The sequence below is a fragment of the Sorex araneus genome, chromosome 2 (genome assembly GCF_027595985.1).
Source record: "Sorex araneus isolate mSorAra2 chromosome 2, mSorAra2.pri, whole genome shotgun sequence".
NCBI lineage: Eukaryota > Metazoa > Chordata > Mammalia > Eulipotyphla > Soricidae > Sorex > Sorex araneus.
Genome location: NC_073303.1, coordinates 119,027,069 through 119,315,426, shown reverse-complemented (window position 1 = coordinate 119,315,426; position 288,358 = coordinate 119,027,069). Strand labels below are relative to the sequence as shown.

The 288,358-nt window shown below is 38.5% G+C and overlaps 1 protein-coding gene, 1 non-coding gene and 1 pseudogene across 2 annotated transcripts; 1 reads left to right on the top strand and 2 right to left on the bottom strand.

Moving 5' to 3' along the window:
- Positions 1 to 57,757: 57,757 nt before the first annotated feature.
- RSPO2 (R-spondin 2) lies at positions 57,758 to 208,843 on the bottom strand. Its single transcript, XM_004607672.2, has 6 exons — positions 208,406 to 208,843; positions 207,785 to 208,065; positions 135,025 to 135,213; positions 115,810 to 115,953; positions 113,071 to 113,259; positions 57,758 to 59,665 (listed from the first exon to the last, which is right to left on the bottom strand). The coding sequence occupies exons 2-6, from the start codon at positions 207,876 to 207,878 to the stop codon at positions 59,556 to 59,558; spliced, it is 726 nt and encodes a 241-aa protein (XP_004607729.1). The 5' UTR covers positions 207,879 to 208,065; positions 208,406 to 208,843; the 3' UTR covers positions 57,758 to 59,555.
- On the top strand, positions 201,890 to 202,016 carry LOC129402706 (U2 spliceosomal RNA; annotated as a pseudogene).
- A 2,388-nt stretch (positions 208,844 to 211,231) lies between the features above and the next one.
- LOC129402816 (U6 spliceosomal RNA) lies at positions 211,232 to 211,336 on the bottom strand. Its single transcript, XR_008628857.1, has one exon. It is a non-coding gene; the product is annotated as a U6 spliceosomal RNA (small nuclear RNA).
- Between the last annotated feature and the right edge of the window lie 77,022 nt (positions 211,337 to 288,358).

Sequence of the window (288,358 nt, the reverse complement as noted above, 5' to 3'; positions counted from 1 at the left end):
AAATACTAGGGCTCCTTGCTGGGACCAGACAGGGCCAGGTAACTTATTTCCATGCTCTTGCTTGCAATTGGTATCATTAAAAATAGGACTTATACTCAAGGAATCTGATCGTGGTTGACAGCATGGCTTCCTGTCAGCAACTTCTCATTTCCTGATGAAGCATCCATTCTTCCATTCTTAAGGGAGCAAAGCTCTTACTTCATCCACAGCGCCTATCTTTTGGCAAGCTTCTCACCCTGGCTTGAAACTCTTTTGAAACCATTTCCTTCTTCCACAGATTTCCAAATGAAATGACTTTCCTGCATGTGCTCTCCTGGCAGCCTTTTCTCTCTGACTTTAGAGGGTGTATTTAGGTTCTCGGTTGCAGCCAGAAGGTCACCCGTGACAATGAGCAGCAAACAAAACTCAGATTTGAAGGCCTAGGAGAAGCATGAAAGAACATTATTGGCTGCATCCTCACTACAACCAGCTGTTCCCTCCATACAATACACATCTATGGAGGCCTCCAACAGAGAACTCTCCAGAGAATTCTGCCTTGAGCCAAACTCCAGGTTTGTGTGGTGCCAGGGAGCACCCATCATACTTTCATTCATGCAGGCTTACTTTCATTCACACAGGCTTGCTGTAAAGACAAGAAGGTGCCATATGCTCACTGTTCTATTCAGTCCAATATTTATCTTTGTAATTTTTTTAAAAAGATGCTCAGACAGAGAAAGGAACACCAACAAAAGGATGTTGGGAGGACCCATTTGGGTTGTAAGATGCATGCCAAAAGTAGACTATAGACCGAACAGGATGGCCACTCAATACGTCTATTGCAAACCACCCAAAAGGAGAGAGAATGAAAGGGAATGCCCTGCCGAAGAGGCGGGGTGAGGTGGTGGGGAATGGGGTAGGGGTGGTGGGAGGGATACCGGGAACATTGATGGAGGAGAATGGGCACTGGTGGAGAGATGGGTGAACAATCACTGTATGACTGAAATGCAAACACGAAAATTTGTAAGTTTGTATCTGTACCTCATGGTGATTCACTAATAAAAAAATAAAATAAAATAAAAGATGCTATAGCTGAGCTCTTAAACAATCTTTGAAAATCTTGCCTAAGAGAAAATCTAAAGGGTTTACTATCTGCAGAAGTGATAATGTTTTGCTAGTACATCTATGAAATCTAGTTTTGATTTTTATTATGAAGATTAATCACTTTGATTATAACAAAAGAAAACCTCCTACTACATTGTTCTTTCATTCTCATTATTTTTGGTTTTAAGCCAAAAATTAGGGTATTTGTATGGTAGATGGGCAGAGAACCCTGTTTTCAACTGTCACATTACTTGAAAAAGACATAGACTATTTCTTTATGAATAGAAAACTCCTCTGGCCCTATCACACTCTGCTCTCTAGTCTCTACTTCAAATTCCTTTCCATCCTTAACTTTATTTAAGGGTGTTTTTTTTTTGTTTTTTTTTTACCTCATGTGCTTTTTCAAACCTTTGATATCAAATGCAGGTAAAAAGCCAGGTATTCTGGCCTTTGGCATAAGGCAACTCTTGATAAGTCATAACTTCATCTATCATTTTATGAATTTATAATCCAAAATGTTACTGTGACAAATCATCTAGATTTTTGGATACCATGCCATTGTTTTTTTTAAATTAATTTGTTTTTTAATTAGTGAGTCACAGTGAGGGTACAGTTACAGATTCACACATTTTTGTTCTTGTTTTTCCCTCATGCAATGTTTAAGAGCCCATCCCTCCACCAGTGTCCATTCTCCACCACCAATGAACCCAGTATCCCTCCCAACCCCAGTCCCATCCCCCACCCCACCCAGCCTCTGTGGCGAGGCATTCCAACTTGATATCTCTCTTTCCTTTTGGGTGTTGTGGCCTGAAATAGGGGTATTGAGTGTTCATCCTGTTCAGTCTCTAGTCTACTTTCAGTACGCATCTCCTTCCCGTGCAGAATCTCCAGTCACATATTACTTGGTGTTCCCTTCTCTGTCTGGGATGACTTTCCCCCAGCATGTGAGGCCACCTTTCAAGCTATGGAGCCAACATCCTGGTAATATATAGTACGATTCTTGGGATACCATGCCATTGTTAAATAGAAATTGTTCACACAATAACATGGGTGAAAATGTAGAGACATCTATGATTTAGTATGTGAAAATATAAAAGACAATTGGAGGACTGGTGAGATAGTACAGTGGGTAGGGTACTTGCCTTGCACGTGACCAAGCCAGGTCCTATCCCCAGCACCACATATGGTCCTCTGAGTCCTGCCAGGAGTGATATCTTAGTGCAGAGCCAGGAGTAAGCACTGAGCATCATTGGGTGTGGCCCAAGAACAACAACAACAAAAAAGACAACCGGAGAAAAAAGAACTGGCCTACAGTTTTCTTTTATTTGTGCTCAAAATATACATTTGTGTTCAAAAAATTTTTAAATAATAAAATTTGACATTTATGAAAAAGCATACTCTTTGGAGGGCCATGAGAGTATAAAAAATATATCTTTTGCATTATACTATTTTGGTTTCTTTGAATTTCTCCCAGAGACATACCTTGACAATGTTTAACAGTAATACCAATAGTAAGTTTATAAGTATGGTCTGGTCAGATATTTTAGTGAGATAGACTAAAGGAATTTTAGCAACATTTTCATCTGGCTTAGTAACAATCCTTGCTCTCAAAGTAGTTCATTATTGACAAATGCCATCCTACATATCTTTTTGCTCAACCATGCATTTAAATAAAAGCACTGAGAACTCTTCTTCCATCAGTTTCCAGGACAGAGCATTATTTGCACTAAAGGTACAGCTGTACCACCTATCCTCTGACCAGTTCATGTAGTTTTTTTCTCGAAGTCATAAAGCTGTACCACATACATCAGTTTCTATTAACACCCCTGTATTGATCCAGGAGGCCATTAAGTGGGTAGCAAAGCAGGGAATTTTCCTTCTTGCCTTTCTTAATGTCAGAAAGAGGACTGAGAAGCTGACAAGGCAGACCACCAAAACTCACACATCCAGTATTGGCCCCGATGGACAGGATGCAACTTGAAGATGGATCCTAGTAGGAAGAGTAGAAGGGACTGCACAGAAGAGTAAGCAGGGAGCAGGTGATCTAACAGTGCCAGTGGCAGCAAAAGCTTTCCTTTAGCTGTCAAATCCGCTGGCAGAGATTGAACACAGTGGAGAGAGTCAGGGTCACTCATATGGCAAGAGATTTTGTGCTCCATCATAAGCTATAGAAGCACATACATCAACCAGCCCAGAAGACATACCAACTTGGCTGGTTGTTTAGAAAAAAACATACCAAGAGTTCTGCTCTTTGAGATACAGCACAAACAGAGATGCTGTAACAAACGGGACCAACTCATGCTGGTTGGACTCAAATTTCTTCCAACACCTCTGACTGAAAAAAAAAGTGGGGTTTAACTATCCAGAGTGAGATGGAGCTTTTGGGTCAAATATACTCATCGGGGTGACAGCAGCAATGTGAAAGGCAGGTTACTCATCTCTTATCAATGAGAGTAGGAGAAGAGCATCAATTCAGGGCCATTTAACAGGAGCCACAGGTGGGGCCAGTGACAGCCAAGACAGACACCAATTTAAAGGTTTATGGAATCTATTCATTTCTCCTGTCTTCTGCACATTTGTGGGGCACTTGAAACGGAACGCTAGTGCATATTCCCAAAGTCTCAAACTGTGAAGCAAAATAAACAAACAAACAAAAATTACAACCAGCTGAACAGATAAATAAAAACACCGAATGGAGTTCTATAATCTCTGTGGGCGAATTGATGACTTGCAGCTCACCCCGGGGCCGATTCACAGCGTTTAACCCTGGTTGCAATTTTCTCTTTAAGTCTAGATTAGAGGAACACACCCTTTTTTCCCCTTAAATCACATCTAATTTGTTTCTTGGAAATTCTAACGTGTTCCAAGTGAGCAACCTGACCATTGCCAAAATCTCCTCTTGGCCTGATGGTTCTCATCTCAGGATTTGAGGCCTTGTTTGTTTCACATCTCACACAACCTCATTCACTCTTTGTCAGATGGTCTGGATGAGTCTTAAAGTTTTCCCAAACTAGGACTGAACTGTTTGTTACAACAGGCGGATGGCTGGAAAGAGTGAAAGAGTGGGGTGTGGGCTGGAGGTAGTTAGGCTATTACATTCTTTCCTTTAGCTGCCAATAAAAAGTGTTGAACTCCATAGACAGTCCAGCAGGGCCCTGTTAGAACTGCTACATTCTGGGACCACACCAAATGGAACTCAAACTGTTGGTAACAATTATTTTAGTGATAGGAACTGCAAGTGGAGAAAACCAAGAGCAGCTTCAGGCAAATTTAACACACCCGTTTCTTGAGGTATTTGTAAATACAACCAAAATACTTCCAAATCTAATCCATATTGGAATTTAAAATTAAATTACATTCACTTATCAGGAGCATACCACACTAAATGGCAATCAAAAGCTGGCTAGATATTTTTAGATTTCTCTTTTATAAGGTGGTTTTAGCTCAAAGACTTATTCTAACTACCGAACGTTCTCCTTGTCTATTTACAAGCCTATGAGTCTTCAAGAAACTTCTGGGACAGAAGCCATACTACAACCAATAGGATGTTTGCCTTGCATGTGGCCAAACCTGGGCTCAATTGCCGGAAGGCATCCCATATGGTCCCCATGAATCCCTATGAGCATCCCTGGATGTGACCCCCCAAAATAAAAATAAAAACTTCCTAAGAAATTGCTTCCAATCCTACTCTTATAAATTACTACAATTGATAAACAGACAGGAAATCCTATCCTATCTAATCAACTGATTTTTTTGCTTCTTTGGGCAATTATATAGTGAACCATTTCCTTCACTTATTTAAACACTATTTAAACATCAGGCTAATATTGATTTATATTATTGTATATTTCAGGAGTGCTTTCTAATGCCCCTTCAAAAGTAAGTTCACAGACCATATCTCTAAAGTGCCAATGTTGGACACAAGTGCCTGCTACCACCATATATTTGACCCCCACCAAGTTTGGGTTTCTCAGGTTCTCCTGCTCCAGTAGGTCCATGCAGAACCTCAAGAGTTAGACTAAGATGGCCTTTATCTGTTCCCTTTCTTTGTTTCTTTATATCTCACATCACCTGATATTTGCCTTTCTCCTTATGGCCTATTGCTCTTAGCTTGACCCTCCTCACTTTCAGTTCCATTCAAGTTACAGAAAAAAGGAGAGGTTTTCTTTTTACGTATAGCTAAGTAGTATGCCACTATATAGATAACACATCTCCTTTAGTCTCACCTGTCCTTTGATACTAGGGTTGCTTCATATCTTGGCTACAGTGAAGCACACTACAATGAACATAGAAGTGCACAGACAGAAATATATGTATTTGGAAATATATATAATGGTATATATATATATATATGTAGAGAGAGAGATAATACAGTGGGTAGGACGTTTGCCTTGCACACGGCCGACCCCGGTTCGATCCCCGACATCCCGTATGGTCCCCGAAGCACCACCAGGAATAATTCCTGAGTACAGAGCCAGGAATAACCTCTGAGAATTGCTGGTTGTGAACCAAAAAGCAAAAAAAAAAAGAAAGAAAGAAATACATACATATATGAATGAATGAAAAGCAATCTTATACTTTCAAAGCAATTTCTTAAATGCTAGCTCATTTGATTTGTTGCTACTACTCTGTGTGTAATGGAATTATTCTCATTTTAATAAATTTTGACACTAAAGAGTTAAGATGGTTCTCAAAGGTGAGGACAATATGAGTCACATCCTTTTTTCCCCTCTTTTTGCCAGTCATAAGTTCTGCTACTTGCTTCCCTAGTGCCTTAGGATTCTCTCACCATAAAGAAAAGATTCTTCCTCTTAGGAAGGCAAACATGCTTTTGCTCCCTTTATTACTAGCACTGACTTCTATGAATAAAATGACTTTGCCTAGCAAGGAAGAAAAGGCAAGACTGAGTTCACTCACTGCAAATCACTTGGTTTTGCTGCTGATTCTCCCCCTCCCCCAGTAATATCACACCCTAAGTTCAAGGTCATTCATTTCTAGTTTTTAAAATATGCTCTAATAAGCCTCAACTAACCATAATTTCTCATAACAAGTTTATTCATTTCCTAATACTCCATATTTGTGCTTATTAGAGCATTAAAGTTATATTTCACTACCAAATGACTGAAAGATATAAACCAACATAGAATAGTTACTTATATAAAATCAGGCAGGCCAGTTCTGCGTGTTGAGACAGTCTCACAGACAGGATGAGTAGGACCCTCATTACAGTGTGATTTCTAAACTTGCTGTCCACCCCAATGAGGAAGGAACAGGCTGTCTTATCTGATTCTGAAGTTTCACTACATGGCCTTTCTCCTTACAGGTTCTCAAGTGCTATCTGCATCCTCTTCTTTCTTCCTTGTTCTTGACTACTGTATATAACAGGTACATTTCTAAAAACGTAGACACAAATCAAATCTAAAATATCGTTTACTTTAGAGGAGAATACTTGGTATTAAATTATGATTCGTTATCACAAATCACGAATCACGAATCACGAAATTCCCGTTAATCACCAATTTCTTGGGAGGGCTCAGTAACATCTCATTTTGTCCTTTCCCTGAGATCTTAGCAGTCCATCTCGACTCGGCCCTCCTAATGATGTTTCACTGGGGGCTCTTCAGGGTCAAGGGAATGAGATCCAGCTTGTTACTGTATTTTGCATATAAATACAACATGGGAAGCTTGCAAGGCTGTCCCATGTGGGCAGGAAACTCTCAGAAGATTGCCAGTTTCTCCCAGAGGGAGAAGTAGGCTAAAGATATTGCAGCTGCGTGCTTCTGAGAGCTTGCTTTGAAGTCTCTCTCTGGATGTTGGCCGTTGATGGGATTACACACACCTGGGTTCCTCTGCCGGTACCTTCATGCATGAGGCCTGTCCGGACATGTGGAGAGGGGCCTCCAGCATGGCTGTAGCTAGGTTCTGGTGGTCCTTGGTCGCCAGAAGCTCTGCTCGGGGTGGGGAGGGAAGCTGGAGCCCATCCCCTCCAAGGGGCCCCAGGGAAGACAGCCAGGCGTGCGGACAAGAGACTCTCTGCCTGCATATGATTAGATATATGTAAGATAAAAAGGAATAGATTTATATTTTATTTATGAATCATTGCCTATAAAAGCAAACCTGCTGGCATCAGAGCAGTAGTGCAGTGGGTAAGGCACTTGACTTCCATGTGCCTGATGTGAATTCCATCTACAGCACCCCATACGTTCCTCCAAGCTCCACCAAGAATGATCCCCGTGTACAGAGCCAAGAATAAGCCCTGAGCACCAGTGGGTGTGGCCCCAAACCCCCAAAAGGTTAAAAAAATAAAAGTCAACCTGCCATTTAATATTAAGATATGAAATAAAATGAAATATACCTATGAGAATTTAATATCAATGATATTAAAATTAATTTTCAAAGAGGAAATTTATTAATTTTTAATCTTACCTTTTTATGGATAGAAATTAAAGTTCTGGAGAGGAAATAGGAAAATATCTTAGGATGACAAATCTGTTTTTTCCTGAGGTGAGAGTCTTGAAAAACTTTCCATAGAGCTATTTCTTCTTACCTTCTTTAATAAAGAGAATAAAAAATGACCTGCAACTCATCTCTGTTAAAATTTAACATACAGATGACCCAAATTGCAGGGAAATAATTAACTTCCTCATTTTTTCTAAATAATTTCATCTTGCTGATGACAGAAAGAAAAAAAAAGAAAGAAGACAAACTAGCTACTTGAAAATCACTTTCATGGCTTAAAATAACTTTTCATTTCATTCTGAATTCATCTCACAGATATTTAGAAAAATAAACATCAAATTTCTTTGATTTTTTATAATTATTGATTTTATGTTTGAGCTCTATTATGTAATCAATTTCAACCCTAGAATTTTATCAATATTTGTGGCTCTTTTCTACATTAAAATAACAAATAAAAATGTAAAAAAAAGTTAGAATTGCAGGTAAGCATTAAAACAGTTCTGAAATTATCTTAGGGACTAGAAAGATAGCTCAATGAGCTGGAGTATTTGCTTTGCATGTGGGAGAATTGGGTTTGATCCCTGGAAATATGTAGTCCCCCCAGCACTGCTTAGTCCCCTAACGCAGAGTCAGAAGTAGCCCCTAAGCATTATTGGGTGGTTCCCAAATAAAACAAAACAAGATCACTCCTGATAGGACCTTAATTAACTCTCAAGACTGGTGCCAATCATAATTTAGCATAAGGGGTCAAAGCATCAGAAAGCATTCTGGGTCCCTGGTTGGGAATGTGGTTCCTTGGGCATAGGAACTTTCCCATCCTGCATACTTTACCACAGGTCAAGGGAAAATCACTTCCAGTTCCTCCACTCCCTTGGCTGTGGGTTCTGGGTTTAGACTTCTTGGATTCAACTCCTCCAACTTCTTAAGCAGGAAACGTCAATCCTCCCTTTCTTCAGTGGTAACATGTACTATCTCTCCTAAGAATTAGTGGTGAGGACAGTTAGGTAATATCCACAGGACGTTTTGATCCCACAAACTTCCAAATATTAATGGTAAAGTTTAAATTTAGTAGTTCTCAGACAGATATGGAAGATATTTGAAAGAGTGCAACAGGGTGAATTAAAAATTATATCTACAAAATATTTATTTCAGTCTGTGTATTACATAAAGAAAATATACAAACGACAGAAGTTCAAATTATTCTGTTATTCTGCAAGTTTTGAATTATTTTGATTTTTTTCTTTTTTTTGGTTTAGGGCTACACCTACTCAGTGTTCAAGAGTTGCTTCTGGAGGTGCTTAGGGGACCATGCAGGGTCAGGGACTGAGCCCAGGGTCTCTCACTTGCAAGGCAACTGCTCTAATGCTGAGCTAAATGTGCAGCCCTCACTACTTTAATTTTTGAATGCATCTCTTCATGACCAGGGATAATCATATTCTCCTGCACTGGCCATGCTTTGAGTTAACATGGCCCTGCGTGAGACCTTGCACCTAGAAGAGACACATAAGGAGGATTCTTTGATATTGCATGTATTGAGTCTCATGGGCGAAATAGTGAGAGGAGAGAGAGGGCTCTGTTAATCTGCACATGAAATTGGGATATCAGTAAATAAATGCTAAGTCTTCAATAACTTCCAAACCATGACCACACATGTACTCTTTATCTGTTATTTACTTATTTAAAAAATTGTATTGTATTTTTGGTGTCATGGTTACAACAGTGTTAATTTTTTAAGTCTTAATGAACAAAGTTACTGCACTATCACCACCAGCAAAGTACACAAGACCCTGCATCACTATCCCTGTGCACACCCCAGTTCTGCCTCTTTCATAGCCCCCAACCCTCTGTACGCAGTTAGTAATCTCCATTTTGCAATCTACAAGGCAAATATTTGACTTCATGGGGCCGGAGAGATAGTATAACAAATGGGGTGTCTGCCTTGCACATGGTCCACTCAGGTTCAATTCTTGGCATTCTATATTGTCCTCTGAGAACTGCTAGGAGAAATTCCTGAGTGCAGAGGTAGGAGTAACCCCTGAGTTGCTGGGTGTAATACAAAAAATCAACAATGTAGGTCTGTGAGATCATATTGTATTTGTTCTTCTTTCTCTGGGTTATTTCCCCTCACATGATGCTCTCCATCCAAATCACAGCAAACTGTAAGCTTTCATCCCTTCTTTCACCTGCATAATAGTCCATTATGTATGTATGCCACGACTTCTTTATCTATTCATCTCTCGTTGAACATTTGAATTGTTCCTTTATTCTGGATATTGTACTAAGCATTGCAATGAACATATGTGTGACTATACCTTATCTTTTTTATTTTGTTTTGTTTGGGACCCACACCTGGTGGCACTCAGTGGTTACAGCCTTCTCTTTACTCAGAAATCACTCCTGGCTGTGCTCAGACAAGCACCTGGGATGCTGGAGATGGAACTCAGATCAGCTGCCTGCAAGGTAAGCACCTCACCAACTACTATCTCTCTAGCCCCTCTCTTCTAATGAATAATTTTGTGTTCTTGGTTCAGATACCAAGTAGTAGAACCTCAAGATTACATGGAAGCTCTATCCTTTATATATGGCATTCTATATCTATTTTTTGAAATTTTATCTATTTTTTAAGAATTAAAAAATGACTTCTGAATAATTTCACTTAATAAATGAGAAAACAGACCCAGAACTGCTAAAGGATGTGATACAGCTCAGACATTTCAGTGGTTCTCTAACCTGGCTGCACTCGAGACTCACTTAGGAGAGGCTTTGAACTGTGTGGTGCCGTGAATCTAACACAGGCCTCCAATGCACAAAGCATGGATGTTATTTCACCAGCCCTGGGAGAGATTTTAAGAACTGTTGCCCAGGTGTGACTCCAGATTTCAAAATCAGTCTCTGGTTCAGGGATAGGAACATGGAGTCGTGGTTTTTTTTTTTTTTTTTCAGTTTCCCATATGACTCGAATGTATAGGGCTTCTTTATTGCTTATCTCCTTAAAGGTTTCACTGTAGTGGAAATTGTTTGTCCTTGGAGAGTTTATTGTATTTTTTTATTTTGGGGTCACATCTAATGGTACTCAGGGTACTTCTGGTCTTGCACTCAGGACTCACTTCTGGCTGTGCTTGGAAGACTATATGAGTTGCTGGGATCAAGTAGGGGTCAGACACATGCAAGGCAAATGTCTTAACCTTTATGCTCTCTCCAGCCTCTAGTTGGATAACTTAAGTGAACAAACTTTGTGAAGATTAAATTTAGGGTGGAGAGAGGTCTCCATGAAACTGCTGATTAATGAGCCTAACTGAAAGTAAACTAACTGATTTCTCCAGGTGCCCACCTGTTTGTTTTGTTGCCCCTCCTATGAGAACCCATTGATAAACTCATTAGATGTGTGATAGGCTGTACTCTGTATAACCTTTTGATTCAGCTGAGAATTCAAGGCACATTTCTTTTTTAATGAAATATCCTATTTCATCCCTATTTCCAGAATTGTAATCAGAACTCTGGCTTTTATGATGTATTATTTTTCCCATTTGGTTTCTCTTGGAAAAGAGTGGAAACTTTGAGTCTTGGCCACTCTTCCGTCACATTGCGATTTCTCCACTTCGTGGGCCAGAGTGCTTCATGTGCTTTCAATGGATTAAAAAGCATTCTGTGGAAAATGTACAATGGAGATTTATAGACTTCAAAAGGAAATTGAGCTGACTGCTGATGCTTTCATAAAGGTAGAGGCAGTACATTTGAGGTGTTTGCCAACATTTGGGGACAAAGCATTTACATTTTCCAAATCTCTCTTCATTTTGCTTGTATTCCAAGTGTTGGTTCCTAGACCTCCCGTGTTGTCTAGAATTCCCTCTGAGCTAGCTGGAAAGGTCTGAATGAGATGTAATAGTGAGCAAGGTGAGTTTTGGTAATGTACAAGTAAAATCGTGTCATTTACTAGTGCAGAAGATAATGGCAGGAGATGGAGAAATTTAGAAATCTGAAGAATTATGCCACTCCTAAATTTCAAACGATTTTGGGCCAGAGAGATTATGCAGGGGTTAAGGTACTTGCCATACACACAGTTGAACCCGGTTTGATTCCAAGTACTGATTATGGTGCCCAGTACACTGCCAAAAGGAATCCCTAATTGCATAGCGGGAAGGACACCCTAAGCACTGCCAGGGGTAGCCCAAAGACAAATGAACAATGTCACTGTCTTTGAGAGTTCAGGGAGTTATTTTGGATACCTTGCGCTATGGTAGATATTAATAGAGATTATTCTTTTGGCACTTGCCACATTATATTTGCTGATGTGTTTTCCTAATAGATTGTAAGACCCATACCTAACTTGTTCTATTTCCAACTCTTCAGTTTGTAACACAGTGCCTAAGAGAAAAGTTCAGTGGCATAGTTCTACAGCACTGACTGTTGAATATTCAACATTTTGCTGAATATTGACTACATTTATATCTGCCTTTTATCACTAATACAGACATATTTCTTAATAACTTTAAGTATTTCCAAAGAATAAAATAAACACTCACTTGATGTCATTGATAGGTGCTTAGACACTGGTACTTAAATAAAACTATGACTAACAGAACCAATTTTCCCTTGAGATAAACAATGGTTAAGTTTCACAGCCTTGTTCTGGTCACAAAACCCTCACCACACTTCTAAAAACCATAGCACTTCTGATATTAACCAACTATTTTTGTTTCCTTTGTAGTGTGTGAGTTTGTTAATTCACCTCCCTTCCTTTGTTATGATGATTGGGTACAGAGTCCTTTGTTGTGTTTCTGGGGGTTGTGCATTTTTAGTTTTGTCAGGTAGTGGTGTTAATGGCACATGCTTGGCTTTGTACCCTGCAGAGAGAACACTTGTGGCACCAGGGAACCCTGAAGTATCACACTTGGCATGTCAAGGATTGAACTCTGGCTTCATTCTACAATGCAGGTGCTCTGATAGGTCCACATTTCTGAGCCCCCTAAAACCTCACCTTTTGCACAGTGGGCCAGTCATGAGCCTAAATCGGTGCCACATAACATTCAAAAAATTTGTTTTCAAATAAAATTCTTTATGATTTATTATCGGGAAGTTTTTCATTTGCAAACTTATTTTATATGCCAGGGGGTTATATAAAATTTTCTGGAATAAAAAAGAAATAATTGCCTGGATGAATATAAACATTTTCAGAAGTCTTGGGATAAACAAACATTTTCACATTCATTTATCATTCATTTAACTTATTTCAGTTCACGGTCAAGAGTGATCAGTGTTTGGAACCTGTCTTTGTAGGCACAACTTGTATAAAAACTTCACCTAAGTTTAAAAATAGTTTTAAAATTTTGGGGCTTGAGTGATAGCACAGCGGGTAGGGTGTTTGCCCTGCACACGGCCGAGCCAAGTTTGATTCCCAGCATCCTATATGGATGATTCATATAGTGATTCCTGAGTGCAGAGCCAGGAGTGATCCCTGTGCATCGCCGGATGTGACCCAAAAATAAAATAAATAAAAATAAAAAAATAAAATAAAATTTTGCTTTAAAAAACCTACAGACTATTCAACTTCAGGACACTGGCATAAAATCAGGATTCACTATTTAAGATGGTTCTAGATGAAATGGTACCTTTAACCTGGAGTCAAACTTGGGTTCAAATCTTGAATCTTGCTCACAATTTACCTCATTTCACAAAGCCTTAGTTTTCACCTGTGTACAATGGCAAACTGTAATAACAGTAATGAATAACATCATAGACCAAGCTAGAAGGCTGGATGGAACACAATAATTTAAAAGTGAACAGTGTTTGGCACAGAGTATTTCTCCAGCTAATTTTCACTGAATCTGAACTTGAAAAAGGACAAACAATGGCAATGTTAGGCAGATTGCTGAGTCACAAAGGCTGTGGAGAATGGAGGAGAATTCTTAGCCACTCCTTTATGGAGACTGGTTCTGGGTCTCTCAGTCATGCTTCCTGAGACAATATCTTTGATTATTCCTCCCATGGTTTCTGGACTCACATCAGAGGTTTGGAGTAATTTGAATGATACCCCCTTAAAATTATACCAGGAAACATGAACTTTTATTACCCGTAGTTTTATTACCTTAAAAAATATGTTTTAGAAACTGCAGTGCAAACTAATATATTGTTAAACTAATTACTTATGAAATCAGTCCTGAAAACTTTACCTAATATTCTGCTCACTAACTCACAAAATTTTACTTTGATCTCCCTGACTTAATTTGGAGTGTTTTGTACTGACATTTTTCCCCCACACATCTTACCTTTTCCAAAATTAATACCACTTTGAGTTATTTAACAACCTAAGAAGTTTGTGACTAAATTTAATCTATTTGTTCCTCAGCTTCCTTAACCATTACAGGGGAATGGTAAGACAAATAGCATTGCTCTAAGCTTAAAAAAAACTGGCACTTTAGAAGATTTTAATATATTTATAAAAAATATATATTTACATATTTATGTACACATATACAAAATGTGTATAAATATACACACATATATGCATGTATGTTAGTTTGGGGCCACATCTGTTGGTGCTCAAGGCTTACTCCTGGCTTATGCTTTGCCAGAGATTGAATTCAGGTCAGCTGTATACAAGTCAAGTGCCTTTAGCCCTGTACCATCTCTCTAGTCTGCTAAATTTTGCTTTTAATAGTACTGAATGGTCTCACACATGACACCTTTTATAAAATGGTTTTAATAAAATAAAAATTTAATAAAACCATTTAGCAACCACTTAAATAGTAATTAGCACTTGTAGTGACTATCTGGAAACATTACTCTTATAGCTAAAACAACCCTATTATGCCCTGATTGTATACTAAACGGGTTATTTTCAAGTCTCCATGTAATTGAGATCCATGCATACTGTATCTTTAAAAAACTCATTAATGCAGGTCCTCTATTCCTGAGAACTTTTAGTTTCCCAAATTATAGTGCACTGGTTATATCAAAATACCTCTGGTGCTTTTAAAGAAGCAGATGCCTGGTCCCCACCTGGTGGTGCTTATGGGTCATTCATGGCTTTGTGCTCAAAGTGATCTCCGGTGGTGCTGGGGAACCATATGCGATGCTAAGTGAACCAACCTGGATCAGCTGCATATTAGGCACATTCCAGACCCTTATACTATCTCTCCCCTAGCCCCATTCATGACTCAGTCTTACTGAATAAGTATCCATAGGTACAGATTCAGGAAATATGCATCTAAGACATATTCATTAAGTACTTTATATGCTAAAGTTTGAAAATAGCTACCATAAATTGAATTTGTTATTTTTGCATCACTGTCTTATTCACTGAAAAGTCCTAATAACTGATTGCAATAATCAACACAGAAAAGTGCAATGTTAGTCTAATTCACCAAAACCAAGGTCAATAAGGAATTATTCAGTACTTCTGCATGTCAGACACAAAAGGATCGAATATTTAAAGATGTATAAGGTCTGGTTTCCTCCCTGGAGGAGCTGACATGTTATGAAAGTTGTTATCCATGAAATACTCTTTAAAAATTTGTCCATATAAGTCAGCTTCAGAGAGTAATAGCTTTTAGCCAAATCTAATGATTTTATTATGTCATTGGACTATAATAAATATATGAGCAGAGGAAGAAAAGTCATCAATTAACCAACAAATATGTATTATATCCTTGGCGGACAGATCCTACACAGCAGTATGTTGACAAACTTCAAAAGTCAGGTGAACGTAGCCAAAGCGATAGTATGGGGGTGAGGGTAGGCTGTTCGCCTTGCATATGGCCAGCCCAGGTTCGATCCTCAGCATCCCATCCCTCAAGCAACATCAGAAGGGTTTTCTGAGTAAATATATCCAGAAGTAAAGCTTGAGCACTGCCAGGTGTTTCCCCCACAGCCCAAATAATAAATAAATAAATAAAATCAGTAATCATAAAAAATAAAATAAAATGAAAGCCAGGAAAAAGAAAATCTCTTTTATGTTGAACCAAAATTAACAATGTCATTTAAGCCACATGTGCAATATATAAGGACTCTGACCTACCATCAAGAAAAGCACATGAAGAAGGCATGTTTATCCCATTGGTCTCAGATTCTTTTCTAGGTGCTAGAGATCATTCTGGCTAAGGGTTATAAAGCCTGTATACCTGCTTTCTTTCAGGTTTCCTATAACCTCTTTTATTAAGATTATTTCTAATACCAGAACCATTTATTGAAGAGAACTCAGCTCTAATGAAAATATCTCTCATATCATCAAAACACTTATATTTGCCTAGAACTTGGAAATTCTGTTGGAGTTCCTCGTTCCCCACCAACTATTTTCTCCAAAGTTTAACAAAGTTCTGAATCACTCAGCAGTTATTCAGAGGTTTGTCATTAATTATCTATAAAAGAGAGCTATAACAAAGAGCGTAAAAAACAAATCAGGAACAATAACTTTCTATGCTAAATTGTTCTAGTAATTCATAACATTCGTAGCCATGCGATATCTTATAGCCTACTTCTCCCTCTGGGAGAACCTGGCAAGATACTGAGAGTTTTCTGCCACATGGGAGAGCCTCACAAACTCCCCATGGTGTATTCATATGACAAAACCAGTAACAATGCTGGGTCTCATTCCCCTGACCCTGAAAGAGCCTCCAATGTGGCATTGTTGGGAAGGATAAGTAAAGAGAGGCTTCTAAAATCTCAGGGCTAGAACGAATGAAGACATTACTGAGACCACTCGAGAAATTCGATGATCAATGGGATGATGATGATGATGATGATGATGATGATGATGAATTCATAACATTTAAACTTAATGTAATAAACACACTTTTATAGCACATATTGAATAGATTGACTCTAATAATGAAATAATATAATATTTCATACTTCCTACTACCTCTCATAAAAGAAGATATTTCCTTCTTACATTAAATTGCAGCTATTCTTATTTGAGTCAATAAGGATGTTTGCTATAGATATCTAGAGGGACAAACCAGTAAATAGAAAACATATCCATTCATTGATATTGATAAACCAGTAAATAGAAAACATATCCATTCATTCACTCTTCCACTCCTGAATTTTTTTACATTTCAATTAAAATATATATAGTGTAACACACATATAAGTATATATGTATATATAGGAGGCATATTTCCTTTGGATTTTTCACCCCTAATTGAAGAAACAGTTTCTAATGGAAGAACATGAAGTTGAAAAGATGCCAGTGAAATAGCTGGGTTTCATAAGCCATGGGACTGCTTTCTCAGTACAAATAGTATTTGTGGTTTCAAACAGGGAGTCTCTGTGGCTGGGTTAAATGAACAGCAACTCAAACCAAACTTTGCGTAGCTGTTCTGACAACCAGGAAATGTGTCAACATTTTCAAAACCACTAAGATGTCAGATAAGGGGGCTGCTAAGCTTCTATCTTGCCATAGGGTCTCTCTCTTCATTTCTTGCTACCTGGTCAGCTTCTTCAACTTTAAACATGGCCATCTTTCATCCTAGGATTACTCTCATTTGACATTTATGTAACATATAATAAATCACACAAATGTGTACACCCTTATACTTATTAGGCGGCCACATCCTTAATTTGAGCACTTGTTTTGCCTTCAAGATTCATGCAAGAGTCTTCTAAAGAAATTTAAAAGAATAAAAGAGCAAAATGAAAAAGAAGGAAGAGAGGGAAGAAAGAAGAGAGGAAAGAGAAGGGGATGGAGAAAAAAAGATATGCAGAAAGTGGAAGTTTGAAGGGATGATAAAGAAGATACCCTGTAGAAATCATTTTAAGTGTCTGGAGTATTACAGAGTGCTTATTACTAAGAATACAGAATATTCTAGGCCAGCTAATTCAGTGACCTAGACATAATCCAGAGTCAGATTCCAAAGTAAGCCTTGGAGCTCTTCTTGTTCCCAGCCACCTCCCACTAGACCATATAGAAGAAAGTGTTTATTTATTGCCTTATTATGTCTAAAACACACTTTATTTGGTAATTATCTCCCCAAAAAGTTTAATGTAGAAACTTCAATTTCATAAAACAACAGATTCAGTAAAAGCCAAATGCTTTGAGACTATTTTTTTTTTCTCATGGCACTGCCATTTCTTGGTGCTAGCCAAAACCCAAACTATATACCCAGATGAAAATAAACATAAATCAGAAAACCTCAGAAATCTTATGAGCTTAGTGTGAAGAGTGAATGAATGATGACTTCTGTTAGCTTGTATTTTATCTGAACTGGAGCTTTGATTTTTTTTAACAAATAAAATTATTATTGTGCTGGTAAAATAAATTACCTACCACCTACTCTGGCTGTATCAAGAAATATTCAAAACTTTAGCTTCCTCCATGAAGTGTTAGGCAAATTCTGGTGATAGATGGCCTATCCCAGTATTTCCCTCAGATATTTCTGGTAAGGGGTCCTACTAGGAAGTGAATTTTTTAAATAAAATATAACAAAGGAAAACTTGAGTTCCCCCACCTCCTCAAATCACTCATCCTTGGGGAAAAACATGGTAACTTTTTTGTGAGTTGAACCTTAATGTTAGAAGTAATAGATTTAGAAATACTCGGCTATTACTCTTTTATTTGTTTGAGGACTTGCTGACCTTATTTGAAATTTTCTAATATGGACAGGATGAAGCACATAAAAGCATTTATTAAAGGACATATTTTTGCCTGAAAACAAGCCCGTTTTCTGCCCCCACAGGATGTTGGCACTTTCCACGGACCTGTGTTGATTACCCTCTGTGGGAAGCAGCGGTCAACTCTAATTAACTAATTTACTTTCAACAAGTGTTTAATTAGGGTCTTTGCCCATATGTTGTGTTCTTTGGAAGATTCTGCACAATGTAGGAACTTTATTAAGATACAAAGAATCAATCTACTTCTCTAACATGAGGGGCTTTCAATATGTAGAAATGAGCTTGAATCCGTTGAGAAATATTAAGCTTAATAAATATATATTGAACAACTTAGGGTATTGAACCAGCCACGAGGAGGGTAAGGAAACACTATACCTTCAGAGACTGAAGCTATATCTATAGAAATCAACATGCAACTCTCAAAAGAGGCACAATCATAACTGTTGATACTGAACTATTAGGAATGAAGTATTTTTGACTCTTAATTATGTTTCAGAAGCTTTCTGTATTTTATCAACTTCAGTGCTTCATAACTGGGCAATGGAAGAATGAAGGCGTGGTTTAATGGGTTGAGTACATGCTTTGCATATGGAAGACCCAGGTTCCACCTGGCCGCTACAGTTTAATTCTTCGAGCAATCCCTGAGCACAGTTGGGAATAATCCCTGAACCATATCATCTGTGACTCCCTCCCTCCCAAAATTAAAAATAATTTAACAGTGAAAATCATTATCATTCTTCAGATGAGTCAACAGAGTTAACTGGTTAATGTTCCATCTGGACAATTGTGGAATAAAGATTCAAATCAGGGAAATCTTGGGAAATCCACACAGAGAGTTTGCTTCCTAAACCTTAATGTCTATAGGAATTTTGGTGGGATATGATTGAACTGCTTATTCTAATTTGATGAAAGATAGGTGGGGTCTGAATTTCTAACAAGCTTCAAGTAACACACCTGTCCCTCCACCCACATTTGAAGGACAAGGGGATTACAAGGTCAAGATGAGAATCTCAACAAGCATAAATGTGGTGAACACACTGGAGACTACTGAAAATTAGAGAGCATCCACAAATGCATCCATGGCACTGAACTAATAAAATTGTGGGGATAGCTTTTAAGCTCCCATCTTGGGACCTGGAACTATGATTCTAAGTTCTTAAAACTCTCCTTTGGAAGCACTAACAGTATGATTCTACATGTAAGCATAATGGAAATGAGTGCAAGTGGTATTAAAAAATTAAAAACCTCTTCTTAGATCATGGTCCTTTCCTTGCTAGGACTGATTCCATCCCAAGTGATGCAGTTTGCCATATAGCATTGCATTTGTAAAGTCTGCATCACACAGTGCATAAGAAGGGTTGTGTCTTTGAGATAAGCTGGGGTGTCTGTCTCCTTGCAAAGGTAGAATGTACAAAGTAAAACCCATAATCAGGTTCTCTGATTTGAGTCTCTGCATCACCTACTAACTTTTGGATCTTGCTTGAATCATTTTGTTTCTCTATATCTGTTTACTTACAAGCATAATAATAAACCCATACCTCTGAAAATTTTCCCCAGTATTAAATGTGACGTTATTGAACAGTGCTTGAAACCAACCCTAAAACACAAAATAGATTCTATATTGCTATTAATTAAAATAAATGAATTTGATTTGATGAATATGAAATTAGCTGTTATAATTCCAGTGGAAGAGTTAGCAATGGTAAAATTAAAGCAGATTAAAGAGAGAGAAAGAATATTATTTAAATAATAGCTCTCCCATTTATTAATCTTTATTAAGTTTACCTGAGCCTTGATTTCCTCACTGTAAGAGAAGTGGTGCTGAATAAATGGACTATTTCAAACATCTTCCCTAGAAAATATAAATTTAAAATCTATGATTCTAGGACCAGAGTGAAGAAATTAATACAGTGTGCAGAGCACTTGCCTTGCATATAGCCGACTCATTCATGTTCAACCCCACACCATCGGGTCACCTAAGCACCCAGGACTTATTCCTGAACACAGACAGAGCCAGGGATGGGCTCTCAAAACACAAAGCAAAACAAAATAACTATTTTGCAGGGTCTAGAGAGAGAGTTCAGCAACCAGGAAAGCTGTAGCAAGTCTTTGAGCAGATTTAAGAAGTTTTAGGAACATTTAAGAGGAATTGCAAAGTTTTAGGTTAAGAGTATCTGAAACAAATTCCTAAGGAGTAAGTAAACCTAACTGGTGAGAAGGACATTCCAGACAGACTGTCTGGGCAGAGACAGAGAGATGAAAAGAGAGAGTGTGAAAGGAGAACTCTGCAGGAAACACCTGTCTCTGCCAACTAAATAGCACAGGTTGTCCGCAGGGCTCTTAAGGCACAGAGAATGATGTTGTCTCCTCTGGGCGCCATGTGAGGAAATTGGTATAATGCAACCTTGACTGACAGAGATCTGTTCTGATCTGTGTTCAGATCTCTGTTCTGCCCTTAATTAGCTCCGTGATCCGGAGCAAATTATTTCACCGCTCCCAATCTCCATTTCCTTATCAGAAAAAATGTGACTAATACTAACTACTTTACAAAGATACGGTTTTGTTAAATTTTCTGTTCCTTCATTTTTGTGTTTTTGGCCACATCTTGTAATGCTCAGGGATCACTCCAGGTGGTGCTAGCCGATGATAAGTGGTGTTGTGATGATAAGTGGTCTACCCCAGATCAGCTGAATAAAAGCATTTATGAAAGGACTTTTTTTTTTTGCTTTTTGGATCACACCCGGTGATGTTCAGGGGTTACTCCTGGCTTTGCACTCAGGAATACTTCTGTTGGTGCTCAGGGGACCATATGGGATGCTGGGAATCGAACCCAGGTCGGCCATGTGCAAGGAAAATGCCCTACCCACTATACTATCACTCCAGCCCCATAAAGGACATTATTAAAGGATATATCACTGCTTTGCAAAACTATACACCTTACCTTTTGTACTATGTCTCTGACCCTGCAAGTAAATAGTTTAAAGCTGAAAGGCAATAAGTGAAGGTCTTGATACATTATTTTTATTTCTTCTTTGACTATGATTACTATCTTACAGGCTCATTGCAAAGAGAAAATGACATTGCCCCTAATCTTTTGAAGCTTAGTATTTTGTTGACAATAATAACATAAAAGCAGGTAGCTTGCTGAGACTGCAGAATGCAGAGAATAGTACAAGAGCTTAACATAAATTTTGACACATTAGAAAATAATCTGAACAGGTGATCAAGGTTTCATTAAAGATCTTGGTTTCTATAACTGTCTGGAAAATTTTGAGTAGAAAAATTATAAACTGATTAAGGGATTTATAGAAGGAGGTAGTGAAAGAGAATGAGAGAAAGCAAGAGAGAAAGAAAGTATAAATAAAAGTATAAATAAATAAAACTAGATAGATTGGGCTTGAGTTATAGTACAGCTGGTAGGGTGCTTGCCTTGCATGTAGCCAACCTGGATTCTATTCCCAGCACCCAGTAAGTTTCCCAAGTCCCACTGAGAGTGATCACTGAGCACAGAGCCAGGAGTATGTCCTGAGCATCTCTGGGTGTGGCCCTCAGACAAACAAACAAAAAGCCCCAAGGAAACTAGATAGATTTGTGAGATATTTAGGATATGGTTTGACAGGGGGTTTGGATTTCATAGCTTAGCTGAAAGTCTAAGATGACGTGTATGTTCCTGTTTAGGATGTTAATATTTATGCCATTTTCTAGAATGGTAGGATTTATTTTCATCTGACTCACCCAAACCTTGGTCAACAATTAATTCACCAGTTCTTCTGTGATCTGTGTCACCAGTATGCAACTTCTATCAGGTTGCATTGTGTCCTTGTTTTGGGGACTCACCTTTTCTTTTAAGGGGTTGTCAAATTTTCGATTAGCAGCATCAGCATTATCTGGGAACCTGTTAGAAATGTACCTTCCCGCTGGAGTGATAGCACAGTGGGTAGGGCGTTTGCCTTGCACGTGGCCGACCCGGGTTCGATTCCCAGCATCCCATATGGTTCCCCAGCACCGCCAGGAGTGATTCCTGAGTGCAGAGCCAGGAGTAACCGCTGTGCACAGCTGGGTGTGACCCAAAAAGCCAAAAAAAAAATAGAAATGTACCTTCCCAAGCCCCCATCCTAGACCAAATAAATGAGAAGCTCAAGCTAAGATCAGCTTTCTGTGATTTAAGAAGGCCATCAAGAGATTCTCCTACATGCTGAATGTTATAGAATCATGATTCTAAATAATCACCAGGCCCCCAGGGAATTCGGAACATCCTGACTTGCTGACAAAGAAGAAGCTCCTGTCAAAATCCAGAATCTTGGTTTCCTCTTGAGGGCAGTGAGACTCTGAGGATGGAGTGAGTCTCCCAAGGATCCTCAACAGAAATGCAGGTAAACCCCAACCGAGAGGATTACAGAATTTAGAGAACTCCGTGACTGATTGGATGCCACTTGGGCCTTTTCAAAGCAAACTGGAACACTCAGAAGCCATGAGACTCATTAAAAAATTATCTTAAGACTGAGTCTAGTATCAAAACTCCCAGTCCCATTAAGAGAAAAAGAAGGGCACTGTGGACTATGTGAGAGGTAATCAAAAGGAATAGTGTCCCTCAAACATACTTCTCCTGTACCCTGAGCATTCCACTGTGCTTGTAGACAAGGCTACTCAAACTCCAAGAGACAAATATAATAGCCCATCATGCCAGGTCAGTGGGTAGGATTTCAAGGGTCAACAAGCTATGGTCTTAAAGGCTCCAATTACAACTCGACCACTAGACAGATGCTCAATTGTCTCCTGGCCTCTGTGGCATAACTCCATGCTTCTCGGGAAAAGGGGGGTGTTCCTTGGCTCTTTCTCAAGGGAAGGGAATTAATCCTATCATGACCCCTAGGTCTCGGCTTCCAACTGCCCATTAACTGTCTGACTAAATGGCGGTCCTGGGTGGGCTACATGGTTAGAGAATTGCTATGAAATTCCTTCCTGTTCAGTTTTAGAATAAAATCCTATGTCCAGAAGTATTTTCTCTTCTAACAAATCGCTTATTCTCTTTTCTAATGAGCTCTTTTTATGGAACTCATGTTGAGAATAATTCAAATGAATCCATCCCCGATAATATAAAAACTGTGGTTCTCAGATCTCCTTTTTCTAATGACAAGAGGCTGTGTTATACTATCTAGCTAAATATCTGCAGCTGCTGATCATCAGTGCTGCTTAGTTTCTTACAGTTCATCTCCTCCCTGACCCTCTAAGCTAATTAGACTACAGCTCTGAACACAGGCGTCCAGAAGCAGGATTTACACATGTAGAACTATTGAGGGGTCAAATGGGAGGCTTTTCATCTGTTTGTTTTACTCCACTCTTAATTGGAATTATGATAGGCACATAGACAGAAAGGTACCCATAATCTCAGCTCTGAGGGAGCCATCCATTTTCCGCACTGCTGTATTGCGTTGGGAACTGCTGCATTCAAGACCCCTAGACTCCCAGGCCACCAGTCTCTAATTGGTGACCTTGAGCAGAGTTTCATGGAGGCAATTCTTACTCCCCTGTTAAATCTGTTAAATGGGAGGGTGGTTCTGAAGATTGAAATATGTGCAATTTTAACATGTATAGTACTGAATCAACATGAGCGCTGAAATGGTAGTGATGGTGATAAGTGGTAATTTGGTTGCATACTCTTTACCCCCAAGCCTTTTAGACCCTTTCTTGCACTTTCCTCTCAAGGTTGTTAATAAAAGTTCAATAAAGGAAGAGGAAATCTTTGTGGATTACCACAACTTTTCTCTTGAACTCAAGAAATGAAAAAGGGCCACAAAATTCAGGGAAAAGCATCCTGCTTTGTTTCACAGCATCTTTGGTTTACCTCTATGTTGATACTTGACTTTGTGATCATTGGCAGGGCCAGGGCTCATACTAAAGGGGCAGGACGCACCTGAGTGCTCACATAACCTTTTAAAAGAAACATAACCATGTGAGTAGTCCAGGGCTACTGGGGTAGGGGGCGGAATGCAAAGAAGGGCTAGTGATTGGTAGCTGCAAGAAGGAATGTGGACATTTGGTAGCAACTTGGAGCATTTTTAATTGTTGGTGTTGTTTCACAATAACAAGAGGATCCTTGACCTGAATTAAGAGTTCATTAAGAGTAAAACATAAAACTGAAGCAGAACTGAAAGCATGGGACATACTACTGAGTCAGCACAGATTTTCTTTATGTCTCTCAAGGTATAACGGCAGCTAGAGAGCTTTTTAGCTACCCACACTTTGCCCAGTCCATGGGGCCACAATGAAGAAGCTGGAGAAAGGACTAGAATTCTTGCATGGGCTGGTCCAAAGGGAGTCAGAATAATGAGAACTGTAGGTAGTTAGTTGGTCCGTTCATGTCATTCCTGCCCAAAACAACTCAGCTGACCCAGAACTGGTCACCTACAGCCTACAGGAGAGTCTACCCCTCAGCAACTTGTCTTCATACCTGACACTTTTACTACTCCCCCTCTTCCCTTCTTGCCCACCTCATCCCTGGCCAACCCTGGAAGTGTCTACGTGAACTACTGATGTGTGACATTAGAGAGTTTATATTGAATAATGGTTCTTTATTTTTCTTAGTCAATTTCAACCTCGTTCAGCCTTGCACAACTTGTCAAAAATCTAATTGCAGTCAATTTTAAAAGGGATTTCCTTCTTTCCCTCCGATAGACCAGCATATGAAAAAAAAAAGAAAAAACCATAAACAACAAGAAATATGGCTTATTACTAGTTCTGCCAGCTAGTGCTTTGATGATGCAAAATATTGGGAAATTAAAAAGTTAGGGAACTAACAGTTTGGTAAGAAGTCATTGATAATTATTTGGGGGTGGGGGGGACAAAGGGAATACTGGCGATTAAACCTCACATGCAATGCAAGTGCTGTACTACTGAGCTATATACACAAAATCCACTAAAAATACAGTACTAATAAACTAAAATAAACCGTTTAGATATTAAATTGTTTAGACTGTGGGAGTGACCTAGAGCAGAACTATCCAACAGATCATTTTTTCTTCCAAGTCTTTAAGATTGAGTTACTATATAGAAAAAATTAAAAGTAATTTATTACTTTATCATTAAAAGGAAGAATGATAAGGTAAGACACTTGCTTTGCCTGTGGCCAACTCTGCTCCATCCCTCATGGCACCATAGAGACATCGTAGCCAACTAGCACTGCCAGGAATGGAACTACCCCCTCCCTGCACTGAAGAAACCATGTGATTATCTCAAAACCGGTGAAATTATTTGACAGAGTTCCACACTCAAAAATTATATGCACATACATAACTATATATACCAATATATATTTCAAACTAGAAATAAAAGAAAACTTTCTTATTTAAGGAAGTCTATGAAAATTCTGTTGTCCTGCTGTTATTTAATGTTTATTTAATTTCAGTGTGAGAGCTCAAACTCAGGGTCCTCTATCTATGAGGCATATGATCTACTATTAAGCTACCTAATAGAGGCCAGAGTGATAGTACAACAGGTAGGGCATTGGCCTTGTACATGTTCTACCTGGGTTTGTTCTCTGGCATCCCATATGGTCCCCTGTGCACCACCAGAGTAATTCCTGAGTGCAGAGGTAGAAGTAACCTCTGAGCATCACTGGATGTGACCCAAAAAGAAAAAAAAAGCTAGCTAATAATGACTTCAAGAAAATATTTTTAAGCACCAGAGATAGTACAGGGTTAAGGCACTTGCCTTGCTAGCTGTTTGATTCCCAGCATCGCGTGCTACCATGAATAACTTCTGAGCACAGAGACAGGAGTGACCCTTCAGAACCCTGGATATAGCCCCCCCCCAAAAGGAAATACTAAAAATATCTTACCAGCCCACTACAGTTAATATATTTTATTTAATGAAAAAGACTGAGGGTCAAGGAGCTATCTCAGGTCACAAGGTCAATACCAGCCACTGCCCAGCACCTTCCCCCAAGCATTCTGAGGTACAGCCCTGGTGGTCCCCAGCACTGTGCAAGGCAAGCACCACAAGCCCCCCGTAATATCTCTCCAGCCCTCCTTTTTAAGTGTGAATCAACTTCCAAATTGAGTGTGTGGGAGAGTTCCTCTCCTGTGCTGTGATTACTGTCAGCATCCTCGCTTCCTCTCAATCTCTTCACACCTCTTGTCACCACCCCTTTTCTCATGGAAGTAATTAAATTTGCCTTCCACTAGTTCCTTGGCTGCATACTAGTTTCTCAAATAGAAAAAGTATGAACATTTCCAATGTCAGACACGAAACTTCTGCTAAAAATAACATCCACACTGGGGCTGGAGTGACAGCACAGCGGTTAGGGCTTTTGCCTTGCACGCGGCCGACCCGGGTTCGAATCCCAGCATCCTATGTGGTCCCCTGAGCACCGCCAGTAGTAATTCCTGAGTGAAGAGCCAGGAGTAACCCCTGTGCATCGCTAGGTGTGACCCAAAAAGAAAAAAGAATCCAAAGTTATTTTTTTTTTGGTATGAGTTTGCTCTAAAACTTAGCTTGACCAAGAAATTCATTTTGTTTTTCCCCAGCCACAGACATGAGCCAGGGGGCTGGTAACTCAAGGCTTATCAGAGAATCAATCAGCACCATTTAACACCTTGCAAAGGTTAGGATGCAGCATATCCTCAGAGCCATTTCTCTCACAGGCTGTATGGTCTGTAAACCAAGGAACAGATGTAAGTAGGATGCTTATTATTATTAACATAATTACTGACTTGCAAACATTGTTCTCCCCTGCCCCATCCCCAACATTTTGGGCTTTGCTGATTGTATAATTTTAACACCCAACATAGAAATAAGTTCACAATGGGAAATAGTTACTATTAACTTTGGGAACCAATACTGACTCAGCCCATTAGGACTCTCTGTGCTGTTTTGCAAAGGGAAGTGGGAAAGATACTCCTTTGCTACCTAAGCATCTGCTACAAATCAGAGGCCTGGGAACCTTTCCCTTACAGGCACTGATAATAAATCTTTACATCTCCAAAGTTCTCCCTGCTATTTTACCACTTAGCTATTGTGTGAAAACAGTCTAGAAATTAAGTTAAAGAACACTTGGTAATAGTCTTAGCAGATGGGATCAAGTGTGAAAGAGTTTCTTCCTCCCAAATAGACCTCATTTGAAACATATAGACGGAACATCAATTTCTTCATGTTCCTGCCTGGGTCGGTAAAATAGGAATTCCTACTCTCTGAGAAGCAATGGGAAGATGTGTTCTACCATTTATCTGTATTTCATTCATGCCTCACTTTGCAAATCTAGAATAGTTACCCTAGAAAATAGAAAAAATAAATGAAGGGCACAAAATAGACAGAATGATTAAATTACTTTGGATTATATAGCCAATACTTGTGTCACTGTTTAGCCATCTGGCTTACACACGGAAGAGAGTAGACTTACTGAATTGGCTGAGAAAACAAGAAGGGAACCATCTGGTCATCTAAAATGCAATGTTGCAGAGCCTATTTTGTGCCAGGAATTCTAACCAAAGGTCAAATCATTTGGTCCTAAGGGACATAGAATAAGAAAGATATTTTCCATTGATTAGAGTTTTTTGAGTTAGAAATGCATAAATACTCCATTTGTCAATCAAATGACTTTGACTATATAAGATACGGTGTAAGTTTTGTTATTCACAGAAGAGGAGATTATGACAATTCTAGTTTTTCTAAAAAACAGTATTAATTTTCTGTCAATAATCCTTATTTCCACATTTCTTTAAAAATGCATTTACCTTCAGATTTACCCTTTGCTGACTGGTGTATTTATGGCTATAAATGGTTTCCTCTAGTCCTAAAGACTTCTCTAATTTTGCTTCGGTCTTCCCTTCACATATTTCACTTTGAGTATATTACCGTCTGGCAAACATTAAAAATAGGTAATTAAACTTGTCCATAACACAAAAGTAAGTGCTCTTAGAAAATGTAACATTACTAATTTTTTCAGTAATTTTGGTCCCAATTTTCTGATTAGAATACTGTACTACGTACTCAGACATTAAGGTCCATAGATTAGCAGTCTTGTTGGTTCAATATCTCTACGTACTCTTATTCACTTAAAAAAGTAAGTTCCATTTACCCTTGCTAATTCTGTTCATTAAACTGGTTAATAACTGTGTTGGAGAGATGGTACAGTAGGTAAGGTGCTTGCCTTGCACATGGCTGGCCCAGGTTTGATTCCCAGAATTCCATTTGGTTCTCCAAGCACAGCCAGGAGTAATCCCTGAGTGAAGAGCCAAGAATAAGCACTGGACACTGCTGGGATGGGGTATAAAAAGCTTATATCTATCTATCTATCTATCTATCTATCTATCTATCTATCTATCTATCTATCTATCTTTCTGTCTGTCCATTGATCTCCAGGACGGTGTTTCTACATCTTCACTGTTTTTTACCATTTCCCCAAGCAAATGCATGCAGTATCACATTTTAAACTCTATTCCTACAAATTCTAATTTTTAACAAAATGAAATGAATTTAGACAAGAGTTATAGCTACTTAGCATGAAACTCAATTATTTCCTTTCATTTCAGATCATAGAAGACATGCAGTAGTTTGCAAAATGGAAAAGTGGAAGTGTGCAACTACTTTCATAGTATACTAGTGTGTATACTCAAGATACATTTAAAAGTCAGGAAAATTCTGGATCTTCTAGATGGTGTTTCTGATTGTGTTGTTCCTTGCTTTTATACATTATAAGTCAAATCCCACTCTGTATGCTATTCCACTTTTGTGGATTCCTTAGGATCTCTGGCTCTGAAAACTATGAAGGACAATCTTGCCTGGAAATACCCCCACCTCCAAGATTTGTAATAAGTTGCTATTTGACTAGCAAGAATAACATTTCCCTGCATCAGTCAATCATCAATCAGTCAAAAGTTCACTTTTATACTAAACTGCAAGCACCCTAAATGTAGAAAACATGTGCTGAAGTTAGTACCAAAACTCTTAGATCCTAGGAAGGAGTAGAATATTTGATAACATTTTTCATTAAGGAAGTCCTGAAATTTTTACTCTTTGAAATGTTTCTAAAATAATGAAAACATGAGCTAAAAATCTGGGAGAAAAATAGTGGTAACTGTCATATATCATTAATCAATTGTATTAGAAATTTATGAAAAATAAACACTCATCAATAGAAAACCTATTTTTAAAATGGAAAAAATATTTGCAGACATTTTATTAAAGAAGAAAAAAGCATAACAAATAAAAAATATGCTCTTGATTGGGTTTCAGTCATGATTGGTTCACAAAACCCAATCATGAGCAACTTTGTAACTGTGTCTCATGGTGATTCAATTTTAAAAACAAAATAAAAATATGCTAATAGATACAAATTAAAACCCAACAATATACCTCCAGACATCTATCGGAATGTAGGAATAGGAAAGAGTGACCACATCAAGTGCTGGATGTGAATCAACTAGAAATCTCTGATTGTTCTAGTAGGAATGTAAAGTAGTGACATCATCTTGAAAAAGTCCTGTCAGTCATTAGAAAAATATGCATTTTCTTGTCTTGTTTTGAGGATTACACCTGGCAGTGCTTGGGGCTTAGTCCTGGAAGGGCTCAGGGAAGCATATGGGGTGTTGGGGATGGAACTGGAGTTGGCCATGAGCAAGGCAAGCAACCTACCTGCTAGACTATCTCTCTGAAAATACATCTACCTTTCTGACCCAGGGAGTCCTTTCCGACCTAGGGAGTCCTTTCCGACCTGGGCCGGTTCACCCCTCCTTGGGCAACCTGGTGGTCCTCCGCTCCCGGAGGGTCACCGTATTGATGCCGAATTTAGTGCGGACACCCGATCCGCATAGCACACTACGGACCAGGACTCCTGGACTCAAGCGATCCTCCGGCCTCAGCCTCCTGAGTAGCTGGGACTACAGGCGCGAGCCACCACTCCCGCCCTTTCCTAGAAATCTGCTCTATAGAAAGGAATGCATTCCTGTTTATGAAGACTTGCACATGAATGTTCAGAGCAGCGTCTTTGTAACAGACAAAAATTGGTAATTGCTTAAATGCCCATAACTGATGAGTGGTGACGGAATAAACAAATTGCAGTAGAGTTGTATAATGAAAGACTATTTGACAAAAAGGGCTGAAGTATAATGCATACAACAACTTATCGAAGTCAATAATTATGCTGATGAAAGAAGTCAGGCATAAAAACAATATGTTACATTTTACCATTTATGTAAAATTTTAGATAATTTAAACTAATTTATATTAGTAAAAAAGAAGGTCACTGGTTGCCTGGGGACATAGATATACATAAAGAGGTTACAAAAGGGTACAAAAAAAATCTGGAAATGTTGGTCATGTTCCTTATTTATAATGATGATATTATAGGGGTTTAATTATTCAAACCTTACCAAATTGTACTTTCTGTGTATAATTTTTAGCACACTGCCACTAAAATTTTAGTGCCATCTCACCCTTGAAAATACCTTCCTGACTGGAGCAATAGTATGGTGGTTAGGGAGTATGTCTTGCATGTGACTCGCCCAGGTTTGGGTCTCTGACACCCATCTGGCTCCCTGAGCACTGCCAAGAAAAATTCCTGAATGCAGAGCAAGGAAAAGCCCTGAGCATTACCAGGTTGATTCCTTTGATCCTGTTTCCTTAGAGTGCCTATTAGTTTAGCGATTGTTTTATTTTTTGCCACTTTGCTTTAGTACTTCATATTCCACATATGTGAAACCATCCAATTTTTTTTCTCGCTTTCTTAGTTCACTTAACATAATCACCTCTGGATCCATTTATTCTGGAAAATAGCATGATTTTACTCTTTTAAATGGCAGAGTAGTATTCCATTGAGTATGTAAATCACAGCTTTATTTAGTCAATTCCTGGTGGGCATTTGGGTTGATTCCATGTTTCACTTATTATAAATAATTAAGATTTTTATTTTTTAAAGCAGGAGTCAGCTAATGATTTTTGCTGCACATAATGGGCTCATTCATTAATTTAACATATATTTACTTGAAACTTAATATCTTCCAGCGATTTTCCCAGGAACCAGGCTTATGTCTATAAATAATGTGGGCAAAGTTCCCATTTCTTGAATATTATATTTAATGGGATGAAGGGCATGAAATGCCTTACACAGAGACAAATAGATTCTAAGTTACTATCAGGAGAGTTAGTCAGGAGTGAAGAAAGGAGGTTGCTCTTACAGTTTGGATGCACAATAAATAGGTCAAATAGGCAACATTTAAGCAGAAAATGTATTTTTTAATAAAAGCTTTATTTCTATTTCATATATTTTTGCATTTCACACATTTTTAGATTAGGGATGGAAAAATTAATTTCTGGATAATAACTTGTAGGACCCTCCTGCAGCTCACCTCCCTGATCTTTAGATGGAATTTGGGGGGGGGTTGTTATGGTGGGGGTAAGCTATAGAGAGTTAAACAAAATATAGATAAATTAAAGGCCTGTGAGATTTCCAAAAGCCAAACACCAATTAGCAAACCAGTTTCAAATTAGAATCATCTCCTGTAATTACCACTTTGAAGGGAATTACCTTGTCCCCCGTAATAGAACATGTAGCTCCCTTTCATTTTGCAGTCGGGACTAAGTACTCTGTTTTTGATTTACCTTTTCTTGTCTGTACTTGGTTTTTTTATTTTGAAATCAAAACATTCTTTAAAAATGAATGCTGAACTCCTCTCTAGATGATCAGATTGACCCATCTGTGCTGACCATTTTTTTTTTTGCCTATACTAATCGCCTACTATGTGCTTGACTGACAAGAGCATGAGATTCTGCCATGACCTGGATCTTGAACTTGAATATCTTATTGTCTCCAAGAGGTAGACACAGATAAACATATACAAAAGGAACTTTTTAAAAGTGTTTATTTTCATGATACAGCAGAAGCAGGGAGGTGGCTTGTCCGGGCTTTTCTTTTGGGGTGTTCTCAGTGACCTTACTGTGACCCAGAGTTTTTATTCTTTTTGCTGGAATGTCCTATAGCTAGTCTTTGAAGCCAATTAAATGGACAAGTTCCTGTACTGTCTTTAAATACCTTCCAAGTACTTAAGTCTTCTTTAAATATTTACCTGTACAGTGAGGGAGATAGCAATAAAGATGAAAGCATATAACAGATATACAATGTCTACTAGACCAAATTTTTATCTGTTACTTTCTTTTTCCATTTTGTTCACCTTAAAAACCAAGTCTCACTTCATACTTCAAAATTTTTTATATTAAAAAGGAATAAAATAAACTCAGCTTCACAAATAAAACATTATCAATACATTTGACATGACATATATACCTGACCCTCATTTTCTCTCAGTGGGACATCCTCTTCTATACGTATTTTGGAAGTAGTTTCTGGTCTTTTGCTGTTTGTCAACCTCAAACATTTCTCTGCATGTTTATTATGTGTAAATTTGTAGTAAACATGCATAAATTGTTGTTTTGTGCTTTTTAAAATTTCTACAAATCAAGACTGGAGTGATAGTACAGTGGGAAGGGTGCTTGCCTTGCACGATGGAGCCATCTTAAATATCTGGCACCATATATGGTCACTTTGAACCCATCAGTAGTGATCCATGAGCACAGAGCCAGGAGTAAATCCTGAGAAATGCCAGATGTGTCCCCCATCCAAAAATTAAAAAACCACAAAATATCCATAAATCACATCACATAACTTCAAAACTCATATTTCCCAGCAAATGTGTTTGTAAGACCTACCCTTGTTGATATGTAAAAAGCTAGTTCAATTCCTTTTCTGTTCATACGTATCCATTGATGGCACAGTCTTATTTTAGTTATTTATACTTTGTGGAATTTTATTTATTAATTTTTTGTTTGGGGACTTCATCCAGCAGTGCTCAGGGATTACTGGCTCTATATTTAGGGATCATTCCTGGCAGTGCTCAAAGAACCGTACAGGATGCAGCTGATCAAACCTGGGTCAGCATCATGCAAGGCAAGTGGCCTACCCCTCTACTATCACTCTGGTATCCTGCTCTGGTAGAATTTTGATAATAATGCTTCCAAAAGACTGCATAAGGGGCTGGAGTGATAACATAGCGGGTAGGGCATGTGGGTAGGGCATTTGCCTTGTACGTGACCGACCCGGGTTCAGTTCCCAGCATCCCATATGGTCCCCTGAGCACAACCAGGAGTAATTGCTGAGTGTATGAGCCAGGAGTAACCCCTGTGAATCTCCAGGTGTGACCCAAAAACCAAAAAAAATAAAGACTGCATGAACACTATATGTATTCTCATTATTTTTCAGTCACCTGAAAAATAATGAGATTGTCAGAAGAGAAATTGTTGAACCATCAAGTATTCAAAACATCCATGTCATAGATGCAACAAAACACTGTCACTGTCATCCCATTGCTCATCAATTTTCTCGAGCTGGCACCAGTAACATCTCCACGTGAGACTGTTGTTACTGGCTTTTGGCATATCGAATATGCCACGGGTAGTTTGCCGGGCTCTGCTGTGCAGGCAAGATACTCTCGGTAGCATGCTGGGCTCTCCGAGAGGGGTGGAGTAATAGAACCCAGGTCAGCCTCTTGCAAGGCAAATGCCCTGCTCACTGTGCTATGGCTCCAGCCTGCAACAAATCACTGCCCCCTAAATTATAGTAAACTCATACCTGCAGTCCATGACACCTTCAATTTCTCACTGATTCTTGGTTTAGTTATGTTAAGAAAAATTGAAGTTTTCTAATTAAAGTGTGAAATTCTGTGTCAGTGTGGGTGAATTCATCTTTCTCTTTCTACCCATGAAGTTGAGCATCTTTTTACACTTGTTATTTAGGTTTTCACTTTGTATGAGTAACTTTTGGGCATTTTTCAAAGTGTCTTCATGGCAAACAAGTCATGTTTGTATTTCAAGTTTATATTTGTTTAAAGGTTGATAAAATACTTTTAAACTTTCAGAAAATTTTAAAAAAGAATAATATTCTTTTTTGCTATTTTCCCTAGCCTCTCACTTCTTAGCAATTTTTCTTTTCTAACTTGAAATCTGGAAGTAATGAGAAAAGAATATTATTTCCATAATCCTTTCTATGCATTGAGGGTAAGAAATATAATAGCACTGTAGCACTGCCGTCCCCATTGTTCATCAATTTGCTTGAGTGGGCACCAGTAATGTCTCCATTGTGAGACTTATTGTTACTGTTTTTGGCATATTGAATATGCTACAGGGAGCTTGCCAGGCTCTGCCGTGCAGGCGAGATACTCTTGGTAGCTTGCGAGGCTCTCCAAGAGGGACGGAGGAATCAAATCCAGGTCGGCTGTATGCAAAGCAAACGCCCTATTCGCTGTGCTATTGCTGCAGTCCGAGACATATAATAATTCAAGTAATATTTTTCCTGTGTCCTGTGACAATTTTTCAAAGACCAGAGAGACCAGGAAAGAGTCAAGAGATTTTATTCACCCTAGAGCAGAGACAAGATAAAGATAAAGGCATGACAATAATCACTGATGCTTGAAGATCACAGAGAAAACTAAGGATGGACAATCTCAAACCTGTGGAGAATTGAAGCAAGTACGATTCCCTCAGTGTAGTCTTAGGCCTAGGTGCTATTGATTTATCTGTGAACATTTCTGCTCTGATTCAGGGTAATGAACACCGAACTGTAGAGAGATGAGGGAGTCAGCATCCACTAACCAAAAGTTCTTTATGAAGCTTTATGAAGCATTATGCTTCAAGGTTCTCTGACTTTGAGATTCAGACATGTGTGAAGCACTGTGCTTCATACTTCAAGCACCTTGCTTCAAGGATCACCAACATTACAATGAATTGTGTTTCCTTTCATTTGTGTTTATTAAGATGGTTGCTTAATGGAAATAGTTTACATAGCAGCTCATTGAATTTCCCAATACTCCTATAGGGGTTTTAAACTATTTCACAACTTAAGGCACTTCGAGACTCATATAAGGAAATTGTGTACCCATAGTCATAGATGATGTATTATAAATCATAGGTATTGCCTGCCTAGTAGTAAAGTTTGTAGATTTACTTGAACTCAATGGAGAGCTTAGCTATGTAATTCTCAAGTTAGTTATGTATTTTCAGTATTGTATAGTTATATGCACTGGGGAGTGAGTCATCCTTAAGTGAATTTTTTAATAGCAAACTTACAATGCATCCAGAGACTGAAAAATAATCCCTGAAAGGCATATGCCAGTTTAAGACTAAACCTCTTCAGATCTGATGGAAAAACCTCAAACACCTTCTAAACTCTGAGTGCTTCACCAGTGCCCTTGGCCATCTTCCCTAGAGATTAGTAGAGAGAATGACTTACACTTGGGTGTAAAATGCTTCTCTGGGCTTTATGGTGAGAAGGATAAAGCATGTGATTTAGCAATTTGTGAGCAACTTTCATTTCTCCAGGAAATATAAACCAGTTACTTATTCTAGGACCTCCGGGTTTCATACTGAATACCTCCAAGATGTTTCACAGTAGTGCACTAATCTAATCCCACCTTTTCCAAAATCTCCTTTCTGAGAAACCAGGAGATAAAGCAGTCTAAAGTGAATGCCAGAGGCCTAATTCCTGTGCCAGGAGGTCAGTTGCTATTTCAGGAAGTTTTCCAGAGGAAAATATCAAAGTGCTTTATCAAGAAATAAAGCATTTGTTTTAAAAGGTTCTCCCTCAAACTGCTTATAGCAAAAGAACTACAAGTCAATTTTTTCAGGGGAGTGTAAGGGAAAGAGTTATTATTCACCCTTAAAAGTCCTTTTGTTTCTAATCCACAGAAGCTGCCTTTGAAATTCTCCTTCACTTTGAATTTTCAGTGTTTTATCAAATATAGGGTCAGAACACCTTCAGAGATTATTCTCTGTCCAGATTGTGTATCCACTATGTGGTGGTGGAACCTCTTGGCTTAAATTTCATGGGGCAATCTAAGTAGCTCAAGTGCAATGCAGAGTGGTTAAATGTTTCCAGCATAAGAAGAGGATTGAGAGAGGAGGAGGAGGAGGAGGAGAGAGAGAGACAGAGAGAGAGAGACAGAGAGAGACAGAGACAGAGACAAAGACAGAGACAGAGAGACACAGACACAGAGAGACACAGAGAGAGTGTGTGTCTGTGTGTCTATGTGTCTATTTGATTTTGCTATGTTATATATTAAAAAGTTATTTTGTACTTAGTATCTTTTAAATATTTACACTGATCATCGAGAAATAACAGTTACAAAGTGGTCATAACTATACAATAGATATTCTCTCTATCATTTTCCATGTAATTATTAGCTAAGTCGAGATAATGATGAAATGATCTTAGTAAGTAATCTAATAAAAAAAATAGTGTCATGCCAAATCCACTATGAACAGCAATGAAAAAGTAGCACATGTAAGTGGTTAAGTGTATTATTACCCGAAGTTCCCATTACTGTATGCAGACATCTCGCCTTACGATGCACTAATATTTCTCTTAAATAGGGTCATGGATCATTAATTCTTTGGCCTTGAAATCGCTTACTATTAAAAGTGTTACTTAGCAACTTTTCGACATTGAAGTTAATCCAAACAAGAAAAGCCAAAAAGGTCTTTTGGTCTGTTCATTCTTATTGCAAAAACCGATTGATGTCTTTTGCTGGAATATTTTTCATTTGCTTTCTTAGAATTATATTGTCTTGATGGCATTAGGGGAAAAAAGGAGTAAAATGTGAGTTTCCTTAATTCCCGGAGATCAGCAAAGAAAAATCACAAACATATTCAGTATTTATCTCATCTGTTTGCATCATTCTTCTTTATACATGAAAACGACTCCTTTCTGTTCCAAATTTTGAACACATAGAACAAAACATGCAAATATAGTCAGTTGGTGCAATAGGCTGAAATTAATCTATTACTTTTTCTGAACGCATATTTCATTCCTGCAATATTTTTGCTAAAAGCAGTGAGATGGATTATAATAAATACATGCTTTTTGGTGGGGTCACTGGAACCGAGAATGAGAACTCTCCTTCCATTTTGTTCCAGTTATACTTTAATACTCGTTAAAGTAGTTGCCGCCAGATACTGAATTACAATGATTTAGAATTGAGTTCAGGGACATGTGACCTGCATACTTGGGACTTTTAGTTGGGTCTTACACTTGATTTAATGCAGCATGTGGCTCTCTTGAATTTTCATCTTTGGACAATACACTTTACTTTTTCATTTCTACTGGACTTATGAAGAAGATAGATCCTGCTTACATGTATATCTTGGTTCAATTTGGCAATGTTCATGGGTTGTTGAGTTTTATGACAAGTGTAAAGCCTCAATTACTCACAATACAGGATGATAATACACTATGAATTTATTTCAACACTTGGACAACTTGTTTCCTCAGGTTGGAGTGTATGTCATAAATTTCTTCCAGAGCTTCTATTGCATTAATAGTATGATTACTGGGGTAATGGAGCCATCTAGTAGTAGTTCTCCTTTGTCCAGGAACTATTTATAAATCTAGTTTGATTTTGTTAATTTTTCTCTTTCAATTGATTTCAAGATCTATTTGTTTGACTTTTCATGCATAATTATAGTGCTAACAATTATGATTTTTTTCTGTCAGATGATTTAGACTCACATACACACAAATCTTAAGCTTATACAAATCTACTGAGACAGTCTTTTACTTTTTTGTTTTGTTTCTGTTTTGGGGCCACAGTGGACAGTACTCATGGGTTCCTCTGAGTTTTGTGCTCAGGATTCACTCCTGGTGTGGTTTGGGGGACCATACGGGTGCCAGAGATTGAACTTGGAAAGGACGCATGCAAGGCAAGTGCCCTGCTCATTAAAGGGAGGTAAAGTTATTTGAGTAACAACACTGCAAACTACAGTGCCTAAAGGTAAAAGTGTCTGCCATAGTGGCAGGCTTGAGGGCACGGGGAAACTGGGGACACTGGCAGAAGAAAGTGGACACTGGTGAAAGGATTGGTTCTTGAACTTTGAAACTCAATTATAAATAACTTTGTAATTGTATTTAACAGTAATTCAATAAATTTAAAAAATTTTATTTTTTTAAATCCACTTATATATACTTTACTCAATTTGATCATTGTTTTCCCTTGCCATCAGCTTTATCAGTTACAATTGATAAGCAACATCATATTATCTTAAAGCATACAACATAATAATTTTATATATTACAAATGTAGTAAATGAACATATGTTAGTACTGCCAATTATATGTCCACAACTTCTTTGAGTTATAATATTATCATTGTATTGAGAAATCAATATCAACTCTCCTCACAACTTTCAGATATATAATACAGTGTTTTTAACTATATTGACTATGTTATATGCTAAATTTCTAGGATTTATTTATATTATAACTGAAAGTTTGTACCTTTTGACCATCATCCTGTATTTTCCTCACTACTCTACCAACTTTGTTCTATTTCTGTTAGTTTTTCTTTTATCCTCCACATAAATAAGTTCAGGCAATAATTTTCTTTCTCTAAATTATTTCACTTGGAACACCCTATATTATGTTTTGTGTTGTAACTTAGTAAAGGGGGAGTAGATTACCTTGATCCCAGAGTATATGGAGGAAAAGAACAGAGAAAGGAAGAAATTACAGGGGAAAGGAAGATGATGAGAAAGGGAGGTAATGAGTGAACAGGTATATATTGTGTATATTGGTGATGTGGGAGTGTTATAGAGCTATATAGCCAAAGCACAGACTCAACAACACAGAAAACATGAGATCGAAAACTACAACGACTGTAGCACAGTAGCACAGTTGTCCCATTGCTTATCGATTTGCTTGAGTGGGCACCAGTAATATTTCCACTGTGAGACTTGTTACTGTTTTTGGCATATCAAATATGCCATGGGTAGCTTGCCAGTCTCTCTGAGAGGGACGGAGGAATCGAACCCGGGTTGGCCGTGTGCAAGGAAAATGCCCTACCTACTGTGCTATCGCTCCAGTCCAACTACAACCACAGAATTTTGAAATGTGCCTGTTAAGGTGTGTATGTTGTGTGTGTTGGGGGAGGGGGAGCACGGGAACACTGGTAGAGGGAAGTTAACACTGTTGATATGTTTTGTGTTGGGATATCATAGCTTAACTGTCAATAACTTTGTAGATTATGGTTATTTAATTAAATAAAAATTTTAAAAGAAGTACGTAAAATATCAAAATGGATAAAATGTGGAAAGGGAATAAAAATCTAAATTTTAAGTGTATACTTGAATAAAGAGCTGGGAATGTGTGTACCAAAATGGTTAAATGGTGCCCTTTTGAAGAAGGGATTATATATCATTTTTCCCATTTCAACCATTTAGGGGGACTCACAAGCAGTGCTCAGGAAGCCTAGGAGTATCTCTCTGTAATTCTTGCCCAACCAGCCAAGAGGGCCTTGAGAATGTTGTGGTGATGCTTGGTGGGTTGTGAAGTAATTAGGATTATCAACACCTGGTGATGTTCAGGGGGCCTTATGGGGGTAGTGATCAAAATGGGGTCAAATGCATGTAAGGTAAGCACCTTAACCTCTGTATAGTCTTTCTGGTATCCATTCTATAGTTCTAAATAATAAAGAATAGTTTTGAATAATTGAATTTTAGTATTTAAAGATTCATAATTGAAGTCAATTATATAAACTCAAAATTATTGCATAGCTAATTATCGCATATATTACTAATTAGACTATAAAAACACTTAAGTTGTATTTGAATTTTCCAAGAAGAAACATAAACCCCATTAAATTCCTAAAACCAATAATATTGAACATGGGAATCAAACCATTATACCAATCTTTCGGAAAGTCTCACATAAATAACAGCATTGTAAATAGAGACCAACAATTTCATTTTGAATTTTTTGTTTTGTTTAATTTTTTAAATATCTTTTCCAAGGATACATGTTCTTTCTTGCGTTGTACCCCTTATGGTGCAAGAAAACAACGAATCTTTTCTGGATTTTGAGGAGTTTTTGAGTGGCGAATCCCAAAGTGAATGTTTAAGACTCCAACTATTGAATTGATATGAAGCAGTTTCATCTGAAGGGGCTAGAAAGGTCGGTCAGCTGGTAAGTCACTTGCCTTGCATGTGGCTGACCTGGGTTCGACCCTAGCACCATACTCTGAGCACAGACAGACATGATCCTCCCCCAAAACAAATTTTCGGAAATGGTGGCAGAAATTTTCTGTGGTTTCGCCCATGGTGTTACTCATGTTTCAGTTTGAGCCCTTTGTTTCTTAAATGCCAATGTCTCCCTTGCAGTGCTATTTCTCTTGCTAAATATCACACTGTTAAGGGCTATGGGCCATGTCTAGTTCATTATCTTTCTTTCCCACTCTGTAGGACAGACACTGGCATGTAGCAAGTTTACTGTGGTGCCTTGAATGAACAAAGATTGCACAGTCCAGTATTATTCATTTTAGTGTGGGTTATGTTGCTAGATTTTTATGTTAAATATGTTTTCTAAATGATTTTGATGAAATTATTTAAATTAAACAGAACCCTGTCTGGGTGTCAAACTTTTGAATGAGATGATGGAAACATGCATTTAATTTAATTATAATAGCCACTTAGTTCTGGGGGAAACTTTTTGTCACACATTTTTGTAAAACATTTGACTGCAACTTCAGATTCAATTATTACTAAACAAATATTTATAGCCTGGTACAATAAAAAGACCCATTGGACTTGAATAAATTCACTCAGTCTCTGTTTTGTGTTGTGTAAAATGGGAGTAGTACTACTTGCTTGTTGTCCCTCACGATTTTCTGCAGGGCCTCAACACAAAAACATGCATTAAGCACTCTAAATCTAAGTTCAAAGTACTATGCTAAGTGATCTGGAAAAACAGTGCTTTAAACACAAGAACACTGCCTTAGGGAATTTATAATCTAATTATGAGTGTCAATTGTTCACTGTTATTCAGTCTAGTAATAGGGGTAACCAAAAGTTGTTTGGATCACAATGCCATAGCGCCATCATGCCGACTCCAGAAAGACCTCCCACTCTTGTTCAATGTATAAGCCTGACTTTCAGCTTCTGGGAGTTTCAGATAGTTTGGAAGTTTAATTGTAGTAATCATGTACATTGGCTGTAATGACAAAAGGCAAGAATTCTTATTGTGTGCTCTGTGTTTGTTCTGCTTTGAATGACATGGAATTCATGGACCATAACTTTCCCTGAATTGTATTCTCAAATTGAGATGAATTACAGAAAACTACAAAATCTAGAGGGTCAGAGTAGGGGAGGGCTGGACAGAGAAGAAGCGGGAGGGAAGAGGATCTGGGAGGAAGAAAGAATAGAATCAGAACTCTTTGTGAAGGCTCCATTAACATCTCATTTTCTTCTTTTCTCCCAGGCTTGTGAAAAATTTGCCACTCCATTTATTTTCTGGGTGAGGATATTTGATAAAAATTTCTTTCTTTCTTTCTTTCTTTCTTTCTTTCTTTCTTTCTTTCTTTCTTTCTTTCTTTCTTTCTTTCTTTCTTTCTTTCTTTCTTTCTTTCTTTCCTTTCTTTCTTCCTTCCTTCCTTCCTTCCTTCCTTCCTTCCTTCCTTCCTTCCTTCCTTCCTTCCTTCCTTCCTTCCTTCCTTCCTTCCTTCCTTCTTTCTTTCTTTCTTTCTTTCTTTCTTTCTTTCTTTCTTTCTTTCTTTCTTTCTTTCTTTCTTTCTTTTTTTTCACAAAAGTAGAAAAATGTTAGAATAAACTTCCAAAATTTGCCTCACCACCAGACCACCAGACCAAAGCATGGGTGAGACCATTTTAAATGTCTGTGCAATGGTATAGAATTGGCAAGAAACTGGGCCAGAGAGAAAGTATAACAGTTAAGGCTCTTGTCTTGTATGCAGACTGGGTTTGATTCCTGATACCGCATATGATCCCTGAAGTCTGCCAGGCATGATCTCTGAGCACAGAGTCAGGAGTAAGCCCTGAGCACTGCCAGGCGTGGCCCCAAAACCAAAAAATCAAGCAAATAATAAAGAATTGCTAAGACACCCTGCCACTCTGAGTTCATTCAGGCATGCTCAAGATATATATCAAATTCTTCTTGAACTTAGCCAGTTTGACTTTTACCTGAAAGAACACTAAGGGAATTACTCAGGAAATAATAGCCCAGGATTTATGCAGAGCATATGTGGGTTTGGAGAAGTGGGGAAAGGAAAAGTGGTAAACTACTTTTATCCCTTTTATCTGGACCCTTATTTCCTATAACTCTATTATCCAGGGTTCTAGGTTAAAGTTTGTACTTTCTATCAACTTTTTTTAACCTTTTGCTACTGCCTACTTTATGTAGTTTTATATTGATAAGTCATCTAAGACCTTTCTACAATCACAGGATTAGTTTTTGGTATATTCTTCTCCCAATTATTCTTGGATGTGTTAGTAATGGCATTTCAGTTTCATTAATCTCAAGTGTGATTTAAGAAGTAATCATTGCTGGGGGCTGGAGCGATAGCACAGTGGGTAGGACGTTTGTCTTGCATGTGGCCAACCCGGGTTCGATTCCCAGCATCCCATATGGTCCCCTGAGCACCGTCAGGGGTAGTTCCTGAGTGTAGAGCCATGAGTAACCCCTATGCATTGCCAGGTGTGACCCAAAAAGAAAAAAAAAGAAGTAATCATTGCAATATAGAATCAGACCCAAATAACTGCCCTAGAGCCAAGTGGACATGTAGCCAATAGCATATTACAGATTTTAGTTCATTTTTATAAAATACTGCTTACTCAATACATTAAAATAATGGTCTAAAGCAAATCATGTCTGTGTTAAACTCAATCAGGATTGCGGACTTTAAAAAAATCATATAATCTAAGAAAAATATATTTAATAATTAGTGCCAATTTTTAGATGGTGGTCTTTTGATTTTTCTAAATTTCCTAATTAGGGTGTAGCAAATGTAATGACAAAGAAGTACACACAAGCACCTAATTATAGTGGAGCGCCACTGATATTGAGGGGCTAAAGAAAGGGTAACTAACATACCATCCATTTTGTCTGTTGCTATTCCACAAAACACATCAGAGTTCAAAACTATAAGATGAAACGCACTCAGCCAGACTATTTTCAAAAGTTCAACAGGCTGTGTTTTTGAAATGCACTAATTTAAATTTAAAGACACATATTTAATGTTTCCCCTTTGTAGGTTTTCAGCAGCAAACACACATAGAGTCACCATCTGTTTTCTGCCTGATTCATTACCAATTCATCCCCTGCTCTGCATTATCAGATCAAGAGGGTCGACATAAATTTGGCCACCTGGGCATGGGTGTCATTAAAGTGCACCCCAGCCACACACTCATAAAGTGGTTTTGCTCGGAGCTGTAACTTTGCAGCGCTTCCTTTTTCCATTTGATCAATGCTGAGTTTTGCCCAGGAAGCTCTTAATAATGTAATTTCAGAACAGACTAGAGAACACCAACAACTTTCAGCAGTATTTTGGCTACAAATTGAGAAGCAATTTGTATTTCCAGGGACAGGCAAACACAGCGTTGAATCAAGATGGCAGGAGTCATGCCAGAGGAAAAAAAATGGGAAAATGGCAGAGACAAAATGTCAAAAAAAAAAAAAAAGACTGATAAAACAGACATGGAGTCTTTTCCTTGTTATTTAACAAAATGGTGTGTGAAATGGACTAGGCTGTTTCAATATATTGCTCAGTACTGGACTGGTCTGAACATAATGAGCCATTTTTTTTCTGTCTGATGTAAAACCGAATTCATCCCATATCACTAAGTTCATCACAAAATTAAGATATCACATACATTTTAAACACTTTGTAGGGTGGGAATCTCATCCAGTGGTGTAACTCATTGCTCTAGGAACTGGTGTTGCCAGGATGAAACTGGGGCATCTGCACACAAAGCATGGACAGTTCACAGAACTATTTCATTGGCCCCTTGTTAAAAATTCAACGGACCCAGTAACATTTTAGAAGCTACGTTGAATTGAAAATTAATTTGATAAACTCTGAAGTCAGAATAGATACAATACTGTGATTCCTTTTTTGTCCCTAGCATTTAGCAGAAATCCAAATTATCTCAGGAATGTGAGAGGAAATATTAGTATAAGGATTGTCTCTAAGATAACGAACATTATAATTTAAATTTTATATAAAAATTCTCACACAAAGAAACAGTTTTCCGGTCAAAGAGAATTCGATAGGTTAAGCGCATGTTTGGCATGCAAGAGGTCTGAGTACAGTGCCTATACTATGCTCCCCCTTATTCTAACAGGAGCAATCCCCAAGCACTCAGCATAGAGTAGCCCATGAGTATTGTTGGGTATATGCCCCAAACAAACAAAAATAAATAGACAGCACTAAAACACTGAACAATGAGAAGGTCTGTACATTGAAATGCAAAACCAAGGACCAAATAGTGGGGGAAGAAGGGGAAAAAAGACCAGAGGAGAGGAGGGGAGGGAGGAGACTCAGGGACAATGGTAGAGCATAGTATCACTTTGAGGCTGGCAGGGGGCTCTGATGATTTTTCATATCTATGCTATAAAACTATTTTAAATGCTTAAACTATATAAAAATAACAAATTCAAACCTTTTTCTTGGGCTGTAAGGTGATTTCAATTTTACAAAGAAAATGTTGAACCATTAACAGAATCCTTTACCGAGTAGCCACACTATCTGTAGTTTTGAGGAATAAGAAGATGTATCAAATAGATAAGATTAAAAATAGTCATTCTCCTATTGAAACCAACATTAAGGTATCATCTCCCATCAGTGAAAATGACACATATATAAAACCCTGGAAATACGTAGTGTTGGTGGGGATATGGCAAAACAAAAAAGGGAATCCTCATTCACTGTTGGTCAAATGTCTTGTGATCCAGTCTTGATGGAAGACAATATAGATATTTCTCATAACAGTAAGACTGGATGGGTCAGAGAATTAGCATGGCAGTGAAGATGTTTTCCTCACATGCAGCTAAACTGGGTTCGATCCCCGGCATCCATGTGATCCTCTAAACCCCAACAGAAGTGATCCCTGGTTGCAGTAGACCCTGAGCACAACTAAATGTGGCCCCCAAACGAACAAAATCAAGCTGATTAAAGAATGGTACTTCCATATGACACAACTGTCCCACTTCTGCCAAATACATACACATCAATTTTTGAAATAAATGAATGAATATCCATGTTCATTGCAGTACTAGCACTATTGCAGTATTAGCACTATATATCTTAGCAATATATACTAGCATATATTGCTAAGATATATAAAACAACACAAATATCTGACAATAGACAAATTAATCAAAATTTGTGTTGTATGTATACACAGAAGAATACTGTGCAGTCATCAGAAAAAAATAAAATCCTGTTACATTTTATTTGTATAAATAAATGTATACAATTTATTTATACAAATAAAATTATTTGTATACAATTATTGTGAATGTAACAAAATAAAGTTACATTCACAATAAAAATTCAGGAAAAGAAGCTTTCACTGATAAATCAGGGAACTGCAACTCCATGGAGGACGAGAACTATATGAAGGACTTTGAAAGCTGTCAGGACAAAGTACCATAGACTGGATAGGAGAAAAAGCAGACACTTTGATCAGGTCAGATAGATATTGCAGGGGTTAAGGTACATGTCTTGATGTGGCCACCTATGGGCTGATTCTGGCCACTTCATGGTGACCCCAGCATCTCAAGTTGCTGCTCTGGAGGTCCCCGAGTACTGCTGGTTTGGTCCTGGGTAGTTACAGGCAGCAGAGAGGCAGAGAATCACTGCATCCTCTGGCTCTAGCATTGAACTGCCCACAGTTGGCCACAAACGACTGGGAAAGTGCCTGAGCTCCCTGAGCACTGCTTGGAAGTCCTCCTAACAATAAAATGAAAATAGACCTGTATCTCTCAGAGTTGGGAAAGCGGAAGAGTCTAAGCTTAAAGCGTTTGAAGGTTGGTTTCTCCTCGGATCTCCTCCTCTGCATACACACCAACACGCTCTCTCTGTGTTCTCATATGGATACAGCAGGAGCTGAGGTGTAGAGCGCCAGGTCACTGTAAATCTCCGCCCATTGAACTCCAAGGTAGCCAATCAGAATGTAGAATGAGGTGGGTGCAGCTGGGATTTGGTTACAGATACAGGAGGCCCGAAAGGTAGTTTCTCTCCTCCCTTTTTTTGAAAACCCATTCCCTGGACCCACCTCTCTGTCTACCGGACTCCCAAGTCAGGTAGGAATGCATGAGCCTGAACAGGGCCTGGTACAGGCAGGCATCTCGGGACCAGACGGGAAAGTTGTTCACTGGGCGCGATAGTGTGGAACAGGACCAGTGACATTGTACATGGGAGGCTAGTAGACAGCATGAAACAGGACGGAGAAGTCACTTTCTTCAAGTCACAGCACCTGGCAGTGTCAGGGACAGGACCTGATCGTTGTTCATGGGCAATGGATGTCTGGGAAGGGACCTGGAACCATCTGCCTTTTCTGTACAAAAAACTAATTTTCAATCTCCCGAGTTTTGCATATAACTCTTCATGTGATTCTCAAGAACATACCAGCACAGGAAAATCTGTTTTTGTGTCTGTCTGTCTGACTCTCTTCCACTTCTTCTCTGCAGTCGCCTCATGTCTTTTCCTCTTCTTGTAAGAATATAGTCTTGATTAGAATACTTAAGAACTCACTGAAATGCATTATGTTCTTATGAGCCCTATTTCCAAATAATAGGCCATTTGGGGGTTGGAACCTCAAGAGAAGGATTTTGAGGGCCAGAGTTGAGAGCATAACAGATAGGATTTGCATGGTTCTGTCTCTTGTGGGGAGGGAGGTTAGTGAGATGCTATGTGATATGATATGGCAAAGATCAGCTTCATGTACAAAGAACGGTTAAAAGGCATCAATAACACTCTTTCTTCTGCTTTGAGATATAATTGACAAAATAGTATTTTGATAATATTTATAAACTGTAACTTGGTGCTTTGATACATATATATGCATATATATATATATATATATATATAGTGAAAGAAGTTTTCTCTTAAAGTTATTTGCTACTTCCCTTACCTCATATATTTAGCTTTGTATATGAGAGAGAAAGAAAGAGACAGAGAGAAACAAGAGAGAGACAGAGAGAAAACACATTAAAGTTCTACTCTCCGGAAACTTCAATGATATAATGCAAATATTATCAACTATAATCACATACATTGGATCTTGTGCATCTTATCACTGAAAGTATCCATGGCCCCTGCATGATTTTCGGGTTTTTTAAAAATGAGATTTCATATATAAATAATCCTTTCTCTGTTGGGCTTATTTTAGTTAGCACACTGTCCTCTAGATCCATCCGTAGTATCCTAAGGACGGTTTCCTTCTTATTTAAGGTTGAATAATACTCCATTTCTAAACCACATTTTCTTGATCCAGTTATCTGTTGGATGCTTAGGTTATTTGTATACTTTGATGATTGTTCATAATATTATAACAATAGGTAAATACAGGTCTAACTTCAGTGGTTTTATTTACTTTAAGATACTCATATATAATGGATGGAGCATATATTTGTTTTTAATTTCCTTAGAAACTTCCATAATGTTCTCTATACCAGTTTTTACCAGTTGTGGTACCTAACAAGAACACACAAGAGTTTCCTTGTGGCACATTTTACCGTAAATTGTTATTTTTCTTTTCAGTAATAAATATTCCAACAGATGTGAATGGACAATTCACTGTTGATTTTTGATGCTTTTTCTTGTTCTGTATGTGAGTGTGTGTGTTATTTAGTTTTCATATAAAAGGCGTAGAATTCTGACATTTTCTTTTTCTTTTTATTAAGCATCATGACTGACAATACAGTTAAACTTAATATTTCAGGAAGGCAGTGTTTCAACACCACACTCACCATCTGAATATTAGCATCCCTTCCAACAGTAATCTCTAGGCTTCCTTTCAAGGATACCTCTCTCTCTCCCCTCCCCCATGCACTTAGCAAATCCATTCTTTTGGCAGACTCTTAAGGTCTGTTATCATTGGCCATTGTTTCTTCTTTTGTTATGTTTCTTTACACTCTACATATCAATGAGATCATTTAGTACTTGCCCTTTTCCCTTTGACTCCCCTCACTCAGCATGATGTGGGATCCATTCAGTTGACCCAAATGGCAGGAGTTTGTATTTTCTTCTAGCTAGCAGTATTCCAATGTATGTAGATAGATAGATAGATAGATAGATAGATAGATAGATAGATAGATAGATAGACAGACAGATAGATAGATAGATAGATAGATAGATAGATAGATAGATAGATAGATAGATAGAAAACAAAATTTCCTTATCTACTCATCTGCTCTTGAGCATTGGGTTATTTCCAGATACCATCTATTATAAATAGTGATAATAGTCTTTTTTTAATAGTCTTTTTAAAGAGTTGTAAAGAAATTAGGTTTTAGAACAAACTATTATTAGTTTTAAAAGCATGTAAAGTAGTTTTTAAATTCAGTCTTATCTTACCTACTTTGCAGCTTTTAAAGTATACAGATGGACAAAGTTAGTAAGGAGACCAGTATGTTTTCTTAATTCCTCTGCACTGAAATGGGGGAGCACAGTGAGTTTATACCCTCTTTTTTGTTTATGATTGCTAAGGGGACTCAAAAATGGAAGTTCCACTGGCTGTCAAAGCCATACAGTACAGTCTCATTCTCTGGGTGCCAGAGCATAAGTGAGGTTGCAGACGTGTGTACAATAAACCTCTTCCAGGGAGACACTAACTTGCCTGGAAGTTCTATAAAATGGGGTGGGGTTGAGAGGGAGTGGTGTCAATCAGTTGCCCATGGATCAGAGACAGCCCCTAGATATGTGCCAAATTAAGCCTGGCCCTCAGGAAATAGCTTTCCATTCCTGCGTTTCTTCGGATGGGCCCGTTAGAGAAAGACTAGGAAACAGGCAATTATGAGCCCTAAGGAGACAGACCCCAGAATCTCAGGAGTGCTCCCTCCAGTGAACAATTGCTTCTTTGTTTGAATAGTCTTGTACTTTCCTGGACATAAGCCTCTCTGGATCCTGCCCGCATGACAGAGCCTGGCAAGCTCCCCGTGCCATATTCAATATGCCAAAAACAGTAACAACAAGTCTCACAATGGAGACGTTACTGGTGTCCGCTTGAGCAAATGGATGAGTAGTGGGATGACAGTGATACAGTGATACAGTTGTTCCTTGAGTGAAAGTCTTAAAAGGTTGGTTGCTAAGTGTGGGGCTTATCCTAAAAGTGTCTCCTTCATTTCTACCCATATCTATGTATATATGCTCTAATTCACCCAATGTAGTGAATCACTCAACAGGCTTGTGAATCTTCTCAAACATAAAATGTTGCATGTTAAGCTGTACACTGAGATACCCAGCAGAGCAGGGAAGTCCAGGAGCCTCTATGTCACCATTTTGGTGGACTCCCTCTGGCAGCCTCTGCATCCACCCAACAACATTCTTTCTGATCATCTACACTTGTGTGGAGACAGGTATGGAAAGTGAACCTACAAATATCATGTGCTACCTGAGATTATCTATCAATATTAAATGAATCACTGAGAAGATATAACAATTTGTAACAGATATAATTTGTAAAAGATATTATATTAGTATCCTCATCAAAATGTCTCTCGTCAAAATCAAATCCAGCAAATGTCATGTTCTAATTTCAAACCTTTGCATGTTTATTATGCTGTTCAAATGATCACTTTTACATTTCTGCTTTTCATTATCTACTGATTAATTTTCAACTGTGTTTGTTTGTTTGTCTTGTGGTGCTGGGGATTGAAGCCAGAGCCTCACAAATGCAGGGCAGGTGCCCTACCACAGAGTCAAATGCCTAAGTTTCAACCCTGAAATGCAAAGGGAAGCCAGAGTCAGTAGAGGAAGCTGAAGTAGAGAAAACGACCTTATTCCTGCTGGTTCTCCAAAAAGTCAGTGAAATGTGGACCTGCGGAAGTGAGGTTGATAAAGTCTACACAAATTCCTGCCTGGTGTAAGCACTACACAGTCCTGCCATCCTCATGCATGCAGTTGCCAAGCTAAACCGGAGACCTACTTGATCTACATGCTCAGGAACTGCTCCCTGCCCTTCAGATTTTTGGAAAGTTGTGGTTCCAAATTGATGTGAGATTACACGCTTCACAGGAAAAGAAGTCAGACCCAATCTTGCGCTCAGGCCAAGCGCTTTGAATTCAGTTGCATAAAAAACCTTCCATAGAAGGCAGAGTGAAGCAAAATAGTATTTGTTTTTTAGGGAAGATGCTAACTTTGAGAATGTAGGCTTCTTCAGACAGAGAAGAGGGAAAATGTCCCCAAATTAAAGGAAATCATTATAAGTAGAAAGTACCCTAAATAATGGTATAGGTTACTTCAGTAAGGAGTGTCATAAAGTAAAAGAAGTTATGAACCCTAATATCTAAGTGACTTACTGCAGTAAAAGATTATTTTTTGGCTTGTGTAAAATCTGATTTAGGATGGGCAACTACTCATAAGAATTCTTACCTATAAAGCCGTTCAAAGATTCAGAACGCATTTACGTTCTGTCTTTAGATATTGAAAGAGGAGAAAAATAACATGTAATATGTTTTCCTATACTTAAAAGATCTACGTGCCTTTTCTGTGTCAAACCTGGGTTCAATTCCCAGCACCGCATGTGGTTCCCTGAACCCTGCCAGGATTGATTCATGAACACAGAGCCAGGAGTGAACCCTTAGCACACCTGGATGTGAGCCCCCATCCCCTTAAAAAATAATAATAAAAAATAAATAAAAAGGCATCCTCTTGACATGTACTGTAGTTTCCAATAAAATCCTTTTGGTTAAAACTTATCACATAGTCCCACCAAATTGAAAGGACTGAAGACCAAATTGAGGATTCCGTTGTGATCAGAGAAGATATAAGTAAGCACTAGAAATTTCTGCCACATTAAATTTTTTTAGATATGGAAGAGTGTGCTTGGAAGAAGCATGGGTAATATTGAATTTTCATAAACTATTTAAGCACTCAAAACTTGATTTATTTTATTTTATACATTGAATACTTATGAAAATATACTTTTAACATGTACTTTGCTTTACAGTTAAATATCACAGTTGTGTGTGTGTGTTAGTTGTGGTCAAATGTTTTTCTACATCAGAGAGCTATTTCCAAAATACCTCAATAATTACAAGTTTAAAAAATCCTCACTGTTGAAAATTCTAAAACCAGGGGCCTGTAACTCAAAAAAAAATGTTTTGTTGTTCACTTTATTATTTTATTAAATCTGTATTGAATAAAGGAAAATTTTGTAGGGTAATGAAGGTAATTATTTCATCATAAATGTAGATAAAATTGGTAAGTGACATGGTAACCTGAAATTAAGTATTATTATCATATTTATATGGAGTAGTTTCCAAAGTTTTAAGCATTGACTTATTTTAAATTCTTTCTATACTGAAACAATTTTCAAGATTATAAACTGTTGGTAAGTTTCACCCTCAGAGTGTTCAATGAGCAAAAATAATTGGGGAAAACCAAACCTTCAATTATTATAAATTTTTCCTAATTTTCTCTCACTTTGATTTTTAATTCTAAAATAAGGGGAAAGGGAACTGTGTAAGACTTGCATGTCAGCTCTTGGTCAGTTAGGAGCTACTCGCTTTGGTTTTCCCCCTTGTATGCTTTTACACAGTTTCCTTCTCTGTCTACCCTCTAAGAGTTTTGTGCTTCTAAATTCCTTTTCTATTCTTTGTATATTCTCTCTGGAGCGATCCATGAGATTACTTGGTAGTAAATGCCATAGATATTTTGATACATCTCATAATCATATCTATATCTCTGTTCTTTTCACAAGCTCCAGACATTTAACCAGCTTCCTGCATGTTTCTCTATGGAGATATCAAAAGTCACCTCAAATTAGCATGTGAAACATGGTTTGATTTATTCTCCAGGTTTATCCACCTTCTCTTTCTATACTATTGCTTAGGGAAAGAAAACCAGGAGGTATATTTCGTTCCCTTTGTCCTTTTCACCACTGTTCCCAATATCCAACTCATTGGCAAGTGTAGGTACCCTACTGCCACACTGCCTTCCATCAAAGTACTGTTTCTTTGTTACTTAGTATCCAAGAGCTCTAGTCACATTCTTATAGGCCTTGCTGCAAGAACAACCTGGTCTCTCTGAATTCACTAGGAAAATCTACCTTCTATTCAGCAGTTTATGAGAAAAGGACAAAGGAAGAAAATCACTCCCCCGTTAAAAGAATCACTCCCCTGTTCAAATCATCTAATGGTTTTCCAGTTGACTAAAAATTTTCCCTCTACCATCATGAATCTTCAAGACTTTGTCTTTGAATTTTCTTGACTCCTGACTATTGTTCTTATGGTCTTCTGGCATATACTCTAGAAACCTTTTCCTTTTTACAGGATTTTGGTCATTTTCACTCTGTTTGGACCTCAAGAGTTTTTTCATTGGCTATTTCCAGTTTCCAAGCTACTTTGCTTCTGGTGCTTCTGGATCCTTAAATAAAGCTTTTAGGCTTTATTTCAAAATGTGTCTTCCTCAGAGATTTACCTTCTAGACACTGCCACCATTATCAAGTAACCTCTTCTGCTATCTCCACTGTAAAGGAGCTAAGATGATACAGAATTTGGGCCTATAACTTGCCTAGCACTTAGTGTCTGCAAGACAGAAATACCATTTCTTAATAATATATAAGTCTCAGGTACTCATCACTAAGAATCAACATGTGTATATATACCATATTAAGTTCATCCTTGAACTCCCATTCTATCCTTACCGTGCAATTGTCTCCTTGTTCAAGTTACTCATCCTTCTTGTCTTTTTCTTCTGGAAATCATTAATTAGTCTCATTGTCAAAAAGTTTGTTTCTTTGGTTCATGCTTGTATTATGTATATATATGTATATATATTTATTAGGTATGAGCAAAATCATACGGTATTTGTCTTTCTCACTTATTTCACAAAGCACAATGTCTTACCAATTGTTTGTTGCAAATGGTAGGATTTGATATTTTTATAGCTAAGGAATATTTCTCTCTTTATATTTATATACCCATATATACATATATATTCACATATATATACATATATATATATATACACCCAGTTTTCTCTATTCAATTTTCTGTTGATTGATACTGGGTAGTTTTTAATCTCTAAGCTGATAAATAACAATGAATGTGCAGAACTTCTTTGAATTACCATTTTTGTATTTGGCATGTAAATATCCAGAAACAGTACATCATGTAGAATTTCCACTTTTATTTAAAAAAAAAGCTTTGACACTGTTTTCAATAATGACTGCACTCATTTACATTTCTATCAACAGTGTTCAACAGTTCACTTCTCTCAATATCCTCTACAATACTTGTTCTCATATTTTGAATAATTACCATAAAACCTCACTGGTTTTGATTTGTACTTCCCTTGTATGATAACAAGCAGAGGCTAGAGTCATAGTACAGTGGGCAAGGTGCTTGTTTTGCATGTGGCCAACCCAGGTTTGATCCTCAGCACCCCTTATGGTTCCCCAAGGCCCATCAGAAGTGACTCTTGAGCACAGAGCCATAAGTACACCCTAAACACCACCACATATGATCAAAAAACCAAGCAAAAAAGTGATGAACATTGATTCATGTACCCATTGATCCTGTATGTCATCTTCGGAGAAAGATTTTTTTATTTGTGCACCTTTTAATTGGGCATACTGTTGCTCAGTTTTATGAGTTTCTTATATATTTTGTATATTAATATCTAGCATATGCATACTTAAATATATAAGCTATTATTTATAAGTAATCCTTGTTAAACATATGAGGTGCAAACTCCCATTCAGTATTTTTTTTCAATAAAGTCTTGGAGTATTCCACTTATGGTCTGTCACTTCTTTGGTTAAATTTATTCTAAGGTATTTAAATATTTATGATAATTATGTTGATACTATTATAAAGAGGAATTTTTATTATTTCTTTTCGTACTGGTTATTTTTCTCCATAACAATGTAATAGATTTTCATATTTTAAAAGTTTTGCATTCTTCCATTTTGGATACCAGGTTATCTTCAAATAGTGATAGCTTTATTTATTCTCTTATAATTTAGATGCATATCTTTTCTTTTCTATTTGTTCTTGGTTGTACTTCCAAAAGTCATTGAAGGAGTGTATAACCACTATATTATCTCTAAGATAATTATTGATCTTAGAGAAAAAGCCTTCATTTTATCCCCATTATTTTGGGGATTGATTTCAGTGACTGGCAATGCTTTCCTACCCTGAGTACGGTGGCACCTGGCAGTTTGCTATAATATTCCTCACAGAGTATTAGTCATCATATGATTGTCTAAACCTTATTCAGACTGTTTAGCATCTCAGATTTTAGTTTTATCATCTATTAAGGCTGCTGTTGACTCTAGATTTTTGCCTTCATTATTCAAAGTATGTCAAGAGTGTCCAAATTCACCATAAGGGAATACTTTGAAGATTGTATTAAAATTTCTCTGTCCATAAATAAGTTATTGATCTCCACAAGACACATGAAGAGGACATTCTGTACTGTATTGCTTGTAAAAATTTTAAAGATTTTATCAATAAGAAACAAAGGTGTTTAAAGAATAATAGAAAAAATATTTATAGAAAAAACAAGTGGTTAAAATATAATAAGTGCAATGATGTTTAAGACTACTTAGAATAATGATATAATATCACACAGAGAGAAGAAAAGAACCAAACAGATTTTAAGCAAAGAAAGATAAGAGGCTTGAAGAAATTTAAGAAATGTTTTGAGATTGACACATTAGAATTTATTAACAAGTTAAAACTAGGGGACAATGAGGCATATTAGGTACTAGGCATATTTGAGAAAGAAAGGAAGAACTGTTTGGGGACTTGATCCTAGTGATAATATGGGTAGCTTGCTATTAAATTTATTCTGACATTCCCCTTCACTCCTTAGCATCACAGATAACATAATCTTAACTGTCTAGTTTCCAGGCAGGTTTTTGTGGGTTAGCATATGAAGCTCAGAGGCTGGAAGCCAGGACATTTCTCATAGTGACTCTCTCCTTATAAAATTTTAGTTCCCACCAGAAAAGTGTGCAGTGTTTTGTTTTGTTTTTCTTTGTTTTGTGGAGACCTCACCGGGCAATGCTCATGGCTTACTTCTGACTCTGCTCCGTGCTTAGGCATCATTCCTGGCAGGGTTCTGGGGACCACACGGGGTGCTGGGGATTGAACCTGCATCAGCCCAATGCAAAAAAAAATGCCCCACCCACTGTACTATCACTCTGATCCCAAGCTTTCTGTTTTTGGTCCCAACTTCCATAACTCTAACCTCAGCTATAGTCAAGCTCTAGTGGGAAGACTTGTCTTCTGTCTAGAAACCCCATCTCATCCTTTTCTCTCTGTGGCCTAGGAATAATAGTGGTTTCTAGCTCTCTCTATTCTTTAGGACATCTTGCCATCCCCTTTATAGCTTTTTGTGATTATTCATCAATATAACCAAGTATTAAAGTTTCCCATTTGAAATAACTCAGTGGTTTATTTGCTCGCTGATCAAATGAGTATTGTATACACTGAGTAAGTTGGAGCTCCCCAGTCAAGATATTTCATAGTGGCTAGGAATCAAGCATCTGAAGATAGATTTGGAAGGGCACATCATAGGTGATATTTAAAATTCTAAATTTAGGTTTTTCAGGTGGATTGAGGATATGGGAAGATTGAACAAAAAACATTAGTGGAATAAGTCCTGAGAGCCAATATCTTTCATTTGACCATGAAGTAACGACTGAAAGTGAGTCAAGTCTTAAAATGAATCAAGTCCAGGTTGGGAATGTCACAGAAGCCAAATGAGGAAACTTTTTTTTTCTTTTTTGGGTCACATTGCACAGGGGTACTCCTGGCTCTGCACTCAGGAATTATTCCTGGCAGTGCTGGGGGACCATATGGGATGCTGGGAATTGAACCGGGGTCAGCCTCGTGCAAAGCAAACGCTCTACCCACTGTGCTATCACTCCAGCCCCAAAACTCTAAAAGGGGACACAAAAAAAATCCAACTAGGTAGACACAGAGCATAGAACACATATAAAAAGTACAAAAGCAAATAAAAGTTCCATTGTATTTAGCAAAGAATGTCATTACTATGATTGTGATTGTCAGAACAATTTCAATACAGTGCTGGGGAGAGAAAATTATGATGAAGACACAGATGGATATGGAAGATCACAGCCATCTATTAACGGGAGCTACCTTTTTAGGATTTGGGTCAATAAAGACTTTGGAGAAATGAAAACCTTAAGTTGGAAGGAAATAATACTGAAGAAATAAAGGGGGAAGATCTCACAAAAGAGGGAATGGGATCAACTGTACAAGTGTGATGGTTATACATTTTCAAAGACAGAGGTTAATGAGGTTGGTCAAACACATTTACAGGGTTACTACTGCATTTTGAAACATGGAATTATCATGTATTTATGGTATAGCTATTTGTACCAAAACCACAAAATGATGTTTGGGTAACTACCCTGATGTTGTTAATTAGACTGCATTATCTCTGTGTTGTATTTTTTCTTTAAAATAGTAGGCTTAGAAATCAGTAGCAGAGACTGGTGTGATTCTAGTTGGTGATTCTAGTTCTTTTAAACAAACTTTCTACTGTTGACAACTGGGGTGAAGTTTGCACAAAAGCTGAAGCCAGGGCATCTATCATTCCAAAGAAAACTGCTTCCTACAGCATTCCTTCATTCTCTCTTCCACCCTGGGTCAGTCTGAACCTGTGGTGGTAGATTCTTCCTCTGCTGTGGCAGGACTTGGTGCCTTGCCAGGTAAGTCCTAGACCATTTCTTCCTGTGGGGTCTCTGCCCAACCCCATTTCAAATCTAGGATTTCTTCCATGCTTGGTACCTGACACCCATTGTCACTGTCTCATTGTGCTCAACAGCTTTTAACTTCCATCTAGGCATTCCAACAATGCTAAAATCTCCACAGAAGGCTGATACGTGTCAGTTGTTGCAATGTAAATATCAGTCTTTTTCTCTAGGATAACCACCAAAGTACAACTTTGTGTGTCTGAGAAGGTGGGAAGTGAAATTGTTCTGTGTTTCTAAGACTTCTACCCATTTCCTGTGACCAAGAGAAATAAACCTTTATTTGCATTAAATTATACTTAGGTGGAATAAAATGAATATCAAATGTGAAAAAAAATCAGGTATGAATATACAGATTCCTCCAAGAATATAAGTTTGATCAAATAATGTCCAGGTAGTAGATTGAAGAGGACTGATACTTTTGGAAATTTAAATATTTAGAGTGAGACATAATTAATTTGAATAATAGCTAACAACTTGTATAGGATTTAGTATGTACTATGTTGTATTTACCATATTTGACACATTTTACTGAATTCAGTTCCCAAACAGTCTTACAGGTAGGTGACAATTTATCATAATCTTGTTTCACAGAGAAGGAAACAAAGCTGCAAGGAGGAAATGTCTTCCCACTAGTCCCTAAGAAGTCTGCCTTGCAAGTCCTTTCTCCTTAGGCAATATTGCACCATAGTATAATTTACATCTAGTTAGTCCTAGACACAGTTACCATTAAAATTTTATATTTAAAATCATTTGGGAGGGAGCGTAAAATAGGTAAAGAATTGCTTTTCTCCTCTAGAACGCATGTTTGAAAGAAATTTTCCACAAGAAATAATTTTAAAGATTTTTAATGCACAAAAAAGAACATCCCAGAAACAGAACAGGTACTGACTTATTAATGATGAAGCACTATATAAAGGAGACACCTCTCCACTTAGTAAATATGTATATAGTGTATTTAGACGTGAAAGGTGGCAAACACTTTAGGGTTAAATGCAAACCCTAAAGTTGTATACAACATTCATATATGGCTTATTATCTCATAGCAATAATATTTTCATAAGGATGCATGTGACATTTACATTTATGGGGAAGATGCTATTGACTCAAAAGTTAAACAAAAAATGCCTAAGAGGTAGTTTGCCAATGCAAGGTGAGAAAAAAAAAACAACAAAACTTTACCTTGCTTTGGTTGTTTCCTCAAAATCTACGACCATGTCTTGTTCTAGGTTTCTGGATCAGCCAAAAAATAAAATAAAATAAAGATACTCTAGAAGAAGCTCATTCATAACACTCTGAGTACCAGTGCCCCCAAATGGATAAGGGTGTTTTTGAAACAACTGCTTTTAAAATCCTCTGGAAAGTCTCCATAGTATTTCTTTTTCCCTAGTTTATGAAATGGATTTTTGACTCAATGGAGAACTATTGAAATCTGAACTGGCAGTTGTAGGAATTCATCCTTTTGCTCAAATCTATGCATGGTCTAATGGGGTTAACTTCTATAGTGACCCAAGAATAGTAGATAACTACTCTGTCATTATAAATCAGGGAATGCTTTGTGTATATGTCTATACATACACAAGAAGAGCATATGTATACACATATATAGCATATGTATATATCTGAAAGGGTTTGAAAGTCTTAGCTTGCGAAACTGTATGAGTATTCCGAGTGACCATATAGTTTCTCATGTTTCATGAAGTCATCACATCTATACTCAGAGGGAGGTTGGTCTTTTTGACTGCTAGTTACTGCATGCTGCTTTATCTGCGAGGATGGAGGGAAAGCACTATTGATATTCAAAATCTTTGACTCTGGCCATTTGACTATATACAAACTAGTTTATCCTATCTTTACAATGAGAAATAAGTCCATAAAGAAAAGTTTAAGGGGGGGGTAACAAAACATTTGTCAACTCTCAAAATCTAGTGCAGGTACCAGACAATGGTTAGGAACCACTAGACACAGTGACATAATATTAATTAGGTATGACTTAGTACACATATGAAAGCATAAATATACAGGAGATTGGAGGGCTAGGTGGAATCCCCACAGACTATATACATATTAGAGTTGCTGTGAAACTGAGCAGGGGTCCCTGTAGAATTTCCCCAGCAAAAAGCAGTTTCATCCCCAAATATTTCAAAGGTAACAGCTGCTGAGAACCATGCGGGGTGACACTAAGCAGATATCCACCTACACTGATCTTCGAAAACGCACAATGTGAGAGCCATGGTCCCCAGTGAAATAGCACTTTGCCTGCCCAGCATCTTCTTTGACACAAATATGCATAGGTCCGTTCTCCAGTGGTGGTCCCGCACCTCTTGTCTCTCTGCAGTGCCAGGGATGAATCTCTGGCTCCCACAAAGTTAAGTCACAAGCTGTCCACATACTCCTGCTTCTATGGTCTCAGGTCACAAATTCCTGTCTTCACAGTCTCCAGATGCAAATCAAAGCATAAATAACAGAGCCCACCCCTGTGGGTCTGCCTCTCACAAGGTTAGTGGGAACAGATGCTGGTCAGGGCCATCGAAAGGCCGCCCACCAGTGTCCATAAATGGAGAGTAGCTTTGTGCACTTTTGCAAAACACACCCCCCTCCCCAGGTCCACCTTCTGTGTCTTTCATTTTTTACTGGTTTGCTCTGTCTGTGGCTAAGAAGACACTGTGTTGCTCCTGCGCCCTTTCTATCAGCTTCCTTTTCTTCTTCTTGTTCTTCTTCACTTTCCGTGTTCTCTTCCCTAGAGTGTGGGGGAGGGGCGGAGAAAGAAATGAAGACAATGTCAAAGAAAAAATAAAGAGAAAGAGAGACTCTTTCTGAAGAAATGAAAACACAAAACATTAATAGTTTTACACAAAGCCCATCTGGAAAACATCACCTATGAAAAAGCAGTCTCAAAGAGAAAATTGTTCACATTAATTTTGACGGAATAATAATAATTTCCTAAATTGGATATGCTGTCTAAAACAGACTGATCTTCCTGTTACAGAGAACTGGCATATTTAAAAACCTCCCAGAGGCCTGATCAGTCTTGCAAATATCATCCTGCCCCCAAAATTCCATTTGTCCCCTCCTACTTTTAACAATGTGGTTCTTTATTAGCCATCTTTACATCATTCTCCTACTCCACATGTCAGTGGGCTGAAAGAAAATAAGCATCTATCTACAGTAAATATACCAGAAATTTCAAAACCCCTCTCCCAGTCCTATGGGGGAAAATGTCCTGCTTTTAACCTAATTCCATACATGTTCTCCAAGGATGAAGGTAGGACATATGTAGAAGAGTTCTTTATTTTCTATAAAAATTCTTGAAGGCATCATTCATTAGGTGGCATGAGGTTTCTCATCTACACTCACTAGTTTATGTTCTTATGAAGTGTTTTTATTAATAGGGGAAGAAAAAACTGCTTCCTCCTCCCCCAGCATCCCTCCAGAGTGGTACAATATTACTACCAGAAAAAAAACTTCACCATGTTATTCTATTTCTCCTTTTTTCCTTGTTACTAGGTAGCCCAAATCACAGACTGGGTAGTTGAGGTTTTCCTCCATCAGGTTTTAAATGCAATTTCCCCTGCTTGTTTTACTTGTTACCTGTGTGGTCATGGTACTCAGTCTTTATCTTTAACATTTCTCAGCAAGCATGTATAAGTTTTTTAGAAAAAAATGAGTAAGAAACATAGGCATGTTCTTTAGGTCTAATCACCCTCTTGAGGTTCTAAACACAAAGCAATCATGGAATTTTGAGAACAGAAATGAGCTTAAAGAGCACCTATATTTTATAGTATGTAAGTCATTGCATTATACCTTCAGTTTAAGATGATCATTTCTGCTTTTTAGTTTGAGCCACACTTACCAGTGATCAGGGATTACTCCTGGGTCTGTGCTCAGGGATCACCTCTGGCATGCTGCGGCGATCATATGGGGTATCAGAGATCAAACCTGGGTTGGCCATATGCAAGGCCAACTCTATCTGCTGAAATATTGTTTCAGCCCAAAGAAGGTTCTTACTCAATCTATAATAATCCTACTGTCAGCTGTTCTTCTCATATTTCCTACTCTTAATTTTATTATCTAGTTCTACAAAACTTAAGTTTTCTTTTCTGTTGTCATACATATTAGACACTGCAGTACTTAGTAGCACAAATAGAACATTCAGTTCTCCTCTTTTCTTTCCAACCTTCCCCCATCTAAGAACTCAAAATCCCAGATCCTTTTATTACAGGAACATAGGTGATCAGTTTTTCAATACAGAGAATAGAAAAGGAAGCTGTGATAAGAAAGAAACAAACCAGAAGTTAGGAACATAGATACAGGACTCAAGAAATGAGAGTCACACTAGTTTGAAAGACCAGGAGATTTCTGAATAAAGAAGGTGTTGTTCATTTTGTCTTTCTGATCAGAGTTTGTTTTGTTTAAGAATAGAAAACAGCCTTACTATTAAGACTCTGGCATGTGGCTGATAGAGTGGATATTCAAGAAGTGTTTACTAAGAATACTTTTTTTATGATAACATTTTTTTTAAAGTTAACTCCTTAAGAAGACACCACTGTACAATAATCAGAATGTGATCATGCCCTCATATTAAATTATGAAAGAATTATGAAGGTCCTTGAAGTTAGCTGGTGGTTCTCATTAAATTCTGGCATTAATGTTATAATGGCATTTTGCCATTTTTAAACGTAGTTGGTGCCACCCAGGGAAGCCGTAAAGTCATCATTAATCAAAGAAGCAGTAAAGTTACAACTACATTATAATTTTACTGAAGCACAGTTTACAAAGTTAAAGATGAGATACTTTGCATAAAAAGGAATTTTTAAAAAGAAGCTTCAATTAAACTTTCATGGAGGTTTTCTTAGTGCTATATTTTCTCTACACAACAAAATAAAATTCTTAATAAAAAAATCATTTCTGAGTTGGAGAGACCGTAGAGAGGTCAAAGCACCTGGCTTGCATGCAATAGACCCTGATTCAGTTCCAGACACCTCTTTTGATCCCCTGGGCACTGCCTAGGATGTAAGCCCTGAGCACAGTTGGGTGTGGCCCAACATTACTCCACCCAGTCGTCACAGGCCACATTATCTAAATGGATTTATTTAAAGCCTGGAGTTTCTTTTCGAAGCAAATCAAAAATCAGGTGAATAAAAATATACTACTCCTATGATCAGATTTATAATGTGTTTTGTTAAGATAGAAATACACTGAATATTAAAGAACTTTCCATTTACTCTTTCAATTCTTACATAAATTATGCAGCCTAACATAAAATGTGTACTACTTTCACTAATTGCAAATCTATGCTAAATGACTGAAAGCTCATCTTAAGAGTTTTACCTAATACATTTCCCTAAGTTTTACCTAATACATTACTCAAATCTCACTGTCAATATTATGGTCTCTGGGTTTTCTAATATCAGTAAAGAAGGGATAAGGAATAATAATATAAGGAAGTGACTCAATGATTGTATAAAAACAATTCATATCATGGCCAAAATTCAGCAATCCTTTTGAAAACTTACAAAGTTTTCAAATTGTACAATTGTTCCATTGGCAAAACTCATATGGTACCAGTTCTAACTAGAGATGTTTGAGGAAACTCAATTACAACCCTTTTTCCTCAGAAATTTCTTTTGAATGACATTTCTATGTGATTGGTTCATTGCTTGGTTTTAAAATTTTTTTCAGCCCCATTTCTTGTGTAGGATATTTTTCAAATAGTGAAGAATTAAGATGATCAGCCAAGGTTTGACCACAGAGAGGCCTAAATTAACTGAAAATATTTTGTGGTTAATAGGCTGTTTCGACATTGAGCCCAACTTAAAATAATAAAAGAATATTAAAACATAATGTAACGTAAGTTCTGTAAAGTTCCGCATTACCTGGGTTCCATGGGACTTTGCTCATGTGTGAGGCTCGGGCTGAACTCGCAGCTGCTTCTCCCAGAAGGGAGCATAAAATCAGGCCCCCATAACCATGCCACCGGACTCCGCACCAGGTTGTTTTCACTTGGGTCACCCCAGGGGGAATGAGTGAGAGCCCCCCCCACCCCAAGGGTCCCAGCCCTGGCAGCTGACCTCCACTACACAACTTCGGACAGGCTCCAGGCTGCTTTCCACATGCTCAGGCTGAGCCTCACACGAGTGAAGTCCCACTGAACCCAGGTAATGCAAAACTTTGTGATCTTGGATTCTGGGCTCATCAGGACCCAGGAGCAGAGATCCTCTGCCTGCTTCACCCAGCCTCCAGCAACCCAGGGGTCACACCATAAGCCACCTCCTGCTGGTGCCAGATAATCTCCTCATTGGCCACTGTCCAGAACTCACAGCTGCTTCTCCTGGAAGGGAGCAGAAAACGAGGCCCCCATAACCATGCAATCAGACTCTGTGTCAGGCTGTTTTCACTTGGGGCATCCCTGAGGGAGGTGGTTGAGTGCCATCCCTGCCCCAAGGAACCCAGCCTGGGCAGCCATCCTCCACTACCCAACACCGCCACACTCCCGGCCGCTTTCCACACACTTGGTCTGAGCCTCACGCATGAGTGAACATATTACTGGACTGCACAGCTGCAACACATCACAAGACATTCCCTACCAATTTTCCATAAAATCATAGAGGAAAAAAATATATATATGCCTCTTGGAGAACTCAGCAAACTACCAAGAGTATCCTGCCCTCACAGCAGAGCCTGGCAAGCTCCCCGTGGTGTATTCGATATGCCAAAAACAGTAATAGTAACAGGTCTCATTCCACTGATCCTGAAAGAGCCTCCAATCACTGGGAAAGATGAGTAAGGAGAGGCTGCTAAAATCTCAGGGCTGAGATGAATGGAGACATTACTGGCACCCGCTCAAGTAAATTGATAAACAATGAACAGGATGACTGACAGTGATACAGTGAGAATCTAACATAAGGTATTAAAGGGGTCTTGTACATACTTTTAAATCCCTAAGATTTTTTTAAACATGAAACCAGTAATATTAAATTTAACAAAAATATATACTCTTGTTCTTACCTATCTATTTAAAAACAAGTTAGTTTGGACATAAAATCAGGTAAAGTTGTGCTTCTGTTTACCTTGTTACATCTACAGGTATAAGATGAGATGGAGAATGACTTCCAGACTTCAGATTTCTTTCTATTTTCAAGTTTATTCACCCTGTCCACTTAAAGTAGCATATGAACCTAGTCACCCAGAGAGCAAGTCATAGATTTAACTTTTTATTTTTTATAGATCACGAGAGAATATTTGAAAATTAAATTCCCATAGCACACACACAAAAAAAAGGTTTGGAGCTTCGTGCAGAGATTGGCAGCTTCCAGCTTTGTTGAGCACTGATGGCAAATCCTACCTGTGATTTCCTGGAGTGCTTTCAGAATGCAGTGATGACAAACCCTTATTGAGTCAATCTCTTCAAGATTAGGAACAATATGCGATCTACCAAGAAGGTCTTTTTTGCACCATACACATTCTTACAAGAAGATTGGTCTAGCTATTACCATTTTGCAAGAAAACGCCATGCTTAACAGAAAAGGGCTTCCTGTCTAAGGAAGAGCTCTGCTGGCAAGGTAGTTTTGCAACTCAGATATCTGGTGAGATATTTACTTATGTCTTTTAGTTTCTACACTGAATGAAGAGTTTATAATAATCTTTCACTTAGAAGTTGTGTGTGTGTGTATGAGAGAGAAAGAGAGAGATTATGCAAAAGAGTTGTGTTCCTAGGATGAAAGATGTGTAAAATATCACTAGCACAACAGGATTATCATCAAAATGAGCAAAGTCAGAGATACTATCAAAGCCACACTCTAACCAATGTAATTATGTTGATTTTCACACATGTGGAAATGGTCCAACAGGATGTCTGTCATATCAACTTTTCTGTAGAGCAAAGTGAATTGTCCCTTCTGGAAATACTAATGTCCAGCTGTAGATTACTGCTATTAGAATCAGAAGAAATAGATTATTTTGAACTGAGATATCAAGCAGACCCTCAAATTACATGAAGCTGTGAAAATACCGACACAGTCAGACATAAATTTCCCTCTCTCATAAACTACCATATTCAAAGGACTTCAGAGTGGCATTTGCTCTTACCAGCCTTAGGTAAGAGTCTTTTCATCACAGGAACAATGAACTTAAGTATCAATATGGAACAAAGGTCATCTAGGGTTTCTATTATAATTATTAGATGTTTTAAGAAAGACTCAATAATGGCAAATTCAATAAGCAAAAGAAAAATTTTGTAGCTGTGACTATAAAAAACAACAACACAACAATTTTTTTCTTCCATGTAAACACACAAACTGGAAAGTAAGCTGCAGTGAAGACAAATGTAACTAACTAAATACCACTGGAATTAGTCACCTGAAGCCAGAATTAATACTAAATTTTACTGTTTGCAATTTCTGACTTGAAACTGGGCTTCACTATATTGATAACATTTACTTTATTTACACAGTCAAATCTCACAATTAACACTGAAAAATGCCTCTACAAAGATTCTTAAAAGTTAAAGTACCTAAAGCATTAAAAATATAATTTTTGACTCAAGCCAGGAAAATAATTTAAACTTGGACAGATATTTATGCACAGATATGATTAAAATTCTTAAAAAATGTAAATTACCTAAATGGCCTTTTTATGACTTTTCATTATTAAAAACAAAGTGCATTTTCAAATAAGTAGTATTTTGTATTTTTTTTTTTGGTTTTGGGTCACGCCCAGCGATACACAGGGGTTACTCCTGGCTCTGCACTCAGGAATTACTCCTGGCAGTGCTCAGGGGACCATATGGGATGCTGGGAATCGAACCCAGATCGGCTGCGTGCAAGGCAAACGCCCTACCCACTGTGCTATTGCTCCAGCCCCCAAGTATTTTGTATTTTAAGATGTGGCAATTTAATTTATTCCTAAGAGTATGATATTTATATAAACAATTCCCTAAAATTTGTTGTAAATAAGTATAAGAAAAAAATCTTAAAGTTTTCTTACTCTGGTGGTAAAAATATTGTTAATTGTTCAGTCATAGTCAGATCCAATATATAAAAAGCTTAAGAATCACCAATATAAACACTTCAGGCACTTAGAAAAATCAGTGTTAATTTACCAAGCTTCATTTTTCTAGAAAGCAGTGCAAGAAGGCAAATATGAAGAGGGTACATGGGATTTACCAATTTTTTTCTATGTAGTCTACAAGAAAATTCTCCACACTGTTTACAGCAGTTCAGAATAACATAAGGATGGTTATTTTATACAATCTAGGCAATCAAAGGAATAAGAGGAATGAGTGACCTAAAATGAGTTAAAGCATATAAATCTATTTTGGGCTCTTCACTTAAAGGTTCTTGAGGTATCATTGCATAATATCCACATATTTCTTTGATGGTATGTGTCACTGAGAATCAATATGCATGTCCCCTTTGTCTTGAGTTTTACTAGCATCTGTTTTTTGAAGAGGTTACACTCTTTCTGTTCAAATATCTCATAGATAACTTTTTAAAGGATCAACAAGCTCACAAATGATAGCTTGATGACCATGATCACATTTTCTTTGAGAAAAACAATCTGGAAATAAATCCATAAATTCTAAATGGTTGAAATATAATGATCTCCTTTTTAAAAAGAGGACTCTGCTGCACACATTAAGCTTCATTTTATAACTTGAAAAACTTCCAAGCAGACACTTATCCATTGCATCTTTATAAAAGAGGTATGTGCCTTAAAAACCTACCAGATGAAAATCACTCGCAAGCTTCTGTTCTTCTCACAGGATGATTAGTAGTCCTGATCATCCCAAATCAAGACTGGGGGACATGGAGAGCAGATGGAGGGGATGTGACACAGGGTACAGGAGGGGGATCTCAAGGCACTTTGTGGTGGTGAGATAAGGTAACTGTGTACTTGAGACTATAAATGTCTACATCATTGTCAACTCATTATCTTAACAATAGTTTTTTGAAAATGAAATGAAAATGAACTTTTCTAAAAATACAATTATGAGAGACATTCAGAACACCTTACCTATATGTATTTCTACTAATTTCAATAAGCCAACTCTGACTGTGATCCTGTTTTTTTGGGGGGAGTGGGCATACCAGGTCATGTTCAGGGGTCACTCCTGGCTCTGCACTCAGGAATCAGTGTGGAGGTGTTCAGGAGATCATATGGGATGCAGGAATCTGAGTTGGCCATGTGCATATAAGCGCCCTCCCCGCTGCGTTATCACTCTGGCCCCTGACTGGCATACTGTTCTATGTAAAAGCTTGCCATTTTATTATAAAAAAAGAAAAAGCAAATAGGACTTATTTTGTTTTTGAGATTTCAAATGTTTTATAAGCATTAGGCATGTGTCTGTTACCTGTCATTGAAAGAAATTCATTTGGTTTTAAAATCTTTTTCATGTACAGAATGATGAAAATGGAGCAAAAGCTAACCCTGAAAATCAGTTGAAACTCTATCACCACTAAGGGCTCCTATATATGGTGTTTCAAAAATGCCTCCTGTTAGATTCGGGCTGAAAGTAGACTATAGACTGAATATAATGGCCACTTAATACCTCTACTGCAAATCACAACACCTGAAAGGAGAGAGAGCAAAAGGGAATGCTGCCACAAGGCGGGGTCGGGGGAGGACTGAGTGGGGGTGGTGGGAGGGATGCTGGGACCATTGATGGTGGAAAATGGGCACTGGTGGAGGGATGGGCACTCGACCATTGCATGACTGAAATGCAAGCATGAAAGTTTGTAAGTCTGCAACTGTACCTCCGGCGATTCACAAACATTTTTTTTTTAAATGCCTCCTGTTATAGATCTAAAGTTCATCATTGTTATAACAAAATGTTAGAGTATATAACAAAACTCCTAGAGAACAGTCCATACATCTGAGACCTTACCAACTCATTGGAGGCTGTAAGGATAATTACAATAAAAATACAATTTGTGTTTGTTCCTTATTTGAAACTGATTTGTTTAACTTAGTGTCTTCGTGTCTTATTCTCTGATTTGTTTAACTTAGTGTCTTAGATACCTGGTTCCTCAAATCCAAGCAAAACAAAACTTTATGTTCATTATAAAAGGCAAACAGTTCAGGGAAGTGGAGACTAAAATAATACACTCCACAATTCTACTTGTAAGGGAAAATAAATACATATAAAGTATTGCCCACAAGGGGGCAATAATTCACTTTACTGTAGGTTTTGGTTAAAAAAAAAAAAAAAGATACAGAACTGAAATGCTTTCAAAACTTTCTTTTTGACCATTTAAAATCTTCCCTGCCCACTTCTCCTTATTTCTAGCTAAAGGTAAAGTCTAATGTTGCTAAAAAGTAGGTTGGCAGATTAAAATTTATCACAAGGAAAATATAACTGCACTATTAGTAAAAAGATGCTTGAGAGACTGGAATGATAGTACAGCAGGTAGGGCATTTGCCTTGCATGCTGCCTACCCAGGTTCTATCCCAGGCACCCTATATAATCCCAGAGTTTACCAAGAATGATTCCTGAGCACAGAGCCAGGAGTAAGACCTGAGCACTGCTGGGTATGGCTCAAAAACCAAATATAGATAAAATGAATGTTTGAGGGGCTAATAAGAAAAGATGATTCTGTTAATTCCCTCCCACTCACAACCATTTTTTTTTTTTTTGGTTTTTGGGTCACACCTGGCAATGCACAGTGGTTACTCCTGGCTCATGCACTCAGGAATTACTCCTGGCGGTGCTCAGGGGACCATATGGGATGCTGGGATTTGAACCCGGGTTGGCCGCGTGCAAGGCAAACGCCCTGCCTGCTATGCTATCGCTCCAGCCCCTCACAACCATTTTTAAGAAGAAAAAGCTAGACCCAGATTGCTATTTTCCTATTAGAAATGGGGGCTTAAGATAAACAATCTGCAAAGAGCTTTTCTTGGTCTCTCTCTCTCGAACATGCGCTTTCTTGCTCACTTAATAATTATGAGTCACAAATAGAGTGTACACAGATTTGATGTCTTGTGACAAATAATTCTGACCTTGTAGCCCTCGTGGCACAGTTACTAGACCATGTTGGAGAAGACAGGCAGCTAGCACACAGCACTGAGGACCACCCTACTCTAGCCCAACTCAGCTAAATGGCTTAGATAAGAAGCAAGCAAGTGAAGTGAGGAAAGATAATTGATCAGCTGATTAGTATAGCGGAAGTTTCAACATATGTCTTTCTTATATACTTGGACCACTTTGAGCACCACTAGAGAAAAATATAATCAAAGATATTTTCAAGAAAGGGGAGACACACAAGAAGATAGTTGACATTTTTTCTGAGTAATATTGAGGAAAGAATTAGACTTGTTAAAATTCAAAAAGCTTTTTAGGCCATTAAATACTAGAAACATATTTAACTCAAACTTTGTATAAATTTACATTGCATTAATTCTTTGCCCATTAGTGTAATCTTTGTACAATTCACCTATAGGTAGAGTAAGTGAGTCAGTGGGCTTCCTAATATACGCCATGCTGTGAACATGTTTTACACTTGATCTTAGCCAAAAGGCCGAGAAGCGATGAACATGTTTTAACTATTGTGAAAACTATAAGCATATACATGTCCTTCCATAATGCTGTGCAATTACTTAATCTAAATGTACTAATAATAAAATTTTCGGGAAACCATCCTGTTCATTTGGAAGTCCAAAATTAAGTCAGAAAAACATCAGAATAGCAGAGAAAGTGTTATACCTGCTCTTATTTGATTAGGAGTGATGGGATAGCCAGAGATGAATTTCGAGTTTCTCCACAGCTGACTTCATTCTATAACAGAAGCTATCTTTTAAGATAATTCCATTAGAAGAAGAGGATTTTATACCCTTCTTGGTATTCAATCAATAACCATTAACTAAATGAAAAATAAAGTCCAAGAAATGGTATTTGAAACTATCGTATTTATGATGGTAAGCATTTATTTAATTTGTATTTAACACTATTTCTATGGAGCCTAAAGACATACATATAAATGAAAGGAAATTAGCAACGCTTTCTATGAGGTGGATGTGTTAGCATATGGGTTGTCAATCCCAGCTTACAACGCACACAACTGGAAGTTCTCATGTGAAGAGTCCACACAGGATAATATACAGGGATATATAGGGTCCATGAAAGACCATAAATGGATTCCCTCCTCTGCACCCTGAAGTAGTCTAGTTGTATCTGATGGCTACTAGCTCATGAATAACTAATCACTGTATCACTGTCATCCCGTTGCTCATAGATTTGCTTGAGCGGGCACCAGTAACATCTCCATTGTGAGACTTGTTGTTACTTTTTTTGGCATGTTGAATATGCACAGGTAGCTTGCCAGGCTCTGCCATGTAGACGGGATACTCTCAGTAGCTTGCCGAGCTCTCCTAGAAGGATGGAGGAATCAAACCTGGGTTGGCCCAGGTCGCATTGCAAGGCAAACACCGTACCCACTGTGCTATTGCTTCCAAAAGGAAAGAGAACAAAAGGGAATGCCTGCCACAGAGGCAGGGTGGGTTGGGGGGGATGGGGTGGGGGTGGGGGGAGGGATACTGGGATCATCAGTGGTGGTGAAGAATGGGCATTGGTGGAGGGATGGGTACTCGATCATTGTATGACTGAAATGCAAGCATGAAAGTTTGTTAAGTATGCGATTCACTAATAATAATTTTTAAAAAGCTAAAGATCTTGGACCAGCTAATTTCTCTGAATCTTTTTCCATTTTTCCAAGTTAATATTATTGATGATGCCTGCTTCAGCACTGTTATGAGAGATGAAGAAAATGTGTGTGAAGCTCTAGGTCTAATACCCAGCGCACAAATGCAAAAGAACTTAGAACTACCATATGAGGTATCTCCTGTGTATTATTTCTAACCTTTTATGATTACTCACAAGGTAAGCATTATTTTAGTTTTGCTGATGGTGAAATATGTTTAGAGAAGTTAAGTAAATAGCCCCAAATCACATAGTTCGGCAGTTATTCAAACCAACATCTGGCAGATTATAAAGCCTGCACACTTTCCACTATACTCTTGGGTCCCTTGTGCCCAGCAAAATTACTTTGACCTCATGATAATTTGAACAGTTGCTGAGCAAACAAATTAATAAATACTAGACTGAAGAAAAACACCTTGGTCTTCCACAATATCAGGGTTCTCTTGGGTCACATTAGCTTCCCAAAGAGCCTGGCCTCCAATCTACATTTCTCACACTAATTATTCCCAGGGGTTAGGACATACAAAGTCTCCACTTCCTGGGGTCATGCAATACTTTTAACATTTCCAGTCTGGTACCAACAGTGTGCCCTAGGCAAAAGGCAAATGAGAAAACAGGATGCTTCTTTTCAGTTGAATGTTGGAAGAAGTTTAGACCTGTCATTGCAAAAATCTGTTCATGGAGTCCGAGATCAGAAGTATTTTAGTATATCACTGTCACTGTCATCACTGTCGTCCCGTTGCTCATCGATTTGCTTGAGAGGGCACCAGTAACATCTCCATTGTGAGACTTCTTGTTATTGTTTTTGGCATATTGAATATGCCACGGTTAGCTTGCCAGTTTCTGCTGTGTGGGCGGGATACTCTTGGTAACTTGCCCGGCTCTCCGAAAGGGGTGGAGGAATCAAACCCGGGTCGGCTGCGTGTAAGGCAAACACCTACCTGCTGTGCTATCACTCCAGCCCTGCAGCTATAATCTACAGTTATAATCTACATTAGTCTTTCTGGAAAAGAAAATATGAGGTTATGTTGGTACCATTTCTCTGATATGTTATGATACAGCCTTGATATGTTATTAGTCCTATACTATCTAATATTCATTAGTCTCTGATATGTTATGATACTAACATTAGTCTCCAACCTCAGTTCAGTTTTTAACTAATTGTTCCATTTTTTCTTAATTAGCTCATTCTCAGTCACTTCTGCAACAATTTCAGACCTTTCAAATACTTTACTCCAACCCAACTCTTATGGTAGTTCATTATTGGAGGAAAAAAAACTTGCTGCTACAACGGGCAAAATATCTTAGTTGAGGCTATTGTGTTCTAGGTTAAACTATATGTCCTAGGCTAAGGAAAGGGTTGGAGAGAGTTTCTTGTAAAATTGAGACATTTAAATACCTCATACCTATACTATAAAATGCCCAGGTTTCTAGGGAATACAAACAGAAAGTACAGTCCATTGCAGGAGAAATTATATGTGCTAGACAAAAATTTCTTGTAAACCATCTTTAAAATACTTGAAAAGCTAAAGGAAATCATAGAAAAAGAGCAAAAACTACAGGAAAATATTGTGATCAAATAATATCAATGCAATAGAAATCTACTCTACCTATGAAACTTCACAACTGCTCACAGTTATACTTCCTTTCACTGGGTGAAGGAAAAGACCAACCCCAGCCTCATTTATCAAGAGTCTCTGGGGGGACTAACAAAGATATACCCTCAGCACTGCAAACGCAATGGGAAAAATTCCTACTAGCTTACCAAATGCATGTATATGTGTGTGCATGTATATGGGCCAGGGTGGAAGGGACACACAATGAGTGAAGTTCAATGAGCGACAATACCACAAAAGATTAAAACAATACCAACCACCTCTGTAAATTCTTAGAGAGTAACTTTAGCTCACAGAAATGGTGATATATTAGGAGGAATATTTTTAAATGCAGCTTCCCTGGACATACACTGACTCTTGAATGAAATCCTTTGGAGGGGAAAAAATTCAGAATTTTTTTAAGCTTCAGAGAGAATTTCAGTACCAGGCTGAACATATACAAAAGTCTAGATCAGAGATCTTTGCTGAAAATAGGAGGAGCAGAAGACAGAAATGACCAGACTGGGATAAAGAAGGAAGTGCTTGGTGATACCCTTTCAAAATAAAGTGATTGTGTTGCACTTAAGTGAACTGAGCAAAAGCTTCCAAATTGTGAGCTGAAGCAAGTTGCTTTCTGCCTGGGCTCTCTCCTCTAGACGCTGGACTTGGTGATGTCAGGAAGAAAGCAGCAGACACACTTTTACATTGGAGGAACATGCAGCAGACACACTTCTACACAGGAGGAATGTGCATTCCTGAGAAAAGGGCCTCTTGTCTTAAGTTCCAACTCAAGAGCTGTATGTCACTCAAGTTATACAGAGTCTATTTTTTCCTGTGGTTATTGACCAGTTACTTGCTTTATACTATGGAATATCTAAGTTTGCTCAATTAATAGGAATCTGTTGCAAAAGATGCTTGGTTTGTAGAAATACTAAAAAGTTGGGATTTAAAAATAATCTAAAAACCCTAGTTGAAAAAAATTAAAACTATTATCAAGCTTGAATTTTTTTCCTAACAAGGTCCAAGTAGGCACTTTACAAATTAGAACATTTTTAAAGAACTCCTCAAGTTCAAGTGAGATTAATATCAAGGATGTTAAAACATTATTGGTTGGACGGTGGGAATAAGCATCTTTTAAAAGTTTTTCAGAAAGGTATTTTCTATGCATGTCTTTGAAATGATCACATTGGCAGTAGCAACATGTTATATTCACTGTGTTCTAGGCATTAAGTGTTAGACATATTAATTTTTATACTAAAATCTTTCCTATGTAATTGATATTCTTCTTATTCTTGTTTTTCAGAATGAGGTACGTTAATTTACAATGAAATAGCTAGTAAGTGGTAGTGCCGGGATTTGAACCTGTATAACCTAGTCCCAGAGATTTTTATCCTTATACATTACGCCATGCTTTTCTTTCATCACCACTGTTGTATAAGAAGTATAATCTTTTCAGTGAATAGAAGGTCAGATTAACACTCCATTCAATCATAGACTCCCACAATCCTCAAATACTTCACATTGTATTAAGTGGCTTTATCAGTAAATTGATATGAGAAGCTAGGACCATCACTGATATTATACAAGACCAGAATGATCAAGGCTATATCTTACTTGCTATTCCTGAAGAATGAGAAAAATAAATAGAATAATCTGTCTCTATCTACAATTATAAATCTTACAAATGCCTTGCTAAGTAGAAAATCTTTGTCAGCTACCCAATCATCAACAATAGGTTTTAATTATAGGGAAAATAATTGATAAGGAAACAGAGCCAGGAATAGCTCCTGAGCACCCATGGGTGTGGCCAGGCTTTCTTGCCCCCAGCTAACTGCAGCTATTTTCTCCTTCTAAGTTTCTTGTCAAAAAATAAAGTTATAACGAATGGTCAAGGATAACACTGATCTACAATAACTGAGTTTACCAAGGGTGACGGAGTGGATGGTTGTGGGAGAGGTTGTAGGTGGTGGTTGGGAGGGGAACCCAGGTGCAGGAAGGGTACACTCTGGAAGAGGGTGGAGTGGGAGAAAGTTGTATGCATAAAACCTTATCATTAACAGTATTGTAAATTTTGGCACTTATTTAAAAAGTAGATGTCATTATATCAAGAAAGCTAAATAACACAGCAAGAATGACTCTTTTATGCATTACAAAAGTTAAAATGAGTTTTACTTATTTATCATGTAAAATAATTAGATGACCCTTTCTGTCTGTAGCTAAGATTGATCCCACTCAGAAGGTAAAGGATGAATTAAGAAGCCTCGGGAATTCTTTTTGAGTCAGTCTGATTCTAACTGGAGAAAAGTGTGTGGGTGATAAAATTAAAGATTAATATTCATATTTTGATGCATGCTTATGAAGTAATATATAGTTAAGCTGATTTAATGTTTTTTACCACTCTTCCTATAAGAAAATTAAAATTTTACTACAATAGTGCCCAATACTCATCATCTAGACATTTTATTAAAAGCAAAATTGATTCTGGTATAAAGTCTTTCTTTGAAAGACAACCCCAGCTATGTCTTAAAGACCCTTTGCTAAATCTTAAATTCTCATCACTGACCATTTTATCAGCATTGTGATAGAGCGCCCTAAGAGGTACTAAATGTAGTTTCTATGAGATATGTATTTAAGTCAAAAAATACCTGTATAATAAAATGTCCTAATTGCCAGTGACTGTTTCAGCTCACTGGTTAATAGATTACTTTGGTATAAACATATACAAGTTTATATGATTGTTCTTTTAAAATTTTTTTAAATTGAATCACAGTGAGATACACAGTTACAAAGTTGTTCATGATTGGATTTCAGTCTTATAAATTTCCAGGACCAGCCCTTCACCAGTCTACATATCCCACTGCAAATTGGTTGATCAGCCAATCAAAGATGGCTTAGCAAAGACGACAATATTAAAAACTGCAAACTGCAGAAGAGTTGTGCACTTTCTATTGAAAAAGCTTACAGCTTAGAGTCATAGGTAATCAATGCTATTTTTTTGGCATTGAGCCAGAGGTGGAGAGAAATGGACACTCTAGTGGAGGGTGTGGTGATGGAACATTTTGTACTGAACAGCAAAATGACTTTGAGGGTCCAGCTTTTATACCACCAAATAAGGAAAAATAATTACTAAGGGCAGAACAAAATCTGTCTTCCAATTCTGAATTAAGAAAATATATGAAAACAACGAAAATTCTAATAGGGTGATTGTGTGATGAAAGGGAGGAGTAGGAAACGGTAGGGAGGAAGGAGGGAAAAAAGAGGCAGAGAGGGGAGGAATTATTATTATGGCTACCACTCAACGAAAATACAAATTAGCCCAAGGAGCATCTTACAAACAGAAATCAATGAGGTCACTCATATGACTAATTGTTAAACATCCTATTTATAATAGGATGTAATTTTTGAAATCTTCCTGGAACACATTGCTTATAAACTGGTATCAAGGTTCATTTTTGTCACAGATGCTATCCTAAAGGGATTTATTAAAGAAACACTGAAGAGACTAAGTTTTACGGTAATTATTAAAGCAGTTCTCTCCAGAAAAAGCCTGCAAAAGAGATATTACAAACCTTACATAGCAACATTTGGATCATATGCCACTTTGTTCTAGCATATTTGAGATAAAAATTACTATAGTAATAGAACAGTACTGCATTGTATACTGGGAATTTTCTAAGAGAACAGATTTCAGGTACTCTCATCACATATACACAAAAACATAGCTCTAGAAAGATAGATTAGCTGAACTACACAGCATTTTATTATGTATATAAGTATATAACAAATCAGCAGTTATCAAATAATTATATAAGCATAGAAATATAATATTTTAATATATAATTAGTATATCAAATCATCATCAAGGTGTGTATCTTAAATATATGTCATATTCATAACTAAAATAAAAAGAACATGCCCAGTTGATTTGACTAAGATTTCCTCTATAACCTTAAATAGTAGCAAGTAATACTGAGGAAGCAGAAGATGGAACCAGCAGGAGGAAGTTAGAGGGGGGACAATGCAGAAGAGAGCTGGAACTTAAATAGGAGAGCAAGGGATTATTTAGGGGGGATTCTGGGCTTCTTTCATCTTGCAGAAGAGAACCAAATGGAGGGTGGAAGACAATTTCTTCTATGGCTAAAATAAGCCTGACCACTTTACCAAAAGAAAAAAAGAAAAGGAACAGCTTTAAGGAAAAATGATTAGTTACAAATATAGTTATATGATCAGTGTAAACTATTTAGTTCCTATTTAACTCAATCTATTATTGGAGTCTATGGAAATCCAGAAGTCTAAACTTCCTGCATTCCTAATTTCTCCCACAAGCTGGATCTCTTTGTAAGGAAAAAAATTTTTGACTGGAATTCATTCCCAATTCAATCAGCTTAATAGCTGAAGAAATAGCAGTACTCCTACATTATAGAGGAAAAAATTATTTTCCCGTGAATAGAAGAAGAATTAATATATTCTATTGCTAAATTATAATAGTAAGAACAAATAAAGCTAAATTTAAAAAATTCCTCATAAACACTTTTTCCAATTCATTCCACATAACTCACAAATCCTCTCTCCTTTCCCCCACCCTTCTCTATCTCTACTGTCTGTCCCCAGACAGTACTTGGGGTCCCGAGGATGGAACTGGGGCAGCTGCATGCAAGGCCAGTGCTCTACAAGCTATATTATCGCCCTAGCCTATAACTTCACAAATCTTCACAAATACTTCATTCAATGGTAGCATTTCCATTGAGTCACAAATGGTTCCCAGTACCAGTGAGATTTTATTTTTGAGGTATAAATTAGATTATTCCTCATTTAATTCCACATTAAGGTTATAAGAATACATAATATTATGCAGATGAAGAGTTTTTCCCCAATTGCTATAATGCTTCAATATCATGTACTATGAACTACAATTGATATATGCCTATAAAAATAATCAAAATTTAGTGCAATAAGTTGTAAAAATAGATTAAAATTAATAAAGCAAGGTATAATCGGGTTTTAGTGCCAAATGGTGCAACTTTTCTGAAAATAGTTTCCTGCCTATGTCTTCTAGGAACTGTATGTTCGAGTTTACATTTCAGTCTGTGATCCACTTTGAGTCACTATTTTGTTAGTGTGAAATAGCATCCCAAATTCATTTGTTTGTAAATATCCAGCTTCCCTAACAACATTCACCACAAAGATGATCCTTTCTTTATTAAGTATTCTTGGTTCTTTTGTCAAATGTTCATTAGCTATGTATCCATGGTTGATTTCTGGGCTTTGAGTCTGTTTCACTGAACTTTGTTGAAACAAGATACTTCCACTTATAAATATTAATTGTTTGACGACTTGGAACTTCACTGATTTCACAAGATTTTTGCTACTTTGTCAAAATTTCATTGGAATTTTAATAAAGTTCAAATTGAATTGATTAATAGTTTTTGAATTGCATAGACATTTTAATAATATTAATTTATCCTTTAATATGAAATATTTTTCCATTTTCCATTTATTTGATTTCAATTTCTATTATTTTTATAGCATTTGATTTGTATTTAATTTTCTTAAATTTATTCCTTGGTATTTAATTATTTTATGCTATTGTAAATGTGGTTTTCTTTTTTCCCCAATATGTCATTGGTCACTGATAATGTACAAAATATAATTGATGTGCATTATTTTATATATTCAAAACTTTGCTAAATTTGGATGGGACTCTCTTTTTGAATCCTCTGCCCATCTGGGTGCTGATTAAATTTTATTTAATCTCTGCATATAAATTCATTTAATCTGCCCATCCCTCAACCTAACCCAATATTTAGGTAATTTTTCTTTGCTGTAATTGTGCTGAACTAAAATGGAAACTTCTCTTAGGATTGCATTTGGATTTCAAACATACTGAAGGAGGGAAATACATTTAAATTAAAATTATTAACAATCATTCCCACTGGGGTTCTTTCAATTATTCCCTGGATTCAAGGCAATGAACGGAACCACATTTTCCAGGACACAATGAACCACCTATTTTTTCATGAATTTGTTTTCTGCAAATTGAATAATTTTAGGAAAAGTAATACCAATAGACCTTAGAACAAGTGATGTAAGAAACAGGAATATTACTACAATTATAATTTAGCCTTGTCACTATTAGTATAATCTGTAGAACCAGACACCCTGGATTCAAATCCTGGCTTGACTACTTAACCTGCTCAAACTACATAGCTTCTATTGAGCCTTTCTAAGCCTCTATTCTGTGTGTCTAATCTGGAGACTAGAAATAATAGTATCTAACATATATAACTGCTGCAGAAATTAAATGAGCAAGGTACTTAATATAGCATTTGAAATAATTATATCCACTATTACTGGTAAGCATCCTTCTGGTGCTGTAATTATGTCCAGAAACAGTCCATGGGAAGTGAAGAAAGCCATTTCTAGTTTTCAAGGTAGGTGCAATAATCAGTAGCTGAACATAAATTATCCTCTGGTTATGTTTTTCAATTCGGACCTTTGGGTTTTCAGTTGATAGAGTCTTTCAAGTTTTGCTAAGAGATTGCCTCTTGTTTTGAGATTACAGCATCATTTATTCCACCCAATACTGTTATAAGAATCAAAGAGAAGCATTTGGATAATCTGTAGATTGGATTATACCAAGACAAGAGCAGTTCCATATAGATGTCATTCTAAACCAGAGTACTGATCATTAACCCTATGTTCTGATTCTTTGATTAGAAAGAAAATGTTCACATTTTTATGACCTAGAACAGTTTCTAAATTCATTTCTATCTTGTTTACACAACTGCCAAATGATGAAATGTAAACATTTCTTGGCTGATCAGAATTATTAGGTTCAAAAAAAAACCAAAACAAAAACCTGGGTGTTGAACAGAACTTTTGAGGTTTGAGAACCCATCTACTCTCTTGCCTTAAAATTGCTCTATACATTTATCCTGTAAAGTATTTTAGAGACCCAAGAGATTACTTAAGTAATCTTAATAACCTTAAATGTCAAGGATCGATTACTTAAACTCCAAATCCTTGTCTGTGGTCATTTAAGTAGTTTCTAAGAGAGAAAAATATAGCTGGCCACCAAGTTCCATGTAATCTTTATGTTCTTATTAAGTCTTATAAGATCATCCTTTATGCTTCCTGAAAGTGTATAGTTAACAGATGTACTGCTTAACTGACGAAGTTTGCATAAATACTGCTTAGCTGATGAAGTTTGCATAAATAATTAGCTTTATATAAACACACACTGACTATTCTTCTTTTGAAATGTCACATTTATATCAAACAAGAAACTGAAAAGTCAGCCTTGCCAGATTATGTAAAGATCTGTTCAACTCTGCTTCTGGCCTAACCTTTTGATTTCCTTTACTAGAAGTACTGACATTATGTAAAAGTAACAAAACTTGGAGATATGCCATGAATACTTTCATGTATGAAACATTTAAAAGTGGTGAGTCCCTAAAGTGGAGATTTTCCAATAATCATCTTAGTTCAGGGAAGCACAATAGCAATGGATGTTTAAAAAAATGCTCTTTGGACACTGAGACCCTTGGTTTAAATCATATTTCTGCCAACTTAACTTATCCAAAGCCTCACAACTCTTATTTTCACAGTTTCCCATTTGTAAAATCTATCATACAGTAATTGCTTCCATATAATATTGGTAATATGACTTAACAAAAATTCTGAAGCAAAGTGTTAGCTCAGTTCATGGTACATAGTAAGCAATAATCTACATTGGTTGTGGTGGTGATCAGAAATGGTGATAATGATAGTGGCCAGGACAATGATAATAACAAAATCTATCAATGAGAGCAAAAGAACTAGATCTTCTTAAGCCTTTCTTAAACTAACCACACGAAACAATCAAATTCAGAGCCAAACCACAGGGAGGTTTTGCTATATTCCCTGACACTGTTGTAAAACCCAAGCTCTGACTGCAATGTCCTGACTCAGATATGCCATAGACAGACTTTGTAAAAATATTTTATTCTTTTTATTTTAAATTATAAAATAATATATTCTCACGAATGCTATTTGCACCATAGGCTGGAAAAATAGTTGAATCCTGAAAAATAATGTCTTAGAGAGGTTGCTCTTTCCCCATGTGGTGAATGGGAACTTTGGGGCTTAGATTGGATTTACTTTGCATCCTCTGACTTTCACAGCTTCACAAAAGAAATTTTTGCATTGTTTTGAGGGACTCAGTTACACCATAAAAATACTTCTGGCCAACAAAATGAGGCTCATACAACAAAAGGGAAACACTTAAAGGAAAACAAGTGTGTAGAAGAGATAACTCATTTCAGGATGGATGTTTACCCAAAAGAAATTACATCCACAGTTCTCTCAGTTGGAGACCAATGGCAAGTTACATACCCCCTGTTTGGCAGTTGAAACCCAGCCAGATCTTGTGGCTTGGCTCTCTCACAAGCCTTAAATACACGAACTGACAGAACAGCACCCAAGTAAGCAAATAATAGGCAAACTGCTCTGGGCTAAGAATAGAGAAGACAGAACATTTTCAATAATGATGAGTTTGATGAGATTAATCAGATAAATGGGTTCAGGTTTTACTAAGGTAGAAAAGTTCAAATATGTTTTCAAATTTCTAAAGAACCATTTAAAGTTCTCCCTTGTCTCTACCATCTCCCGTTTCTCCTCCTCTAACTGCCTCTCTCCTTCTCTCCTCACTCACTCTTGCCCTCTCTCCTTCCCTCTCTATTTCTATAAGTTATAGGAAATTTAGATATAAATATTGTCTTTTCAAATAATTGTTTTCCCCCACCACCCCATATTCTTTCCACCTATTCAAATTTCCCATTATGAAAAGAAATGCAAAGAAAATCTGTCTGTACCATTAATTCTGACCTTTAATGCATTTTATGAGGCAAATTATCTCATAAAAACATCTCATGACTGTAGGATTACATAGCCTCAGGTAGTTTAGGTTTATTAGGTTACTCCCGTTAAGGTGCTCCCATTCCTCTGTGTTTATTTGTAGCTTCTTTCTTAGTGTTTTGTTGACTTGTAGACATTGTATTTCTCTTCTCCTTGAGTCCTTTGCATAGTTTATTCAGAGCAATGTCCTTTTTCTATGGACACAGGAAGACTTAGCAAATGCCGTGCCTTTGTAACCTGGGAGTCATTTGACGCTACATGATATTTTCTTCCTGGGCATCTGTTCTCTCGACCTAGGCCTCAGCTGCCCTTACTTCCTAGCACCCCCAAAAGCAGGGTCCCGATGAGGGATGGGACGGACCCAGGGCAAGCGGTGAGTTGTATGCTACCCTGACATTGAGATGGGCCTGGCCAAAGTGCCTAATGCTTAACTGTAGGTTAAGAGCTTGATCATGGACAAATGTTGTCATGATCCAAACAGTGATAACTGGATTTGGACCCTGCTAGGGTGAGGAATGATTAATCTGGCCCGAGTGCTGTAGTTGAGTCTGGCAAGATGTTCCCAGGAGAGCTGCCTTGCAAGCCTCAATGTATCTCTTGCTATGTCCATACAAAAATAACTAATATTATGATGTTAATGAGTGTTTGGAATAGGAGAGGAAAAAAAAAAACCCTTAAGGGGTATTTTGCCTACTGGCAGTCAGGAAGGACTTTGGAATGCCCCTAGGTTGTGTTCCCTTTGAACCTGACTGCCCTCAGGAAGGGCTTTCTTATGTTTATTTTGCTACCTGGCCATGTGTAACCTAGGGGCGAGGGCGAGAGAGGAGAAGGGGAGGAGAGAGATGGGAGGGAGGAGGCTGCAGTAGATCCAGAGAGAGGATGGAGCTGGGAGTGCGGGAGATGAGAAAGATGGAAGATTGAATAAACGGTAATTAATCAGCAACCAGCTTGGTCCTCATTCTTCCTTCGCCTGTCCTTGACCAACGGCCGTCCCAATCCAGCCCATACACAGCGGTTCCAGAGCACCGAACGCGGGCGGTGAGACAGAGCAGCCCGGAGAGCCCGCGAGTGCACACGCCTGTAGGTGTGCCTTAGTTTTTTACAATTTACAGTGTCAACAGGGGTTATAAAGACCCAAGTAAGTTACAATATCCATGGATAGTATCTACAAATTCATTTTCCTGTTTTAAAACTGCTTTGTGGCTCTGATATTCTCCTTGGTTTGCAAACCATCTCTAGATCAGTATCATTAAGATGACTTTATCTGATATTTGTAAGTACTTAGGCTAGCAACGTCATTTTAGTTAGCACTACTTAGTGCCAGTATGCCAAACCCTTCACATATACTGATTCATTTAGTAACCGTTATAGTGATATAGGTAGATAGTGTAATTTTATAAATAGGAAAAAAAGAGGTTAATGAAGTGATTCATGGCCGAGGCTGACAAGCTACTATGACATATATTCAATATGCCAAAAACAGTAACAGCAAGTCTCACAATGGAGACGTTACTGGTGCCTGCTCGAGCAAATCGATGAACAACGGTACGACAGTGCTATAGTGATACAGTGAATGAAGTGGTTTAACTAAGAAAGCCAGAAATCTACTAAAGTGAAGAAGCCAGGATATGAACTATACAGCTTTTACTCTCAAACAGTATGCTGTAGTAGCTGAGAGCTTGAAGAGCTAGAAATGGAATAGGAGTGGAATACAGAAAACTAGATTTGCAAGAATGATAAAGTGGATTTAAACTTTATAGGCTTATGAGTCAGAAGACTGTCAGTGTATAGGCAGCATTGCCCCACTCCCCAGGTTCCGAGCAGTCAAGTTGCCTGAACTGCTGAATAATTGCAGATAACCATTTATTTAATTGGATGTAAGTCTGCTCATACATCTAGGCCTAATAACTGTCCTGCATGACCTCATGTTACTACTAGGATTTTTTCATGACATACAGATGGATTCTGAACCACAAAGTTGAATAATCAACACCAGGACACTAATATTACATAGCCTGGTTTTGTAATGGCTTCAAAGTAAGTTGCTTCATCTTTAAATAAGTCATCTAATTTGCGATGAGTTCTCAATAAATCCCTGTTAAACATACAACTCTGATCTCACACTTGGAGAGCTTGGACTTGTTCAGAAGGGCACATACACCATCCGCTACATCATCAACAGAGACAGGCATTGAGGTTGACCCTATTACCAGACACTTGGCCTGACCACCATGAGCCATTTTTCATCCCATGACTGTATAGTACAGTCCAAATTCTTATTTAACTTACTGACATGCTAAACTACCAAGTAGGACTGTATAATCCAATTTGTTTCTCATCATTTAGGCAGCTGCTCTAACCAAACTGTGCTAATTTGTTTCAGGGCATACATAAAATCCAGCATTCCTCTACCCAAGCTGAATACATAACAATTGTACCAGAGAATTCAAATGCTTAAATGACTCTCATAAAACATGCATGTGTGCATGTATGTGTGTGTGTGTGTGCGCGCACCCACACCCACACACCTGACATGGATTTGAGCTAATCACAAGATAAAGCCTAGGTTCCAACTAAATTCTTATTAATCTTTCACTAAAAATTGATACCAACAATGGACAAGAGTTACTTTGTGTAAACTAGGTCTCTTCAAGTTAATGCCATTTCCTTATAGTAAAAAGAAATGTTAATATAAAGTGGGTCTTTATTCTTCACATCTCCAAATCACAGCTTTTCAGTACTTATGGCTCCAAGATAGCTGAAGTCCAGTAATGCCCTTGGTAATTTGAGATCTGCTGTACACTTTTGGCACAAACCTTCTTTATTTTCCCTTTCAATGCTGTCAAAACACATGAATGTTATCACTCTACATTACTTTATGTTTGGTTGCTTGGCACTCACAAAACTAAATCGTTTGTTTGTAACAAGTCATAGAAACAAATATTATACTTAGAATAGAAAAATAAAGAAAAAAAGAATAAAGTCTGAAAAATTCCAGTTACATGAAGTTTTAGAATTAACAATAGAAAACAAGGCATTGGGTTAAAATTTACAGTGAGGTGACCACATAGAACAAAGGCGACATGTGTTTAAAAAAGAAAACTATCATTATGTAAATGCCTAGAATTTTAGAAACATTTAATAAAAGTAGATGTCTGTAATTTCAAGGCAATATGTAGGCCAGGCAAGAGAGTTTGGTGATTAAGGCTCTAGCTTTGCATGTTGATAATGTGGTTCAATCCTGCACCACTTATGATCAAGAACACCACGAAGAGTACCTATATAGAAAACTAGCAAGCCATAATGCCCAAAGGGGAGAAAGACAGACAGTAAAAGAGTGTGGGGGAAAGTGCTTGCCACAGAGACAGGCTATGGGGAGGGTGGCAGGAGGGAAAAAAGGGATATTGATGGTGAGAAATGTACACTGGTGGAGGGATAGGTGTTGGAACACTGTATTATTGAAACTCAAGCATGATCAGCTTTGCAACTCTGTATCTCGTGGTGACTTAATTTAAAAAAATTGCACTGGTGATAGGAGTGATGACAATCATATAAATAAATCATATGAATAACCACCTGAAATTTTATAATATTGTAAATCAACAATGAAAAAAATAAAATAAAAGTCATAGCATAACCAAAAAAATAAAACAACAGAGAGAATGAGCACAGAGCCAGAGATGGCAGAGTCTGAGTACCGATGGATGTGACCAAACCATCCCCCACACACTTGTCCAGAAAAAAGACAAAAATACCTCAATGAAAAATGGTGGGGGGAGCAGACAAGAGACAAGTGAAGTATCCAGGGAAGCAGAAGAAATAGCAGAATTGAGGTAACCGTCACTGTCGTCCCATTGTTCATTGCTTTGCTCGAGTGGGCATCAGTAATGTCTCCATTGTAAGACTTGTTGTTACTGTTTTTGGCATATTGAATACGCCACGGGTAGTTTGCCAGGCCCTGCCATGCGGGCAAGATACTCTCAGTAGCTTGCTGTGCTCTCTGAGAGGGATGGAGGAATCGAACCCAGGTCGGCTGTGTGCAAGGTGAAAACCCTACCCACTGCACTATTGTTCCAGCCCATTGAGAGAACGCAAAATGCAAACTATCTGGGACTGTAGTGATAGTACAGTGGGTAGGGCATTTGCCTCGCACACAGCCAGCTCGGGTTCAGTCTGCTGCACCTCACAGAACTCATCAGGAGTGGTCCCTGAGTGCAGTCAGGAGTCATCCCTGAGCACCACCAGCTGTGACTCAAAAAATCAAAAACAAACAAAACCCCAAATAACAAAGCACACACAATTAGAGTGGAGAAATTACTGGAATCCATGACAGAACAGAAATGGAACAAATGGAGGTGTTGGAGGTGATTTCCAAATAGTGGCTGAAAGAGTTGGGAGGTGAAGAGTTTAGTCTCTGGAACAGATTATATTAGGGGAGGAACCTGTTGAAAAGGAAAACTGAAAACCAGTTAGATATTCAGAATTTGGAGTACCTGTGAGATGATTGGGTAGAAATGTCAGGGGTTGTGGCCATAAAGACATTAAAATGGAGCTGGCAGAGAAAACAGGAGATAAATATAATAAAAAGGCATGGTAATAGATAAGGTCCTCCTGCATAAGAGTTAGGATCAGGAATCTTGAAAGGAAATGATTTTTCTTATGCAGAAGAAAATACCAATAAAGAAGGCACTTTGTAGTATAGACATAAGTAGTTGACTTTACTTGCTGGTCCCATAGAGAAGACAACGCTATCTTTTGTAATAATCAAAGTTAAGGGATAATTATTAGCTGTGTTGGATGAAAAACCAGGAGAAAGAGAACTTAACACCAGCCTCCAATTTGGTTGAGGGATCAGCTGAGAATGTGAAGACATCTCGGCTGATCCCTCATCATTTTTTTTTTTTTTTTGCCGGAGATGCACAGGGGTTACTCCTGGCTCTGCACTCAGGAACTACCCATGGTGGTGCTCAGGGGACCATATGGGATGCTGGGAATCAATCCCGGGTCGGCTGCATGCAAGGCAAACACCCTACCCGCTGTGATCCAGTCCCTGATCCCTCATCTTTAAGGTGAACTGAGGACATTTTTGAGATTAAGGATCAGTGAAAGTAAAGAGATGAATCTCAAATTCTTATTTCATGTGGAGTAGCTCAAGGAGCAGATTCTGGAAGACCTGTCTTTCTGCTTACCCCCAAATATTCAAACTAGTCTATTTCCTGGAGTCTGTTCATGCTGCTCAATTATGGGCAGATCAATATCTATTTATAGAATCTTCTCATGAACACTGTCCAATTGAGTCTCCACTTGAACACACAAAAACCTTTCAGAGAAGATGCCGAGTTTAACTAACACAAACCACAATCAATATGAAAACTCTGATGGCAACGCGTTTGCAGCATTACCACCTCATCTGTATACTTGTCAAACATGCTATAAAAATAAATGTAGGCTCACAAGAGCTAATCAATTCTGCAAAAAAATTGACCATGCAAATACAGGTAAAGTTCTTCTTTCTTTTAGGTTTTTTGGGGGGACCATACCTGGCTGTGCCACAGGCAAAGCAAATGCCTCACCCACTGTCTGTCACTCTGGCCCCTTAAATTACATTTTCTTTCATTTACTTTTATGTTCATAAAAGTGTTGGTTTCAAACCATTTAAAAATATATATTTATGCCAAATTATTTTAAATGCCAACACATTACTAACTAAAAATGCTGAAACCTATGAACAGATTTCTGGGAGAGAACATATGTCGGGTTTTACCTCAGGGGAATATTTTTAAGTACATTTTCATAAAACAATTTTCCAAAAAGACATGATCATGCCCACATTTTTATTTGTCCTAGCCAGCACCCTCAAAACTAGGAAAGCTGAGAACAACACAGCTAAAATTATCACTGCACAACAAAACAGGTTATAAATTCAGCATTTTCCTATAACTTTTACTCATTTCAATCGATATAAAAATTAAAGACTTGCACTTGGACCTAATTTTCTAGTCTTAAGTATCCAACTGTGATAATTTCAAAACCCTGCCACTGTGGAAATCTTCAAAGTCTTTCTCATCCAAGAAAATTACCACATAATATTTAATACTCATTTCTCTAAGACTTTTAAGAAGTACATATGTTATTTGCCTATCTTGGGTATTATTAAGCAAATAACAGGCAAATAACTAGGATTGAAAACAGATGAAGCATTTTAAAAAATATAAAATTATGCTTTTAAATATGAAACAGTCTGGCAAGGTTGGGAAGTCTGACACTCATGTGTGCTGATAGCCCAATAGGATACAGAGGCTCTCTCGAAGGTAATTAGGAAATGTGAGTATTGGAAAAACTATTTATAGTGTTTTACATGGTGGTTCTACTACTTGATCTGTTGTAAAAAAGTAAATCAAAATATTGTACATTGTTTAAAATGATAACCAAATATACTTCTTATAGTATAACTTTTTAATACTAAAAATGAATGACATTTTCTAATTACAGAAAGTACAAGGGAAAATAATTATTGTTTATTTTTGTTTTGGGTGGATAGTCAGTGATACTCAGAGCTTACTCTTGGCTCTGTGCTCAAGGAGCGTGCCTGCCAGGGCTTAAAGTACCATATGTGGAGCCCCAGGTCCAACCGGGTTGGCTGCATTCAAGGCAAATGCCCTAGTCACTGTATAATCTCTCTGTCCTCAAGAATAAATTTTTACACACTTTCAGATATTTTCTGACTACCAGTTCATGTTAATTCTGAAGACTGAGTATGGATGCGGCAACTTTTCACATTATAAATCAGAGTTCCATTATCAAGAAACACCCACTTAAACATCTTGACGCAGTTTTCTATTTAAATACAGGTATTAAAAGTTTTGCCTGATACTTATAGGTATATTTATTACTAATTTTTCCACCTTAGTATTTTGCTCCAAAAATGTTGATAAAACTAGGCAACTTCCAGTAGGAAAATATTAACTGCTCAACATTATCATTTAGGGATGGTAAAAAGGAATACAGAATGATCATAGAGAAAGCATATTCTCATTCCTATAATATGTACATGTAATAATTATATGTGTATATATATATCATGACTATATATTACACATTTTAAAGCTTGAATATACATATAAACTGTTTGAATACATTAAAGTTACTATGTACTACAATAAATGTTAAACTTGTTTAAGAAAATACATCTTTATAATTCAAAAAATAATCATTTTGATATAGGACTTAGAAATTGTTACTCAATGTTCTGAGTAATATTTCTGTTGAATTACATTTTATTGATATACCATTAATTTACAGTAGTATAAAACTTCAGAACTAGAGCTTTATACATTTTTATGGAGTGACAGTACAGCAGGTAGGGCGTTTGCCTTGCACATGGCCGACCCGGGTTTGATTCCTCCTTCCCTCTCGGAGAGGCTGGCAAGCTACAGAGAGTATCTCGCCTACGCAGCAGAGCCTGACAAGCTACCCATGGCATATTTGATATGCCAAAAACAGTAACAACAAGTCTCACAATGGAGATGTAATTGGTGCCCACTCGAGCAAATCGATGAGCAACAGGAGCACAGTGCTACAAGATTCACCACACTGACTGCCAGTGTTTTAGTGCTAGCCATCTGTCCCTTCCAATTCCCTTCTCCCTCCAGTAACTACCCTATTTTTCTAAAAAGCTAGGTACTATGTGATTATTGTTGTTATTATTTTTGCATTTTGCCAGTTTATTTGCTTTGGTTAGTTGTATCCCATTTGAAGCCATATGATAATTTTTTTCTAGCATAATCACTTCCTGTTCTATCCCTCTTGTCACAAAAAAATTAATTTCATCTTTAATAGCTGAGTAGTATTAATTTGTATCATAACTGACCAGTCTGAATTAGTCATCTGTGACAGGCTTAAAATTCGCATTTGTTCTTTTGTTTTTGGGCCACAGCTGGAATTGCTCAGAGATTACTCCTGGCTCTACACTCAGGAATTAGTCCTGGTGGTACTTGGAGGACCATATGGCATGCTGAGGATCAAGCCCAGGCTGGCCCAGTGCAAGGCAAATTCCCAACCCACTGTAATATCTCTCCAGCACATATATTTAATTTTTTTCAATCACCTGGTTTACTGGGTACAGATTTGTGAATGTCCTTCTAACAGAATATTTAGCTTTTGGGAAGACTATGAAAGTTCAAGCAATCTCCCAAGCACTTGGAAGTATTAACCCAAGCAGGTGAAGAGAATTAAGAAACCAAAGACATAGTTCCATCTCAAATTCTGCTCTACAAAATGGCAGAATGCCAGCCTTTGTATCTCATAAATAAAGGAACTACTTCAACCTGCCTAACAGAAGAGACTCAGAATCTAAAATCAAACAATTACCTTCTAGAAGTTGAAGCGCTCTAGTACCTTAGTAAGTAACCTATGTAGGGGCAGCTAAGATAGTCCATTCATGCTAATTATCAACATCCATAAGCACCCAGAAAGTTTTAGCATTGCAAGTTTTAGGCCCCATGCTTTCTACTCTAAGCCTCATAAAAATCCAAGGCAGATTCAGTTATCTGTCTTCACTATATGGAAAATAAAAAATACATATTTTTATTGATCAAATAGCAAATGATCATCCTAAAACTATCCAAATTAAAGCCTTTGTTCTCTTTAATACTTTGCTGTTATATACTAAATATATATGCACCTAATGAGGGACCAGCAAAATAGTTAAAACAACTACTCATATACTCGAAGAAAGACTTTGATAGCAACACAATACTAGTGGGAGATTTCAATACCTCTTTATCACCTCTTGATCAACCAGACTCAAGTTTAGCAAGGACATACTTCATCTGAGGGAAGAAATGGAAGAAAGGGACTTAGTAATATATATAGGACACTTCATCCTCAAAAAGCTGAATACACATTCTTCTCAAGTGTGCATGGAACATTCTCCAAGATAGACCACATCCTGAGTCACAAAACATATTTCAATAAAATTAAGAAGATAGAGATTATATCAATGATCTTGTCAGACCATGATGCACTGAAATTAGAAGTGAATCACACACACAAACAGAAGACTAAATCAAACACCTAGAAATTAAACAGCTCACTATTGGACAATGAGTGGCTTAGAAAGGAAATCTAAGAGGAAATCAAAAGATTCCTGGAAATGAATAAAAATGAGGACACGAGTTACCAAAACTTATAGGACAAAGCAAAAGTGGTGTTAAGAGGAAAGTTCATAGCTCTACAAGTATTCCTCAGGAAGGAGTGAGCCCACACAAGTAACCTAACCTCACAGCTTAAGAACTTGGACAATGACCAACAAAAGGAGCCCAATCTGACCAGTAGGAAGGAAATAATAAAACTCAGAGCAGAAATTAACTAGATGGAAATCCAAAAAACAATCCGAAATATAAATGAAAGCAAGAGCTATTTCTTTGAGAAAATAAACAAGATCCATAAACCTCTAGCAAGACTCACAAAAAAAGGGAGAGAGAAAACCCTAATAAATCGAATCAGAAATGAAAAGGGGTACATTACAACAGAAACTACAGAAATTCAAAGGATCCTCAAAGATTACTTTGAGAATCTTTATGCCATGAAACACGAAAACTTCGAGGAAATGGATAAATTCCTACATTCCTATAGCTTCCCAAGGCTGAACAAAGAAGACCTGGAATACCTGAACAGACCTATCACCATCAAGGAAGTTGAAATAGTAATAAAAAGTCTCCCCAAGCACAAAAGTCCTGGCCCAGATGGATTCACTAGTGAATTCTTCCAAATCTTTAAAGAGGACACACTCTCAGTCCTCTTTAAGCTTTTCCAGGAAATTGAAGTATCAAAAACACTTCCAAACAATTTCTATGAAGCAATATCACCCTAATGCCAAAAGCAGGCAGAGATACCACAAAGAAAGAATTACAGACCAATATGCCTAATGAACAGACACAAAGATCCTCAACAAAATATTAGCAAATAGAATCCAACAACTCATCAAAAAGATCATACACCATGACCAAGTAGGATTCATCCCAGGGGTGCAAGGATGGTTTAACATTCACAAATCAACATAATTCACCATATCAATAAAAGAAATAATAAAAACCATATGATCATATCAATAAATTCAGAGAAAGCATTTGACAAGATCCAGCACCCATTTATGACGAAAACTCTCAGCAAAATGGGCATCGAAGGAACTTTCCTCAATATAGTCAAAACCATCTACCAAAAGCCCACGGCAAGTATCATTCTCAATGGGGAAAAACTAAAAGCCTTCCCTCTAAGATCAGGCACAAGACAAGGTTGCCCGCTTTTGCCACTCCTATTTAATATAGTATTGGAAGTCCTGGCCATAGCAGTTAGACAAGAAAAAGATATCAATTGCATACAGATAGGAAAGGAAGATGTAAAGCTATCACTATTTGTAGATGATATGATACTATACTTACAAAACCCTGAAGACTCTACAGAAGAGCTTTTAGAAACAATAGGTGGATACAGTAAAGTGGCAGGCTACAAAATCAACACCCAGAAGTCCATTGCTTTCTTATATAATCTTCTTTTTCAAATAATGAAAGAAAAGAGACATTTTAAAAATATCCTGTTCACAATAGTACCTCAGAAAACCAAGTACCTTGGAATCAGCTTAACCAAAGAGGTGACCTATACAACTAATATTACAAAACACTACTTCAAGAAATAAGAGGACACTAGGAATTGGAGACACATCCCCTGCTCATGGATTGGGAGAATTAACATCATGAAAATGGCAATACTGCCCAAAGCACTATACAAATTTAATGTGGTTCCTATCAGGATACCCATGACATTTTTCAAAGAAATAGACAAATACTACTGAAATTCATATGGAACAATAAACCCCTACGAATAGCTAAAGCAATCCTTGGGAAAAAGAAGATGGGTGGCATACCTTTCCCAACTTCAAACTGTACTACAAAGCAGTAGTAATTAAAACAGCATGGTATTGTGCTAGAAACAGACCTGCAGACCAAATGGAACAGAGTTGAATACCCTGTCAGAGACCCCCAAATATATGGCCACTTAATCTTTGACAAAGGAGCAAGAAATGTGAAGTGGAACAAGGAAAGCCTCTTCAACAAGTGGTGCTGGGAAAACTGGATAGGTCTCTGCAAAAAAAAAAAAAATGAATTCTGACCTCTGTCTAATGCCAGGCACAAAAGTCAGATCAAAGTGGATTAAATACCTCAATATCAGACATGAATCTATAAGGTACATAAAGGAAAATGTAGACAGAACTCTATCATGACATTGAAGCTAAAAGCATCTTTAAGGATGAAACAGTACTGACAAAGCAAGTGGAAGCAAACATAAACAAATGGGACTACATCAAACAAAGAAGTTTCTGCACTTCAAAAGAAACAGTGACCAAAATACAGAAAGAGCCCACAGAATGGGAAAGAATATTTACCCAATACCCATATGATCACTGTATCACTGTCATCCCATTGTTCATCAATTTCCTTGAGCAGGCACCAGTAATATATCCATTGTGAGACTTGTTGTTACCCATTGATAAGGGATTAATTTCCAGAATATACCAGACACTAGTAAAATTGTACAAGAAAAAGTCTCCAACACCATCAAAAAATGGGAAGAAGAAATGAACAGAAGTTTTCTCAAAAAAGAAATACAAATGGCCAAAAGGCACATGAAAACATGCTCCACATCACTAGTCATTAGGGAGACTCAAATCAAAACAACGAGATATCACTCACACCACAGAGACTGGCACACATTCAAAAGAAACAATAGCAGCCAGTGCTCTCATGGATGTGGGGAAAAAGGGATGCGACACTTTTTCACAGTTGTTGGGAATGCCGACTGGTCCACTTTTCTGGAAAACAATATGAACAGTCCTTCAAAAACTAGAAAACAAACTTCTATATGACCCCGCTATACCACTTCTGGGAATATATCCCGAAGATGCAAAAAAACACAGTAGAAATGGCATCTGTACCTATATGTTCATTGCAGCACTGTTCACAATAGCCCAAATATGGAAACAACCCAAGTGCCCTAGAACAGGTGACTGGTTAAAGTAACTTTGGTACATCTACACAATGGAATACTAGGCAGCTATTAGGAGAGATGAAGTCATGAAATATTCTTACAAATGTGTAGATATGGAGAGTATCATTCTAAGTGAAATGAGTCAGAATGAGAGGGCAGACAGAAGGACTGCACTCATTTGTGGAGTATAGAATAACATCACATGAGGCTGAGACCCAAGGACAGTAGATACAAGAGCCAGGGGGACTGTCCCATAGTTGGAAGACTGTTTCATGAGTGGAGGGGAGAAGGCAGAGGGAATAGAGAAGGTATAACTAAGAAAATGATGGCTGGAGGAATCAGTCGGGATGGGAGATGTGTGCCGAAAGTAGATAATGGACCAAACATGATGACCTCTCAGTGTCTGTGTTGCAAGCCATAATGCCTAAAAGTAGAGAGACAATATGGGGAATGTTGTCTGCCATGGAGGCAGGGGGAGGGTAAGAAAGAGAGGGTATACTGGGGATATTGGTGGTGGGGAATGTGCACTGGTGGACATTTGATTATTGTGTGATTGTAACCCAAACATGAAAGCTTGTAACTATCTCGCAGTGCTTCAATACAAATTAGAAAAAAAAATTTTTTTAAATACTTTGCTGTTATGGTGCCCATCATTTGGAAGATTAAAAAAATTTAAAAAAAAAACAAAAACAGAAATAAACAGAGCAGGAGGCTAGTAGTGTGGTACAGGTTGTGGTGGTATTGAGACTGAAACAGGCTGGCATCAACCCATCACTAGATCAAGGAATTGAAGAAAATTTGCAAGTGAGGCTTGGAAATACTCACCTCTATCTAGCTAAGCCTGAAATTCCACATTACAGCCTCTGTAAAGATGTTTTATAAAGGTGTTTTAAAAAGCCTTTTTAGTAACTTTGTATTTCGGCAAATGGATTTGGTCTCTGTTGCATGAATGTTCCTTTTCTATATTTTCAGCAGACCAACTAAGAAAATATACTTTTTTCTCACACATGTGAGAAGAGAATACAAATGAGCATTATAAATACTGATGTTTTTTGTACATATGCCTAAAATTCTGAAGCAAATCATAATAAAGTCCTTGAAATACAATTGTTGATCAGTAATGCTGAGCCAAACAATACTCACTCAGAATAAAAATTAACTATCTTTTGAAGTTAAAATTTCAAGTTTAAAGAGAAAAAATGAACTGTTCCATAATTGTCACAGGGAAATTATTTTAGTTTTGTTATGTTTCTTGGCATGTTTATTAATATATTGCTTCTATATACAATAAAGTCCTTATAAATACAGAGTTTGAAAATAGTAAGAAATTCAAATTAGCCTAGAATGTTCAAAATATTTCATCCTTGAGATAGTTTATAACTTCCCACCATTTTCCTAGAAAATTCCCCAGTAACTCTCCTTAAAACACAGTATCTTGAACCTTTCATTTATGAATTCCTGCAGAATTACTCTACATATTGAAATGAAAGGGTTTCTTTTCAAAATACACAGCCCCTCTGCCCACACAACACTATCAGCACAAAAGGTCATTTATTAAAGCTATAATATCCCACCCACTTAGTGAAAATAAATAAATACAATAAAACAGACCATAACTCCCCAGCCATTTACCAAATGGGTTAAAAATTGGGTAGCTCACCTGACTGTCGCGAGAGAAATGTGAAAAGTATTTGGAAGCTAAACACAAAGCATGGGTTCAGTAAGAAGGGGTCTCTCCCAAAAGGCATAGAGCCTCCAAGGAGACAGGTGACAGATGCGTCTCTGGACCAAAATAAAATAAAGAGCTGGCCAACCAAACAGGGAAGGAATTTAAACATGAAAGCTCGTGTTAGCACAGGTTGGTGCCAAATGTATCCCATGATTTTTAAGAGTAATGTATTTAGATGAGTTGAGGGAGTAAGTCATGGAACTAAATTACAAACCTTCTAAACATCTACCTCTGACCACCTACCATCAGTACTGACCACGTTTTGTTAACTGACCCAGAGCTCAGGTTAACACTGCACCATGGTGACAGATTGGAGACCTTTGCTGTTATTGTATTTTTAATGAATGGTAGAACTATAGCAAAGCCTTGAATCAGCACAGAACCCACTTTGAATCTCTCCCCCAAAAGTGAAGCCAGGACTGAGGAAAACCTGATGTGTGTTCAGAAGATGTGGGAAGTCATCACGAGGGCAGGGAACATGTTTGTGAAGACAAATAAAATTATAACTTTTGCTTGTTATTAATGCGGGCCAAGCCTAAACAAACATTTTTTTTTCTTCCAGTTATTATTGAGTCATATGGCCACCGGCAGAAACTGTTATCACTTCATTTTCTGCAGAATGTTTCAGAAACTTGAAACCTCCCACACTTTCCCCATGTGAATACTCAGGATTTTTAAACAATTATGAAGTGTTTGCTTCCAAAATTGAGTACATTTGATGGCCTGGTAGTACAGCTGATCCATCACAAATTGTTTAGCAGGGAAATTAGAGGGGGGGGAAAGAACTGAAAAAATTACTAGACCAAAGGGCACAATAATTAAAAAGTTACTGCGGGAAGGTTACAGAGAAGAGCAATTTCATTACATTAGCGTTAGAGCCATCTCTAGGATGAGCATTCAGGATTTTTGCTGTTTAATCATTCAAGAGAAAGATCATGTGCAAAAAACTGCACACACACAGTCTCAAATCAAAGTATAGAAGTGACATTTCTAAAATTTGTTGTAATCTTGTTAGGGACTCGCAGGAAGCATTTTCTCAACCAAATAAGAACAAGAGACCGAAGATACTAAGGAAATAACTGCAAAGCCTGTTGCTTACATTCTAGCCACATACCAAGAAATAAACCATTTTAGAAACTAAAAGTTTAGTGTGTTGCTCTGAGCTTGGTAGTGAAATGAATTCTTGATTTTTTTTTTTCCTGAGCTGGTTCTATAAATAATCGCCTGGTTTAGGACAGTGTTTCTTCTGACAGTAACTCATAAAAAATAAGTGCCTAGATCATCTCTAAATCAGAGTTATCTTTAAGGCTATCTCAAACAAACAAATCCAAACTGATCTCCAAGTGAACATAGCAATGAACACAGACAGCTTCCTCAAAAGTTACAGTGGGTAGCTTTTAAATTCTGCCATTGTTACACTATCTTCACTTTCATCTCTAAACAATGTGCAAGGAGTCCAGCCTCTTGCCACTGAAATGGCTTAAGAAAGTGTTGTTGGAATGGGTTTCCTTTCCTGCTCTCTGCTTCTTCCTGTGCTTGCCACTAGTTCTTCAATATGCACGTGGTGGTCCTGTCTGCTGAACAGCTGAAGTGTTGCGTTTTGCTAAAAGGAACTTGAAATGTAAAACATTGGGTTTCGCAGTTCCAGCCAAGTTAAGTGCATGTGTTTTATAACAGATGCTAGCCAGAAATGCAAATTATTTCTACAAAGTTCTAATCCTGTTATCAACCCCTGGAGGCACTCCACCTTGCCCTTCATCTCTCCCTTGGCTATAGTTCTACATTTTTATTGCATGTTTTAAAGAAGGAAAACACTAGTAAAACTACCCTAGATTGGGTTTAGGGATCCCAGGAGATGACACCGAGGTGTGGAATTGAGTCGTTTTCTAATTAAAAAGTCAGACTGTCTGTTGCTCTTAGAAAAGCTTTAACATCCAATATCCACACAGTGGATTGCTCACCCACAGCTTCTTGATTCAAGTCATTTAGCATCAGCCTCAATGAACCCCTTAAGGAGGCTCTAGCATGAATGAACAGCCAAGATATCAAAGAAGAGAGGGCTTGTCCACCTTTATTATCTACAATTTGTATTAAATTCTTTGAATAAAAATAGTTTTTGAGAAGGCTTTGGGAAACCTAAGAACACATGTACAATGTTGGAAGAAAAGTCAGAAAAATCTATTTGAATTTTATTTCCTTTTCCCCTCTTCCTTCAATTTGTGCTGGTTGTTGCCATAGCTACAGGTTACACTTAGTTATGATGTTTGCATACTTTTGTAGTGTTGAGGATCCCAAATGATGGAGCCAATAGACTCTCACTTGGCATGTGGGCTGGGATGGAGATCAAACTCACAACCAAAAGGTGGTGCTCTACCACTGAGCTTTCCCCAGGCCCCATCATTTGAAAATGCTAATAGTGAATATGGAAGAAATAAATACGATGAACTGCCTTATTTATTAATTTTTTGGCTTTTGGGGTCACACCCGGAGATGCATAGAGGTTACTTCTGGCTTTGCATTGAGGAATTACTCCTAGTGGTGCTCAAGGGACCAAATGGGATGCTGGGAATTGAACCCATGTTGGCTATGTGCAAGGCAAACACCCTATCCACTGTACTCTCACTCTAGCCCTATGATGAACTGCTTTAGTGAGTGACAGAAACATTAAATAAAACCTCTCTCTTCTAATAAGGATCTTTCAAAAGATCCAGTATACTTCATTAATTTCTTCAAGTATTTGGCATCAACATTTTGCTATGGTATTCAGTTCTCCTGCGGTTAGCATTGAGTACTTGCTTTCAATTTCATTGCAGTGACTTTTAAACTTTGTCAAATCTTGAGTCACTTCCTCATAATAGCTCATAGTTTGTAAGATACTGACTGTCCTGAAATATCTTGCATATTACCAGAAAAATTCTTATATTACTCAGTTTCTTTCCAGCCTGTGGATCGGATCAATGAAATGTTATATCAAAAATGATAGCAATGATAGCCAGACCCTGGAATGGTTGTATGCTATTCATCGGGAACTGTGACATAGATAACAATCAGAATTCAAAGAAGAGGATAAGAATGGAACTGTTCAAAGTCACTCTCACATTCTCTATCTAGAAATTATCTCCTCTGCTAGCCTTCTCTGTATCAGACTGCATTAGAACAAAGGGATGTGGACATATAAAAGACTGCCCAGGTCAGTGTCTAAATTATAATAACAACAATGTTTACTATAGTGTAAGTATCATAAGCAAATAAAAAATCATTACTTGATAGATTCAGAAATTATAGAAGGGGAATTTTTGTACAGTACACATAATCAGTGTGTGCCATTTTATATTTTGTGTGTGAGGGTTTGTCTGCAAAATCCATTAGGCTAAACTTTATGAGATCATGGATTACTAAAAGTATAAAATCTGATTAAATTTATATCACTATAATACACACTGACAGTGTTCCTTTCCATTGGAGATGGTCAACAGACCACAAGGAAACCTAACCAGTGAGAAATCAGCATTTTGCTTATCCCATTCTGTTTACACTTAGAAAGCTTTCTGGTTTAGTAGTTAGCAGAACCCAAGAAGGGTGTAGTTCTTTGAAGGAGCCTTTGATTCAACAGTCTATAAACCATGTAGTAAAATTAATGAGTGAACCTCTTTACAGTTTGTGATTAACATCAGATTAAGTTGTGTCCACCAAAAACTAATCTGGAGAGAATACGAAAAGAGAAAGGTATTTAAATTTATGCAAAGGCAAAAAACACATGCTTTTAAAGAAATATGACCTCTCTAACTTTCTCTTAAAGTTCTAGAATGACATTCATTAAGTAGTTACTATGGGTAAAAAGATGCAGAGTGGGAGTATTTTGTATCACTGGCCTCCATCCTTCCTTAGGAGGAGTAAATAATTAGAACATTTTGAAAGTCTTATTGCATGACCTAATACCCAAATCTCTTGAAATTGCAGCATCATAACGATCAACCAAGAGATACAGCAATGTTAGTAGATAATTTAATTATATAAACATTTTCATCAGGTTTAATTTCCTCCACATTATTGTCATCTTTTGACTCCCAAACTCTGACTGTCGTATAGCACTCTTTGTAGCCTAAAATACCTCATAGGAAGCACAATTTTAGCACTGAATTTTTTCCTTTGTTGATAAAATAACATTTCATATTTAAATATTTTTTTAAAAATGTTTCCCCTTAGAAAAATCCAGATAATGGGATACCAAAGAAAGTTCTTTTCTGGTCAACAGAAATTGCAAGTGATCTTTTTCAAGTTGGTGGGGATGTGTAGTTTTGACAAAAATAAAATCCTGGTTGTTGTGAAAAGGAACAGATGGGAAAACAAAAACAAAAAAAAGTTTGGATATGTGGACAAGCCAGTTTTGAAACAAAGATATAAAATGAATCTAAATCTTGTGTGCTTTTTGTGTGTGAGTGAGCTCTCTTTGTCTCTTGCTGGGCTTCTATTTGCAGTAGCAGACAAATGCACTAATTTTCTCAATATGGAAAATGCCATCAGTAAAGCCAAATAAAGTCGGGTTTAAGATAATTACCCTAGATTTCATCAAAGCAACTTGGCACTCATCAAAATTCAGTCCTACTTAGCTGATGAGATTTCATCAGGCTGCTTAAGAAGCAGGGAAATAAACAAAAGTGGAGAGACAATGAAAACAATGTGACAACTGTCAAACAAAATGCCGAGGACAACATTGAACATTTCCCTAAATGCAGTGCTGAAACCTCCAATTCTCTCTCATTCTCTCTCTCTCTCTCTCTCTCTCTCCCCTCTCTCATATAAGGAAACTGAATGATTACAATTTTTAATTTTCCAATTTTCCATCATCTTTCATTGTGCTTTCATTAACTGTGATAATATAAACACCTGTTTCTGAGTACTGCGCATTGCCCAAAATATAAACTGTAGTTGCAAAAACAAAATTTTAAATACGGGTGTTCACGAGGTCACCACCCTTGTTTGAACTCCTTTAAGCTAGTTCTTAATAAAAGAAAGCTATTATCAAAGGAATGGTTCAAATTAGGCTACTACTAATGCTATAGTTTTGCAACTAGATATGCTCGCATGTCATCCACCTGGTGGAAAATCTCAGAGTGGTTCTTGGGATGTTCAGGTTTTATGTTTCTGATAAAGAAGCAAACTGGCAACTGCACCATAGAGCACGCTGCTTCAAACAGAGCTACAGAAGCTAGCGAAATAACTCTTAATTCAAAGCATATTTGATGGTTGTATTAGGTCAATCTGTGTGCTTGGAGTTGACAATTACACCAAATAGAGGAAGATCTGAACTGCAGTGCACACTTGACATTTGAGGCAGAAATTACTTTAAATTACTCAAGCTAGTGATACTACTCTCAACATGAAAATACAAGGATACTACATGAAATATTTGCACACATGCATGACAGAGACATCTGGTTTCCTTCTACAGGTTTTGACAAGAGATGAAGTGAAGAAGAGCGGGAGAAAACGATAAGTTCTACACATTTTCAGAGGATTAGTATTCACAGTGGCTTTTTGGCCATTTCATTTTATCAGAGGTTCGTTTCTTTTAGCAACTTCAAGAAAGAAGTAGTTTGAAAAGTAGTTTCTCCTAGATATAGGAATTTTTTTTGAAAACAATGTTATATCAGCTGAAGTCTATATTATATATGTTCTATTTGAATATCCATGAGAATCAAAGATTTCTTATTTCAAATTTCTATTTTTTGGTTATTATCTTGGGCTAGAAATTCTTTTTTTTTTCATTTTTCTCTTAGTTTATTTTTTTTTATTTTAAAATTTTTATTGAGTCACCATGTGGAAAGCTACAAAGTTTTCAGGTTTAAATCTCAGTTATAAAATGCTCGAATACCCATCCCTTCATCAGTGCACATATTCTACCACCAAGAATCCCAGTATAGGGCTAGAAATTCTAATAGCTAAATTAAAATTATATCAATGATTAAGATGATTACAGTAAAGCAACTAGAAAAGATGCGAGAAGTGATAGAATTTTCTATTATGAATATGGGGAGATAATACCTAATAAAATGTTAAAGACGCAGTGTGAAGTTCAATTTTGGATATATCATATGTTTATTTACCCTATGCAATTTTATCTATGCATAATTTGTAAATCTAAATTCAAAAACTATAATCTAAAACTACTTTTTATAGTTTAAATCTTGAAGAACTCAGAGTAAATAGTAGATACAATTTTTAATTAATCCATGCTAAATTCCATACCAGGATTTTGAGAGAAAACACTGTAAAAATAAAAGATCAGTTATCAAAGAAAATATAAAGGTGGTAATATGAATACTCATAGTTTTATTCCTCCTGTAGAATCCCCAAGAACAAAATGTATTGAAAGAGTTCAAATGGAAGAAAGAGCTCTAACTTTGATGTCTAAAGCAAAAACAAAGTTTGCTTTTACCTTCCATTATTACTATGGGGGAATTTATTTAGCCAACCCTGCACCTGAGCTTCCAACATAAAAAGGAAGAGATGTACATGAGTTCTGAATTTAAAATTTTGATTTTGTATGAAGACACACTCTTATCTTTCCACACAAGCAGAACCTCTAAAGTGTACACGAGGAAAAAACAAAGCTTCCCTTATTCAATCAGGGCAAGATTCCAACTCTTATCTGCAAAGCTTTCCAGCCAACTCTGTGAAAAGCCACAGACTATGATATCCCACATAGAATCTACTTCAACCACTCTTTGAATCTCCTAAAGCTCCATTCCCTTCTTGACATCTCACCTTTTCTCTTCAAGATTAAATTACTGATCAACAAGTGGGGTAAGAAATTGAATTTCCAGAGCAAAAATATTTTTAGATACAGAGACAATACACATTACTGAAACTGGTAGATGTTGTACCCATGTTTCTAAATTTGGGTTTATTTGTTTTGATTTAGATGGCCAGTTTATCATGATATGTCTGTTATCCAAATAGGAGCTAGTCTATTTTTAAAAACTATATCACAATTTTCTACCAGATTTTTAAGTTTGTTTGTTTGTTTGTTTGTTTTGGGGGGAGGAGCGAACCCGGCAGCACTCAGGGCTTACTCCTGACTTTGTGCTAAGGAAACACCCCTGGTGAGCTTGTAGGAGCACCTGTAATATTTGGGATTGAACCTTGGTTGGCTGTGCGCAAGGCAGTTACCTTACCTGCTATACCGTTGCTCGGGCCCTGTTAAGTTTATCTGCTAATTTACTCTTTACTTTTACTTCTTTTGCCCTGTTTTTTTCCTTTTGCTGATGTGTGCTATTTCAAATAATCCCCATGTTTACAAAGATGACAGCACGTTAACTTATTTTTTACCTGTTTAGTACCTATTTTTCTACCTGTTTTCTAACCTAAATCTTAGCCATTTCCACATACTCTATTAAATATCATGAGTGATATTTAATTTTGTGTACTTTACATTTTTTGGCAGAATCTCTTGCTCCCACACCAGGCTGTCTTCACCAGGGCCCCTCAGAGGGGGGCAGGTTGAGTTTCCTTCCCTGCCCCAAGCAGAGCCCTGGCAACCAAAAACCTCCAGAACCCAGCCACAGCCATGCTCAAAGTCACTTTCCACACACTTGAACAAGCCTCACTCATGAAGGAACCAACAGAGGTACCCAGGTATGCAGGACCCATGGCTGAGATCTCCAAGCCTGCTCGGATCAGGATGGGCCTCTTCCACCCAGATTCCCTGTTTTCCAGTAGCTTGGCAGTCACACCCACAAACTGCCCCCCAGTGCCATGTAATCTCATCAACGGCCAAGATTCAGAGACTATAAAGCAAAGCTCCTGGAAAAGAACAATGCAGAATCTTGCACGGTAGAGCCTGGCAAGATACCTGTGGCATATTAGATATGCCCAAAACAGTAATAATAATGGAACTCATTCCTCTGACCCTAAACGTGACAAGTATGAATGAAGATGTTACTGGCGCCTGCTCAAGCAAATCAATGAGCAATGGGACCACAGTGATACAGTGATACTTTACGTTTTCAGGGTCCCCTAAGCTAGTCAGTATGTTGTGAAACTCATTATAAGGTTAATACTGCAAACTAGGTAATATGGAGTAATATATCTAAAAGGGTTTGCAAGTAACAAATGGAAACAGCAGTAAGAACCAAATATAGTTCAGTGGAGATGAATGAAAAATGTGTTTTGATATAAATAAATAGCACCAAAACAAACTGGGGAGTGAGTAGTTTCAGAAAGTTGGCAGAGAAAGACACAGGGATCACAGTGGACAAATCAAGGACATCCAATATTCCTCACCAAAAGTAGACCTAAGAGAAAAATTCATAAATAAAAAAACCCATAAGCATTATTAATTAACCCAAACAACCGTTTAATGATCATCTATCCTAAATTCAAAATATATAGCTTTCCTTCACTTTCTTTCTTGTTTTTCTTTTTTGGATCACACCCATCCCTGTGTTCAAAGGTTGTTTTCCAGGGACGAAATCTGGGCTTCCTCAATTAAAAAGAAAAGCATATTCTGCAGTCCTTTAAGCTCTCTCCCTACCCTTTACACCTTCCCAAACACTTCAATTAGCTCTCTACTAAGTTACCTCCCTGCTCAAAAATCTCAGACAACTTTAGCCTGGTTAGAAGCACTGCACTGTAGCACTGTCGTCCCATTGTTCATCGATTTGCTCAAGCGGGCACCAGTAACATCTCCATTGTGAAACTTCTTGTTGGCCTGGTTAGAAAATAAAATAAATCTTGCCTCCTTCATATCACCAATCTCAGTCAGTTTGCGGCTTCTACTCTTTTTGTGACTTGCATTCACAAAACTCGGAGCTTAGTGTGGCTCTTCTGGGCTCACCCTGCCCTGGCCCCAAGAGGCACCCTTGGGCATGGCTATTAGCCCCCACAATGTTCTCTCTGTCTGACAGAATCTCCTCCCTTTTGAACATGCCTTCCACCCACACACTCCTCGTATATTTTTAAGTTTTGCTCCCCAGGAAGTGTTCCCTGCCCACACAGCTAGAAAGTGATGCTTTCCCCTGTAATATCAAGGTCTGGAAGAATATTGACCCACATTTATAAATTCAGTTTTGCAATTTTTTTTTTGGTGACACAAGATTGCTTTTTACTGAAACTTATTTAGAAAGATGTGAGGGGAGGGAAAGTGAGAAGGATGTGTTCAAGAGGGCACAGGTTTCTCCAGGGGGAAAATGGGCAAGCAAAGAACAGGAATTCAGGGGGTGGAGGGATTTTGTAATGCACATGTTTCTTTCCTAAGCAGACTCTAAGTATATTTGTACCATACCCCACTTCCAATTCTGCCATTTGGGTACAAGGATAGAAGACTGGGGGCCACACCTGGTGGCTTGAGAGTACTACTAGCTCTGTCTGGAAGTCACTCCCAGATGTGCTCAGAGACCCTGGTACCAAGGATCAAATCTGGACTTTCAGCATGCCAAGCATGCACTTGGCCCTTCCAGCTATCGCTCTGACCTACAATGTTATATTTCTTTAAAAATATGAATAAATATTTAATTTTTGGTATAAATAAGTGCTCCAGGTTCTGAACTCAGGGATCATTTCCAACTACTACAGGGGAACCATAGTGAGTATTGAGGATATAACCATGGTTGGCTGTATTCAACACAAGCATCATGCCCTCTGTACTATCTCTCAGCCCAATTAATATATGTTTAATTGATTTGGTGAACTTACAGACATGGCAATTTCAATTGCAGAAAAAAATTGCAACGTTTTTCTCTGCATTAAAAATTCGGCTCCAACATTAGCTACCAGAATCATTAGAGAAAGAGAAAAATTAGAAATTCAAAAGAGAAATTACAAAGCATTTTCTATCATAGTCTAATAAAGTTAACTGACTTCAGTAAGCACTGACTCTTTAATTCACTTATTCTCTCACGTCCAATGACATTAAAAATAACATAGCTGAGGGCCACCCTTAGGGAATAAAAATCATACAAGGTTATGTTAAGTACTAATTCAGAGCTTGAAATAATTACTAGAAATGGCTCCCAAAACATGCAATTCCTAATCTTATGAAAATCCTGCTATATAGAAAAGACAGTGGACAAGTCCAAAGATAACTGACCTTCAATGTTAATGCACATTTTCTAGCTCATACTATGAAATGCTAAACATATTTAATATTCACCATTAGAAATAGCTGGATGATTCCATTCAAATGCAACTATGTCAAAAAGTCCTAAGCACATATCACCCATAGCCATACCCAATCATATTTCACAAATTATTTCTTCAAATTTCAGCACAGAAATAATGCTCCCAGTCTGTGCCTTCTGCCTTCTGGGGACTCACTTTTATGATAAGAATGTTATGACAACAATGTCCACCATACTGTTTGGTATTCTAAATGTTATTCCCTAGTTGATAAATTTGCTTAATGTTTATCTAAGAATGTTTTCTTTCTTGTGAGAATTAGCATTAATATCCTTGATCCTGTGATGCAGGCTCCATCTACCCCACACATAAGAATATACCTTAATGCACAAGTATTCATATGATCACACATGTGCATATATCTATGCATGCATTTATCATACATATTTAAGAAATATACAATTTTAGTGGGGCTGGAGCGATAGCACAGTGGGTAGGGCATTTGCCTTGCACACAGCCGACCTGGGTTCGATTCCTCTGCCCCTCTCAGAGAGCCCGGCAAGCATCTGAGAGTATCTCGCCCGCACAGCAGAGCCTGGCAAGCTACCCATGGTGTATTTGATATGCCAAAAACAGTAACAAGAAGTCTCACCGTGGAGACGTTACTGGTGCCCGCTGGAGCAAATTGATGAGCAACGGGATGACAGTAACAGTGATAAATTTGAGTGGTTAGGGTTAATATATATGTTCATATTTGTGAATTTCATGAGTTTTAAATGTGTCAAACATTTATGTGTGCATACTTATGCATATATGACATTCTTCCTCCAAAATGAGTTGATATTACATTTTACAATCATTTGTTTCATGTTCATAACAACTTTTTCCCTTGGACTAGTTCAAATTTTTACCAGATTCAAACTCAGGGTTAACCAACAAATAGCCAACTGGTCTATTGTATTTACTTACTGGTCTTGAGCTCAAATTCTAAACTTTTCCTAGTTTAATTATTTTTTACATTATATTTTCAATTATATTTTACATTAGTTATCTTAGTAATAACTTTTTACATGAGTTATCATTAAGTCTCTTAAGTAATGGGTATGATATAAAAGCATAACATCAATCATTAAATATCTTGACTATAGGAATTTAAATACTTTATTCCTCATTTCCAAAGTCTTAAATGCATGAAAAGAGTATTGACACAGATAAATACTGGGTACAAGCATTATCTAGGCAGGTCAGATAATAAGCAGGAAATATTGCCTTTCACTTTGAGTTTAAATTAATGATAGGGACTTATGCTACCTGAATGATTTTGCCCTTTCTGCTTGCATGAAATAATTTTACCATTTTGCCCCTGCTGTATGATAACAACATGAATTACACTGGGGGTTGAAGCAAAACCTCCATCCTTATCTCCATTAAAATGTTTCCTTGATCCTGGAAGAGATCCATACATGAGCGCTAGGACAGCTCAACAGCTGGTGGAGGAGTTACAGGAAATCTCAATGAGCCAACTGCCCACCCTTTCCTTATCATCACCACTTAAAGATCCCAAAGAGGTGTCTGATGGAAAAAGTTGTTCTGAGAAACCATCGGGCATCTTGAAACTTGCTTATCTCACAAGGAGTCTGGGTGCAGTTCCCTGTGCAAGGAAGAGAAAAATCTACCACAGACACCATGTGTGTCCTATTAAAGTTGTTTTTATTTTAGAGTGTGGTGAAATGGTTTTTTATATATTTTACATTAAGATCAGAGTAGCTTACTGCTGTGTAAAATTCATAAAAGCAAGGCCCCTTTTGGAATTTTCCTGTCCTTGCCTTGTTGCATGGAGGATGCTGGGCCCTTGGTCACATACGTAGTTGAGAAATCCTTTTTACAAGTCCCCATAAAAGAAACTAGTACATGTTGCTCCAGACTATAATTAAATCGAACTAGCAGAGATCCCAGATGGGAAGCTGTAGTGAATGGCACAAAGGTGTGGTTTCTTGCACCCTCGTGCGCTCCAGCCCCTCTGGCAAGCAAGGCTGGCACTGGGACAGGCTCAAAATGAAACTGGGAGGAGCAGCTGTGCTCCACTCACCCCCTCACCCTCACCCACACGTGTGCTCAACTCTCCCTGCAACATTTATGTCTGTGTCTGAACTGCACTGAACCCCCCCTCTGCATGTTTTATGATCTCCCATCCACATCACAGTTCCCACTTTTCTGCTCTTTTACCACCCCAAACCCTTTCCTTATAAAATATGAGAATGAGGAAATCTGAAATAATCAAGACTAAAAACACAAAAGCAACAGAATCCTATACCACCAGCAGATGCCAATAGTTATCCCCCACCACTTTTCAGGAAATTAGTGGAAAATATTAAAAGGTGTGTGTGTGTGTGTGTGTGTGTATGTGTGTGTGTGTGTGTGTGTGTTGGCGGGGGGGGGGTGTAAAAGTGGGAAGAAATACAGTGAGGTAGGAGCTACAGCACAAGGCACCACCTAAAAAGTTCACTGTTAAGGATGTTCATCCAGGAATTTTAGACACTTTTTTTTTTTTTTTGCTTTTTTTGAGTCACACCCAGAGATGCACAGGATTACTCCTGGCTCTGCACTCAGGAATTACTCCTGATGGTGCTTGGGGGACCATATGGGATGCTGGGAATAGAACCCAGGTCAGCTATATGCAAGAACAATGCCCTAACAGTTATGCTATTGCTCCAGCCACCAGGAATTTTAGACACTTTTAAGTTATGAAGAGAAATTTGGTGGATCTTTGTTAACTAGCAATTTTGTATGTTAATAGGGGCCAGAGAGTAGAATAGTGGGTAAGGTGCTTGCTTTGCATGTATCCAACTTGAGTTTGATCTCCAGCAACCACATGGTCCCTCAAAACTGCCAGAAGTGATTGTTGAGTTCAGAGCTAGAAGTTAGCCCTGAACATCACTCAGTGAGGTTCAAGTCCCGCCCACATATTTTATGTTAACCATCAAAATGTGACTGCTTATTGGTACCTATCTTAGTTTATAAGTATTAAACATTACAACTTTTCTATATTCCCAGAGTATCTGGGAAGTAGTTTTGTTTAAAGTCACTAAGACAAACTATTTGAGAAAGCAAACAAAAGGAAAAAAGAATTTCCCACTTTTTAGATATTCTCCACATAGAAAAACTACACTACCAACATTCCTGACATCTAAAATTTTCTAAAGAAAAAGGTTTTTCTCTTATCCTCTTTCCAAACTGCTCTTGAGGTTGGCATGAATAAAACAGACCACATAAATTGCAACTCAAATGTAAACAAAATGTAGAGAAATAAAGAACATATGTCTAAAGCATATTTTCTTGACCCTATCCTACTGAAAACGTGCTTATTTCCTGCTCTCAGTTTAATCCATCACAATCTACAACCATCTTTTGTTATATTATCTAATACCTAGTCCACATGTTGTTGTCAGTTTACAGATAGAAAACAGAGATTAGAGACCTCTTAGTACTCTTGCCTTTTAAAGGTAGATGTGTGCAGAGATTAAGGTTCTAGAAGTTACTAAATAATATTTCCTTTTTTTTGCCTACTAAGCTTGAAGCCACTTTAAAGAGGAGCATCAAAAGTAATATCTCATGAGAAATTATTTTCAAGCCGAAAGACTGTCAAGCAGGCATTTAAGGAGAGCTCCTACTTAAGTATACACTATGGTCACTCACTGGAAAGGCCAGGTGAAACAGTTGTGAATTAGAAGGACAGCTCTGACTGTATGTCACAGCATCACTGAAGTACTTTAACAGGGAGCAGGATAGACCAGCAGCTAGGCTGCTTGCCTTGCATGTAGTCAGCCAGTACCCTACACAGTACCCTGAGTACTGTCATAAGTGATTCCTGAGCACTGCTGGGTGTGGCACCATACCAACAAACATTAGTAACCAAAAAAAAAAATCCTGCTTTAATAGTCTGCTTAAATGGGTGGGGAAAGAAAAAGATTGTTGGGCCTGGAGCCACGACAGCCACTACTCCTGAGCTGTGGGAGTGCAATTCAGTTCTCAGCACTTCCGTGGGGCCAGATGATGTTGGATGTGACTCATCTCAAGGTCTGCTCGGAGAAGAGTGCTTGCTGACTAGAGGAGACTGAGAATGGAAAAAGAAATCTTGAAGGCACACTTTCTTTTTTTACAGGAATGAAGAACCAGTGAACCTCAAATATGAAAAGAAAAAGGCACTCTTCCTGGGAGGTGGGGGCTGGGGGCTCAGGGCTCAGTGTCAAAGCAAACCCAGTGTTTCAAACGCTTTGGCATTTATAAAAAGTGCTTTCGGGTATTTTTTACTATGGCAAGGTGGGAGTCCTTGAGAAGGAGTGGTGATGGCAGGAAGTGAGTGTTTCTGGGGTAAAAAATGGTATTTATTTAGAGCAAAAGTAAAATGATATGGTGGGGTGGAGACGCAGCTTAAGGTTGGTCAATTTGATGTTAGGCAACCATGGCTTTATTGTTGATTTTTATCATAAAGACCAGGAAGAGACAAGTAAATATAAGTATCCTGGGTAGCCAGGTGATGTTGGTTTGGTGACTAGAAGGCTTGCTGTGGATCGCCTTAGACCAGTATGAGTCATCCCTGCTCTCTCTCGGTTCTTTTCAAATACAGAGAGGGAGGCAATGAGAATCCATAAAACATCCAAAGATTCCTTTTAGATGCTCAAAATATCCATGAATATTTTATCTAAGGTATGACATAGTCCAGACTCAACATTCCTCCTTTGAAAGCTGCAGATTAGATAATAATAGATTGGCCCTAAGGGATATATTCAATTAATATATTGCACTGGAAGGAAGAGGTGGTTGGAAATAGTTATATGCAGCAATGATACAATACCCTACATGTAGTCCATTTTTTTTCTCCTCATGTCATATACCCAATGATCATAACTTTTCCTCTACCTCCTGCTACATTTATTTTCTCCATGAAATTGATCACTTTTATTTTCTTTTCTATTTCTTCATCCTCCTCCTAGCTCAGTAGCAAACCATGGAATACAGGCAGAATTAAGATTTTCCTTGGTCTTTGAGCATTGAGTATGCTCAAAAGAGGCAGGAAGAGAAGGGTGAGAGCTACCAGACTGCAGGCTGAGCAAATGCACAAACAGCACTGCTGCTGGAAACAGGTTGTACTCTTTGATTATGAAACGATGCTCAGAGGCTGACAGATGCCTTCCTCAGCCTTCACACAGGCCCAGAATACGCCTGTATCCTTTGGCAATTAGTCTTATAATTGTTGCATTTTAGAACCAGACTGGACTTTAGAGATCACCTACCCCGATACCCTCGATTTACGAATGAGGAAATAGAGGCCAAGAGAGGTTAAGTGACTTGCCAAGGGTCACAGAATTAATGAGTTGACAGAGTACAGAAACCCAGATCTCCTGATTATCACAGTAGAATCCTGAAAAACAAGGGTCGGAAAAGTCCAAGGAACTGCATTTTGCAATCAGAAATGAAAGAAGAGATAACTAATCAAGAAAGAAAAGCTCAGGAATGAAGACTGAGTCAATTACAGGAGTAAATTCATCCATGGCCTAAGAAATCTCCAGGCATTTCTTTCAAAAGCAAATAAGCCTGTGACAATTACGAAGAAAGCCAGACTCACGCAGTCCTTGTTGTTTCTGAGATCCTACAGCCATTTATTTTTTTCCTTTTTAATAGTTTTCAGTGTGGTATCTTATACACTTAGAGGCTATTCCATTACGCTGACCTCTCATTTATGCCTTCCAGTAACCAAAAGCAGCTCACGTTAATGGAGCTGTACCTCAGTGGGAAGGAGGTGAAGGCTGCATTTGTGTGCAATCAGGTTAAGGCTGGCTCCGACAGGAGAAAAATCCATACATATGTGGCAAAGATCTGAAAAGTGCCTGTATTCCCAACCTGATTACGACTTACATTTTTGCATGGTTTGTCAAAGCAGATCACTGAAATCAAATCAAGATGTAAAATGGGATAAAGTGGTTTTCGTCTCCATTCTTCCATTAATCACCGTGAACTACCAAAGAAAGAAACTTTTCCCTCTCTCACCTGAGGCAAGGTGGGATACTCTGCTGGAAGTTATGCCAATTTTTGGTAATTGGTGCTCAAGTTCCAAAGCTCATTTTCTAGTTTTTATTTCCTACATTTGCAACTAGAAGTTCTTTATTGCAGAGCAAGTTTTTCACTTCTACCAACCATCCTACTTGAGCTCTCATTCGATGCAGCAAATTACAATAGCACTTGTGAGAATCACAAAGGTAAAGGGCTATCTAACAAGATTGAATTTATTCAGCTTAAAGTATAGATGCAGGAATTAGCCTGTCTCTTTTAGTGAACAGTACATGATAAAGTTTAAATGCAAATTCAATCAGAATTTGTTACGTGTTCACTTGTCAAAAAGAAGATCCTAGGAGATCATGTAAAAGCATTTGTTTTGACATAATTTAAGCTGTTGACATTATCAGAATCTAGTCTATTAAGAGAGTAAACTCCTGGAGACTAAAATACAAATGCAGACCACTGCAGGTCAAGAATCTAGCTGCCATCTATAAAATTCTCAAACAAAAGGAACTCTGGGTCAAAATCATTTTGGAGGAAAAGAAAATGGGCTGGCTCTTGTTACACATAAGCATGTTTGTTAGGGAGCATTTTCAGGTTAATTTTTGCTATTAACGTAAACCACAATTGGGGGGACCACGTAGTGGGAAGAGGAATGGGGGGATAGTTATATAAACAATATACAACAAAGAAAGTCTTTATTTCCAATACCTGAATACATCAGGTTTGTTTTTAAGCGCAGGGTTGCAGGTTAAATGCTCTCAGCTATCCAAGAAGTGGCTTATTAGTTTTGTAAGAAAATATTTTCTTATATTTTGACTGAAAAATACCCAGTTTAAGTGAACAAAACCATCCTTGTTAGTGAAATGCAGACCCAAAAAAATGTTGTTTCAAAGGGCCAGCAAAGAAAAGCAAAATTAATTCAAGAGGAAACGCGGCTTTCCTAATAGTAGCTTCTGAATCTGGATCTAATAGTTCTCTCAAAGACTGGCTGGAGTCATCAAGTCTTCAAAAGTTTTGTCTTTCTCCATGGATCATAGACCTCTATGAGCCTGCCTAACATGGGTCGAAATCCATTTTAAGCAGATTTCTGCTTGCCCACTCACTCGCTCTCTCTCCGAGCCATCGCTACAAAGCAGAAACGCTGTGCCCCACCAACAGGAATGAAGGCAAACAAAAGTTTTGATTATTTTATAGGGAAACTTTCCAAAGACAACCTTCCTCTTTGCTTTTTTATTTTGTGCACTAGAAAAACCCCGACTTCATCACTGGCAGCGCAGCATCCGCTGGCGGCAAGATAAACAGTTAACAAGCGATTATGCTTTAAGAACTAGAGTGATGGCTCAGCGCTGCATTTCAACATACTGACTCAGCTTCAGCCAGCACCTGAACTATGTACTTGTCTCCTAATTTGTAAATGGACCTAATCCTGTTATTACAGAATAATTACTGCAAATCAGCACAATTACTAGAAAGACAGGAATAAACAAACACATACCAGTAGCTGTTTTCTACAAATTATTATCAAAACAAAGAGGAGCAACGGATTGTGGTAACATTAAGACAAACATTTACTCCCCCCAGTGTTCGGGCAAGTTTATTTTAAGTTGTCATCTTCAACTAGTAATGATGCCAATGACTTTACAGATTCCACAAACCTTTTGAATCTAAACTTCTCTCACGTCAAAATTGAACACTTCCCCCAGAGCAACATCTGCAAACCCCTGATTGCATAAGAATCCCCCCATCTTTTTTTGATGGTACATTGTCAAAAATTTAAATAAGCAAAATATGTGTCCGTGCAGACTTTGACTGAACCCTGCTACTCTTCTAAGTTACGGTTGAGATGTTGAGAAAACAAATGTAATATCCACTTTGTATTTTTCACAATACGTCTCTCAATCAGTATCGTGTGGCACTTCGCCATCTCACCCCATGTTATTATATAATTTCCCTTCTAGAGAATCCTATTGGGATTCAGGGTGTTTCGGAAGAGAACTCAAAGCACTTACCTCCTGGACAGTGCCTCATGGCCATCTTACATCTCCTGGATTCAGCGATTGTTGGGCAAGGTATTGTGTCTTTTGCTGGCTTCTTCACAATTTGCCTTGTTCTGGTTTCCAGACCCCATTTAAATCCACAGGTGCGATTATTTCTGCTGCAAGTTCCCCATTCACTCCAATGACCAACTTCACATCCTTCTGATAAAAGTTAAAAAAAAATAAAACAAGAGATAACAATTTGATATTTCTGTGTCATCCTGTTATCCAGATTAGCAAGCAATATTTTTCCATGTGTCTACCATCAGAGGCAAAATTTAAATTATGCAGCCCTCAATGACCTATGTTTGCCTTTGGGGAGTTTTAATACTTTCATCTACAATAAACAACTGCAATATATGTCATTCAAAAGCTATTATTCTCACACTGAGAAACAGTAGTGATTAGGGTGGTTGGCTTGTACATAGTAGACCTGGGTTCAATCCCTAGCAACCTATATAGCAACCTGAGCCTTACCAGGAGTGAACTCTGAGCACAGAGCCAGGAGGAAGCACTCAGCCCTGCTAGGGATGCCCCTCCCCAAATTAAAATAACAACAATAAAAACAACAGCAAAACACTAGTATTCTCTACTTGTCTTGATTCAGTATTCAATGGATTCATCTATTTAAAGCACTGAGATATCAGTTCTAAAAAATTAATTTTTAAAACATGATCTTTAAAATATTCAACAGTTAAAATCTATAATAGAATACTATGGTTATACTATGACAGGAGAGAAAGTTGTATCGTTTAATTCTCAATGCTTTTATGCCCACCTGTGAAAGACTCACTATGTGATTTTTGAAAGTACATGGGTTCACGAGGCCAACCCATGTTCGATTCCTCTGCACCTCTCCGAGAGCCGGGCAAGCTACTGAGAGTATCGAGCCTGCACGGCAGAGCCTGGCAAGCTACCCATGCATATTGGATATGCCAAAAACAGTAACAGTAAGTCTCTCAATGAGAGACGTTACTGGTGCCCCTTGAACAAATCAATGAGTAATGGGATAACAGTGACAGTGACATGGTAGAAAGGATGGGAGTTTGTTTTGTATTTTATGATTGTCTTGGCATTTTTAGTGGGTGTTTGGAATCTATAAGAGGTATTTTATTTCCTAAACTGAAGCTATACATCACTACAGTTTGAAAAGTGAAAAGATATATATGACCGATATTTGATTTTATTTTGTATTTTAGTTTCCAGGCCACACCCGACTATTCTCAGGGTTTACTCCTGGCTCTGTACTCAGAGATCACTCCGGGATCCATATATGGGATTAAACCCAGGTCTGAAGTGTTTAAGGAAAGTGATGCATTATCTCTCTTACCCTAACCAAATATTTGAAAATGTCTGTTTTCCCTGGCCACGGAAAGCATTTTAGTTTTTTCTTTTGTAAGTTCATATATTAGAACAATAGGCTATTCTCCAATCCCCTTGAAGGTGGGTAGAATGTGGGATTGGGATAAAGGTATGCAAAATTAAATCTCAAATTTGCCATTACAATGTGACTTCACTCAGGCATTCATTCACTTCATTCAGTCTGTGATGAATACTCAGACACAGATTCCACACACAATATTTCAATATTACAGATTTAGGCAGTCATGGTTACTCAGCCCTTTCAAATCTACTTTAGAATTTTATTCAGGGAAATTCACAGGGCTTTCTTAATATGTTTATATTTCAGAGTTTCTTAAGTATTTCCTTTGAAAATTTGTAATGGGTGAATCTTCCCTCCCAAAAGCAATTTCATCATCCTGAACATGTTCATCTAATGCCTTTCTTAATAGGAATTCATTAGCTCACATGTAAACAAAACCGTATCTATACCTTTCTTCAAAAGCCTCTCATTTAGGGGTGTGTTGTACAAGCTTTCAAATTTCTATTTTAGAACAATTTTGTGAAGAAAAAGTGATTGATTATCTCCAGCCTCTATTCTTAAACTCTAGAAAGTATCTTAATAGGTATGTTGCACATCATGTCAGATATATAATGTCTAATCAAATCCAGAAATGTCAGGAGTGTATCGGGGATGCAGATGCCAATACATGTAATCATGCAGGAAATGTCCATTTAAGCATTATATCCTAAGGGAGGCAGATCTTACCTTTTAATAGCTAATATAAAATTATCTAAAAGTTTTCAAACACTCAAAAAGCATATCATGTAAAAAGTATATATCCTAATTTTTATTTGCAGCATATTAATATATAAATTACACGTTTTAGATATATAACATACTAGCATTTTCCTAATGAATACATTTAATCAATGGTACATTTCTTTCCAACTTATCTTTATTAATGCACAGAACAAAAGTGATAGTTATATTACTGCTTGAAAATTGTTTTTCTTCTAAAAGTGTCTCTAACCATCAATTTATTAAGATAAAAAGAGATAAATTCTGATACAATGAAAAAAACAATGCTATTAGCACTTAAATTGATTAATCTAGCAAATACACAGCTAACAAAATTGGCAGAAGTGTGGAAATAATGAGACTGCCCAATATTCAGATTCCTATAAAATTCAGAAAGTTAGTGAAGAACTTAATTTTTAATTCTGATCAGAAACAAGGGAACCACTTTTTTATTAGAATTACATCAAAAATCTAATTTCAGTTTGAATATAGCTAGCATGCATTGTTTTTCAAGACACAGGTGTTAAAATAAAAGTTGAAGTTTGAAAGTTACATGAAAAATGACTCACCCACACATTCCATGGTTTCATCTAATGGTGCAAAACCATCTGGACATTCATCAAAGCAACGACCTCTGTGCAAATAGAAGCCTACTTTGCACTTGGTACAAAAGTCTTTGCTAAAGCAAGAATCACAGTTTTCTATCCTGCATCCTAAAAACAATTTTAAAGAGAAAAAGAAAATTTCAGCCAAAGAAATTTACTTGTTATGCAAACACAAGCTCATAAACTTACCAGTTAGCGCAATCGAAATTCTACTGGTCAAAAAGATATGTGTGTAACTCATTTCAATCCTAATATTCCTTCTATGATCTCACTCTAAATCATTCCTACCTCTTGACTGAGACAAAATTCAAGTGTGCGGCCCTAGGCAGCGTGAGACCCCTCAGCAATTCTTGTAACTCCAAATGGGATAAAAACAAAGGATTAAAAAGAGAAAGAAAACAACAACCAGTACAAAGTACATTGCTGCTGGGGTTGAAATCTATTCTGCCCTTCAAAAGACTTAGAATGAAAAGCACAATGGGAAGACTCTAATCAGTATCTTCTGTTTCAAGACAGTAAATTAAAATTCTTTTAAATTTAATTTTAATCCAATTAAAATTTTAATTTACTTGAAAAAAATTTTTAATTCAATTTACTGGCATCCCTAATGCTGTCATCTACTTTCATCAGAGGATGTCTTAACTTGGAGGGGGTCATCTGAGGGTGAGGAGAATCTACACTAAGACATAGGCTTTACTAACAGTTTTACTTAGTCTTCCTATAACCCACACCTTGGGCAGTAATGCTCTGAGTTTGCAAATAAGGAACCTGTGATTTACAGAGATCAAGTGCCCTTGCTAGTGCTGTTAGCATTGATTCTGAAAGATTCCCAAACTGAATTCTTTCAAAATCTGTTCTTTCTTTCTAAAACACTGCCTCAACTTCTTGTAACTTTGTTTGTGAAACAGAAGTGTTTCCAGATCGACTATGTCCTGGTTTAAATCCCAGCTCAGTCTGTCCCAATTTTGGGAATGGCTCTCTGACCTTTTTTTTTTTTTCTTTTAATCCTGTACCCAAAAGGAAAATCACTAACCTTACAAAGTTACTGTGAAGATTTATAATATATGTAGATAGATTGGCTCATGTAAATAGCCTGCATAGAAGCAACAGTAGATGAGAAATACTTCCCACTAACTCAGATGCATTATCACAAGTATGAAAGGGTAAACTAGGAGCTGGGGAAATAAACTGGGGTCCCTAACATTGAATTGTCTATTCCACTAATCAAGTCTGAGTGTGGCCCCTGAGTACTGTTTGGGACATTCCCATTGCAAAGAAGCAATGCTTGATAGGCTCTATGCTGGGTCAGATTCCATAAGCGTTGGGCTAGAGACCGCTGCCTTGCACCAGGCAAAATATATAATAAACTTCTTTTCAAGGAGCAGAAAGGAGAGAAGTTTGGGAGATTTGGTGAGGTTTTTAAGGTACTGTAGCATATTACTTGTTGTAGAGTTCATTGATGGCACTTCATATTGATGAACTAATATAATTAGTACACTGATAGCAATTAACAAGCTCTGTGCAATTTACATGCCATCTCCTATATTTATTAAACATGTCTCAGAGATCCAGTATAGTATTTGGTGTGTTCGTAATACAAAAAAGCATTTTGGGGGCCTAGTAACTGAATCATTAAGTTAAATGTCCTCTCCCCTGACTCCAATACACCTCCCTCTACACCCCCCCAACTTCGAAGTAGTACTTGAAAGTACCCTTACCCCCCCAAAAAAAAAGAAGAAAAAGAAAAAGCATCTAAAGTGTGAAACCACTCAATATGAAAATTGAGATATATAGCCAGGAAGTATTATTTAAAAATATTTTAATAGATTACATACATAATGGGCTGGAGCAATAGCACAGAGGGCAGGGTGTTTGCCTTGCATGTTTGCCGCCCCTCTCAGAGAGCCTGGCAAGCTACTGAGAGACTCTCGCCCCCACAGCAGAGCCTGGTAGGCTACCTGTGGTGTATCTGATATGCCAAAAACAGTAACAAGTCTCACAATGGAGACGTTACTGGTGCCCGCTCCAGCAAATAGATGAGCAATGGGATGACAGTGAGAGGGACATACATAATAAATAATAATAGCAGCTCCTATAGAACTATAAAGAAGAAAATGTTAACTGTTTCCATTTCAAGGTTGAGTTCAAATAATTTTATGTGTATTAAATAACCATCATGAAACAGCCAATCAATTTCTAAAATGTTACCAAATCTACAATTGGAAAACCAACTATGTGTGAATGAAAATCCATAGTCAAATACACAACTGATCTTTGAGGCAAAGCAGAACCATGGGGCGGAACAGTTTGTCACCCCATAAAGAGATCATTGGTACTTTAAATTTTATAACCTATGTTTTAATGAAATGGTGGTAATAGCTGGTTGGTAGTTTCTTAAGCGTGGTCAAAAACACATGATTAAGAGTACATGTCCACAAATTGTAGGTTTTCTTACTATATTTTTTAAAAAGCTAGCAAACTTTCCTGTTCACAGAATTATTTTCCAAGAATTGATGATAAACATTCCAAATGATAAAAAAAAGAACTAAAAAGTGAAGAGAACAAAGCATATATAAATTTTTTAAGTAAGAAAGAATATGGGGCTGGAGTGATAGCACAGCGGGTAGAGCGTTTGCCTTGCACGCGGCCGACCCGGGTTCGAATCCCAGCATCCCATATGGTCCCCTGAGCACCGCCAGGGGTAATTCCTGAGTGCATGAGCCAGGAATGACCCCTGTGCATTGCCGGGTGTGACCCAAAAAGAAAAAAAAAATGAAAAAAAAAAGAAAGGATATAATCCACTTCATACATCTGCTGTTATATATAAGGTCTGATTTTTTATTTAAAACAAGTCTCACACCAATAAGCTTTTTGGTCAAAAGTTAAAGCAGCAAGCATTTGGAAATAATTTTACAAGGTATTTTCCTGATTTTTTTTTCTAACTGTAGCTCCCATTCCTCATTTCATTCCATGTTCCTATTACCAGTTCATAGAATGTGGAATTTCTGAAATAGCAATCATTCTCTATAAAGTCTCTTAAGACTTCTTCAGGCATAAATCTGACTAGAAAAAAAATTATTTTTTCTCAAATGGAAGAAGAATAAAAGTATGATGCGTTCAAATCACAGAGTGCCATAGTCATACAAAAGCACAAAATGAAGCATAAGCAATAGCCAAAAATAAGCTCTAAGATTTATTAAGTGAAAAAGATAATTGCAGGATACATAGGACCTGATGCAACAAAAGTTTATGCACACAGGAAGTAGTTTAGTTTGAGAAGGAAGTAAGAAATTCTAAATCGCATATATATGTGTATATATATGTGTGTGTGTATGTATGTCTATATATGCATATGTGTATATATATATGTTATTGACCCTAAGTGTTTTAAGCTTCATCCATGAATTGCCCCTTTTCCTCACTCCAGAGAAAAACTTACAGAGCTCTTACAAAACACCCATAATCTCCCAAGTTTATCTTTAACCTTTCCTTTGTGTTTTACCTCTCATTGTCATAATTCCCCAAATTAGTCTTGGTTACTTATAAGTCAAAATTTCTAGTTAACTCTGGAACTCTGGACTTTATATTTGCAGTGAACTACTTGCTTTTCTATTTCCTCTATAACTCTCTCATATTTTACTATAGAGCAATATTCTTTGCTTAAGCACAGCAAGACCATCAGTGCTATGCTCCTACTGTCTGGAAGTTAACTGACTCTGAAATATATCTACTGCTAGGCAGCCATTATAATTATTTGACTCAGGCTTTGGTTGCTCTAGTTCCTAACACCCCAAAAAGGAGGGTCTTCACCATGGGAATGGATGGACCTGGGGCGAGTGGCAATGCTACCCTGGCATCAAAATGGAACAGTCTAGAAAGAATAAAGCACGGTCTTGATGCAAACGATTATCACTTAAGAAACAGGACCCCGAGGAGGAGGAAAAGCTGAACTTAGTCTGGGATTTATAGTAAAATACTTGCTTGTCCTCAGAGCCCAGAGCACTAAGTTTTGGAATTTATAACTTGTATTGTGTTAATCCAAATAACTGCAAGTAGTAATCACTGTCACTGTATCACTGTCATCCTGTTGCTCATCGATTTGCTGGAGCAGGCACCAGTAACATCTCCATTGTGAGACTTGTTACTGTTTTTGGTATATCGAATACACCACGGGTAGCTTGCCAGGCTCTGCCGTGTGGGCGGGATACTCTCCTTAGCTTGTCGGGATCTCTGAGAGGGTTGGAGGAATCGAACCCAGGTCGGCTGCATGCAAGGCAAACACCCTACCTGCTATGCTATCGCTCCAGCCCAAGTAGTAATAAGTAAACTTAATTGTTAAATATGTACAACTAAAAAGAAAAAGAAAAGCAATATAATGTCCCTGGGAGACAATGTCATATGGAGTTAATCCCCCCAAAAGAATTGTCTCTGCTGAAATGCTTTACCTCTGTAAATGATCAATCACACCTACATTAAGTTCTATACCTCGAACTGCTTCAGATGTTCTATAAGTATGCTAACAGCTCTGCATTAAATGGGTCATTTTGACCATCAGTCTGTGGTCCCTTGTCTCTTTGTTCCTCTTCTGGGCAAACCTGGGGAGGCTGCTCTTAGCCACTGAATCACATTGCACGCTTACATCCTGAACTCATATACATGTGTGTATACATATATATACACATATATGTGTGTATACATATATATGTGTGTATACATATATACACATATATATGATACATGAATCAAATTAATTTTATACTAATAATGTGTTTGCATATTTAAACTGAAACAGGGCCAGAGGTTGTATAAAGATTATACAAAGATCAAGGTAGGTGTCTTGCATATGACTGGCCCTGGTTCTATCTCTGGCACCTCAGGTTCCCCTAATTATTACTGGGTAGAGTGCTGGAGACAGGAGTAATCCCAAGTACCACTGGGATGTGCTAGATAATTTCTGACACCACAGGACAAATCCTGACACAAGAGGCTCTGCATCCTGGATCCTTGAACTGAATCTCTGGCCTGATTGGCTGCTGTCATTGGGAATATCGCCAGGTCTCCTGAGCACTACTTGGAAGCACCACCACCTGTACCCCAAAATAAAAAAAAAAAACAGAAAACACCATTTCCTTCTACATTTTTCACCACTTGAATTTATAGTAAACTGCAATAATATTAATGTTGTAATAGACCCTTTTGGTTAAGGGTCAAGAACAAATAAAGAACTATAATCTGTATAATCCCACCACAAAACTTTTCAGAGTTGAATGCAGGAAATTATACTTTTTCCAGGACAATACTAACTGGTCATACCTTCGCTTTCAAAATACATAATCACATGACCATCTCTTGTCAGTACCTTTGTCTTATGATCAATGGTACTTTCTTCCACTCCACTCAAAAAGGAAAAAAAAATCCAAACATCTTTCATTCAAGAGAACACTTAGATGAATGTTTTGGTGCCTCATTCTGACACCTGTATCTCTTCCAAACTTCCTGAAGTCCTTCAGCCTTGACCACAACATTATACCCACAGAGGTGTCCATACCCTCAGTAGCCTGCATGGATGCAACTCATCTCCTGGCAAATAGCATTGAATCTAAGCACCAACTACATAAATCACTGAGACTGGTCATCTGCTGCTGATGTCCAGCTGCACCTGAAAACCATCCTCATCAGCCCAAGTCCACACACAACCCTGGCATGCTCGGCTACTGCTCTGAAAATGAACTTTTCTGCTTTGTAGGAAAATCACCATGATTTAGCTACCTTGTCCCATTTCTCCTCTGGCCTTGTAGCCACTCTCTTCTCAAAGAAGTTTTTGGTGGGGAGGTGGGTGGATCTGAAGGAGTGGTCAGGTGGATTAGGTCAGGTAGCTATCACTGACCAACTTGATTGTGGTTTAATGTGATGGGCAGTGATTTGGTGCTGTTTGGACCCTATAGTGTTGGAATTAGCTGGGCAAAGCCCATGGTGCTGAGGGGGAAAAAATCTTCTATCTTATTATTCTAAAATAATTGGAGCTGCACTCAAAGCAACTAATGTTTTTAATATGGCATTCTCACATTAAAAAATTCAAAACCATGGAGGAGGTTTGGAGGTAGAAATACCATAGAAATGCCCCCCACCCCTTTTTTAAAAAAATCTCAATTACCTCTTAAGCCTACTCCCCAGAAACAGCCACTGTATTAACAGTTCAGAAAAAATCCTGATGTAACTTTGAAAACCAATGCATTTGTGAAGACCAATGGGATGATAAAATATTTAAATCATAAAATTATCCTGCATAAGAGAAGTATATACAAGTTTACTAGACATGCACATTTCCATAAAAATCTGGGCTTTAAATCCTTGTCCAGAAATACAATACTCTTGATTGAGCCAACTTACATGCTTCTAAATTACAGTTCCTCCTCAAAAATGTATTTCACCAAATGAGGACTGCCAGCATTGGTTGAAGTAGCCAAATAGTCCAGATGGAGTCTGATGGGACTGTCATTTGGCAGAGGGGGTCGCTTTGGCCAAGAAACAGTAAAATAGACTGGATGGCCATTACCCTCTTCCCATGGCACCCAGGCAAGCTCTATGAAAACATTTCTCAAATTATACCACAGTTCAGGTTCATTCCAAGCATTCTTCAAGGATAGAGTACATGCCAGGTATTGTGCCAGTTTTGGAGAATCTAAAATTATAGAACCTACCTTTTTCCCCCTGAAGGTGCTAAAGTTAATAAAAAAGGACTTTTTCAGGGCACTGCAATTTGGCATCAGGGATCTTAGCGGTGTTTGCCTGGCTCATCAGAGGCAGAGAAGAAAGACATTAATAACATGCCATTAAAAATTTCTTTATTGGGGCTGGAGCGATAGCACAGCGGGTAGGGTGTTTGCCTTGCACACGGCCAACCCAAGTTTGATTCCCAGCATGCCATATGGTCCCCTGAGCACCACCAGGAGTAATTCCTGAGTGCAGAGCCAGGAGTAACCCCTGAGCATCACCGAGTGTGACCCAAAAATAAGCAAAAAAATTAATTTGTCTTTTTCTGCCTGTAAACTAACTCCTGATTTCCAACACAGCACAGGACACAGGGTTGAGTTTCAGTGCTTGCTAAGGGAACTGATAGCAATGTCATTAAAAACTTCAATTCCTTTTCATTTAAAAATGAATTAAATGCTTATGAGATTGCTTTCAGATGTAGTGTACATATCTTAATATAGAAGGGAACTCATGGTTGCAAATCCTATTGGAGGATCAAATCAAGACCTGACAAATTATAATAAAGAATGCAAATTTTGATGTGTGGTAGAGAATTAATACGTGCTGTGGAGCTTGGAATCTCAGTTGAGCAGGTTTTGGAGAGAAGAGGGAAAGCAGCATGTTGGTGAAGCTGACTCTTTACTATGAGGCAACGGAGAGCACGCATATGTTGGAATTATGTGCCCAGTGAAGACTGACTTGAATGAATGGGGCATTGAGTAGAGGGGATCATTAGTGAGAATTAAATTGCTGAGGGTGGACAATTTCACCTATTTTCTTTGTTTCCAAGACAAAGAAGGCAAAATAAATTATTTTCACCCTGTGTGATTTTAAGTAACAATCAAAACGAAGGAAAAGAAGCTAAGAACAGAGGATCAGAGAGATGCATTGGGAGTCAAGGTATATGCCTTGCATACAGTAGACCCCAGTTTGATGTCTGGACCACAGGGTTCCCTGAGCATCACAGGGTACAGGCCAGAGGCTTTGCAGCACCACCAGTGTGGCCAATGAGGGCCTGAGCAGAACTGCATCATCGAGTCTTTACATTGAACAAATATCCAGTTGACAGAATCACTTGGAATGGCCCCCTGGGTCTCCAGAACACCAACTGGGAGTCCCCAACCACCACCAAAAACAAATGACAGGTTAAAATTTAGATCTTTGTCCACTTAGAGTAATAAATTCCTACCAAACCCAGAGCATGTGAGCAACATGACCAAGACAACTTCTATTTGTTCCTTCTTTCTGAGAGGTCAAATCCCACAGGGCCAGGCATTCCTATGGAAAACCAGAGGCACAAGTAGAAAAGCTGTGTGCTTCAGGATTTGGGATCTACAAAAAGGAACTGGACCTCAGCAGACAGCAAGGTGACAATGCGACACTCAAAAGTCCATATACGGTCAGCTGAAGAGTAAATCTTCGGGAAAGGAAGATTCCTGAAAGTGGATGGAGAGTAAGGAAAATTGCTCAGAGACTCAAGATTCAAAGTGCTAAGTCATGAAAAACTCCTGATGACTCTATAGAACTGAATCTCAGGGAGGAGAAGTTTCAAAAACAGAGAAGTCAATGAATTATTATCATTCCTCTTCTTCCCTTGGCACTAAAGCTCCCTTAGTCTTGGCAGTTTTATCTTGGGCAGTTTTACCTGCCCAAGAAATTGAGTTGACCAGCATAATCTCTTCCTTGAATATCTTAGCATGGCCAACCATATAAATTTTTAAAAACCAGAAAAGAACCTACCTTTGTTATTCCCAATAGGGGAATAAGTTCTATAGACTTGCATCAGTTACTCAAGAAAGGGAAGAAATCAGTGAGGTAAAGTACAGTATATAGATATTGAGGAATCCTCGTCTAAGTCTTGATTAGCCGGGCTATGGGCTCAAATTGCCATAAAACACCAGGTTATTCCTGCCTTGTTCCAACTGCCCTGTCAAACCACCAGCATCCCCATTACAAATATGTCCAATATTGACACCCGCTAGGAGCATTCAGTCTTCAGAATGTAGTTGCAACGGTCAAAGAGAATCAAGTCAGTGCCTGGAAAATACCAGCAGTTTCTCTGAGTGTATGCTAAAATTTGAACAAAAATTAAAGGCATGGGTTGTCCCAGAAGACTTTGAAAATTAGACTTTTAGCAATTTTTCACATGGAATGAACTAAACAGCGCAACTTAATATGAGATTTCTTAAAATTGTTTAAATATTTTTTTGACTTCTCCAGAAACTTTAAATACTACTGTTTAACATTCCTTCTCAAAACTTGCAATGGTTTATAAATATGTCTAAATAAAGTTTTTAAGCTTCATATTACAAAAAACATGTATCTCTAATATGTACTGTTAAAGTAATTCCACGAGAGTAGGAACTGATAAAAACTCTGGCTTAAAATTATGGGGAGTTTTGGTGGGATAGTATAGCTCATCCAGCTCATTAAGAGACACAGTTATACTCCAACCTAAGGAAAATACAGATTTAGAGATTTTGGAACTCAGTGTTTCATACTTATTATTATACTATTTTAAGAATGGGCAAAAAAGCATTAATAAGTTAATAGAAGATCTGGTATGTATGTCTGCATAAAACCCACTAGAATATGTGTAGTGAATTTTTTTTTCATTAGAATGAGCTTTCTAGGATGAGTTTCATAAGATGAAACTCAACTCTGTCACTTGCAGAATAGGATACTAAACGCAAGAGCCAAAGAGAAAATAAAAGCTATGTTGGGAATATAGTGGCCACTCAAATAGTACAGTGGTCAGCAGGCCAAGGTTAGATTCACATACTGTTGTATAAGCAAGTCAGTAAAGTTCCCTTTAATTATTCTTACCTATAAAATAATATAATTTGGGCTGGAGAGATAGTACAGCACTTGCCTTGCATGTGGCTGACCTGGGATTGATTCTCAGCACCAGTCCCCAGAGCCCAGCCAGGAGTTATTCCCGCGAGCAACCGAGAGTAAGCCCTGAGGACCTCAGGTTTGGAAAGAGAAAGATAAGAAAATAGATAGTGATAGTAATGAGTGCATAGTGTTGAGAGGATTCAGAAACCTGATATAGGCATAATATCTACCATGTAACAGTGATCAAATAATGAGAATCATTATGAAGATAAAAACATACCTACCTAGGGGAGTACAAGGTGGTAGATGGGAGGTTCCAAAATGAGGATAAAGCTACTAATTTGCTACAAATAGTAGTCTTTATGTAAGTCCTTTTATGTATCAAAAAAAACTGAACACATTTGATAAGTACCTTCATAGATAGTGATGTATTTCATTTAAGAAAAATGAGACTAAATGGAATTTTGGTCTTTGTGGAGAAGACCATATCCAATCTGTGCCTTACACCACTCAACATATGACAGGTGGGGAAATACCTGTGAGCTGATTGCTCAGAGTATCAAGTTAAAGTTGAGAGCAAAACGTATATACAAAGGTGCCACATGAAGGTTGTGTCTTCCTATAAGGACAAATAAATCCATCTTCAACAGATATTGCTTGAATTGTGCTAGACCCTTTCCAAATATAGCAAAAATATTCATTTTATTAAGTAAACTACATGTGGTCTCTTGTGACCATTGATGCAGTGACCACAAGGTTAGGAAAATGTTAAGCTTGGCAATAATTGTATTATTATTATTTAAATATTATTCTTAAAATACAAAAATAGATATTATTTAAATATAATTATTTAAAATAATTTTATTATCCTTGATTATTATCCTTTATTATCCTTGTAAGTAAGTAGGATAAATTGTTTCTATCCAGAACTTTACATATTGTTTTTCAGATAATATAGAATTCCCTCATAAATTCAAAAAGTGTCTTATTTCAACTTCGTAGATACAGATTCTGTCAAAATTTTCTTTTTGATTCATCTTAAAGTGCATAATAGTTTATTAAGAGGGAAAAAGTCCAAAATTCAAAAATTTTAAATACACTGCTTGTATATTCACTGAAATGTTGCAATTTAAAAATCATACCTTACCTCTTACCACACAGACACACACACACAGAACTGAAGAAATATTAAGGCTCAGGTGACATTATCTGGTCAAGAATGAGGAACTATAAAAGTGCTGCTCATGTATTCAAATGATACAGATTCACAATCATTTTCAAAACAACTAAAATTAAAACAAACAGTGTACTGGGAACACAAAACTAGTTTTTTAAGAGAATTATTTTTCATTTTAAGTGAGAGGAAGAAAGCAATCTCAAAATCAAAAGAAAAGGAATATTATAGCAATGAAAAAAGTTTTAAATATTATAAACCAAATTAATGTATCTTATCATATTTTAACTTCTTGTCTGAGGTAGATCCCTTGTCTTGGTTATTCTTTTACTTTGCCTTTTTTGGGTAAATTATCACCTTTTCACATTAAGGTGGGAATGGTTTAATGAAGTTCAAACCTGAGTCTTAGTTGAATTTTCCCAAATGTTGGAAAATTTTAATCTCCCCACCCAACGAAGTGGAAAAGCTTATATAAGCTAATATGTCTTGCCGTCCACTCAACTTCCATCCAAGGAAAACAAAGAATTTCTTAATCCCTTCACACTACAAAGAGACTAGAGCTGAAATCAGCAAACTTTTCTTGAAAAAGGCCAGCAGTAAATATTTTAGGCTTTGTGGGCTGTATGGTTTGTCTCTGTATAACCATTGCACTCCATCATAGAACAAAAGCAGTCATAGATTAAGTCATAGATGATTGTGTTTTCCAATAGCAATTCATGAATGCATGCATGCAAGCACATACACACAAACACTGGTCAGCGTGAGTACTTATTAATTAAACATTCTCTTATTAATAACTCTTGAAATATGCTGTTATTTCTAATTTTCTTTGGGACAGTGTAGTAAGCTCTTTCTGTGAACTCTGTGCAGAGAACACAGAGATTTGGTACACTGTGAACTACTTCCTGTTAAATAATCCCGAGATTATCCTCATCCATGTCTATGGTAGCTCATTCAAGGAGCAATAGGTGTTGTAAAGAACAGTCCATGATCATGATCTGTCAGGTTGTTCCACTTACCAACCCATTACTAATCATACTTAGCATCTCATCAAAAATTTCATTTCTTTAGGATCAGAGTGATATATAGGTTGAAAAGCGCTTGTCTGGCACACGACTGACCCCAATTCAAATTCCCAGTGCTCCATTATCTCACTGAGTACAATCAGGAATCATTCCTAACAGTGAACCAGGAGCCTCAACAGGTGTAGCACCTCCAAAAGAAATCCCTTTCTTAAGCTTTACATGATATTAGATGCTCAAGTATCAACTAAGAATGTATTCATTGAATGTAAAAATAGATCCAGTTTTCACCTGACCTGTTTCACATATTTGTGACGCATTCTCTCCGTAAAATAAGCTAGAAGGCATTGCAAGAACACAGGACAGTAACAACACGGCTGGATCAGCATGAGACATACATTCCTGTATCAATTCTGCTATATGACATTAAACAAGTCCTTCTTGGCTTCTGTTTTACATCCTTCTAGTAACAGTGTCTACTGCATTAACTGTGCAAAGGGTTCTGCCAAAAGGAGAGGCCTAAATAAATCTTCATAATGAATTCTATATCATTTCCAGGGACTGCTTCTACTGCTTTACCTTCTCTACTATGGTAGATACCTCGGACAATTCAGCCATTCAACTCATGTGTATCAAACACCTATTATATGACAAGTTATTGATTCATTGAGACCTCAGTCCATTAAACGTGGCCCTGAGCAGATCAAACTTCTGGATACAATCTCTTAAATGAACATATTTTCTGTTTTAGCCCAGTCACAGGTACATCGAAATATAGTAATTCTAGAGAAGAATGTCTGATTCCAAAGATTCTTGGTGTAGCCAGATCTCAATGATCTCTGATAAGAGAACTATAGAACCATCCTCTTGATCCTTCTAAGCAACTGATCTTTAACTATAGGACCATAGTGTTCTTTAGCCATAGGTTTAACAGGATGGGAGCATTTTCTTATGCTGATGTCAATCCATCTTAAGACAATGGGTATCCTGTCAATTGGGGTACTGATAAAGCAATATGTTGAAGGACAATAGCTCTTTGTTTTAAAAATGCAGTTTTGACATAAACCACTTGGTACTACTCAGGCCTTCTTAACTCTTCTTCTGGGATATCCTTGTCTGATTTTCTTTCTCTTTTCTGGATGATTCAATCACAGCCTCCTCTGCAGACTTTTCTTTTGCTTGCTATTAAATGTCAACATTCTCCAAACTTTAATCCTCAGAATATATTTTGACCCTCAGTCGATAATCCTTCTTCCTGCCAGTGATTCAGCTCAGACCTCCCTTGAGAGCTCTGTACCCTTATCTAAACCATCACTGGGTACATTTCCCTGGATGTCTCTTACCCCCTTAAGCTCACAATGTCATCCCAAATCAACCATTTTCCACATTGTGATTTTTCTTCCCAGCCAATATGCTTTTCCTCCTATACTCTGTGCTTTGATTAGTAGCTGGAGCCATCCTCTAGTCCCTTAAGCCAACAATCATAATAGCCTTAATTTTTCCCTTCATCTTCATCCAACATTCGTCAGTTGATTATCAACTCATACTGAGTCTCCCTTAATATATTTCTTTATTCCTCCATTCCCACTTTAACTACCTTCCTTTAGTTATTCATTGGACAAGTATGTTTTGAGCATCCACTGTGTGTCAGATACTATCCTGCATTTCAACTCCCTGGACAAATCAAATCCAAATCACTTCCATCTTGGAAGTTCATTTCTAAACAAAGAGGTAAGTAAAGTCAAAAGTATGTTACTCATGTGGAACCAGTTTTGAACTCAATAGACCCCATCTTATCTCTAGCTCCCATGGTGTGACTTCTCAGTGAAAATTTAATGGCCCAATCCAGCAATTTGGTAGCTATGAAGAAAAGGAGACATCTGATGATCATGTCAACAGACCCCACCCTGCAGCCTTCTGTCTAGAGAATTCTGTCTCCTAATCATGGAGAGACAAATAGACTTAAGAATTAATCCAAAAAGGTCCACCACAAATTTCTTAAACTCAGACCATTTTTCTTCCTGATCCTTTAAATCTCCTATGCCTTTAGAGTTGCCTGTTATCATTCCCTTTAAATAAATGCCCTTTAGGCAATAAGAAAGCCTGACTGGACACTGCTGAGTTGTTGATGAAATGAGGAAAGAAAGGAATGACAAGTGATGTAGAATTTTTTAAAAAAGATTATTTGGTTACAAAGACTGGAGAGATAATATAGAGGGTAAGGCAAAGATTATTTGGTTAAATAGTATAGGAGGGATAGTATTTAAGAAAAAGAAGAATGAAAATATTGGGGTGGGAGAAGCAAAGATGAAAACTTTAGTTTCAGCAGAGAAGTTTTATGGGGAAATAGTAGTTCTTATCTTTTATTTGTTTGGGGGCCACACCTGGTTATGCTTGGAGGTCACTCCTGACTGTACTCAGAGATCACTCTGGCAGTGCTTGGCGACCATACTGAACCAGGGTCAGCAGCATATACAGAAAGTGTCTTAACCCCTGGACTATCTCGCTGCCCACACTGTTCTCTTTTTAAATACACGATCTTTCATGCTTCCAAACAAAATGTATTTCCCAAACCATAGCCTTGAATACCATGGAATAATATTCAATTGTTTAATAACACCATATCATCGAATCATATTCAATGATTTAAGTGCTTATGATTTTCAGGAAGATGTTTAAACTGTCTAAATTCAGAAAATAAGGTCTATGATGATTCAGTTGAAACCAAGTGCACTAACATAATGCATGGTTCAATCATGGCAACTATTCTCCATAAAACCTACATTTTACATAAGAGTAATATGTTGTGTCTTTGTTCATTTACATAAATATTTTTGGTTTTCTCCTGGTACAATGCTTAATCTTAATCATTCTAAAATTAGTAAGTATTCAACAGTATATATTTCTTTTATTGTTTATATGTACCCTACCTTTGGGAATTTTCTTTACCCAAGCTTAAGTAACTTCATAAGTATTTATCATAATCTGTTTTGCCCGTGTTTTTGGAAAATAAAGTGGTGAAAATTATGTCTAATAGAGTATTTGACAAAGAATAGAAGAAATAAATTAGAAGAATTTAACAGATACTACATGAATTATTTGTCATTTAACTTTCTATAATGCTGGCTAGCATAGGTGAGATGCAAAGGAAAATTCTTTTATTAGTGAAGGTGTGAAGTGGTAAAAATTTCCTAGAACAACATTTGACATATATGTCAAGTATTGTTCATATTTATATATGCATTTGATATATAAACGTATATCAAGTGTCTTTAAATGTTTTCTACATATCTTGTCATTTGACATATGTGGATTTATATAAATTCTCACAAATCTCAAAAAATGTTAAAAAGTTGGTTGTGAGGAGTCAGAAAGATGGCACAATGGGTAAGTTGCTTGCCTTGCACATATATAACCTCAGTTTAATCCCCAGTACCACATGTGGTTCCCCAACCACTGTCACTAGTTATCCCTAAGCAGAATAGAAGAAATTCCTGAGTACTACTGAGTATGGTCCAAGTAGCCCCCAAAAATTTTATAGAAAAGTAGAGAAAACTTGTATGTGAGAGATAGAGATTAATATTTTTCATGTAATAGTTTTTCATAATATAAAACTAACCAAATTAAAACAGATAAGTACCTAAATGTTATGGTATATCCATTCAATAGAATGCATGCAATCATATCAGTCATATTAAATGATATAAAAGTTTATAATTGTATTAAAACAAGTTTAAAAATAGATCAATGATATTCACAAGGAAAGAAAGACAAATATAGACAGACAAAAATCAGATATAAAATTTAAATGGTAACTCATTATCTTTCTGTAATTTTTTAATTTTTGCTTTTTGTAAAGGTACAAAATTTTTACAAAGAAGAGACATGATAATTAAAAATTAATCTTTCATATAATTACAAAAAGCAATGAATGAAGGCTGGCGAGATAGTGCGAGTGTTAAGATGCTTGGTTTATCTCCTGGTTCAAATCCAAGGCACTACGTGTGGTCAGTGGACAGCACCATGGCTTACTCCTGAGTACAGAAGTGGGAATAGCCTCTGAGTGAAACTGAGTGTGGCCTAACCACCCCAAAGCAATAAATAAGGAAGAAGATATTAATTTAAAGTTATTGAATTGGTTGGAAAAAGCATATTGTATTTTATAAGTTTCATCTATATACATACCAAGAAGCTATGTCCAGTCAACATTTCATGCAGTCTTTGGGGAAGAAAAATATTTCTACACAAATAGAATCTCACTCTAGTTATTAGAAAACAGATGAGCAAGTACCACTAAGCAGTCTCTTCTTGAGCAATAACCTCAATAAAAAGTAGATAGATGTGCTTTCAAATTCTATGCCTGTCATGGCTTTACAGCTAAGATTATCTGTATGATCTATTATTTATATAATCCTACTTTATATAAGTAACAATGCAATAGATGTGAAGCACTATGAATTTCTAATATAAATCATTAGAAGGTGTTAAAGAACCACTGTCATCCAGTCATATGTGCCTCACAGTTCTGTTGACAAGCACTTTCTACTTATACCAGAAAAGTAATAATTTTCTCTATATCAGTAAACTGCATCATTGATTGTATTCACATTGAATAATAAGTGCAAAATGATAGCAAACCAATTCTCATAAGGAAATTCTTTTTCCAAGGTTGATTTACAATCACTGATTTCCTTCCTATTTCTGAGAAAAGGGATTAATTCAGCCCAAATGCATTTGTTTCCCTTATCTCTCCATGAAGACCCTGTTGGTATACAATGTGTTGCTGACAGATAATCTATACAGATTTGTCTGAAATAGTTCTGTTTCATCCAGTATCTCTGTAGATACAGACAACAGACTCTTTCATGCACAATGTCTCAGCTTTAGTAACACATTATATGATAACCCCTTTTCATTGATATGTATTTATAATACTAGGTCTAGAATTTGAAACAAATCTCTGGATCCACCTATCTTCCTGCCTTATCTTCCATGAGCACTGATGGCTGGGCTAAAGTGAAAATTACGCAGGATATTTATGGATTCAAATGCCAGACCTTATATGTTCAAGATAACAAATATATGTTCAATGAAACATATTTCATGTATTCCATCTCCTATGGAAGCTCAAAAATAGAAAGTTACCAGTTAGCCAAAATTATAAACCTTAAAGCCAAAATACATATTGCAAAAATTAACCAGTCATGTTCAGTCAAAAGTAAGCTCTGAGCTCTGCTGGGCATGGCCCCAAAACACAACAAAATAATAACCAACATTACTGATATTTATTGAGATTTATGTCCCTTTAATTGTTAAATCAAATAAGTCAATAAAAATGGAAGTAAGTCCAAATTTCCTTTAGTCTGTATATTTCTTTCTCTGATAATGTAAAAACTGTACACCCATTCATCTTAGATAGAAACCTTAGAAGCAAATTTATATTTCTTCTCTCTGTGTTATTAATTACTAAGTCTCATCAGTTCATTTTAAGAAGCATCTGGAACTCATTAAAAATAAACTTTTTTAGAAAACTAGAAGATTATTTCCACTCTTTGGGTTATGGTAAACTTCATAATTACTGTGCAGTTTTTCTACTTTTCAATCCTTCCACAATTCACCTTCCTCATTTCTACTAGAATTGTCAAAAATATAGCAATCACATAAGTCTATTATTGCTCAAAACTCCGAAAGTACTCAGACTTCTTCCGTCTGACTTCCAAGACCTTTATCATTTGTACTGAAATCTCCTTTCCCTACTAAATTCCAACCATACTTATACTAAGTATGCTACTCAATGGCTTTCATCCAGCTTAATACCCATAGAGGTGTTTGCAAGTGACTGGGGACATTTTTAATTATCCCCAGTGACTTGAGGGCACAATATACATTTTAATTGGAAAGTAATGAGGTCTAGAACATGGGATAAGATATCTTGCCAAATTGTGAGAGCTCCCCAAATAAGACTACTGTTCCCCAAACACTGTTTTCTTGTGAGTGCTTCCTTCTTTTTTCTAGACTCTATTTAACTCTTCCATCAGGTCTACCTCCTTTCAACCTGTTTGTTTTTAGATCAGACAATTAACTTTTTCCTTTTATCTAAAAGACCTCAACTGCTTTTATACTCAAATACAGTATGTTATTTGGATGCAATTAAATGACTCCAATACTTATTGGTTGCCTGTTGATTTAACATTTGGTGTGCTGAGTTATGATAATCTTCTTGATGATTTATAATTTCATTCAATGTTGCCCTTTATTCTATATAGTCTATTCCTGAATTTTCAGCTCCTTAAAAAATGTTCTAGCTCATTATTGGGGGGATGCTTTCAAACATCATATAGGGGTCCTGGGGGCTACTCCTTCTTGATATTAGACCACCTGGCTGGACAGTTCAATGCAAGCACCTAAAGATACAGAGAGTCTTGGGACATGCCTTGCTGGGAATATCCAGGTCCCATCTGAAAGGGATTGAGAGCCTCCAGAATTACACTCAGAAGTGCCAGAAGTGCCTGTGGGGTCATTTGGTGTCAGGGTTCAAAATCCAGTACTGATGTGTGCAAAATATGTGCTCCTGATCATGGTGCTCTCTCTTTTGCCCTGACGTCTATTTTTTTAAATTGTGTTTTCTACTGCTTACCTAGAAGTTGTGAATTTTTAAGTGTTTTTTTAATTATAATATTTAAAAAATTAAATCTGCAGGAACAGAGTGATGGTACAGCGGGTAGAGTGCCTTGCATGTGGCTGATCAAGGTTTGATCCTCAATACCCCATGGGGCTCCTTGAGCCTGCCAGAAGTGATCCCTGAGCACAGACCCAGGAGTAAACTCAGACCACTGCAAGGTGTTTCCCCTCCCAACACACACAAAAAATCAAACCTGCATTTCTTGGACAGAATGCTCTTCCTTAACTGTTCTATTATGAAGCAAATAAAACATTTTGGTCATTTTTTAAAACAATAATAATGGTTTACAGGACTTTAAATGCATGCATAAAAATTACACATAAAATGTTACAAAGTGAATAAAAATATGCTTCAAACACATGGTAAACTAGAGAATGTTCCTAGTACTTATATTTACACACACTCCCCAAACCCCCACTTTTATTGGTAAGTGTTAAGTATGCCTTACAAAGATTTGCCAAACAGCCTCGCATTTAAGAAGCTTCTTGAGAAAAATACTTTGGCAATATTAGAAAACATGTGGGTTGTGCAATGTCTACCTATACAAAAGATGAAGAGTTCTTATCCCAACCCACTCAATTTTTAAATTTTATGCTTAACCTATTTCTGTGGCATATTTAAAATATGCTTCTCCTTCAGATAAATTTTTAACTTACTTCATTCCCCTATGTTGCAAAAATCATAAAATAGATAAAAACTCAATTGCTCACTTGCACATCTGTTCATATCTGGAGCTCGGTGTCCATAATAGCCTGAGGGGCAGGAATGCAGGCACTCTCCATACTGACGCATGCCTTCTCTTCGAAGAAAAAAGAACAACTTCTGTTGACATCGGCTGCACCCATTGTCCTTGGAACAAGACAAACAGCCCTTGCAAATTGGGTTTGATATATAACTAGCTGTAAAACAAAAAGAAAAAAACAAAACGTCATGTCTAAATGAAATTATAAGCTTTTGAGATAATATTATATATGCTACAAACAAGTCATCTCAACTTAATCACACAGAAATGCTCAACAAGGTATCTTCCACCACCCAACTCCTCACAAGATTAATAACAAGACTTGGAAACACAAAGAGAAAATTTAGTGGCAGACATGGAGTTGGAGACTGAAACCAAATGGCTTGTGGAGATGTTAGATCCAAAAAACTCAGTTAGGGTGTTGAATTGAGGCTAAGAAATGTGCATATGCATAGCTGATCACTCATCCTCTTTGTGTAGACTAGGTGTGTGGGGACTGTTTGCCCAGGAACCAAATACTAGATTACCACCCGCCCCATCACACACAAACTTGCCAGAGAAAAGGACTCTAGGTTAGCATCACAGAAGAGAGAAACACCAAGGAGAATACAGTAGTAATGAAAACTAAGAACCCCAGATTTGCAAGGCATGCAGGGGTGGGATCCCACGTGTAATTATTAATGCAGTGTCCAGCAGATGGTGCAGAGGCTAAAGATTCCTGATTTCGAGGTGCGAGGTTCTGGGTTCTATCTCTAGTGACACTCATGTGCGCTGAGTGCAGTCTCAGTGAGGTACTCAACTGCAGAGAGCTAGAACTCTTTCCACTCACAAACCCTCTTGACCCAAGAAATGTTTCCACCACCCTGGGCATGAAGATATATAAAACAGGCATACAAATGAAACATTTACTTATAACCAAAAAGAAATGGCTTTTGAAACCAATTTTCATGACATTCCCCCCAGTCAGTTAGGAGACCCACATAGTTTTTCATGGCACATAGTTTTAAAAAGTTTTGCTGTAAGAACTCTTGGCCCTGCTTTCATGAATGTATGATCTCCCTCATCGGCCAGGTGCATCTGAGCCCCACACTAAAGTGTGTTGCATCTGGCAGGCACTTCAACTAGACATGTATGAGAACCCTGACCAGGATGTGTAACAGCTCCCAGGAAACACAAACATCAGAATATATGTGAGCACTGCTAGAGGAGCAAGAGCACCAATGTGCAAGTATGCAAGTCCTGCCACTAAAAATATTTAACCCTCAGTTATGTGTGCAAGTCCCACAATCAGGCATGTACCACCGCTGCTCACTTCTCCTGCAGTACAAACAAGGGGGAAGAGGAAAAAATAAATTGGGTTAAAAATCAAAACCAAATTAACAATACAGCATGAAGCTCTAGATTTTTTTAGTTAAAAATATTAAGTTTTTAGGGGCCGGAGCGATAGCACAGCGGGTAGGGCGTTTGCCTTGCACGCGGCCGACCCAGGTTCGATCCCCGGCATCCCATATGTTCCCCCAAGCACTGCCAGGAGTAATTCCTGAGTGCAGAGCCAGGAGTAATCCCTGAGCATCGCTGGGTGTGACCCAAAAAGCAAAAAAAAAAAAAAAAAAATATTAAGTTTTTAATTAAAAATATCTTCCAGGAAAACCTTTAAAGAAAAAGAAATAAAATTACCCTAGAGTTGTTTTTAGAATACTAATAAATAGGACTTTGAGGGAGAAACCATATTAATGTCACAATTAAGAGATCCCACGGACAAAGCAAAAGTCATTAGAAATTCTCAGTCTCAGTAAGAGATTTTATACAGAGTCAGAAAAAAATCAAACAGAAAATCTGAGTCTTTCAGATGTGTACTTTTAGACTACTTGAAGATATAAAATAAGGACTAGAATTCAAATGGAAGACAGCAATATTATATGAAGAATATGCCAACTAGAAAGAAATGAAGATCCTAAAACTGAAAACAAAATTTCTCTGGGAAAACCGATACAAAGACTTAACAGGAAAACAAGTTTAAAAATATCAAATTTGGAAACATAAGTGACAAAAATTTATGAAACATAATAAAATATATGTATCACCCATTTATTTATTATTTGACACCTAAGTTGACTTTGTTGTTTTTTTTTTCATTGAATCACCATGAGATAGAGCTACAAATCTGTTCATGATTATGTTTCAGTCATATAATGTCCCAACACCCATCCCTTCACCACTGTACATTTCTCACTACCAATGTCCCCAGTTTCTCTCCTGCCCTCACCTTTCCCTTGCTCTCTCTCTTTTCTTTGGGGCATATGGCTTGCAATATAGGTACTGAAAGATTATCATGTCTGTCCCTCTACCTACTTGCAACACTCCATTCTTGTCCAAAGTGATCATTATGTCATTTGTCCATATCAAAGTGACTTTATGTCCTAGTTATCATGCTAAGTCCTGCAAGAAAATAATGGTGCATGTGTGTCATTTTGTATAAATACTTCTGTGTCTTGGGGGAAGATGCTAAGAAGTGAACTTGCTAGGTTATGTGGCAACTCTGTTCTCACTTTCCTGAGATACCTCCAACTGGCTGATAGGGGTTGAACCAGACAACATTCCCAGCAATGAATGAAGAGTTCTTTTGTCACTACATCCCCATCAACATAGACTGCTCCCAGTTTTTCTGATGTCATCTTATATCAGTGAGAATGACACATCTCATTGTTGCCTTGATTTGAATTGCCCTACAATAAATAATGATTAGCACTTTTTCATATGCTTATAGGTCATCCATCTGTCATTTTAGGAAAAGTCTGTTCATTTATTTTAGATTGTTCACTTAATCTCCCCATTTATGACAGGATTTGTGGCTTTTATTGTTGTTAATCTCTGTGAGTGCTTTATATATCTTGGATTTATATATTCTCTATTTGATGTGTAGAGTGTGAATACTCTCTGCCATTCAGTTGAGTCTTAGTTTTAGTCTGTTTCTTTTGCCATGCAAAAGAAACTCTTTAAATTGATGTAGTCCCATTTTCTTACTGATTACACAAATGTATACATATGTAAAACACAGTGCATTTAGAACCTATGTAATTATTAAATAGGGTGCATAACTTAGACAAATTATATGTCAAATTTTTAAAGAAAAATAACATTCTGGATATTTAAAATTTAGGACAATGTACTTATATTTGTATCTTTTCCAAAGATATGCTATAAATTATACTGTACACTCACCTATAAGACATTCTGCTGATTTCTAAGACAACATCAAAGCAACTGACAGTATTTGTGGTACCATATGTGATGAGGATTTGAACCAGGATCATGGCCACAGTTACATGTGAGGCACTACTCAAAGACCTAAACATAAGTCAAACACTGAACCCACCTCCAAATGTGTAAATTAAAAAAAAAAGAATTTAGAGAGATAGAAAAATGGAGGACAGTGTTCATAACTGCTAGAACAGCACCTCAAAATTGCTATGTGAACTTCATGGTGTTTACTCTACCTAGAGGTAAAAGGATTTTTTTAAAGGAAATAAAATATTGTTGTTAACCTAAAGTGAAAATTAGAAATAATGCAAGCTGAAGTACCAGCATACTTTCTAAAATATAAAAAATTCATGCAATGCATAGTTATGATCATACCAAGAAAGGTCATAAATGTAACTAAATCCATGAGGTCACACTGACTTCATTTTATTAGTTAGCCCACAAAAGAAACAAGAGAAGGACCAGAAAACATATTAATTATTTAAATGTTAGCTTTGAGAATATATCCTGCTTGCCCTACATAAATCTTCCTTGCTTTAAAATGATGATCAAGTGACTGGAGATACAGTACATGAGTTAGTGTGCACCACGTGGCTTAGAGCGCATTCAGGTACAGCCCTAGTGGCCCCGCTGGGCTGAAACAAGGCCTGGTTGGTCCCAATACACTTGAAGTGGCCCCTAAGTGAGCACTGCTTGGGAGGCCACATCCCCATAACTCTAATATGAAAACATAAGTATTCCACTAGTGGCCAAGTAACAAAGTATACCTTATACTACACCCTCCTTTTATTTGGAATGATTCAATGTCTAGTATATTTACAACTACTTGAAGCTGGTGGAGATCAGGCTGAGTTCTACCACTCTCCCCTTTCTCCTGGCTGCTGAAGTCCTAATTTGTTCTAGCAGCCTTTCTTTCTCTCACAGAGGGAACACTCAAGCTAAAGCCTCTCAGATGAAAATCCAGATGAGGACAAAAGCATTTCTGCACCACAAATCAGGCTTTGATAGCTCTACAAATTGGCAATTTAGAATTATTCTTTTCTTCCTACTTATTCCAGGATGTTGATGCTGTTCAATCAAGCTGCTCAATTGCTTTTATCTGCACGTTGAATCTACTGCATGGACCTGCTCTTGCTTGCAAACCTACAAAAGCTTTGAAGATAACTTTCTATTATCTTATTTACTTAAAGCTGCTACTGTGAAGAAAAACACAGAATCAATTCAGATAGGAAAAAAATCACTTTCTCAGTCTAATTACGAATAAAATTCTAGCAAACAACTTTCCAGATATTCCTTTCTACATGTGTGCGGATGTGCATATATACGTGTAATGCGTCTCTTGAAAAATCACTAATTAAACTTCCTACAACTTAGTACAACTTACTCAAATTATATCTTTATGGTCATGAATCACTCTGAAATCTTGGAAATTATATCTGCTGCCTGTAGCCACCATCACTTAACACTATTTTCATGGGACTCTGCTGGTTTTCAGATTCTCAGTTCAAGAGCCCAGTCTCAGTTTCTTTTTTTTTTTTTTCATTTTGGGTCACACCTGGAGATGCACAGGGGCTACTCCTGGCTCTGCACTCAGGAATTACTCCTGGCGGTGCTCAGGGGACCATATGGGATGCTGGGAATCGAACCCAGGTCGGCCGAGTGCAAGGCAAACGCCTCACCCGCTGTGCTATCGCTCCAGCACAGTGAAGTCTCGGTTTCTGGTCTTCACAATTCCTGTAGCCAAAGTTCTGGAAAAAGTTTTCTTTCTGCTCATGCTTACATGACAATGCTCCCATGCACAGACTTAATTCCAATATCTTGTGCTTTCTTCTCATAACTCAGCCTCTTAGTACACCTTACTTAGATGGTTATGGCACCGCAACTCCACGCCCACCCCTCTACTCCACTCAACAGCCATTACATTGTCGTGCCAATTTCTCTATTTATGCCATTGTAGGATTTCTGTTATGCCTTATTTTGACAAGATAATTATGATTTATAAAGTATTTTTACACAGTTGACTGAAATCCGAGGCTACTCTTTATAATTTCCCCAGGTGCCTTCTAAAGATATTTTATTCTAATATTATTATTAGTACCCTGAGCAGAGAACAGGATCATATTGACTTCAAAACTGTGATGCAGCTCAGCTTCATGTAAGAAAGACAAAAACATTTAAGGATAGGAGGCCGCAGAATGCAGAGATCTGAATAAAGAGAACAGAATTGGCCATATTTAGCAGCTGGCTGATGGATAAAATGGCTTTGGCAGGGTAGTTAGAGACTGGCAGACCTCAGAACTCAACTCATTTTAATTTCCAGTGTTGTCTAGAAGAATAACACACCTTAAACACAAAGTCCCTATGACAAGATATTTGGAGAAGCAAATATCTTTACTAGAAGCAACTGAGACTAAGGCAAGGGCTAGGTTGTCAGCCAAACAGTCCCACTCTGTAGTTCTCTGCAACATGTCGGTAGTTTGCTGGCCACTTTCTCTTTTCAGTTTAACTACAGCTTTGAATAGATAATAACTTATCCAAATTCCAAATTTAGTTTCACAAATAAAAAGAGAACTTGGAATATTGACATACATAGCAGAATGGTTAAAGAGAAGTCTAGTGGTATCCCAGTCATCACAACTAGAGCCGAAGCTATTTGTAGTTCAAAAGTTAAACCATGAAGCTTGTATCACCATAAAACACACCCCTCAGTAAGAGTATTTGAAAAAGAGAGAGAGAGAATTAAAGAACCAACAGAATCAATGCAATTAAAGACTTATTTTGTTTTTATGTATCAGAAGTCAACTTTCATCTTGACCACAAAGATTTTCAAAGAGCCAGCAAATTGTCTTTCACATTTTTTTTTTTTTTTGGTTTTTGGGTCACACCCGGCGATGCACAGGGGTTACTCCTGGCTCTTCACTCAGGAATTACCCCTGGCGGTGCTCAGGGGACCATATGGGATGCTGGGATTAGAACCCGGGTCGGCTGCGTGCAAGGCAAACGCCCTACCCGCTGTGCTATTGCTCCAGCCCCGTCTTTCACATTTTTAAAACAGTGCCATTAAAAGCATTGCTCTATGTACTTGAGTCTTGGCTGACTTAATGAAAATGAATTCAGGATCACTTAGTAAGTCTACACATAAGGAATTCTCTGGAAGCACAAGTACTGTGTGCCACAACTACCCCTGGTGCTCTCTTTTCCCTATTTCCAATCTTCTTTAGTCAATAATAGCACTGAGGACTAATGGATAAGAATACAGGTAGTTTTGGCAACTTGAAGTACTATGCCCCAAACCTTAAGTATATTTCAGTTCACTTAGCTAACTGTCCAGTGTCAATTAACCCATTTACCTGTACTTTATAAATCAATGATTTAACAATTCAAGAATAACTTCATTTGTTTTGCTATTACTAAACCCATTTCTACGTCTAAATTGGGGCAAAATCAGAACATTAAACATAACTAGAGTAACTTATTTTTGTCAGGATGTTAATAAGTCAAATGTCTCTGCCTATTGCAATGAGATTTAATTCACTGTGCAGGTGAATAAACAGATCTTAATTTCCAGCTTTGATGGCCGTGTTTATTTGCTTTCTCTGCAAGCTTCAACTTTTCCAACCCTAACGCCTGCTGAGATCTAGAGCCTCATCATTCCAATTAAAACAGTGTTCTCAATCTAGACCCACCCAAAGTCCTAAAGATGAAATATATCACATGAAACAGTCAAAATCCACAAGGTGTGATTGATATTAACACAAATACACACATATGTCCAAGAGAGGAAAAAATATATATATGTGCATATAGGAAAGAAATATCAGGTGGCAGAAACCAGGTAACAAGGGCTAGGGAAGAGCATGGGGATAGGGGTGGATGGTCTGCATGCCAGTCAGATCTTGATTCATTTCCTGGCCCCATATGCCCCACCCACAAATGCCTGAGTGTGACCCTAGAGCCTGCATTTTCCACCCCCAGCACCAAAGGGTTCAAGCACTAAATCGTGGAACCTGGTTATCTAAGTTTTGCTGGGAGTGAGTGGTCCATTGGCCTCTTCTCTTTGGAAACCTTTACCTGCATCTCCTCACCCCTACTCACTCCCCCCACACACACACACAAACAAACCAGGTAACAATACCCTAATCACTAACAAGTATATTAAGAAAATGATCCTCCATAGAACTCTTTTCTTTTAAAATCACTTAAATTGTTTTCTTACATTCCATGAATGGAAATTTGGGTTTGTTTTTTCAGAGACCACACCTGGCTCTGTCTTCAGCCACTTCTGGCAGGCTCAGGGGACCATATTCGATGCCGGGATTTGAATCAGGGTTGTGGCCACAGCGACAGGCTAGGCAAGTGCTTCACCCCTTGTACTTTCTGCTCTGGTAAGTTTGGGTTTTTAAGTGAATCCTGGTATTTTACATTTGATATTTTGTTAAACTGAATTCACTTTTCACATCTTATCCCATCAGCATTTGATGTAGGTATTGAATGCCCATCTGTTTCTAATATACTCCCTAATACTGTCTAAAAATGTTCCCATTTCTGGAGTCAGTTTTTGCCAAGCAAGTGAAAAATCTAAAATTCCTGCTAGATGAAAGCATCCATTACTGACAAAGGGTAAAGATTTATAATTCTGAGAATAATGAGACTGAGCAATGGGCTATTGGCTTCTTAGCCTCATTCTATAGTTGCTGGTTAAATCATGCTAACCAGAAATAGATAACTAATAACTTCAATAGATTTTTTTTTAAAAATGCGATTAGTTTCATCAGCAAAAGATTTTGTAAAATTTCTTATATATGTCAATACTTAATACAAAATTCAGACAAAAAAAAAAGAACTTTGGGGGCTAAAGAGATAAGTCAGAGATTACAGTGATTATCTTGCAAGTGGCAGGCTCCATTTCAATCTTTGACACTGCATATGGCCTCCTGAGCACAGAGCCAGGAGTGATCCCTGAGCATAGGACCAGAAGTAACAGAACTAAGTCCTGACAACCAAGCAAGGAGTAGCACCGTAGCACTGCCGTCCTGTTGTTCATCAATTTGCTCGAGGGGCACCAGTAATGTTTTCATTGTAAGGCTTGTTACTGTTTTTGGCATATCGAATATGCCACGAGTAGCTTGCAGGCTCAGCAAGGAGTAACCCCCCTCCCCCAAAATAATAATTTTTTAAATGAAATGAAAAAATTATATCTAGTGTCACTAATAAGAAACTTGTATGTTGGATCCTAGAGATACAAGTTAGGCACAGGTGCTTCCACTATAGCTTGGCAATATGGGGATAAAAATCATGTAAATTATGTGTACTATCTCAGACTCAACTATGTAATCAAGACAACAATTGATGAACTACACAAGATTTGACCAAAATGAGAAATACCTATCTCAAGAGCCTTCAACTGTACATAGTTATAAATATTTATGGAAAATATTAAATATGTAATCTGATTTTTGATATGCAGACATTAATGATTACATTACAATCACATCCTAGACAGAAAATGGATATTAAGACTAATAATGTTAAAAGTCTGAGATAAGTTTTATTTATTTATTTTTTTTTATTTTATAAATTTATTTATTTTTAATTAGAGAATCACCGTGAGGGTACAGTTACAGATTTACACACTTTTGTGCTTATACTTCCCTCATACAAAGTTTGGAACCCATCCCTTCACCAGTGCCCATTCTCCACCACCCGTAAACCCAGTGTCCCTCCCACCCTCCCCAATCCCATCTCCCCCCCACCCCACCCTGCCACTGTGGCAAGGCATTCCCTTCTGTTTTCTCTCTCTAATTAGCTGTTGTGGTTTGCAATAAAGGTGTTGAGTGGCCGCTGTGCTCAGTCTCTAGCCCTCATTCAGCCCGCAACTCCCTTCCCCCACATGGCCTTCGACTACAATGTAGTTGGTGATCGCTTCTCTGAGTTGACCTTTCCCCGGAACGTGAGGCCAGCCTCGAAGCCATGGAGTCAACCACCTGGTACTTATTTCTACAGTTCTTGGGTGTTAGTCTCCCACTCTGTTATTCTATATACCATAGATGAGTGCAATCTTTCTATGTCTGTCTCTCTCTTTCTGACTCATTTCACTCAGCATGAAACTTTTCATGCCCATCCACTTGACTACAAAATTCTTGACCTCCTTTTTTCTAACAGCTGCATAGTATTCCATTGTATAGATGTACCAAAGTTTCCTCAACCAGTCATCCGTTCTGGGGCATTCGGGTTTTTTCCAGATTCTGGCTATTGTAAACAGTGCTGCGATGAACATACATGTGCAGATGTTGTTTCGATTGTACTTTTTTGCCTCTCTGGGATATATTCCCAGCAGTGGTATTGCTGGGTCAAATGGGAATTCAATATCTAATTTTTTGAGAGTCGTCCAAATTGTTTTCCAGAAGGGCTGAACCAGTCGGCATTCCCACCAGCAGTGAAGAAGGGTCCCTTTCTCCCCACATCCTCTCCAACAGCGGTTGCTTTTGTTCTTTTGGATGTGTGCTAGTCTCTGTGGTGTGAGGTGGTATGAGATAAGTTTTAAATGTCCATTAATATTTTAGAATTGATAAGTAAACAAATTTCACTGTAAAAATATTTTTTCATTAATAAAGGGCAAAAGGTGTCAAAATTCCAAGATTTTAAAATCTCTATAATTAAGCCATATTTTCTAAGAAAAAATTTCCTTTCATCATGAATTCTACAGTAAAGAACAATATTTAGGTACAAGTCCACAAAAAAACAAATTTTCACTTCAAAATATTAATTGATTCATTAAGTCAGGGACAACTTCCAATGATTTTACTGTTCCAACTAATATATGTATCTCAGCATAGAGAACCTCAAAAAGCTAAGGTAGTACTATATGGTAAGAATATTACTGGAAAGCTAAGATACTACTATAAGATATTTCTATAATCTCAAAAAGCTAAGAAGTTCTTGGTAAGGGTCAAGAATTTCCTGAAGAGCTTTTGAACACATGTTGATCACAATGCAACGTGCCTGAAGGGAACCCACTATCTAAAAATATCAGCACCCACCAGGTTTTTAATTCTACAGGCTCAGTTCTACAGAGAGGCTCAAGGAAAGTTTAAAATAGCACTTGACAAGACCATTCTAGGCACCAATCAACTGAGATGCAAAAATGTCCCAGTCTATTCAAGACTGATGCGCTCAAGTAGAACACAAGATTTGAAATGAATTAAATGTGACTACAATTACTCCAGAAACATTTTTCCAAAGCCTCAATGTTGAAGTGTTTTCCCTTATTTGTACTCACTCTGGAAAGGCGTATTTTATGAATTATTCCTTTTTCACCTTTAGAGACTCTTTGAGATAAAATCTCAATGCACATTTGTATACTTAATAGGTGAACAGGAAAATGTACAATTACCAATCAAAACCCACGTACCACAAAGCTAACCAATTAAAGTGAGCACAATATGCTGTCATAATCATTAGCTCTTTAGTCTCTCCAACAGCTAACGCCAACAGTAAATTGTTGATGAAGTAAACAGTGACTTCACATCTATGGAGTTGAAACGTGTTAGATGCATTTATCTAAATCACAAAGCCAACCACACGAGAAGCATGAGATCCAACCTACAACAAACAAGATTTAAAATGTGTCTGTGAAGAAGGCGGGCTGAAGAGAGGGAGGGAACCGGGGACACTGCAGAAGAAAGTAAAAACTGGTGGTTGGATTGGGGCTGGAACATTGTATTCCTAAAACTCAACTGTGAATAATTTTGCACATCATGGTGCCTTAAATAAAAAAAAAACCCACAAACTTTTAAAAAGTAATTTCAGATTGCTCATTTTATCCAAAATGTGTTTCATCAAGCACGGGACAAACCATATTATGTTGTATAAAATGAACCACTGGCTTAATTCTTGAGGAGGAACAAGAAAAGGATGCAAAAAAAAAAAAAAAAAAAAAACCTGCACTAATACCAAAAGAAAAGCTTAGAGTTAGGAAGCGTGCAACTCTGTAAGCCATGGCTAGAAGGTGCCATGTTGTACAGATTACTAATGCCAAGGGTTGGCTTGGATTTAGCAACATATTTAAAAGACCCTATGGAAATGCTGACAGATTATGGTGCTAATGGTAACTCCAACATGGGATCTAAATATATATTTATGAAGATTGTGAAACACCCTCTTACAGGCTTCATGTTTACACAGGAAGATAATCCAATTATTTAAAGAAAAAACCAAATTGCTCATGAACAAAACCAAATTTTTATTACATCAAGTACTTAAATACTTTTAACACTGCTTCGAAAGAGTTTTGCATATTTCCAGAGTACTGTAACAAAAGCTTTGACCAGTCCCACTGCCTGTGGAGAAATCTGCTTACCCAAAGACTCAATCTTTATTAAAGGGGAGAGGGTTTGGATGGAGTTCACTCAGTGGATATTCTCATTGTGTAAAGCTATTCAACGTGTGCCACCTGCACGTAGAGAAATGAGTTTCCTAACTCCTGCTTATACCACTATTTTAATTTTTAAAAAGTAGCCAAAAAAATCGATGCTTATTCAGCCCTCAATAAGAATCTGTTTCATAATTAACCAGATTAAAGTGTCCATGTGTTCTAGATGTAGAAATTTCCATGGGTCGCACCACTGTGTGTTTTAAAATTGAGACAGGAAATTCTTCCAGCTACACTGTCCTAGAGAAAGGTTTCTTCAAAGATAATAATGAAAGATTTTAGGTTGTTTTAATGAAAAACACACTAACAAGCACTCAGTGTTGACAGACATTATTATGCAATAATTACTCAATAGCATACTCTGATACAAAAGAAAAGGGAAAGCTGTATAACATTCAACAGAGTCACCACTGGTAGAACACCACATACATAGCAAGTATCAGAATGAATTTACTACTAAATATACAAACCTATCCAAGACTCAGTTCTTAAGTTTTTAAACCAACAGTTAGCAGTTAACAGTTACTAACATGCTTTGTCTATAGACATTGCAAATATGCTCACTTTAGACCCAGTTTGAAATAGAACCGTTCTAACTTTATTCTAAGAAAAAATTACCTACTTTACCAGATGTAAAGAAGGAATAAGACACAGAAAAGTAAAAATATAGGTAGTTGGGAGACAGACCTAGAACATGAACTTTAGGGAACATGCTAGGTGCCAAATTGCAGGCTACATGCTTTCATGTTTTATGAAAGTCATGCTTATTACCCAATTCCTGTTTATCATAGTGAATAAACATCAGAGTTTAAAAAGCCATCTGAAAGTCAGTTTGTTAGTGATAGATTTGAATCCAGCTCTGACCCATGATTTCAAGTTTTCTTATCTTCAAATCAAAATGTATGTGTATTGCACCTAGAGGAAAATGCAATAGGCTGCAATTAAAACAGTGAGAATTTTTTTTATTTTGGCTTTTACCTTCTAATCTGCTCACTGTTCCTTAGCTCTATTTTTAGCTATAGCACAATAACCAAAGTTTCTTTCCATGAGTGTTCACTAAGAACACTACAATTCCTTCCTTGTATAACTAGAGCTATATTTATGTCTCATAAACCAACAAAATCAAAATGTTCTCAATGAAGCTGGTACATCAGAAAGAACAACGGGAAACTGAGTTATAGGTTCCTGCTGACAGAGGTTAAAGAAGACCGAAAAACTGTAAATGAAATATCTAACTTTAAGCATACAGAAAAAAAGGCCAAAATGTTTCAAACAGGGATCTGCACTTGACAAGTTCAAAGGGAGAAAAAAATATCAACCATGCAATTTCCTGCAAATGGGTCACTCTTCTCATGGTCTTTGAAGACAGATTCTATAGTGGCCAAGGGGGCTTTGAAATGACAGACCAAGGGTACCTATGTAATTATAAAGGCTGAGTATGCCATTCAAATGATCGAAACTAGACTTGAAAGATGTGCTAACTGGGGAGTTATGGATTTACTGCCTGACACTAAAAGGGAAAAGATCTGTTCTGAATGGATTTTAGAGAGCAATTTGCCAACTGCCTGCTGATTGCCATCCACTCCCTCCACGCCTTGGAAGCCCAAACCAAACTGTTTATACATTAATGAAAACTACAAAGGGTTGTTTGGTCACTTTTTCAAAAGGGAAAACGATACTGTGATACAGACATAGTTGTGTATAGAGACATATATAGATTCCTATGTATGTATATAAACAAATGTATGTGTGTACTATTATTCTGAACTATTGGAGTGTAAGTCATGTATACTCTGTTCTTATACCTTAAAGTTTTTTGTTTGAGATGTAATTTCCAAAACATTATCTTACATGAAACACATTAATACTATATTATTTCCTAATCCACGGCCCATATTCAATTATCTAATGATATCCTTTATAGCTGTTTTCCCAGGACTAGATTCCCTGCAAGACTATGTAATACATAGGCTTTATGTCTTTTTAGTATCCTTTAAACTGAAATTAGTCCTCTTTCATGAACTTAACGTTTTGGAAAATAACACATTAATTATTTACAGAATGTTCATTTGGGTTGTCAATGTTCCTTCATAATTGCTCATGCATTTGGGGCGTAACCTATGAAGTGACATTATGTTCTGTTCTCATGCATGTCAAGCCATAATTTATAAATTTGGCTTTCTTTTTTGATGATGTTGATTTTTATCCCTTGGTTAAAATGCAACTGTTATATTCCATTACTATAAAGCAACAGTCTTCTCGCTATAGGCAATAAACAACTTTTGAAAAGATACAGTAAGGCTGTATAAATAAGTTTCCTGTTCCTCATCAAGCTTCTATGCACTCATTTTATCAGCAACTAGTGATCATTGACTAAATCAATTCTTATTTCAGTGTTTATCAAAGGTCATTTTCTAACATCCTCATTCTTCCTCTAATTGCTGGCAGTTCAACGTTAAGGGTGAGCTTTCACTTCTTTATGTGTCTGCTTTTCATCTGTATCAGTGATTAGTCATGGATTTCATTTAGTAAACTAAAATTACTATATATAACACTAAATTATCCCAGATATATTCAGTGAAAATCTTTCAAGGTGCTTCAGTTTGCAAGCTGTATTTTATGGGCATGCTATGAAATGCTCTGGTGGGTAGAAAGGAAGGATCTCATTTTTTTCTTGGAAGAGCAAAAAAAGAAGAGGCATAATGATTTGTGTCTTGAAGTAAAAGCAGGGGTTTACCAGTTGGAGGGTATCCAGGCAGAGGGAATATCATGTGCACAGATGTAAATGCCAGAGTTGAAAAACACAAGGACAAAATGTTCAGTAGATCGAATAAATTGTTAAACAACTTAGACAATAGCAAAATCAACAATTTTGCTCACTATTTGGTATCAAAATATTTTAATAGTTCATACATTATAATATTATTATGAGATTTATAAAAAATGCAGAAACAAACTATGCATAATCAGATCTTAAAAGTGTACTGGAACTTTGTTGGTAAATGTGCTTAGTTCTATATACATAAAGGTATGTATCTAACCTCTGAAATTTCATAGCTGAGCTTCCATATGTTTTAGAATTTTCACTTCTAGGCACCTATACTCTCAACTACTAAAACATTCAGAAAGGTATATACAAATCTATATTCACTGCATTCCTTGTTCCACAGCCAGGATATGCAAACAACCCAAATGTCCAATTACTGATGAACTGCTAAAGAATTTGTGGGGTATATATGTGTGTGTATATATATGTATGCATGTATATATACAATGAATACTCTTCAGAACATGATAGCCACTTAATACCTCAATTGCAAACTCCAAAAGGAGGAAGAAGGCCAAAGGGAATGCCCTGCCACAGAGGCAGGGTGGGGTGGAGGGGACGGGGTGGGGGTGGTGGGAGGGATGCTGGGACCATTGGTGGTGGAAAATAGGCACTGGTGGAGGAATGGGTACTCAATTATTGTATGACTGAAACACAAGCGTAAAAGGTTGTAAGTCTGTAACTGTACCTCACAGTGATTCACTAAGAAAAAGTTTTTAAAAAATGATGAAATCTTATAGTTTGTTGTACTGGGTTTGCAGCCATTGGATGCAATGGTAAGTGTTTATTAGTATACTACGAATAAATCATAAAAACCAACATCATTGTTTTTTGATTCTCAATCCAATTTTTTTTTGCAGGGATTCCAAATTTGATTTTATAGCAGTACTATCTCGCCCTTTTTCTTCTTTTCTTTTTCACTCACAGAACTCTGAGAATGATGCAGTTCAACGAGAGGTATAATAGCAAGATAGGAGGAAATCCAGAACTGTTTCTGAGGTATGTGATTTCTGCTTGAGTCCCTTCATCAAGCGCATACACGAGCATGCCTGTACACATATCTGTGTTCATGCATTCACAATTTCCAGAGAAGCCAAGTAAAGGGGGAAATGAGCCTGAGAAAAATCTATTCATCACTGTTTAAAAAAATTATGGCAACACACACAAAAATGTAAAATGGGAAATTTACAAATCAACATGGAAAAAAGTTATTCTAGGAAATAGAAACAAGCTGAAACTACTAAAATGATTAAAGAAATGAATAAGATGTACACAAAATATATTCGCTCTTACTTATGGCCTAAAAATGCAAATGAAATTGAGTTGTCAAGGACCACAGAGATAACACAGGGGGTGAGGCACATGTCTTGTGTTCGACTTAGCTGGGTCAATTGCCAGCACTGCATATGGTCCACCCAGCACCATAATGGGTCACTTCTGAGCAGAGCATGAGAAATGTCCTCTGAACAGTGCTGAGTGTAGGCCAAATCCTCCTCCAAATAAATGAAGAGAGTGGACAGTCAAAATTCCCATAAATGGAATACTGAGTACTTAGATCTAAAATACTTAAAAATTTTTAAGTATTAAGCATGTCCTATTAAGCATATCTGTATAACATGCTAAAAAAGAGTCTTTATGAGAAGCAGATCATAAAAATAATGTAACACTATTTAAATTATCTATGGGGCTGAGGAGCTAGCTCAGCAGTTAAGGGTCCTCGCTTCACTCAAAGATCAAAATTTAAATGCCAGCAGCACAATGGCCTCCCAGAACTCCAGGTACAGCCACAGAGACCCATGAGCAGATCCCAAAGTGACCCTGTTCAGCCCTGTACCATGGTGCAAGCATAGCCATGAGGGCCTTGCAATGGATCACCAGACACGGCTTGGGAGAATTGCCCCCCGCTCTCCCCAACTCCAGAAAAAAAAATACATGTAATGGAATATTATTTTGGAGTATTAGCTAATAGTAATGTACACTTTTATCCCTTGGCATTTTTTTCCTATTTTCATACTCAAGTAGAATTCACTGATTCTGAGGTCTATCTTAAAGGAAGAAGGTGCAAGTTCTCCAAATACGATTTGGCAAATGGAATTGAAAAACACTTTTGGAAGAGACAAAGCCTGTTGCTTTCTTTTACTTTAGAGTACCATAAATAATTGCTTTTTGTTGTTGCTTGGGGCCACACTCAAGCAGTGCTCTGGGGTATCACTCTTAGTTAAGGTGTTCCATAATTCTCCCCGGCAATATTTGGGGGACCAGTCTATCGAATCTGGTGATCAAACCTGGGCCTTTGGCATACAAGGCAGACATCATCTCATTGAACCACCTCTTCAATCCAACATACTGCACAAAGGACATGGAAAACCAAATAGTCTGTCAGAGTTAATGACTTGCCTGGATAAGATAAAGACCTCAAGCCTGGGGTGAAGAAAGAAGAGAACAGCCAGTTCAGGGTAGATGAGTTTCTGCAGAAGTGCCTATGTCCTAACCTTAGGGGAATGGTGAGTCAATAAAACAGCCAGATGCTGCCCTGTTTGGGCATCAGATCAGAAGGTATCAGCAAAGCCTAATAAATTGGCAAGAAGAAGCCAGAGAGATTGCACCAGGGACAGGGGTGCATACTGTGCATGGCACCCCGGTTCAATCCCAGGCACCATGTACCACCCACAAATACAGCTGCAGTTAGACTTAGAGGTCATCCAACTCCATCCCACTAGGGTGACTGTGGGGTCCCCAGCATCACAGCTCAGGTCCTAGGACTAACATCTGGCCTGATTGGCACTTCATTAATGTGTACCTTTATTCTTTTTAAAAGCTAAAAACACCTACGTTGAAAATAAAGTATAAATAATGATCTTTCCTATTATGGTTTTTCTTTTAAAATTTACAGTATAGTGGCTGGAGTCATAGCACAGTGGGTAGGGCATTTATCTTGCATGTGGCCAACCTGGGTTCGATTGTTAGCATCCCATATGGTCCCCTGAGCACTGCCAGGAGTAATTCCTGAGTGCATGAGCCAGGAGTAACCCCTGTGCATCGCCGGGTGTGACCCAAAAAGAAAAAAAAATTACAATATAACTGGGTTTTTAAAATAATTTTGGAAAAAAATAATAAAAATGATTTTGGGTATTCTAAGCATAATGGTGGTGGACTGGAGCAATAGCACAGCAGGTAGGGCATTTGTCTTGCACGCAGTTGACCCAGGTTCGATTCCTCCATCCCTCTCGGAGAGCCCAGCAAGCTACTGAGAATATCCCACCCACACAGCAGAGCCTGGCAAGCTCCCCGTGGTCTATTCGATATGCCAAAAACAGTAATAAGTCTCACAATGGAGACATTACTGGTGCCTGCTCGAGAAAATCGATGAACAATGGGATGACAGTGCTACAATGCAAGCATAATGGGTCATTTCTGTCCAATTATTCATTTCCTCTGTAAGTTATACTGAAGAACTTGAATGGGTGTAGGGGGGAATCCTTGACTTACAAACTGAGATTTAACCTGAACAAATAGAGTTGTACAAATGACTGAGTCACACACTCTGAATGTGCATACTCCTTTACATGAAGGAAATAATTGGAGAGGGAAGAGTTACTGTCTCTTTTAAACACATAAAATCATAATTTGCTTAAAATACACACAGGAACCCAAATGCTTTAATAGCCTTAATTACAATTTCCTCCAAGTAGAACATTCATAAGCCTTAAATCCCTCTGCTGTGTTTTATTGCCAGTAATTAGGTAAATACATAAAACTGAAAGAGTCTGTGTGTGTATGTTTAACTTTGATAGAATAAGGCAATATTTATATCATTTGGTCCTGAATTTCTCAATAGAGTGGAACATACTTATGGAAGAAGAAGGAAGAGAAGGATTCAGAACAGGAGAAGAAGAGAGAACTTCTAGATTAGCTCAGCATCTAAATATACTATTTGGACCCTGTTCATATAAATAATTGGTTTTAATTATTTCTTGAACTTTTCAAACCCACATTTAGTGGAAAAGATGAAATCAAGATTGGACTTAAAACTACAGTAATACCTCACAGCAATACTGCCTTGCTACACAAAATATTAAGCATAAGAAAATAAAGTCCTATACCTTAGAATTACCTCTGTGCTTCCCTGTTTGTGGATTAAAATCAATTTAAAAACAGCTCAAAGGAGAATATTGTGCATCTATTTTTTAAAAAAGTGAAAAAGTCATAACTGGAGTATATTTAGTCTACCGATTTCAACCAGAAAGTTGAAAATGGGTGGATGTGCAAAAAAATTTCCAAAGGTAAAAGATTGATTTCTCAGAGTAATTAGTTGGCTTTAATTCAACCTAGAGTAGGAGATATAACTAAGTTACAACTCTCATGACATTCAACTAAAGGTAACAAAAAATTTTCCCCAAAGCTGAAAAACTAAGCTTTAACTGAACACTATCTAAAGGGGTATTATCACACGTTAGGGATATCAAAGCTAAGATTTTCCAGTTTTCATTCACTAAAACAGAATTCTCAGATTGGAATATCCCTAAAAGTGCAACCCACAGAAATCTGGCACAGATCAAAGTCTAATGGCTTTTGCCACATTTGATCAAGCTCACAATTCTTCCTGTCCAGGATTCTTATGATGGCACCAGTGGACCTTCTGTGGAAGAATGGCTGTTCTTTGATGTCAACCTCAAAGGTTAGGAGTGTACCCAAAACATCCTAGTTCCCTAAAATAACTTGCCATGGATATGTCATCCACAAACTTACTTAAATAAATTTTGAGGTTATTTATATTTTCCGCCCCTACTTCCTCTTAGAGTAATCAGTTCCATACGTTTGTGATGAGCTGGGTAAGGTAATATATTCTAGGTCCATGCTCACCAAATACTGGAGTAAGACACTGTTCTAATGAGCAATACCATTCTTATCACCCATGACATCAAAAACCGTGTCATACATAGAACTTAAACTTCTAGAAATCTCTTTTCCCCTCTCCATGGATAAGCACCTCTTATCTTGATCATTTTAGAATCCTCAAAACGTCTTCAATTTGATTACGTATCCCCTGGGAGAGATTATCAGCTTCTTCAAAATGTTTACTATTTATTTACCTAAAGAGAAGAGGCAACTCTCTACTTGGTTTAAAAATTTGTTTTCTGACAAATTCTTAGTAAAAAATCCCCAAGGACCCTGTAATCCACCTTAGTTGTAACTGAAACATAAACTAGAAACCTTAACTTCCATACTTAGAATTTGCTCTCTCTGTTAGTGGTGTGGCAGTGTTTTCATTCACTCTTATTTGCCAGTCCTCCACTGAGAACAAAAGATTTCCTTCAATTTCTAAACACTCAGGTGAATTCAGGAACTCACCCTAAAATTTCCCCCAATTAGGTTGACCTCCTGCTGCCTACTGAGAAGAATCTTAGCTAAAAGTAGAAACTGTGCATTCTTCTAAATAATAAGAGTTGAATGACCAACAGTCTTTCGAATGCCTGAATCACTACATATTTCTTTTGTACAGCAATGTCCCTTCTTCAGTGGGATTCCTGGGCCTAAGTTACTGTTAGGGCTGGAAAGATGGTTCAGAGGGTAGGGCACTTGCTATGCACAGTTGACCCAGGTTTGATCTCCAGCATCCCATATGGTTCTCAGCACACTGCCAGGAGTAACTCCTGAGTGCAGAACTAGGAGTAATCCCTGAGCAACTCTAGGTGTGGCCCCCAAACAAAAATAAGTTGCTCTGTTAGTCACAATAAAAGCAGCATGGCAGATGCTCCAAATATAAATTTATAATTGGTATTGGTGTTTTTAGATAAAATCAAATCATCTTCAGTCAAATGCACATAGTGGATTAAATTTGTCAATGCAGCTAATAAATGGGTATAAAAGCCTTAGAATATAGTCATTATTATTCTCTCTAGCAGGCTACATAAATCAGGGGATCTTAAAATTTTTCCTCTTGCAACTCCTTTTTTTGCACAAGAAATTTCTACATGACACCAGGCAAATAAGAATATAAGACAAGCATAGAAAACATTTACTGATAATAAATCAGAAAGGAGTTTTTAAAAATATTTTCACAACCCAAACATGCAGTTACACAAACCACACCCCTACCACAGGTTAATAAGCTGTAGCCTGAATGTCTGGAATACACTCATTATTTCAACTTTTAATACAGCAACACATTCAGTAAATAACACCATTCCTGGTCTGCATTTCAAGAATCGCCTTGAGAATATTCTCTATATCTAAGCCCATGTGATACAGTCACAAGAATTCCAACCACAACAAAGAGTCTTCCTTTTACCAAACATCACCTCAGGAATCTCCTGCTACCTCTCCTTGACTCATTTTAACCTTAACCCCATCCTTGCTGGATCTGTATTATCTTGTTATCTAGTAAGAATCATAAGTCAGTTTAAAAGGAAGCCCTTGCCCTTGATATTGGAGAAATCCCAATCTTATCACATTCTTCATCTCTCACCCTAGATATCTGAATACATTCCTCCTGCCCCATTAGTAGCAGATCACATTTGGGCTGTCTGTAGCCACAAGCCTGTAAGTCAGTGTAGCAAAAATCTCCCTTTCTGGGGCTGGAGTGATAGCACAGCGGGTAGGGTGTTTGCCTTGCACGTGGCCGGCCCGGGTTTGAATCCCAGCATCCCATATGGTCCCCTGAGCACCGCCAGGAGTAATTTCTGAGTGTAGAACCAGGAGTAACCCCTGTGCATTGCCGGGTGTGACCCAAAAAGAAAAAAAAATTTCCCTTTCTAATATTTTTTCCTCAATCTTGCATATAACAGCCCCCTCACCAACCCTAATTTGTGACTGTAAATCCCCAGCTTGTTATATTTGGATTTCAGCAAACTTCAAAACTAAGGTATTCATTCAAGCTAAAGAAATAGTTTTTGAGTAAAATAGAATTTTTCCACCTAACTATCCAGCACTGGCTCTCTTTGACAAACATAATAAAAATAAGATACAAACTACTCACATTTATGATAACTTTTGAAGGTGCAGAAAAAGGAAAGATATTTTTTCAGAGAAACCCATGCTCTTACTTTTACCATGAACTTTGATGCTGGTGAAGAGTTGGAGAGGAAATGAGGATTGGGAAGAGTTAATACTACAAGACATCCCTATTCCTGAGGTAGAAACCTGAGTCTGAGGGAATAGCTAGAGAAACTGCCAGAAAACATTCAAGTCATCCCACAAATAGTCAAGTGTGAGGCAAAACCTTTTGAAACATAGAATCTCAAAAATACACAGTCTATGAACTCTGTCTCAGTTTAACACAAAACAGAGGACTAAATACATTTTTTAAAATAAATAAAATGGGGAACCCAAGAAACAGTGTACTTACTGCAAGTTAAAGGAAGGAGAAATTCTCAAGATCATGGTGAAGAGAAACATCAAGATGTTAACTTTGAGCCATTCTATAAAATAGTTCCAGGTTGTAGCAACTTTAAAAAAAACTTTTATTTTATTATTTTTTAGAGCACTACAAAGCATTCATTATTGGATTTCAGTCATACAGTATGCCAACACCCACCCCTCCACCAGTGTACATTTCTCAGCATCAGTGTCTTCAGGTTCCCCCCATCACCCCTACCCCCTACCTGACTCTTTGGCAGGCACTTTTCTTCTTCCTCTCTCCATCTCTCTCCCTCACTCGCTCCTTCACTCTCTCCCTCTCTTTCTCGCTCGCTTGCTCTCACATTGTGGCTTGCAATATTGATACTGAAAGGTTATCAAGAATATCTCTTACCTACTTTTAACCCTCAGATTGTAGCAACTTTTAAGTATGAAAGTTTTTTTCCAAAAGAATGAAGTCAATCAAATTGTTAATTTATTCTAACATACCAAGACGGATTCGGGCAAAGTTAAGAGTTAGGATTGAATTAGGGATGTGTACATAGTTGGGGAAAAAATATTCAGAGAAAATAAATTATGCAGGACAGAAAACATTTTATACATGCACACACACACAGGTATATATGGGGCTGGAGAGATAATGCAGTAACTTGCCTTGCATGTGGCCAACCTGGGTTCAATTCTTAGCACTCTCTATGGTCCTGTGAGCCCCTCCAGGAGTTAGTCCTGAGCACAGACCCAGAAGTAAGCCCTTCGCAATTATGATTGTGACCCAAAAACAAACAAAAGAACAACAAATCTATACATAAACATTCTGCAAGTTATTTGTGCTTGCATGATTATAAGATAGAAATAGCTATTCATCCTTCCAAATTCCAATAAACTATATTAGAAGATAGAAAGATATGAGTTTATGTTTGATGAGTGGTAAAAATGAGCTACAGCCTCATCTCCCAAAGAGGAAATTCACTAGATACTGCCCCAAAATAAAGAATAGAAAAGAAGCACTAAGTACATGTCATGAAGAGTTATAAACAAGTACTTTCAGATTCTAAAGGAGTGGGAAGAGGTCAGGGGAAAGGTGACAAGAGGACACTGAAACAAGAAGAGGTGTTTTTTTTTAAATAAGCCTGGAAGAACTATTAGACTCTAAATGTGTGACATTGATGAAAACACTTTAAGACAAAGGATGTGCTTATTTCCATGCAATAACTAATAATGAATGATTTGTCTATAGTTAGGAAATTTTCAATGCTATGGGATTAAGTTAGGAGAAATCCAAATAAAGATTTAATTACATAGCATTTACAAGTCAAAGGGAGAAAAAAATGCAACTGAATGTTAATATTCAGTGGGCTGTCAGCATTTAATTATCTATCACATTCAAATTCTCAGATTTTTCTTATTGTTACCAATTAGAAAAGTAACGAAAAACTCTAAGATCCTAAAGTCACATTCTACAGTTTCTTGCATCATTCTGCAATTAAGCAAAAAACAATTTGATGTAGAGAGGGGAAAGCATCAATTGCAATGTTTTATTTACTTGATTATGGATCAATTATCCCCTTATTTATATTTGTTACAAGGGAACCTCAATTCAATCTTGGCATAAGGCAAGTGTTTCAACACACATATGCAGAAAGCTCACCTCATTCTATGGTGAACACTTTTGTGGGGGGTCTGTTTTCACTTGAAGGGAAAGAATCCAAGTTACCGTGATGCATTCTTATACAAAATAGCCGGTTTACAAGAAATGAATGGCCATATTAATAATACATGGCACTTGTAATAAATCCTTCTCACACTGTGGCATATTGACCAATATTTCCCAAATCTCCCTTAGGTCAACAGAATGGACCTCAAGAAGCCAACCAGATTAAGTAGGACCACATCAAGTGAAACCAGGCCACACAGAAGTACTTTCCTACATAAGAGACTAAAACAATACATGTATGATTTCAATGGTTTCTCAAGCTGTTCATTGTTGGCTAAAACTTACGTCTTTCCAGACTTAGCAAAAACAGACATTATCCAGGCCTAAGCAGTTTTATATTCAGTACAAATTAAATCTTTACCCCCCTTTGCCAAGATGTTTCCATCTTAAATAGGAATGGAAAGAAGGTAGGTACATGATCGAAAATCCAGATAGAGCATTAAAAATAAATGGAAGTGTCGCCAATAGAGAAGTTTTAATTCTTCAAAATTAAGAATTTAAAAGTGTTTATATTCTAAATCCTATGCCTTTAGGATCTTTTGGTAAGTTTGGCTTTTACAGCTAATCAATTCCTATTTGAAGAGAACAGACTTCATGCCAATCTCCAAGTTGTGTAAATACTATTGAAATCCTTCCGAAGCTTATTTTTCAAATAAGTATAGGTAGTATATTTAAGGTATACTTAAGGTAGTACATTTAAGTTTAGCCTATACAATATAGATTTTTTAATTATGAAAATAAGTGTATATAAGAACAAATGTGATCGATTATTTGATTTATGGCATTATTTTATTATGGCCTCATCATCTTTCATTTTCAAGTCCAAGAAAATTAATGCAACTTAAAATGCTACAGTGAGCTAACCAACACTAATTATTATTACTAACAAAACAAAACACAACCTAGACAATACCTTCTCATTTCTATCTTGATTTCTGCAAAGCTGACCCGTACTCCTTGTAACATTTCCAATCTGTGGACTTCCCTTAATTCTTTTAATGTGAAACACTTTATTAGGTTTCCTATGGATTTTTAATCTGAAATACATTGACATATTCTGTTTAGGCTTTAGGGAATTTGGGTTTTATGAGGGTTTTTATTTTTATCACATTTTGTCTTGGGTAAGAAAGACCATCCCTTCCATTCTTTTTACATCATCTTTATTATTAGCATGAATAGAACAATAATCAGTTTTAGGAAATGCTGAAGCACTCAATAATTGAAAAGAAGGCAGCCATAGTTTCTTGCAAATAATCTCTTTTAGTATATGATAATTTTCCTCAAAATGGTCATTAAAAGAGACTTGTTTTAGTCTAGAAATAAGACTAACAAGTCATTCTGTGTCTGACATAATTATCTCTTTTCCTTCTTTTTAGGATATGAGTTCTCTTTGGGAGGCAATATGTCTGGGTAAAAAAAATGGATTTTTCCAGACCCTCTGGAAAATTATGAAATTCTGATTACTACACAGGGTCTGGGACAAATGTATATGCCAGCTGGGTCTCATGTTATTTAAGAAACATGATGCCCAACTCTTTATACATCCTTCTATACTACATTACCAGGATAATGCTATAGAACTGTAGCACTGTCGTCCCATTGTTCATCTATTTGCTCAAGAAGGCACCAGTAAAGTCTCCATTATGAGACTTGTTACTGTTTTTGGCATATCAAATACAACACAGGTAGTCTGCCAGGCTCTGCTGTGCGGGTGTGGGCGGGATACTCTCTGTAGCTGCTAAACTCTCTGAGAGGGACAGAAGAATCAAACCCGGGTTGGCCGAATGCAAGATAAATGCCCTACCCACTGTGCTATTGCTCCAGGATTATGCTACCAACCTTTAATGTCCAATGTTCCTTCCCTCCTCTCAACTTCATTTTTATCACCCTACTTCTCATCAAAGACCTTAGGCCCTTCAGCTAGTCTACCCACCTTCCTAGTTTTAACTCTCACTTCAATATCCTCCACTTTTCTTTGTAATATCAGAGGGATTTATTTCAAGTAAATTAAAAATCCTAGCATTCCTTTTGAAATTTACTATCTGGGCCATAGACATAGCTCGGAGTGCTGGAACACATACTTTGTATGCAGGAGTCCTGTATTCCATCCCCAATGCATAGTCCCCAAACACTGTTGGAGTGACCTCCAGGAGTAAAGTGCTACTGTGAGTGTACCCCAACTACCATTGGAATGACCTTGAGAAGTAGCCCCTAAATACCACTGGAGTGTTCCCAAAATGCACAATATGCCACACACACACACACACACACACACACACACACACACACACACACCCCACACTGGTTCTTATTACTTAAGATAAGGAAACAAGCTTAATCTCATCTTCAAATTATGTCTGATCCCTAGAAAAAAACACCATAACCCTTTGTATCTGTCTGCACTCTTCATCAAACCTAGAATACCTTCACCCTACCCCATGTTCTTATTGTTTCATTTAAAAAATCAAGATTCAGATCAAGCTTATTTATTAATCATCATTTATTATTTTCTAGATCTTACTAGTGACATATGATTAAACTGATGAACATTATCCTTGCTTATTAAAGAACATGAACAAGTTAGTGCCTGTGCACTTCTCTGATGGACTGTTGGTTCTTCAATGGACAGTTATCACCTCACAGAGTCTGAGGTGCCCATAATTCAACTCACTGTGTTGTATATAATATACACATTTGCTATGATCAAAGAATGCATGACAAAATGGAGTGCCTTTTAATTAACGCATTTTAGTGCAAAATAGTTTGGGTGAAAACAAGACTGTTGATCGCCTACAATCTCATTTAACAATATATGTATGCATGATATGTTTATCAGATTCAGTGCAACACAAAGCAGAAAATGAAAAATCCCTGATGTTTGGCCTCAACATTGAACAATATTTTTTGAACAATTTTATAGACCATGAGTCTGAAAAGCAAATTAATTGCATGTCTTTGTTAAACAAGTTAGTTATTTGCTGAAATGGTTAATGCATTGGGACATGTAACAAAACTGATTTCTCCCAGTCTTCCTCTTTCTTCTGCAATCCTGAACACCCTCTTTCCAGTTGATTATTAGTTCCCTAGGAATACTGAGCAGATTTTTCGTGTCAAAGCAAGTAGAAATCTAATATTCTTGGACATTTATTGCCTCTTACTTTTTGTTTTAGACAACAATTTTAATTGAACATAACACCTCTCCTTGCCTCCCACATTGGCAGGAGAAGTCTAATTCTTCAAAACCTTAGAATATGTGGGGATTGAAGGATGAACTTCAATTCCCACTGTACTACAAAGAAAAATGGGTTCGTGTCTTCAGCGTAAAGGGTGAGGTTTTATGCTTCTCTATGGTTGACCTAAATGGTCTCATTGCAAATGGACTTGAAAAAGAAAGAGTAATATCATCTTTCTCAAAGAGAAACTCGTTGGGGAAGGGTTAACACCCACAGCAGCTTCTACAGACTATGGCATTCCCATTAAGTTTCACCTTTTCTTGGAATATAATCTGTGCTGATAATGTTCACAATTGCTTCCCCTATTAACATTTCACTGAGACCAGTTTTAGTTAGTCCCTGCCCCATCACACAGCAAAGGCTCATCACATCCACCCCATAGCTAAACATGTAGGCTCTACCATTAGTAGCTGCTAGGGTCTGCCTCATCTCCTGGCTTCGTTCCTTCCCATCACATCCAGAGTGTGTAATAGCTACCGCCTTTGTAGACTCAAAGGGATGGCAATTCTCCCCTCACTGTGCTCTTTCTGTCTCCAGCACCAAACTGCAGGGGACAGTTGCTTAAAGTATACATCCTTGGCGGAGGGTTGGGGGAATGATAGGTCTTCATTCCAAGTTTTCAGTCAAGTCTAAGAGTTTATATGCCATTAGTACATAGAAAATATAAGAAACTGAGCTAAAAAGATACCATGTTACATTTAGAAAAGAGTAATAATGAAAGGTATCATGGAATGATTTTTACTTCACTTTTTTACACTTTTCTTTAGACTGAGGGTTTATTAGTGTATTACAGGTAAAATCAAGATACAACAGGAGAGGGGCTGGAGTGATAATCCAGCAGGTAGGGTAGTTTGCCTTGCATGTGGCCAACCTGGGTTCAATTCCCAGCATTCCATAATGCCCCTTGAACACGCCAGGAGTTCATTCCTGGGTGGAGACAAGATTTACCCCTAAGCATCACCAGGTATGGTCCCCAAACAAAAACAATATGTGACAGGAGAGAGGAAAAGGGTAAGACAGATACCTGATGATAAAATGAGTTTTCAAACTAAAATCCCTTACTACTAATTTCACTCTTTATTAATTTAGAGGGTAGCAAGAACTCATCCTTTTCTTGGTTACTGAAAAAAAGAAAAGAAAGAAATTACATCACTTTAATCAAATGCAGGTAATTCATAATTGAGAAAACTGCTGTAGGACTTCAGCATCCCTGAAGAGCAGGACACATGGGCCCCAGAGCCCACTGCAAATGCAGCTTAGAAAGCACCAGCTTCTGGTTAGAGTCAATCAACTCAGAAACAACAGACTCTTTGTCCAGGAAACCTGAGTTCAAGTGCACGAGGATCAGATAAAACACAACACATGGCATCTGAACTAAAATGATATGCTTTGATTTTAGATTCAAAAGTTAAGAAACCAGCAGAATGTGAACACTTCAGAAAAAAGATGTACAAATAAAATTAAGATCAACTTCCCCTGAGGTGGCGACAGCTGAACAGTAAAGCCGTAATATTAAAGGTGTTTTAGAATAGTCCAGTCAGCATCTTTAGTCAGACATGCACTGGGTGTGGTTCTATTGAATAGGACATTGCATAATGATCACTGATAATAGATATTAGCTACCCAAGTGGTTATAAATACATTGTTTCAGAGAGAATACTGATAACAGAACAACTATTAATTCGAAAAGGCACATGGCCCTACTTGCGGTCTTTAAGGTCTGTATCCTGTACAAGGAGGAGGAAGTGGTGGATGGAAGGAGTTATGCAGAGCTGTGTCTCAATTACGGCTATAAAACCAGTTACCCAAATTCTTTTAGAACCTCTCGTTAGAAGCTACTCAGATTACCTAAGATAATAAAAAGCCAGGAAGCATAAGGGCTCTTTTGACCACACATTAAACATGAATTAAATTACTGAAATTTCATGGTGTATAGTCCCAATATGGTGTGTTTCTATGTTTAAGAGTGGGCAAATTTAACAATTTTATACACTGAGGATACTTCCGAAGAAAGAAAAACACATACTCCAAAAATTCTCTCCATCAAAGGCAACTTGGAAAAATTTGGATTAAGTTATTTCAATAAAAGGAAAATTACACTGATCTGCAATGACATTTATATAGCCTAGCTTGTCCCTGAAAAATACTGTAAACTAAATTGTTCTTACTGAGAAGAGTAAGTGGGTAGCAAAACAGGGTACCTTATGGCCATAAGAATGAATGAGGAAGAACCTCTAAACCAATATGGATTGATTTCTAAGATAAGCTTTTAAAAATGCAAGTACAAAAGGAATATCTATGATACATTTGCTACAACAAAAAGGAAATGACCTATACACATCTCATTTGTGAAATAAGACACTAAATTGAATAAACCAGAAACTTGTGATATTTCTGCAGTGGGCTGCAAAAATGAGTGAAAAAGAACAATTCGAACTCAATAGAAGGGGAAAAGTGTGGGAAGCATATTTACCAATCCTGTACATTGTTCTCCTACATTGATATGTTGAATCATGCTCTTTAACATACTCACCCAAATACCCAAAAGCAAAAATGATGGTGAAGATGGAACCACAAATAGAAAATACAGAAGACATACAAATTAAATGAATTTGAAGCTTATAACAATCACCACAATGAAGTTAAAGTCCAAAGGCAACAGAACCTAAGAACAGGTCTACAGAATTCAGGTTGGTGTGGGATTGGGGGCAGAAGCAATTTGTGGGTGGGATAGCATAGCATTCTGGTGGAAGGTATGGTGTTGGAACACTGTCTACACGAAACCCTGTCATCAACAGAATTGCCAACCATAGAGTCTAAAAACAAAAGTGAACTAACTTGGACATAATATTTCAATATTAAACTATTAAACTAAAGACAAAGAATTGGAAATACTGGTTTTTATTCTAATAATAGTACGAATTAGCACTTCTAGAACTATTCTAGTATTAGGCACAAAGTATATTGTGGATAAGAGTTAATTTTCTGTCAGATTAACACATTTAAAATATGAAGAACGTAAACACTACAACCAACCCTTCAGTGCTGTGTTCCAACTGGAGACAAAAGGAAAATAACTCATTCCTTGAATGTTCCCAAATAGATACCTTTGTATTAAATATTCATATGTATGTATACATGTGAGTACACAAAAAGTGCATATATTTTCAATTTTCCTATCTTGAGAAAATCTAGAAATAATGATATCCAAACAGGAATATACATGCCTAGCAACCCAATTTGTTTCTAAACACTATTCTTGAATAAAAAGAGCCACAGTTCTTTGAAGAAATTACAGATGTAAAGACTGGATCGAGGAAGCTTCAAAATCAGCCTGAGACTTTCTTGTACGAGAAAGTAGAGTCTGCAAGGGTGAGAAGAGAGCATGTCAAAAGGGTAGAAGTTTAAAGGGGTGACCTAATACAGGACAGTCTGGGCGACAGAACAAAAGCAGATTACAATTTGTATAAAGTACAGCAAATAAGGTACTTGTCTTGCATGCAGTCAGCCAGTTCTATCCCCAGAACTCCATATGATTCCTCAAGTACTATAAGGAGTGATCCCTGAGCACAGAGCCTGAAGTAACCCCTCAGCACCACCATGTGTAGCTCCAAATTAATAATAATAATGATGATATGATGATGATGATGTATGAATTGTAGAGCTATAAATAAAAAGTGAATGAGAGGAGATAAAATTCTTTTAGTTCCAAGAATTCCACCTAATGAATAAGGAATAACAAGAATTTGTAGATGCCCTCTTCAAAAATCACTATAGGAATAAGCATTTCAGGAACTAGGGAGCTAAAGTTACTGAGTAAATGCAAACTTTGATGAAATATTTTGCTTAATAGTAAAATATTTCCCTAATTTTAGAAATAAATGGCAAATTAATAGTATACACAATAAATTATCAAAATATCAACAAAATGGAATAAACATCATATGATTCCTGAGATGATGCACTGAATAGAACACAATATCATTCCTATTATTCCTGCCTCAAATACAGAACTTCAGTGTAATCATAAGAAAACATCAAGCAGTTTTTCAGTAAACTGTGAACTTCGCTGAGGAAAAAAAAAGAAAAGAAAAACATCAAGCAAAGTTAAATTGTGTAACATTATTGAGCCTAGTTGGTCAATACTATTCAACAAATCCAAGTTATGAAAGACAAAAGTATGAAGAATTGGTCCAGAATTTTTTGAGGAGAATAAAGAAACATGACAACTAAAGTAATGTAAATTGTCTATTGCATGTGAAACATGTTTTCCATTTACAACATAAAACACTAGTGGGACAGTTGGGAAATTGAGTGACTCCAATGGCCTAGATAATATTATTATATCAGTTTTAATGCCTTCACTTCAAAATATCATTTGTTTCTAGGAAATGCACAAATGTTTTAAGAATCATCAGGTCTCTAGTTCACTCACAAAACATCAGAAAATAGGTAATAGGTTAATATTAGATACATGTATGAAGTACAATAGAATCTTAGCACATAGAAATACAGCTAAAATGAGTTTTGTACAAGTTTTACATTTCTATAAGTCAGAAATTATTTCAAAACACTAAGTTAAACAATATAGTCAAAGGTTAGGCATAAGAAGCAATAACCAACTCTTTTCAAAATGTTTATCTATTAAACTTAGAGCAGTTAATAAAAAGTTAGTCTTTGAAACTCCTGCTTTTCGCAAAGAACAAGATGTTTATATTATTTCCATACTTCCTGAAAATTTTTTGAGTAAATCATGAAAACCTTTGATATTTCTTAAAAAGCAAGAGTTGTTGCTTAAAAAATTAACATGTCCAAACATGTTGCAATTTCCTTTTAGATTTCTCAGTGGAGTTTCACCCCATTTATATTTCAGAGTCAAACACAAACCACCACACAAGCATTGTTCAATGGGCGTTGCCAACTTAATTGCCAATCTGATGAATCAAGTAGAATTATCACATGGAAGCAGAATTTCAATACAGTCAGTGTAATGAAGATAATTTTTAAACAACAGATAATTCCTTGATAACAAAAGAATTCTATCGAAAAAGTATCAGGGATCTTACACTAATTTACAATAGTTGAAGTTACAAAAACGTCTATGATATCTTCTTTAAAAATATCAGATAATCCATGATGTCAGTTACAAAAATGCATTCCAAATTATCACTCTCCATAAGATTCTCTTTTGCAGGACTGGAGATAGGACACTTGGTAGGGTGCTTGCTTTACAGGCGACTGACCATGGTTTATTCTAAGCCCCCTATATTCATCTCCAAGCACTACCTGGAGTGATCCATGAGCACAGAGTTAGGAGTAATCTCTGAGCACAACTTGGTGCAACCCAAACACCCCATCCTCTTTTTCTTTACTAAGATATAACCCTGGCATATAAGCGTGTGTAATTTTGAGGTGCAAAACATGTTGGTTTGGGGGCTGGAGCAATAGCACAGCAGGTAGAGTGTTTGCACACAGCTGACCTGGGTTCAATTCCCAGCATCCCATATGGTCCCCTGAGCACCGCCAGGAGTAATTCTGGTACAGAGTCAGGAGTAACCTCTGTGCCTCACCGGGTGTGACCCAAAAAGAAAAATATAAACATGTTGGTTTCATTACCACTATAACATTGGCAAATGCTTCACATGTATTACATAAATCATGATACATTATAATGGATGATAGATGAATGTAGTTTTAGAAGCATTCCAAGTCTAATAAATTCTAAATTCTGAGGGTTTAATAGAAACCAAAAAAAGGAGGGTCACATTTTATTCTTTATTTCATTCTCTTCCAAAAACATAACAGCCCTGATGTTTGGGTTGACCCCCTAATGTGTTTTCAACTAGCTTCCTACTCAACAATCCATATGCCTCTTTGTATATATTTACATGCTAAGGTTCAATGCAACCTTCAAATCACTGAAAACTCTTCAGTGGGTCTTCATCAGCGTCTTTGGCACTTGGCCTTTAAGATCAGTTTAATGTCACACCTAAAGAAATAATTTTATAATGTGGGTCCAAAAATCTAGTGACTCTGACCTGCCTTACAGCTAGCCCCTAACAACTTAAAAATTATTTTGTACTAGGTGCTGAAAGGAGGAAAATGATATGCATGGTATCATATGAGTAACAATTTTGTAAACCACTAGGCTTAAAAGGGGGGTGGTGAAGGAAGAAAAGTATGTCTGTCATAGAAGTAGGTCGCGGGTGGGATCAAAGCAGAATATTGATGGAGGGAAGTGGACCCTAGTGCATGGATTGCTGTTGGAAGATCGTACATCTGGAGCTTAATCAGGAATAACTGTAACTTTGTAATTCATTGTGATTTGATAAAAAATTAAAGAAATAAATATGAGGATTTTTTATCAAAAAGTTTAAAATAAACCTTTTGTTTGGGGGCCACACCCAGCAGTGTTCCAGGTTTATTCCTGGCTCACTGCTCAGGAATGACTCAAAGCCAAGTTCAGGGAACCTAATGTAATGCTAGGAATGGGATGTAGGTCAGTTGCAAGAAAGGCAAGCTCCTTACCCACTGTACCATCTCTCCTAACCCCCAATTAAAAATTTTAAGTGACTGTTCTGATAAGCAAGCACCATCCACCAAGTCTGCCCAGGACTGAGCAGTTTCTTAGATGTGAGAAATTCAAAGAGGGTCAGACAAAACAATCATAAACTGCTCACCAGTTTTATGACCTACCAACAAATCTCTGACCTCCTTCATGAATGTTTGCTTCTAATATTCACTCTTTGTGGTATGTCCTACAACCTTCATCTCCACACATCCAAGCAGAGGTTGTTTAAAGACATGGAAAATGCCACCTTCTCTGTCAAACATTTCCATTTCTTCAATCCTGGAAGTAACTGAACTGGAAATTCTGAAGCAACTCAACTGTTTTCCCTGTGTCACTTTCCCCTCTCTGTTAAGCAGGAACAGAGAGGACACTAGCTACCCACTTCGTATATTTGTGTCTTCACAAGGAGTTATCTATACATATGCTACCCATTATATTCTCCTCCTCTCACTAACTTTTCCCTAAGAAAGTCTATTCTCCATGGGAAACATGAACTATTCATGGCAAGCCAGCATCCTCTTCCATCATTGCATCCTTGGAATTCACTTCAATTTTTAAAAGTGTTAGAGAAGTCAGACTTCGTGTGATCATGATATTGCCACCTGGCTGGTTGAACCTAGCTGAACCCATACAAGATTCTTCTGTTTCTTCTGACAGGGGAAGGGGAGCTATAGAATGGTGTTCAAGATACCCAAGGGCACCTTCTGGTGATTCTTGACCAATTGGGCCAGAAGTTCAATATAAGGACCTGATAACTCAATGTTGCTTGAGTCCTGCAGTACTGGGATGACCAGGACCACTCCAACAGTACTAGGGTGTGTCCAGGGCTGTACTGGTAATATTTAAGTGACCCTGTGGTCCTGGGGAACAAATTTGAGATACCCACATTCAAGGCCTGTACTGGAGTACAGAGCAACCCCTGTCTCTCTTCCTCCAGCTCTCACAGTTCTTCTCTTTTCATTCTTTCATTCTCACTCTCTTTTCATTCTCACTCTCTTTTCATTCTCACTCTCTCTCATTCTCACTCTCTCTCATTCTCACTCTCTCTCATTCTCACTCTCTCTCATTCTCACTCTCTCTCATTCTCACTCTCTCTCATTCTCACTCTCTCTCATTCTCACTCTCTCTCATTCTCACTCTCTCTCATTCTCACTCTCTCTCATTCTCACTCTCTCTCATTCTCACTCTCTCTCATTCTCACTCTCTCTCATTCTCACTCTCTCTCATTCTCACTCTCTCTCATTCTCACTCTCTCTCATTCTCACTCTCTCATTCTCTCTTTTTTTTTGGCTTTTTGGGTCACACCCAGAGATGCTCAGGGTTTATTCTTGGCTCTGCAGCAATTACTCCTGGCTCAGGAAACCATATGGGATGCCAGGGATTGAACGTGGGTCAGCTGTGTGCAAGGCGAGCACCCTACCTGCTGTACTACTGCTCTGATCCCAAAGCCACATTTTCAATAACAGCTCACCAAAATAACAAAACAAAACCCCTGATATTTAGCTTAGTCATCTGAAAATTATGATCCTTGTTATCATTTACCACTTGGGCAGCACTGAAGAATATCTCCTCTAAAGCATAAGGTTCTGTAACTGGATCTGTTTTAACTCCACAGCATATAAGGTAGCATTTGCAGGTAGTGCACATTCCTGAATGAACAGAGATAAGCATCTTACTACTGAAGTCATGAAAAAGTAGAATCAGTTCAAATTCTAGGTCTGCTACTTACAAGGTTATCTGGGGCAAGTCTCAAACATCAGCATTCCAAATTTTCCCAAATGAAGAGTTACTAAGAGAGACTTATAATCCACAACACTAAATATTTTTCTCCTGGCTTTTTATAAAAGAAGACACCAATCCCTCTTCTAAAAATTGCTCAGAGGATCACAAATCAGATGTTCTTTAGTGCAGGTACTTGGCATATTAGTGCCATCAACTTAAATACTATAACAATATTTTTAAAATATGTCATAAAAAATGTCCTGAGGACATACACAATTAACAGCTAAGATGCTTTTTACTCAAATATCACACACCTAAAAGAAAGGTGGAGAATAGCTTATAAGAATCATCAGTTTTAATTTTGCTATAAATTTAGAGTCTTGGAAAGTGTTACCAAACACAAAACTAGTAAGCTTAAGGATATTCACAAGACAATACTTATCACAGCATGTGATAACTGCTATGATACAAGAGAACCAAAATACCATTATTTCACTAACAAAAATTTTGAACTACAATTTGAGCAACAAGAATATAGTTAATACTCTAATGGACACAAATCAAAAGTTACATATTGGACTTATTCTATCTGAAAATTAGTTGTGTAAACTATCAAATTTGACCAAGACACTGCAATGATTTTTCCTCTAATTAATTTTGATTATTTAAATATTTGTCAGAAGTGCCGAGGTAGATAGTACAAGGCTCTGAAATGTTTATAATCCATTGAGAAAAATAAGCACACATTAAACAGAGTTATCTGAATCTGCCTATGTGAGAGTTTAATTTTTTTTTTGTAATTTAGGATCTGTGATTTTCAATGGGGTTAATGTTTCCAAAATAGAAAGTTGTAACACTACACCTGCCACCAGTAGAATACAGATCCCTCCATCACTGTTCCTAGGTCCTTTCTCACTCAGTAACCCCCCCACTCAGATTTTACAAACTCAGTAACTCAATTCTACAGGCAGGCTCTCAGGGCCTATTATTATGTGCCACTGTTTACTCCCTTATCAGGTTTCCTTATACTCCACATAGGAGAGAGCTTATTTAGTACTTGTTCTTTTCCCCCTTGACTCATTCATGCAGCATGACATCCTCTAGTTCCAAGCAAGTTGTATCTACCGTGGGATTTCATCTTTTCCTATAGCTGAGTAGTATTTCGTTGTATTTATATACACAGCTGTTACGGGCTTGAATCTACCATCTCCGGATTAATCTGCAAATAATGGCTAGGAAAGGGTGCTGAAAAGATCCCAAAGATCTTACATCACTAATGTATCACCACTATATGGTGTAGAAAACAGAAGGAGTCCATTACAAACTTTCCTTTCGTGTTGTGTCACTACATGGCCTCATGTTCCCAACTTAAGAACATGATGCTTACTGCTGAGTATTCAAAAACACTATACACCCCCCACATCTTGGAAAACAGTGTGATTGTCAATCTTTTTTAAGAGAAGAGACCAAACTTTCAATGCTTGCAGAAGTGCTTTCAAAACACGAATGCAGGGGGCTGGAGCAATAGCACAGCGGATAGGGCATTTGCCTTGCATGCGGCCAACCCAGGTTCGATTCCCAGAATTTCATATGGTCCCCCGAGCACTGCCAGAAGTAATTCTTGAGTGCATGAGCCAGGAGTAATCCCTGTGCATCACCTGGTGTGACTCCAAAGAAACAAAAAACAAAACAAAACAAAAAAACCAGAGGAATGCAGGTATTAATGTTACCTAAGAATAAGATGTTACATTACATATAAAAGAATAAAATGCACTGCAGCACTGTCAGGCTATTCATCGATTTGCTTGAGCAAGCACCAGTAACGTCTCCATTGTGAGACTTGTTACTGTTTTTGGCATATCAAATACACCACAGGTAGCTTGGCAAGCTCTCTGGGAGGGATGGAGGAATCGAACCCGGGTCGACCACGTGCAAGGCAAATGCCCTACCCACTTATAAAAATTAATTTTGCATGTTGAAAATAAGAATAAAGTTTATGAAATAACTTAGCAGCAAGCAGCATTGACCCAGAAGTAAAGAACTAGTGAGAGGAAGAGACCAAGAGACACTAGTCACCCCACCTATCAACACACAACAAGAAACTATGACAGGACCACAGGCATGTGCCATAAATACAAGTCTGATCCTTGCATTTATCTTGCCCCTGCAATTCACAGACTTTAGTAAAACACCTTAACCACTCATCCTCATTCTAAAACTGGGGATTATAAAAGCATTGGGGGGGCAATAACAAGAAAAAAGTAATAGGGAAAAATCTACTGGCTCTATCAAATTTAGACCTAACTAAATATAATCATAAGCACTTACTATACATAGTTCACATACAGTTCATTCCTTTAAAGAACTATTGAATCATTTTTATTTCTGCTAAATGATGAATTTAAAGACAAACAGTATTAAAATTGTATCACTGGTACCTTAATACAGTTTCTAGTATGTGACAGGTATATTTTACAAGATGAATAAGCTTTACTTACAAATAAGTAATCCTTGCTTCTTTCCTCTATCCTAGACATATATCTAGAAACTAAGTAAATTCTTCCACTTGAATGTCGGTGGTGTCAAAGTGAAGATATTGATAGAACAGCAACCAACCCCCCATGTCAATTTCCATGTTTCTCTTACTATAGGCCATGCCACGGATGCTTGACTACTACTTTCTTTCATTCTCCAGATCAAGCTGAGAAAATATTTCTATGCTTTTCTACTATCTCTTCTGTCACCACAGGACCCTCCCGAAGTCCAGGTGGTAAACAGCCTGCAGGACTGCCACCTTCATTTCCAATCGGACTCTCTCTGATTCCAGTTTTGTTCTCTTCAAACCACTATAATGTGCTTTTACTCCCCCCCCCCCAGAAGATATGCATGCCTCAGAGGGAGGAGCCATGTCTTAAATAACTCAGTGTCCATTCATATGCTCTTGTGTTTGAATAAAAACATGCTCTTGTGGACACAGGTGTCATCTAACCTATATTTGTGTCTAAAATTAGACATAGTTGGACACTTTGGATTATGTCTTTAAAGACAACCTTATGAATCTTTGCAAAGAAAAAGGAGAGAGAGTACTACTTGTTAAGAAGCAGCTCTTTGGGGCTGGAGCAATAGCACTGCAGGTATGGTGTTTGCCTTGCACGCAGCCAATCGGATTCAATTCCCAGCATCCCATATGGTTCCCCAAGCACTTCCAGGAGTAATTCCTGAGTGTGTGAGCCAGAGAAACCCCTGTGCATCACTAGGTGTGACCCAAAAGGCAAAAGAAGAAGAAGCAGCTCTTCTATGGCGTTTTATATTCACTTATATACTATGCCTCCCAAATCCTTGTTAGTTTTTCTTTTAAAATGATAAAGAAAAGGACACAGTTGGTTCTGGTGGCAGTGGATGGAAAGAAAACCTAATGGAAGCAGAAAAATGTAATTCAACAAGATGTATATTTTTCATGCAATTCCATTATCACAGAAGCTGAAAACTACTGCCCACTGGCAACACTAATAGCTGAGTCACTGTCTCCTCTGTGAGCATTTTTGTAAGAGCAATCAAAACAGTAACTGCAGAACTAACTTTAGAATATGAAATCACTGTATCTGCACTGGCATGGAATGTGATGTGAAACGTAATCTCTCGAGAAACCACAATCTGTGGCTTACATTGTTTAAAAAGAGCATTGGAGAACTCATTCTCCGGGGATAGGTCATGGTGCTCCTTACAGACAGAAAACTGAGAAAAAGTACTGGTTCCTTTCACAAAATACTTAAGAAATCCCATGAGGTTCTGGGGTTTCCCCTCCCCCCACAACACACTTGTTCTAATTACATCAGGACTAAAGTGTTCTTTAAGTATGCCTTCAGCACCACCCTTAAAAATGTTCCTTTCCCAAACTAGAACGCCAACTCAAATAAACAAGCTATAAAAAGTCATTTTTTGAGATCTTCCGAGAAATGTGGTTGTGGTAGGTATCAAATGATGCTGAGGAGTTACTGTTAATTTTAGCAAGTGCAGTAACTGCATGGTGGTTATAAAAGAACTGCATGTAATAGATAAGCAACAAGGTACATTAGGGTAAACTATATGTTGAAGATTTACTTTAAAATATTTTTGCAAGGACAAAAGGAAAAAAAGAGAATAACCTTGGGAGATGGTGTCTATTTGTGGGCTGATTAAAAATTTATATAATAAAAAGTTTTTCATACCTATTTTCTCCTGATTTATGTAGGACTCAAAGGGGAAAAATGCAGAGGGGAAGTTTGGAAGGAGTTGAGAAACAGGAGTCCATAAGAATACAAATATAGACTTACCAAGTTATGACCAAAGCAGTGAGAAAAATCAGTCTTACTAGAGTTCTAAACCTAAGATCTAATAGAGAAGAACATGTGTGTGCACAAGATGCTTTATCTTGTAACTATTTCCCATGACCAACCAGACTCCTACACAAAGATGGTCTTATTTTCTCCTTCCTCAGATTTTCCAAAATCTCCCCCTCATTATTATCTTCCTTTCTCTCCCACTCTAGCACATTAAAAAAATCAACTTCTTAAAACCTATTGAAAAGGCATCTACCCAAGTTAACATACTAAGTTTTAACCCATATTCAGTACAATGATAAGTTTGGTTTTTTAAGAAAAAAAAAAGTAGGGAACAGAAAATTAGATCTTTTTCCTAGATTATCTTTCAAGTACTGCTTCTTGTAGCTGCTTCTTTGGGTAGGTAAGATAGCAGATAAAAGCAGGGCAAAGTTCTTCTACTACTTGGACCTGAAGTAAGAGTACAGTGATAGGGCACTTGCTTTACATGTGGCTAACCAAGGTTTGACCCCCAGCATCCCATATGGTCTTCTCAGCCCTGGTAGGAGCAAGTCCTGAGAAATATGGGTGTGGCCAAAAAGAACAATAACAACAAAAATCTTCCTCACTGAGTGTCCATAGACTGCACTGTAGCATTGTCACCCAGTTGTTCATCAATTTGCTTGAGTGGGCACCAGTAGTGTCTCAATTGTGAAACTTGTTACTGTTTTTGGCATATCAAGTGTCTATAAGACACAACAATTTCACTGCTGCGAATATACCCCAAAACACATCTGCACTCCTATGTTCTTACAGCTCTAGTCACAATAGCCAAAATCTGGAAACAACCCCAGTGCCCAAGAACAGATGACTGGGTAAAAACGCTATGGTACATATACACAACAGAATGCTGTGCAACTGTTAGAAAAGATGAAGTCATGAAATTTACTGTTGCGTGGATGGACTTCAAGAGTGTCATGCTGAGTGAAATGAGTCAGACGGGAAGGACAGACACAGAATGATCTCACTTTTTTGCAGGACATAAGGAAACATGGTGGAAAAATAATTGCTACCCAAAGACAGTAGAAATGAAGGGCAGGAGAGAGGGGTTATGGTAGGAAGCTTGCCACAGTGGGGACTGGGGGAATAGGACTGAGAAGGGATCTATGACAATGGCAGAGGGAAGTAGTCACTCTGGGTGAGAACTGGGTCCTGAAAGGAGGTAAACTGACATGGTACCCGTAATAGTATTGCAAAAGACAGTTCTTAGAAGGGAAAAGGAAAAGGAAACTGCCTGCCAGAGAGGCAGGCTCTGGGGCCAGAGGGAAACTGAGGACACTGGTGGAGGGAAGTGGACACTGGTGAAGGGACTGGTGTTGGAACATTGTACCACTGAATCTTAATCATGAATAACCTGGAATTATGGCGACTCAATAAATGAATTTCTTAATTTATTTTTTATTGGAATCACTGTGAGATAGTTACAAAGTTGCTCATGATTGGGTTTCTGCCATACAATGTTCCAGCATCTGTCCCTGCAACAGTGTACATTTCTCACCACCAGTGTCCCTGGTTTCCCTCCCACCAAACACACTCCTTAATGGCAGACCTGGACATGCCTCAAGCCTAAGACTGGGGTCTGCTTATTTCTAACAGGAGCATGTTTAGGAACCACAAAGAAAAATGCATGTGCCCACTAATGTAAAGCTTTTCCCTTTGATTTTTTAATATCTACTACAAAAGGGAACATCCTGTGACTCTATATTCTATCCTCTGTGTAGTAGAAAGCAACTTTCTAGACGGTAATATTTTAAAATAGAAAGTTTAAAAAAAAAAACAGTTGTTACAATTAGAATTTCCTTTATCCGACTAAACCATCACTGACACTTTTCTCACATCTGAGAAAAGCAAACCAGACCAAATACCTACTCATTATTCAAGTGTGCTAAAATCTATAGCAAAAGATGTGTTCCAGCCCCATTGTATGTCTGACCATCTTAAGAATCATTTCTATCACACCCTCCTCTGTCAAGACATTATCTCCCAAGAAGATAAGTTGTGGTGTGCCAGAGATACCTGTATCATAGTGCTTTTCCATATTTTACTGTAGATTTTTTTTCTTACTAATAGCACAGTGGGTAGGGCATTTGCCTTGCACGTGGCAGACCTGGGTTCGACTCCTCTGCCCCTCTCAGAGAGCCCGGCAAGCTACTGAGAGTATCTCGCTCACCAGCAGAACCTGTCAAGCTACCTGTGGTGTATTCAATATGCCAAAAATAGTAACAAGTCTCACAATGGAGACGTTAATGGTGCCTGCTCGAGCAAATTGATGAGCAACAGGATGACAGTGATATAGTGATACTAATTTATCTTAAATAGCAAAAACTGAAGAGCAAAGAGTTTGAGCAACCTTTAAAAAGGATGCATTACTTATTTCCATATTACCAGCCTCTCTGGGAATGATTTGATAAATGCTTTGCTCAGTATCTACTAAGTATCACAAAATTAATCATCTATATTCTTGAATTTCTTAAGTAATTAACTTAATTGATTGGTCCCCTGGTATGTATGACAACAAAAATAAACATGAGTCTACAGGTCATAACTCTCCCTGAGATTTCTATTCACTCCTTCTTCTGATATACTCTTTTGCTATATGTGTTGAGTTCCCAGATCTGGGGGAATGAAAAAGTGTTGGTGCAAGGAATCAAACCTAAGACATCCTATATGCAAGTTATATACTCTACCACAGATACATTCCTGACCCAAAACAAAGTCATGTTTTAGTAGCCGGTAAGTTTGAAACTTTAAGCTCTAATATCTTCTCCTTTAGTTGCATCAAATCCTTCCTCACTGATCAATACTAAAGCTGGTTGTCAGCACTATATGGTAAACTATTAATATGCTTACATGTGTTAACTCCTTCAATGGCTACAAAAACTTCATGAGCTACTGTGACTATTTCAATTGTGCAGATGGTTAAAGTGAAACATAACGAAGGCTTTGTATCTTTCCCAATTTATTCAGGCAGGATTCAAAGCAATAAAGTCTAGCTTGTATTCTTAGAACTAAACAATGACTGCTTTTCTGTGTATTTAAGAGAATAATGAAACATAAATGTTTGAAAGATGGTTTTTTTTAGAAGCAAAAATAGAATTCCACATTGAGGGACATGAGCTTCTCCTTATATCCTCCACACTGAACCAACTCAGCCCTCTCCCTTCCATGAAGTGAGTGCCTAAATGACTACTAAACTTCCAGGCTCACTGACCCCTTCTCATTGTTGACAAATAATCAACAGTATAAAGAGGGCTTAGCAAAAAATATAATTTCATCAGAGATCACATGATAGAAGGCGCTGAAAACAGAAAAAAAATGATGTAGTTGAAGTCTTTGGAAAAGAATCCAAACAGAAGACCTGAACGGACAGGAATTTAAACACGTGAATAGGTAATAACTTCTGTAGCACTGTAGCACTGTCACCCTGTTGTTCATCGATTTGCTCAAATGGGCACCAGTAACGTCTTCATTGTGAGACTTCTTGCTACTGTTTTTGGCATATCGAATACACTATGGATAACTTGCCAGGCTCTGCCGTGCGGGCGGGATACTCTCAGTAGCTTGCCGAGCTCTCCAAGGGGGATGGAGGAAATTGAACCTGGGTCGGCCGCACACAAGGCAAATGCCCTACCCGAATATATATATAATATACAATATATATTATATATAATATATTATATATATTGGAATATATAAATATATATATATACCCTGCTTTAATCCAGTATTTCTCAATGGATTGAGAAATTGGATTAGAATACCCTGCTTCAAAACAATGTTTCTCACTGGATTGAGTTTCTCACTATGGTTCTCATGTGGTCCCCCAGAATATTCCATGGGACCCACAGTGAAGCACACATTGCATAAACTGGGGGAGCCTTAGCATGATTCTGGGGGTCAACTGGTGGCATGGGCAGAGGAGGGAAACAAGATTGAAAGGGGACCAAAGTAAGAAGAAAGTTAAGAAATACAGTCTTAATCCACTAATTTTTCAAACAAATAATTATTGAAAGTTTCTAAGTAGAATCTTATGGACTAGACTTTAAGCAGCAGGAATGTAAAGAAAGGCATCTGAGACAGAAAATAAAAATTCACACAAGCAAATGCTTTGGAATAATATGTCTAAAGTTTAGCTGGAGCACACAATAAATGTTTGATAGTTTCAGAAAGAGAGCTGAGAAGGTAAATCAGGTCCAGACCATGCAGTAGAGGGAATATCACATGGAGTAAGAAAATTAGCCTCCGGCTATTGAGAAGTTTCTCAAAATCTGAATGAAAGAATCACATAATGAAAGAGCAATAACAAATATTAATAAAGTTTGGTAGTTAAGATAATGAAGGAAAAGGCACGATGAATAAAGAGTCTTACATAAAATAGCAGGTAAGAGAACATTGCAAACTTCATAACTAAAATTTACCCAGAGTGATTGTACTAACAAGGGGAAATTTAACAAAGGGAGGATTTAATTCATTACAAACCAAAAACTAATAAGTGTTATTGGAGGAATAATGTGAGGATTTGAAAGAGAACACTTGAAAATGTAGGCAAAATCTCCAACCTGGGAAGAGAACTGACGTATCGCTAAAGTCAACAGCAAAGCCCATACTGATCAAGATGACAGTGTCAAGTTACATGTTTCATTTGCTTTATTTTGGCTGGCTTAGCATGTGCAGAGAATTCATTCCTAGGAAAAGTTACATTAGCCAAGAAAGTGGACCTCTCCAGCACGCGGTGAAAATATAGAGCTTATCTAAAGAGAGGTTTAAAAGTTATCAGAGAATTAAGGAGGAGGGCTCCAAAGCATGAAGTGAAATTCTTCTCCTTGCAATATTTTATGAGTTAAAGAGTAAGAGGCAAGAAAGAAGAGTCCTATGGGGATTCTTAGTGGTTTTCTTTCCGCAAAGCTGGACAGCAAAAGGAATGGCAAGAGTAAAAATAGTACATTTTCAGAATTGCAGAGCAAAAGGAGGACTTTCTTAAAATGTGCTATTAAAGATAGTGAAAATCTTTCTAAAGAAAAATAAATGGTATCAAGGAAGTAAAGAAAGAAGATATAAATGTAACCGACCATAACTAAGAAAAGAAGATGAAACCAAAAGTACAAGTAGAAGTAACAGGTCCCATTCATCTGAAAACAAAGGAGAAGAAAACATTTAGGGGCCAAGGAGAGTACAGCAGGGAGGACCTTTGCCTTGCACACAGTTGACCAGGGTTCTCTTGGGTGATGACAAGATGCTCAGGAAGTAGTAAGCACCTGTTGTGGGCAAAAGGATACACCAAATTCTCCTCAATAGTATGAGTTTTTTATTTTGAAGGACAAAGGGAAAATCATTAGGATAATAAAGAAAACACAGCCTGGAAGATGACTATTACACTGAAACTCATTCTAGGGTGGCAGTATTTGGAGGTGGAACACTTGGAGGGTTGGTGACTGGGTCAGGAAAATAGAGTTCTCAGGAAGAGGATGGATGCTCTGAGAAAAGGTCGGAGAGATGAGTCCTATCTCTACCAAGTGAAAATGAAACAAGAGGAAAACAGCTCTATATATGCTTGAGGAGGTCTTGACTAGCACATGACTAACTTGTTAGAAATGACTGTTGTTTATACATCACCCAATCTACAGCATTCTTGCAATGTAGCTTGAGCTAAAACAATGACCATGGTCTCACGGGAATACTGAGTCTACCAATATGCTGACAATAAAGGGAGGGGAAATGAAAGTAAAGACCTATAGATATGTCTGGTCAAAGAATAAGTTCAAGCAAGTGACGGTAAGAGCATTGAGACATACAAATTGCTAAGAAGATTCAACTTTGAGAATTGGAAGTAAGAAAGGTCTCCCTATAGTCACGTCAACAGATAACTGAAGGGACGTTGAGATCAAGGACAAGCTTGCACAGGCCATCAACATACTGGTACTCAGTTCAGAGCAACCTTAGAACCCAGGAAAAAAACTGAGGATAGTGAAGAAATGGTCTGGAAGGCCTGTAGGGAGGAAAACCAGCAGAAATGAATGGAGTTGACAACAAAGGAGACTGTAAAATAAAAATGGTGGGAAATTGGGGGCTGAAGTGATAGCACAGTGGGTAGGGTGTTTGCCTTGCATGTGGCTGACCTAGGTTCAAATTCCAGCATCCCATATGGTCCCCTGAGCACTGCCAGGAGCAATTCCTGAGTGCAGAGCCAGGAGTGACCCCTGTGCATCACCAGGTGTGACCCAAAAAGCAACAAAAAAAGAAAAAACTGGTGGGAAATTCAGGACTTAGGCAGGGCACAGAATAAGAAGCAGAAGTTTTTCCTTTTTCAAGGAAATCCAAAGCAACATGGAGAGAGGCCTGTACAACCAAAACATTCCAAAAAGAGCCCTTATTTCCTACAACATAAATTTCTTTTTAGCTCCTAACTAGTGTTCACTTTCTGTTAAATTAGTGAATGGCAAAAGGAACGGAGAAGGCAGCCTAATTCCCACTAAAAGTTGATTCCCAAAGGCTTAGAAGCAAATTTTTGTCATCACTGTAGCTTTCTCCTGGCACCTTAGGGCACTCAATGGATGAAGTGAAGAACCTGGACTGGGCCTTTAGAGGATTATTAGATTAGGAAAGTGCCAAATTGGCATCTAGGACAATGATGGAAGCAGGAAGCTGCAAGAGGAATGGAAGCATCTCAAGGTGAGAGGGAGTTGGGGGAGGTGGGGAGGGAGGATCACTGCAGGTCTCACACTTTCTACCACATGCCAGTTTTAAGAGATTCTGGCTTCACTCTCTTTGCACCCTTCACCACCTCTCTTCCCCTAGGAGCCTCCACATCCCCATCCACATCAGATGACTGAGATTACTTTGCCAGAAGTAAATGCAATAGTAACTACTTATTAAGCTTTTGGCTCAACTATACTACAAGGAACAGAGAGGAGGACTATTATTACTAGTTAGGAGGGGCACTGACTTGTCTCCAACTGTGGCTGGGAAAGTGAAAACAGCCTTAGGCAGCCTGTGGGTGAGGGAAAGAGAAAGATAAGAGCATCATATTACAGCTAGTGCCTTGATAAATGGGGATTTTAAAGTTTAAGGGTAAGTGTACTCATTTGTAGTGGGAAGTTTGTTTTGATTAAAAGGCTTGCTCTAACAGCCTGAAGCACACCCTTTCTCTAGCCTAACATACAGATCAGTGTTAGCACCCCCATCCCTTGCACACTAAGCATTCTCCTGCCTCCAAAGAGAGGAAAAAAAGAACAAGGAAAAAGATCAAAACTAGGGGCTGGAGCAATAGCATAGTGGGTAGGGTGTTTGCCTTGCACACGGCCGACCCAGGTTCGATTCCCAGCATCCCATATGGTCCCCTGAGCACCGCCAGGAGTAATTCCTGAGTGCAGAGCCAGGAGTAACCCCTGTGCATCGCCGGGTGTGACCCCCCCCAAAAAAATACCAAAACTAACTTATTGTATGTATATGTAATTATTGCTTCATCACTTCAAAATTCTGCATTTTGGGTGGCCAACCCTTAGAGAGATGGAGGCAGGAGTGTCCTGGAAGGCAGGGACTGGACATAAAGAGAACCTTACTGTCCTTCCTTGCGTGAACTAAGGATTCCCTTCATCTGCTTTGTTTCTCTAGCCCCATGAAGAGCTGATGTGTCCCAACAATCATGCCATGATTGAAGGTGGATAGATATTAAGTCACAAAATATCACTGACTCAGCAATCCAAGAAGTAATCAAGAAGGGGAAATCAAGAAGAGGCAAATAGTAAGAAGGGATATATGATTCCTGGGAAGAAACAAAGGAAACCAATTACTTCTGTAAGTTGTGTCTAAACCACTCTTTTGCTCTCTTTCGCTTCAGGAGGATAGTTATTTTAATTTGGTTATACTTTTGACTAACATACTTGGAAAGAAAAACAAACTAGTATCTTGGAAAAAACCCAAAAGATAGTCTTAGCACCTCTCTCCCTGAAGCAGGCCAACATTTTCTCATTCCACATTTAATTTGAAAGAAAATTAAAGAGATACCCATGACAACTTGGCTGAACTTTATAAATGAGATCCCCAGTTTACAGACAAAGAATGTACAAGCTCTAGTCAGGGCTGTTCAAGTAGAGACAAGGAGAAGAAAGATTGAAAGGTCAGGAGACTCCAGAGAAATGGAAAAAGACTCACTTGTAGAAGGCATTGAACTGGTGACAAGAGATTTTAGGGACATTACATGGATAGAAATAAGTTTATAGAAATGCAATTTTACCAATAACCATTCAGAAGGGGGGACTGTTTTCCTCTAAAGTAAACTTAAAAATATATTTTAATGTTTTATGAATAGTAACCACAATGCCCAACATCCAGAACTCAAGACATTTTGACTCCCTGAATTGTGCCCCATGAAGAGCTGATGTGTCCCAACAATCATGCCATGATTGAAGGTAGATAGATATTAAGTCACAAAATATCACTGACTCAGCAATCTAAGAAGTAATCAAGAAGGGGATATCTCGGATTGAAGATCACAAACTACCACCAATATCTATGCTCCTAATTCATTTTAAAAAGCTGTTAGGAAGTATTTTTAATTTCAAGCATAATCATTTCTCTGCATTAAAAACACCATGTAACTAGAGACATAGGTTCACTATCCAACTTCTCAAAATATTAATCCCATTCTCCCTTTCTTATACAACACAGTCCATTCAACATCATAAAGACGTAGGTGTCCCAATGCACAATGAAATTGAAAGCATTCAAGCTCTTGGGTAGGAGAGCTCCAGGGAGGAGGGAGAAAGGTCTTTTTTCATATGTAGCTACCATTTAAGCTGAGGTGAATTTATTCACCTTTCCAAGACATTGAAAGGTAGCCATCCTGTCTGCACACATTACACCAATAGACACATCAGAAACAGTAAAAGACTTTTTTCTACATCCACCTAAGTGAGTTGGAGGGGAAAACATGTGAACAATTTGCTAACTGCTTAACTCCACTCAGATTGCCACAGAGTCTGCACTGCAGTATATATATGGTTGGAATTAAACTGTGTAATATAAAACACAGCTACATTGGAAAGCTCTCTCCAATGTTGCCATCTTTATTCCCTGTTGTGAAGAAATCCTGTATCTCAAGTTGACACAAGCAGTCAATAAAGAAGCAGCTCTTAGCTTGAAGAGGCAAATAGAGAGAGGGAAGTATTCAATGCACAGTGAGCACTTTCCAGCTGCGTTAGTGGCAGCAGTTGCTAGAGGAGGCTGGCCCGCACGCAGTTCAGAGTATGGAAACCTTTTTGTTAATGGGCAGCCCTAATTCAGGCCTAGGGCCTCAGGAAAAGAAAACGTTTATCCATTTGCAGAACAGCATAATAAGATTTCACAAATGCAAAGATAAAAATGTGCTATCATTTATGTTGGATTATAATATTTGGGGGTTGATTGCCTTATGAAATGTCCAAATCAAGAACAATTACAGATTTGTCTTACATCACATATACCAGGAAACATTTAACAAGTGCTCCTTTTAGATAATTCAAAAAACTAGAAAGGAAGAAAACTGCATACTCAGTGTAGATCAAACTATTAAAATGTGAATAGTGGGGTCAGAGAGATAATACAATGAGGAAGATGCTTGCCATGCACATGGTCAGCCCACATTCAATTCCCAGAACCCCATTTAATACCCCAACCCACAAGGAAAGATCCCTGAATAGAAAGCTGTAGTAAGCCTTGAGTAATCCCAGGTGTGGCCCAAAAACAAGCAAAAAAAAAAGACAAAAATAAATGATTTTAATAAAATGTGAATACAGTATGGTAGAGAGGAAATACAGAACTAAGACGCAAAGTGATCATTTGATCATTTTTTGTAAACCATGACTATAGGGAAAAGAATCATCTCCTATCAAGATCTGAGCATGTTAATTTCTCACTTGGTTAAAACTGAACATTTTGAGGTAAAGCACAATTTACAAAATACTATTCTATTAATTTCAGGGACACACTAGTGGTAGAGAACAATGTCTGCTTCAGATTCACTGTTCAAGTCTGAGTTAGTACATCATTGCAATTCTTCCAAGTTATATGCAAAGGAAATAAGAACTTAAATAATTATCCTATGACCTTTCTCTCCCAGAATAATTGTCATGGGCAATCCACATCATAGTTTTCCTAAAAATAAAAGGAAACATTTGGATGTAGAGACAAAATACGGAGTGTTCACCTGGATAGCAAACATCGACAGAAAGAAAATCCCAATCATTTACAAAAAGTGGAGTTGAATCTAACTGTCTGGAGAGAAAGTTAAGAAATCTTTAAAATAAAAATCAAAGAAAAGGGAAAAACAAGGTAACTGGAAGCCATGCGAGTCAGAAAGTAGTTCAACTCTACAGTGAGGACCAAGACTGGGTCATCAGAAAGCAATTCTTGCCAGTGGGCTAACAGTCGGTAATTTTTTTTTGTCACCTTCCTGCCCCTCATTATTAATTAAAAGCATCTCTTAGGCATTATCCAAGATGGAAAGTGTTATTAAATAAATGTCAAGGTCAAGATGTAAACACATGATTCAGAGCTTCCCATCTTACTCTGAATACATGAATTGCAATTTTTAATCCTTCTCATGAAAGAAGCCATGCCAACAACGTTCAGGTAACAGTGAGGAATCGGACTTCACTTCTCAGCAGAAGTGCTATTATCTGATAATGATGAAGAATTTGAGGACCCGCACAGGATGGGAGATGCATGCTGAAAATAGACTATAACCTAAACACGAGGGCCACTCAGTGCCTCTATTGCAAATCACAACACCCAAAAGGAGAGAGAACAAAAGGGAATACCCTGCCACAGAGATGGGGTGGGGTGGGGGATGGGGTGGGAGGGTGGGAAGGATACTGGGAATATTGGTGGAGGAGAATGGGCACTGGTGGAGTAAACAAAATGGAAACATGAAAGTTCATAAGTTTGTAACCATACCTCAAGGTGACTCACTAAAAAAAAATAAAAATAAATAAAAAAATTGTTCCCTCCACAAAGTCAGCACTTGGTTATAATTTAAATATTGTCAATAAAAACTATATTGTTGCTAACATCAAAAATAAAAAATAAAATAAAACTATACCCCCCCCAAAAAAAAATGAATTTGCACATTTCACTACATCCGTTCTTCAAAGCACCTCCCAGAAACCCTTGAAAGGCCGCTGGGCAATGAACTGCTTCTCCCTGGGTGAAGCGCATTGCAAAGCAAGGCAATGAGTGCCGCTGAAAAGGTCCACTGGTTTATAATATTCAACCAAAGTAGTGGAGCAAGTTACATGACTTCTTTATTATAAAAAGAAAATACAAGAGTTCTGCTAAATGACAGCAGAAAAATAACTAAATCTTTGTCTTTACTATGTGTTGAGTAGTGTGCTAGGTGCTTTGTAGGTATCACTCTCTAATCCTTGTAAATAACCTTGACAAGAAGCAAGTCACATCCACTTATTAGAAAACTGAGGTCAAGAGGTCACGGACAACTTGAAGACAGCTTAGACCTACGGTACCATTTACTGACTACCCCGTCACCCTATATGCCTAAAGTCAATAATAGGAAAATCCTGAGGAGCTCTAAGAAAGTAAGTTTGAGGGACATGAAGAATGGTGCTAGTGTAATGTCTGCTTACCTTCAGATCCGACACTAAACTTCACAGTAACTCAACAATTAAACTGAGCACTGGGACGGGAGAGATACTACAGTGGGTAGAGTGCATGCCTTGTACATAGCTGATCTGGGTTTGATCCCCAGCACCCCATCCCATTCTCCCAGGCCTAGCAGGAATGATTTCTGAGTGCAGAGTCAGGAGTAAGTCTTAAGAAATGTCAGGTGTGGTTCAAAAGCCCAAAATAATACCAATGAACAATAGTGATAATGTGTAAAATAAAGTTATAAATAACAAAGTCACTCATGAACAGCACAATTATAGAAAACCTTTGGCAGATAAAAAGTAGATTTAAGAAAGAATAACATCCATTTGTTTTAGTTCTGTCACTTAAATTTCTCATTTTTATCTACAGGAATCTTGGTCTTCAAAAATGACTCATTCTCTAGCCACATAGTATAGACTTGACTTTTTGTATCCCCTATTATATACTTGAACCCCTAATATTTAGAAAATATACAACATATTCTGTACTCTTTTTAAACTCCAATCTGGGAACTAAAATTTTTTTGAAGAAATTTTTGTCTTGTACATGATTCCATGATCTTAAAAAGAAAAAAGAGTCACACCAAAAAATAAAAAAAAAAGCCCAACAAAAATAGTAGACCACTCACCACTCTACTTTTTCCCACTAGTTAGTCAACATTGGGAAGTTTTCAGCACCCTCAAACCACTTGTAATTCCAGGACATATTTGTTTTATATCTGTTGCATTTGAACATTTTCTGAAGCCCAGAAAAAGGCTTCCAAAGAAAACCAATTGCTTTTCACTTACATGTATTTAAATCCTGGAATGTTGGTATTCCTAAGATCTCAAACTGGGGTATAAATACATAATGAAATTCTTAATTCAAAAATAATTTATTCAAGACTAACATTCAATGTTTGGGATGTAGCTTGGTGGTAGGGTACATGCTTTCCATGTCAGAGGCCCTAGATTTGATCCCTATCCTATAAAAAAAAAATCATTTATTCCGGAAGTAGTCAGATTTTTAATAGAACAAAATAGCTGTAGTTTTAAGTAAATTATAACTATAAACTAGAGCTATAAATCAAAATTAATAATGAAAGTGGCATGTCTGGATTGATAAAGACATGCAATCTTAGGGAAATGTTGATGTTTTTATTCTATGCTGTTGGAATGTGGCTGTTCACCTCACTATTTTTAATTTCTGGTTATTTCCTTTTAGATTTCATTTTATCAAGATCATAAGTGAAAAACTAGGTGGCATTAATAGAATCCCATTTGTAATGAAGGATGCAAAGAAATAACAGAACAGTTATTAACTGTTTTAAATTAACAAAAATAGTCTCCAGGAAAAAAATAAACTGTTACCAATACCTGTAAATGTTAAACAGGACTTTCTTGGATGGATAATCTTCTCACCTCCCATCTCACCACCATTGGCTAAAATATTATATATATATGTATATATATAAACACTTTATACACATATACATACATATATATGTAATAGATAGCAGGCGTCTAACATCAATGAGTCTAGATCTATAGTCTCTGCCATACACTATAAGAGATTGGGAGAAAAGCAAGTTAGTTACATCTCCAAGGACAGAGAAGTATCCACTGGGGAAAAAATAGTTGCTCAATTTATTCTCCTTGGATTCCCTTTTACTCACGTCAACCTTCAGGCTTCTTCCTGGAAGATTACAGTCAGGACTCAAGCGATTTACCACACATGGATAAAGAAGTGAAGAAGCCTCTTGTGCCACTAAATCACCACATATGGGTGTGAAGCTGATAGCTGAGGACTGTTTCTCTCAAGACTGAGGCACCTCAGCCTCACCAGTAACGCATTTGGTAAAGAAAAAACAGGTGTGGCACAGAGACTGGCACACATCCAAAAGAACAAAAGCAACCAGTGTTGATGCGGATGTGGGGACAAAGGGACTCTCCTTCACTGCTGGTGGGAATGCCGACTGGTGCAGCCCTTTTGGAAAACACTATGCACAATTCTCAAAAAATTAGAAACTGAGCTCCCATTTGACCAGCAATACCACTTCCGGGAATATATCCCAGAGAGGCAAAAGAGTATAGTCGAAATAACATCTGCATTTGTATGTTTATTGCAGCACTGTTTACAATAGCAAAAATCTGGAAAAAACCCGAGTTCCCGAGAACAGGTGACTGGTTAAAGGAACTCTAGTACATCTACACAACGGAATACTATGCAGCTGTTAGAAAAGATGAAGTCATAAAATTTGCATATAAGTGGATCAACATGGAAAGTATCATGTTAAGTGAAATGAGCCAGAAAGAGAGAGACAGGCATAGAAAGATTGCACTTATCTGTGGAATATAAAGTAACAGAATGGGAGACTAGCACCCAAGAATAGTAGAGATAAGTACCAGGAGGTTTGCTCTATGGCTTTGGAAGCCAGCCTCACATGCTGGGGGAATAGGCAGTTCAGATAGAGAAGGGAACACCAACTAAAATGTGGTTGGAGGACCCGCTCGGGATGGGAGAGGCGTGCTGAAAGTAGACTATAGATCGAATATGATGGCCACTCAATACCTCTATTGCAAACCACAACACCCAAAAAGAGAGAGAGAGAGCAAAAGGGAATGCCCTTCCACAGAGGTGGGGTGGGGTTGGGGGGATAGGGCAGGGGGTGGGAGGGATACTGGGATCATCGGTGGTGGAGAATGGATACTAGTGGAAGGATGGGTACTCAGGCATTGTATGACTGAAACACAAGCACAAAGATATATAAATCTGTAACTATACCTCCCGGTGATTCACTAATTAAAATTTAAAAAAGAAAAAGAAAAAATAGGTGTGGGTGACAGGAATACAGAGTTCATTGGTCGGGGGAATGGACACTGGTGAAGGGATTGATTTGGCACATTCTATTCCTGAAATCCAACCACAAATAACTCTCTAATCCACAATGATTAAAATTTAAATTTATAAGGAAACCTAGAAAGTCTTTTCTATCCTAAGAACATTTTTAGTATTGGTCACATTATTTACATCTTTGTACCTAAGTCTGGCAACTTGTATGTGTGGGGGGGGGTGGGGGGAGGAGTTACAGTATGAATTGGTTGTGAGAATTCAGTGAGGGTATGTGTCGAGCCAGGGGACGTGCACCAGAATACAATAAACGTTAGTTAGCTGCTACTAATTGAAGTTTCCACTTTCGTACTGTGTGGGTGTCATTTGCTCTTATTTGCTTCAGCACTAAGTTTCTAATAAATCCACCATTCGTGGGTCTGAAAGATTCTGGGAAATGATATATTTAAAATATTTATCCTAATTCCAACAACAATTAATTTCCTTTAAAATGAGGTAGGGATTGGAGCAGAGATTCTTTTTCTGGCACTATTGGGGGAGATGCTAATGAGTACACTCAAAACCTTAGTCAGCCCCGAGAAAGGAGCCTTTCCTTTTAAACTGGCTTTTCCTGGTGAAGAACAGAAAACCAAGTGGTTCAAGCTACCAAATGTTGCTAGATTATGCATAAACTACCTCTTATAAAAAGCATTTATAAAGCATATTCATCTAAAACTCCAGATCTATTATGTTCCGTATTCTGACCCAACTTCTGCATGATTTAGTTTTATTTTACTAGGTTTATTTTCCTGTGAAAGTGAGTCACAGAAGTATTTGACCAATGGTAAAAGCTATCATTTCCCTCTTGTTATCACACTTTTAAAAAATTAGTCCTACACAACCAATAATTTACAAGATACATTTTTTAGTTTGGGGGCATTTCCATTTTTACTAAATAACAAGGGTGGAAACATCCAAGTAACACTTGAAAAAATAGCACTGTAGCACTGTCATCCCGTTGTTCACCAATTTGCTCAACAGGGCACCAGTAATGTCTCGATTGTGAGACTTGTCATTGCTGTTTTTGGCATATCGAATATGCTTGCCAGGCTCTGCTGTGCGGGCAGGATACTCTCGGTAGTTTGCTGGGCTCTCTGAGAGGGATGAAGGAATTGAACCCGGGTAGACCACGTGTAAGGCAAACACCTTACCCGCTATGCTATCGCTCCAGTCCTTGAAAAAGTCAACTTCTTTCTCCTTTAGAGTCTGTAACTTTGTAGTACACACATATAGTAGGAGGATAACAAATGCCCAAAGGCAATATAAATAAAGAACATAAGAACTAGTCTACAGTGGGAAGCAAGAAAGACTTTTTAGAGCAGAAATTTTGATCAAATAAACAATAGGAATATGAATTTGGTTGTTTGAGTCTTTGAACTATCTGGTCCAAACTTTCACTATAATTATACTTTAGTTACAGTAGTGTTAGCATATTAGGTACTGATATATAAGTACTTATATCTTTGGAGCACCATCACCAATGTACCCCCAAGGGCCTCCAATTTGATAAGTGAAATTGATAGAACAGAATGTAATGTGTGTGTATACATGTGTGTGTGTGTGTGTGTGTGTGAAGAAGAAGAAAAAAGAAGGAGGAAGAAGGAAGAAGGGGGAGGAGGAAGGAGGCTGGGAAGCTTAGTCTAGCTAACACTTAAGGCCAATCAGCAAAAAGAAATAAACTTTGATAAGCATTCTGTGTTTCCTGCCACTCAACAAGAGGAGACAATTTGATTTATGACATGGTAAGAGTAAGAGAAAGAAAAATTCAAAGTGTACTGGAGAGGATAGAGAAAGAAATGGTAGTGAAAAAGCACAGATTTAAATAGTTAATAAATATTCATGTTTAATAAATACTAAATTCATTAATATTGAGGGAAATAGGGAAGAATTTTTTATCTCCCTACTTTTAGATCATGAGATGCCTGGGAATGCAGGAGGTGCTTCTATTTTCAGTAGAAATAATCCAGTGAAGAATATTATTATCAAAAGTTTCAGATAAAAAGAATGTCATCTCTCAGCTACAGAATAAGGAGCAGTTTTGAGAACCACACACAGATAAGAGGTGAAAGTTTGACCTTTCTATCTTGGTGGATGACTATGGAAGGTAGTGTGGGTATTGCTCTAGCTAAGACTAAATTTCCATAGCACCCAGTGATTCCTCTTCTTGGCATCCACTCCCAAAAACAAAAACATACACTTGAAAAGATATATGTGCATCTATGTTCATTGCACTACTTAATACAATAGCCAGGATAAAGAAACAACCCAAATGTCCAACAACATACTATCACATAGAGAAGTTGTGGTATACATATACAATGGAATATGATGCAGCCATAAGAATAAAAATCATGCAATTTGCTGTAATCTAGATAAACTAGAAGATATAGTGTTAGAAATTAGAAATTAAAAGGAGGGGATTAATACCAAATATTCTTACTTACCTGTAGCATGCAAAGACAAAAAAAAGGAAGGTAGCAAATGATGGCAAAGCCTTGAACCTAAATTATAGAACTGAGAATGCCAAGGAAGGCAGGGAAGTGAGAAATAAAAAGACAGACTGGCAATAAGGCACCAGTCAAGGATCAGGGATATTTCAATGGTTTAGAAGTGATGTAACTATGTATATTAACATCATGGGTCAACATTAGTGTAAACATGTGATCCAAAATATATTAAATATTTATATATTTTTAATGAATTTTACAAAATGTGGGGGTTCAGAGAGAAAGAAAACCTTGTGTCATTGATGGAAGGATGCTACCATGGAGTGGATTCAGAGTTGGGACACCCAATGCATGAAATTCTGTTATGAAAAGTTTAGTCAATCATGGTGCTTACATAGAAACAAAAATAAATATTTTTAAAGAAAGAAAAACATTTCTAAGTATGAGTGAGTCAAAATTCCTAATTTGAATTCTAGCTCTACCCCATACTAACTCTGTGACTGTCAGAAAATTATTTACAAGGCTGTGTTACAGAGTCTTCATCTGTAAAAAGGTAGAGGAAAACAGACTACCCCACAGGATTATTAGAGGATTAAATAAGATAATACATAACCTGGAGAATTATGCACAGAACATAAATGTAATGATTACAAATGCAGTAAAAGTTTAACTCTACAAATGATTTCTAAAGAATAAAGGTTCATTGTAGCAGCATTAATTTTTAATTTAATTTTTATTGCTGATATGCTTAAATGCTCATAATTATTTTAATACTTCATGGTAAGCAGTAACTTCTAATGAAGACATTAGAAAGAATGGCATTAGTTATGACTTATTGTGTTATGTGAACTTTTAAAATGTTTTTATAGATAGGGAAAAATATATAAAAAGATAAAATCCCACATGTTAAGAGTATTTTCCACCAAGTAAAATAAATATTGGTAGTTTATTTTTTCATTGTGTGCTCTCTTTTTAAAAAGTTCCAACAATAAGTAAATATCAGGTTTACATTCTTAATTTAAGTAAAACTTCCTCAGGGCCAGAGAGATAGTACAGTGGGTAAGGTGCTTGCCTTACATGACAATAATTCAGGTTCGAGCCCCACATGTGGTCCCCTGAGTCCTGCCAGGAGCAATCAATCCCTGAGCCCTGAGCCAAAAGTAAATCCTGAGGACACTCAAGTGTGTCCCCCACACACACACCCAAAATAAATAACTTCCTCAGTTATTTTTCAATGTAATGAATTCTCCACATGCTTCTAAAATAAAACACTTAATGTCTCAGCAAATTATGGGGTTTTACTGTCAAAATAATTTTCAAACTCAAATAAAAGAAAGAATGGGTGGGAGGAGGATGAAGAGCCTGAACTACTACCCCGGATTTATGGATCTAGGTCATTTGTCGTCCTTAAACACAGGGAAATACAAAGTGGAGGAACATGCTAGGCTAGCTGAGGCCCTGGTCCCGGATGGCACGTCATGCCCCAATTGCCACAGGATATGGCCCTGAATGCCTAGGGGAAGATCCTGTTAAAAAGGCAGATATTGAATAAGAAATTCCTTCCCAAGAATCTCTCGTTAGTACTAGAGGCTCCCTGGCTTCATGATGCCTTTCCTAGTGGTGAAGGCATCTCCTAGCCAGAGCACTCAATGGTGCTCTCTCCAGTAACAGAACACTGAATGGTACTCTCTCCAGCAACAGAGCACCCAATGGTACTCATCTCCAGCACAGCTTCCATCTGTGAGCCAAGCACTAAATATTTAACTCTACTGAAGTTTTATAATATACTTCCTAATTAAATCATCCCATAGTCTTCTGTGTATTTTTTTTTTTTTTGCTTTTTGGGTCACACCCGGCGATGCACAGGAGTCACTTCTGGCTCTGCACTCAGGAATTACCCCTTACGGTGCTCAGGGGACCATATGGGATGCTGGGAATCGAACTTGGGTCAGCTGTGTGCAAGGCAAATGCCCTACCCACTGTGCTATCGCTCCAGCTCCCTCTTCTGTGTATTTTCAACTTCACTAATAAGAAAATTATTAAATGAGCTTAATAAGAATTTTTAAAGTAACCCCCCAAAAGATGTTTCCCCTTAAAAAGCCCTTGTTCTTTCTTAAACATGGTTTCTCTTCCTCTTTTTTTCTCTAATATTTTTCCAAGTAAATTTCTTTAAAAATCTTACACACACACACACACACACACACACACACACACACACACACACACTAATAGTAACTTGATTAGCAAGGGCTAAGTTTGGATTTTTTAAAAAAAGAAAAAAAAACCTTGCATACAAGAACAAACTGTTGAAAGTAGGTGAAGGGATCTACATGATAATCTTTCACCATCTGTATTGCAAACCATAATGCCTAAAATGAGAGAGAGATGAAGAAAGAGAGAGGGAGGGAAAGAGAGAAGGAGAGAGGAGGAAGGGAGAGAGAGAAGCGAGGTGCCTTCCATAGAGGCAGGCAATGGTGGGGAGTAGTTAGTTCGTGGGGAGAGGGAAACTGGGGACATTGGTGCTGGAAAATTACACTGGTGGAGGGATGGGAGTTGGAACATTGCATGACTGAAACCAAATCATGAACAGCTTTGTAATGCTCTATCTCACGGTGATTGAATAATAAAATAAAAATTAAAAAAAAAACTTTGCTTTTTGTATGCCTGCAAGTTAGACTGGCCTGTCCCACATTAGTCAATGATAGGCTTGGAGAGCACATTCAAAGTGCCAGCTGCCATTCTGGTAAAAAGTTTGGGAAAACTTTAATCTTTCTCAGGTAACAGTACCTGTATTCTGCAACATCCAGTTGATCTCAAATATTTTCTTCCTCCCTCTCTAAGTCATCCAGACAGTGTTTAAGTAGCACAAAGTACTGTTTTTCTACCCAATGAGCCTCAGATTACACCAGGCTGAAGCTACTGTATTTTTGGTCACTCAGTAGCTTCTCTGAAAGCTGTTAACAGAAAACATTATCAGAAGATGTCTAATAGAATTCAGGTTTGCAGAGGGTTTGCATTTCATTCCTGTTAGCAGAAGCCAAGAGAGATTTTTCTTTAAATGTCATTTGACCACTAATGTTTTGGGAAGCAGAAGCTGTTGGAAGATTGTACCTCCTCCATCTGACAGGCAAGGACTTGACACAAATCAAAGCTCTTTATTCAGTTGCAGTGAAATTGACCCGGGGGTGCCTCACATGTACCAACTCCTTGCCCTGTAAATTGGCAAGTAAAGGGAAAGAATTAAGCATAAAGTCTGCCTTTCCTCTAAGAACTATGTTTCAATTAACAAAATATCTATGGTCAAACTAAGGGATTTTTTTTATTGAATCTCATTAAAAATGAGATTTTAAACATGAAGTGTTTTAAAATCCCTGTTCTGTTTGATGATACAAACAAAATAAAATGATCAGTGAAAGAAACCATCAGATAAAAGATTGATGGGGACTTTCAAAGCGAAGGACCAGGCTGCTGCTGCATGAAGCCACTGATTAATCTCTGCCTGGCTACAGTACCAGCATAACAGAGCCTTGTATGTTTCCTGATGTGGCATAATAAGCAGCACGCAATATGCTCAAGATTCCAGCCAAGGAGAACCTAAAGCTAATGAAACCTTCAAGAAGGGATTCAAGTTTACAGGAAATATCAGGAATAGAAAATAGAGAAACATGTCAAATGATCCCCACACGGGAACAAATGGAGAAATGCAAAAAGTTAGAGCTTCGGCAGGAAAACTGAGTTTTTTCCCAGTGATTCAACAAAATAGAAAAATGAATGGGGAATAGCACTGCTCAAAATAAACTTGAGGGTCATATCAACAAGTTCACAAATGGATTTTTTTTAGGCGATGAAGAAAGTAAATTAGATATGGCTAAGTGATATGACCAAGGAAGAGTCGGTTGTTTATAGGTTTGTTAATGACACTGCAGTTTGGCAAGAAAATGTATTCTACAAAATGCAATTAGAAATGCATAAGGTAAAAGAATACAATACATGAAATCTGATGTAATAAAGTTTTTTTTAAGATAATGAAAAAGAGAGGTAAAAGTTTCAATATATGCTTGATTTGGGTGACCAGTATATAGGGAGTTCTTATGCTACCTCCTCTGCTTTTGTTGGTTAAAAGGTATTCACAACATCATTCAAAGAAAGTCCATATTATCCCCTTATATCTAGCATATGAATAAATCAAGCTACTTGGCAATACAAATGTACCCCAAATGAGAGAAAACTAATTTGGCACCTTTAATATAGATGCTGTTTTCAGGAGACAACATGGAGATGATGGTAATGGTCCATCAAAGATGCTAACAGCTCTTGGAGAACAAACTTCACTATGAAGCCAGGTGAACAGAATGGTTAGCATTACCTCAACAAGAAGCCAACGGGACTCATAAATTTATTGGATAAAGTAAACATTGAGTCTTTCTTTTATTCAATCGAGTTTCAAAGAACTTCAGAGATAAAAGAACTGGAGTAGAGTTCTCCTACTTCAAACACTATTCACTTATAACCCAGGTTGATAGCACTGGGACTGTCAAGTTTCTGGGTGTGTCGGCCCAGGAAATGCCATTAATGTTTTACTTTATATGAAGTCGTCCATGCTATATGCTTCTGTAAATGGGTCTGTCTCTCTACTAATCATAATACTTCTGTCTACTTTTACAACTGATTCTACTTCTGATTTTTTTAAATAGTACAATAATTATGCATGATTCAATCATTATTAACAACGAACATGTGTGTTTATTACACAATGATTAGTGACAAACCTAGAGATAGCAATATGCTTCTATGGGGTCACAACAAGAATTTTAATAAATTAAAGACCACGGAGTCTGGTAAAATCATAATTTGTTAATCCATAATCATGTTTAATAATTATGTACTAATTAGTGGCAACCACTAATTTGACAAAGATATCGACCTGCTCCTATGGGTTGTTATGGAAATAAAACAAGAATTTAAAAACCTACAGGGAACACTGCAATGTGGCCCCCAAAGATAAACTAAAGCTCATGCCCAGGTACTTATGAATGTGACGTTACTGTGAAATTGAGTCTTTGCAGATGTAATCAAGTTAACCTGAGGTGATGAAAGTGAGTGCTAATCCAATATGATGGTTTTCTTGGATAAAAGGAGAGTCCAGCACAGAGGGAAGGCAGCCCAGTGATGACGAAGACAGAAACTGAGGCTGCCTTGAAATAAGCAGCATCTGGGGACTCCAGAGCCAAAAGAGACAATAACCCCCCCCCAAATAATCTCAGAGACATATGGACTTGCTGATATGTTGGTTTTGGACTATTTGTCTTCAGAACTGTAAGGAAATTAATTTCCATGGATTAGGTAAATCCATTTTGAGACAGCAGTTCTAGGATATGAAGACTTTACACTTAGAAAGGTAATGCTAGACCAGATCAGAATATTCACCTACTTCATTCTTCAGTCTAGGTAAATATTTCTCTTATGAAGCACTTTTATTTTCTTGCAACTAGATCACCTCACGCATTGGGATGAGTCAAAAAATTCTTTGAACATTCCTTTTCTCCAACATTCTTTTCTTCTATAGTTTGAGTCTTTATCTGAGAGGTAAACTGTACTTATTTCCTGTGAAGATTTTATTCATCAATTTATTCTGTCATTCCCAACACTGACGATCTTTTGTTACCAGCCAATCAACATTTGAAATGTCTCAACTTCATGTCATCCCACAAAACATTGTTGGCATGCCATATATCTTCAATCAAATTATCAAGAAAATACTGCTTTAAACCAGGCTGAATAGAACGTTCTAAACCATAGCAGAGACTTTCCTCAGAGTGAACTTTCTTAAATGCAAGGAATTATCAAATCAATTTATATAAACATGTGGTCATCTTCCAGCCTTCCCATTAAAAAATTAAATATCTGTATCTCATAACTAAGGCTGCATTAGCTGCGTTGAGAATCAGGCTTTCTTATAAAATGTTCTAAACATTGGCAACATGATTATGAAATATATTTACAGATTTTTGTATTAAAGTTCAATATCTGTAGTGTTATTACTGAAGTTCAGAATGGTGAAGACTAGAGGGATAGTGCAGTGGGCACAGTGCTCGCCTTGAACACAGCCAACTCAGGTTTAATCTCCAGCATTCCATACGGCTCCCCGAGCACTGTCAGAGGTAATCCCAGAGTCCAGAGCCAGGGATAAGTCCTGAGCATAACTGGGTGTGTCCCAAAAATAAACTGAAACACAATGATTCAGAAGCATTGTGAGCATAAAAATGACTTCATTCAGTGTCCACTAGTAAGGTTAGGGGTCCTATCATTTGGATGTGAACAGCTGTCAACAAGAATTTTCATGAAATGCCTTGTGTGTTTTTTGGGGGGAAGGGTCGTCAGCAAGGCCCAGGAAACCCAGGACACCGCTTGGAAACACGGTGTGAACCTGACATTGTTTGGGGACCACTAGGCCCATGACTAGGTTGGGACTAGTGGTCCCCAAACAATGTCTGGGGACCATGCAATGCCAGGAATTGAATGGAGGGCCTGGGGCAGACTAGGCAAGCACTAGACCTCTTTGAGCTATCTTGCTAGTCCCTAAATATCTTTGAGATTCCAGATGTTTTACAGATGTGCTCATTGCGACTCTTACGTAACGGTCCTCAAGTTCCACTATAACTCAACACACCACTGGCTGGACACGAGGTTCAAGGCATCCAGAAAGAGTTTCTGCCATGAATGGGTACATTATGAAATAAAATCTGTCATTTCAACCCCATGAACTTCTCAAATGTTGCCTTAGATCCAAAAGACAAACATCCAGGCCCCCGATCTTGGAAAGTGGTTATTTTGCTTCTGCTCTTTTCCTCTAGGTTTAGCCTTTTCCTTTTCATTAAAACTTTCTCAGACATCAAGAAAAAAAGATGACTGTTTCAGTCTTGCTTTTAGAACCTGAGTCACTTTCAAATCAAAATCATCTTGAAGCCATCTATAGAAGTTGCAAAGAACTTAGTTATTTTTACATCAACAGAAGGGAACCATGAATAGTACCAAGCTCATAATTGAACAATACCATTTTAAGGAAAAATTTCCAACCTCTATATCAGGTTTCAGAGTGATGTTTGTGCCCTTTGTCAGGGCAGGAAAAAAAAGACTATTTTAAAATTGACAAGATTCAGTCCAGAGTTACATCAGCCACGGCTGATGACTTTTGGCCCCCAGGAGTGGTGTGAACGGTTTCCCTAACGCCACACAAACTAACCTCAACCCACTAATCGCATTTCTGGGAACCACTGCTGTCCACTATCAAACAGCATTTGGTTTCTCAGATTAGTCCCCTGCTCCTAACAAAGTTTCTCTTCTGCACAAGGCTAGTGGAAGAAGGGTAACCACAAGATACCATTCCCCAGATGGAATGTGACAAACAGAACAGCTAGGATTTTCCTCAAAGCATTAGAAAAGTGTGAAATCCTTGTAAAATTAGGAAATTTCATGTCCAGAGGTGTGACCGAGTGGTAGGGCACTTGACTTGCATGAATTTACTGTAGGGTTCAATTCCCCACAGCTTGAAATTCCCCATCCACAAGAAGCATCCCCTGAGCAAGCCAAGAGTAGCCCCTGAGTGCACCAATGTATAACCCAAACGCACAGGCACACACTGTTTCAAGCAAGTTTGCTAATTCTATTCATCCAACCTATAGCTTTGATCTGCTACTTCCTCTTATTTACTTAGAAGAATCTAGAACTGACAGTCAGGAATCCTCAATGCCCCCTTACCCACTTTTACCTTTAAAACCACATCTGCATATACTTCTAAAAAGGTGGGTGTGCCACCCCTGGGGGTGGGGGTTCTAAAATGATTAGTAGGCAGTAGTTACTCTGATGCTATTGGGGGTTTCTTCATGTTTATTTTCAGAGGGTGCTAAAAAGGGAGCGGTAAGTAAATTAAGTTTATGAATATAGTCTAAAACAGAGAAGGGTCAAAAACTAGCACGTTAAATTTAATCAAGCTTCAGTTTCCTTTCACCCATAGTAACTGTCCAGAGAACATAACAATTCAAAGACTAGAATAGACTTAATTTCTATTTAAGCATGATAACACAGCAGCCCCACCCAACATAATTCTTCTCAATTTCCTCTGTTGCCAGTGGTTTCTGATTGGCAGTCTCCAAAGACTAATTTGGCATTGGAAGAGCTGAGAATAAATACCATAAAAACATCAAAGGATCTTTCCCAGGAGTAAAGGACATATACTGTGTCATTTGGTATAGAGATATTAGACTCATTATTATTTAACTAAACAAAATCTGGTGCTGACTTTTTTTTTCAAACTGTGTGATTAGCAATGGTCAGATTTATGATGATAGAGTACAAATCCCCCAATATTAACAGTCAGCTTTTGACAACAAGAGGCATTAAAATATAGTGGTTATCAAACAAAAGGAGGGGAATTTGAGGGTTATATATTATACTTTATTACAGGAGGGGAAAAATCATATTTTTTCTCTTTTGGGGGGGACACACCAGGTGGTGCTTGGCTGATGGTGGGGCGTTGGGGATGTACCAATTCTCCCCATACATGCCAAGCATGCTACTCTTAGCCTAAAAAAACCTTTCTTTTGATATTCTAAATAACATCAGAAATTGTTTGCCTTTCTCAAATGACTAGGATGTGAGAGAGTCATAGAGAGCATTAATCCAGAGTAGTTTGGTGGTAAACTCTAAACTTAAGTATTTACAGGAAACATTCTTTGAAGAGAAATAGGGGAATGTGACCATAAAAGAAGCTACACTCCAGCTCTCGTTGAACTTACTGAGATGTCCAGCTTTAATGTCTCTGTCTCGGAGTAACTGAAACTGTGATGTTGGTCAAGGGTGCCGTTTTGTGAGAAGGTTTTATCAGGAGACTAGGGAGCAAAACTGGAAAAGTTCAATGAGACTAAAAGTCCTCTTTGTTCCTTCTCCTTCTTTTCTGGGACCTCATCATTTACCCTGAGCAGAGAGAGCAGAGCAGATTTGCCTCCAAAACCAAGAGTGCCAAAGCACAATAAGCACCAATCACCAATCGTACCAGTTCAGAGAACAAAGCACAAAGAAAAGAGTGCAAAGTGTGCCCTCTATCGGCCTCTGTGTTTTCACTATGGAGAAACTGCTTGGCAGGTTACCCTGCAGAAGGTACGAGGTTAAGGCCATCCCGAAGAAATGGTCTAAAATGTGCTGAGCCAGTCACAAGTCCACTCAGCTTAGCCTGGCTCTCACAAATCTGTGCTGTGAACTGAGATTTAGACCAGTCACACCAATGCCAGAACCACATGTCATCAGCTGGAAAATCGCAACAGGGATTGTAAAAACAGGGATTGAACTGAACTGCTGCTCATTAATAATGTTTTTTTTTTTTTTAAGTTAGGCCATATGAAAAGTTTTAGCAGAATCCTGATTCTGTGTATTGACTTTGTGCTTTTATAAACCTTTTAGGGGGATGGAGGGGAGAATTTAACAACTATTGTCTTTGACTAAAGGATTATTGGCCAAGTAATTATTTACCAAAATAAATCTTGAAATAGTGCTTCCAGTATGTGTTCATCTGTGAAGTATACACACGGCAAATGGCTGAAAGCCACACAGGGAAAATAAACTTCGAAAACAGATGTCCATGGAAGCAAATCTTGGGGCTGGAGTGATACTATAGTGGCTAGGATGCTTGACTTGCACACAGCCAACCTGGGTTTGATCCCCTGCATTCCCTACAGTCCCCTGAGCATTGCCAGGAATTATTCCTAAGCATCACCAGAGGAATTATTCCTAAGCATCACTTAGGAATAATTCCTAAGCCCCCCACCCCCCCAAAAAAAGAACAAAAAAAAAAAAGAGTCCATATCTCCTATTTCTTTAACCAGTGCTTCTTAACCTGTTGAAGGAATTAAGGAAAGAGATGAAGCATGGATCTCTGTGAGACTTGTATGAAAGCACCAGATCCCATCTCTGTAGCCCAAAGAAATGAAGGACTTTTTTATTAGTTTCAAGTTTTTTATTAGTTTTATAGTTCTTGGCCAGAGCTATAGTACAGCAGGTAGCATGCTTGCCTTGCACACAGCCGACCTAGGTTCGATCTCAGGCACCTCATATGGTTCCCCAAACCTGCCAGGATTGATCCCTGAACTCAGAGCCAGAGGTAAGCCCTAAGCAAATCTGGGTGTGGCCCAAAGACAATATTAAAAAAAATGTAAAAAAAAAGATTTTTTTAAAGATGTTCACAAAAGTACTAGCTGTATCTCTAGACCCCCAAAAAATGCTGCTACAGTTATCATACTAGTCATACACATACTGCAGAATATTTTCCTGAACTTGCTTACTCATGTTATTAATAAGAATACTGATTATTACCTTGTTTTTTGATTGAGGGCCACATCTAGCTGTGCTCATCCCTTCTTGGCCTTTTGGCTAAGATCAAGTGAAGACTTACTTCTGGCTCTGTGCTCAGGGATCACTGCTAGCAGTGCTCAGGGCACCCTGTATGGTACCATGAACTGAACCCAGGTAGACCACGTGCAAGACAAGCATCATATCTGCTGTACCATCTGTCTAGCCCATGAATGCCTTTTAAAAAGATAAACGCCATTTGCTTCTATTTTGCCCTAACTGATTATTTGTTTGAACAGATGAAAATTCCTTGTTTGAACAGAAGATGAATTATAAATTCCTTCCGTGAGAAGTGTGTTTCAAATACAAGTCACTAGCACTGGAAAGACAGTATGGTTAGTACTATGATTGGTGCTGAAGATTGACCTGGGTTCAATCCCAAGTATGACAATGATCCTGCAAGCCCCACCAGGAGTGATCCTTAATTGCAAAGCCAGGAAGGAGTAAGCCCTGGGCACAGTTCACTGTGGCCTCAAAACCATAATAAAATAAAATATAAATTACTTCCCTTACAGGCTTTCTCTCCTACCCTAACCCAAGCTATTGTGCCATTTGGATATTCTACCACTTAAATAATAAACAGGAATAAGGATATACAAACAGGTACTAATGTGGTTTATGAAACAATAAAAGAGTACTGGAAGCCGCCATTTGTTAGGCAGAAAATGAGGTCAAAGGTAGAAGCAATAGCCACCGTGAAAGCCCTCCCCACACAAGAAAAAGGGGGGACCCCTTACTAATAGGTTGAGATGTGAGTGAAATAAGAGAACAGAAGGGTAGCTAGTGAAGAAAGAGGACTAGTCTTAAAAGTCCCAGGAAGTAAAAGAAATGAGCATTGTTAGAAGCGTGGCAGATGGCAGCATGTTTGAAAATAGGGTAACAAAAATAATGGGGTTTAGGAAGAGAAGGATAGATAAACGGTGGATTTTGAAAAGAAAAGGATAGAAAAGGGGTAGGGAAGGAGGAAAAGAGGAGGGGAGAGGAAGGGAGGGGAGGGGATGGGGAAGGGGAGGGGAGGAGGAGGGGAAAGGGGAGGGGAAGAGGACGGGTAGGTAGGGTGCTTGCTTTGCATGTGGCCTGCCTGGTTTACCATCCCACGACCATATGTGATTCCCAGAGTCCATCAGGAGTGAACCCCAAGTGCAGATCCAGGAGAGAGCCCTGGGCCCTGCTGGGTGTGGCCCAAAAATAAACACAAAAACTTTCTCATATGAGAATTTCTCACTTCATTTAGTAGAATGTTACCAGTTAAGACAAATGATTTGTCCGCTTCTATTTCCTGGACTTGGGAGGCTTAATCAGGCTTATTTCCAGGGAGGGTGGAGGTGGGGTTGAAAATGCAGTAAAATTGGAAGAAAAAATTATAAAGTAGCCTGAATAATCCATACAGGCCAGTTGTTTCTGAATAAAGCAAGAGGTGGTTTTGCATTAAGGAATTAAAAGTGTCATTTCCAACTTATGATTTCTGCAAATACTGGATTGTACCCAATCTGGCCTTATAAGCAGATAAAGAAAGCCAGAATTAAATGAAGGCCCAGAGGAACGTCACCTAGTCTGAATCATTTCCAAATCTCAGTAGCATAATAAGTTGTTGATTGTAGCATGGCGACTTTCTAACCTCTCTACAAGGGGAAGATGCTGGCTAGGAAAACTCAATTATGCTAAAAGGAAAAGCAGCCAACTGACAAAAGAGAGAACACAAGAGAAGAAGGAATATGTTTATGCTGCAAAATTAAACATTGCATAAGCTTTTCTGAAATTCTTTGCAACTTAAAAAAAGAAGGCATACAAAATGTAATTTGAAGTTTTTTTTCATGTACATGTAGGTTAATATGTTCCATGTGCCGTTTTGTATTTTGAAAGAATACTCTGAAAAGCAGCTAAGTATAAAACCAAATAGCTCCAAATCTCTTCATTCATTGTTTTAAGATATAAACATAAGCAAACTGTGCCTTATAAGGCTTAAGAGAAAATGTTTAATTTTACCAGCCTCAATTACCAGAAACACTATTTTTGACAAACAGAAGACAAATCTAATCTTAGGAAAATATAACCTTATGAAGGAGATGCTAAGGCTTCCTATGGGGAAAAAGTTACAGTTGAAAACAACGATCATAGCTCGCCCCCTACCATCGGACCTCCAGAAACACCTATTCTGTAGTCAAAAAATTTTATTAAGGTGTTTTCATAAATCCCTGGCCAAAATGTCACTAGGCATATAAACAGAAGAAGATACAAAGTATCTATGGGCCAAGTTCATAAAATCCCAGGAGGCTGCATAAAGTTATGATTTGTCTACCCATTTTTATGTAATCAAGTCTGCAATATGACTTACAATCATTCCTCAAAAGAAAAACAACCCAGGGTACTACATAAATCAATTATAAAAGATCCCAAAGCAGATGGAGGCAATAGGAGTTTATAGTAGCCAATAATAATTAAGCTTTATAGGGAGCCTCATGTGAATGGAGTAAGTTCTGATTGTTAACATGAGTTGTCAATCAACTCTTCAAAGTGTCACATGTGTCTTCTCTTTATCAGACAGGCGTTCTTGGTTTGTGCCTAATTGATATTTTATAAATATTGCTGCCAGGCCTGACTTGCAATGGCCAAATACATTTTTATTTTAGGATTGTTTGGGCCAAATACATTTTTATTTTAGGATCTTTTGATATTTGTTGTTTATAATCATCTCCTACTCAGTTTGGTCAATGGTAGCGAAGGTCAACATTCTACTCTCACAATCCTCTGCCTATATTTTAAAATAAAACAGTTAAATGATATATATGCCATTTCTGACTAGATGCAATTGATTTTAACTGACTAAATTATCTGATCTCTGCCAAGAATTTTATTTCATTAAGAAAATGATATTATAGCGCATCTGAGATCATAGAGCAGACTAAACATAATGCCAAAGGAGTTCTGAGAATGCTCCACGGTGAAGGTTTGATTATTTGCAGATGGAATATGGAAAGGAAAAAAATCAGATCCTAGGCATTAGTCTAACCGGTCCTGGTACCACTGCTGCCTGCCTGTATTGTAGCAGAAAGCCAAGAAAATAACTGATCTAAGCCACAACACCTTCTTTCTTTAAGGTCCTAATCACTTTTCTTCCTGGAAAGTAGTATTTAACTGCCACTATCCAAAACAAAGGGAAAGGGGGAAATGTTGGTACCACAATAAGCTCTAGCATGTCAACTGTCACTGTTGACATGATTTGGCTAGTAGTCAAGCATTCACCAAGAAACTAATTTAAATCAATCTCCTTGGGGAAAGCCAATTGTTTGGAATGCACAACAATTGGTATAGGATCAATCAGTGGACATGAGATCAATTAAAACCAGCTTAAGTTTGTGAAGAGGGACAATTCACACAACCTGAGTTAGATCTCTATTCATTTCAATGCTCTCACAATGCAACCCTTAAGCTTCCTTGGAAAGCAGAAAAGCAACTATCACTCTACACTGTCTAGCCTGCCCTTTAAGCAGTTCCACTTTTAATTAAAAGCACAGTCTACCCTTTGTTGGCACAGATAGTGTGGTCACTCTTAAGGGCCACAGTTCTGTTAACCAGAAACTGGGGTTGCAGAAGAGACATCTGTTAGCACATACACACATTTACAGGATTTAAAAAAAAAAAAAAACTACCTTACTAATTCACATATTCCTGAAAGCATTTCAGTTCTATTAAAGAGCTGGATTGGTGAAAGTTACTATTGCCCACTATCAAATGGGGTTGCTAATATCAGCACTTGTGGGATTGTGGAGGATAACGACTCTAAGAGTTTGCTAACGTGAAATCAGTAGATTTGCCGCCTGTGGAGAGAGCCCCTTCTATGGAGAGAGCCCCTTGAGCCCCTTCAGAGGTGGCACTGGAGAGAAGCATGCAGTATCACTTTTGGCCGCAGGGGTGCTGTCATGTCATTCTCCACCAAACATCTCTCGGCATTAAGAGCTCCACTAAAACAATCTGTTAGGTTCTTCCCCAGGCTACCCAAACAGGACAGGCAGTGTGACTTAGAGTGACATCACTGAACTAGTCAAGCCATCTACTAGACAAGAACTTGGCAAACGGGGGTTTGATAGGTTCATGTTTCACATGTTTTTCAGGAAAGGTCTATACTTGACACATTTTTCAGGAAAGTTTGTTTTTTTGTTTGTTTTGTTTTGTTTTTTAACCAAAAGAACAGCCACTTCTGCTCATAGGATGGGGGAGGAGTGAGCCTCTCCAAACACTTCTCAGCACCACCGGGTAATCAGAGAGTGCTGGCTCTCCTGGAATACCTGTGAAGAAAATATGGAGTGGAGAAAGGAGCGAGTGGGGAGAGAGGAAAGGGAGTTTTCCAAAACTGATACCCATATCAAATGTTCATAGCCTCCGCGCATTCTCCTCGTATTTACATGCAGAATAACTTCTGAGAATAAGCATTTTGCGATTGTCAGAAATGAGCCTTGGAGAAGGGGCCTCCTTCTTATAAACCATATTTCCACAGCGGGGTTTGGAAAGCAGAGGGCTACCAAGGGAGCTATGCACACTGCCAGTCTCCCCACCCCCACCTCCACCCCACCTCAGCATTACCCGGGCTCCAGCCAACTTTGGTCCTGGAATAGATGAGGACTGCTTATTAACACCCGAAAAGACTACCAAAAAAGAGGATAAGAACACACACACACACACACACACACACACACACACACACACACACACACACACTCTTACCTCACTCCAAAATCTTGATGCAAAATTAACTGAGTTATAACCCTTAGCACAGGTAGTGTGAAACCTCTACATACCAAAAGAAAAAGAAATATCAAGATCTGTTCAGCTCAAGACAAATTCTACCTGCAACAAAGTCTGAATTTGCTAAATGGAGTCCGTTTTCATGGATGAAGTGCACCTTTTACACCTTTTACATGGGCAACACGAGGGAGGAGGAGGGGGAGAGATGGGAGGGGGGGAGGGAGAGAGAGAGAGAGAGAGAGAGAGAGAGAGAGAGAGAGAGAGAGAGAGAGAGAGAGAGAGAGAAGGAACCCAACCCTGCGTTTAACAGTCCTTTAAATAAAATACATTTGGGATAGCTGCATTCACAGCAGGACTCAAACAAATCGGCACGCACTAAGACTGGAGGAAAGCCAGCGCTTGCAAGAAAGCTTTCTGGAGGCTTCTACTCGCCTACCCCATAGCGCATACAAGTGATGGAGAGGGAGGGAGGGAGGGGTTAAAAAGCCACAAGTGAATTTTATCAAGACTGTTTGGGAGGGAGGGAAACGCAGCGGGCAGAGCCGGCCTGTCCCCAATCACGCCATCCTCCCCCAAAGCACTCTGAGCGGGGAGCGCTACCGAGAAAACCTGTACACACACTGATGCTCATTGAGATCTCGGTAAATCAGCCCACCTGGTCTTGGCTTCCAGGAAGACACTAACGTTTCCCTTTAGTTGGTCGGAAAGGTCCTGCACCCCACCTTGATCTACCATCACTCACTACCCCCTCAGAGCGCTCCTTAGCCATATGCACACAAATTTGGGGTACACGTGGACGGGGCACGTAGAGATGAGTTGCAAGGGAGAAGGTTAAGAGAACTTTTCAACGAGAGAAAGGAAGAGCCAGGAGGAGAGAAACGCAAGAGAGGAAAGCGGAAAGGAAAAGTTCAGTAGCAGAACCCCGCCGCGAACCCGGGTCCGAGCGCCCGCGCGCCACCGGCTCTCCGCACCGACTCTGGTCGCGTCTCGCTCAGGGTCGCCGCGCCGTCAGTGGACAGAGAGGGGCGTCCGGACGAGCGGGAAATAAGGGGTACGCCCGGGGTGGGTGGCACAGCTCAGCCCGAGGGAGCCCCGAGAGCCGGGGCGTTGCGTGTCGCGACCCGCCCACCTCCCCAGCAGAGTGGGGACCCACCTCGCTTACTGCGTTTCCATCGGTTGCCTTGGCAGTGACTGTAATCCATACAGTTCAGGATGATGAGCGCAAAGGAGAAGAGACGAAACTGCATCTGGGCGGTGGGGCTGGCGAGAGGCGCCTCTCAAAGTCGGGGAACAGTCGGGCTCCTCCGAGGGGGGCCGCGCGGAGGGCGCAGCTGGGGAAGACGCCGAGCGCCAGTCGCCGGGAGCCTGGGGGAGTCGGGGTGCGGGTGCCCTCTCGGCTCAGTAGGGCATCTTCAGCATCTCCGCGCCTTGAATCTGAGAGACCGGGACAAGAAACAGGGTGGGTGGGGTGGAGAAAGCCGAGGGGGGTGGAAGGCGGCTGCCTCTTCGCGCGTCCCAATTTAAGAGGGGCAGGGCGGGGAGGGGGGGAGCGAACCCTCAGCCTGGCGGGAGCCGCCGAGACGCTTAACCCTGAGCGCGCAGAAGGTGATGGCAATCAGTGAATTAGCGACCTCGGCAGGGCTGCAGACGCCCGGCGGGACACTGGGCGCTGCGCGGACCGACGCGCCCGGGGAAAGGCCAGCGCAGAGTTCGGGGAGCCCTGGCGTCGCAGAGTGGGGTCCCTAAGCGCCGTGGGCCGGCCCCGATCGCCTACCGTGCCTAGGCGCGGCACTCCATCCCGGGCCGGGGAAGCCAAGCGCCCCGCTAGCACGTGGGCTGGGCAAAAGTTTGCCGAGACCCGCCCGGAGCGCCTGGCACCTCCGGGATACCGGTGGCCGCCGTGGGGGTCCAAGTGCTCCGAGGTCCTCGGGGCCTGCGGCGCCCGAGCAGCAGCGCGGCCAAGTCGGGAGCGTCTGCAGCCGCCGCGGGGATGCTGCGTCCCCGCCGGCGAGCGCGATCTCGGGGCGAGGCGCACGGCCGCTCGCTTGGCCGCTCCCTAGCCAATTGTGCGGTTTCCCGGGCTCTCTCCACCGCCACTTCGCAGCTAAGAGCTCGCCCCGTGCCGGCGGGCTAGAGACACGGCGCTGCCTGGAGGCCGGAGGGATGTGCGGAGCGCACTTTCCGAGGGAGATGCGGAGGGGCTGGGGCTCGGGATGCTTCTATAAGTAGGTGGTGCTGTGGTCCAAGGGATCCAAATCCAGGCTGCCTCGGAGTTCCTGGGTCCTAAAGCCAGAAACTCGCAGGTTTCCCTGAGGTCCTAGAGAGAGCTGACAAGCTCCAACGCGCTCAACTCCTGACTTTCCCGGAGCAGTGACTAAACTGGGAAGTAGATGGGAAAGAGGGGTGCGGGGAAGAAGAAGCGTCCGCAGATCCTATTGACTCCCAAGCCCAATTGCTTTTACCCGCAAGGAGCCCACTTGGGAGTTCCGCGTAGGTCTCCACCTCAGCTGGCCTCAGAAACTTTCTCCTTCCTCCTCCAGCTCTCAGCAACCACCCTGAACTCCTGACAAGGGCTATTTAAACAGGAGCCACACCTCCAAAGAGTATGCCACACCTCTGCAACGTTTTAAAAAGCGTTTTAAGTGTGTGTGTGTGTGTGTGTGTGTGTGTGTGTGTGTGTGTGTGTGTGTGTGTGTGTGTGATAGTGATGGTGGGATCTTTTATTGTTTGTTTATTTTGGGACCACACCTGGCTGTGCTCAGGACTTCCTTCTGACTCCGTGCTCAAAGATCACTCCTGGTGGTGCTCAGGGGGCCTTGTGTAGTGCCAGAGATTGAACCTGGTCGTCCATGTGCAAGACAAGCCCCCTACCCGCTGTATTATCCCTCCAGCCTATACATATGAATTCTGCTGACAGAGCACTCTCCTCAGTAGAGAGAGTAAAAGGATATTTCCAATAAATTGGCTTATTCTCAGAAATGTTCTTTCTTTGTTTCTCCTGCAGAAAAGCTTATGAAAATTTGTGAGTCCTCACTTACAGTGCCCAAGACTTTGAGACCTTGAATCTTTAAAGAATATTTTACTTCTCATTAATGTGGGACTCTATCATAATCCACTTCCTTGTCCTCTACCCTCAAAATCTATGAACTTAGTTGCTTTGCATTGGGCAACTATTCTACATAAGAAGTGTTGCATTAAATTTATAATTGATGCCTTTTATTTTGGTTTTATTCTGGAGAAATCTTCCATCTTGCATTCATTACTGTTAAAATGAATGTATATCCTTCTTAGACAAAAGATAAGAACACTACTAACCAAGGCATAATTGTCTCTGTAGCTATGACCAGTATCATACTATTACACATGCATTGAAATTTCCTTTTGATTAATTCCATTGAAATAATTAAGCTTCCTACTGAAATTTCTTTTCAACACTTTCTGTTCCAGAATTTGATTGGAAATTTGGGGACTGGAGACAATTATATAGACAACCAAAAATATTGTTAACTATTTTTACTATTAATTATGCCTGTCATTGCTTATTCATAACTTTTTAAGGATATTCTTGTTACACAGCAGTATTGTGTGATGAGAATTTCAGATTATTACATTTACTCTGTGCCTGAGAACTCCCAGGTAAGCCTGGTTGAGGTCATAGGTTCCATTTCCTAGATAAGAAAATTCAGCCCTTGGGATTGGCCCACAGGGCACAACTAGAGTTGACAAAACATTACACAAATAGTGCATCTGTGTCTCAAGTTTCAGTCTTTGATTTTTATCACAGAATTTGGAAGCAACTGGAAACATTTCAGCTTCGGGAATGGTCCAGAATTTGACATGATGACTTAATTGTACCATGAATACCCCTCCCTAGTCACACATACCATTTCCCCAATAGAATTTACATAGGCAAGCATCAAATTTATTGAATTTTAAGGGAGCTGAAACCCAAGGGAGAAGGAAGACTTTAAATAAATCCCTACATACCCATCCAGCTTGGAGACCACTCAAGGTCACTGGCTATGTGTGTCTTAAATTATTTAAGGGGGGAGAAAAGCATGAGACCTAGCTTGTAGATTTAGCTCCATCACTAGTCATCTGGGATTTGAATGGCTCTGGAAAGTGTGTGAATCTTTTGGAAACTGGACCAAGAATCTCTTTCACCTCTATCATATTCTAATTTATCATTCATTTTTTGTTTTTAGCAAGTTTGCTACAGGGCCTCACAGTGTGAGGACAGACTCCTTAGTGAAGAAAGAAATTATCCTCTGTACCAACCTTTTTACTAATGTAGACCACTTTCTACCTTTGTCTTGAAATATTGCTTCCCAACATTTCAATCATTTGGGTTGCACAGTGAACATTTTTGAAACTGGAGATATTTTACAGGTTTGTGAGTCTCTAAATACATTTTTAAAGGAATTACAGCAGTACTGCCTCTATTGGAGATGGGTTAGTGAGCTTTTGTAGATAAAAGTGGGCTGTGGGAGAAAAAAGTATTGCTAATTCTTTTCTTCCTATGCTTGCTCCTGCTCTAACTTTGATTTTTAGAAGACACCAATGAACCTCAAAAAACTGTCACACTTAGTTTGTTTTTTTTTTTAATATGAAACGCTTCATGGATGTGCGTGTCATCCTTGTGCAGGGGCCATGCTAATCTTCTCTGTATCATTCCAATTTTAATATATGTGCAATTTTAATATATATGACAAAGCGAGCACTGTCATACTTAGTTTTAAGGGTTGCTTTACTTAGAGTTGCACTTAGACTTTTGGGGTCTAGTTTCCTGATAATGCAGGGTTTATTTTATTTTTTTTTTTGCCATTTGTTGAAATTTTTATCTGATTTTGAGAACCCAAGAATGTTCTTGCTACTATAAACTACAACCCAAGTGCATCCTAAACTATCATTAACTTTAATCCCATATTTCTGCTTCCTTTCATTTCTAAACTCTGAATGTGTTGTTGTTGAGCCTCAGAGCTCATAGTTTCTCATCTTGGAGATTGAACAGTCTCTTTCTTTGGAGTTTAAAGAGTGATTTTATTAAACGAGTTTTGTAAATAGATATGTGCCTGGTGTCTGTTTACATAGGAACGTACTGATGAGGTTGACTTCATACAACTCATTGGTGATAGAAAAGGTTAACTGAGGGCAGAGGTTGGTAGTAGTGTTATAGACAAGAAGCAATTTCTGTGCTTTACTTTTGACCTATAATTCATTCACATAGCTAAAATTCAATCCTTAAAATGGGGGATACTAGGAAAAGTTTCTCTTCCAGCTGATTCCCTTCCTCAGAGACAAGCATTCATTTGTTTATAACCCTCCAGGTTTTGAGAATACTTCCAGAGATTGTTGACCTAGCAAAAAAATGGGTGTCACATAGATAGATATGGATATGCATTTTATTTTTCTCTGACTTTTATGCAACTAGTATAATACTTATTTGCTAATCTATACCTTAACTTTTATGCACTTGATTCAACAAGAATTAATAAAGAACTTTCCTGTTCTTTTTATGCAATCGCATGTTCCGTTGTATGAATGCATTCTGCCAGCTCCTTACAGATAAACAAATTGTTTTCATTCTTTCCCTGTTATATGCAATGCCACAATTAATTTTTTTCATGGGTCATTTTGCCTTTTCATGGTAAATTCCAAAAAATTTTTAAAAGAATTGGCTCAAATAGTTGGATATACATGTGCATGTGCGTTTATGTTTTCTTATAATTGCCATCAATGGAGGTGCTGTCAGATGACAATGAGTGAAGAGAGCTTGTCTCACTACACTCTCACCAATGTATTTAGTCTTTAATACTCTCAAGGCTAAAAGTGGTATCTCAGTACTGTTTTCATTTGTATCTATCATAAATAAAATGATGTATTTTTAATGTACTCAAATCATTTTATTTTCTTTTCCATGACACGAAAGCTCTTTTCCTCAGGGAAGTGATCTCTTTCCCAATATCATTGTTTTAAAATACTAATTTATGAAGGTTTATTCATTTCTTAAAATTTCAAATGCCATTTGGTTGTTAATAATTTTAATTTTTATGTACAAAGTGGGCATATTAGAAGAGATTTATTATTTTTAGAAATATTTCCTAAATATCTTCACAGATTCCATTAGTATTGGTTCTGACTCTCATTTTTCATTGACTCACTGATTCAGATTTTTCATCTTTTATGTCTCATATATTCATATTCTCTGATTTAAAGTTTCCCAGAGTCTTTCTCTGCACTGTTGATATTTGTTGACATTGTACTAACTCTTCTAGTCTAGAATTTATTCCTTAATTACTTTGGGACACATAATGAAATTTTTGCCATTGTGCCCCTAGGGGCAGTATAATTTTCCTTGTTAAATAGCAGCTAAGTGTCCATTTTGCTAGTGATAGCCTAAGTTCATTTTTTATGTTTCAAATGAAATAATGAATATGAATGATCTTCAAGAAGGTCACTGACCATCTCTTATCCAGGCTAATTTGTTCTTTCTAGAAGCTACAACATATTCACTTATTTAACATCTGAAAAATGTGTAAATATTGGATTCCTCCAGTAGTTAGTGTTCTGCTACTTGCGAACTCTTTTATAGACTGATGTGATAAGGACTAGTTTTCATTCCACTCTCAATCCTCATGGGAGAGATCCAGGAAGCAGTTTTGTTGTTGACTTCAAAGGAAGTCCAGCCCAGATGAACTCAAAGGAGAAAATTCAAGATTTTATTTGAAGTTTTGAAATTATTTCCCTCATTTAATCTATGTGTTTTCAAGTTTTCTGAACAAAAGTTCTGTGTGTCATTTCCACTGTGTGTGTGTGTGTGTGTGTGTGTGTGTGTGTGTGTGTGTACGCGCGTGCGCACGCACACGTACATGTCCTTTGGTTGCTAGAAAGAAGTGTTATACTTTTGGCTAATAGCAGGAAATACTTTCAGATTCTTTGGTTATTTTAAAATTAGATTTCATTTTCATTAAGATGAAGAGAAGTTTCTTTTCATTGATTGTGAACCCTTACTTATGTGAATTAAAATGAACAATCAAACAGGTAATTCCTAAAGGTAGGAATTATCCTCCTCAAAAATTTGGTAATTTTTTGAATTCAGTATCCACAATCAATTTGCCCCTTCTAAATCAATGGTTTGACAAAATTAATTTCATTATAAATTAAAGAGCAAATTTATGACTGACCCTCAACCCATATACAAAACTTACGTTATAGACTAGACTCATTTCTTGCTCCATTTTATGCTTTTATTCTGATTTCCTTTGGCTCTGTTTTCTTCACTTGTTTTTAATGTATTTTACTTTTTGGTGTTATAGATATCTTTAGAAACCACTTTCACTTTTGAATAACATAAGAAGTTAAAAAATAAGAAATATTATATGCATGATAACACAAAAAAAATACACACAAGCCTGAGGAGGAAAGTAGACATACTTCACATTGCTCAGTCTGTCTGCGTGATTCAGACCAGAACATCTTCCTGAGTCATGGCCCTATCGCCAGCTGACCAGGAGCTCCGAGACCCACAAGTCGGCAAAGGGTGTGAAGGCAATAGCTCTCCATCTAGCTCTCCACAAATCCCCATTCACGGTCTCACTGCAGCAGGTACACATACTGCTTCTCCACACGAGTGGCTCTTCTGAGCCGCAAAGATCCTTCCTAACCTAAACTTACCATTCAGCTCCTCTCACAATCAAAGAAGATGTAATCCCCAAAATACCCCTGGACTGAACAACATAGCAGTAACAAATACACTCTCCTGGTCTTAAAAAAAAAAAAAAAAAAAAGTGAGAATTTCCTCCCAGCACCTCCAGGAGTGCCGGCAACCAGGAGTAAACCTGGAGAAACTGTGGATAAAACAAAAATATTACAATAATAAAAATAACTAAAAATGAGAACTTATTCCCATTTCCTCTGGCTCACTTCCTCTATGGTACTCCCTCCCCCATATAGCATTAGGCTAATATTGAGTAGTTACATGTTTTTACTAAATCTTATTCAGAGCTCAACTCCTGATGTAAATTGGGACCACTGTTACTTTCTGTCCCTTTGGGCAACTTCTTTGTTTTCTCTGGAATTGTCATTAATTTATTTTAACCCGTATGTTCTGATCATTTTAATAATCTCTTGGTATGGACTCACCCATACCAAGGAGGCCCACATTTCGATCTGTGCAAAGTTCTTCATGAGGGTTCTGTTCTGAAGGTTCTGAAGACTCGGTTTTCAACAAAATTACTCAAATACGCCACATATGTGGCAGATCCTCAGGATGCCCCATCTTCCATCTTTCAGAGGATTTCTTTTTCCTCTCACATCTAGTAGATTTCCTATTTCCTATGGTCCAAGCCATTCTCTGTTCTATTTAATCCTACAATTTGTTGGAGGATATTCTCTAAGACTTAAATTTTTTTAATTAAAATTGATATGTATAAGGGTAAATCTTTCGGAAACTTTACATTTCTGTAAGTGTTCTGTTCCATCTTCACAATGGAGTGTTTGGTTCAGTACAAAATCTTAAATAGAATTTTTCTCAATTTAAAAAATATTTAAATTTTATTAAAGCACCATGATTTACAAAGTTATTCATAAATGAGTTTTAGATAAACTATGTTCCAGCACCAGTTCTATAGCCAATGTCTTGTTCCTTCCACCAGGGTTCCAAGGTTCCCTTCTCCTACCCCCACCCCCACCATGACCATCCTACCACTTTAAGATGCACATTGCTTAGTTTGGTTGTTGAAGTTTGGATCTCTTGTTTGCAATGTTGCTGACACTCTGGATTGGATATTTCTCAGTACCACTCCTTTACATCACTGGTGTACTCTGATCCCCTTGATCCCTGCTTCTCTTTGCTTCCTTGTTTATCTCTTCTTCACACCTTGATTTCTTTATTTCTTTACCCTTCTCCCAGTTTGTTTGTAGATATAACTTTGTTGTCTTGTACCTTACAATATGGCCTCTGAGACCATCAAAGCCATTCTAGTAATTTAATTTTTTCAGTTCGCCTCTGTAGACCACTCCTGACTTCTACACCTCTAATTTATTGTCTCCTGAAATCATATTAAATCTAAAATAAAATCTGTTTTTTTCAAAAGGCAGGGAGGGAAATTAACAAGGAAAAGAAGAGACAACAACTTCTACCTATTCCTCAACTATATTCCACAACTGTGAAGAAATAAATGAAAAGTAAATAGAAAATTGTCTTGTTTTCCAAAGCATTTATTTTTATATTTTTTACTTGGACACAATTTTTTTAAAAAATTTATAAACACCTTTCTAATGATCAATGACTTAGTTTTTTTTGTTTTGGTTTGGTTTTTTTTTTTAGCGATTTTACATTGACACAGGCTTTCCTAAAACATAGATGGGTTATTTTTTATTTGATTCAAGTCATGTTTCATTTCCCGCACTTCATTCCTTCTGTTGATGTTACAGTGACTGGCGCTCCACACATTCTTGGTTGATGAACTCACACATGCAGCTCTGCTGCTCCTCAGGGCTACACTCCGTAACTTGTGGTGCTCATGAACCTTCAGGATATTGCAGTGCTCACACACATGCTTTCTGGGACTTGGATTTCCTGCCCAGAGTGCTCACCTATTTTTTTAGTTGTGAGGCACATGGGGGCCATATCCTTTAGTTGTCGGGTTCACACACACTTTGCTGTGAGGCATCAAGAAATCCTTACAGTGCTGGAAATCTCAGATTGCAGAGCTGTCAGGACTACACACAGCCTCAGGCCAGGGTGGGGATTGGGGATCCGAACCTTGGTTTCATGCTTGCAAAGTAGATACCGTGGACCTTGAACACTCAGCCCTTGGTTAGTTACTTTGACATCCTCAGAATAAGAATGTATTCTCATATAACCTATCAAGATCAGGAGATTTGACACTAATACAATGTAATTATCTCATCATAGTTTATATTCAAAGTTTCTCTGCTGTCCAGTGTGTCCTTGGTAGAAACTTTTTTCCCCAGACTAGAACTGAATCAAGGATTACATGTTTACTTAGTTAATGTGTCTTTTGTCTTCTTTTATCTAGAATTTATTTTCAGTCTTTCTTGGCCAACCATGACCTTGATATTTTTTAAAACATAGTCTAAGTTATTATGTTCTTCACTTTGAAAATGTCTGGTCTTTCCTCAAAACTGGATTGAATATTGAATGTTTGGCGAGGTGGGGGGGGGGCGGGTAGCCACATGCATTGGTGTCGGGGCTTACTCCTGTCTCTGCACTCAGGAATTACTCCTGGGTGTTTGTTTGTGGTGGGGGGGCGGGGGAGGAGGGACTTGGAGAACCATACAGGATGGTGGGGATTGAAATCAAGTCAGCAACATGCAAGGCAAATACCCTACCCACTGTAGCTCTAGCCCCAAGTACTGAGTATTTTTAGAAGGAAAACTATAAAACTGACTCTGTGTCCTCAGAACATCATATGGAGAGAAATATGAGGTTGATCTGTAGTGCTACTTAGTTAAGAAATTTCTGGGGTCAGAGAGATAGTAGTCATTAAGGCATTTGTGTTGGCCTTAAGAACGGAGTACAGAGCCAAGACTGTCCTACAAATGCAAAGAGTTGTCTGTCTAGATTTTACATGATAATGTCATTATTTTTCTTTTGGACATTAATAATTTATGGGAACCACTTTGGAAATACCTAAGTATTCTCTTCTCATCAAATTTTCACTTGCTACTTTGAGCTTTCATGAATAATCTTTGTACAAATTTGTCAGTTTACTATAAGAAACATGTTCTCTTCTCCCTGATCGAAAGACTCATATCAGTAAAGACCTATGGAATCTCATTTTGTGCAGTGGATTGTATCATATCCCTTTTTTCCTCCAATTTGTTCAAGATTCAACCTGTGGAAACATCTTCATCTGGGTTCTGTGTCTTTTTGATATATCCCAAACATTAATTGAGATCCTTTCACATTCTGGTACTATCATAACTTGCAGGCTCATTTTGTATTTACCCTATTTCAGGCATGGAGTGAAGCCTTTCTCCAATCAGCTCTATTTCCTTTCCGTGAGAAATCATATTTAAAAACTAAGATGTGGGAGCTAGGTATAAGCAATACTCTGGTGTGCCATTGCTCCAGTTTTGCTTAGCATCAGAGATAAACCATGAGTTCTTTATGGTTCAGTTCCAATCCAGCCACAGAGTTTATTTTAATCCTTCCTCCCTCCATATTTGTGACTTCCTCTGTAACAGAGATAAGTATTAATTGGAAATAAATATTAAGAGCAGTTTCTGTTGTTGTGTGTCAAGAAAATATTTACAGAGATAAATATATAAAACTTGTCTTAGTGTTTGAGTAGGATCTTACCCGAGAAGCAGTAAGAGGCATTTTAGTCAAAAAACAATAGAGGGAAAACAAAGGTATAATGGGAAATACTGTCTAATATACCAATGTGTTAGGGGCGCTCGATATAAAGAGAAAAAAGGAAGATAAGAGAGTAAACTGGTAAATGACAACCAGATTGCAATTGGATTTCCATAATAACAAATAAGAATTTTATTTTCCAGAGTAATTGTAGAAAGTATAACATACTCAGTTCTACCTTGGGAATATCATTTCTTTTGAAATTCTTGAGAGACACCAATTCAGAAATTAACCATATATACCTACAGTATTGATTCTTATTATTTATGGGTCTTGTGTTCTATAAAGTCTGCATTTAACTCCACTGATTAACAAGCACTGAACTTTGCTCCTACTAGGCCTTTGTTCATAGCTTTAAATCCACTGATAAATACAGGATTTTGCTTTACCTTATTTAATACATGTTGTTAATTTATTAACATCTCAACACCAGAGAGCAGGGCTGTTACTTAAACTGAGTGAAGCTTAATTAGCACATACATTTTCTACATAAAGTAAATCACAGCCTTCTTGCACAGAGGAGTTCAGAATGATGCTGAACTTTAGTAGAATGAGACATTGCTTCAACACTACTCCTGGGGACTATCTTCAATAGCAAAGTTACCAAGAGAAATGTCCAAAAATCTCAGCAATCCGATAAAAAAATCATTCAACAACATTCTAGTAGAGATAACCAGTAGTCAGGTGATGATAATGTGGAACTAGAGCATCATAGCTAGAAATATAAAATTCCTTATCAGACACACCCTGTAAGAAGAGAAGTGATGGTCTGGAAGAGAGGCAAAACCTCAGAGATAATTTGAAACAAATTTAGAGGGGCCAGAGCAACAGTATTGTGGGTAGAGTTTTTGCCTTGTATGCAGCTGACCCAGGTTCAATCCTCAGCACCTCACATGGTTCTCTAAGCCAGGAGTGGTTCCTGAGCCCAGAGTCATGAATAAACCCTGAACACCACTGGGTGTGGCCCCAAACAAGCAAACAAACAAAAAATTATCATGATGATTCTAGAGAAGAGAGCCAATGAACAAGTCAAAGAGAAAACCTGGGCAGAAAAAAACTCAAATGTAAGTGGAGTAGAACAGTAAAAGTGTACACAAGACTAGCAAATATTTCCTAAGCAGAATAGGAAGTAAAGGAAATATTATGCAGGTGTGTATTTAATATAATTCTAGATATGCAACATTACTTATATATTTGATAATTATATCTGTGTCACACTGCAATATTTATTTTTAATTCATTTCTTTTGGATGATAGAAATTAATGAAAATATTGGAAAGATATATATTTCAGAAATGTACCAGAACTAAGAGGGAAGTAATTGAGAGAAATCAGAAGTACTCCATAAAATTAGCCTCAAGACAGAAAAATCTCTGGATTCAGAGAGAAATTGCAGGGATAAGGCACTTGCCTACCACGCAGTCAGCTCAGCCCTAGTTCTATCTCCAGACTGCATATGGTGGTTCTCCAAGCACTCCCAGGAGTGATCCCTGAACAAAGAGCCAGGAGTAAGACTTGAACACTGTCAGGTATGGCGCCCCGCCCAACTTCCCCTCCCACCCCTAGGTGCAAAAGAAAGGTAGGCTCTAAGATCATGAGTTAATGCCACATGAGGACTGGAGGTTTAAACAAATGACTGGATCAAGAAACAATGATACATAGACATAATTGAATACTACTTACTTGAAAGAAAAGTTAAAATGCTATTTCCTACGTAGATGGATGTGGAGTGTGTCATGCAGAATGAAGTAAGCCAAAAGATCTACCATAAGCACAGATGGACCATAAGCTCTTTCATACGTGGTGTATAAAGAAACTCAGTAGAGGAAATAACAAATTCCCAAAGGGAACAGGAACTGAGACCTGGGTTTCAGCAGAAAACTTAACACAGGGGAGGGAAGAGAGGATGGGGCATAGGACATGGGGAAGGAACTCTGGGACAATGGTGGAGGGAAGTAGTCCCTGAGTGGAGGGCGTGGTGCTGGAATTTGTCATGCATAAAATCATATCAGTAACAGTATTGCAAATCACAGTGCCTAAAAATTTTAAAAATAATCACTTGTATCACTTGTCATCCCATTGATCTTCGATTTGCTCAAGAGGGTGCCAGTAACATCTCAATTTGTCCCTGTCGCATGCTAATGTAGCCCAATGGCATCTGCTCACTCCAGGAACATGAAGAGCCTCAAACTGTTCATTCAGAGTTTTGATGAAGAAGTCTGACCATCTCGTAGGTGGGCAGCCACGCTGTCTTTTGACATCCCGTGGAATCCAGCCGGTAACAGCTCTAGTCCAGTGGTCGTCTCTGAATCGCATTACATGTCCAGCCCATCTGATTTTCGACACTTTGGCAAACGAGACAGCATCCCTGATTCTTGATCACTGATAGATTTTGGAACTCTGGATTCCTTCTTTCACTTGAGTGAAATGTGATATTCCAAGCAGAGCTCTTTCGATTCCTCTTTGGGATACCTGAATAGCATTCTCATCCTATTTTCATAGGGCCCAGGTCTCTGAGGTGTATGTTAGTGCAGGAGGAATGGTGGAGTCAAAAAGATGTACCCAGAGGCAGAGGTTCTTCATCCTCTTAACAATGTCTTCCACACTCTTGAAGGTGTTCCACACTGCTCCTTCCTCCTGCGCAGTTCTGGCGCCAAGTGGTTCCTCTTGTTGAGTTCTCAATCCAGATATACATAGCTGCTGCATTCGGAGATGTTCGTTCCATTGAGAGCAAATGGAACGTCAGGGACTAGTTCATTTTTCATGAACATTGTCTTGGTGAGATTCAGTTGCAGTCCGACCTTTCCACACTGCGCTCAAAGTGGGCCAGCATTTGTGCCCCTTGGCTAATGTTTGGTATTATTAAAATGATGTCATCAATGAAGCAGAGGTGGTGTAGTTGCCGACTGTCTGTCTTTACTCCAATTCCATCCCATTCCAGTCATCACGTGACATTCTCGAGGGTGGCACTGAAGAGTTTCGTTGAAATGGTATCACCCTGCCGAACCCCTCTCTTTATGTCGATGATCATTTCCTTGTAGAATGGTGAGATCCTGGTGGTGAATTCTTAATACAGCTCTCAGAGGATCCTGATGTAATGAGTTTGAATGCCCTGTTTGGCTAAGGCTTCGATGGCCGCTTCAGTCTCAACAGAATCAAAGGTAAATCAAATAGTGAATAGTAAATCAAATAGTAAAGTGCCTATCAAAGACGTAGGTTGGGATGGGAGAGAACCAGGGTACATGGGTTGAGGAAAGTTGATGCTGGTATTAGTGTTTGAACATTGTTTGCCTGAAACTCAGAATAACTAACTTTGTAAGTAATGGTGCCTAAATAAGAAATAGTCATACACTTAATATATAATATATTAAATTATATATGTTATGTACTGTTATATTATGTATCATGTAATATATAATATAATGTATGATTAGATTAGAGATCAGATTGGAGGTTTAGGAGACAGGCAGACATCACGGGATTAGGATGGCCTACCAACAAGGGTTTGATCCCCAGCACCACATGGCCGTACCTCCATACCCACATCACCCTGTGTAGCCCTGGATGCTCCCGAAGCACCACTGAAGTATTCCTTATGGGCCCAAGAGAACAGGACCCAAGCAGCATTGCCTTTTCAGTCCTTCACATTGAGCTACTGGCCCACTGAACCAGAATCTCTGGAAATGGCCCCTCGCCCACATGAGCACTGCTGGGGACTCCTCCCCACCCTCAAAAAAAAAAAAAAAAGAGGTTTGGTTATATTGTTTCAGAAATACCCTGTCCATAAATCTAGTATGAGGAAAGAACAGGGGCAGTAAACTGGCAGGACAAAGGGACCAGATTCCAGAGATTGGATTTCTAGTTCTTAGAAAGGGCTAGCTAAATTGGCTAGCAAACCAACCTCCTGAAAGCAATTTAAATGTTGAATAGAGGATAATGAGCATCCTTGCAAGAGTCACAGAGAGCTAACAAGATAGTGTGGAAGAGCTTCTTAACAAGAACCCAGAGAAGTCACATTCACCTGAGGGGAGTTTCCCAGCATACAAATGTAAATTTTTATTGTTTTAAAGAAGAGAAACATCTCTTCTCTAAAAAGGGGCAAGGGATGGGCCAGAACAATAGTACAGTAAGACCCTTGCTGACCTGGGTTCAAAGCCCCACATTCCATAAGGCCCAGAGCACCGCCAGGAGAGGAGTGACCCCTGAGTTTAATGATGTGCTCTACCGTGTCCCCCCACCCCACTCAACCACCACCACTATACATATATATATATGTATATGTACATACATACATACATACATATATACACATATATGTATGTATATATATATGTGTGTGTGTATATACATACATATATTCGAAAGGGAAGGGAAGTGAAAATTCAAACACACTATTTAAACAGTCAAACGGGAGACCCTACTCACAACACACTAGGACACCAGCTAGACACAATGTCAGTGTAGCTCAGGAATACACCAACCCTCACCACATCTTGAATCCCACATTAATATCATCGGGTGGCCTGGAGACCCTCAAACATTAAATTTAAATTAAGGTAATCCTAAAGTCATTAAGTGCCCATAGGTTCTGGCAGAAGAAAATTCAAGCCTATGTGGTTAAAGAACTGGCATGCAAACTTTGAGTCCCAGTGTCACGTTGTGCCCCTGCCTCCACCCTCCAAATCATCAGGAGTCACACCCAAGCAATACCGGTGTGACCCCTAAACAAACAAACTGTAGACATGTTTTTTAGCCTCCCTAAAAATAAGGTATCTTTCCTGGGAGATAATGATACTGAGCAGATATAGACATACAAAGTAGTCACCACTAGTAGTAGTCACCAAAGATATGAAGCAACAAATAATATAAACACAGACCAACACAAACTTCAAATATTAGTATATCATGGCAATCTATAAAATAATTATAAATTAATGTCCTTAAAAATAAAGTGTGTGCCAATATCTATACGAAAGCCAATGAAAAGGCCATGGACAAAGCTTTAGGTTAACAAAAGGAATCATTTTGCCCCCTATATGCCTATACATAAAATTAATCAAGAACTATTATTATTTTCATCAATATGCATTATCAGTTTCCCACATAGTTGAGTAATACATGTTGTTTTTGAATGTCTATTTTCCATTCTATCATTCTCTCAAATAGCAATTTTCTTTCACTGGAGTGTACACACACACACACACACACATACACACACAGAGTCTATTTTCAAAGAAGCCTCACCTTATTCCAGACTTCAAGAGTAATAATGAACCTCAGCTTAACCAATTGAAGTCTCCCATTCCCTCAGCATAGTAATTGTCTAGTCAGACTAATGAAAATTGAATTTTTGCTGGAACTATCCAGAGAAGTAGAATTGCTGAGGTTGCTAAATTTGTGGCTATCTTGGAAAAATGGGGAGAGAATCTGTCAGTGAACAAGGCCAATATCAAATGAAAGAAGACCCAAGGCAAGGAAATGCATTCTTAATGACAGTCTTTAAAATACATAGATTTTAGGCCTATAGACCTGTTGTAGAGCCTTAATTCTATGAGCCAACACATTCCCTTTCTCTGCCAGTTTCAACTGGGTTTTTGTAACTTGCGAAGAAAAGTCTTGGCATATAAGAAATACATTTAGAGCCCTGGGCTGGTCACCAAAGATAAAATATCTAAACGAGAAAAAAAAAGAATTAGAGAATGAAAGTTTAAAAGAATGAGTTATTAGAATATCCAGATAACAAGATTTATCTCTTGCCAACCCATCCTAGAAATAAACTCTTCCTACTGAATTTCCATATCACTTTATCTATTACTCTTTCCTGGTGCTTAAAGTATTGCATTGTAGCTAACTTTATCTTTGTGTGTCCTGCAAATCAGCACATTGTAGCCAATAAATAACCATAAGATTTCTCAGTAATAAAGTACTTTGGAAATGTTAAGTTGCACTTTCTAATTTCATTCTTTGAAGTAGGAACCATGTCTGCTTTTTTCTTGTGTCTCAGATACATTCAGAAAGCAATATTTGATTGAGAGAATGAAAAAATGATGAGAAAAATGGAGAAGGGGAAAAAGACAAATTAAGAAAATGTGAGGGGCTGGAGAGATAGCACAGCGGGTAGGGCGTTTGCCTTGCACGCGGCCGACCCGGGTTCAAATCCCAGCATCCCATATGGTCCCCTGAGCGTGGCCAGGGGTAATACCTGAGTGCAGAGCCAGGAGTAACCCCTGTGCATCGCCGGGTGTGACCCAAAAAAAGCAAAAAAAAAAAAAAAAAGAAAATGTGAACGCTGCAATAAAATATATGTGTTTGGGGGAAGGGAAAATAAGAAAAGTTGAATGGTTAAAAGAATAAGATGGAAGAAATCAGGAAGGGTTTATGTTTCTAATTGTGAACTACATTATACATGCATACATATATGTATATATATGATTATTTTTACCTTTCTCAGGTCTATATGCTTCACAAATAATAAAATATTATTCCATAATATTCAGATCATACGTGAAATAATATGATAAGCAACTATAGCTGTGTTTTTGATGGCAGGGAGAGAGTCCTGACTTAAATCATAAAAGTAGTATGGACATGGGAAATCATGCTCAACTTGGTGACTGATGGGTTTATGAAGTGCCTCTTGATTATCTTGGTAGATTGTACTGGGACTCCCAATTATTTGCTTCCCTTTTCTCTTAGAGTAATTATTCCAATGCACATGGAAACTCCAACAATTTCTTGTGGAAGAAACACACTTGTCTGTACCCACTGACATCCATCTTTGCTCTATGACTTTTTTGGGTTATCCAGGTGTGTGACCCATATGACACCCAAACAGAAGCTACAGAGTCTTTAAATATGAAAATCTCAGGTTTATAAGATGTCTCCTTTTAAAAAAATTATCTATATGAAAGAAATCGTCAAAGCAGTGTGTAGGTCCAGAAACCCTTCTGGCAATACATGGACAGACAGACCAACCATTCACTGCAAGAATCTGGGATTACCTGGAATACTCTGGTCATGCTTGGGGTCCTCCAAGTCTGCACCTGTATCAACACTCAAGAGATTATGTGATGCTGAGTATCTAACATAGGACTCGTGAAAGGCACATGACTCAGGGAGAGGCAGGAAGGAACTAGCATTGCACGTGATCAACCCAGGTATGATTCTCACACCAAGTATATCCCAGGAGCACCACCAGGACTGATCCCTGAGCACAGAGCCAAGAGTAAGCCCTGAACACAGTTGGGCGCTCCTGGGTGTGGCCCAAAACCAAACAAACAGAAAGTGCCTTAACCCTACAAACATTTATCCAGTTCCATAAGACTTCTCCTTCCTCCTGAATTTTAGGAAATGTAGCTACAAAGCCACAGTTTATCCTCAGACACCTTTGTTTTAAATTATTATTATTATTATTATTAATAACAATAATTTAATAATTCTAAATTATTAAGAGTGAGGGATCATTTGCAATCAATGTGAAGCTAACATATACATCATTGAATTGCCTTTGGTGTACAAACATCATGTCTGAATTACTTTCCCCCGTGATGACATGCTCTGATATAAAATTAATTTTAAAAATATCAATGTTTAAATACAATTTTTTTGTTTTTAAACTTTTCTCAGTTTTCAGTATCTATGTTGTACATGAAAGAGAACCACAAAAATCAATTCATAGTCTGTATAATCTGCATGTCTGAGAATTCAATAAAAGACAATCATCATAAATTATCCCATCAGAAATTTAGTTTGTTTTGCTCTCATTGCAGGAAAAAAAATAGCCTTTACTTCTCAATGTTTTTTAAAAATTATAAGGTAGTCTGTGTATATAGTGAAGACCACCCCTTTCTTCACCACTACCACCATAAAAATATTTACAGACTATAAATATCTTGGTTTCAGGACCCAACTGGTCATCTGATAGTTTAGTAATAGTCTCAGTACAGAAAGAAAAATATGTTTCTTGGTTTTAGAGGAAGGAAAAGGAAAACAACTCCAATAGTTGCATTCTCTGATTCCAAGCTGCAAAGGAAATGTTTTCGTCCATGAAAAACCAGTGAAGCAAGACTCTCCTGATTTTTTATCCAAATCTCCAAAAAAAGCATGTATTATAAGTTAACACCATCTCAGTAAATGTTAGCTTTTCATTCTAAAAGGCAATAATAAGCAAAAGTATGAACAAAAAAAAAGATATGTATGTACAGACATAACCAATCTCTTAGCCTTATTCCTCCTCAAGAAAAACACCCTTTTCCTCTATATATTTAAAAAGAAAGAAAAAATCTTATTTTCCCCTTTTCTATTCAAATCAAAGGGTAAAGAATAAAAACTAGTGAAAAATAAAGGGGCTGATTTTATTCATTTGAGTTTCAGTTTCAGGGACATTTTTCTATTTTTTTCTAAAAGGCTAGATACACATAAAAATAATAAGAAAAATATGCTGTTCACTGCATCCTGAATCCTCATCTTTCAAACTGGACCTGTTTGTGAGTGTCAGTTAGAGTCTGCCAATTTTGAAGCAGTATTCCTACTGGAAAGTCCTAATGCAAGAATATCATATTTCTTCTGGAGAGTACCCATTGCAATTTGCTAATATTCTAAAGGTGAGAGGGCAAGTTCAGTTTGCCAACTGTACCCACCAAGTCAGTTTTGGAAGATGTAGACAGTTGGGTGTTCAAAAATAGATTTTTTAAGATTCCAAATGTTTTTTTTCCTTCTTCCTTTTCCTTCTCTTTCTTTCTTTCTTTCTTTCTTTCTTTCTTTCTTTCTTTCTTTCTTTCTTTCTTTCTTTCTTTCTTTCTTTCTTTCTTTCTTTCTTTCTTTCTTTCTTTCTTTTTTCTTTTTTTCTTTCTTTCTTTCCTTTCTTCCTCCTCTCTTTCTCCTTTTCTATCTTTCTTTCTTTCTTTCCTTCTTTCCTTTTTTCTTTCTTCCTTTCCTTTCTTTCTTTCTCTCTTCTTTCTTTCTTCCTTTTTCTTCTTTCTTTCTTCCTTCCTTCCTTCCTTCCTTCCTTCCTTTCTTTCTTTCTTTCTTTCTTTCTTTCTTTCTTTCTTTCTTTCTTTCTTTCTTTCTTTCTTTCTTTCTTTCTTTCTTCCTTTCCTTCTTCCTTTCTTTGTTTCTTTGTTTGTTTCTTTCTTTCTTTCTTTCTTTCTTTCTTTCTTTCTTTCTTTCTTTCTTTCCTTCTTTCCTTCTTTCCTTCTTTCTTTCTTTCTTTCTTTCTTTCTTTCTTTCTTTCTTTCTTTCCTTCTTCCTTTCCTTCTTCCTTTCCTTCTTCCTTTCTTTCTTTCTTTCTTTCTTTCTTTCTTTCTTTCTTTCTTTCTTTCTTTCTTCCTTCCTTCCTTCCTTCCTTCCTTCCTTCCTTCCTTCCTTCCTTTCTTTCTTTCTTTCTTTCTTTCTTTCTTTCTTTCTTTCTTTCTTTCTTTCTTTCTTTCTTTCTTTCTTTCTTTCTTTCTAGAAACAACCATCAATCAAATGAGTTGGTTAGAGTTTCTTCTTTTGGGGAAAGAATCTATTTTCCTCTTTTTTTGGTGGCAACTCATTATTCTATAAGATTAATCTTGGGCCATAAATCTCATGTGTCTAAGATATTTGGCTTACTCTTTGCTGCATCATTGTAAAATATTAGTAAATTTAAAATAAGGTATTGTGTCATCTAATATATGCACTTTTGAAAGTGGAAGCCAAATGTAAGTAAATTGAATTGGCTGACTACTGAGGACCAGGGAACCGTATAAGGTAGTTTGGACCAAATACAATCTCAGCCCACCTCCATTCGGCTCTTCTCCTGTCAATAACCAAGTTCTGACATGGCAAATCCCTGGCCAGTTGAAAAACTTGTTTCTGTTTCCCATTTAGGATTATTAGCCTATTGAGATGAAATTTGTAATTGTCCACTGCATTTCCCTCTACCTCTCAGTGGAAAACTGTTCTATCATCTTTGCCCCAAAGTACAGAGACTTTAATTTCTGTGTTCCCCCTAATTCCAACCGGGCCAGCTCCCACCAACTCTTCAACTACACTTCTCACAGTGTCTTTAAAAGTTCTCTTTTTCCTAATTTTTTCACCTATTTTTTTCAGCCAGGCCAAAGTCTAGTGGAGGAATATAAACTTTATAAACTTAACCAGCTCTTTGGTATTAAGTAATCAACTAAGTAAAGTGAGAAGGTGGCGACGACAGTGAATTATGTGCCATTTATATCTCATCCAGAAAGAACAAATACTTCTACACAATTTTTTTTTCACATTAGTAGCACTGTAGCACTGTCATCCCATTGTTCATCGATTTGCTCGAGTGGTCACCAGTAACGTCTCCGTTGTGAGACTTGTTGTTACTGTTTTTGGCGTATCTAATACTCCGTGGGTAGCTTGTGGGCAGGATACTCTTGGTAGCTTGCCAGGCTCTCTGAGAGGGATAGAGGAATTAAACCTGTCGGCCGGGTGCAAGGCAAATGTCCCATCTGCTGTGCTATCACTCCAATCCACCCAGGTGGTATTTTATCAAAAATATTCTTCCATCAGCCTCAGTTGAAAGGTAATATTTTATTAATATAACAGGGGCTGGAGTGATAGTAGAGTATTTGCCTTGCACACAGCCCAGCATCCCATATGGTTCCCTGAGCAGCACCAGGAGTAATTCCTGAGTGCAAAGCCAGGAGTAACCCCTGTGCATCACCAGGTGTAACCCAAAAAGCCAAAAAAAAAAAAAAGAGCAATTGGCAACTGATGGTACTAAGTTTTGTTCCTACGCCATAATGTCAACTTACTCAGTAGAATGCGTGCTCAAGAAGGGATACTGGGAACATTGGTGGAGAAGAATGGGCACTGGTGGAGGGATGGGTAAACGATCACTGTATGACTGAAATGCAAACACAAAAGTTCATAAGTTTGTAACTGTACCTCACGGTGATTCTCTAATAAAAAATTAAAATTTTTTTAAATTTCACATTTGTAAGGAAACCAAATATATCCAATTTTTTTAATAAAAGAGAGCTAAAAGTAGACTATAGACTGAACATGAAGGCCACTCAGTACCTTTATTGCAGGCTACAACACCCAAAAGGAGAGAGAACAAAAGGGAATACCCTGCTGCAGAGGCAGGGTGGGGTGGTGGGGGATGGGATGGGGGTGGTGAGAGGGATACTGGGATCATTGGTAGAGGAGAATGGGCACTGGTGGAGGGCTGGGAAACGATCACTGTATGACTGAAATGCAAACACAAAAGTTCATAGTTTGTAACTGTACACCACAGTGATTCTCTAATAAAAACATTTTTTAAAAAGAGAATGATTTATCAGTTAAGATCCAATCTAGGAATAAAGAAATTTGGGTGGAGAGGCAAAATGCTAGAACCCAGTGAAATGGTGCTTCTTAGGTCCAGCAAAGCTGGGGATCTTCAGGGCCACACCTAGTGGTGTCAGGTGGGAAGACAAGAGTATGTGGTGCCTTCAGGCCTGATGTATGCACTATGTGATTTCCAACCTTTTAAATTATCTTCCCAGACCTTTAGCAATCCCGTTTTTAACTCTGCATTTTCATTAAAGAACTTTGATTTACAAAATTCTTGGTAGTTGAGTTTAGGCATACAATATTTCAACACTATATTCAATTTTAAAGTGACATTCAGATTTCACATATAACTGACTAAATATATCTGAATATTTCTAAATCCATGTAGCATTGACACATGGTTTTCCAGAATTAGAAAACCTATACTTGACACTGAGTGATAACATTTTTGTAGTGATGTAAATGGATAGAGTTTATTATGATATATTGTAGTATTTATAGTTTCAATTTTTCAGAATTGCAAGAAATCATTGACTCCATAATCTCAAGCTTCTTCACTAAGTGATCATTCATTCATTCATCTTTGTTAATGTGGTCATTTACTTATAGCATCCATATTACATACACTAATAAGTACGTATGCTGAAGGACTTGGGTATGTTTGCTAATTGCTTCACAACTACTATGCTCTATTAGTCAACCAAATGTGCAAGTCAAGAAGCCAATTATGCAGGCCACCTCCTCGGGAACTGCATTTTTGAACTGGAAAACATAAAATTAATCTCAAATTCTTTGGGATATTTCAAGTGTTTTAAAATTGAGATAGACCTTCTTCACTTTTAGCTTAAATCACCTACCTCATCAATTAATCTTTTAAAATTAAACTCACAGTGTAAGGTCTGGATGTAAGGGGCTGGAGAGATAGCACAGTGGGTAGGGCATTTGCCTTGCACACGGCCGACCCGGGTTTGATTCCCAGCATCCCATATGGTCCCCCGAGCACCGCCAGGAGTAATTCCTGAGTGCAAAGCCAGGAGTAACCCCTGAGCATTGCTGGGTATGACCCAAAAAGCAAAAAAAAAAAAAAAAAAATTAAAAAATATAAAATACACAGAGGAAAACAGGTAATACATTCCTGATATGAACTACAGAGATTCCTTAGGACACTGATTCCAATGCAAAAAAAAATTGTAAAAGTAGTAAATGTATAAATTTAATTAATGCACAACAAAAGAAACTGCAACAAAAAAGGCAACCAAAAAGATTATGATAAGATATTTAGAAGACTAATGTCCAAAATGTATAAATAACTTATGTAAATCAACCACAACAAAAAACAAGGAACCCAATCAAAAATGTACAGATTATTTGAATAGATATATAGCAAAAGAATAACACAGAGGTTGATCAATACATGCTCACCTATATTTGTTACTTGGGAAATTTGCATTAAAACCACAATGACAATCACTTCACATCTGTGAGAATATTTTTAAAAATTGAAACGTGTTCGGGGCTGGAGAGATAGCACACCGGGTAGGGCATTTGCCTTGCACTCGGCTGACCTGGGTTCAATTCCCAGCATACCATTTGGTCCCCTGAGTATCACCAAGAGTAATTCCTGAGCACAGAGCTAGGAGTAACCCCTGTGCATCATTGGGTGTGACCCAAAAAGAAAAAAAAATTGAAACGTATTGTTAAGGATATGTAGAAAAGATAACTCTAGTAGGAATATAATGTGTGTGACTATTTATTATGTATATATATATAACTGTAGATATTATAATAGGTGGGAAGTGTCTATTCAAGTTCTTAACATCTCAATTAAAAACTAAGAGCACAATAAGAGATAAATTATAAAGCAGAGCAAGAGTTTATTTGAAAAATGGAAAGTACCCTCTGTAAAGCAGAGCAGACCAAGCAGAATGTCACTCAAGGCCCAAAAGATATATTTTAGACTTTTTTTAATTATTATGTTCTAAGTATGGAGGGAGAATAGTTCTGTGGAATTAGGTGGCATGTTGGGTGGCTAGGGATTCTGTTGGGTCTTAACTGATGTGTGCCAGTTGTGGGATAGGATTTCTTAGGCTGCTAGAACTCTTGGATTGTCTACTTTCTGACCTCTGACTTCATGGAATGTCCAGGAGGGGTGTGTCTCCCCCAGCTGTGGTGGGGCTGACGTTTGGAGGTTTTTCCATTATCCTAGTTCCTTATCTACCCTGCCTTAGACAGGACTAGGCTGTTGCAGTAACCACAACATGTTGATGTTATCATTATCCCATTTATTTTCATTTTATGCATTGCCATCCCTAACAATTAGCTTCAGTTGGGTCATCTTATAAACACAACATGACTTTTCTACCTGCCATTTCTTGTTCAGATTCTAGAAAGAATGCAAAAGAGATAAAATCATATGATTATCTCATGTGATTATTGCATCCCTCATGACAAAACACCCAACAAACCTGACATAGAAGAAATATGCCCCATAACCAAAAAGAAAAAAACATACTATATAATAAAATCCACACCTGATAAGCCCATAGCTTACATCATACTCATTGATGATGAAAGGTTGAAAACTTTTCCTCTAAAATGAAGAACAGAAGAAGAGTGATGTCTCACATTACTGCTAATCAGCACAGTACTAGAAATTTCAGCCATAACAAGTAGGCAAGAAAAAGAAATAAAAGATATCTAAATCAGAAAGAAAAAAGTGACTATTTTCTGTTTTCAGATGATATAATTTTCATATAGAAAATTTTCTTTTTGGATAGCGTTCCTAAAACAAAGGCAACGGACTTCATCAAATGACAAAAAGTCCTACACAGCATAGGAAATCATCAACAAAATGAAAAGACGATCTATCAAATGAGAGAAAATGTTTGCATACCAAATATCTGACAAGGCACTTATATAATAAGTACATAAATAAATACAACTCAATAGCAAAATAAAAGATAAAAAAGAAGGCCAGATATAATTTGCAGAGTTAAGGGCTTGCTTTGCATGTGGCCAACCAAAGTTTGATCCCTAAGAAAACATTAAAAGACAAACAAGTACATAAGTAAAATTGATATTGCTAATGTTGAAAATAGTTTGGTGGATATTTAAAATATTTAAAAGATAACTACCATTTGATCCTGCAATCCCACACCAGGGTATTTATCTAAGAAAATCTCACACTCAGACACATTATGGAATTATTCAGCCATAAAAATAATGAAATGCTGTCATTTGTGACAGTATGAGTAGAACTTGTGGGAGTGATGACACTATATAAGTCAAAAAAAATGTTCGTGATACCACTTATATATGAAATCTAAAAAAATCAGAGAAACAGAAAGCAGATTTGTGTTATCATGGACTTGTAAACAGGGAAAACGGAAAGATGTTGGTTGGTTCCTGGGGTTCAACATAATGTATGGTATAGTATGGTGACTTTGGTTGACAATGCTGTAAAGGGTACTTGAAAGCTGTTGAGAGCATAGATATTAGCTGTTCTCACAATAACAACAAAAGATGAAGTGATGGATATGTTAAATAATATCAATCATCACCTGGAACACCTTATATTTTGTCTATTTTATCTATGATATCTCAATTCAAAGTTTTGTCTATTATATCTCGATTCACCTAGGGAGAAAAGATGAATAAAACACTAGGAAGGTTAAGGTGATATCATATCTTGATTAGGAGATAATTTTCAGAAATTCATTTCTCTCTCACAGGCCAGAGTAGCCTCACTGCTTACTCTAAAATGATGTTCAGAGTAAAACGTAGATGCCATAAAGGAGAATACAAGGGGTTGTGAATGGTACTCCAAAGACCATTTATTTCTACAATACTTTTTTTTGAGGGGATAAAATTCAGTGATGCTCAGGAGTTACCCCTGGCTCTTCACCTGGCAGTGCTTGGGTGACCATATGCAATGCCGGCTATCAAACGCAGGTAGGCCTTGTGAAAGGCAAATGCCCTGCCCACTGTACTATCACTCTGACCCCATTTCTACAATTCCTGATGTTTGAGAGAAGAAAGAAAATTCTTGAACAGACTTTGTGGAAGTAATGAAATAAGATCTTCCAGTTAAAAAAGGACAAGTTTGATATTCAAATGAAGACAGGAGTTTATTCCAGTAATGCAAAAAGTATGACCAGAAGTGGAAGCCACTTCATTCATTTGAATGACTAACTGACACATTCAGAAAACAGATGAAGAAAGATATTGGTGCTGGGAACAGTAAAACGATGAAATTGGTGAGGAGAGTTCAAGTTGTGAAGATCTTTAACAGGATGGCTTGGAATTTGATGTGGGAAATATTGAGGATCTACTGGAAGGTCTGAAGGAAGTAAAAGAACATATTTAACTAAGAGTTTACAAAAGTTTGTTGAGGTTGCAGAATGTGGTGCAGATTAATGTGAAGAGATTGGATCTCTCTGCTATGAAGTCACTGAGTAACATTCAAGTGCTTTCACTGCAACAATAGCTGTTGCCCAACTGAAGGTCTTAGAATACCCTCATACAAGTGTTTCCTGATTAATGGTTCAGAAACTGGCAACTGTCCATGACGTGTTTCTCTGATCCTTCCAGAAAATATGCTATTTGTTCTTAAGATTTCGCTCATAGTCATTGTCAGGACAATACTGTCATGATGTTTTTCAACATGAGAGACATTCTCTGCCTTGAATTGTAGTGACTGGACTTTTAAGAAGGATATATAACAGGGTATTTTTTTTAAGCAGGTCATTTTAATTTTGGTTAACATGTTTAAAGTTAGGTGTTGACAGCATACATGTGTGGAAAAGTGTGTGAGATTAATTTTTACGATGTGTCTTTTTCTGACACTGCATCAAAAACCTGATTTAGCAACCTGCCTAAGTTCTTCTCCTCTCCCTGGAGACTCAAATTTCGGGTGAGGGTAACACTTGGGATCTGGGTCAAGATGTGGGTCAGGGTCAGCATCTAGCTTGGGAAGCAATCTTCCTCCTATTAGAAGACAAATTCTGAAACTATGGTCAAGTAGTTCATTGACTCAGAGACCCAGCATATAGCCACGTTTGCTTCTTACTAGAATTAACTTTTGAACCCTTCCTGGGAATTTTTAACATTTTTCCCTTGTCCAGGCCCAGTTGTAAAGTCTGACCTGTTCCGCATTCCTTTGGAGCTGAGGCCTTAAATGGGTCTGACTGCTCTTCCCAAACATCAATGTCTACCCCCTCCACCCTGTCCAGATTCTTCCTCTCTGCTTGGTAACATAGATAGTGGTCCAACAAATAGCATCTCACCAGCCTGTTTAATTTTTTATTTCAACTGTTCTAGTAACATCTGGTCTCCTACATCAAGTTGCTGAACTCAGGCTACAACCTGATTCAACTTGTTTGTTTTTGTCTGGGTGCCAAACCCAATGGTCACTGTCACTGTCATCCCGTTGTTCATCGATTTTCTCGAGTGGGCACCAGTAACGTCTCCATTGCAAAACTTGTTGTTACTGTTTTTGGCATATTGAATATGCCATGGGGAGCTTGCCAGGCTCTGCCGTTTGGGCAGGATACTCTCAGAAGTTTGCCGAGCTCTCCGAGAAGGACAGAGGAATCAAACCCGGGTTGACTGTGTGCAAGCCAAATGCCCTACCCACTGTGCTATCATTCCAGTCCTAAAAGGCTATTCCTGGCTCTGTGCTCAGGAGTGACCCCTGGTGGAGCTCAGAGGATCAAATCAGGTTGGCCTGAAGCAGGTCAAGCTCCTTATCGTATTTATTTATTTATTTATTTATTTATTTAGTTAGTTAGTTATTTTCCTCAAAATTTTATTTTATTAAAGCACCATGAACTACAGATACCTAAACTTTAATGGCCAGATTTCAAATCACCTTACCTCTTATACTATCTTTCTAAAACTTGCCATGTATTTTACAAATATTTCCATCTCAAGACCTATCAGCATTTTATTTGTAGAAAGACCATCCCCCACACCATTCTGAAATATATATTAAAACATCTTAGTTGTTTCCTAGTTTTCCCCCCACCCTTACTGTTCTATGTATACACACAGGGTGTAGGACCCTGATGTAGAAATTTTGGTTGAGAATAAGATGGAAGCTGATGGCTATTTCTGTATGAGTGGGTCACTGGGAAAACTTCTGAAAAGTTTATTTTAAATACCCAGAAAAGGTAGAATATAATAATGTGTGTTTAGGAATTAGGGAGATATTTCAGTGGTCAGGGTGAGGCCTTGCATGCATCAGGAGGTGTGATTGTGGGGGTCCCCTGAGAGTAGTTAGGGAGCTTCTGGGGTGTTCCTGGTAGCTATTCATCCTCAATCCCTATCACTGAACTACTTAACAGGTGTTCTAATTTTCCCAGGAGTGGCCACTGGGCCCCAGACACTGCCTGGGAGGGCCCCTGGCAAAAAAAGAAGAAGAAGAATGTGTGTCCTATGGAAAATAAGAGGAGTAGGACCCATTAGGGGCAATCCCTCTGGGAGCTGACCTCAGTGTTGCCTGTGTGAGTTACCAAGAAATCTAGACCAGGGCTGGGAAAATAGTTCAAATTGCTAGAGTACAAAATATTTAGGATTGATCCCCAACACCATCATGCCCCCATACCATCAGAATGACCCCCAAGCACATAATCAATAGTTGCTGGTATGCACTGATGGGCACCGCTGGGCATATGGAGAAAGAAAGAGAGAAAGAAAGAAAGAAAGAAAGAAAGAAAGAAAGAAAGAAAGAAAGAAAGAAAGAAAGAAAGAAAGAAAGAAAGAAAGAAAGAAAGAAAGAAAGAAAGAAAGAAAGAAAGAAAGAGAGAGAGAGAGAGAGAGAGAGAGAGAAAGAAAGAAAGAAAGAAAGAAAGAAAGAAAGAAAGAAAGAAAGAAAGAAAGAAAGAAAGAAAGAAAGAAAGAAAGAAAGAAAGAAAGAAAGAAAGAAAGAAAGAAAGAAAGAAGGAAGGAAGGAAGGAAGGAAGGAAGGAAGGAAGGAAGGAAGGAAGGAAGGAAGGAAGGAAGGAAGGAAGGAAGGAAGGAAGGAGAGAGAAAGAAAGGAAAGAGAGAGAGGGAGAAAGGAAGGGAGAGAAAGAGAGAGAGGGGGAAAGAAAGAAAGGAAAGAAAGAAAAATATAATTCTGATTTCCGAATGTTAAACCATCCTTGCATCCACGGGATGAATCCCACTTGGTCATGGTGTATGATCTTTTTCATGAGTTGTTGGATTCTATTTGCTAATATTTTGTTGAGGATCTTTGCATCCATGTTCATCGGGCACATTGGCCTATAGTTTTCCTTGTTAGTGGTGTCTTTGTTTGCTTTTGGTATTAGGGAGATATGTGCCTCATAGAAACTGGGAGAGTTCTTTTTTCTTCAATTTCCTGGAAAAGCTTGAAGAGAACTGGCACCAGGTCCTTTTTAAATGTTTGGAAGAATTCGCTAGTGAATCCATCTGGGCCGAGAAAGATAATTCTGATGTGTGAAATATATTTACAATGGAATACTATTCAGCTGTAAGAAAAAATGAAATCTTGTCTTTACCACTACTTGGATGGGACTCGAAGGTGTCATGTTTAGCGAAGTAAATTAGAGGGAGAAAGACAAATGCTAGATAATCCCACTCATATGTGGTATATAAAGAACCAAAGCCAGGGAACGAACAATGTCCAATGAAAACAAACCCTTGGACTGACAATGAACTAAGGTTACCAAGCCAAAGGAGGTAGATTTGGGAGTCAGGAGAAGTGAGCAGACAAGAAGTAACGTACAAACTGTGATGAAGGGGCTTGGACACTTCTGTGGTGGGGGAGGTGCAGTAATTTGGTACAGCAAAAGCATACACATGAATACTATTGTAAACTATATTACCTCATTAATAATAAATTTAAAGGAAAAAAGCCACCCCAGGCCTGGAAACCCACAGTACCTCAGATTTAACATGCCAAAAATGGTACAGATGGTTCACAGCTGCAGAGACGGAAGGGTCATTCCAACTGGGGTAAAAGCACCTCGGCAGTAAGCAGTGTGGGCCCTACAGGAGGGAAAGAAGAAATAAATAAGACCAAACATCTCTGTAGCCTGCTCTGTCAGTGGCTCAAAGACAAATGCAACCTGATTTTTTTTTTTAAAAAGGGGCCTAAATAATGTAACTATAAATAAGGCATGAGCCTTGTCTTCACATGATATTAAGTTAAATATGGGAAATAAGGCAAGGCCACTAATATAATACCTATTATATTTACATAAAATAATACATGAAATAAATAACATGATGTATAATTATGTGGCACAATATAAACTCTATCCCACTAAAGATGCAAATGAATTTCCCACTGATCAGAAGTGTCCTGACCAGAGCCTAAAGAGATTAGTACAATTTACATAAACAAAGAGAGAAAAAACTCACATTGGGGAAGAACAAAGAAGTTAGCAACATTCAGTGAGAAGTCCATTTGGCTGGAATTTATGTTACCTAAAGTGTCATGAAGGTGATAAAGTTAGAGATGAAACAGGGTATGTTGACACTCCATTCTGCCAAAAGAGAGAACAAAGTGATGAGAGTATCTGTGTTAACAATGTGGGAGACCAACTCCTACAGGAGAGTCACCGGATGCTGATTTGAATTAGCGAGTACATAAATGCAAACTAGTGGCCTCTTATCCCATCGATGACAAATGGTAGAATCAATCAACAGAAAAGAAGACAACACCTGAACTGTGAGTTCTTAAACCTGCCGCGAGAAAGTAAAACTTGGCAAAAATAGAGGCCAAAGAGGGTTTAAAAAAAAATAGATCAAGCCACCACAGTGATTGATTCTTCTCAAGACAAAGCAAAAACGAACCAATGATATAACTTTTACTGTAGTGTTTTCACAGGAAAAGACTAGCTTTCAACATAAAGAGTGTAAACAGGAATAGATACTGAAATTAGAAATGTGTTATCTACTTTATAGAAAATTGGCCAAGGACTAAAGTTGGTGCAATTCATTCCAGGAAAAGATGCTCTCTCAACAAAAATTCATTCTCCTTGGAACAAATTCTCCACATTCACCTCAGTATGTATAAAAGGAAGCATCACAGTGGTGATAATTTTGTTTTTTCACTGCTAAAATATCCACACCACCCTGAGATTTCCTTTTCCACATTATTACATCATTTAGTCTACTCAAGAATTACTAAGGGCTTTCTGGGTAAGTAGACTTCAGTAAGTATCGTGGATAAAGCTTTGAACAACACAGTTCTGTCCCTGGGCCTTAGAGACCTCTACTGTCTCAGGATCACTAGGAAATTACCCTATGAGCTTTCTGGAAAAGTCCACTGAAAGTGAGAACTTTCCCCAGTTCTCAACATACTAAAGCTAAAGGCACTTGTTCAAGCATCATGATGAGCTATGCAGAGCAAGAGCTCTCAATGGACTTGGTCTTTTTTCAGATTCTCTCTCTTTTTTAAAATATCAACATTCTCATCACTGTTTTCCCTTTGGAAGCAGGCAGGCACATGTATACGGCAAACTGATAAATGACCCTTAACAATAGGTATAAATATTAGGAATTAAGTCCCACTAAAAATGTACACAATTATCATTCACATTCAGAAATTATGATCCTGATGGCTCCTAAGTTTGAGTTTGTCCTTGTTTTCATAATGAAAATCAAAGTTAACTGGTGTTCCATCTTTCCTTAGAGTTGTCAAAAACATCCTTGCCTTTGTGCCTGCCAAATGTAGTTTCTGGATTTGGGAAAGGAGAAAAGCCTTTCTCTTAAAACCCCTGGGGGCAGTTATAAAAAGAAACTCATCCTGGGGCAATTGTTGAGGACTGTTCAGTGACATGATTCTCACACAACAGAAAATGTCTCTGGCTTTAGTTTCTTGGAGCACCAAAAGCAGAACCAGGTTTAAATTCTATTAAAAATACTCCTCGGCCACGTTCGCAGAAAGGTCCTCCTCCGTGTGCAAAGAATGAGCCTATTCTGATCCCTCAAGAACTGCCATGAATTGGGGTGATTGGGGGGTGATGAGGGCTCTAGACCACCAGCTTTGGCTTCCCACTGTGAACTTCCATTTTCCTTGTTACTCTCCCGTATCTTATGCTCCAGCCTCCTCTTTCCCAAACTGCAGTTCATTCATTTTCTCTCACATCCACAGAGAACCCATGCTGCTGATGGGAAAGGAGACTTATTCCTCCCTCTGCTGCTGCCCTTGGGTGGCATTAGGAGAGCATGGTAAATTCCTGGGTGTGGAGGAGAGCTGGGAGACAGGCTGGAAGCCCCGAGCTGGCCTATAACTGTGCTTCAGGGGACGTTTACCGGTCCCCAAGAACAGCAGAGCTACTGCTGACGGGCACATCCCTCCTCTGTGCTCCTCACGCAAATTGCCACATCACTGTGCTTTGAGGGGCCAGAACACGGCCTTTATTAATCCTATTACAGGGCTCAATCCCTTTAGAGCAAGACCTAAATCCCACCCCTGTTCTGACACAATAGAATTCTCAGAAGTGAAATCTCCTCAGGGAAAGAGCAATAAATCAGGACACAATTCCTCCCAGGGAATCTTCTCTAACCCAAGTATTTTCCAGGCAAATAGGAGCAAGCGGCAAAAGGGGGAGGGGGAAAAAGTGAGCTCAGGTTTCACTGCGATGTGATTACTACCTTGGGAGAAGCAGAGGAGGCTGGCAGGAGAGAAAATCTGACTCTACCTGGGATTAAAAAAAAAAAACCTGGCATTTTGGCATTCGGTCTGCAAATGCTTTGTGAATGCCAAGATCACGGGGAGCCCGGCCAGAAACAGAGACCTGGGCCCTGTGATAAGGCACTGTTTCGCTCCCTGGGCTTCTCAATAGTGTCAGATGAACAGCCTTGCACTGCAACCTTAGAAAGGGCTTCGAGGCAACTGAATACCCAGCTCCTCACGGTACCACACCGCCAGGCTGGGGGAGGAGGGGCCCGGCTTTCTTCCCTTTAAAGAGGGCCCTTGCGCTTCACCTTTCTTTTTTCTGTTGTGTTTTCCAGTGGGGTTTATCAGCCCACAGGCCAAGTCGGACCAGTGCGTACTACACCTTGGCTGGGCAATTGCACCCTTGGGTGTTCCAAGGGGCAGAGGAGTTTGGTGCCTACCTCGTCCATCTTCCCTTCCCTTCTATTTTAAAGAACATTTGGAGTACTGGCATGGGAGTCCAACAGACTGGATTTGGGTTGGGTGCTTCTGGGCAACGTACTTCATTTCTCGGGGATCCTCTTGCTCCTCTGTAGAATGAGTAGCAGTTGGCTTAAAACGCATATTAGAAGATCTAACATGTTCTAAGCACCTGAATAGCAGCTACTGAATGTAGGGATGCTAGAGCCAGGGTGAAAAGCGTGGATTTTATTTACTGTGGCTTAAACACTTTTTTTTTTTTTTTTTAGTGAATCACCATGAGGTACAGTTACAGACTTACAAACTTTCGTGCTTGCATTTCAGTTATACAGTGGTCAAGTGCCCATCCCTCCACCAGTGCCCATTTTCTACCACCAATGGTCCCAGTATCCCTCCCACTACCCCCACTCCGTCCTCCCCCCCACCCCACCTCGCCTCTCTGGCAGGGCATTCCCTTTTGCTCCCTCTCTCCTTTTGGGTGTTGTGGTTTGCAGTAGAGGTGTTAACTCTTATGCCAACACTCTCTTGTTTATTACGGGCTCCTTCCAATTGATCAGGACTGAACCCAAACCTCTCTGATTTAAAATATATATTTATATAATACTTAGCACTATGGCTTAAAAGCCAAATTGTGGAACAACCTAAGTACCCACCCATAGAAGAAGGGACAAAGAAGATGTGGTGGATACACACAACAGAATATTTTCCACCCCTAAGACACAAGGAAATACTGCTACAAGGAATAATGTGAATGAACCATGCGGACTTTATGTTGAGAGAAATAAGACAGACACAAAAGGAATAATACTGAACGATCCCACTTTCGATGTATGAGGCATCTAACCTCATTGAGCAGAATGCAGAATGGTATTTGCATGGCGTGGGAGTATGAGTGGGAAGGGGAACTTGGGGAGTAGCTCTTCAGTGGGTATGAAGATACAGAAATGCACAATGTAAGCTGTAGAGGGCCAGGGATATAGCACAGTGAATAAGGAACTTTCCTTCCATGCCGCCGACCTCAGTTTGATCCCTGGCACTCTATATGGTCCTGAGTCCCACCAGGTACTCTTAGTCTGAGCATAAAACCTATAGTATAAGCGAAGCATGTGGCGGGGATATGCCTTGCCCCCACTAAAAACAGAAAAGGGGGAGATTTGTTGTGTATATAGATAAGCCCACTGAAGTATGCACTTAAAAAGGTAAACATATGTCAGGGAGATATATGGGGTGAAGGAATTTGACTTGCATGGGGCTGACCTTGATTCAGTCCCCAGCACTGAAAATGGTTCCCTGAACACGTCCAGGAGTAATCCTTGAGTACAAAACCAGGAGTAAGCCCTGATCACAGCTGAGTGTCTCCCTCAAACCAAAATTAATTAATATTAACAATGCAGATTTAAAGGAAAAGGACTAAAGTGGGTGTATCAAGCTTAGTATCATCAATCAGTGTTTCTGCCCAGGCCTCCCTGTGGTAAGTGATGTTCCATGAGGTCTCTGCCACCCCTGGCCCTGACCTATGGCTCCTTTTTAATGACACATATGCATGTGTCCATGTCTGCTCAAAGGTGTGCACACTTGCTCACAGTACCCATGTATAGTAATTGAGGTGTTCAATTGGGAAAAACTATAGAACGAATGACAGCTGCAGTTTGAGGCCTTCACCAACTCTCTACTCAAAGAAAAGCCTGCTTCCCAAGCTAGAGAATTTTTTTCATAGTTTATCTCCAATAGTTTTATAAGAATAGCATGTTAATTGAGTTGTTGGTTATTGGATATTACATGTTACCAGTATACCCAAGACTATAATTTCATGACTGCACGAATTTCATTTTCTCCACTACTATATTCCCAACACCAGGTAGAATCCCTAGCACCTACTATACGCTCAACATACACTTTGTTTTGGTTTGGTTTGGCTTTGGACCACACTTACCTGTGCTCAGGGTTTACTCCTTGCCTTGTGCTCTGGGAGCACCCCTGGTTGGGCTCTTATGCTATGGTTATGATCATATGCTTTGCTGGGATTAAGCACAGGTTTGGGCTAATGCAAGACTTACCCCCAGACTCTCTCCTCAACCCAACATACACTTTAATATAACTGGGACTTTAATATAACTCCCAGTTAGGGGAGACGGGGCGGGGTGGTGGTGGGGGGAAGATCATCCTTAGTTGAGCAATCAGGATTAAGGTGTTTAAATTGAATGGAGGGGCTAGAGTGATAGCATAGCGGGTAGGGCATTTGCCTTGCACGCGGCCGACCTGGGTTTGATTCCCAGCATCCCATATGGTCCCCTGAGCATGGCCAGGAGTAATTCCTGAGTGCATGAGCCAGGAGTAACCCCTGTGCATCATTGCCAGGTGTGACCCAAAACCCTAAATAAATAAATAAATAAATAAATTGAATGGAAACTTGTCTTTGAAGGGATAAAAATCCCTTAATCTCTTTGTTGGGGACTGTGGGGAGATTGAAAGGATTGGATCACACCCACCCGTGGACAGGGCTTACTCCCGACAGCACCTGGGGGGACCATAGGGCAGTGCCAAAGACCAAACCAGGATCAGCAGAGTGCAAGGCAAGTGCATAACCCCTGTACTATCTCTCCAGCTCCAAAGTCCAAATCTCTTCTCACTACATGATTTCAGCTCTCTACGGCAGAGCCTGGCAAGCTACCTATGGTGTATTCGATTATGCCAAAAACAGTAACAAGTCTCACAATGGAGCCGTTACTGGTACCCGCTCAAGCAAACTGATGAACAACGGGACGACAGTGCTACAGTGCAGTGCTCCTCTAGGGATGCAGGACTTCAATACTCTGTGCTACGTAATTTAGTGGACATAATTTAGTTATAATTCTTTAACTAGCTATGTCAGGGGAATGGTGACCTTTTGGGTTTCATTGGTTGATACACAGAGGAATTGAGTGTGAGGCAAGAACTGATTAAGCATCAGGGGTTGGGCTGAGGATGTGACTCAGTGGTAGAGTGCATGCCTCACATGCGTAAGGCCCAGGGTTCCATACCAGCACCAGGAACAAAAAACTAAACATTAAAAATAAAGTAAGTGGGATCGGGGGAGGGTGTGAATAAGAATCACTCACGTGAGGCCAGAAAAGACATACTTATATCTGCTCTCTTGAGCTCTTTCAGTGGAAGTATTTGATAGAATCACTTGAAACTGGGTTCAGGAGCAAAGAGAGATGTCTGAACACACAAACTACTTCGAGTATTACCCAGGAGAATATATTTTAGTGCTTGGTGAGGCTTGAGTCCTCACCGTGAGTTTACAAGTATTCCGCTTCAGCATTTCTTTTCAAAATTAGCCAATTTTTCAACCAACGACATCTGGTGGGTTTGTAAGTCTCAGAAATCTGGGACTACAGGGACACTCTTTATGCCTCCTGATGACTTTAGCACGAGGCATTCAGGAGGCGGAACCACTTTGTCTTCATTCTGACCTGGGGCCACGCGCTGCCTATACCACCAAGAGGGCCTGGAGCAGACCACAGCTCAGTTCCTCAAAGCCAGCACTGTGCAGCATCTAATGTCATCCCTCCCATTGACCCACATACGATTCCTCTTCTGTGCTTTGTTTGGGTTTTCTTATTAAATTATGAGCCAGGGCCCCTTCCAGAATGATCACTGGGGAAACTACCAAAGCTTGCGAGGGAAAAGATACCAATGGCATTTGGTTCCTCTTGAGTTTTCTTTGAAACGATCCCAGGGAGGAGGTTTGGGGGAACCTTGGTTGGGCTGATGATCCCCCTGCAACAACAAACAGCAACCCAAACTGTCAGTAGCTGACTCTGCACAGCAGTTTCAAAACCAGAAACCAAAATGACTTGCCAATAAGAACCTACTGACAGCAAGATTTCACGGCATTTTCTTCTATTGTGTAACCCAGCCTCCCGTCCACCTTCCCTCTCGGAGACCATCCCACAGGGAGGGATCATTTCCCCTTTCCTGCCCCAGGCAAGTGCTTCACAAATGCATCTGTAGTTTATAAGACGCCTCAGTCACACTGGAGATGGCAGGAAAAGACTTTGGAGGGATCTGAGCAGAAGACGAGATCTGAGATTGTGAATTCTCCCAACCTCACTCCAGATCAGGGTGGCGTGGAGCATGGAGAGCTCAGGCTGCAAGGCAAGTGCCTTTTCCCCAAGAGAAGGCTGGCTCAAGAGTCAAAATCAGTGATAATGTTTAAAGGGAACAAAGATAAGGGCCAGGAGGATCACTTCACGGCTTGGAAACTGACCTCAAATGCTGGGCGGAAAGGCAGCTTGGGATAGAGAAGGGACTACTAAGTGAATGATGCTTGGAGGGCTTGCTTGGGATGGGAGATGTGTGCTGAAAGTAGACTATAAATCAAACTTGATGGCCACTTACTACCTACATTGTGAACCATTACACCTAAAAGGAAGGAGAGAGATGGGGCTGGAGTGATAGCACAGCAGGTAGAGTGATTGCCTTGCACGCAGTCGATCCGGGTTTGATTCCCAGCATCCCATATGGTCCCCCGAGTAATTCCCGAGTGCAGAGCCAGGAGTAACCCCTGAGCATTGCTGGGTGTGACCCAAAAAGAAAAAAAAAAGGAGTGAGAGAGTAAAAGGGAATGTGCCTGCCACAGAGGCAGGGACAGGGGATGGGGAGAGGGTGGCGGGAGGGATACTGGGAACATTGGTGGTGGAGAATGGGCATTGGTGTAGGTATGGGTACTCAATCATTGCATGACTGACACGTAATCATGAAAGTTTGTACGCCTATAACTATCTCATGGTGATTCATTAAAAAATAATAATAATAAATAAAGGAAACAAAGAATTAGCAAATGCTAGCAGAAAGCTGCCAGAAGATGGGATGGATAAAGGAACAAGATTCTGTCTCTGGTCGCCATGGGCAAACCCATGTTCACGCTTCAGTGTTAATGGGAGAAATGAGCAAGAGTCACCATTGAGAAGCATGCCATGCACGCTGTCCAAAGCAATGGAGTAGCCACTTTATACTCCAAATCTCGGGTGCAGGTGCCAAGACTTAGAAAAATGAATGTCATGGTCATTCAGTTGCAGTGAAAGGCGGGGATCTCATCTGAGGTCCATCCCACTTCCTTCTCCCAGGTCCTAGGGTGGAGTTACAGAATCAACTCCAGATTGAGAAACCAACTTTTGATGTTTGACCTCTTCCTTCAGCTACCTATCTGTGGAGTGTGCCTCAGGACAAGGAGGACACACCTTGGAGGCCAGCCTGGCTCTATTCCTCTGAGCTAGGGCAGTGCTAACGGCCATTCCGAGAAATTAAACAGATGAGCTTCCATAGCCAAATGTTCACAGAGAATCATTGTACCATGTCACAGCTCTGCACAATACATCCACCCCAAGACTCCTGGGCCAGTGAGAGGCCTACCTGGGCTCTGTCTTAATTGCTTCCCTATTTTCCCTTCTAAGCCCCAAGCTATCAGGAACTCTCCTGTTACTAATAGTACTTCAGTCCAGCTCAGCTTTTGCTGACTCATCACATGCCTTCCCATGGACACTGCTTCCTCCATTGCCAACGTGGACAGCAGCTGAGCAGGCGCCCTAGAGCAATGGCTTCCTGGCAGGCAGTTCTGTGATTTGGCAATGGGCATGCAAGGACTCCAAAGAATACAAATAGTCTCTCGCCTCTACCCCTCCCCCCGCCTCTCTTCAGATTTAATGGAAACACTTAAAAATTTTTTTTAATTAAATCACCATGAGCTACAGTTACAAAACTTTCACATTTGAGTTTCAGTCATACAATGATCAAACACCCACCCCTCCACCAGTGCACATTTTTAATGGAAATGCTTTAAAGAGGACAGGAATAGGATAAGGGAAGATAAAGAGAAAACTGGGAAGAAGGGAAGAAGCAGGAAAGACTTCAGACTAGACACCAATACTTCACTGGAACTCATCTCCTGAAGACACTTATCATAAGTCCTTTCAGATAAGGGATGTGCAATCTCTTTACTCCCCAGGACCAGCAACCAGCCAAAGATTAGCAGTTGAAAAGGACTTTTTAGAAAGGAGCAGAAAAAAAGCTTTTCTCCTCTGCTCCCAGGAGTTGCTAGCTCATTGTTTCAGAATTCCACACAGTTTGCATTTCTGTTGTAGAGACATGAGTTTCTCATCTCCAAAGCTAATGCTGATGATGATAGCTCTCCTGTACACAGATCCTGGAAGCAACACTCGATGATAATAGGATAATTTGTATCATTTGTCATCCTGTTGATCCTCGATTTGCTCAAGCGGACCCAGTAACTTCTCCATTTGTCCCTGTCGTGTGCTAGTGTAGTCCAATGTCATCTGCTCGCTCCAGGAACATGAAGAGCCTCAAACCGCTCATTCAAGGTTTTTTTTTTTATATATATATATAATTTATTTATTTTTAATTAGTGAATCACCGTGAGGGTACAGTTACAGATTTATACATTTTTGTGCTCATGTTTCCCCCATACAAAGTTTGAGAACCCATCCCTACACCAGTGCCCATTCTCTACCACCAGTAAACCCAGCATCCCTCCCACCCTCCCCAGTCCCCTCTCCCCCACCCTCATTCAAAGTTTTGATGAAGAAGTCTGACCACCTCGTAGGTGGGTGGCCACTCGGTCTTTTGACGTCCTGAGGAAACCAGTCAGCAACAGCTCTAGTCCAGCGGCCATCTCTAAATTGCATTACGTGTCTGGTCCATCTGATTTTCGACACCTTGGCAAACAAGACAGTGTCCCTAATTCTTGATCATCAAGGAGGTCGGAGCTCCGGATTCCTTCTCTCACTTGAGTGAAAAGTGATATTCCAAGCAGAGCTCGTTTGATTCCTCTTTAGGATACCCGAATAGCGTTCTCATCCTGTTTTCATAGGGCGCCCAGGTCTCTGAGGCATATGTTAGTGCAGGAAGAATGGCGGAGTCGAAAAGATATGCCAGAGCCGAAGGTTCTTCATCCTCTTAACCACTTCTTTGATGTTCTTGAAGGCGTTCCATGCTGCTCTCTTCCTCCTGTGCAGTTCTGGTGCCAAGTCATTCCTCATGTTGAGTTCTCGACCCAGGTACACATAGCTGCTGCATTCGGAGATGTCCGTTCATTGAGAGAAAATGGTACATCAGGGACTAGTTCATTTTTCATGAACATTGTCTTGGTAAGATTCAACTGCATCCAACCTTTCCACACTCTCGTTTGAAGTCGGCCAGTGTTTGTGCCACTTGGCTAATGTTTGGTGTTATTAGAATGATGTCATCAGCGAAGCAGAGGTAGTGTAGTTGTCAACCGTCTAGTTTCACTCCCATTCTGTCCCATTCCAGTCATTGTGTGATATTCTCGAGGGTGGCACTGAAGAGTTTAGGTGAAATGGTATCACCCTGCCGAAACCCCTCTCTTTACGTCAATGATCATTTCCTTTTAGTTTGGTGAGATCCTGGTGGTGAATCGATAATACAGTTCACAAAGGATCCTGAGGTACTGAGTTTGAATGCCCTATTTGGCTAGGGCTTCGATGACCACTTCAGTCTCAACAGAATCAAAGGCCTTCTTTAAATCAATGAATGTTAGACAGAGCAGCATCTTGAACTTTCACAAAACTTCAATGAGTTTGGTCACTGTGTGGATATGGTCGATTGTGCTGAATCCTTTTAGGAACCTGGCTTGCTCGCATGGTTGTTCTTCATCTAGTGTTCTGCCTAGTCTATTCAGGATAACTTGAGTGAACAACTTGTAGATGACGGACAACAAGCAGATCGGGCGATAGTTGCTGATGTCGTGGATATCTTCCTTCTTGTACAACAGACCTGCTGGTTTTCCATTGGGACGGAACCTTGCATTCAGACAGGTAGTGAGTGAAAAGCCAAGTCAGTGTATTGAGGAGTACTTGCAGCATATTCTTCAGGTGTTCGGGTCTGACTTTGTCTGGATCAGGTGTTATATGCGTTTTTACTGACGAAATAGCATGTGGGATTTTGGAAGGGAGAAAATTGGGAACAAAACATCCATCCTGCGGAATTTGGTATGTGGGCAGGTAGATGTGGCTGTCGAAGAGATCCAAATAGAAGTCGTGAATAATCCTCTCCATTGCCCTTCTGGAAGATGGGCACCCACCCAGCCACCCAGCCACCGCCATGCTCTAGGCTGCTTTCCGGACACTCGGGCTGAGCCTCACGCATGAGTGAAGCCCCACAGAACCAGGTAAAGCAGAACTTTGTGACCTTGGAGTCCACGCTCAACAGGACCCGAAAACAGAGATCCTCTGCTTGCTCCCTCCAATCTCCGGTGCCCCAGGGATCACACCCAGATGACTCACCCTACCGGCACCAGATAAATACCTCATCCTCCGATCTCCACTACCTCCATTACCCAGCCACCACCAAACTCCAGGCCACTTTCTGGACTGAGTGGCCACTTTGTAGCCTCACAACACATCATAAGACACATAATACCCATTTTCCATAATTACCATGCCATATTTGATGGGGTTCAAATATGGTGTGAACCATGGAAACACCTGTAAGGGGATTGGAGTCCACCCTAAAAGCCTCCATCCCTCTCGGAGAGCCCAGCAAGCTACTGAGTGTATCCCACCCACATGGCAGAGCCGGGCAAACTACCTGTGGTGTATTCGATATGCCCAAAACAGTAACAACAATGGACCTTATAGGATAATTTAGGATGAGAATTTCTGAGTGCAACTTCTCATGTCACTGTCATCCCGTTGCTCATCGATTTGTTCGAGCAGGCACCAGTAACGTCTCTCATTGAGAGACTTATTGTTACTGTTTTTTGACATATCCAATACGCACGGGTAGCTTGCCAGGCTCTGCAGTGCGGGCTCCATACTCTCAGTAGCTTGCTGGGCTCACCGAGAGGGATGGAGGAATCAAACACGGGTCGGCTGCGTGAAAGGCAAAAGCCAAACTTCTCATGTACCAGACAATATTCTAAGTATATACCAATATAATTTGTGTTAGGTTTTTGTTTTTTGTTTTTGTTTTAGGGCCACACCTGGTGTTGCTCATGGGTTACTTTTGGATCTGCACTGAGGAATCATACCTGGAGGTGTTTGGGGGATTATATGGGATACCAGGGATCAAACCCAGGTCGGCCACAAGCAAGGCAAGTGCCTTACCAGCAGTTCTATTTCTCCAGCCCCGAAATACTTTTAACTAATACAGGACTGAACATGTTAATCCTTACAGAAAATCTCTGAGATAGGGCTCATTATTGCCCCATTTTATTGGTGGGGAAATTTAAGAAGAACTTAAGCAGTGTGCTCAAAGCCATCCACAGAAATGAAGGTTCAGAGGGGTGAATTATCTGGCCCAGCTCACATGGGGACAAAGTCTGAATTTCAATTCTATTTTAATCCAAAAGCTATTTCCATCCAAATCTGCAAAACCCCACAACATATATTCTCTATGGCTGATGAACCCTCTCACTTCCTAAATATACAGTGAGGCAGGCACAGATATACAGACAAAGTGACGGTGTGCAGAAATATTTATTCATACAATGACTCAACTTAGAAAACTAGAGTTTAGTTTTTGGTTTTGCATTTGGTTTGGGGCCACAACCACCATTACTCAAGGGCCATAACCTGATTCTGTGCTCATGGGGCACAGCTGGCGGTACCAGAATTCCAATTATTGTTACAGCTGCAGCTGCATGCAGGGTAAATGCATTAACCTCTGAGCTATCTTTCCAGCCCCCAGACTTGAGATTTAAAGTCAAGCAACCACCTGTGTTTCTATGCAAGCATCTGGGACTCAGGCCAGAGAGATAGTCCAGGGAGAAAAGGCACTTGCAGCCAACCCTGGTTCAATCCCTGGCTCCACCTATGGTCCCCCAAGCACCACCAAGAGTGATCTCTGAGCACAGAGCCAGTTGTAAGCCCTGTGCACAAACAGCTGTGTCCCCCCAAAAGCTCATCCCATCTCCCCCAACAAAAATTAAAAAGCAAGAACCCAAAAATCACGTTCTCCAACAGCCATTCTTACTGCCTTTATGTTTCATACCTTGTTCTATAGAGAAAGAAGCATATTTGAAAGTGATTAGGTGGCATAGAAAAGGCCATTTAAAGTCCCTTAGACCTGGCCCTTCCACCTTTAAGCAGAAAGGATTATGATTTTAAAATACTTTGAAAACCACCATGATTGGGAAGCTCTTCTGGAAAGACAAGTTCCGGCCATCAAGGCTCAAGATGGGAATTCAACATGTTCTCAAATGCTTCACTTTTCACCTCATCTATTCACCTGCTCTGAATTTCAATGTCCCGGGAATAAAAATAAATATGAGGAACAGAGTCAAGTTCACCTCTAACCAAACAGAAGAAATAAATGCCACCATCTGTAAGATCCTAGCTACCACTTCTCTTTTTTTGTTTTCTTCCTCCCAAACAAAAGAACAGTAATGAACAGAGAAGTGTCAGGAGGCCTGAGGTTGATTTGGAAAGAGCTGCAGAAGACTCTTTCCCCCAGGAGCAGTAGCCACTGGCTCACAATGTAATGAAAACCTGTCTGCTGACGGGGGAGGGCAGCCCGGACTTAGACAGTGATGGGTCTCTTGGACCAAACAGTGAGAGCATTTCTTCTTCTTTTTGCCAGAACAAACAGCGGTGCACATGGCAGAAGGGCACACAGTGTAGTGTGACCAAGTAGCCAGCCTTCTCTTCCACTCAGCAATGTGTTCCTCTAATCCTAATTGTCTTACAACCACACCAGGAAGAGTTCTGCTCCATTTCTCTATTACACAAAGCTGGGCGGGCCTAGGGCACCAGGACTGGGGAGCTCAGACTTGCACCAACTCTGCACAAATGACACAGAGAGGAAGAGAGCGATGGTGAGTCTGACTTCATTGACTTTTCTCTTCTCCAACCACGCTGTGATGTAACTCTGTCACTTCTCTTCCTCCTAATAGCAGATGTGGTACATGTGTTGTCCATCTAGGATTGGGCTGTATGCGCTCCCCCTCCCCCTTTAAGTAGGTTAAACTTTTTAAAGCAGGGTTTATCAAGATTATGATTAAATAATGAGTGACCAAAAATCACCAGGATTTAATGAGGGCCTTCAAACATCAAGGACCACAGGTTTGCTTTTATTGGGATGAGACAAGAAAAATAAAAGATGCTTAATGAGAGACTGCCACCACCACCCCACCACCTCTACCGGCCCCAGCTCCAACTACTAGGAATTGAGAGACACCTAACCATGAAGGAAACCTGATGGTAAGTTTTGCAAGTTGCTTTTCAAAAGGGTTTTCTTTCTACCCCTTCCCATGTTTTTTTTTTCCTTTTAAGTTCTGTGGTTTCTCATTTCAAAATAGAATGCACCTATCTCTTGGCCCTCCGTAATAATAGTGGTGATACCAGCACATACATTGACTCATCATATGTTCTGCTAACTCAAGAAAGAAAAAAAATGAGGAAAAAAGAAGAAGAGAACAGCTCTTGTAATGAAGAAGTGTTCTCAGAAGAAGAGGAGAGCTCTCAGGATGACTGCACAAATGAATGGTCTCACAGTTGTTCTTATCTATAAACTCTTTCTCTTATTCATCCTCCATTCCCAGTCCCCAAGGCTAGTCATTTCCAGTGCTCTCACTCTCTCCCGATAAAATGCAAGAGGCTCTTTATTATTCCCTTCACTTTATTAATCTCTTTCCACTGAATCACTGTCTCCTACAGATCTGCCAGACCAAACTGTTCATGCCATGGCCCTGCTTATACTCTGTCCGAGGGGCACAGAAATGCCACCCTGAGGAATAGTGGTAATTTTTGCCCATTTTCAGAAACAGGAACATTTGAATTGTCATTGTGCATTGACTGGCAACACATTTAATGTCTATCATTAGTGGACTCGTTAAATAAATCATGGTCCCACCACATATTTGGAAACATGGAATTGTGCAAAGGAATTATAGATTTAAATGTGCCAAGTGTGTGGAAAGGGAACAATCTCGAAACACAAAGAAAGGTTTGTATCGCGTGCTCCTGCGTGTGTCACAGAGGAAGAAGAAAGGAGACATTGATACACAGACCGGGTCTGCAAAGATAAGCAAGATGTTAGTGATCACGGATGCTTCCCAGGAGGCCAGGATCTGGCATGACAAAGATTCATTTTATCATGTGCTCTTCGTAGATATTCAAATCATGCATTGAGATTAGTGTTATAAAAATAAATTCTAATTTAATTTTTTAAAGCCCTTGATGATATAAAATCACTTCAACACCATCTAAGAATGGGCCAACCTAATTTTGACCCCCTCCTCTGCTGAGTCTGACATAAGACATTGTTTGCCTGGCCTGTTCTTGCTTCTAACAAAGATAGTATATGAATGCACACAGCTAGGTCTCCCCCAAACCATATCGAGCATAAGCACAGCACCCGTTCTGTGGAGATTTAAATTGCTTGTTTGCTTATCCTACCTCATGGTCCTGGGGTCAATTTCATCCATTCACAGGCCAATCTTTGGCTGTGCTCAGGAGAGCCTATGGCATCAGTGATCAAACCCAAGGCCCCACATTCCTTCAGTTCTTTGAGTTATTTTTCCACTCCTGTGCAGTTTTTGAGTGGGAAGTCAGATAAACCATAAAAAGTGCTTCTAGCAGAGTCTGAAAAATGACTTCTCAGTAATTGATATTTCTCCATTAAATTTTTTTTAGGTTTTTGGGTTCACACCCAGTGATGCTCAGGGGATACTCCTGGCTCTGTGATCTGGAATCACTCCTGGTGAGCTCAGAGGACCATATGGGATGTCAGGAATCCAACCCGGGTTAGTCATATGCAAGACAAATGCCCTACCTGCTTTGCTATCACTCTGGCCCTGCTATTATTTTGTTTTATCCTAAAGCAACCCATCTCTACAAAAAGACCTAAGCACCATCCCATGCCCAGTGAAAGCCCATTTATACTCTGTGGCCATGATCAAACATTATCCTCTATGAAAACATCCATCCTCTTGGCGGTCTTCACAACCTCCAACTTCTGACATTCATATTTTGTTCATACCCTTTGTATACAGTGACTTTTCATATTTAGTCATAATAAATAGCATACAGATCTATTTCTGTCCATGCCTAGTGGATACATGGAGCAAGGACTCTGACATACATCATTTTCGAGAATCTAATATCATTTTTCATTATTTAGATAACTTCATATGATGAAAACAGAACCAAAACTCCTCAAAGATGCATCATGTCTCCATGACGGCAATCAAAACCTTCTCACAACGTGGTATCAGCCAATGGTCTCCCCACTGTGTGACACTAGCAAAATAGAGATTAGCACTAGTGCCAAAATTTTCCCTCATGGCGATCCAAACTCTTTGCACCATTTTGTTTGTCAGGCCTCACTGCTCACAGCTCATCCTTCTTGCCAGAATGCTGAGACAGCTTTGAGTATTTAGTAACATAAATTGTGAGCTAAAACCTGGCCGATGTCTAATTTGAAAGATTGACTCTGCATTAAAAGCTCTCTAATATATATATATATATATATATATATATATACATAAAATAGTGACTTGATAACTTGATAAATCATTATATCTCTTAGCTGAATATCTCTTTGGATTTGAATTGGCAATATCAACACAAGAGCATATTCTGTTGTCCTCCATTAGACAGAAAAAAATGCTTTAGCCAGAGATATAAAATATCATTCTAAGTTAAAAGATATGAACATGGAAAGGTGATTTAGATGGACACAATTCCACAGTGTACTTTTCAAATCATACAGAGGTTTTGTTTCGACTTTGGTTATCAAGCTCCACCCAAGATCAACTAAATTAAACTCTGGCAAAGAAGAACTAGAGTCTGCTTTTTCACATAGGGTAACTTGGCGATTATTAAACATATGTCTTTGAGAGCCATTGATTTATAATAGCATTTCATAAATTCAATATAAATAAGAAAGTAAAACAAATATAAAGATCTTATGAATCATCAAGTTGCACCAAATCACCAAATACCAACAGTGTGTCCATCCCTGCCAACAATGGTTTTTGCACCCTACTCCATGTCTTTGGTTTTGCTAGTCATCTTGCACCAATGCCATGCTTACTTGCAAAACTCTCACGAGATTTGTACAACTGTAGGAGACTGAAATGTGGTTAGCTGGTAACTGATTCTCTTTCCCTGAGGCTCCATATTGAGTTTCCCATTCCAATTAGAACAACACTTTCCTGGGCCTTGGGCCTGATTGGGGATAATGGTCATGGGGAGGAAAAGAGAAAAGCAACATAGTTTGTCTTGAGTCTCAAATAAAATTCAACCCAAATAATGAGAATTGAAGTAAAACTGTGCTTTACCCTTTAACCAAAATTTTTTTCATTTTAAAGTGCCTTCCTTTTGAGTAGATCCAGTTGCCTTTTCAGTTCTTCTTTATAGAAATTTATAAATGCATGGCATAAAGGTTATAGTAAAAAAAACCTAGATTTCCACTCAGCATTTACTCTTTCCTTATTATAGACAAGTCAGCTCAGTGTGATTTGGGAGTCACTGTGCTTTATGAGTGAATCAGTATATTAACAGAGATTTACAGCAATGCTAGAATTTCTAGTGGTAAGAGCTTTTTCTTTTTTAAATCAGAAATAATGGTCAAGAGTCACATCAATGTTCCTTAGGTGTACAGAATTAATGAGTAAACTCACTTCTTTTTGCACCAGTTTCCCAGTTTGGAAAATTAAAATAGTAATATAACACATATGTTCATTGAGCAAAGTAAGGAGTGCGTATTATAGGTATGACTTGTATTGCTTTAATATTTTCATTTTTCAGATTTGAAATCTATGGAAAAAAACACACACACATGTGGAAAAATAAGAAGGCCTGTCCTTGAGAGAGATGAGTTGATAGAATTAAGTGAAATGCTGAGTTGAGACATAATTAGAGACATGACCATGGTTTTTGTGGTTTTTATTGCTTTTCTTTGCGGGAAAGGAGGGCCACACCTGATATCAGGGCTTTCGTTGGGCTCTGTGCTCAGGGATCACTCCTGGTAGGTTCGGTGGATCATATGGGGTGCTGTGGACTAAACTCCAGGTCAAGTGCATGGCGCAATATTGTCCTGGCCCCAGGATCATTTTTTAATCATACTCTTCTGTATTGTACAAATAGTTGTACAAAAAATTAAAAGGTATTTTTAAAGTTTGGTAAAAGAGTCCCCAGGGCTACGGAGATAGCACAAATGCTCGAGTACACATCTTGCAACTGCAAGGTTCTGTGTTCAGTCCCTCAAACCCCAGAGCCCTCAAGCATCACTGGACATGACCTTGGTGGACTGTGACTGAGAGTAGGTCAGACCCTGTTGGGTGTAATCCCCTTACAAAAACCAAAAATTCCCCCCAGAGTGTTGTGATAAGGATAAAGGAAGTCCTATTAGAAATGACAGAAAAAAGCGATCTTGTATATATTAGGTGCTTAATAATATGCTATCACTTCACTCCTCAAATGACAAGGCATCTCTGATTCCCTACTATGTAACAGTGATGAACTACACTGCTGTAAGGAAATATTCAAACTATAGCAATACTTTATAAAAATTAGTTCAGTAATCCAAATCATTCAGATATGATTATCAGTGTGCTTAACTGAAAGGTGCAATAAATAAGAGAAATAATGAGATAATTAAGATATCATGAAAATAATTTGCTAGGGTTACATATTGCTGGAGCAATAGCACAGCAGGTAGGGTGTTTGCCTTGCACATGGCCGACCTGGGTTCGATTCTTCCATCCCTCTCGGAGAGCCTGGCAAGCTACAGAGAGTATCCCGCTTACACGGCAGAGCCTGGCAAGCTACCCCTGGTGTATTCGATATGCCAAAAACAGTAACAAGAAGTCTCACAATGGAGACATTACTGATGCCCACTTGAGCAAATCAATGAACAACGGGACGACAGTGCGACAGTGCTACATATTATTTCGGCATTCGGAAAGTATATTAACAATGATTTCATGAGTATTTACTACAACTACGTCTTATGGTAGGTTCAGGATGTGCTGAAGAAAATGAAGAAAGATCCCTAATACCATGCAAGCTAAAAGTCAGGGGACAAGGATGTGGGTGATAGAAAAGGAGAACAAATTCACTTTTTAAATGATGCTTGGAGATAAAGTATGGTACTGTGGGTAGGGCATTTGTCTTCTATGTGGCAGACCCAGGTTCAATCTCCGGCATCCCAGATAGTCCCTCAAGCACCACCAGAAGTGGTTCCTGAGTTTAAAGCCAGGAATATCCACTCAGCATTACCAAGTGTGGCTCATAGCCATAAATAAATAAATAAACAAACAAACAAACAAATAAATAAATAAATAATTCTTTTAAATGACTCATGTCAGGTAGTAAGAGCCATTCTGGGGTAAAGCATTATAATTCAACTGGCTGGTGGTTGTTTTTTGAAGAAGTCAAGGAAAACCTCACTCAAGAGGATATGCTTGATCAGAGTTTCAAAGGTAGTAAGAAAGTGATCTGAGAAAGAGAAGGAAGGAAATAAAGTAGGACCAAGTAAGACAGCAAGAATGAGCTTGGTGTGGGACTGGAGTGCTGGCACAGCGGGTAGAATGTTTGCCTTGCACGAGGCCGACCGCGTTCAATTCCCAGCATCTCATATGGTCCCCCAAGCACCACCAGGAGTATTTCCTGAGTGCATGAGCCAGGAGTAACACCTGTGCAATGCCAGGTGTGACCCAAAAAGAAAAAAAAAAGAATGATCTTGGTGTGCAAGACCAAGGACACAGGTGTGGCTGGCATGAGATGAGCCTAAAAGCACAGTGTTAAGAGAAGAAACTAAAGAAATTACTAACATTTGTGTTGAAAATTATTTTAAAAAAACCTGGTGTACAATATAGAATAAGAGTGTAAAGAAAAGCAGATTAGAACTGAGGTAAGAAATAGGGAGCAATTTGATTTAAAAAACTGAATTCTGGGGCCGGAGCGATAGTACAGCGGGTAGGGCGTTTGCCTTGCATGCGGCCGACCCGGGTTCGATCCCCAGCATCCCATATGGTCCCCCAAGCACCGCCAGGAGTAATTCCTGAGTGCAAAGTCAGGAGTAACCCCTGAGCATCGCTGGGTGTGACCCAAAAAGCAAAAAAAAAAAAAAAAAAAAACTGAATTCTAAGATATATACAATATTAGCATAATAGACTTTGAAATGGATTAGGACATCTCGCTCAGGGGAGAGTGAATTAATAATTATCACTTTGTGTGGGTGAATGTAATAAGAATAATTAAGAAACAGAAGAAAAAAAAAGAACTAGGCAGTTTAGAGATTAAAATTTGGGAAGTAGTATAAAGCCCTCTAGTCTGCAGCCCATGCACATGAATTTGAATACTATATGTACCACTATTTATGTGTCCTTAAAAAAATGCTTGATTATTCATTAATAATTTCATTCATTAATTAATCATTAATTAATTAATTGGATTGATTAATCCTTTTTCTCATTTGTAATATAGTGATAGTAATATCTACATCATATACATGTGTGAGTCCTGATTTAAAAAAAACTCAACTTACCTGTAGGTCTCCAAAAATGTTTGTTCCTTCACGTATTACACACTCATTTGTATTTAAATTTAGTTCATTCCTTTAATAATAAAAAACCTTTCAATGCCAAAATTTAGAGACATAACTATGGAGAGTTTGTTGTGATAGATCAGCAAGTATTACTGCATTTGCCTATAATTCAAGGAATGTTCTAAGAACTAGTCCAACTTCATAACAATACAAGAAGGGGGTTCTAGTCAATCAGTGTGGCATGGGGGGAACCTTAAAGGGACTTCCTGTGTCGAGCCCAAATTCCAGGTGCTGTGGTCATTGGTCCACTGCAATTATTAAATATTAGCAGGCACCTTGTAGGGTGATTCAGACTGTCTGGGACTCTGTATGGGAAGAGAAGTGCTTTAAGGCAATCAAAGCACAAACACTATGGGGCTTTATGGATTAAGGTCATAACCTCTCAATGCATGCATAGTGCCCTAAAGATGATTTTTATTTACTCATCCAAAAGGAGAAATGGAACATCAGAAGGGAGGTGACTTTTATTTCCATTGTTTTTGCTAAGTAACTCCAGGAATCACTGCCCTTTCCTGGCCAGGGCCTCCTTTTCATTAGTTTCCTATTCCTGCACCATGTAGAAAAATAGATCCATTTTCTGAAAATGAGGATGAACACCATTAAAATGTTGAAGACAAAATGTTAAGCCAGAATCTCCAGATTTAAGATGCAGCTTAACACTTGGTCTTTCATACTGCTGGGGCACTCTATTGAGTACTGAATATACTCTTTAGTCCTAGGCAACGGCACCTCAGAGCAAGAGCAAGGGCTCTGGGAAGAGCTTCCTGTAAGAGGAGCCAGATTTCCCATCCGTTTGCATTAGCAATCACTGTACTGCTGTCTTTGTCAATGCCCAACACTATTCCGAGGACCAGGACTATGAAGAAATATATTTTATTCTATGACTCAGTGGTCAAGAATCTAATGGGTGGATCTGAATGCCAGAGGGCTTTACTATGGTTTATATTCTGTGTTTGTGTCTTTCTTTGTGCTATCCAGTTGTATTCCTCTTACTCCTTATATTGCTTCTGAGAATGCAGAACAGTTTGTTAAAAAGAAGAATACCAATGTTCATAAGGATCCCAGTTGTCTCTGGGTGGCAAGAAACTTGTATTCTAAATCAGCACAGTGGATAGAGATAGGAAAAGCGGAAGGAATGGTGTTGATTGCTCTAGGGTCACAGATGGTCAGAGATTGCTCTAGAGCAGTAAAAAGGTATAAAGTTATGCAAAAATAAACACAACCTATAAAATAAACACAATCTCTCTCTTAAGAGAGACCCCTAGAGGGGCTGGAGAGGTAGGGCACATGTCTTGCTCATGGCCAACCTAGGTTCTAAACCAGTCATCCCATATGGTCCCCTGAACACTGCAGGAAGTAATTCCTGAATGCAAAGCCAGGAGTAAGCCCTGAGCATTGCAGAGTTTGGCCCAAAACCAAAACAACAAAAACAAAACAAAGCACACTCTCCTAAAGTACATTGTATTCAAAGGAACTGGAAGCTTGCATGGTTAATTACACAAGTAGTAGGAACTGAGGACTGCAAACAACCCTGTTTTTAGTGCTACAATGAATGCAGCAACAAATATTTGTCTTCTTGATTCTGTCACTGTTTTCTTGACTCCTGCTGTTGTAGCTAGGGTTTCTGATTCACTTATGAAAAATCCATAGCTGGATCATTCTGAGAGGTAGGACTGAAGTATGAAACTTAGTGCCAGGGAGATAATTCTGTGGGTAGAGTCCTTGCCTTGCATGCAGCAGACCCAGGGTCGATCTCTGGCACCCCACAAGATTCCCTGAGCCCGCCATGAAGTCCTGAGTACCTCTGTGTAGCCCAACCTCTTCACAACAAATATGGAACTACACCAAATGGCAGTCTACTCTGACTGTGGATTATCTGTTGAGCTTTGTCTTGAGATAACAGTGATCTCACCGAGATAACAGTGATCAGAGAGATTAGAAGCAAAACACCTGTTCAAGGGAAAGTGATTTTGTTTGGGGGCTACAGTTGGAGGTGCTTAGGGCTACTCCCAATGCCATGGTTGGGGTACATCCCTAGCAATGCATGGACGGTCATGCTATAGCTTCGGCATATAAATCTTGTGCTCCAGTCCTTTGATTATCTTACTGATCCCGAGATAGTACCAATTAATTTTCAACATTTGACTGATATTTTTAGTTTCATTAATCACCACAAAATTACAAAGTTATTCATGATTGGGTTTCAGGCATACATTGTGTCTGTCACTGTCATCCTGTTGCTCATCGATTTGCTCGAGCGGGCACCAGTAATGTCTCCATTGTGAGACTTGTTACTGTTTTTGGCATATCGAATACACCATGGGTAGCTTGCCAGGCTCTGTCTTGCGGGTGAAATACTCTCGGTAGCTTGCCAGGCTCTCTGAGAGGGGCAGAGGAATCAAACCCAGGTCAGCCATGTGCAAGCCAAACGCCCTAGTCACTAGGCTATCTCTCCAGCCCTCAGATCGTGTAAATCAGACATACAATGCTTCAATATTAATGCCTGCACCAGTGTCCACTTTTTTCCATCAATCCCCCCCACCTCCATTTGCTTCCCACCCATCTGACTACTATATTAAAAAAAGAAATTGCATTAAGGCACCATTATTTACAAACTTGCTCATACTAGAGTTTCAGGCCTAAAATACTCCAATCCCAACCCCATCAACAGTGTCAACTTCCCTCTACCCCATTGCTCCCCACCCCACAACCTGCCACCTTGACATTTTTAAGTTTGGTTATTGTAGTTTGTGTCTCCTGCTTATAGTGTTGTTGGCTCTTTTTTCAAGTTTTAAGTTTATTTATTTACTTATTTTCTGGTGAACCGAGATTGTTTTATTTAAACTTGTTTAGAAGTATGTGAGTGGAGAGAAAGGGAGAAGTACTTGTTTAAGAGAGAACCTGGGCTTTTTCAGAGTGGAAATAAGCAAACAAAGAAACAGAGAGATTAGAAGCGAAACACCTGTTCAAGGGAAAATATGGACTTGAAGAGCAAGCCAGTGTTGTTGGTTCTATGGTTTAGATATGCCACACACACACACACACACACACACACACACACAAGTGCCCGAGACTCCTGCACCTGCCCCGGTTACCTCCTACCCACCTTTCTTACTCCACCCCCTTGATTTTTTCTCTTCCTTGTTGTTCATTTTTATAATCCAGGGTCATGGGTAGTCTAGGTATTCCCTCATTGATGCTTTGCATTCCCTTGTTCTGTTATTCTATACATGCAAATAAATCACCCAGTATTTGTTGTAGCCTAGCCACAACCATGCTCAATGTCCCTCTCCACACATTCGAACAAGCCTCATGCATGAGGAACCCAGGTGTGTGGGACCCGGGGCTGAGACCTCCAAGCCAGCTTGGATCAGAACTAGGCCTCTTCTGCCCAGATTTCCCATTTTCCAGTAGCTAGGCGGTCACACCCAGGGACTTCCCCCAGCACTGTGTAATCCCACCAATGGCCAACATCCAGAGACTTAAAACCAAGCTCCCGGAAGCACATGGATGACACATCTTATAGCCTACTTCTCCCTCTGGGAGAACCCGGCAAGCTACTGAGTGTTTCCTGCCCACATGGGAGAGCCTCGTAAACTCCCCGTGGTGTATTCATATGCCCAAACCAGTAACAATGCTGGGTCTCATTCCTCTGACCCTGAAAGAGCCTCCAATGCAGCATCATTGGGAAGGACGAGTAAAGAGAGACTTCTAAAATCTCAGGGCTAGGACGAATGAAGATGTTACTGAGACCACTCGAGAAATTCGACGATCAACAGGATGATGATGATGATGATGATGATGATGATGATGATGATGATTTGTTCTACACCTACTCATTTACTTCACCTAACATTATATACTTCAGTTTCATGCAAGTTAGATGGAACTGCCTGATTTCATCATTACTTGCAGCTGCGTACTATTCTATTCTGTATATACACCACCCTTGAAAATGCGCTACTCTGTTGCCAGACATCTGGATTGATTCCATATCCTAAATATTATACTAAGTGCTGCAGTGGATAATAGTGTGCATATGTCCTTTTGAATAAACGTTTTTGTGTATTTTATCGTAAACACCGAGAAGTGGAATTGTTGGGTTATATGGCACTGTAGCACTGTCATAGCACTGTCCTCCCATTGTTTGTTGATTTGCTCGAGCAGGCACCAGTAACATCTCCATTGTGAGACCTGTTGTTACTGTTTTTGGCATAGCGAATACGCCGTGGGTAGCTAGCCTGGCAGGATACTCTCGTGCAAGGCAAGGCTGACCCAGGTTCCCTAGCCGCTGTGCTATCGCTCCAGTCCATGGCAGTGATCAAGAAAGGTAAAAGTACATATGAGGACTAAGTCTCCTGAATTTGAATGTAACAGGCAGGTAGTGCTACAGCATCAATAGTCTTTTCATCTTCCTCCAAAGACATTACTTTCTCCGTTAAAATTATGGCTTTTGAATCAGGTTGGACTTAAACTCATATGATCTCATGAATCCCTTAATTACTCCATGATCTGAATAAATATTATCTCCTGATGCAGGGGTTCTAACCAAAATGTTTTGTGGGAAAGCAAAATAATTTTATAATGATATGTAGCAAAGGGAGCAATAAATGGCCAGAGGCAACAAAACTGGAGCTGGCTTACAGAACTAAGTTTAAGTGGGGTGAGTAGTGATAGATGCAAGGCATGTTTGGGACATTGGTGGAGGAAATTGAGCATTCTGATGGTACTGGAACAACGTATGCATGAAACTATATTAACAAATTAATAATAAATCATGGGACCTCAATAAAAGTGAAGGGAAAAGGAGAGAAAATTTTGATAATAGATATCTTGGCCCCACATAAAAGCTGATCCTGCTAGATCTTTCCAGTTACATAGTTTTTATTAAATGTGTGATAAACCAAATGATAGTACTGGAGAAAAAGTCTCCGTTAACTCTTAAGTATTTTGATTTGACAAATGGGAGTTCAAAGAATGTGACTCAGTAGTAGAATGTAAGGCTCCCATGTGTGAGGCTCTGGTTTTTGTCTCTACATTGCAACACACATACACATTTTTAAATTTTCTCTTCTTTTTAATATCCATAACAATTTTAGTGAAATTACAAGAAAATAAAAAATTAATTTTTTATTAGTGAAACTGGGTAGTGGATCTCACCATTCTACAAGGAAGTGATCATTGATGTAAAGAGAGGGGTGCGGCAGGGTGATACCATTTCACCGAAACTCTTCAGTGCCACCCTCAAGAACATTATGCGACGACTGGAATGGGAAGGAATGGGAGTGAAGATAGACGGTCAGCAATTATACCACCTCCGCTTCGCTGATGACAATGTTCTCATAACGCCAAACATTAGCCAAGCAGCACAAATGCTGTCCGACTTCAACCACGAGTGTGGAAAGGTCAGATTGCAGCTGAATCTCAACAAGATGATGCTCATGAAAAACGAACTAGTCCCTGAAGCTCCATCTGCTCTCAATGGAACGAACATGTCCGAATGCAGCAGCTATGTGTATCTGGGTTGAAAAATCAACATGAGGAACGACTTGGTGCCAGAACTGCGCAGGGGGAAGAGAGCAGTGTGGAATGCCTTCAAGAGCGTCGAAGAAGTGATTAAGAGGACGAAGAACCTCCAATTCCGGGCACATCTTTTTGATTCCACTGTTCTTCTTGCACTAACATATGCCTCAGAGACCTGGGCCCTATGCAAACATGATAAGAACGCTATTTGGGTATCCCAAAGAGGAATCAAAAGAGCTATGCTTCGAGTATCACATCTCACTCAAATGAGAGTAGGAATCTGGAGTTCTGACCTCCATCAACAGTCAAGAACCAGGGACGCTGTCTCATTTGCCAAGGCATCAAAAATCAGATGGGCTGGTCATGTAATGCGATTCAGAGATGACCACTGGACTAGAGCTGTTACCGACTGGATTCCACGGGACGTCAGAAGACCACGTGGCCTCCCACTAACTAGATGGTCAGATTTCTTCGTCAAATCCCTGAATGAATGATTTGAGGATCTTCCTGTTCCTAGAGCAAGCAGATATCATTGGGCCGTGCTAGCACGCAACAGGAACAAATGGCAACGTTACTGGCGCCCACTCCAGGAAATCAAAGATCATGGGACGACAAGTGATACAAGTGAAGTGATTAGTAAAACACCATGTGGTACAGCTGTAGACTTACAAACTTTTGTGCTTACCTTTCAGTTATACAATGATCAAGTACCCATTCCTCCACCAGTGCCCATTCTCCACCATCAATGATCCCAGTATCCCTCCCACCACCACCACCCCATCCACTCCCCCCACCCTGCCTCTGTATCAGGGCATTCCCTTTTGAATCATTTATATTTTATTCAAACTAGAACTGAACTTCATTTCTCTGTCTGAATCGATTTGCTTGAGCAGGCATCAGTAACATCACCATTGTGAGACTTGTTGTTACTGTTTTTGGCATATGGAATACATAACCGGTCACTTGCCAGGCTCTGCCATGCAGTGGGATACTCTTGATAGCTTGTCGGGCTCTCCAAGAGAGATGGAGGAATCAACCGGGTCGGCCCTGTGCAAGGCAAACACCCTACCCGTTGTGCTATCGCTCAATATAATGAAAAGATCCTAGCTGCTAACTGTTCTAGTCCTTGTAGATAGCACTGCTCAAGAGGGCAATGTTTGCATTCCCTCCAATTTTGAGACTTTTGTAATGAAAATACTTCTTTTAAACTTCTTTGAAATGTGCCAATTTGCTTACTGAGATTACTGACTTAGATATTACTTTCTTACACATGGGCCTCCAAGATGTATGTCAAAGTAGCCAGTCATTAAATAGACATTATAGTTGTTAGATTGCTATTAAAATCATATTTTGAAACTTTGGGACAAGATGAGTGTCCTTACCTAACTTGTAGGCACTGTGGTGATGAGAAAGGATAAGTATAAATGTAAAATTTATACTTTGTTTCTGTAGAACTTGCTTGATGATCTTGAAGGGGCGATCAGGATCATAGAGAACCTAGAGAAGGATGAACTAGCTGCAAATGAACTGATTAAGTGTCTATTGCAATAGGAAAATAAAAGCTTAAGTCATGAAATTTGCTGCTACATGGAGGGACCTGAAAACTATGATGCTGAATGAGTTAGCCAGGAGGAGAGACGCTGATCCAGAAGGATCTCTCTCATATGCAGGATATAAAGAAACATAATGGTGGAATCATGAATACCCAAAGGCAATGGGACCAAAGAACATTTAAGATCTGTATTCAGTAGGAAACATGTCATATGAGGGGGCTGGGGGAGAGGACAGGGAGGGGGTAACCTCTATGGTGGAGGGAACCATTGACCAAGATGGGGAGGTGGTGCTGAAAGGTGGCAACTTGTCATGTATGAAATTCTATCAGCAGCAGTACTATAAGCCGAAGTGTAAAAAAGTATATTAAAAAAATAAAAAGAGAAGAAAATTTCAGACTCTTGGATGGGATGTTGGGAAGCAAGTGGGAGAGGAGGTGGGCATTGATGGAGGGAACTGGACACAGGGGAAGAAATCAGTGCTAAAACACTGCATGCCTGAAACCCAATTATGACTAACTTTGTTATTTTTCACAGTGACTAAATTTAAAATACTTTTAAAAAATAAAAGATGTACTTCAGAGGCATTACGTCTTTAGAATTGGACATCAGAACTGGCCATCAAATTAAACAGATTTTTCTTGTTTCATTACCAAAAGTATACATATTAAAAATCCAATTTCAATCTTGCAAGTTTAAATTATTATATTACTCTGCCTTAAAACCATGTTGTCTTAGTAAAGAAAGTATGGTAACATAGTGGCATTCTATATGTGCTGAAGAGTGTTTTAAAATAATGGCAATTTAAATATGAATAACCTAAATGATTAACCTCCGCATGCAAAGGACCTGAGTCATAAGCAGCTGGTCTATCAAAATAAGTCTCTAGATACAAAAATGAATAAATATTTTTTTGAGAACTAGAATGACACTTTTACAAATCTGAAGACCTGGTTTTACTAGGAGTAAAATACCAAGTATACAATGTTCAATTCAATCCAATGCCGAGAAAAGATTGAGATCAATGCCATCACACTGGATTAACACCAGTAATCAGTGCTATTCACTGGTAAACAAGAAGTGTATCAATTTCACTATGTTTGCTTTTATGGCTACATAAAAAAAAGAAGGATGTCCAAAAGTGAAGGCTTCAACCAATTTAGAGAAGTATTTGAAGAATGGAAACCAGGGTAAAACTATCCTACTAAATCGTGAGACTGAACTAGACATAAAAGAGATATAGGCATATTTAATTAGTATAAATATTCACAATAAAACTAATGTAGATGAACAGTGTTTAGTATCCAATCAACATATACAAAAGTTAAAATAAATTATACTAGAGAAAAGAAATATTTCTCAATTTTTTTGTTAAATCATTCTTACACATGGTTTCTTCATGTCTTACTATCAAGTTCTTCATGTCTTACTAATAATTGCAGTCTAAAAGTTCTTTATTTTGATTTAAATAATAGCATTTATATACCACAAAGTAAATAATACAGTTTAATGTAATCTCAAGTAACATAAATTTCATATTTTATGTTAAATTTATGATATATTTAGACATTGATAATATACTATATATAGCTATGTCCCAGGGTAGCACAGTAAAAGTTTGTTCACGCTACTTCTCATCTAACCCTATCCTGCCCCTTCATCAACCTGGTGATCCTGAGTTCTTGTTCGTAAAATTCTTCACACAACTCCTTGTCCTTTTTGATTCCAGGAAACTCAGCGACAACAACCAACTCAGAGACGGTTCCCTCTTTCATGAACTTACAGCCCAGCCGGAAAGAAAAACATCAAACCTATAATTACAAATGTGTGCTGAGGAAGGACAAAGGATAGACAGAGGGCTGGAGAAAGTATGGCTAGAAGAGCCAATCTGGCCCAAGAGGGCTTTCCTGAGGAAACAACCACTAGCCAGTTCCCTGGGGGCCAAAAGGAAACCATTTGCAAGCCTGGGTTTCCAGCACTGAATTAAGTCCAGTTGAGTTGGGATTGTGAAATAGTTGCCTAAAGGGCAGATTTAGATAGAAGGCCTGCTTGACCATAAAAATGGTTTGCAAAAACTTAGGCACCATAGAGTCTTTGATTTTTTACAGAAAAATCAGGATAATTTAAGTTGGATTTCTGACCTCTTGAAATTTGCCAAGTGGATCAAAGTCTTGTATGGCCATAATCAGCTGGATGTGAGTCAACACGGCCCCCTTTATGATGAATGCCTTTGCCTTTTCTAGCTGATGCTATGCCCATCGATCCTAGCTCCTACCTATACTGAGAGACTGGGAAGTACGTAGCACATAGCTTAAGTACTGAGACACATAGCAGAAATACATTTTTTGTATTTCACATAGCAGAAAGAAGAAAATAATAGACCAAATTGCTCACTCAATTTACTTAGGCCTCAGTAATAGGAATTTTGATATCTATCATGAGACATTTTCAGATTTTTTTAAAGTTTATATTTAGCTGAGAATCTACATGGAATCTCTCTTCCTTGACCATACTTTACAAAGTATTTCCAAACTGAATTACTTTTTTTTTTTTAACGTATTTAACCTGACTGACTGCTGAGGTAGTGGTCACCAACTGTAACTGCCATCCTCCTAGTCTTCTCTTGTGTTCTCTTTAGTCTCGGACCAAACTTAGAATCTATTATCATCTGGAAAGCATCCTCTGATCAGGGTACTCTGATTATCTAGAATGTACATCAATCATGAAATGCCAAGATAACTCAATGAGGCCCAGGAAGAAAGTATTAGCACACATATATTTAAATTTCTCTTTGAAAAAGAAATGGTTGACGCTGGTACTTTCATTTGTTTTTTGTATCAGGCTCTTTAAGTTGCAGGTAACCCACTCTTTTTATTTTTTTGACTTAAACACATTGTGATATGATGCAGTTTACATTGGTCAAGTTACAAAGTTATTGTCCAAGGTTCAATGACAACTTAGAGGGGGAAAAAATGAGACCAAAATTGATGTCTTAGATTACTAAATCCAAAAATACTAGGTTGAGTCTTTCCAATTTGGGGCCCACTATCATTTTCTCCTAGTTTTTTCAATGAATCTCTTTCCCTTTCTGTTAGGGAACTGCCACTATCTTGTACTTGCTAGTAAACAGCCCCACCTCCCAGTCTTTCATTTCTTGACAAGGATTCCCCTAGATATTTCAATGCGACTGGGCACTCCCCTGCCCACCTTTGTCCAGCTTTAATATGATTATTCTTAAGGACTCCTCTTTCTTCTTGTGAAGACATGGGAAATTCCCTAAATATCACTTTTGTTTTGTGTTCAGACAGAACTGAGTTGACATCTCTGCTTCACTTTCTGTTCTTGCTCAAATAGCCTGTTTTATGATCTAGAAACATATCAATTTTGAAAAGTTGTTGAGGAATTATTTGCAAGTACTATGTCTGCAGAAAAAAATAGAATTATAGTAAGAAAAAATTTATCTGCTATTGTATTCCTTTTATTTACCTGTAAACATTGGAATGACTTCAGAGAGGGAGGGAGGAAGGGAGACAAAGAGAGGGAGAGAGAGAGAGAGAGAGAGAGAGAGAGAATTAACCTTCACTCAACACCAAAATATAGAATACTGGAAAATACACAGCCTTTAACTGGTTAGCCATTAAAAGATGAGAAGTTGCTCAAAATAATTTTTTTCTTTGTTGCTAAAGGGCTTCAAATAGAATATTAAACACATTGATTTTAGTTACCACCTGCTCAGCTTACATCTTATTTCCTCGATTGCAGGATTAAAAGAAAAAGAGCGGTGAGTAATGGAATGTCTAGGGCAGTTTTCGGACACAGGAGACAAACTCCAAGTCTCTAAACTTGCACATGTATCAGACTCTATCTCTTTCTGATCTTCCTAGTAGAAGTACATTCCTTTGGTTTATCCTCACTTGATCTCTTTCATTTCCCCACTGAGGGCTAACCAGACTTTACTTCAGCCATACCCTTGATAGCAGAACAAATTCCATGGCCCCTTTCTGTAGGGTGTCATTTGTCAACGGGAATAAGGGCCTCAATTGTGATGGGGAAGCCCTGAATATCGATAGACAATTCCCAGCTATCAACGCCTCCCTCATGCCTTGTGCCTGATACCCCAGCGCAGCTAGCTAGGTGTCAGAGGTAACATTCCTCTAGGAGGTTTAAATACCCTCCCAAGTGACCCCATGACTGTGCTTGATGATTTCTATTATTTGTTAGTATATATTTAGGAGAGTAATATTTTTAAGCTTACTGAGGGAAAAGATAACCAATCAGATGTCAGTTAGTACACAAGAAGAAATGAGTTGAAGTTCACCTGATTTCTTTTCATTCCTGCCACTCTACAAAAAATAATATCCTCTAGTTGGACTTGTTGACATTCTGCCCATCCACTCTTTTTTTTATAATAAATTTATTTATTTTTAATTAATGAATCACCATGAGGGTACAGTTACGGATTTATACACATTTGTGCTTATGCTTCCCTCATACAAAGTTCGGGAACCCATCCCTTCACCAGTGCCCATACTCCACCACCAGTAAACCCAGCATCCCTCCCATCTTCCCCAATCCCATCTCCCCCCACTCCACCCTGTCACTGTGGCAGGGCATTCCCTTCTGTTTTCTCCCTCTAATTAGCTGTTGTGGTTTGCAATAAAGGTGTTGAGTGGCCACTGTGCTCAGTCTCTAGCCCTCATTCAGCCCGCAACTCCCTTCTCCCGAATGGCCTTCGACTACATTATAGTTGGTGATCCCTTCTCTGAGTTGCCCTTTCCCCAGAATGTGAGGCCAGCCTCGAAGCCATGGAGTCAACCTCCTGGTACTTGTTTCTACAATTCTTGGGTGTTAGTCTCCCACTCTGTTATTCTATATACCACAGATGAGTGCAATCTTTCTATGTCTGTCTCTCTCTTTCTGACTCATTTCACTCAGCATGAAACTTTTCATGCCAATCCACTTAAATAAAAAATTCATGACCTCCTTTTTTCTAACAGCTGCATAGTATTCCATTGTGTAGATGTACCAAAGTTTCCTCAACCAGTCATCCGTTCTAGGGCATTCGGGTTTTTTCCAGATTCTGGCTATTGTAAATAGTGCTGCGATGAACATACATGTGCAGATGTCGTTTCGATTATACTTTCTTGCCTCTCTGGGATATATTCCCAGCAGTGGTATTGCTGGGTCAAATGGGAGCTCAATATCTAATTTTTTGAGAATCGTCCATATTGTTTTCCAGAAGGGCTGAACCAGTCGGCATTCCCACCAGCAGTGTAGAAGGGTCCCTTTCTCCCCACATCCTCTCCAACAGCGGTTGCTTTTGTTCTTTTTGGATGTGCGCTAGTCTCTGTGGTGTGAGGTGGTATCTCGTGGTTGTTTTGATCTGCATCTCTCTGATGATTAGTGATGTAGAGCACTTTTTCATGTGCCTTTTGGCCATTCGTATTTCTTCCTTGGTAAAGTTTCTGTTCATTTCTTTGCCCCATTTTTTGATGGGGTTCTGCCCATCCACTCTTGATTTTACCTGGTTCTACATTTTTTGTGGAATGCTATTCAGAAAAACAATATATAAAGCATGCTCAAATATTTTGTGTAGCTAGTGCTAGGAATTTAGAATCAGTACTAAATGACTAATATTTAATATAGCACTAAATATCTACCATTACTAAATCTCCACCCACACCATGCTTAATTAACAGATATTAATTCTGGAATGAGAATAGCACTGTAGCACTGTCGTCCTCGATTTGCTCGAGCGGGCACCAGTAATGTCTCCATTGTGAGACTTGTTGTTACTGTTTTTGACATATTGAATACACCACAGGTAGCTTGCCAGGCTCTTAGTAGCTTGCCAGGCTCTCTGAGAGGGATGGAGAAATAGAACCCAGATTGGCTGTGTGCAAGGCGAATAATAATAATAATGATAATAATAATAATGAGCAGCAGTAGTAGCAGTATCAATTGCAGCAATCATAACTAACATTTACTGTGTATTCTCTAGGTGCAGGGCATTATTCTAAGAGTTTTAAAACTATTAATTTATTTAATCATCACAAAAGTACTGTTCCTATACTACTGATACTACAGAAAACTAAAACCAGAGAAATTATGCAATGCTCCCAAAGTCATAAAGCTAGTAACTATTAAAATAGAAAGGATGGGTTGAAGCAACAGTACAAAGAATAGGGTGCTTGCCTTGCATGGACACACCTGAGTTTGATCCCTGGCATCTCATATGGTCCCCCAAGCTCCACCAGGAGTAATTTCTGAGTGCAGAGCCAGAAATAATTCCTCAGGATTGCCAGGTGTGACCCACATACAAAACAAACAAAAATATAATTGAAAGGATAATAAGAAACCTCATGTAATCAATTTAATTATATAAGATTTACAAAGATATAATAATAATATTAATACCAATGACTATTAATTATTATCATCACTGTGTCAAATATTGAATTTAAATCTTTAAATGGTCTTGTTAAGTTTCATAATAATTCCTTATTATGGGTATCACATCTCCAATTTAAATTAAGGAAAGAAACTGAGGCTTATGTAAGTCAAGTAACTGGCCCAGATAGCTAGAAAGTGGCAGACTGGGATTTGAACCTAAATACGTCTGGACTCAAAACATCTATACTGTGTCATACCACATGTGCTCTATGAATTCCACTAGTTATTTCATATTGACAATTTTCTAGGATTGTTGAATGCTAATTTCTTTCTTTTTCTTTATTGCTTCTCATTATAAGATGCAATGGGAAATAGAATCATTAAAGTGCAATTCCTGATCTTCAACTGTACTATGTATTACAGTAATCCAAACTCTGTGATACTAAAACAAAACAGACACATGGGCCAGGTGGCTAGAGACAGAGGGTGGGGAGAGGGAGTGTAACTGGCTGCGCGAACGTATGGGTGACCAGCTTCCTAAGCTCAGCATTTCCCAGGTCCTGTCCTTGCTCTCTTTCCTCATCTTTGAGGATGGGATGGCCCCGGCCTCACTCCTAGCCCAGGGTCTGCCTGGCAGCATGTGTGATCTGCTCAGCCCAAGGTCAGTCAGGCTGTGCCAGGATGTCAGCCATATGGTGCGAGGTGTTACAGACCCAGGCTGGCCCTCGGGGTGCTCCTGTGGAAACAGGTTTTCTGGGGGCAGACCCCGACCCAGCTGGATTAGATGCTGCTGGTATGAAGACAAGTGACACAGAAGATGGTAGAGGCAAGGACGTCGGTGCCAGGACGAGTGGAGTGGTCACGGCTCCCGGAGCTCTGAGCTGCAGGGTACAATGGCACAGAAACTGCTTTATTTCTCGGGAATGAATGTATGTGTCATTTCTTTAAATAGCATCTTTCAACTCCAGCCTGGCACCTAGAATTGCTGTGCCACCCTAAATACTTGCCATGATGGCGACTTGGGCGGCGAGATTCACTGTGGCCAGGCCTCAGTGATGGACCCAGAAGCCACAGCAAGGCTGAAGACCCCCCACCACAGCTCCTGTAGTTCAGAGCGCTTACGGTGCCCCAAGCACATCGAACAAAGTGCCTCCCGCAGCACATAATGGAGAAAAATCTCCCTGAGTGATAACTGGCTGGAGACCAGGCCTGAGGACGGGGTGTGTGCCCCTGGGCTGGTGGCTGCAGCCCAACTGGAGAGCCCGAGCTGTGCACAGTAGCCGGCCTGACCCTGGCCCTGGCCCTGGTCCCAGTTCTGCTGCTGCCATCACCACTGGGGCCCAGAGGGCACAGTGCCGCCAGCAAGTCAACCTGGCACTGCTGCACTTGAGCTTCCAGACACCCCAAGTCGCCGCTATGCTTCCAGCTGGACTACAACAATTTGGGACCAAATTTTCCGAGAAATTAAACCACCAAAATTTAGGTATGTGGGAGTCATGCCCACAAACCATCTCTAGCTCTGCCATAAAAGCTCATTTATACCAGCCTTGCTCTAGAGACTCATAAATAAATCTGGAAAGAGATCCTGAAAAGACAGTAAGTCTTTTCAGACCCATGGATGGCTGAATAATCTGGGGCACACTGGAGCAGGATGGATTATCCCAGTGCCCACCCAACCAGAGCCCCTGGCAGCCGCTTGTGCCCACAATCCAAAATCACTGTCATGTCCCTGGCCAGATCCCACTATCTCAAGATGGATCACATGGAGAAATCAACCTGCTGAAAATTTGTATATGTAGATTTTGTGGCTGAAACCTCCAGACGTTCTTGGGGTCAGGGTGGGCTACTTCCCCCACTTCCCTATACTCCAGAAAGCCCTGGCAGTGACCCTCCATGAACCAACTTTGGTGTTATCATGTTAAGCTCTTCCACCAACCTCATTTCAGAGACCCATAAAGAAATCACAAAAGAGATCAAAAGCCATGTAGGATAACACGGGGTTTGTCCTTTTAGCCTTGCCTTAGGGAACATAGATTATCTTAAAGCAATGTCTCTTCTGTATGGACACAGGAAGACAATATTGTGCTTGTAACTTGGGAGTTGATTGACTCCAATAATATTTACTCCTGAGCATCTGCTTTCTTAACTCAAGTTGCCCTCAGTTCCTAGCACCCCAAAAGCAGGATCCCGACGAGGGACAGGAAGGATCCAGGGCAAGCGGTGAGTTATGTGCTATCCTGGCATCAAAATGGGCCAGGCCAAAGTGCCACAATACTCAACTATAAGTTGAGAGCATGATCATGGATAATGCTGTCATGATCCAAAACTAACAATGAGATTAGGATCCTGCTGGGGTTAGGAAGATTAACCTGGCCTGAGGACTGTGGTCTGGAGATGCCCTCAGGAAAAAACCAAACTTTATATCTCTTACTGTGCTCATACAGAATGACATTGCTAGAAATATTATAAGTAGATTTACTATAACTATTTAAGTAGATTACTAGCTCACACCCTGATACACCCTTGTTTGGACCCCCACCCTTGAGTGGATCTCCTTAGATGAGATTTCCTTAGATGAGATTTTATTAATCTCCTCAAGATATGGTCTTACCCTTCTTTGTTGATTTGTTGATGTTAAACTCACCTTTGTGTCACCACCCTATGTAATTTGCTATATAAACTAAGACCGTGGGGCACTGAGGGGAGATAGAAGAGACGGGGATAGGAGAAAGAAGACAAGGGAGACAGAGGAAGAAGAAGACAGAGGAAGAAGACAGAAGACGCAGAGAGACAGGCGCAGAGAGACAGGCGCAGAGAGACAGACACAGAGAGACAGACACAGAGAGCACAGTGGCACACACATAAGCAGAGCACAAGGTGAAAGAAGTGAGAGCGAGCGGGGCAGAAAGGGAATTAGAGGAAGATCCAGAGAGAGATCGAGAACCGGAAGAGAAGCAGAGAGAGAGAACGAAATAAACTGATCGAGCAACCAGTTTGGCCTTCTTCCTTCCTTCGCCTGCCTCATCATCACCATCAACCTCCCCAGGGTGGGGGAAGCGGCTGGAGACTACCGAACGTGGGCAGCGGGAGAGATAGAGCCCCACTGGGCCCCCTCTTCTCTTTTGTGTTTTTACACAAGCCACAGTTATACTTGGACTGGAGCAAGGTTGAACAGACTGGGGTAAAAAAGAGGGGGGTGGTTAAACCTGGTGCCCACCCAGGCAGATCCTCCTGCAGCTGCTAGCTTCCACAGTCCAAAGTCACCGCCATGTCCCCAGCCAGGCTCCACCATCTCAGGACCGACCTCACTGAGATATTAATCTGCTGAAAACTCGGGTATATGGGTTTTGCAACTGAAATTTTCAGGCTTCTCTACGGGTTGCTACCTACCCCCAGCTTCCTGTACTTCTGGAAGCCCTGGCAGTCCCGTCCACACCCCAAAACTGTCACCCAGTCAACAGCTAATCCAGCTCTACCTTCCTGACTAAAATACAACTGAACTCCCTGAACAAACACAATGACCTCTTAGTACTTGTATTGCAAAGCATAATGTGTAAAATGAGAGAGAGAGAGAGAGAGAGAGAGAAATACCTGCCATGGAAGCAAGTTGAGTTTGAGGGAGCGTTGGGGCATGGAGGGAGGGATATTGGGGACATTGGTGGTGGGAAGTGTGCACTGGTGGAGGGATGGAACATTGACTGAAAGTCAATCATGAACAGCTTTGTAATGGTCTGTTACATTAGTAAATTCTCACATACATGAGGAGTTAATTAATGACCAAGAAGCCAAGAGCACTGAAATGTGTACAAAAATTCTCTTCAGTAAACAGCATTAGAAATACTGGGTAAGTGCAAATGAATGAAACTGAGTTGATATCTCACATCCTATACAAAACTTGACTCACAAAGAATCAAAGATTCATATATTAGGATTGAAACAATAAAGTACACTGAAGAACATCCTGGTAAGACACTTCATGATTCTACCTTCAGTGATATCTCCAGGGATTCAACTGCACTGACAATGAAAACAAAAGCAAACACATGGGATTTCTTCAAGCGAAAAGGCTTGTGAAGGAGACTCTCACTAAACCAGTCACACCTTATAACAGCAAAGTGCTAATATCCATATGTATTTTAAAAACTTACAGAACTCAAAACAAAAGCAAACAATGCTTTTAAAAATGGAGAGAGGTGCTGAGCAGACACTTCACGCCGAAGAAAACATACAGATGGCCAACTGGCACATGAAAAATGTTCATTATCACTTATTATCAGAAAAATGCAAATCAAAATGGCAATGCAATTATCACCTCACACCTGTGAGAATGGCCTATATCCAGAAGTAACAAGTGCTGGTGGGAGTGTGGGGAGAAAAAAATTCTCATATACTGTTAGTGGGAATGTAAATGCATCCAGGATTATGGAGGGAAACATTTAAAATAGACCCACCACATGATGGATAATCTATCCAAAGGACACAAAAATACTAATTCAAAAAGAATTATACATATCTATATTCATTGCAATATTAGCTACAATTAGTAAAGACGAATTGCTAACTGCCCAAGTGCCAACTGACAGATGAGTAGAATAAAGTTTTGGTCTGATCATACAATTAAACACTACCTATTATATATATATCACTTTTTTCTTTTGTTTTGGGGCCACACTAAATGGTACTCAGGAAATACTCTTGACTCAGCTCAGGTTTCATTGGGAGCTCTACAGTTCCCCAATGAAAGGAATTGGGGGACTGTAATATGCGCTGGGCATTGAACCCAGGTCAGCTGCATGCAAGGCAAATATACCTGCCTGATGTACTAACTTTCCATCCCTGAAGTATTATCTTCTGTTACAAGATAGATGAAACTATAGAGGTCATGAAATGAACTTTTACTATGCTGACTTAAAATTCTTTTAATAATTATAACAAACTCCATCTGAGAAACTTGCAACCACTTTAATTGAGTAAATGGTAGATTTTTATCTTTCCTAAATATACATTTCTAAACATAAATAGAAAAAATTATCATGGCTTATATGATCCCAATAAAGTGATAGCACAGCGGACAGGGCATTTGCCTTGCAGGTGGCCAACCCGGGTTCAATTCCTCTGTCCCTCTTGGAGAGCCTCACAAGCTACCCATGGCATATTCGATATGCCAAGAGCAGTAACAACAAGTCTCACTGGTGCCTGCTTGAGCAAATTGATGAACAATGGTACAACAGTGCTACGGTGCATGATAATTTCAGAAGATGATATCATGTGCTCAAGATGTTCTTTTAAAACTGATGATTGATTTAAATACTCATGCTGACAAGAACAAACAAGGCTCAAGAGATGGTTCAAGCATCTATGCTATTACAATTCAGATGTTTCTTGACCTCTCATAAATGCCAAGAGAAATGAGTTGTAAGATGCTTGATGTCCATCATCTTTCTGGTGCTCCCAAAGCTTATGATTAGGTCATTTCTGTAGAACAGGACTATAATTTCAGTAAGATTGAACAAGTTCTGCTACTATCCAGAATTCAAAAGAATTAATCTGTACTCTGGATCACACCCAGCAGTGCTCAGGTTCTACTTCTTCTGATTTTGTGCTCAGAAATTATTTCTGGCAGTTCCTGAGAGGTCATCTGCAGAGCCAAGGATTAAACTGGGGTTAGCCTCATTCAAGCCAAGTACACTAACCCCTGTATTATCATTCTGTAACAGAATTAATCTGTATTTTAAGTGATGACTAGAATCTGATTTAGTAAAATTAAGGTGGTGGAATTAATGACTCCCTAGGATTTATTAAAGTTTCACTTTATATATCAATGAAAACTATCTTACAGTTGAAATTTACCTTAAGTGTCTTTTTATCATACTTAGAATATCTCTCCAACATCTGTATTCTCCTCTAAAATATCCCTTCTCTAAAATACTATGGAAATGTAGAGTAATCATATCTCCCAGCAAAAACAGTATAAAATAAAATATTATTGGAGCATGTACTCACTGACCAACATTAAGTGCATGTTGATGACATTTTTTCATAAGATGGTGTATTCAAGAGCTATCAAGTGACTATCAAGTAACAAGATAAATGTTTTAAAATTTTCTTACTTATTGATTAAAAGAGTATAACTGAAAGAAGAAAACTCAGAGGCATGTCTATGTCCATTCCCAGTCTATTCTTGGCACTAACATGTTTTACCGATAATAAAGTGAGTACTCAGTAAATATTGTCTGTTAACTGTAACTTGAGTGGTACATGAGCTTGGAAATTAGACAGATATGAGTCCAAATCTTATCCAGGTAAACACTAAGAATTTTATGAATGTACACTGAAGGATAGAATTCAGTGATGAATTTAATGTAGTGTATATACATGCTGATTTTTAATGTACATTTGAAAATTACATACTATCACTTCAATAAAAATAATTTTATTATAGATTATTTAGTCTCCCTCATAAGGATTATTATTATTTCTTTAAAGTATTAAGACAGAAATTGGGATAACTTCTATTTTAAAAAATTAGATCTATCTTCAAACGTTAAGACTGTAATAAGAATCCTGCCTCAAAAATCATGCTCTAGGCTGTAGAGCAACTCACACGGAGAAGGCTTAGAATTTGCAGCTTGTTATATAGTCTCTTAGCTGTGTAGAATATCCTCTTTAAGGGGGATGCTACTTTGAAAGATATTAGCTCTAGTATATTTGTTTAAATTCAGCCTCAGTTATTATTAGAAAAAAAATTTTAATAAAAGTGGAATTATATATCAAAGCTTTATTATAGATGTTTGTGTAATTAATTCCACTTCTGAGAATCTACCCTAAATCAAAACACAGAAACACCCACTGAAGTATTCCTTAAGTTAATTACAACAAAAGGAACAACCTAATACTCAACAACAGAAAAGTTATGCTACACCAACATCATTAACTATTATTGCAAAGAATTTTTGACAAGAAAAGCTGTTTGGTCACACAATAAAATCAGAATCAGACAATAAAAATCATTTAAGCAGTATGCATTCAACTGGATAAAAATACACATACAACTAAACTGCCTCAATTTAAATAAATACTATGTGATTTGGTAAAAATAAAAGTAAAACTCATTAGACAAGAAAGCAATTAAATACTTGTAAATGAGTTTGAAAGTGATAGATGCCTTAAGATGCATTAGGCAAACAAATATAAAGTGAAGGAAGTGAGCACTAAGCAGGGGGAGGGGGAGTGAAGAGACACACTAGTGTATAATCATATATAATTCATTATAAAAACCAGGAACAACTGTAGAAAAGTCTCTGCATCAAATTACACAGCATCAAAATATTAAGAGAATCAATAAAATGTATGATATATTTAGAAATACACTTTGGATAGAAATTTTCAACATGCCTCTATAAACTCTGTCATATCGGGTATAAGAGCAAAACAGAACATGGTATTTTTAAATGGCTGTAGCATGTAGCACTGTTGTCCCATTGTACATTGATTTGCTCAAGCGGGCACCAGTAACGTCTCCATTGTGAGACTTGTTACTGTTTTTGGCATATTGAATACGCCACGGGGAGCTTGCCAGGCTCTGCTGAGCGGGCGGGGTACTCTCAGTAGCTTGCCAGGCCCTCCAGAGGAATGGAAGAATCAAACCCAAGTCGGCCTCATGCAAGGCAAACGCCCTACCCACTGTGCTATCATTCCAGTCCTTTAAATGACTAATAATTAAATTAAATATGTACCTACAAGCACTTCATATAACTTTAAGTGAGATTAGTAGATGTCTTAGAGTTGGACTAAATTAAATACATAAGTTCTACAAAACTAAATTACAGGAAACTACTTTCTAAATTGTAAGATAATAAATGTACATACTAATAATGAAAGCTTAAAAACTCTTAAGTCCTTCAAATTAAAAATCTTTTTTCCTACTGCATAGTGGAATATAATCAAAGGGAACTTTTGTTGTTGTTATTGTTGTTGTTGCACCACACCTGAGAGTGCTCACGAATCACTCCTGATAGGACTCAGAGGACCAAATGGGTTACCAGAGATCCGAACCCAAGCAGCTGCATGCAAGGCAAACAACCTACCTGCTGTGCTATTGTTCTGGCCCTCAAAGGAAAACTTCTGTATAATGGCAAATCCACAGCCTCTATTCGGTCTGAAAAAAAAAAAAAAACAAGCAAAATTTTCTAAAAGAAAAAAACCATTCAATTCAAGAAGCTATAAAGATAATATGGACCTGGAGAGTATCATGCCAAGTGAAATGAGTCAGAAAGAGAGGGACAGACATAGTATGATTGCACTCACTTGTGGAATATAAAATAACATAATATGAGACTAACACCTGAGGACAGTAGAGATAAGGGCCAGAAGGGTCGCTCCATGGTATGGAAGCTGGCCTCAGGTACTGAGGGAAATGGCAGTTGGGATGGAGAAGGGACCACTAAGTAAATGATGGTTGAAGGGATCACTCGGGATGGGCGATGCATGCTGAAAGTGGACTAAGGACCAAACATTATGGCCTTTTAGTATCTGTATTGCAGACCATAATGCTCCAAATTAGAGAGAGAGAAAGAAGGAAGGTGACTGCTGCAGAAGCAGGAGGTGGGATAGGGTGGGGATGGCAGGAGGGATACTGGGACACTAGTAGTGGGAAATGTACATTGGTGGATGGATGGGTGCTCAACCATTGTATGATTAAAACTTAATCATGAAAGTTTGTAAGTGTATCTCACAATGATTCAAAAAAAAAGATAATATGCTCCCTTCTCTACCTATTGAATGCTGGAGTACTTTACAGGTAGATAGTTACATGAGACAGTTCCATCCGTTCCCACAATTACACTAATTCATATGGTAAATGAAGATAATTTAAAATAAAAATACCAGTAAAAACATTAGGAAATTGAAATCACACCTCAAAAGGAGAGACAAAACAATGAACAGAAGAAGATAAAGTGAAAAAAATTATAAGCAACTGATGTCGATTGAAAAGAAACGAAAGAGTGGGAAGTGCACTTACATAGTACAGTGGAAAGGACGCTCGCTTTGCACATGGCAGACCTCGGTTCAACCCCTGGCAACACCTATGGTTCCCAAGCATGGCAGTAGTAATCCCTGAGAGCAGAGCCAGAAGGAATAAGCTCTGAGCACTGCCAGGTGTGAATCAAAAACAATGACAAAAAGACTGCTGTCAGACCTCAATGGCAACAGTGCAACCCAATAACCTATAAATGATAGGTTCAATTTTGCCAAGAGGAAGGTAGAAATTTTTATCAGAATTGTATACCTAGAAAGACTGCAACAAAATTTCAGCAAACATGAGGATGAAATATAACATGTCTTCAGAGATGGAAAAGCCATTTTTTTACCAACAAAATATTAGCAAAGGGTATGTGATGTAAAACTTTAAAATGCACAAGGGTTAGTATGAATAAATTCAGATATTGATGCCAATAATGCTAATGTCTTTCTGAAATGAATTTGAAATATGCATAAGTTATAATTAAAATACAGATAATAGAGTGTAATTGGGGAACAAGTGATTGGAGCCAACTGTACTAAAATTTGTCTATTGTTTAGGAGGGGACTAAAGAGTTTTTACCACATTCAGGTTTTCATAATGTAAAACGTATCAAAATTTCTAGGAGGTCTTGGATTAATGCTTTTATTATCTGATAATATGATAGCTATTAAGATTAATACAAAATAGTACAGAAAAATAACAACTTAGAAAAAAAGACATAAAAGGAGAAGGAAACAGAAAAGAAGACAACACAAAACAAATGTGAAAATCTTATCTAAATATGCATATAGTGATTTTATAATATATATTTATATAAATATAAACTAAATGTCATATATTTATTTTACATATATATATGTTGTATGTATTCATAATAAATTATCATAATAAAATGTTTTAAATTGTAATAAAGTTTAATGGACTAAATATATTCATTAAAAGGCAAAGATCAGTGCTAGAGAGATAGTACAGGGATTAAGGCTCTTGCCTTGCATGTAACCAATCCCAGTTTGATCCATGACACTGCAATATGGACCTCTGAGTACTGCCAGCAGTGATTACTGAATACAAAGCAGAGTGAACATTGGGTACTACTGCATATAGCTCCCAAACAAAAACAAAAGAACAACAAAAAAAGGGAGGGCAACAAAAGATATTATTTATAAGTCCAGGAAATGGAAATTAAAGCCACAGTGAGGCAGCTAGGGTAGAGAGGGACCACTGTGACAATCTCAGTATTGAAAGTAGATAAAGGAATATACATAATAACCTATAAGTACCTGTATTGCAAACCATAGTGCCCAAAAAGAAAGAGAAAGAGAGGGAGTGAGGGGAAGAGAGAGAGACACAGAGAGAGAGAGAGAGAGAAGGAAAAGTGCCTGCCATAGAGTCAGGCTAGGGCTGGGGGAAGGGTGACAGAGGGGTGTCGAGAGGGAAACTGGAGACATTGGTGGTGGGAAATGTACAATGGTGAAGGGACGGGTGTTGGAACATTGTATGACTGAAGCCCAATCATGAACAACTTTGTAACTGTGTATCTCACAGTGATTCAATATCAATCAATCAATCAGTGTGCAGTGAGATGTATTTATTTCTATTAGACAGGTACAATATTAAATGTCTGATAAAACTTCCAAGTGCTAATAAGAATGCCAAATAAGAGGAATTTTCTTTTACTGCTGGTAGAATTTAAAATGATACTATCACTTAGAGAACAGTTTTGCATTAAGTAGTAAAGTTGAACATATAGACTATATTCACCAAATGTTCTACTATACATACCCTCGGGATGTCTCTCACTACACATTCATGAGAAGATATGGAAAAAAATTAGAAGGCAGAATCCTTGTATATAGCAGTAAAACCCTGAAAATGCCCACCATTAATGAAATTGATAAAAAGTGGGATATTTATAGACAAGATCATGATACAGAATGAAAGCTCCAGAGTTCTAAAAGTTCCCAAGCTTCCAAATTTATTTACTTTGTCACCCCCTTTTCAGAAGAAAAATATCACTTAATGTCCACCCCCTGGAAATAATTTATTTAAACAGAAAAAAAGAAAAGAAAGTGCCCCCTAAAAGGAGGGCGTTTGCCTTGCACGCGGCCGACCAGGGTTCGAATCCCAGCATCCCATATGGTCCCCTGAGCATCACCAGGGGAGATTCCTGAGTGCAGAGCCAGGAGTAACCCCTGTGCATCGCCAGGTGTGACCCAAAAAGCAAAAAAAAAAAAAAAAAAAAAAGTAAAAGCCAAATTGCATCTGAAGCTACTCATAACCTCTGCCTTAATTGTTTCCGAACCCTTGAGAGGGGGGTGGGCCGGTATTGCTCACTTTGGGAAACACTGATGTAGACAAGTATCAAGAATACAGTGTTGGGGGCTGGAGCAATAGCAAAGGAGGTAGGGCGTTTGCCTTGCACAAGGCCGACCCAGGTTCGATTCCCAGAATCCCATATGGTCCCCTGAGCACCGCCAGGAGTAATTCCTGAGTGCAGAGCCAGGAGTAACCCTGTGCATTGCTGGGTGTTACCCAAAAAGAAAAAAAAAAGAATACAGTGTTAAATAAAAGTAAATGAGTTATGAACAAATATATTCATTCATATAAATGTCATAAATAGGCATGGCCTCGCAATGTGTTCTTTAGTGGTGCATATGCTGATGGTAAAAATTTGAAAGAAAAACAAGGGATAGGACATCTGGCATGTAAACAGTGCAGCTCCAAACTAATCTCGAAAAGACACCAAGCCATTGAGTCATCCCAGGTAGATATTCAAGGCTGAAACTTTGGGGTCTTCTTAGAATGTTGGCAGGAAGATTCGCCTCCTTGCCAGAAGGCCCCTGCCCAGACCCAACATCCTCTAGCATAGAAATGGCCCCGTTCCACAACTGAACCTCATCAGTCCACTAAGTCACCAACTCGTCCTAGCTCCACCACTCCTGCAGCATGTAGCTGGGACACCTCCAAATTCATAAGACTGACAACCAGTGGGATGACTGCAAACTTAATGACAAAGTTGCACAGAAGCCCTCAAAGCTCAGTGAGTGAAAACAATTAATACAGAAGGCTCAACTTGCACCAACCAGCCCAGTAAATCCTCAGACAATGACTTCAGTCACATCACTATGATGCAGCATTTATCACAAATTCTATTTTATTAATCTATTTTTTGATAGTTCTACTTGCTATTTTGTTCAGACTAGCAATGTGAAGCAAGTTGATAGGCTTTTGTTTTGGCAGGGGCGGGGGGAACTGAGGGCAATGGTGGAGGGAAGGTCACACTGATGGTGGGATTGGTGTTGGAACACTGTAAGCTGACACAACTTTCTAAACCATAGTGTTAAATTTAAAAAAAAATAAAAATGAGGAATAGTTACTACAAATGACAGAGAGGGAAGAGGTACAGATGGCATAAACTTGGACTTCATGTCTTCCAACTATCACTGTATCACTATATCACTGTCATCCCGTTGCTGATCTATTTGCTCGAGTAGGCACCAGTAATGTCTACATTGTGAGACTTGTTGTTACTGTTTTTGGCATATTGAATATGCCACGGGTGGTTTGCCGGGCTCTGCCATGTGAGAAAGATAGATACTCTTGGTTGCCTGCCAGGCTCTCGGAGAGGGACAAAGGAATCGAACTCGGGTCTGCCACGTGCAAGGCAAATACGCTACCTGCTGTGCTATCTCTCCAGCCCTCTTCCAACTATAACTAATTGCTTTTATTTTAATCACCCTGTTTGTGGTATTTTGTTATGGCAGCTTTAGCTTACCAATACAGTTGTCCAAAAGGATAAGTGCTCATTGAGACTACTCACAAAAGTTAAACCAAGGGAATCAAAGCTATTTTCAAGTAGAAACAGTGATTACCTGTAGAGAAGGTTCACAGGGATGTTGGAAATAATTTATATCTTGATTTGGGTTGTGACTACAGAGGGTGTTTGTGTGTGTTTGTGTGTGTGTGTATGTGCAAATTACTACTGAACTTTTACATACATTTTAGGTTTGTGCACTTTACCATGTGAATGTTTTTACCTCAAATTAAAAGTGAAATTTTTAAAACTACCACAAAAATGTTTGGCACCAGCTTAACTGGCAAGAGCTTTCATATTTTCAAAGATTAGATAGTTCTCAGACTCTGCAAACCAGCACAGTTTGTAAGTAAAGCAATTGAATTAATTTTATGAAATTAACATAACTCTGAAACAGACCAGATAAAGAGCTGGCCCAATTTCACTTAGAAATAAAGATTTTTAAAAATAATAAATTTCTTACCAACATATTTCAACAGTACATTAAGAAATAAATCTTTCACCAGAACAATGCAGGATTTATTCCAAGAATGCAGATAGCTCACTTTAAAGAAATTTAATGTATTCTAGCATATATGTCAGTATATGCAAATGGAATTCCATTTGAAATTAGATTCCTGTTTTTTTTTTTTTCTGGGGCTTGGGGGAGCTCTCAAGTGGTGCTCCGGAGGTCAGTGCCCGGCCAGAGTTTCTCAGCTAAGTGAACCTGAAGTTAAATGCAAGGGCCCTGGGATGTGGTGTGCTTGGGCCCTGCGGATCCAGAGATTTCTTGGCCGCTTCCTTGGTGCTAGGGGGTCTGCAGGGTTGCACCCACTTATGCTTGGGATACCATATGGTGTCCAGGATCAAATACAGGTCAGGCATATGCATGGGCCTTACCAAAGTACTCTCCCAGTTTCTAGAATCCAGATATTTTTAAGGCAAACCAGCACAAATAGAAGTTGTTGTTTAAGATTAAAAATGCATATGATGAAATCAGGAAACTGAAGGCCGCACACTCTGTTCCTGCTATTGATTAACACTGCATCAACAAGAAGTTCCTGAACAAGGAGAGGAAGCAAAAACGAGAGTTTAAAAGGACTTGGTGCAATTGTTTGTAGGTAATGCAATTATCTGCTTAAAAAAACTGGGGTGAAAATCGACTTTACAAAGTTATAAAATTAAAAGGTTTTCAACACAGTAGTGGAATAGAAGATAAATAGGCTAAAGTAATAGCTTTCTTCTCAGTTAGCTAAAGCAAATAATTGGAAAGAATGACTCCATTTGCTCGAGAAACAAGAAACAAAATAATTCTAATAGTAATTATATAGGGCTCCTATGACAAACTTATAGCTCCTTCCTTAAATAAAATTAGATTTAAACCTAGAAAAACACCATGTTCCTAAATAGACAGACTAATTTGGCAAAGATATAATTTCTTCCCCAGTTAACTTAATAGAACTATATAAGATACACATGTGTGAGAGCTTTGTAATGTGTCAACTTTTCTTTCTATGTCTCCTAAGAGTGGACAAGAGAGATGGGAAATTTAAAGAGGGGAAATGAAATTGCAGCTATTTGGTACCTTATACACACTGTCTTCTCATGATAGAATGCAGTTGCTGGGACTGAAAAATTCTGCCTTGCTATGGACACTCCTCCAGCTGTTATGACTACTGAGCTAAGTATGTGTTTGGCCCTGTTGCCAAAGGCAGGTACCAGACCACACCATCAAGGGTACGAACAATAAGCACAGACACTGTACCCACCCTGAGCCCAGATCATGCTTGAGGTTCCAAACTTGTCTTGGTCCTTCTCACATCATTCCCGTGGTTTCTTCCCCACTGCCGACTGGACACCAAGATACATCAGCAGGTATAAAGACAAGCAGCTTTGTAGACACTCTTTTACCAACTCCTGCAATGGCATTAGAATATATCTCTGTGTGGGGTGGGTTGATTCTGCTTCTTTGAATGAACTATGACTGATTTAAGGTGTCAGAGGTAGGAAATTGATGTGAGGACTCTTTAAAAGAATAATAGCAATAGGGCTGGAGCTACAGTACAGCAGGCACAGCCCTTGCCTTGCACATGCCCAACCACATTCAATCTCCAGCATCCCATAGGATTCCCTGAGCCCCACCAGAAGTGATCCCAGACTACAAAGTCAGAAGTAAGTCCTGAGCATAGCTCGTGGTGTGGCCCAAAACAAACAAACAAACAACAGCAATGGAAGAAATTACAAAAGTAAATAGTGTGATTACTTACAAATTAAAACTTCTGAAAGGTAAAATCACATTAAGTGGGGAAAACACCATGATAGGTACAGTCTTAATGACTGTGATATAGATCATGGTATTTTTATTTATTTAATGTTGTTTGGGGACCACAATGCAGTACTCAGGGCTTACTCATAGCTCTGTGTTCAGGGACCACTCATGGAGAGACTCAGATAACCATACATATGTGGTGTCAGGAACCAAACCAAGGTCAACTCGGTGTAAGGCAATTGCTTACCAGCTGTACTATTTCTCTGGTCCTCTGAAATTTAAAATTTTTCTTTTATTTTTTTAGCACTTTTCTCCTTATACTTTTCTGTGATATGAGTTTTATAATCATAAGATAGTTGTTATTGATTTAACCATTTGTCATTTTATGATGGGGTTATGTATAGCTTTCTCATTTTATGGAATCTAAAATTTTTATATAGTTTGCAATCTAATTTTTTATATAAAAAATTTTCACATTCTAGCGTCATCTCATAAGCCAACTGAACACCTTTGAAAATCCCTGCAAAAAATATGAGGTTTTCTTTTTTCCCATAAAAATATGAAGTTTCTGAACTAGAAATGCGATTGACTGCTAAAGATGTTGCCATAAATTTTGTGGACATGACTTGCCACGGTGAGAAATTTCTAATTGTTCAAAAACTCCCATCCAATTTGCTTCCAACAATGGTTCTAATTCTATCCTCTTGGGTCACACAGAATATATATAATCCTTCTTTCACATGCGGGCCCTTCAAATATTTGAAAAGTTTTCATTCCCCCTGGGTCTTCTCATGGCTGACTATCCCCGGATTCTTCAGCTATTTCTCATAGGTCATGATTCTATCTCATCCATTCAGATACTCTCCTATGGATACATTTACTTTTTTTTTTTCAGAAAATGGATAAGAAAACCTTATTAACTAACTGAGATAAAAGATGAAAAGTCAACAAAGATTTATTTCTAGATTCATATATTTCCTAGTACTATTTATTAGGAATCTCCCCTCACCTCCGCCCCCGCCACACCACCTTTTGAAGGGTGAATTGTCAGGCACTGTTCTTCCATTTAATTCAAGCACTCAGAAACTACAAAATTAAGAACATGCTTTACTAAATTAATTATTCTGGAAAGTGGGAGTGAGTGGTATGCTCTAGTGTTTGGGAGCACTGTTTCTAGAATCAGACTATCTAGGTTCAAATCCTTGAGCATAACTCTGTTTCCTTCTCAGTAAAATGGATAGTAATAATTACACTATAAATCACTGTATTTAAATTGTATCTAAATTGCTCATCGATTTGCTCGAGCAGGCACCAGTAACGTCTCTATTGTGAGACTTGTTGTTACTGTTTTTGGCATATCAAATACGCCACAGATAGCTTGCCAGGCTCTGCTGTGCGGGTGAGATACTCTTGGTAGCTTGCCCAGCTCTTCTAGAGGAATGGAGGAATCGAACCTGGGTGGGCCGTGTGCAAGGCAAATGCCCTACCTGCTGTGCTATCGCTCCAGCTCCTACTCTAAATAAGTAACTGAAAATGACTTGAGTACTCTAAATAAGTCACCTAAAATTAAATGACTGACTTTTTTTTAAAGACGTACCCATTAAAAAATATATTTATTTTGATGTTTAGGGGACTGTCTACAGTGCCGAGATTCAAACTGGGATTAGTTGCGTACAACACAAGCACCTTAACTCTGGTACATCTCTCTGCTCTTGATGCCAACTTTTTAGGGAAAACAGCTTAGTTTCTCAAAGTCAATGAAAAATAATGTTAAAGAAAGTCTATATGGAGACAATGACTATGAGAATTATCTCTATGATA

Bases quoted from the DNA above. Each gene is read 5' to 3' on its own strand.
- RSPO2 (XM_004607672.2), bottom strand. From the start codon at position 207,878: ATGCAGTTTCGTCTCTTCTCCTTTGCGCTCATCATCCTGAACTGTATG. The intron at 135,214-207,784 runs GTGGGTCCCCAC...TTTGTTTTACAG, and splicing joins ATGGAAACGCAGTAAGCGAG to CTAGTTATATATCAAACCCA. The intron at 113,260-115,809 runs GTGAGTCATTTT...AACTTTTATCAG, and splicing joins TGAAACCATGGAATGTGTGG to AAGGATGTGAAGTTGGTCAT.